General features: G+C 37.3%; 6 protein-coding genes and 2 long non-coding RNA genes across 8 annotated transcripts in view; 1 reads left to right on the forward strand and 7 right to left on the reverse strand.

Annotated features, from left to right (window-relative positions):
- Window positions 1-16938: 16938 nt before the first annotated feature.
- Window positions 16939-137591, reverse strand: LOC116274583. Its single transcript, XR_004183369.1, has 4 exons — window positions 137283-137591; window positions 89293-89441; window positions 32266-32467; window positions 16939-18750 (listed from the first exon to the last, which is right to left on the reverse strand). It is a non-coding gene; the product is annotated as an uncharacterized LOC116274583 (long non-coding RNA).
- On the forward strand, window positions 59150-66984 carry LOC103882646. The gene is made up of 3 exons (XR_004183368.1): window positions 59150-59538; window positions 64672-64816; window positions 66746-66984. It is a non-coding gene; the product is annotated as an uncharacterized LOC103882646 (long non-coding RNA).
- Window positions 93249-97573, reverse strand: CLDN17 (claudin 17). The gene has a single exon (XM_003895558.5). It carries the CDS (start codon window positions 95598-95600, stop codon window positions 94926-94928), a length of 675 nt encoding a protein of 224 aa, XP_003895607.1. The 5' UTR covers window positions 95601-97573; the 3' UTR covers window positions 93249-94925.
- Window positions 137592-146697: 9106 nt separating the features above from the next.
- Window positions 146698-149360, reverse strand: CLDN8 (claudin 8). The gene has a single exon (XM_003895557.4). The coding sequence runs from the start codon at window positions 148631-148633 to the stop codon at window positions 147956-147958; it is 678 nt and encodes a 225-aa protein (XP_003895606.1). The 5' UTR covers window positions 148634-149360; the 3' UTR covers window positions 146698-147955.
- Window positions 149361-214028: 64668 nt separating this feature from the next.
- LOC101020294 (keratin-associated protein 24-1) lies at window positions 214029-216699 on the reverse strand. The gene has a single exon (XM_021935391.2). It carries the CDS (start codon window positions 215772-215774, stop codon window positions 214890-214892), a length of 885 nt encoding a protein of 294 aa, XP_021791083.1. The 5' UTR covers window positions 215775-216699; the 3' UTR covers window positions 214029-214889.
- A 3664-nt stretch (window positions 216700-220363) lies between these two features.
- LOC103882650 (keratin-associated protein 25-1) lies at window positions 220364-225140 on the reverse strand. Its single transcript, XM_031665689.1, is given in 2 exon segments — window positions 220364-222309; window positions 222311-225140. Coding segments are annotated over 2 exon segments (333 nt in total). The 5' UTR covers window positions 222326-225140; the 3' UTR covers window positions 220364-221991.
- A 27782-nt stretch (window positions 225141-252922) lies between these two features.
- Window positions 252923-254175, reverse strand: LOC101021702 (keratin-associated protein 26-1). The gene has a single exon (XM_021935390.2). The coding sequence runs from the start codon at window positions 253832-253834 to the stop codon at window positions 253199-253201; it is 636 nt and encodes a 211-aa protein (XP_021791082.2). The 5' UTR covers window positions 253835-254175; the 3' UTR covers window positions 252923-253198.
- Window positions 254176-286793: 32618 nt separating this feature from the next.
- Window positions 286794-288358, reverse strand: part of LOC116274432 (keratin-associated protein 27-1) — a 3192-nt gene continuing 1627 nt past the window's right edge. Inside the window, exon 1 of the mRNA XM_031664945.1 lies at window positions 286794-288358. This exon is cut by the window's right edge and continues 1627 nt beyond it. Within this exon, the coding sequence (XP_031520805.1) occupies window positions 287766-288358 (593 nt within the window). The 3' untranslated portion in view covers window positions 286794-287765.

Raw genomic sequence — 288358 nt, forward strand, 5'->3', positions numbered from 1 at the left:
CAACTCAGTACAAGGTTAAGTAAAATATTATATTCTATTTGTGAAACAAGAATAACTAGATATTTAAACCTATGCATTTAAGTTTTCTATTCTTCAAAGGTTATTTCTTCTTTGCCAGGTTTAATACTTATGATTCAGCTTCATGCTTATGGTATTAGGCTTCATGCTTATGGTATTCAGATGGTGGTTAATTGCCATTCCAGTGGTTCTGACCTGTAAATCACTAGCAATCACAACAGATCTTCAGCAAAATCTCAAACTTGTTTATATGTATTTCAAATAAAAGATGCCTCATTTTCTTTCAAAAAATTACAAAACAAAACAAAACAATAGCAGTACCAGACTACTACATTTTAAAATAGTAACATATTAAAGTATCAATATATTTCAACTTAAAATATGAAGTAGGAAAGGAAATGAGCTCTCGATATTATAGCTCCCATGTTAAGTATATTTCATTTGATAAAATAACTTTGGATTCCATTTTGTCAACAAATAAATTTTGAAGAAGTTAAAAAACATTTAAAATAAATAACAACAGCAATAATTTCAGTAAGTTGAAGAAAAATCGAAGACCAACAAGACTATTGTGTCTGACTTAGATGTATAGCATTTGAACGCAAAACAATAAAGAGAATAATATCCACAAAAGTCCGGACAGTTCATCTTTGAGATTAACCAAATGGGATTATAGTTGGATGAAGAAATGTGAATATCTTTGGGATGACTTGCAATATTCTTATTTCCTGAGATGAGTGGTAGTTATGTCAGTTATCATTGTATAATTCACTGAGTTGTTTGCTTTTTTAACTTTCTGCACTTATGTAATATTTAACAACAGAAAAGTGTTTCTAAAATATATTTTTGTTCAAAATAACATTTTGCTTTAAAGAATTGTGGTTTATTAACTTATCTTAACTTAGAAGTCCAGAAGTAAGCATTTTCAGGTTGGGATAATTTTGTTTTAGTGATATAGGGATTTAGGGCCAACTTCTTTCCCATTCTCTAAGATTCTCCCTCATCTTTGAAAGATGGCGGACTCAACACCAAAACATACCTATGTACACCTGCTAGAAGCCTGAGAGAAGGAGTGTGGAAGTGAAATAATTTTCTTTATATGACTTCCTTTCATCTTCTGAATGAGTTAGTGTGAGATTATTGCCACTTGCTCATTTAAGATTTATAATAACTTAGTGGAACATCGGGGTGTAGAATTTTTTGTAGGAAGACTGATTTAAAACATTTTATTTAACTACTGGATATAGGGCTAATCAGAGAATTTTAAATCTCTTGTTGTGTCTGTAGTTTTATTTTTCAAAGAATTTAACCATTTATTATAGATATTTAAATTGTTGGTATAATGCTGATGATAATATTCTCTTTTAATCCTTTTAATGTTGGTAGGATCTGAAATAATTACTCCTCTTTTGTCTTTGGTAATTTCTATTTATTCCACTTTTAAAAATTAATAGAACTAGAGGTTCCTAATTTTATTGATCTTACAAAGTATCAAAATTGCCTTTGTTAGCTTTCTCTAAAATTTGTTTTTCATTTCATTGATTTCTGCTATTTATTATTTCCTACCTTCCACTTGCTTTGAAATTATTTTTATTCCCTACTTCTTAAGATGAAATCTTAGTTCACTTAACTTTAGACTTCAAAAGTTTTTAATACAGCAAATCTAGTATTTTTCCCAAAATATTGGCTATTTTATTTCTAAATTTTTTATTTGGTTCATTTTTTAATGCTTTCTGTTCCACTGCTGAGATTTACCATCCTTTCATTTATTTTATTTTATTTTATTTTTGAGATCAAGTCTCACTCAGTCTTTGGCCCAGGCTGGAGTGCAGTGGCACGATCTTGGCTCACTGCAACCTCTGCCTCCCTGGTTCAAGTGATTATCCTGCTTCAGCCTCTCAAGTAGCTGGGATTACAGGTGTGCACCACCACACCCAGCTAATTCATTTATTACAAACTTATTTCCTTTATCTCATTGAACTGGTTATACTAGCTACTCAAACATTTTTTTCATGCCAATTCAATATCTGAGATACCTTGGAATTGTTCTATATTAATTGTCTCCTCTTTTGGAAAGTAGACATTTTACTGGTTGTTTTTACGTTGCACACTTCTGGATGATGTCCTGAATTTGTGATTTACATTATTTTGAAGGCTCTGGATCTTTTTATATTGCTGCAGAAAATGTTTTTGTTGTTTTTGCTGTTATTGTTGTTTTGGTATTCAGTTTACTTGGTTGGACTCAAACTGCAAGCTCTGTCTTTTCAGCAACAGGTCAAATTTCAGTTTAGTTATTTTATTCTTAGCTGGATTCCTCTGAATATGAGCTCCATATGTGTGGTTTCGATATGAGCCAGAAATCTGGGTAGAGTTTGTACTCAAAATGTGATTCTACCCTTCTCTATGCCTCTTTTCTTTCCTGGATATCCCCCTCACATTCTAGAAGCTATGGTTGCCTTGGAGTCTGCCCTCTGGTTCTTTAGGCCGGAAATTCTGTGAGTTTTCTATTGAAATTTTGGCCACCGTGGGCAATATTAACTGACACTTGCTTGCAGGCTAAAAGGCTAAAATTGGAGCTAACACAATGTTGTTCCCTTCTTCTCTGTGTCCATTTCTCTCCAGATTTTGCCTGTTCTATTTACACTTCAGGGACTTCAGGCTATTCCTTTCAGTACTATGTCCAGAGTTAATATTTGCTGTGTGTGAGAGGGCCAGTGGAGTCAGCGTTTAATTGTCAGCACTACAAATGGAACTTATGCCTATTTGTAATCAAGTAAGAAGCTCCAGTGGACAACTTTTTATTTGCAGTTGTCTAGAATTTTGTCACATGTTCTTCCTTTCATCAATTACGGTTCATCCTTAGGATTGTGGGGAAGAGCAAGACTTCCTTAAGCACATTTTTTTCCCTATAAATTATCAGGAATAAGTAAGGGGGGACTGCCATTGACATAACAATCAGTACCCTCTGGGAGTCACTTCCTCATAGATGCAGACGTTTGTTTTTCTTTCCCTTCCTTGAATTAGAAAGAAATGATGTTTTGAATCAGATTGTAGATGGATACCTTCAGCAAATCATTAGACAAACATAAACTACTACTAAATTAAGTTCTCCTATGAGGTTCTACTTAGAACAGACCCAATAACATCCCCAGAATTGGCAGAAAATCAGACAATTGGGTTTTGATTCTCAACTTAAATACTTTGCAATGCCTACCTAGGCATGAGGTATTATATCTTTGCCTCATAGAGGAACTTGACGCTATCACTTTATAGATGCGACGAAGAATAGGGTTTCTTAGAGATGGTCACATAAAAAATGAAAACACCGTAGGATGAACAATATCTTTTATGCCTGGAATTCTTTGAAAATAACAAAATATGTAAGATAAAAATTGTGTCCTAGAAGTGTCTACAATCCTTCAGGGGAGAAAACAAATTTCAAAGCAAGGCTGAATAATATGTTTTAGAGAAGCATATGCAATGTAACTTCATGTGCACAGAAGAAGAAATAATTAAATCTGGCAGACAGCCTTGAAGGATATTTTTAATCTACAATATTTGAGCAGGATCGCAAAAAATGATTTATTGTGATAAGTGAATTAGGAAAGGATATTACAGCCCGAGGAAGAATCATGAACTAATCATGGAAGCATTGATGTGCTGAGTGTTAAAATAACATCAACTACTCCACTATGACAACAGTATCACAAAAATCTTAATGAACTAGTGAGAAGTAAGAATGTACCATCATTTGGGGAACATATCATGAAAATCCTCGAACACAGGGCTAAGCATTTGAATATAAAAACATTATTTCAAAATTCTGTATCTATGTGGCTACATAGATACACACATACATTTAATAAGAGGCAATTTAGGAAAAGCACTATGGTTGTAGTTAAGAAAACAGGAGTGGTAGTTTAAGGACTAAAGATGGCATTTCTGGTTTGGATAACCAAGGAGAGCTTTCAGAAGGGAATAGCAGCTGAATTCTACCTTGGAGTTTTGAGCAGAATGTTGAAAATTTTGACATATAGAGCTGGGTGGCCATGGAAGATGAAATTGGAGGGAGGACACAAATTTCAAAGCCCACATGAATTAAACAGGTAGATAAAAAGACCACACAGCTTAAAATGTGAGAGATGCTGAATGCATGAGACATTATTAGAATAGTAAAGCTACTGTATTTCATCTCAACTTAGATGCCATTAATAATTTGCACCATTTTTTCACATAATAGTAAATGGGGAGAAAGACGTCAATTAGAGTAATAATTAGAGTTATTAATTGTAACTCTAAGATGTTGAAATATGAAAAATTACATAAATAAGAAGTAGTGGGATATCTAAACAACTCTTATTATCTACATTTTGCTGTGAAAATATTTAGTTTTTTAAAATTATCTTCAAATAAACAATTCATTTGAAAGATACAAAGATGTCAACTTACATAAAATTTAATTGCTATCCCACAAAATAATTTTGCCAAAAACCCAGCTAGAGTTGAATACAATACAACTTTATCAAAAGCAGGCAAGAACAAAATGTTAACATTACTATGTGCTTGGAAAATGATGAGGGAATAAAATCTATCCATTCGACTCACTTGGATGATGCTCAGTATCATGGCATAAGGGGTCTCTTGGTACCTTTGCTGAATTTCACCAATTCTATTCACTGGGCATTGCCAGAAAACTCACAGAAAGCCAGTTACATTTTTTCTTTTCTCAATTACCCTATTTTCTTCCATTCACTCAGAAAGTAACAACCTTGGGAGACTAAGATTTTACACTGTAAGTTCAAACTTCCAGTTAAAAGCCACTCTCCCTATGACTCTGACATGTTTTTCTTTATTTTTCCCATAAATTAGTGAACTTGCAGGCTTAACTTTTACATAATGGCTTCAAAGGTCTTACCACATGTCATTTATTCTGACAGTTTGGAGAAAAAAAACAGTTGATTTTTTAAAAATCAAAATAAAAAGGCAAAACCATCATTATATTTCTGGAAGCAAGAGGGATCACACAGGTTGTAGTGCAGTCTCAGAGAGCTGAACAGCTTTTAGGTAGTTATTATTTTGCTTTAGTTTTGCGTTAATCCACAAATTCATAATAATCTAGTAGATTAGATTTTACTTTTCTCTCTTGGAAAATGACAAACATGTTTCTTTCCAGATAGACACAAATTTTAAAAGTGCAGCTAATGAAGAATTAACAGCTGTCAAATTATAAATCGGTTTCATTCATTAATTAGCTTCTGTCCCGGGCATGCATACAGACATGTCAATAAACATGAATATTGAAACAAAGAAGCTATGTCTGCGAGGCTGTGCAATTAGCACATGAAACTTCATTCAGAGAGTTAGAAAGTCCTGGAAAACTCTTGATTTGTCAGTTATATGGCTCTGTGACACTGAATCCATTATAAAGAAATATTAAATATCTATCAGATATTTGGTTTACATAGTACCAACTAAACAATGTGTTTGGTTTTTCATTGAAATGTTTAAAGGCTGCAAAATCCTCGTGGCACAGTTATATCTCTAATTCAAGGTTAAACTTTTAAAATAATTCTCATCAAAATACAATATGAGATTATTCATTTTAAAGTTTAATTCCTCTTTTTCCTTACAGATTATTCAAATCTTTATGTATATGTGCCAAGAATTTAGAATCAGATATGTGTATCTGACTCAGTTAACGTGTAAGGAAAGCGCCAAATACCAGATTTATATTGTCTGATACCATTCCAGTTGAAGGTATTTTTGTGAATTTTAAAAATAACAAAAAGATATATTATGCTTATATGCAATTTATTTGAAATATTTACCATTTTTTTTTATTATCAATCCATCTTGTCTTAAAAAAGTGAAATGTATTAACTTCATTTCCATGGATTTTCATTTCCCTAGCGTGTCACCACATAAAAAGTATTGATGAAGCATGACATAGCCAGATAACAAATTAGAGAATACACTAATTTGGATGCATTTGTATGCATGCAATAAAAATCTCAACTCCAAATATCTTTTGGCTCACTGACTTCATCAAGAGTCCAAGTGCTTTCTGTCCTTATGCTCTTGCCATACTTCATGGATTGGCTCTCTCTGCAGGGCAGCTCCCCCTGTGATTTCTGCTGCAGGTCCATTGCTCATGTGAAAACCTGAGAAATTCCAGGAAAAGAAGAGGGGTGCCTTTCTCCAGTGTTGTTTTTATGGGAGGTGGGAGGGAGGCAAGCCATCTTTCCAAGAAGCCTCCAGCATTCTTCTCTATGTCTTTAATGAGCAGAATTTCTCATGTGCTCATTATTAAACTGAGCACTGAAGAAGAGATGGTCATGGCTGTTCAATGAAGCACGTGATCGTTGGAAGACGTTGGGATGCTGAGTAACAAGGATGCTCTGTAAGTAAAAAAGGGTGGGCTGAATAGGAGAGGGAAAAAGAAATCAGAGGACAAGCTCCAAACACCACAAATGAATAGGTTTTCTTTTAAAAGATGCATATATTTATCCATTATGTCTTGTGTAACCAGAATCAGACAGCCTCTTAACTGACTAGGCCATGATCCCAAACGTCTATCAATCTTACCATACTTCATTTGATACTGCCCTATTTTTTCCTATGTTCTTTTGGCTTATTATTTACTTTCTTTAATACATGCTTTACGTCACCAATGAGAGCATTATATTCCTTGCTCTTTCCCTTCCTTTTTCTTCCCTTTATCCATTCTCTTTTATTTACATTTTTTACTGGTCATTTGCCTATTTTGATACCTCAAGATGCTAATAGATCTTAAAGCTCTGTATGCCTTTCTCAAAGAAGGGGAGTAAATCCTTCCGTATCTAACTTCCCTGTGTTCACCACATGCTAATTTCCTTGTAGGTTCTCAAGGAAATGCTCGCTGAAGACTGCATACATTGAAAAGGCCAGAGGGTGGCGCTGTGGAGAACCAAGCTTGGTGAAGCCCTCAAGACCCAGTGAGGCGAGTTGTTGCTCTCTAATGAGAACAAATGTTAATATTTGATGGTCTAGGAATTACCATAAGCATGTATCTTAGTCTAAACCAGAACAAATTCTTTACTACCATTTCTGATGTTTTAGTTATTCTGCTTTGTAATAGTCTTCAGAGAATACCTGGTTTTGTTACCATTTGGCCTGTTTCCATCCTTGTCAAAATATTTATCTTGACTATTAAGATCAGATAAGGAAGTCGTCTGTGTGAGGTAGCTGAAAGGGTTAAATTTCCTGGTCATTTAATCAGAGAAGCCAGAACGTTTGTTCTTCATTTGTGGAAGGCAAGGAGCTTCACTTAGCCTGAAAATATTCATCAGTAAACAAATAGAATTAATAATACTAATGCCCGGTATGAAAAGGAGAGCTTTTCCCATAAAGGAAAGGATATATTCGCTTAGTGATAGAGGAAAACTGGCAGCAGTGTACAATCCAGTCCCAAGCATCTGGCTCAAGTCTGCTACCAAATCATGCAACTTGAAGCTATCGGGTAGCACTGCCTTTATTGGTAGGTAGTGCCATCTTCAAACACCACAGGCAGTGGTACTTCTATTCCCCTGTCGCATCTCTCAGAGCTTGTTCATCCTCAGGCCTTTTATACCAATATGTGTGTTGATGACCTTTTTAAATAATACTAGGATGTAGAGGTTGAGAGCAAGATAGCATGAGTTAACATTTCCGTAGAAATAGAACTGAGACATAAACAGCATTAGCAGACTATATGTTTTAGTTCATTCTAGTTGTTATAACAAAATACCATAGACTGGGTGGCTTATAAACAACAGAAATTTATTCTCACAGTCCGCAGGCTAACAAGTGCAAGATCAAGGCACTGGAAGATTCATTATCAAGTGAAGGCTCACTTCTTGGTTCATAGAAGGCATCTCCTTGCTGCATCCTCATACGATGGATGAAGCAAACAACCTCCCTTGAGCCTCATTTAATAAGGACACTAATACCATGCGTGAGGGCTCCACCTTCATTACACACTCAGCTCTCAAAAACCCACCTCTTAATACCATCACCATGAGGGTGAGAATTTCAGCCCATGAATTTTAGAGGGCACAAACATTCAGACCATAGAACTATACCTTCATTTTGGGAGCCCAAATCTTTCTAGTGGGATTCTTGAATTTTAAAATGAGCAAAGTTATTGACATGTTTCTGTATGTTTCTGTAACTTGATTCTCTTACCGTCTCACTTTCCAATTCTGATATAATGACCAGTATAGAAAAGACACTAAGAAAATTTGCTTCTGTATCTTGGACATACAAGAAATGTAGGGTCAAAAAGTCTTAAGAGTCAATATTTAAAAGCTATTATACATTTCCCTTAAATAAGAGGTAATGGCTTCTGAATAAATGTTTTTACAGAACATCTATTTTTTTCTTATGGTTTACTGATACAATAAGTTTGGTCTAAAAGGGAGCAATAGGTTGATCATAGGTTAATTATAGAATGTACATTATCCAAAAGCTAAAATTCCAGAAGATATTACATACCAATTTATATATGGGAAACCAAAAATATTGTTCAGATTTATGCTTTCTTGATTGTTAGTGTAAGTCACAGATTAATATCTGTGTCTTCTGAAATTGATTTTCAAAACAATTTTGCTATCATTTATTAAGTCGTGGGTCAACCCAAGTCAAAACATTAGTAGAAAAAGTGTTCTTATTTATGTTAATGACTACAAAATCATTGAATATCTTTTAAGGTTTTCAAAGTGTCTCCTAAAATAGACCTATTTAAGCAATTCATTTTTAATTGAGAATTTTACACAATTATAGAGGCACATTTATGATAACTTTAGTTCTGCTAAATATGATAATAATTTATTTAATTTTCTATTAAAGGGGAAAATAATCCATATCTCACAGGGTTCTGTAAGGATAAATTGAGTAGTATACAGGAAAGGACTTAAACGTTGCTGATATGGTTTGACTGTGTCCCCACCCAAATCTCACCCTGAATTGTAATAATCCCCATGTGTCAAGGGTGGGGCAAGGTGGAGATAATTGAATCATGGGGGCAGTTTCCCCCATACTGTTTTTGTGGTAGTGAATAAATCTCACTAGTTGATCGTTTTATAAAGGGCAGTTCCCCCACACATGCGCTCTTGCTTGTCACCATGTAAGAGATGCCTTTGCTCCTTCTTCGCTTTCTGCCATGATTGTGAGGCCTCCCCAGCCATGTTGAACTGTGAGTCCATTAAACCTCTTTACTTTTATAAATTACTCAGTCCTGGGTATGTCTTTATAAGCAGCATAAGAACAAACTAATACAGTAAATTGGTACCCACAGAGTGGGGTACTGCTGTAAAGATAGCAAAAACGTGGAAGTGGACTTTGGAACCGAGTAGGCAGAGGTGGGAACAGTTTGGAGGACTCAAGAAAACAGGAAAATGTGAGAAAGTTTGGAACCTCCTAGAGACTTGTTGAATGGCATTGCCCAAAATGCTGATAATTATATGAACAATGAAATCCAGGCTAATGTGATCTCAGATGGAGATGAGGAACGTGTTGGGAGCTGGACTAAAGATGACTCTTGCTATGTTTTAGCAAAGAGACTGGCAGCATTTTGCTCCTGCCCTAGAAATTTATGGAGCTTTGAACTTGAGAGAGATGATTTAGGGTATCAGAAGAAATTTCTAAGCAGCAAAGCATTCAAGAGGTGACTTGGGTGCTGTTAAAAGCACTCAGTTTTAAAAAAGAAACAGCATAAAAGTTCAGAAAATTTGTAGTCTGATGTGATAGAAAAGAAAAACCTACTTTCTAAGAAGAAATTCAAGCTGGCTGCAGAAATTTGCATAAGTAACAAGGAGCCAAATGTTAATCACCAAGACAATGGGGAAAATGTTTCTGTGGCATGTCAGAGACCTTTGCAGCAGTCCCTCCCATCACAGGCCTGGAGGCCTAGGAGGGAAAATGATTTTGTGGGCTGGGCCCAGCACCCCCATGGTGTGTGTAGTCTAGGGACTTGGTGCCCTGCATCCCAGTCACTGTAGTCATGGCTTCAGAGGATGCAAGCCCCAAGCCTTGGGGGCTTCCATGTGGTGGTGTTGGACCTACTGATACAGAGAAGTCAAGAACTGAGATTCAGGACCCTTTGCCTAGATTTCAGAGGATGTACGGAAATGCCTGGATGTCCAGGCCGAAGTTTGATACAGGGGAGAACCCCTCATGCAAAACCTCTGCTAGGCAAGTTTGGAAGGGAAATGTGAGGTTGAAGCCCCAACACAGAGTCCCCACAGAGTCCCCACTGGGGCACTGCCTAATGGAGCTGTGAGGAAAAGGCCACCATACTCCAGACCGAAGAATGGTAGGTCCACCGACAGCTTGCACCATGCTCCTGGAAAAACTTCAGACACTCAGTGCCAGCTCATGAAAGCAGCTGGGAGGGAGGCTGTACCCTGCAAAGCCACAGAGGCAGAGCTGCCCAAGCCCTGGGAACCCACCTCTTGCATCAGCATGGCCTTAATGTGAGACACAGAGTCAAAGTAGACCATTTTGGAGATTTAAGATTTGACTGCCCTGTTGGATTTTGAACTTGCATAGGGTCTGTAGCCCCTTTGTTTTGGCCAATTTCTCCCGTTTTAAATTGGTGCATTTACCTAATGCCTGTACCCTCATTGTATCTAGGAAGTAACTGATTTGCTTTTGATTTTACAGGCTCATAGGTGGAAGGGACTTGCCTTATCTCAGATGAGATTTGGACTGTGGATTTTTGAGTTAATGCTGAAATGAGTTAAGACTTCGGGGGTCTGTCGGGAAGGCATGATTGGTTTTGAAATGTGAGGACATCAGATTCAGGAGGGGCCAAGGGCAAAATGATATGGTTTGGCTGTGTCTCCACCCAAATTTCACCTTGAATTGTTAATAAAACCCAGGTGGAGATAATTGAATCATGGGGGTGGTTTTCCCCATACTGTTCTTGTGGTAGCAAGTATGTCTCATGAGAGCAGATGGTTTTATAAAGAGCAGTTTCCCTGCCACACTCTTGCCTCCACCATGTAAGATGTGCCTTTGCTCCTCATTTGCCTCTGCCATGATTGTGAGGCCTCTCCAGCCTTGTGGAACTGTGAGTCCATTAAACCTCTTTCCTTTATAAATTACTCAGTCCTGGGTATGTCTATATTAGCAGCATGAAAACATACTAATACAGTTGCCTAAGACACATGCCCAAAGAATAACTCAAAAAATATTTTTCTTGTTACTCTTCTGTGGTAGACAGAATAATGGCGCCTACAGAGGTTTGTGTTCTAATTTCCAAAACCTGTCAATATGTTACCTCACATGGCAAAAAGGGACTTTACAGATGTGATTAAATCAAGAACCATGAGACAGGGAGATAATCTGGATTATCCGGGTGGATCCAATGCAGTTGCAAGGGTTCTTAATAAGAGGAAGGAAGGAGGGCCAGAGTCAGAAGAATTCTGTGTAATGACGATGAGGAGAGAAGCAGAGTCAGAGAGAGAAGATGCTATGTGAGTTACTTAGAAGATGGAGGAAGAGGTTATGAGCCCAAGGATGCAGGTGGCTTCTAGAAAAGGCAAACTAATAGCATCTCTTCTATATCCTTTCTGTTTACACCTTGATTTTAGCCTCTTAAAACTCAGTTTCGGATTTCTGACCACCAGAATTGTAGGATAATAAACCTTTGTTGCTTTAAACCACTAGATTTGTGGTGACATGTTACGTTAGCAACAGAAAACTGACCTATACCTCCCTGTCCATGTTCTAGAACTTCTAGGGTAGTTTCTCAATTCCTTACCTTTAGGTATCTTCTCTGCCTGTGAGACCATTACCAATGGAAAAGGATTTTACCATTGCTTTTTAGGCCAGAGAAAGAGAGAGAGAGAGAAGAAAAGAGCAAGAAAAAGAGGAAGCAAGCCAGGTAGAGCAGTGAATACTGTAACATAAGTGTGAGACATTTTGTGGGGGCGGAGAGGGAAGGCATACTGGAGAAGCTTTAGTGCTGCTAGTCAGAAAGATGAATTTTGGTACAAATAGCGACTCCAGTGTTAAGGGTAATCAAGTCTTAAGTTGTATAAATAATATCCAACGTTGCTTTAATAAAAGAACCAGGGAAATAAAATATCTGTGTTCTTACCCTTCTGGGAAAAATGATGGTAGAAAGAACCATTCAGTCATTTCCAAGAAGTCACAGGCAGTCTTCCAGTAAGGAGGTAGAGGCCACACTGTTGTTTTCCAGAGGAGTGCTATCAGTGTTGAATGCCACTGAATTCTTAAGTTGCACTCTTAATCTTTCAATATATTTTTTGTTCTGGGAGGAATAATCCCATTGAGCCTCAAGGCAGGGAGTTAAGATACATTTAGGAAATGCTGGTAAAAATAAAGTAAGCCCTTCAAAAGATCAATGAGAAACCCATGGCTCAAGGCCTTGTTGTTTCACCAGCCTCAGTACAGGACAATTAGTCCTATATCCACTGTACTGGAGGGCAACATTTACATGCCCCTCTGCCATGCAGAGCCTAGACTTGCATAGAATTATAATGGGTCCCAGCCTCCATACCTCCTTCTATTTCTCGAGAAAATATCATGTATCTGCCATCTCCTTGCTGAATGATTTCATGTAGGGCTTGATTTTGCTTTCTCTTCAGAAGTAATTATCTAGGAAAAAAGGTCATAGCTCATTGCAGCTTTGAACTCCTAAGATGAAGTGATCCTCTTGCCTCAGTGTCTCAAGCAGCTGGGACTACAGGTGTGCATTACCATGCCTAGCTAATTTTTAGATTTTTTTGTAGAGACGTGGTCTCTCTGTGTTGCCCAGGCTGGGTACCCTCTTCTGAAAAGCAGCTTTTCATATAGAAATTAGAAAACCTATGCCCTGTGTAGGGACACAGATAACTGAATAGAAACATGTTTGAAGACCCTAGAAAAAAGGAAGTTGGAGTAACAGAAGCCAAAATCTTTATTCTTTGTATGCAGCTTAAAATAGAAGTATATTGATAAAAATGAAGGTATTACAGGAGATTTTGTTTTTAGAGCCAAAAGCTAAGCCAACTTCTTTTTCTTTTTTTACTTCTCTGCTGAATCGCTGTCCTGTCCTCCAAAGAGGACTCTGCCTTTGCCATTGCACGTTTACCTTGCTCTTTTAGCCTCCAAGATATAACCACCAGAGTTACAGTAGACGTTCTTTATTCCTCTTAAGAGATGCATTTTTGCACCTGAACTTTGTAGCTGAACTTCTCTCTCTGGTCTGTCTGATTCTCAGGGCTGACTTTTCATATTTTTTTAATAGTTTGGAAAACTTTTGCTGTATTTGGCTACATACATTTAAAGAAAACAAAAGACATCTCATTTTTCATTGTTCGATCTCTAAATCTACCACTGCTGTCCTGTATCAGTTAGCTACTGCTGTGTAACAAGCCAATCAAATTTCAGTGGATTATAGATCCAAAAGTATCCTTTATTGCTTATGAGTCTCCAGATTAGCTAAGCAGTTGTCACAGCTGGGCTCAGGCACATAGCTGCAGTTAGCTGTGGGTGTGGCAAATGTGGCTCTGATGACCTCGGCTGGTCCTTCTCACATCCTACAGAATCAACTGGCTGCAAACAAGTCTAGGATGGCCTCAGCTGTGATAACTGGGATCTCTTCATATGGTGTCTCACTCCCATAGGCTAACCTGGGTTTGTTCACAGGACAGTGATGGAGTTCTGAAAGATCATGGAAACTCACACAGCCACTGAGGTCTGCCTTAGATTCAGCACGTGGTTACTTTCATTGCATTCTATTGGCCAAAATAAGTCCAAAGGTCAACTGAAGGCAGAGAAACATTCTCCATCTGTTAAAGGGAGGAACTGCAAATGGAGGGAGAGAGAAAGTACAAGGAATATTTTTTAAAATTAACGAACACATTTCTCTGTGTGGAAAAGCTAGAGCCTGCCTTACTATTACTTTAACGAGGAAAACCATCCTAAACTGGCTTCTGGTTTTGAATACTGCATTTGGTTCAATGGTTTTAACAAACCAGATGTCAATCTTTGAAAACATAGTCTACCACTTAATTCTTTCTGTTTAGATCTTCCCACAAATATGGAACATCTGCCCCTGAATAGACAAAATAATAAAGAAAAGCGGTATGTGGAGTCTGAGACTTCAGTTCATCAGAATATACCTTTGCTTCTGCAGTGCCTTTTAATTAAAACAGATTGAAAAACAACAAAAGCCTAACAAACAAAACCTCTAATTCTTCTTCAAATTAGTAAAGAAATATACTCCTTGCTTGGTTTCAACAACAAGCTTTCTACTAACATTACTCGTTTTCACACTTCTTGCATCTAGAGTCTATTCTGGATGGGAGAGTTTTATTATCTCATGTATACATTTAATTAAGCTGCTTTAATTAATAAGGCAAGACAGTTTTGCCTAAAGAACCCTGGATGATTTTTTCCATCAAGGCCAAGAAAAGTTGATTAGCACCTAGAATATCCATTCTCTGGAACTCAACAATGTCTTCAGGTTTTAGACTGAAACTAACATTGCTCCTTTTGAATAAGTGTGAATTTTCTTCTCAGAGACCTCAGGTGTGCACTTTTCAGTGGCTATTTGAGTGTCTTCTCCTAATAAAGACATCAGACTGGTCTGTCAGTCACCGGTTTTTCTCCCTAGCCTCTATAGGCTTTTTGTAGCTTGCAGTGTAATTTTTCACATGAACAATTTCTAAAGGAGCAAACAATTCTGCATAACACTTGTACATTCATTTCTCCAGAAACTTGCCATTTATCTTTCCGGAGAAAATCTGCTTCTTTCAGTGCGGTCCCATATAGGTTGCAGAGCACAAAAAATTGTATGTAAAAATGAGATAAAAATCTCACCTAAGTGATATATATATATGTGTGTGTGTGTGTTTGTGTGTATGTGTATAGTTCAGAAAGCTACTCTTTTTTCTTTCTGCCTTCCATATTTTCTTTAAATACCTTTAGTTACTGAAGTCATATTTTCAAATATTTATGCAAAAACCAAGCTGCTGGAAAAGCCTTAATTTAATTACAATGCTTTTTTTTTGGATGGAATTTCACTTTGTTGCCCAGGCTGGAGTGCAGTGGCATGATCTCGGCTCACTGCAACCTCTGCTGCCCAGCTGCAAGCAATTCTCCAGCCTCAGCCTCCCAAGTAGCTGGGATTACAGACACCTGCCACCACACACAGCTAATTTTTGTGGTTTTAATAGAGTTGGGGTTTCGCCATCTTGGCCAGGTTGGTCTCGAACTCCTGACCTTGTGATCCACCTGCCTCGGCCTCTCAATACAATGCATTCTTAATAACTTGTAAAGGGCCACTGGCACCTCTAGGCTTTTCATTAGTGTCAATTAATTATGAATACACTTGACAGAAAGATTCAGTTAACCAATGGGGATATTTTTGATAAAGGCTTTTAATCATACAGAAGCTCACCTCTAATGTGCCGTAAGTGGTAAAGGGGGTCTTCTCTTAAAAGGCAGTAATCCTTTGCTGTGGAGGCTCACAATAAAAACAGTTACATCCCAGCACTTTGGGAGGCCGAGACGGGCGGATCACGAGGTCAGGAGATCGAGACCATCCTGGCTAACCCAGTGAAACCCCGTCTCTACTAAAAAATACAAAAAACTAGCCGGGCGAGGTGGTGGGCGGCTGAGATCCGACCACTGCGCTCCAGCCTGGGCGATAGAGCGAGACTCCGTCTCAAAAAGAAAAAAAAAAAAAAAAAAAAAAGAAAGACAGTTACAATATATATAGGGCTCCTCCCACTTCTCAGACTCATTGTCCAAAACTTTAATTTTTCAAGAGATAAATCACTGAAGTTATTCCAGCCAGAGGCATACACATTCTTCAATTTAGCCTCTATCTCGAATCCCTGCTTGATTTTCTGTCCTGGAGAAGCAAGTCTGAACAATCTCCATTTCCTTTTGTTGAGCTGCTACCTAGCAAAATCATGTAGCATTGTTTGCGCTTGGTGTGACTTACTGCCCTAGTATTAAGTATCTTTGTTGTTATTATTGTCAAATATTTTTGAGCTCTTCATACATGCTGGGAAGGCTTTGCTTTAGGGTGAGATGTTGAGAAACCAGTCCCAAGTGGAGGGCAAGAAGTCTATCATATCTTTCTATTTCTGCCAAATGCTTCTTTTCATTGCTTTGGGAAAGAGCTGTATGTTACTATGGTTATTTTTATTATATTGGCAGGAGGTGTAAAAGCTTAGCTGTCTGCAGTTCTACATGTGATCCTGGGACACGTAAGAGAACACCTCTTCAGGGTATGGCTTTTCTTCCAATTCCGTTCATCCTCCCTACGACCAGACCTTTCCAGGCTGCTGCTGGGCAGGCCAGCTGCCTCCATTGCAATCCCATCTCAGGAATTCTGGGCAGTCAACTTTCTACATTTTGCTTTGCCAACATTACTCCACCTGCTTTCTTTCAGACCACTTTGTTTAACTTTCTCCCTCTGCTGATGCCTTCACCAATCCCCTAACACACACTCTGCGATTGTGGATTTACTTGTTGTTTTCCTATTTTTCTGAAATTTTAAGTGAGTCTCAAAAGAGAGAGGATAGGGTTGCCCTATTTACCAGGTAAATAGAGGACACCCAGTTATATTTTAATTTCAGATACAGAACAATATTTTGTAAGTATAAGTATGTCCCACGAAGTATTTGGGGTATGCTAATATTGAAAAAAAATTAAAATAAAAATCTTATTGTTTATCTGACAATCCTAAGAGGTGAACCTCACTTACTGGCACATTCAGGCTTCTGTCTTTAAGTTGAACCTTCTTCTAGATTTATGATGCTTCCTTACATTTTTGTAACAGTTCCAAACACCAAGAATATATGAGAGTAGGTTCAAGGTAATTTCCACTTTCTCATAATCTTCATTTCATTGGTAGCTTTTCAGTTATATTCTTTATCACCTTGTTAGAGTAAAATATAACATGTGGTTGTTCTAAATGACCTTTCTTCAGCCTTTTTCTGAGACTGTAATAACCTCAAGGCTAAAATCCAAGAACTCATAGAACTGTATTTATTAACGTTTATACAGAACCCGTTTTGAAGTTCAGGCTCAGTAGAAACAATCCTTTCAGAGTTGAGATAATTTTTCCAGAGGGATAAAACATGGACGTCATTTCTTTTTCACTTATCTCAATTACTCTGTATCATTTTCATTGTAGCTCATGATGACTTCTTCACTAGAGCAAGCAGAAAGCACAGTTATAGATGCAGATGGCCTGGCTTTATTGTCATGAAATAGAACAGATTTAGTTGAAAACTAGCCATGTTATTTAATTGCTAACAAGGAAAAATAAAATACAATCAAATATTCTAAATAAAGCTGCATCATTTTGGGTGTTCCACCTTACTTATCCAACTTGCACGCCCAACTGTCTTAAACAATGAAAGCTTTCCTCTATCTTTGAATTAATTTTTTAAACATTTTAATTCACAAGGACACCTTAAATGTCATTGCCTACTGTTTGAAAGGCTCTGGTTGTTAATGAGTTTCGCTTTCGTTTGTTTTACTGTTGTTGCTACTGTTTTTAATAATGTAAGGTCGTCATCATTTGAGGTAAAAGACCAGACTCAACACTGGAGGTGGGGCTTTCACACGGAACCAAATGGAAAACTAGTTTACACGGGGCCAAGGCTAAAGCAGCTTTCCATGGACACACCCACCAGGGTGCCATGCCAGTTTACCATTGCCATGGCAACACTTGGAAGTTACTGTCCCTTTCCATGGCAACAACATGACAATCCAGAAGTTACCACCCTTTCCCTAGAAATTTCTGCATAACCACCTCTTACTTTGCATATAAATAAAAGTGAGTATAAACATGACTGCTGAAGTGCCTCTGAGCTGCTTTTCTGGGCACACTGCCTATAGGGTAGTCCTGGTTGTAAGGAGCAGTACCTCTGCTGCTGTATACTGCTGCTTCAATAAAAATTGCTGTTTAGCCCATCTGTTTAACACCACCGACTTACCCTTGAATTCTTTCCTGGGCAAAGCCAAGAACCCTCCCTAGCTAAGCCCCAGTTTGGGGGCTTGCCTGTCCTGCATCACAGTGACTTTTCTGGAGTTACATTGTTGCCACGGCACTACAGTGATGAGAGTTGAGGTCTTGATTGGTCACTGGTTTGCTTGTTAAAGTGCAGCTGGAATGAGTTCTAGGTGATGACTTGGACTCTGTTTTCGGGTTCCTAGGATTCCTGCTTGTAGGATCAGGGTGACTTCTGATGAAGCATCTGTTTGCATCACATTCCTCGCCACTCAGGAGAGGTCAGTATGGGATAGCTGCATTTTTGGTTCTTATATCAGAATAGGATCTAAAACTTGTCATCAGTGTTTTGCCAAAGCTGAAGCAAGAGAAACACTGTGGATGGACAAATACCAGGCAGATATGTCTATTCCTTTATGCTTTAAAACTCAACCTGTTGTGTAAGCCAGAACAGAAAGGAACTCAGAACTCATCTGGGCCATTTTATGTTACCCACCTGAAATTGCTATCCCCATCTCCATGACACGTTTTTCTCATGCAAATAACTTCCAAAGAAATAGAGTTACGCAAATCATGTCTTTCTTTACCACCAGAGTGATGTTGAGGATGCGGCACACTTCATTAGCAGTTGTCTTCTGTTCATAAGGACCCAGAAGTTTTTCTCCAATCCTAATACCAAGAATAAGTATGTTTCTTCTTGGAAGTCTATTTTTTTTTCTGTCTTCTGAACACTGTGAATTGTACAACATGATTACATCTCTTCAGTGATTGCTGGAAAGCTCAGAACAAAGTGTGTAGATTTTGAGCCAAATTTAGCTTAGAGCTAAAATCATTTTTAGCATTAGGTATGGAACTCAAAGCACCATTTGTGTGTGTGTGTGTGTGTGTGCGCGCGCGTGTGCACTAATCTCATCTCTGGCTATACTTTTTCTCTATTTTATTCTAATCTCACCTATTTTAATGCCTTTTATTTTCCAGGTATCAAGACTAAAGACAAATAGAAACATTTTTAAAATATGAGCAATCAATAAAGAAAAATTTAAATTAAAAAGGTTAAAACATCAATAACAGAAAAAATTCAATTTTGCATCTCTCTTGCTTTACATATGTGTGTGCCTGTGTATACATACATATATACATAAATTAAATTTTCTTGTATGTATTTTTATAAAGTATTTTTTCAAACTTAAAAATCAATCACTTTTTTTCACATAGAACTACATGGCATTCCATTTTATAAATGTGTTATAATTTATTTAAAGAGCCTCTTACGTTGTCAGACATTTGAGTATTTTCCAGATTTTTGATGTTATAAATAACTGTGTCACACTCTCTTTATAACAACTCTTTATGCACTTTATTCATGAATATAGTTCAATAATTCTTAAGCATGGTTGTGCATCAAAATTATTCTGCCTAATAACCTCTTTAAATCCTTTGAGACCAAATTTAAATTTTACCTTTTCTAGAAAGAATTTCTAAGGAAGCCTGTCATCTATCCTATAGAGAATTATTATACTTTCTAATATTTCCCCATAGACCTTTTATATATTTTTGAGGGATGTTAAGCTATTTTTAATGTCTCTATTTTAATAACCAAGTATTGCATTAAAAGTGGTTTTTAACCAAGAATGTGCATCAGAATGCTATAGTTGTGAAATACTCTCTGAGTTCTGCTTCCCCTAAGGATGCAGAAAACCTGAAGAGAACGGAGCTCCTGATCTGACATAAGAAAAAGCTGGATCACTTACAAAATAATGCCTATTTTATTTTTAGATTACCAGATTAGTGAGGTCCATCCCATGGCAACAAAATGAATGAAATTCCAAAGAGTGGCACCATTCCGAGGGAATATGGACACATGACCTGCTTTACCTTTTCAAGGGCGCAGTAGGAAGAAGGGACCACACAGAAACCAGTAAGAAGCAATCAGCTCAAATTTTAAGAAATTCCTAAAGGCCAAGAGTGGGCTAGAGTCTCCCTTTGGTGTAGCTGGGAGCGGCAGGCACAAGGGGAGTTAGTATCTACTTGCAAGCTCTTATCAAGGGCTTCCACCCAGTGCTCAAGATTGGGATAAGGCAGAAGAGACCTCCTTTGGTAGCACAGGCATACAGGAGGTGATTGGCTGCCACTGGAGGAGACAGGAAACACTGCTTGCTCCTCTAGACCCTTCTCTTGTAGGAAAAGACATGAAACACTTCTGTTCCCATGGCCGAAGGAAAGATCCACTGCTTTTGTGCAAGGAGGAGAAGTAAAAATTGCCAGAAGGCAGGAAACCCTCATAGGACCAAGATCCTACAAGGAATACTAAGCAGAATTCTGCTACCTCTGAGGAAGGGACAGAAAAGTTTCTCTTTCCCCATACCTACCATAGATATAAGAAAGAATTTGGCTGCCATGGAGAGGAGGAGCAAGAATGATTTTTTAAAAACATACATCCAAGACCCGGGTGCATAAGGTAGACCGGGAAAATCAAGAATTACCCTGTTTCCACTGCAAGGGTAGCTCCAGATCACAATATGTGGTCTATCATTGAGGAAAGGGGCAAGAGCATGGAGAGAGACCCTGTGTTCTGCAAGCATGCAGGAACTTCTGAAAGCTCAGAGAGAAAAGGAACCCTGAGAAAAACCCTCCAGCACACTGGGTCCTAATTTAAGTAGGCGGCAACCGCGGCCCACTGCAAGAGGACTATGAAGTGTGTGATGCACTGAAGGCAATGATGGCAATGAGACATTGAAACCCCTCTAACTCCTGAATAGATGGACTCAAACTCCCCTCCCCATCCATCCCCACCCCCACACACATGCATGCATGCATACATGCACATACATGCACAAGCATAAACCTCAAGGTGACTGAAAGACATACACTCATGCCTTTTCCTAGGCATAAATACTATTTGCCTCAGTCTCTACCGATATTCTACACATAAAATTTGGTACTGGATAAAAGATTAGAACACACACACATACACAGATACAAAAAATCAGACTCGGAGATATTGAAACTATCAGATGGTAACTTTAATAACTGAAATGTTAAGGGGTCTAGTAGAAAAGTAGACAAAATGCACAGACCCTGGAGAATTTCAGCACACAGATAACAGTCACATGAAAATGCTAGAAACAAAATACATGGTATCCAAGATGAATCTCTTTGATGGGTTATTCTGCCAATTGGATAGCACTGAAGGGGGAATAAGTAAATTTGAAGATAGAGCAATAGAAATTAATCAAACTGAAACACAATAAGAAAAAGAGAAACAAACAGAAAGAGAAGACAGGGATATTAGAATATTAGATTTCAAAAATATTAAAGAAATAATGGCCAAAATTTTTCCAAAATTAAAGACAACAAGCCACCAATCGACGAATTTTAAAGCAAATTGATCAGGATGAATACTAAACAAATCAAACTTAGATACTTCACTCCTAAGCTTCTGGAAACCAAAGATGAAGAGTCAATCTTGAAGTCATCAGAGTAAAAGAAACTACATAAAGGGAAACAGGGATACTAATTAATTCCTATTTCTCTTTGGAAATAATGTGTATTTGTTTCCTAGGGCTGCCTTAACAAATTCCTGCACACTGTGTAACTTAAAATAAGAGAACTTTATTTTCTTACAGTTTTGGAGACGAAAAGTCTGAAATCCAAGTGCCAGCAGGGCCATGCTGGCTTCCTGGGAAGGCTGTAGAAAGGAACCCTTCTTTGCCGCTCCCAGCTTCAAGTGGTTGCTACACTCCTTGGCTTATAGCTGCATCACTCCAGTTTCTGCCCCTGGCTTCACATGACTTCTTCCCTCTGTGTGTGCTTGTGTTTCTCCAAATCTCCCTCCCCTTATAAAGACACTGGTAATTGGATTGCCACTCACCTGATCAGGTATGACCTCATTTTAACTGGTTTACATCGGCAAAGGTTAAGTGCTAGGTTTAGTTCTTCTGCATATCTTTTCGGGGGACACAGTTCAACCGACAACAGATGTCCAAGAAGAATTGAATTAAATGAGTTTGTAATCGACATTTAGATATTGGGGGAATTCATTTATTAAATCCTTAAATTTTGTTTAATTGGTTATGTAAGTATGATGTGACTAACAGAATGTAGTTGGTTTCACGTAGAAAAACAATTTCCTTGTTTAATGCAAGATACATAAATATTCATTACACCAAATAAAACCAAATGAAATGTATGCTAGACATCTGTGAATAAACCAATGAAAGAAGGAAAGACTATTGGAAAAAAAATCACCCATTGTTGTAATTTTGAATACAAATGTTTGAAGCCAATCAATCCCAACCTTTAGAATACTTATATTCTATTTTTGTCTTATTATCATTTCATTGAATCATATTTGGAACTTTAAATTTTCAGTTTGGATGATTATTCTTTTTTTTCCGTTTTGATATACTGTTTGAAAAGTGTGTGTGTGTGTGTGTGTGTCTGCACACACACCTCTGTTAGTTGTGTGAGAAATGACTTTAAGGTTGAACTGTCGGTATATAAAGCATACATTGGTGAATCGATTCTTGTTTCTGGGCTTATGAGTAGCTACTGTGACATTTGAAAAATGACCTTAATGAGAGTTTTTCTTTTCTATGCCCTATAGTTGTATGTGACACCACAGCCCAAGGTGACGGTGTCTTCACTTCAATGCCATCTTTTGTCCCAGAGGCAATTTTTGCTTTAGTTACCCCAACTGACATTGGAATAGACCCAGTGATGTTTTATTCATGAAAGTAGATCCTGTGACTATAGCTCCCAATACACCAGAGAGACAAAAATATCGCTAAGATTGCACCTAAACGAATCTGTAGTTATGTAACAAATTGACACATAAATTAAATTTTCACTGCTAATGCCTGCTTAACTCTGTAATCATACTTCAGTTTGGAATTCTGCTGAAGTAATTAGGTTAGCTCAGATTTGCTCACCAAAGATCACTGAAAGCTAGAAAGTATATGGACCTCTGTTCTTAAGCCACATGCTTCATGCCCAGGGGAGATTTTAAAGCTGTATCCATAACTCTATGCCTATTCTTTTACATTTTACTGAATTTGATCAGCTGCTGGATACTGTTTTGTGTTTTGTTTTTTGTTTTTTTCTTGAGAATGTATTTATCCCACTGTGGACATGTCCCTGTCTCTAATTCCCCGGCACTTTTCATTTGCTCTTTATTGAGGAATCATCCTTGTGCTGAAGAACTTTCTCTTTTTCATATGGTTGATCTTTAGGTGGTGGGGGAGCCCTCACTGAAACATGGTTTAAAAAAAATCACACGCTTTCATCTTTGGTTTCATCTTCTGGAAGAAAGAAGAATTGAGCTATTTTACCAACTATGGTGAACTGTTCAAATTTCCTCTGGGGAGAAAAACCAGTTGCTTTCAAAGCTCTGAGGAGTATCCAAAAAAAAAAAAAAAAAATGCTCCTAGGCTAAATACAGTAAATAAAAGGCAATGTGGACTTTCAAAAGACTGCTCCAGGGGCCTACGAGAAACTTTTAGCTGGTGTGAGAATCACTGTAACAGAAACCTGTGGGGAAAAAAACTCAAAAAGCAAAAACCAGATGAAATCAGAAAGAGTATGTATAAATTTAGCCTAAGTGCAGGGATACCTACATTCATGGTCCTGATGAAATAAAGCACTGAAAGAAAATATGCGCAATCTCTTTCCAGAGTTTGTGACCTTGCAAGTTAAAAATAGGATTTACCGACTTATGCATTAGGTTTATTAATATGGACTTGTTCTTACGTTTGCTCTTTAATCGGTCTTTACAGGTCATTATTTTTTACAACAGGCTACTACCTTATCTTCTGCATTCTGGATTCACCACTTTAAATCTATTTTGTGAGCAGGCTCTCTCTCTCTCTCTCTCTCTGTCACACATACACACAATTAAAAAGTAACTGAACACACTGTTTAGGCCCAGAGGGGGACTTCGATCATCACCTTCTAAGAGTTGTACTCGTGTCGACTTTGTCCTCGTTGGATCGGGTTTGTTCTGTGTAACCAACAGTGTGTAACAGAAGTGATGGTGTGCTCATGAGATTAGATAATAAAAGACTGTTGTTTCCTTCCTGGGTGCACTCTTGTTCCCTCCCTCCTTCCCCACCTCCATCTCTCTGTCACTGCTTCCTCTGGGGGAAGTCAGCTACTACCTAGTGAAGACACTCAGATAGCTTCCTATCAAGTCACAGAGGTCTCTCAACAACCATCTGAGAGAGCTTGGAAGCAGACCTTTCAACCCCAGACAAGCTTTGCAATGAGACAGCAACCCCAGCTTCTGGCTTGGTTACAGCCTAAGATGCCCTGAGCCAGAACCATCCAGCTAAGTCCCTCGCAGATTCCCCACCCACAAAAATGCTGAGATGACACATAAGTATTGCTTTAAGCAGCTCAGTTTGGGAGAATTTATAATATATAACTAACATGGATTTCTTTTAAAAAAAAAACCTAAAAACCTATTTTCAACTTCCTTAACATTAAAATTCTCTCCCTACTCTCATGCTCGTTCACATTTTTGTCTTACCCAGTCTGTCTAGTCTGCTTTATTATTCACCCCAGATGAGTTCTATATACTTGCCTAGCTGGAATACTTTTTTTTTTTCATCTGCTTGTGCCTTCATCTCCCTTAATTTTATTCATATTCTTCCTTCTAGGCAAAAGTACCTATTCCTTTCATTTTACCATACTACTTAAATCATGTCTATTCATTAAATCAACATACTTCTTGAATTCTTCCAGGAGGAACCTAGAGCACTCTAACCACTTTCTTGTCTCACTCCATGGCAGTTAAAAATTACAGTACATAGTTAGCCTTTCAGACCATATTTTATACTAGTCATTAAAAATTCCTCAGAGGCAATTCTATAATACTTGTTGGTTGGCTGCATGCTTAACTTAATCAGAACAAGGAAAGCGCAATTCTTGTTTCCATTAAAATTAAAGTACACATATAGGAATATATATATGCATACATACATACACACACATATATACATATGATAATAGTCTTTATCATAAAATGTTTTCACTGTAGTTTGCAATAAATAATTTTGAGCTTCTACACCACACAATGCAATCCTTCAATTCAGGAATTTTTGTACTCAATCTTGCATTTCCTCAGTCTAACACAGTGTCTGTCATAGACAAGTTATTCAATAGTCTTACTGAACTGGACTGATTGGATTTTTATAGTGATTTCTCTTCCTATCTGTGCATTAGTGAAGGTTGATAATCATGTCAAATGACTGAAGGAAATGAAGTACATTAGGAGTGCACTTAATCTACAAATTGGATCATCAATACCTACAGAAAGGAGAGTAAAATATGCTCTATGCTAATATACCTGCCATTGGTTTTCCAAGGACAACTGATTCATTTCACACATACCCTGGAGGTATGTGAGGCAATCCTGTGCCTACCCTTTGACAAATAAAGAACATCAGGTGTTAAGTTGCATAATGATATTCACAAAACATCCATTGCCAATACCTGAAAGAATCAAAATAAAACTCATTCTCCCAGGTGTGTTACTTCTTTCCTATGTTTCTGCTTCTACTAGAAACATGATTAGTGATATTCTTTTAGTTGCTTTTAAAATTATTACTATGATATTCAAGGCCTTTCAGGTATGGATTCTTACCTACCATCCCAGGTTTAGCTCTCTAGTGACACTAGACCACTTTAGGTTTCATTACGTGCCTTACTGATAGGATGGCCAGCATTAGCAAACAAATTCTGGCAATTTGAAAACCCAGTTAAATTTAAATTTTAAATAAACCTAGGAAAATAAAAAATGATAATACATTGACAATGATTGTCTTGGAACAAATAAAAGCTTTCCATTCTTTATATTGTCATGGAACAGGTATTTTTTGGAGAACTTAGAAATAAGAGAATATTATTGTCCTCCGAGAATCAACAAGTAAAATCAACATAGAGTAGGAAAATTTGGTTGATTGTGAAATACCAACAATAAATATTGAACGCAGGACCTGATAATGAGTTTTCTATAATATTGTAGTAATGTAATCTGCATTAGCTCAGTAAAATATTTGATTAGCTGGAAAACTCCTCACTGGTTCACCGTGACATAGCAGCTTTCACCTTTATTTGTTGCTCACCAAGAGTTAGTTGCACTTTTATCTACCAACCTATTTATTATACTAATATAAGTTAGCTAAACATCATGCAATCCAGTGAAACTTGAGAATGAGAATTATTTCTATGAAAACTAAAATAAATGTTTCAAAACTCTTTATAAAGGGGAGTTGCAAAGAAACACTGATGAATTGGATGTGGGATTCAAAATGAAAACTGTAAAAATTTGAGAAAACAACAGCATCAACATAAAATTTCTCAATCATTTTATATGCAGGTTGCTTTAAATGTGTATGAATTTTTTATTCACTTTAAAAAAGCCAAAACTAGAAATAATTGGGTGAATGAATGCATCTTTCCAGGTATGGAGTTTAAAAAAATGTTTACAGTAAATATATATTATTTTATGCTATCATTTTAATTCAATATTTTAAATCAGTGACAAACTACTCGCCCCTTTCACATCAAATACAATATATAAAAGTTAAAATATTTATTGATATGTTAAATATATTCAAGAACATTAATGTTGCCTAAAGAAAAAAATAAACCATATGAACAGAAGATCCTCAATGTTCATGGCAGAAGAAATTTTAATTTAATATACTTTGATTATTTTCATTGGCAAGTTTATCCTTCTACGAAAATCAGTCTAAACTTTTTCATGCTGTCTTAGGTAAGAACTTTTGGTTAAGTCATCCAAATTCACTTTCCTTTGATTATTTTTGTAAAGCAGTTGTTTACTTTGATTTTTATTTGACTTGCTACCTAACCTATTTACCAAGATAGATTGTGGCTAACCAGATGATGTAGATTTTTGTCTTTGGCTCTGATAACTCTTTGAAATATATTAGCCCACAGTAACTGAAACAGCATGGTACTGGTACCAAAACAGACGTATAGACCAATGGAACAGAACAGAAGCCTCAGAAATAACTCCACACATTTACAACCATCTGATCTTTGACAAACCTGACACAAACAAGCAATGGAGAAAAGAATCCCTATTTAATAAATGGTGTTGGGAAAACTGGTTAGCCTATGCAGAAAACTGAAACTGGACCCCTTCCTTATACCTTATACAAAAATCAACTCAAGATGGATTAAAAACTTAAACATGAGACCTAAAATCATAAAAATCCTAGAAGAAAACCTGGGCAATACCATTCAGGACATAGGCATGGGCAAAGACTTCATGTCTAAAACACCAAAATCAATGGCAATAAAAGCCAAAATTGACAAATGGGATATAACTAAATTAGGGAGCTTCTGCACAGCAAAAAACACTATCATCAGAGTGAACAGGCAACCTACAGAATGGGAGAAAATTTTTGCAATCTGTCCATCTGACAAAGGGCTAATATCCATAATCTACAAAGAACTTAAATAAATTTACAAGAAAAAAAAAAAACATCAAAAAGTGGGCAAAGGATATGAACAGACACTTCTCAAAAGAAGACATTTATGCAGCCAACAAACATATGAAAAAATGCTCATCATCACTGGTCATTAGAGAAATGTAAATCAAAACCACAGTGCAATACCATCTCATTCCAGTTAGAACGGCGATCATTAAAAAGTTAGGAAACAAACAGATGCTGGAGAGGATGTGGAGAAATAGGAATGCTTTTACACTGTTGGTGGGAGTGTAAATTGGTTCAACCATTGTGGAAGACAGTGTGGTGATTCCTCAAGGATCTAGAACTAGAAATACCATTTGACCCAGCAATCCCATTACTGGGCATATACCCAAAGGATTATAAATCATTCTACTATAAAGACACATGCGCATGTATGTTTATTGTGGCACTGTTCACAATAGCAAAGACTTGAAACCAACCCAAATGTCCATCAATGATAGACTCAATAAAGAAAATGTGGCACATACACACCATGGAATACTGTGCAGGGACATGAATGAATTTCAAACCATCATTCTCAGCAAACTAACACATGAACAGAAAACCAAACACTGCATGTTCTCACTTATAAGTGGGAGGTGCACAATGAGAACACATGGACACAGGGAGGGGAACATCACACACTGGGGCCTGTCAGGTGGTGGGGGGCTAGGGGAGGGACAGCATTAGGAGAAATACCTAATGTAGGTGACATGTTGATGGGTGCAGCAAACCACCATGGCACATGTATACCTATGTAACAAAACTGCACATTCTGCACATGTACCCTAGAACTTAAAGTATAATTTAAAAAAGAAAAAAAAAAGAAATATATTAGCCCTTGAACCCTTCAAAGAAGGAAAACAGTTCCTCCAACTTCTCAACGTGTCTTAAATATTTCTGTTTCCCAACAAGTTCAGCACCTTTCTGTAAATAATACAAACACAATCTCTGTCAAACTTATGTAGTCTGGATGACTTTGATAGTGAGACTTATAGTATCTTTTGATGTATAAGTATTCATATACACATTTTATTTCTCATACCGTTTTATAAAGTGCTTCAGGGCAGAGATTTACGTCTTCTAATTTGTTTTATGCCTCATAAACCCAGAGAAGTATCTGGCACACAGAAAGTTGTATGTTGAATGCATTTGAGTTAAACTGAACTAATAAACTTCTTGATGTCCAAAATCTAGTACCTCAGGCAGGAGGTGTTGTCCTATTCTTCAGCATAAACACTGAGTTACAGTTTGCCTACTGAAGGGAAACTGTAGGGAAAAGACATTTATTTCTCTTCGGCAAGCTGTAAAAATCTAACCATCTGGCCCCATATCTCCCCCAATATGCTGTCCTGTTAAACTGAAATATTTTTCCCTTTGAGTCCATGAACCAGAAAAGCAGCATCCTTAATTGTAAGACAGGATGACTACCCTTCAGCCATCTTGGCCCTGACATTCCCCTTTTCTCTACAGAAGACTGTGCAAGATTTGAAGATAGAATTGAAAGCAAATGCAAGAGGTAAAGTGACTAGGCTCTGTGAATTAGTTATTTTAGTTTCTATTGAGGAAATAACTTGTTGGTCAGGATTTACTTAAACTGGGTATAAAATTATAATTATTCTTAATAAAAGAGGCATATATTAATATTAGAATATGGATATATTCGAAGAACTTTGCAGCTGCACCAGTAAGTTCAGGTACAAAGCCTTCCTCTGTTCTCTACTCTTCTGTTCTGTCATCTGATGGTATGAAGCATGCCACAATGAGAAAATTACCCTAACCTTTATCCGGCTTTCTTCTGGGAACACTATTTCAGGCAGCTTCCCTTCAGTTCAAGAGCTTAAATCTACCTTTATATCCTCTCTCAGATTTAATTTAATATCTTCTTAATTCTTGTCTATCTTTTTCTCACTTTTCCTTTTGCTTTACCTATTTTCTACCTCTAATTTCATCCCTGTTTTTCAATTCTAAAGAATATCCTTTTGTGGAAATAGTAAATATTTTTTGTTTCTTTTGGGCTCAACTATTGATTTAATTTATTTTAAGTATTCTGGCCTACTGCTTTATTTTTCTCTATAGCCAAACTAAATATCTTCATAAACATTTTTATGCCTTTTTTCACTCATTATCTTCTATTTCAATTATAGGTAAAATCTGAATAAACTCTCCTCTCCATATGACAGTTAATAAAAGTCAATGTTGATTTTATTTGTTATTTCTTGAGTCTAAAGTTCCCAACAAAAATAAGATTTGATTTGCACATATGAACAACTTGCTCTCTGATAGGGTAGCACATAGAATTTTAAGATTCTTTCATTGTATATTTCTGTAAATGTTTCTCTAAGTATAGCATGTATCTGATTTCTATGGAAAAATCTGTTAATGTGCATATTTCTGAGTCCAAAATCAAAGGATTCTTATTCAATAGGTAGGTGTCAGGTGGAATCTAGAAGCTGATGTTCTTTAATCAATATCTTGGATCATTTTGATGAATACATGCCATGACAAAGACTAATCATGTATCATGACGAAATTGTTAGACTGAAAAGTCACTAGCTTTCGATGAGTATTAATCACAGTATTCTGTGAGATTACCTATTTCATATAACATTTTCAGGGAGCCCTGGAAATATGGGGCAAGAATATGAAAAAGAGAAGTCCGAGTCAGAGCAATCAGGAAAGGGAAAGAAAGAAAAGGCATCCAAATAGGAAAAAGGGCTCAACATCACTAATCATCAGAGAAATGCAAATTAAAACCATCATGAGATACTGTCGCACACCAGGCAAAATGGCTATGATAAAAAAGACAAAAAACAGCAGATGCTGGTGAGGCTGTGGAGAAAAGGGAATGCTTTTGCACTGCTTTTGGAGATGTAAATTAGTTCAGCTACTCTGGAAAGCAGTTTGGAGATTTCTTAAATCACTTAAAACAGCTGTCATTCAACCCAACAATCCCATTACTGGGTGTATATACACCACCCCAAAATAGATCATTATACCAAAAAAACACCACATGCCCTTGTTGGTTCATTGTCATGTTATTTGCCATAGCAAAAGACATGAAACCAACCTGAGTGTTCATCAATGGTAGATTGGATAAGACAATGTGGTACATATATACCATGGAATACTATGTAGCCATAAAAAGAATGAGATCATGTCCTTTGCAGCAACATGGATAGAGCTGGAAGCCATAATCTTAAGCGAATTAACAAAGGAACAGAAAACCAAATACTGCATTTTCTCACTTACAAGTGAGAACTAACATTGAGCACACGTGGAGGTAAACGTGGGAACAATAGACACTGCAGTCTATGAGAGAGAAGAGAGAGGGAGGGGGGTGTGTGTTGAAAACTATGGGGTACTATGCTCACTACCTGGGTGCAATATACGTATGTAACTAACTTGCACATATACCCTCCGTATCTAAAATCAAGGTTGAAATTTTTTAAAAGATTATGAAAAAGGCAAATTTATTCATATAACCATTTGATGAACATTACTGAGGGTCTGTAATATTCTAGGCCTTGGGGATATTGTAATTTACAAAAGGCAAAAACCCCTGCCCTCATGGAAGTTTACTCAAGCAATAGACGATCAACAAGGTAAATTACTGAAATATATAACATATTAGCTAGATAAAAATTCGAAAGAGATAAAACAAAACAAAACAAAACAAAAAAAACAGAGAGGACAAATCAAGTGGCAGGGATTGAAATTTTAGGTTGGGAGGCTAAGGAAAGCTTCCCTGGGGAAGTGACTTTAGCATTAACATTGAAAAAAGTGAGCTTATCTCCTACAATCCAGGAGTCATATTCTAAATACATGGTAAAAAATATGACCTGGGTAAGCACAGACCTGTCTGATGAATCAAAATAGAGGCTGTTTTCACCTCATCCTCAATTCACCATCATCCTTTCTCTGACCTTCTCCCACCTCCTCTAAAGCTAGATACCCTCATTTTGTCAGGTTTCTTTGGTCGCAAGAAAAAGATTCCAATGAAGTTATCATCACATAATTCACAGAATGAAAGGGAAGCCACGTCTACAGAGCAAGGCTCAGAAACAGACCGAGAACCAGAGCACTGGGGACCATTTGACTCTTGTCAAAGCCCTGCCTCTTGTAGAAATAAATTGAATCATTATTTCCCAGTCTGTATGGCATTCATCTTCATATCCACAGTCTACAGAGAGACAGTCTGTCTGTGCACATGGCCCTTTCTTGGCTCTACTGGCACACAACAAGGAAGCTCTAGGCAGGAGGAACAGCTTAAGCTTTTGTAGAGGCAGTACCTCTAGAAATAGAAATCCATCCAGAGTGTACACAACGCAGGCAGCTAATGTTCACTACAGTCCTGATTCCTCCCGGCTCTGCAGACTCCATATCAATATCTACTAGCATCTGGTTTAATTTCCTTAGACCAATTTTCTTTCTATTAGTATGTTTTATATACTTTTCTGTCCTAATGAACTGGCAAATATAATGAGCTATACATCAAATACCTACTCTTACAATGAATCCCACTGAGAGAAACTGACTTAGGTTGGGAAATACATTTTTCTTTTCAGGATTTCTTTAGCTGTGTAGCTGGGCTGGAAGCCTACAGGTGGCTGAACGCCAGCTCCTCTGATTGACGGAGAGGAAAGAGTAGCCATTGAAAGAGGAGGAGCAAGAAAATTGGCACTAGTTGTCTACTTAAAGCTAAAATTAGAAAAATAAATTAATAAGAACTTTCAAAATGTGTACCTGATCTTTTTTTATTGACTAGAAAACTTCATTTCTTGAAACTTCGTGCAGTTTGTTTTTCATAACAGTTTTCTGATCTCACTGACCTCTTCTTTCTCTGCAGTCGACTTCGTGCAAAGCCTGATCCGGTTCCCACAGGAGCTTAGGCGGTAGTGGCATTTGCAGTAGGTGGTGACGGTATTTCTAAAAATTTCTGTCTGTGCTGGAAAATAAGACATCGGCATTGACATTTCCAATTTGAGAACAATTGTGCTTCATTAATTCTGTATTATAAATGCCACTTCTGGATTTGGTTTTCTTTGATATTCTTCCTGATCAATTCATTTCAATAATACTCTTTTCTACAGAACCATCTCATCTTTATTTTTGGTTGTTTATGCTGGTATCTTTCCACAGACCCTTTTTTATGATTGTATGTTATTTAATTTATATGTAGAAAATATGAGTTGTGGTATTATACATTGTATCTGCTTCAGGGTCACGGGCATGTGTTTTAGGTTTAAAAATGCTAATTTTTAATCTATTTATTCATAGTATTAGAATATAAAAGTGGTGAATCTAGGCTGAAATATAACTATTCTTGGGAAATACATACATATTGCAATTTACTGATGTTGTAATCAAATAAGTAGTCTTTTTATTCAAACAAATGATTAGATAGAAATATTAAAATACAAAATATACAATTATAAATTGATTAATTTTGCCTCCTTACCTGAACACTGAGTCTTTCTATTTGAAATTGATGTCCATAATCTTTGAGGGGGATGGCAGGCGTTAGGAATTCTTGAAGTACTAATGTGTTGACTTTGGAGATTCTGGAGGAGATTTTCTGTCCCTAATCATTTTTGTCCTTATTCTCTCCAGTAGCCGAGACCTGTGAGATTCTGACTCTCGTCCCTAGCAGTGTGGACTGCAAAACCACTCTCTAGCGATTTGTTAGACACCAAATATCTAAGCCTCACTCAGAATGTGGTGAATCATAATATCCGGGTCTTAGTTAATACATTAAAAAATCTCAGATGAATCTTATGTTCACTAAAGTGTTGAAACTATTTACAAATAGTCCTCTTTCCCCATAACAATAGTATTTAAATGCCAAATTCAGGTTTTTTCTTCCTATCTCTACAACCTGTCATGAAAGTAATCTTAAAAATAGCCAACACATTGAGTAGTTGATTCAACATCAAGTCAATCTTGTTATTCCCTTCTTGCCCTTCAGTCTCTCCAGACAGTATCCATTATGCCTCATAACCTGCCTAGTAACCTTGTCTCTGGAAAGCTTAGACTCAACCATTCAATTCCTGAGACTGCATTGCTCCTTATGGCCTAGCTCCTAGATATCTTTCTGTCTTTAATTCTTCACCCATGCTCAGGTTAACTTTGTTGGAACAAGATACTTCAAGATTTGGTCAGAGTGCCATATATTATAGGAAGCACTCTTTAATCTCAGGCTGAGCAACTTGCTCCTCCTCTGAGCTTCCACCTGTTCATTCCACCAAATCAACTTTGTTCACATTCTATTGCTTTGCCGGTTGATTTTTAGAGTAGGCTTTCTCCCTAGACAATGTATGGTCCTAGTGTGGGGATCTGGTATGAATTCTTGCTTTCTTGGAGCCTAGGGACTACTTGGCACCCAGTAAGAACATCACAAAGACTTGTTGCACTAAAAGGAATTGAGGCAACTGATTTCTGTGCCACAGTCTAGTAATGAAGCAAGATCTGCTTCTTGCTGTGCTATTTTGCCATTTAATTCTAATCTGAGCTCTTTGATCATAACTTAACATATTGAAGAATAGGAGTCTCAGGAACATTTTGTTCTCTGACTAGATAATATTTACTTTAATATTTCAAAGAATTGAGAGATCCCATTTTCTTTAGATACAATGAAAGTCCATGATATAAAATAAACTAATTATTGTGTGAAGTCTAATTTTCAATTTGTGTGAAAGAAAATGAGACTTACAAAAAAGTCTTATTCAAGCCTCTGGCATAACAATAGTAATTATTTTCTTTTCACTGATTAAGTTAGAGAGCACTGACATCTTTGGTCTGCAAATGAGCCTCAGGTGAGCACAATAGGTTTAAAAATAGTAATGTGATAATGGCTTTCAAAACAAACAGACATCTGAGTCTTCTTGAACTCTTGTAAGTTCGTTACTCTGGAAATTCTGCATTTGGCTTTAGCCTAAAATGTTATATGTAAATCACAAAAGACAAGTTGAAGTTAATGCTGCATATTTTTCTTCTTTAAAACATACCTATGCTTATATGTGTCATCAAAAACAGGTATTGAAAGATAGTCCTATAACTAAACGTTAGCAATGAAAAGAATGTGATTGCAAAACCATGCTAATTACTTCTGTTTTTAAAACTATGAAATGATTTATTATCTTACTAAGTATATTTTAATAATTAGATCTTCCAAAAATGTAAATTTAAATGTCTAATTTAGGGCAGTCTTTATATAATTCTGGTTGGAGTAAAACTAGTACAAAGTTGCAGAGAATAATTTGGCAAAATGTTTAAAAAGACAAGTATATACACTCTTATAAGTTCCTATCTATTGATTTATCCTAAAATTGTTCAATGATGGGAAAAGTTTTTCATAAATACATTTATTGCAGATTTTTAATAATTGTTCCAACAAGAAAAAAAAAATGAAAAGTTCAACAGTTGAGTAAGATTACCACTCAGTGAAGGGTTTGTGGTTAGTATTAGATTTCTTTTAACATCTTTTCTATCTTTTTGAAAATAGTTATGATGAAACATTTATTTCTTTGGCAATCAAAAACAGGTAAAACAGTTTTACTATTTTATTTGAAAATATGATGAATTAACAGTTTACTGGAAGCAGATTTTAATGAGTGGTTCTACTAAGCACTAAAAATGTCCATAAATCACCGTGTTAGGTGCTGTGTCTTGAGCAGTTGATTGATCTTTTAGAGTTAGCAGTTGTAGCGACAGCATAAACCAAATCAATAAAGGTTTACTGGACCTTATACCTAATAACAAGCTCTAGGTATTCATGAGTCAGAAAAACCTACTCTTCCAAGAAATTACAACTCTGAGCTACCTCCAAGTTGGCTTTACATTGCACAATAAATCACACACACACATTCTAATTATATATATTCATCAACTCGAAGAATGATGGCTGTCAGTTTCATCCATACTTCTTATGAAAGGGTATGTGCGAGACATAATAGAGAAATATATCTAGTTATCACAACATTCTGTGAAAGGGAATAATTTTCTTTTTCCTGGCAATAACAAATGGATCATGTTCTATCTATGTCTCTCTGTCTCTGCCTATGTTTATCTGTGTATCAATCTACCTATCTACTCACAACAATTCTTGAAAGGACTCTGATTAGAAACTTGTGCAAGTCCTTAGAATCCAAAAACTACATTCAAACAGAATTTCACATGCAATCCTGATGTCCATTTTCTCACTCCCTTCAAAGACAGGATCTTGTAATGTACGGGTTAAGAACATTATTTGTTTTCACTGAACCTATTAATTTGTCTTCTCCTTAGTACCCTTCAACTTGGGTGGTTCTTTCTCTACCCCTGGGGCACTGTTTCACTGCTACTTACGGGTCACTCTAGTTTATTCAAACGTTATTCTCCAGAATGATGTGCCCCTGGAAAACGATCCAGTAAGGAGAAGGACTGAGGTGGGCCTCCTTCTCTTTTCCTTGCACCAGGTTATGCAGAGAGGCACGTTTCTTTATTTCCCTACTAAAGAGGTAAGTTAGTTATAAAGGAGAATGCTAAAGTGTATTTAAGGTCAGAAATGTCCTCTAGTATCCCCTTCCCACCCTCTAGTTTTGGATCTAGCATCCTTGGCTTTCCAGTTCAAACTCTCCTCACTAAAATGCCATCTATTTCAAGTTCATCTGTGTCAATCTCTAGCACCTCTCTCCTAAAATTGGTGGCCACTGGGAAGTAGCTCTCAGTCCAGACAAGTGATCAAAACTGCAGGCCCTGGAACTCAAATATTTATTTATTTTATTTGGCTGAGTCCATTTTCTAAAAAAGAAGAAACCAACATTTCACAGTAAGAGAAGTTTTAGATAAAAATCCAAGTATCTTGACTCTTGTAGAAAACCTAGAATCTCAGAAAATAATTCACCAGAGTGGAGTAGGAGCTGGGTCCTGTTGATAGAGAAGTTGCTTCACTCACTTGTTTGCCCGTTCCCTAGAGGCATCTGGGTTTGAGACTTTTGCCTGGGACTCCTCCTCCTATCCATCTACATTAAAGTTAGAACTATCCAGTTTGTACTGCTCCCTCTGCCTTCAGACCTGGCAGTCACAGTGAATTTTAGTTTACGGCACAAGTTAAAGAAAACATTGGAAGGAAAAGCAGGAAGAAAGGAAGGCCAGTTTACCCCTAGTGAGTGAAACTACGAATACATGCATAAGCGCACACACACACACACACACACACACAACCTCCTAAGGGCTAAAATTAACATTCGAAAGCCTAAGTAACAAAAAAATTCAGCAAGCCCCATTATTTTCGTTTCTTTTGTTTTTCATTTTGTTGCCTCCTGAAATAATGAAGCTGCCGTATTTCCATTCCAGCCAAGCCTCCCTTAAGTTCTATAGGTCTCCTCAGTCTCCCTCTCAACCTCAGGACTGGTGCTACAAGAAGATAATCATTCAGCTACTTCCATTCTTTTATAATACATGTAAAATATTTTTAAGACCACACAAAATAAAGAATATAAAGTAAGGATAAAAGAACAGATTCAGATATAAAATGCTGTTTCTTCCCATTGTTGAATTGGTAGAAAACGTTATATCTAAGTTTTCCTCTTGCCAGGTCACACAAATGCTTTTTTAAGTGCTCCACCCTGCTCTTTCCTGAGGTTGATCCATGTTGGGATGTTATTAGGCTGGTGCAAAAGTAATTGCGGTTTTTGCCATTATTTTTAATTTAATCACATTATGTTCCATGGCAAAACAGCAATTACTTTTGCACCAACCTAACAGCTTCTTATGCAAGGTCCTATAGATAACATGTGCTGTGGCTGTGTTCTGAGGCTGTGTGTGCATTGTTGACACTTCCCTTTCAGCATCAGGACTCTGCTATTGTTAAGGAGGTTTGTTTTCTCCAACAGCCTTGACAAAACGATAGCTTGCAGCATTCATTATTCATCTGGGAGGGTTCCAGGTCTGTGTCTTGCAAATCTGAGAGTTCAGCCGTGTGTGTCCAGTACTTGCTTTTCTCTCTCTGGCCTGCATTGATGGGAAAGCAGGCTCCACAGTCTCTAATGAAGAAGGGCAATGTCCTGCTGGGTACAATGGAGAGAGATAAATATCATAGGGACTGTAGCTCCATATAAGGCCTTAATTTAACCTCTTCATTAGCCACCTCATGCTCACTATCAAGTGTGTTGCAAAGGAATGAGTCTTCCTGACCATGCTTTTGGAGTCATTTATTTTTTTTATAAAACTGTTCCTTGTTAGTATAAGAATTACATTATCTTGATCTAAAATATCTTTTGAACCCATTCAAAGAAAATTATGCTTTTGAACTGAACGCATTGTCCTTCTGGTTCCCCTTACAAACCTGAGAGAGAATTTTCAGAAAAAAATAGAAAATGGGAGGCTAGGAAATAGGGCTGTATTGATATGAGGGCCAGGTAGTCGTAGGCAGGGATTTCAGAGGATCCAATGAGTAAGATACTCTGTAACAGTGTTAAATGCTTAACCTTCCTGAAGACATTGAGGTCACAGGTACTCGAATCAATAGAAGTAGTGGTAGAGGGCAGCCAATAAGTTTCTTTATTGAAGAGGTGGCGTGGAAGCTCACTGGGTCACAGAGAGTAAAAGGGATGCTGGTGCACGGGAGCCTGAGGAGCAAGTGCTACAAGCTGTTAGCACTGTAATGACCCAGAAGCTAACAGCCCACAAAGAAGAAGCATGCAGAGACCTCAATGTCTTGGGTGCTAGCAAGAGAGTCAGAGATAAACTGTGAAACTGTGTGGTAGCAGCAAAGACTGTAACCCTGTTACGAAGAAGTCTAGGCCCCTATTCAACCTAGAGTGCAAAAAACGTGACAGCCAGAAGACCTACATTTGGGAACACATAAAAGCCCTTTGGAAAAGCCATGGCATGGGCAGTGTTTGATCCAGGTAGTGCTTTCCATGAGTCTGGTATCATGAGGATGGCATGGTGTGATACAGAAGACTGATGCAGTTTTGAGGCTTCCTTTTTGCTATATTTTCAAGCTGGTAGAGCTTAGCGAAATGTAGCCTACCATAATAAAATAACAGCATAATTTAGCATCAATGTAATGGAAAATGTCTCCGTGTTTTATGTTTTGTGGAAACAAAAGGTTTACATTGATATTAATCCCTTAATTTTATTAGTTTGGAGTCTCCCTCTGGCTATTTCAGAATTTAATTTCTTTTTTCAGAGTTTTCCTCAATTGTATTTAGGAAAACCTCTTACATTTTCTTCTTAGAAACCAAGGACAATAAGGAACTTTCCGGAAATAATTGACTAAAGCCACCATGCTAGTTCCTCCATGAGTAAGCTGTTCAGCCAGGTAGAATGACATTCCTGTAATTCCACTGAGCAAAGTATTTCTCTAGAGATAGCTACCTAGATGTTTCAGGCTGGCAAAGTTCTGTGATAAACTATGGTTGGACGGAGGGAATGACCTGCTTGACTCTGACTTAAATGTTCTCATCTAGACTCTAGAAAGTTCGAGTCTGTATGTTTCCATTCCCTTGTCCAACGAATCCTGTAGTTTTATCCAATACATTTTTTCCTATATGAGATCAGAACAAGACTCTAGGGTTAAAAGAAAAACAATACAAAAATAAATCAGTCTGTTCTGCCTTGCAGTCTCCTTTCTAGTGTACCTGAGCATAAAACAAGAAGAATAACAATGTCGTCATCAACAAACACCTCTACTCTCCCTGACAAAAACATATATTAATTAAAGAAGACTAAAACAAAACCAAATACAAAAGAAAAACAGAAACCTTCTCCATTATAGCATAGAAAAATCTTAAGGTGGAATAGAGTCTTCATTTTCTCAAATTCAAATAGCTTCTGCTTAGGCTCACTGAAGCTCACCTTGCTTACCTAAAGTAGCTCACTTTAACTCTGATTTCCTTCATACTGTTTGTACACTGAATTTATAAACTTAGTCTTCTTAGTCTGGTTTCCTTGATTTTGATTTCTTTTTTCTTGCTTTTCTTATCTCACTGCAACATTCCCCTGCTTGTTTGAAGTTTCTCCTTTATCAATTTCTATGTATTATTTTCTGTAACATATGCACTTGAGAACAACTTTAATACTTGAAGTCTCCTGTGTGCCTACAGATCAGAAAAAAAATTCTAGGTTATGAGTAATGGAAAAATTTCAAGATTTCTTACAGTGAAAAGAGAAAGGCTGGGAAAAACAGGCAAAATATGAAGAGTTCTAGAGTGTTTATTTTTCTCATAATAAAATTCACGTTAATAAAAATATCTGTATTAACTGGCACTGCTTTTGTGAACTTGATCTCCAACCAGCTTCTTATTGTTATAAAATATACTCAGGATTCAAAATCTAGAGGGAAGCCTGAGCTTGCCTAATCCTCATTCAAATGCTTTCTACCTGACAGTGCCAGGGTGTGGAAACATTGGGACAGACTTACCTATTTTTTTTTTTTTCATTGAGACAGAGTCTTGTTCTGTTGCCCAGGCTGGAGTGCAGTGACACAATCTCGGCTCACTGCAACCTCTGCCTCCCGGGTTCAAGCGATTCCCCTGCCTCAGCCTCCTGAGTAGCCCGGGACTACAGGCACATGCCACCATGCACAGCTAATTTTTTTGTGTTTTTAATAGAGACGGGGCTTCACCATGTTAGACAGTTTGGCCTCAATCTCTTGACCTCGTGATCTGCTGCCCTAGAATCTTCCCTTTGAAATGGTCACTAGGCCAGGCATAGTGGCTCATACCTGTAATGAAGGCACTTTGGAAAGCAGAGGCTAGAAGATCGCTTGAGGTCAGGAGTTTGAGACCAGCTGGTTAGCATAGTGAGACCCCCATCTCTACAAAATAACTTTTGTTTTGTTTTGTTTTGAGACGACGAGCCTCCCTCTGTCGCCCATGCTGGAGTGCAGTGGTGCAGTCTTGGCTCACTGCAGCCTCTGCCTCCCAGGTTCAAGCAATTCTCCTGCCTCAGCCTCCCAAGTAGCTGGGACTAGAGGTGCCCACCACCATGCCTGGCTAATTTTTGTATTTTTAGTAGAGACGAGGTTTCACCATGTTGGCCAGGCTGGTCTTGAACTCCTGACCTTGTGATCCATCTGCCTCAGCCTCCCAAAGTGCTGGGGACACAGGCATGAGCCACCGTGCCAGGTTTACAAAATAACTCTTTTTAAAAAAATTGCTGAGTAAGGTGGCACATGTCTGTAGTCCCAGCTACTAGGGAGGCTGAGGTGGGTGCATTGCTTGAGCCCAGGAGTTTGAGGCTGCAGTGAGCTATAATCACACCACTGTACTGTAGCCTGGGTGACAGAGCAAGACCTTGTCAAGAAAGGAAGGAAGGAAGGAAGGAAGGAAGGAAGGAAGGAAGGAAGGAAGGAAGGAAGGAAGGAAGGAAGGAAGGAAGGAAGGAAGGGAGATGTCCATGATCATTGCTTCCAAAGTCTATACATAAAAGGGATTCCTTCAAGAGGAATATTGAGTAACAAGAAAGATTTGGTATTGAATGGCTAAAACCTGATAATTATTCACCAAAAATGTAATTTTAATTGTACCGTATTGTGGAAAATATGATACAGTTATCAAATATATTATTAAACATTTAAAAAATTTGATTCAATGTTCTGTCTTTAGCATCCAATGAAAGAAACCTTGCATGATTATTATTAGACTAAGGGAAATTTTAGTATAAACACGTATACATCTTTAACATTTCTCATTTTTTATATAAACTTCATAACTATTTTCATAGTTATAATATTTTATCAGATAGATAAGATGTAATTTGCTTATAATCCACTGCCTCAGCCCAGGCTCACAGTATCAAACACAGGCTAATATTTATTTATTTCGTTGACATAGGTAATAACATAAAAACTATTTTTACTTAGATAGTCCTTTTCTTACTTTTAGATTATAAGATAATCTGCCACAAGAGAAATTACAGTGTTAAATGTCATAAACATGTAAACTTTGATCAGTATTGGTACATTACTTTCTAAATACATTCAACATTTCTAAGCTTGTTTTGAATAAGGCTGTGCAAAAATAAGGTAGATAAAATGGCTGAAGCTTCAATTAAGGGACTAGATGTGCTATATATGGCCATAGAGAGAGAGAAGCTGCTTGCCTTAAGCTCTACAGAGGGCGCAACAAGCTTACACACACACACACCCATTACACTATAAAGATAAATAATCTGCATCTGATACATGGTATAGTTGTATGATAATCTTGGCAGAAATCTGGCCTTAATGCTCGTAAGTAGTAACATGCTAGCACTTCATTACATATTATTGACTTTCGCTCATATTTGATGCAAAAACCTATTCCAAAACCATTTGCAACTGAATAAAGTATTCAATTTGCATGTTGGGAAAACCATAAAAAGTCACTGCATGAAATTAAGGAAACCTCTGAGTTTACGAGGCTGCTTATCACATTTAAAGTTGACAGTATGGTTCTTAGGAGGCAGCGCAATGATTATGGTAAAACACTGTAGGTAGTAAGATAACTTAAATGCCAAAAATCATTTTACCCAGGAAAAGTGGTAGAGAGGGAGTAATGAAACTAAAGACTAGACCTAACACTTTGGGCTTTATTCTTTCAGAGCAATTTCTTTTTTTTTAAAGGTACAGAAAAAGAAGTACTTAAAATAATTAATAGAATATTCTGTAAGTTATTCAATTATGCTAAAATTACTTTGAATGTCTCTTTGCACTCTCACACTATTTGGGTAGGTTCACATAGGATGAAGAAGAGAATTCTAAGTCAGAATGTTAAGAGTTAATTTTTCCTTTAAATACCAGAGCTTGCCTTTATGATTTATGAAGATGGAACAAGACTGTGGGATCTTTGAAAATAGAGTCAATGTCATATTTATTCAATTCTATTTTACTTTTTTTTTTTTTTTGACCCAGCTCTCTTTATTTAAAAGACTGTTTCTCCACTGTTCTGCAGGACGGCGTTCATTGTGAAGTCAGCATTCATATGTGTTTGTTACATTCTCTATTCTTTTAAACAGGTGAATCTGTCCATCTTTGCATCACTATCACACTATCTTTACTTCGATAGCTCTACAGGTCTTAATATCTGGTTAAATAAATTCTCTATACTTGTTTTTCTTTCTCAAAAATTTGTTTAACAGCTTTACTGAGATATAACTCACATACAATACATCTATTTAAATTATACAATTGAATTTATATGACATATAGTTATAGATATGTACACCCATGACCACTCCTAGTTTTAGATCATCACCACATGAAGAAACCGTGTACTTTTTAGTTATCAACCCCTGTATTCCCATCCTTTCTCTAGCCCTAAGCAACTCTAATCTACTCTCTGTCTCTATTCTGGACTTTCATATGAATGTAATTATATACTGGACTTTCATATGAGTGTATATAATTCAGTAATATAATATGATTATGTAACGTGTGATCTTCTGTAATTGGCTTCCTTCACTTTGCCTGGTTTCAAGGTTCATCCACATTGTACCATGTATGAGTACTTCTTTCCTTTTTATGGGAAAATTATATTACATTTATCATAGACTACATTTTGATTATCCATTTATTCATCGATGGGCATTTGAGATGTTTCTACCTATTGGCTATTAATACTGAATAATACTGTTATAAACATACGTGTACATGTTTTCATTTGTACATACAAGTTTCATTTCTCTTGGGTATATACCAAGGACTGAAATTGCTGGCTCATATGGTAGTTCTATGTCTAATCGCTCACGGAAGTGCCAGATGTTTTTCATCCCCATTTCCCAGCAACAATGTCTAAGGGCTCAATTTCTTCATATCCTCACAAACACTTGTTATTATCTACTTTGATTCTAGCCATCCCAGTTCGCATGAAGTATTATCTCACTGTGGTCTTGATTTTCATTTCTCTGATGACTAATGCTGTTAAGCATCTTTTTATGTGCTTATTAGCCAGTTGGGTATCTTCCTTTTAGAAATAGCTATACAGATAACTTTGAGCTTTTTAAATTGTGTTTTTAATTATTGAGTTGTAAAGTTCTTTATATATTCTGGATATAAGTTTTCTATCGTACAAAATTTGCAGATATTTTCTCCATGGGTGATGAGATGCTAGAGGTAAGTACGTTAGGATTGGAGCAGAATTAACCAAAACAGTACATTCAAGGTGTGGCCCAGGGAGCCCCATGAGAATGTCAGTTTGATTAATGGCAGGAAGGCAGCCTCTAAGGCAGAGCTCACGGGAGTTGTGGGGGCATGCTTAGCAAATCACGTACAGCTCTCATTTGTAGAGGTCTTGGGAAGACTCACCAAGAATAAACATCTAGATTGGCCATGGGCATTAACATATTCTGCAGGCATTAATGAAGGATATGGGGATGCCAAGGCCTGAAATAAGTTTTAAAGTGTAGAAAATTTCTGATTTTTTTTAAAGCAATATACTTCAAAATAAATGGTGAGAGTCACAAACTTTGTTAAAGCTAAAGTGGAATACAGAGCCTAACTTAATAATTTGCATCATCACAAAGGGATTTGGATAAAAGTTTGATGAGTTAAATTTAACACTTTGAAGATATTGCAGGTTCAGTTTTATTCTAGATCACTGCAATAAACCAAATATCACAACAAAACAAACCCACCTGAACTTTTTTAATTTATTTATTATTATTATAATTGTAAGCTGTGGGTACATGCATAATGTGCAGGTTTGTTACATATAGAGCATTTGTGCTCTTGCCAGTGGTGTGTTGCACCCATCAACTCTGCCATTTACATCAGGTATAACTCCTACTCAATCCTCCCTCCCTCTACAGCCCTGCATGTTCTCCTGTGTCCAAGTGATCTCATTGTTCAGTTCCCACCTATGAGTGAGAACATGCGGTGTTTGGTTTTCTGTTCTGTAGATAGTTTGCTGTCTATGATTCCAGCTGCATCCATGTCCCTGCGCTGAAGGACACACAAACCCATCCTTTTTATGGCTGCATAGTATTCCATGGTGTATATGTGCTACATTTTCTGAATCCAATCTGTCACTGATGGACATTTGGCCATCTCAAAGTCTTTATGACAGGAATAGTGCTGCACAAACATACGTGTGCATGTGTCTTTAGAGCATAATTTATAATCCTTGCATATACTCCAGTAATGGGATGCATTAGTCATGTATATGCATCTATTCTAGATCCTGAGGAATCAGCTTACACTGTTTTCCCATAATGGCTGAACTAGTCGGCAACCCACCAACAGTGTAAAAGCAAGTTCCTATTTCTCCACATCCTCTCCAGCACCTGTTGTTTCCTGACTTTAATGATCACTACTCTAACTGGTGAGATGGTATCTCATCGGTGGTTTTGATTTGCATTTCTCTGATGGCCATGATGATGAGCATTTTTTTCATGTGTTTTGTTGGCTGTATGAATGTCTCTCTTTTGAGAAATGTCTATTCATATCCCGCCCACTTTTTGATGGGGTTGTTTGTTTTTTTCTTGTAAATCTGTTTGAGTTCTTTGTAGGCAATTGAACTTTTTTATTTTCTCATGCTTATGAAAGATATGTTTATACTATACTGAAATCTAATAAGTATGTAATGACATTATGTCTAAAAAACAGTGTAGATTTCTTAATTAAAAATAATTTGTTACTAAAAAATTCTAAGAATAGTCAGAGTCTTCAGTGAGTCATAACCATTTTTCTGGTGTAGGGTCTTGCTTTGATGTTGATGACTGATGACTGCTCGGGGTGGTGTTTGCTGAAGGTTGGGGTGGCTGTGGCAATTTTTTTAAAAAACACAACAATAAGATTTGTAGCAGTGACTGAATTTTCCTTTCATGAAAGATTTCTCTCTAACATGCAGTGCTGTTTGATAGAATCTTACCAACAGTAGAACTTCTTTTAAAATTAGAGTCAATCCTCTCAAGCTCTGTCACTGTCTTATCAACTAAGTTGATGTAATATTTTCAATTCTTTGTTGTCATTTCAGCAATATGCACAGCATCTTTGCTAGAAGTAGATTGCATTTCCAGAAATCACTTTCTTTGCTCATCCATAAGAAACAACTCCTCATCTGTTAAAGTTTTATAAAGCGATTACAGCAATTCAGTCACGTTTTCAGGCTTCACTTCCAATTCTAGTTCTTTCATGTTTTTCGCCACATCTGCAGTTACTTCCTGTACTGAAGTCTTGAACTCTTCCAGGTCATCCTATGAGGGTTGGAATCAGTTCCTTTCAAAATCCTGTTATTGTTGATATTTTGACCTCCTCAATGAATCACGAATATTTTTGATGACATTTAGAATGATGAATTCTTTTCAGAAGGTTTTCAATTTACTTTGCTGAAGATCCATCAGAGAAATTGTTATGGTAGTATGGCCTTACAAAATGTGTTTCTTATGTAATAAGACTTGAAAGTTGAAATTACTTCTTAATCCATGGGCTGAAGAACGGATGTGCTGTTAGCAGGCATAAAAATTAACATTAATCTCCTTGTACATCTCCATCAGAGCTCTTGGGTGACCAAGTACATCATCAATGATCAGTGATACTTTGAAAGGCATCTTCTATTGTGAGCAGTAGGTCTCAACATGCACTTAAAATATTCAGTAAGTCATGCTATAAACAGACACACTGCCATCTAGGCTTCGTTGTTCCATTTATAGAGCATAGGCAGAATAGATTTAGCACAATTCTTAAGAGTCTTCAGATTTTCAGACTTGTAAAAGAACATTGGCTTAAAGTCATTGGATGCATTAGCCCCAAACAAAGCCAAGAATTGATGTATCTCTAGCAACGTCTTGGATGGCATTTTATTCCAATAGGAGCCCTTTTTGTCTACATTGAAACCTATTGTTTGGTGTAGTCCTTCTTCATCAATTACCTTAGGTAGTTCTAGAAAACTTGCTGCAGCTTCTACGTCAGCACTTGCTGCTTCATCTTGCATTTCTATGTTATGGAGATGGCTTCTTTCCTTAAACCTCATTAACCGACCTTCGCTAGCTTCCAACTTTTTTTCTGCAGCTTCCTCGTTTGTCGGCATTTGTAGAATTTATAAGAGTGAGGCTCTTGCTCTAGATTAGCCTTGTTTAATCTTCTATCCAGATCATTAAAAATTTCTACACATCAGCAGTAAGACGGTTTCCGTTTATTATCATTTATGTGTTCACTGGAGTATTTAAATTTTCTTCAATAACGTTTCTTTTGTATTTACAATTTACTGACTGGTACAAGAGGCCTACCTTTTGGTCTGTCTTGGCTTTTGACATCCTCACTAAACTTAATTATTTCTAACTTTTGATTTAAAATGAGACATGCAACTCTTCCTTTTACCTGAACATGTAGAGGCCACTGAAGGGTTGTTAATTGGCCTATTTTTAATATGATTGTGTCTCCGGGGATAAGGAGGCCCTAGGAGAGGAAGAAAGGAGGAAATGGCTGGTCAGTGGAGCTGTCAGAACACAACATTCATCAACTGAGGCTGTCATCTTATATGGGCATGGTTTGTGGTGCCGCAAAACAATTGCAATGGCAATATCAGTGATCACTGATCACAGCTCACCATAGCAGATATAATAATGGAAAAGTCTGAAATATTGTGAGAACTCCCTGAATGTGACACAGAGACACAACATGAGCACATGCTGTTGGAAAACTGGCACCTGTCGATTGCTCATCACAGGGTTGCCACAAACCTTCATCTTTTAAAAAATGCAGTTCTGTGAAACACAATGAAGTGAAGTGCAATGAAGCAATGTGTGCCTGTATTTGGTATTTTAATCACATTCTCTAATGTTTTTCTTAAAATTCAGATGGTTTGGGAAATGCATCCTGAGGATACCAACATACAGCAAACCGAAGCATCTATTGTACCCCCAACTTAAAAAATAGTGCATCTCTCATAGTGCCTTACAAGAGGGAAACGTAATTTGAGAAAATAGAGTCTATTAAACCCCTCAGATAATTTACAGTGTACATTTTTGTGTTGCTACAGCTTTGTGCATCCCTCTTTCTGTTCCATAAAAAAAGGAACTGCTAGAAACTCGGCTCTTTTCCAAATTGCTATGGGTCCCATTTACTTTTGTTTTATGTGGAGCTACCCTGCAATACAAACACTATTTTTGTTCTGAAATAGAATTATTATGTTTTAGGTCACATTGGAAAACTTGTGCATGTCTGGGATAAGCACTGCCTTCTGATTTTCCCATGAAGGGATCTTTATCTTAAATAAATGGCCTGGCTCTTTCTTAAGCTATCTTAATTTGAAAGTACCAGAGGAATAGTAAGATTCAAAATCTTTATACTGCTGCACCTGTGTGTGTGTATATGTGTGGTTCTTATCAAAATAATATTGTTTATTCTTTTGCTTTGAGCTCTCTGACATTGGGAAGAAATCATCTCACTTCATATATTTCTGTCCAGGTTTCTATGATTAATTTTATGCTTCAGGAGAAAATTCCAAAGACCTATAGTGTCAAAGATCACATTGAACAGCCTAGCTTTTGATGTTCTTTCTCTTTTTAAGAAATCACATACATGTCTCCGCATAGTCTACTCAGTTCCAGAACTATGAATGATGATTAGCTCTTGTGACACTATCTTAACAAATTCTTTGATTTCATACTACTCTTTTCAACAAGTATTTATTAGATAACTATGTTATTTTCTGAAATATCCTAGGTAGCGACAGAAGCATGTGAAATAATCAGTCTTTAAATTCCTTACATTTTAAAAAGGTGGCAAGATAGGCTAAATTGTAGAAACAAATAGTGTAATCATATGAAATGTATATAAAGAAAGACTAAATTTAATATACATTTAAATATCCAGATCAATGGACAAATAATGAGAAATTTTCATTTCACTGAAGTTTTCTAAATACACTCCAAAGAAGATGTAGTATTTGAGGCAGGTGAAGAATTCTGAAAGAGGAAAAATAAGACCAATGGCTTAGCAACAAGGGTGCCTATGACTTATATGTCTTATGGAGACCAGCTAGTCTGAAGTGAGGCCAAAAGTTGAGAGCTGTGAAGAGTCTAGACTAGGAAAATGGAACTAAAGTGCCCCGTGGAGCTTGGTGCATCACATAAGGCATGGAGGTGCAGACTTGGTCCAATAGGTAATGAAGGTGTTGATAAAGGAAGGACGGAAGGATAAGAAGGAACTTTGTGAAGTGTAAGGTAGGGGACTGTGCAAGACGACATGACTTTGGGAACACTAAAGTTAAGAGATCTTGTCACTTTCCACATGTGAGTTAATAAGAGCTATTGCTAATGTGAATAGCAGAGAACAATAATCATAATTGTCAGACAGGTGGAAGGGATTAGTAAGGCAATGAGTTTGATGGTAACTGTAGGTAGTAAGAATGAAAGACCCTACAATCCATTGAAAGCTGTCCTATATAAAAGATGTGACAAAACAAGTAATGATCTCAGAAAGCTTACCTTCTTCCACCATTGTATCTGTGAAGGCAGTGGCCTGCAGAGAGTAAGTGCCTGGTGATTATCCTTTGAATGAGTGAATGAATGAATGGTTTTGATGTAGGTTTATGTCTATATAAGGAAGATAAATGAAGAAATTCAGGCTTAAATGCTCTTATGAGGTAAGAGCATCTGTTCAGAATGTGAGTTTGGCCACAGGGAAATGTAAACAAATAGGAAGAAACGTGGAGTTCTGGAGTAGCCTTAATGATCATCAAGAAGAAATAAAATTGTTGAGGAAAGTAAGGAGGCCAGAGTAAAATTGGATGGCAAAGACTGAACAATGATTTCTGCACCTTTCTTTAGAGGGAACTGTGCTACAAGGAAAGAGCTCAGAGCTCAGAAGTTGGTTGATAGAAGCCCAAGGCTGAGAATCAATTCAGTGCTTAGAGTGGCATGCACTAGTATGTGTATGTGTGCCTCTCTTTGTGTTGGAGATGGTGGTACCTGTGAGGTGGTGTACAGCATAGAAATGATGGTGGCTGTGAAGCCAATATATATATAACCAAACCTAAAATTTGAATGAAAAGAGATCCACTCTGCTGGAATAAATTAGATGATATGTGTGAATGGGAGATTTAGAATGGCTACAGGTTCCACTTCACTTCACTAGTGGAAGGAAGGTATTGAGAGAAGAGCAGCAGAGCATCAAAAATTTTATCAAATTTAGTATTTACTAATTGATCTCCTTGCCTGTAATGACAGAAAACTACTTTTCACAAATATAGGTGTTTCTAGAACCAAGTCAGAACTGGTCGTATGGTATGGCAATAAGAAATAGTTGATTCTTCACTGGCAAAACTGTGGTCAATAGGATGATTGGAGTTTCTTTAATAAAAAAAGAAAACTGTGAAGTCCCTTTCTATATTTCTTTTCTTGATTTCAATCAGTGTAGCAAACAAACACTGGAAGACTCGTTTCCCCAAGGCAACTAATTTATCCATCTAATGCACTCATTTTGGGATGAATCAATCAACTCTCCAAGTATTTATTGATCCCCTATTTTTGGCACAAGATGATGCTAAGTACTGAGAGTAAATAATAGATAAAGAATAGAGAGTAAATAAAGAAAAATATAAAGCATGATCTCTGCCCTCTCAATCTGCAGTGTGCTTCTATGTCAGTTAATCTACACTGATTTCAATGTCATTTCACTTTTTTATACTAGTAATGGTATTGTGATGGTATTAGTGGTAATGGTATTAGTGACAAAGACTTTTACTGATAATTTCTTGCTATTTAACTGGTCTTCCATAATTCTTTTTACAGTCATCCATAACTACTGACTCTTTTATGTAATCAACTGTCTTTTCATTTTTTGAAATGAAATGCTAATTTGATAGCATTTTATAGGCGATAGTAAGCTTCTTGTGAATTTTAACATCAATATTTCCTATGCTATTCTGTAAAGTGTGCTGTTTCTTACTTAAGGAAAGATCTGAACTATAGTGTTTTCTGAATTTGCTTTGTGATGTATTATAGCTTTTGTTTTATTAATATTTCAAGTAATAAAACCTCTCTAGTCTAATTAACCTTTTGTTCCTTCTGAAAGCTCTGCATTATCATTATTTATCATTAATTTGTACAATTATTCATTAAATCATTCATTTTTTTCTCTTCCTTCTTAAATATAGCCATTATGTTTATGATTTAGAAATATTTTCCTCCAAATATTACTTAGATTTTCCTATTTATATACAGCTAAGCTTTATTGAATCAGTTTTAATGACTTTTTCTGGAACTTCATAATTTAAACATGAAAGCTACAGGGCCATGGTTCTTCCTTTCACTTATGAGCTGAGATTTTTGTCTTAATTTACACTGAGAAGTGCAATTTCCATAACCACTACTGATATTTATGTGGAAATATTTTATTTAAACCGTGAATCAATGTCACAAACCAGAGAAGATAAATGACAGATATATTTGCTGCAAGACACCATCAGGAATCATATAGTCAGTGATGTGGTTAATTCATGAAAGAATGAAAATAAGACAAAGTAAGAACACCTATTATTTCTGCATTGGTAACATCTTGCACTTTTATTCTAACGTATAATGTTCTGCCCATCTTTTCTCATAGTCAAAATATTGTCTGTATGAGTGCCTCCCTCTGGATTAAAGCAGTAGGCGCTTCTAGAAATCTTTTGAAACACTAGAGTGACTGGTCTAAAAAGCCAATGCTATATGGCCTGAAAGGTATTTACAAGTGGGTATTTACAAGTTACCCATTTGTGCAGAGATGGCTATATGAACCTTCATTAGGGTTAGTGGACTCTGAAAAACCTTCTGGGTTTAAGTTTCTATTATTTGTCTAATATTTTCTTTGACATTTTGAAGAATTCTAACAACAGAAATTCTTAGATTCAAGCCTTATGTCTTCCCTTTCCATGGACATTCTGCTTTGATGACTAGGTAAACGAGACAACTCCCTATGGCTGTCGATGAGCAGTGCAGTAGAAAAATGATTTCTGATCCCATTCAAAATTTTGCAAAATGCAAACTGACAAACATATGATCACTCCAGGAGCATTCAAAACGGCCACAATCACAGGCGCATTCTTTGCAGGACCTGCCTCCTACAATCCGAAGCTATGTAGTCATATTCTTGGAAGCATTCCCACCAGTCCCTTTTGAGGCACAGAACTTAGGCTTAATATTGAATACGAGTATCCATAGAGCTACAGTGAAGAATGTGGACATGAAGATAAATAATGGGAACTCATAAAATCTGGGCTATACATAAGTTTTTATATTGTGCAGTAGTGCATACATACTTACATCTGCTATACTTTGTTACTGTTCCACACTTTACTCTTTTCCTCTTGTGCATAGTACTGAGAGAGTTAATATTCAGTAAGCTACATAATTATAAATGCTAAGCAAGGTTTCTAGATTTATATGCTCTGCGAACAGAACAGCATAACAAATTAAAGATTATAAATCAATTTAGCTATCCCAAGTTGGAAACTTTTAAAAATGTGTTTATTTTTGAATCGTTTTTTTCTCTCCGAACATTTGAATACTTTGCCTTTGATAAATGTTTTGTTGTTCTGGTTGTTTCCCCAGGAAATGTATGGAGGTATTCACAGGAAGTCAACATTTATTTGGGATCCAATTGTTTTATTATTTTTTTCTCCTTAGGGCACTGCTTGGAAATTCAGTATGTTTTTTAATGCACACACATTGCTTATCAGCCTGTCAATCAAGGAATCTTTGAACAGAAGAATAATGCTAATTTAATTATCATTTTTACATATTAAAATTTTGTGTAATTTTACCTTCCAGTAACACAAAGGAGAGAAATTAAGAACCCATGTCTAAAATATGAAACTTGAAATCTTAATGTAATTATCTATGATGCAAACTTATAGAAGAATTTCTAATTGTCAAAAGATATAGAAATCTATTTTTTAAAATAGTTTCCTTCTAATTGCCACAGGACTTAGAAGAAAATATATATATATTCAAAAATATGTATTGCTAATACATATTCTAATTGCCACAGTCCTTAGTAGAAAAAATATATATTGAAATATAATTTTTGAAGTGCCAGGAAGAGCCTTTTAAACACATGTTGGCAAGTTTATGTAAACCTCATAAGTTAGATCACTTTAAATACTTCTCATTTTCAGAAATAAATTCTGAACCCCAACCACATAGATAAACTTTCTAATTAGAATTTGTGGTTTGTGGATATGGAGCAAATAATTTCATGTGTCAAAATAGCCGATTTTAGTCTCACACAATAAAGACAGATAATTTGTCCTATATTTAGGTAACATAATTTTGACATGGATATTAAACTCTTTTTAATGTTTTTTTTATTGTTAATTTTTGTGGGTACATAGTAGGTGTATATATTTATGGGATACGTGATATGTTTTGATACAAGCATGCAATCTGAGATAGGCACATCATGGAGAATGGGGTATCCATCCCCTCAAGCATTTATGCTTTCAGTTACAAACAATTCAATTACACTCTAAGTTATTTTAAAATGTACAATTAAGTTAATGTTCACTATAGTCACCCTATTGTGCTATCAAAAAAAAGGACTTATTCATGTCTCCTATTTTTTTGTGCCCATTTATCATCCCTACCTCCCCTCCAGCCTCCCACTACCCTTCTCAGCCTCTGGTTACCATTCTTCTACCCTCTATGTCCAATATTAAACTCTTTTAAAGTTGAAGTTTTCAAATTATTAGCTGTCAAAAAATCAGTTTGTTGGGACACAGATTTAAAATTCAGGTGTGGATTGGAATATTATAGAATAAAATATAGACTACATTGCAAGGAGAAATATTAGTGTGTTTTTTGAAACTTTTAGTTGGACTGTATATGTATGTAGGTTCTATTTGCAATATAATATATATACATATAATATATACATATAAGTATACATTTTAAGCTGTGAATAAAAGTGAAAAAAGTTTGAATGCAATTATTCTAAAGTTCTATCCTTTTAGTATCAATAGCCAACTATAATAGTTGCATACTATTATTAGTTGTACTAATTTAAGTGAACCACTATTTATTGAATAATAACTGTGCACCAAGTAATGTGTGATGCCCACATTTTTATCTATTACTAGTCCTTATAATTCTGTGAGATGATACTTAAAATTTTCCTCATTGAAAACTAAGAAAATAAAACAGGCCGGGCTCGGTGGCTTATGCTTGTAATCCCAGGACTTTGGGAGGCTGAGGCAGGCATATCATGAGATCAGGAGTTTGAGACCAGCCTGGCCAAAACAATGAAACTCCGTCTCTATTAAAATTACTAAAATTAGCTGGGCGTGGTTGGGGGCACCTGTAATCCCAGCTACTCAGGAGGCTGAGGCAGGAGAATTGCTTGAATCCAGGAGGCGGAGCTTGCAGTGAGCCGAGATGGTGCCACTACACTCCAGCCTGGGTGACAGAGCCAGACTCCATCTCAAAAAAAAAGAAATAGAAAAGAAAAAGAAAAGAAAACATAAAACACAACTGATTAGAGCTTGGAAGTTTGCAACAAACACACTGACATCAGATTTCTTTATACTTGAGTTTTTCAGGTCTTTAAAAGATATTATTTCAAATAACTGAGTACTGCAATTGAGTTCTAGAAATTTTGAGTTAAACCTAGTGTTTTTTATGCAGTAATTATTTGGGAACTTAATATGCTAATTGGTATGTTGAATCATCAAATAAAAAGAGATGAATACACTCTGAATTTGTGAAACTGATTTTACCTTAGAACCATTTAAAAATACTGTGTCTTCAGACTCTGTTTATTGGAACACTCTCTAAGAAATGCTTAATTTAATCATGTCAATAGATGTAAATCAAAAAAGACAAGACCTTATAAAGCAAATTTGTATAATGTAATATTTAATAGTGTTTCCTTGAAATCAGACTAAACTCTATTTTTTCTATTAGCAAGACTTTAAAAATAAAAGTTTTTGATATTTTCAAGCTCAAGATTCAATTTAAATGATATACTTTGGCCCATTTTCCTAGGGAATACACTTCAATAAATTTAGAAATAATAATGCATAATGTTTACTTTCCCTTTAAAAAAATTTCTGTATAAATTTATCATTACTATTTATATTTTTAAATTAGTTTGCAGTGGGCAATTACCAGACATTGCCTGCAACCTACGTTTCTTCAAGTCACTTCACGTTGAAGTTACTCCTTCAGTACACAAGTACGTAAGCCATTACTATTTATTTTGTTGCATCATTTCAGGAATGGGAGAGCATCTCAAATCTGTTTAAGCTGATGCACGGATTTCCTAAGTGAGCTGAATACAATGGTCCTTTTTCCTACCACTTTACTTCAAACATTATGGCCTCTTTTCCTCCCACTGATGGTTTAAAATACATAAGAAATAACGAGAAAAAAACTAAATAAAAGAAAAAACAGAAATAAAAAACAAACAAAACCAAATAAAATACACTGGAAAGCACCATCACAAGAGGTTCTGCTTTAATGGTTTGCAGTGTAGGCTTTAAATCTTTTTTTTTTTTTTTTTTTTTTTTTTGAGATGGAGTCTCACTCTGTAGCCCAGGCTGGAGTGCAGGGGTGCAATCTCGACTCACTGCAAGCTCTGCCTTCCGGGTTCACGCCATTCTCCTGCCTCAGCCTCCCAAGTAGCTGGGACTACAGGCCCCCGCCACCATACCCGGCTAATTTTTTGTATTTTTAGTAGAGACAGGGTTTCACCATGTTAGCCAGGATGGTCTCGATCTCCTGACCTCGTGATCTGCCCGCCTCGGCCTCCCAAAGTGCTGGGATCACAGGCGTGAGCCACCACGCCCGGCCTGTTTCTTTCTTTTTTTCTTTTTTTTTTTTTTTTTAAGAAATGTCCTCTGTGTGCCATAAATGGAGGACCACAGAAGGGTTTCTAGTTTCTGCTATGGACTAGCACGGGTTGACTCACTGACCAGCCTACTGAGATTCACATTGTTTGCTCCTATCAGCTTTTCTAAGTGTTGTGCGTTGGGTCCTTATCTGCTCAAGATTCCAATGCGCTTCCCACGAAGCTTCCATGTGAGCCAGCTTTATCTTCAGTCCCATTTTTGTGTAGAGTTACCAAAGCTGCCTATATCTGCAGACATGTTTAGTCGGATGGCCTTCTGTTTTCCAGTGTTCCTTCCTAATAAATCTCTCTGCCTAAAGAACTGGCATGACTACAGGGGGACATAAGGAGATGAGGGTCTCCGATAGTGAACTACTTGTTCTTGCTCTCCTGGTAGGAAAACCCTTTTCTTCAGCCAGAGATCATGAGGCTTCACTATCCCTTCCTTGAAGTGATTTCACTCCTTTGCGGCCCACCCTCCTGACTACCACCTGGGAGACCCAAATGGCTCACCCTTTAGACCCTCCTGGACATGCCCGCTTCTGTAATTGGCACAGAGATTAGTATGCAACACTGAAATACTAGAAAAATAGTGTCTGTTATTAATGCAACTATTGCTTCTATTCTCTTTACCACTACAGCGACACTTGCAAGCACTTTACGCAATTACTACATTTAAGTCTAAACACATAGTTTTAAAATTGATATGTGCATTGTCCTTTTTTTAATGAGCCAGATGAGTGACAGAGGGGTTAAATCATTTTCTTGGAATAACTCCAGCAAAACTTGAATCTGAAGCAATGTGATTGTAGTATAGAATGAAGCTCATCTGGTCACTATGAATTGATACTTAGGACAGGGCTCAAACCACATGAGCTAGCCTTATCCGTCTCTTCATTTTACAAGAACAGAGTTTTAATGTCTACTTACCAAGGCTGCAGGGTTTGTCTCTATATATTACACAACAAAAATTAAATAGAACCTTTTCCTGCAATGGCAGGTTGTAGACCTGCTCAGAGAACAGAATGCCCTCTTGAGGCTGAGGAGCAGGGCAAGACCGGCCAGCACAGGTCTAACTGAGTAATAATTCATGTTGAGAGTAACAACAAAGGTGGAGGAAGCTAAACACAGATCTGAGGGAGAAGGAATTATGGGAGGGTTTGGCATTTTGTGGAGGGATTTAATTCTTATATGAGTCACTGAGTAAAACACAGGGAGGGAGAGGCTAACTCAAGAGGAAGGGAAATGAATCAGTTTGGTGGTGCAGAAAAAAGAATTAGAAGATAAACATGGAAAATCAGAAGGAGAAACAATAGATGGAATTTGATAATCTTTTGATAAGGCCTTGGATTTTTTTTTTCCCTAAAATTCTGGAATTCACTTACATTTACAAATATTTCAAATTAATTAAAATAACTATTCTACTACTGTCAATGACAGAGAGGCAACACGTTTACCCAGCATATATTTTCTGGACACTTATTGAACCAGGTGCTAGATCAAACTACACAGGAAAAAAAATCAGCTCAGGCTGCTTAAAGTAAGGAAAAGAGAGAACCCATATACAAACAGGTACTCACCATATAACTCTGAGGCAACAAGCAATTTATCTGTCATTGACACTAAATGAACTACTATATAAAAAAATACGCCCTGACAGGAACCGGCTTCAGAATAACAAACCACATTCTCTGAAAAGGTAGTCTACAAACAACTTAGTTTGGTTGAATGAATTGAAGAAGACTAAAGGTGTAGATGGAATTTGCTCTTTATCTCCAAATGAGAATTATGTTTGAGGCCAATGAATATCATGATTTAACTATAAAAACACACATTGGCTAGAATTTTTATTAAATGCAAAGCTATACCATAAAAACACTCATGAAAAAGTTGAAATGGTTCTATTAATATCCAGCAAAGTGAACTTAAAGACAAAGTATTACCAGAAATAAGAGGCATTTTATAATGCTAAAATGGTCAGTTCATCAAGAAGACACGGCTGTCCTAAATATGTTGGTATCTTTTAACAGAGTATCAACATAAATGAAGCAACAACTAACAGAAATACTTTTGATATAAACAAATCCACAAATAAAGTTAGAGATTTTAGCCCTCCCTTCTCAGTAATTGATAGGACAATACCCTAAAAATTGGTATGGATGTAGATGCAGATAATATTATCTACCAACTCAACCTGCTTGAATAAGCTTCCTCCTATGTGACAATAAACACAACAAATCCAAAACGCATAACCTTCTGAAGAGCACGTGTGCACATTCACCAAGACACATCACATGGCGGGTGTAAGGTAGCGTGGCAAAGTTCTTCATCACCTGTCTTCGCCCCTTGTGAATTCACCTTGTGAATGTCTCAGGTTGCAACTGTCCTCCACTGCCAAGCTGTCCACATACAGAACAATGAGAAGGAGAATGGCATGCAGGGCTGAAGCATGGCACATTTCCCTCCACACTCTCAGTTGCTTTTCTCTATTGAATCCTGAATTTTTTTTCTTTCTTTTCCTTTTTTTTTTTTTGAAACAGAGTCTCTGTTGCCCAGGCTGGAGTGCGGTGGCATGATCTTGGCTCACTGCAACTTCCGCCTCCCGGGTTCAAGCAATTCTCCGGCCTCGGCCTCCCAAGTAGCTGGGACTACGGGCACACACCACCATGCCCAGCTAATTTTTTGTATTTTAGTAGAAACGGGGTTTCACTGTGTTGCCCAGGCTTGTCGCCAACTCCTGAGCTCAGGCAATTCACCCGCCCCAGCCTCCCAGTGCTGGGATTACAGGCGTGAGCCACCGTGCCCAGCCCTGAATCCTGAATTTTACGTACATACTTTATTTGCCAGGTAGTGATTTTCCACCATGATTCCTTTCTTCCTGAATGTCTACTCTTTCCTTTATGACCAAATTTAAGTTTCAGTTTACTTTCCACAATGTCTACAATCCACTCTTCTCTCTACTTTGAACATTGTAAGCATATACTACATATTATTGTTTAACTCTTTCCTGCATTTATGCTTTATCTCCTCCACTGAATTAAAATGTTTGTGTGAGCAGATGTCACACTTTGCATTTCTTTGGAAATATTGCCTAACTAATTGCTCAATAATTGCTTGTCAAATTAATATGGCAAGTAAAAGTTGAAAGCTACCTTTTGTAGTTTTACAGCTTCAACTTACTGTGGACACATATTTTTAAGGTGTCTTACACATGGCCTACATATTTTACAAAGACACACGTGCTACTAAAAGATGAATTGAGTTACTATTTTAGATAGACTTTGTTGCGAAAGTAAACATGCAATGGACAGGCCAGGTGTAGTGGCTCATGCCTATAATCCCAGCACTTTGGGAGGCCGGAGGCCGGCGTATTATTTTAGGTCAGGAGTTCAAAACCAGCCTGGCCAACATGGTGAAATCTCATCTCTACTAAAAATACAAAAATTAACCAGGCATGGTGGTGGGTGCCTGCCAACTACTCAGGAAGCTAAGGCAGGAGAATCGTTTGAGCCTGGCAGGCAGAGGTTGCAGTAAGCAGAGAATACCACTGCACTCCAGCCTGGGCAACAGAGCCAGACTCTGTGTCAAACAAAAACAAAATGCAGTGGACAAAAGTCAAATGGGAACTGGAATCAGAGAGAGAAGAATTTTAAAATACTCCAAGGTAAATAAACAATACTTTGAAATTGAGACTGCAGAGTTCCTTTGACCCCTTCTCAGGACTTGAGACAGGGGTGCAGCTCGCTTACTCTCCCTTCACCACGCTCAAACCCCTTGCAGGAGGGGGAGCACTCAGGCGAGCAGGGCCCGGGTCCCGGGCGAGCACTTCTGGGCTCCAGCCCCAATAATGTCTAGGTGTGTGTCACAATTAATGCTGTTTTAGCAGTTGCCATCCGTGGACAGCTAAGTGTTCATCAGCTCAGTGGAGATTCGGGGTGACAGCCTTTTATCTCTGCCCTCTTGGTACACGGGTTCTCGTCCGGCATCCAGGAAGAATCAGGTCACGTGGACTTAAAGAATGGTGAATGCGGAGATTTTATTAAGCGGTGGAAGAGGCTCTCAATGGAAGGGAAGCTGATGAGCGGATGGTGCAGGAAGAAGGTGATCTTTCCCTGAAGCCTGGCCATCTGCGCTGGGCTTCTACCCGAAGTCCTGTCGTCTGAAGTTAAGCCGCATCTACCCGTAGTCTCCGATGTCAGTTGCTTCTTCTCTTCTCGACATTCAGCTGCTTGTCTCTTTGCCAGGTGAGGTTTGGGGTTTATATGGGCGCAGGATGGGGGGCAGGATGAGCCAAAAAAGTAACATGTAGGCGGGAAAACAGGGATAACTGTTCTCATTTAGGACCTCTGGTCCAGGCTTAAGGGTGGAGCCCTCGCCAGGGATGCCGCCCTCCTCTACCCGGTATTTCCCTGCCTCCTGTCTGTACCAAAATGATGCTTCGAATTTAGTTTTAAAATTGGCATCATCATATCTTAAATTAAAAGTTTCCCGATATGGGTCACTAACACATGGTTTTTAGGATTATGTTTCTATGTGGTTTCCACTCAGTGTCTGCAGGAAAAACAAAACAAAACAAAACAAAAAACAAAACCAAAAAAACAAAAACCACTTGACTAGGAGTCTAGGTTTTCAGTTTTAATATCAAGTCAGTGAATAAAAAATTGTGAGCATTATGTCATCATATTGATCATATTGCTCTGAGATTGTTCTTATTCACCTGTGAAATGAGACATTATATTTATATCTCTTAAGGTACCTTATAAGTCTAAAGTTCCATCTTAGTTTACATAAGAGCTTCACACTTAAAGTGTCAGAGACCAATAGCAATGGTGTCACCTGGGAGCTTCTTGGAAACACGGAATCTCGTGTCAGACCCTAACTCAGACCTCATCTTACACTAAAATTAGAAAAGCACTGTTGTAGAGTGTATAAGTTAAATTGCATCATAAAACCATAAATTGGGTGCATTTTTTCTTTGAAATAAGAGAGTTAGTCATTAAAGTGACCTATTATTATTATTACTTGCCCAGAAAGCTGTATATTAGCAGCCCATTATTTACTGAGTAGATAATTCTCGTCTTGATTTTTCCTTTCTCCTCCTATACATGGGAGGTATGGCATTTCGGTCCTCCCATTTTCTATCTGTATTTGCCTGTTTCAGACCTAGGGCTTTGGGGGGAAAATTTACTCTTGATAGGACAAAAGCAGTACATGGACATTATTATCTTTGATGATTTCATCCCAGCTAGGACTATAGTCTCTATCTCTCCTGCACATTCTAAGTGTAGACTAAACTACACTGACATTTCTTTCTGAAATGAGCAAAATATTTGGTTTAATTAGTTTTTCCTGTTGCATTGCTTGACATTAGCTATAATTAATGTGTTAAACTGTACATAACTTTTCAGAGTTTCTTAATAGACAACGATCTTGGAACTCATCATTTTTCTTTTTCTCTGGGACAGATGGCTTTGTTATTTACTTAATGTCATTGGTGATTTTCACTATGTTATGTTCATTCTCTCCTTGTATGACATTACTCTGTCTTGCCAATTTCTAAAACATGTGACTATATGATATTTACAAAGTAAAATATTCAATCAAATATTCTCTGATTTTGCTGTTAAAATCAATTATTTTAAATGAAAGATTCATTTCATTGAGTGAAACAGTAAACTGATTGATGGAATGATTTGACATTATATTAACACAGGCTTGTTAATTTCTCCTTTACCATTCTCACAAACTAAACTGAGAAAAGTATACTTCAACCTGCCTCTATTTCTGTGTTAAAAATCTTCATCCATTTCAAGTAATTGACATTTTCATTATTTTTCAATTTATACCACTTTTTTCCTGTATATCCAAGTGAGTTTATTTTAACACATTTCTTTCCACTGCTAAGATCTTCCTTTGTCAACAAGTCCCTACTTCCATCAGTTCACATGCAAGTGAATCTGTAACAAGGCACATTATTGTGTCATAGAAAGCTGTAAACATCTTAGTTTAGAAAGCAGAAATATTGATTTAGAGTGACTGTTCAATATGCCTTCTCATGAAAACCAAAGGGCTAAAGAAGGTCCAAAAGCTACTGTCTTCAAATCATCCACATATATTGCATATTTCTGGATTCAAAATGCTTTTTTTTCTCCTTGAAAGTAAGTTGTAGTGTTTCCATTCTATCAGGTACAGAAGGCCAAAGGCTCATTTCTTTGTTATTTCAGTAGCATTTGGGGTACAAGTGGTTTTTGTCACATGGATAAATTCTAAAGTAGTGGGTGTTAGTCTGTTTTCACATTGCTGTAAAGATACTACCTGAGACTGGGTAGTTTATAAACAAAAGAGCCTTCATTGACGCACAGTTCCATATGGCTGGCGAGGCCTCTGGAAGCTAACAATCATGGCAGAAGGTGAAGGGGAAGCAGGCACCTTTTTCACAAGGCGGCAGGAGAGACAGAGAGAGAAGGGAGAAGCACCATTTATCAAACAACCATATCTCCTCAGAACTCATTCAGTATCACGAGAACAGCAAGGGGGAAATCTGCCCCCATGATCCGCTCACCCTCCATCAAGCCCCTCCCTTGACATGTGGGAATTACAATTCAGGATGAGATTTGGGTGTGGACACAGAGACAAACCGTATAATTCCACCCCCCGGGCCTTTTCCAAATTTCATGTCTTTTCACAATTCAAAACCAATCATGTGTTCTTAACAGTCCCCTCCTTTGGGTCTGTAATGGGAGGGACTGTCACAAAAAAGACCTCTGACCTGAAATAAAGACATTTTCTCCATTCTCTTGGTTATTAACATTTGGTTCCTCTTTATTTATGCAAATTTCTGCAGCCCTCTTCAATTCCTCTCCAGAAAATGGGATTTTTGTTTCCACCACCACGTCAGGCTGCAAATTTTTGAAACCTTCATGCTCAGCTTCCCTTTTAAACATAAGCTCTAATTTTAAATCATCTCTTTGTGAACGCATATTACTGAATGCTTTCAGAATAAGACAGGTCACCTGAATGCTTTGCTGCTTAGAAGTTTTTTCTGCCCGATACCCTAAATCATGTCTCTTAACTTCAAAGTTCCACAGTATTTTAAGGGCAAAATGTCACCAGTCTCTTTGCTAAAGCATAGCATGAGTGACTCTTACTCCAGTTCCCAATAAGTTCCTCATCTCCATCTGAGACCACCTCAATCTGGACTTCATTGTCTATGTCACTATCAGCATTTTGGTCAAAGCCATTTAACAAGTCTCTAGGAAGTTCCAAACTTTCCCACATCGTCTCGTCTTCTTCTGAGCCCTCCAAACTGTTCCAACCTCTGCCTGTTCCAAAGTCCCTTCCACATTTTTAGGTTATCTTTATGGCGGTATCCAATTCTTGATATTAATTTTCTGTATTAGTCGGTTCTCACACTGCTATAAACATACTACCTGAGACTTGGTAATTTATAAAGAAAAGAGGTTTAACTAACTCACAGTTTTACATGGCTGATGTTTAAGCCTCAGGAAACTTACATCAAGATGGAAGTAGGGAAAGATATGTCTTACATGGTGGCAGGAGAGAAAGAACATGCTGAGGAAACTGCCACTTTTAAAACTATCAGATCTTGTGAGAACTCGCTCACTATCAGGAGAACAGCAAGAGGGAAAACTGCCCTCGTGATCCAATCACCTCCTACCAGGTCCCTCCTTGACAATAGGGATTACAATTTGAGATGAGTTTTGGGTGGGGACACAGAGCCAAACCATAACATGGTGTATTCTGAGATTCTAGTGCACCTATCACCTGAGCAATGCACACTGTAGCCAATATGTAATGTTTTATTCCTCTCCTTGCTGAGCTCCCAAAGTCCACTATGTCCCTCTGTATATCTTTGAGTCCTCATATCTTAGCTCTCATGTATAAATGAGAACTTACGGTGTTTGGTTTTCCATTCCTGAGTTATTTCACTTAGAATGATGGCCTCCAGCTTCATCCAAGTTGCTGCAAAATATGTTATTTGTTTCCTTTTATGGCTAGCTAGTATTTCATGGTGTATATATACCACATTTTCTTTATCTACTTATTGGTCAATGGGCAGTTAGGTTGAAATTGTGAATTGTGCTGCTATAAACATGTGTGTTCTTGTGTCTTTTTCCTATAATGGCTTTCTTTTCATTTAAGTAGACACCCAATGGTGGGATTGCTAGATCACATGGTAGATCTACTTTTAGTTCTTTAAATAATCTCTATGCTGTTTTTCACAGAAGTTACACTAATTTACATTCACATCAGCATGAAAGTGCTCCCTTCTCACCAGGTCCATGCCAACATCTATTGTTCTTCAACTTTTTCATTATGGCCATTCTTGTGGGAGTAAGGTGATATCTTATTGTGGTTTCAATTTGCATTTCCTTGATGATTACTGATGCTGAGCATTCTTTTCATATGTTTGTTGGCCATTTGTATGTCATCGTTTGAGAATTGTCTATTTATGTCCTTTGCCCACCAAAACATCATGGTACTGATATATGAGACAGACAAATGGAACAGAGTAGAGAACCTAGAAATAAAGCCACATACTTTCTTTCTGTTCTTCAACAAAGCAAACAAAAACATAAATTGGGAAAGGACACTGTATTCAATAAATGGTACTGGGAAAACTGGCAAGTCCCATGCAGAAGGATGAAACTGGATCCCCATCATTCACCTTTTATAAAAATCAACTCAGGATTTAAACTGAAGGCCTGAAACCAAACATTTCTGAAGATAACAGTGGAAAAATTCTTCTGGACATTGGCATGGACAAATAATTCATGACTAAGACTCCAAAATCAAATGCAATAAAAACTATAAACAAATGGGTCCTAATTAAACTAAAAAATTTATGCAGAGCAAAAGAAATCATCAACAGAGTAAACAGGCAACCCACTGAATGGGAGAAAATATTTGCAAACTTTGTATCTGACAAAGGACTGATGTCCAGAATCTACAAAGAACTCAAACAAATCAGCAAGAAGAAAAACAAGTAATCCTATAAAAAGACTCATTTTTATTACCTAGTCTGTCATTACATAAATTAAATTGCCATCACTTACTCACAGTGTGTTATTTTCACTTGGACTTTAGAGACAAGATTCCATGTAATGACAAGAAACAAAAATCCAAGCATAGTCTACACTGAGTGATTACCTATTTCTGCATTCCCAAGTGATACCTATAATAAATGGACTTTGTCCCCATGTTATGAGCTGGCTTACACATAATCATGGAAGTAAACCCATCCCAACTTATAAGCCATGATACAAATTTTACTCTCTAAACTTCTATAAGACAGATGCAGAGAGATAGATTTCTTTATGTGGGTTAATATCATCATCTTTATCCTTTGTTAAAAGTTAAAAAGCATAACAGATGGATAATAGAGGTCGGTGATTTCAAATCCTGAGAAGAATCTGCTAGTCAGAGAGGCTCATTCAGCACTCGGAAGTTGATGAATCAAGTAATCATTATAGCAGCAATTGTCTTCAGCTGGACCCATTGGTAGGTATCCTATTTCTACCCTAATTTAGATTTGCTTCCATGGCTGGCTACAGATTTTTCTTCTGAAGTCACTATGTATTCCCATGTGGCTCCATTCAAATTCAAAACAATCGTTATTAATATCAAATATTGGGCTATAGGAATTCTAGAAGTACTCATCTTATGCTTTATTTGAGGAACTAGACATGCCATAGGATAGCATAGGGGAAGAACTACTTATTCCAACTGATATTTTTTAAGTATATGGAAATTTAAAAAATATCCTGGGGAAGTGTTGAGCTATTTTTAAAAGTATAGAAAGACTAGAGAAGTACAGAAATGTGTAGAAAAAACTTCAGTTGTCTGCGTTTTCTAAATCACATGGACACTTTACTGAGATATGCAAATTTGAAGTGTATTATTTTGCATAGTGGCTCACAGGGTTGCTCTCTGGAGCATCTTCTGGGATCAAAGTGACCAACCTCAATGTTTATGTTGATGGATCTCCCCATCTACAACTTGTCAAACTCCACACAATTCCTCCATTTCAATAACTTTCACCCAGTTTCATCTTATTGTCCTTTACATGCTGTCATACCTTGGCTCGCACCATCACTTGAACTACTTTCATTCCATATCCTGTACCAGAATGTTATTTTATAATAATATCATGTACTTCATTCATTTTCTTCCCCGCATTGAACCAGATCTTCACCAACATTATGACCTTCACTTCTTTTATAAACGTTTTTTCTTATCATTTTTGAGAACTTCCTTGGCTTTATTTCTTCATTTCCTGGTGTTCACCATGATTCATTGCAACAATAATTTTACTAGGGACTTAGAATCCCTTGTCTTCTAACAGTTTGCAGTATTTTACAAATATATGCACAATGTTGAGTAAACATTATCTCATACACCTCAGCTATCAAACATTGTTGTGAGTAAAAAAGAGTAATAAATAAATCATCATTAAACAACTAACAATGTCAATTCTCATAACTTAAAAAACTGGCAGCATCTTCACTTTTTCTCAGCATTCCTGTGACAATTAGCTGAGTTGATGTTTGAAAAGGACAGAATAGGCTGTGTTTTCCTTCATGAACAATCTCAAAACATTGCTGGCTTAAAATAACAAATGTTCTAGATCTCATGCTGGTTCATGTAGGCGGGGAATGGTTTTGCTGACCCCGGGAGATGGACTTTCTGCCCTTTAATAGTGCGTCTGTCACAACAAGCCTTCATGGTTCTCTACCACAAGTAATGAATGCATAGCACTGTGAGCTAGAGGGAGAACTGAAAATTTTAGTAATCACTAGAAATAGTTTCTACAATATTCTTACCTTTCTCATCTTTTCCAAATCTAAGATCTATTTTCCATTCTCTGCCCTCTCAGTAGATAATGTTGCTCCCAACCTTATTTTGCAAACAGATGCTAAACAACTTATCACCCAATTTCTTTCCACTCCACATTTCCCTGTACATACACTAATTTTTTTTTCTTGTTTGGCATTCCTATAATCTTAAAGAGTTTAGAATCAGGGGCATGCATGGTTGATGTTGGAAAACAGAGAATGGCTGTTAGGAAAATAGAACTAGTTCATGAATCACAAAAGAATGAAAACTGATATATCGTCATATGATGAGGCACTAACAAACCTGTTTAGGTGACACGTAAAATCTGTAGTCCAGGGTAGAAGTAAATGTCAGGGACATTAAAGTAATTGAAGGTAGGGATATGGGAAGAGTAACAACCATAATTTCATCTTCACAACAGTAATCAGTGGCCTTGAAATTGTGTTTACAGCTGTTTTGGATTCTCAGATTGGGTCTACCAACACCCCCCTTCCAACCTTTACAGAGTTGAAAAGATAGAAAACCAAATTAACAATTTTTTTTCCCACAACTTCTAGCTCGAGTTTGGTGTCTGATTTTGATTTTGCCTTTCAGATGCACTCCCATGATACCTGGATTAGGAACTGAATCATGGAGACAGACTTGGTGGAAAGTAACCACTTTCTTGGCCATGATGATGGAAGATGTGGCATGATCAGCAGCTTTGCATTCATCAGCTCACTGTAGCAGCAGCAGCAGTTTTACCAAACATGGCTGACATAGTGTGGTTTAACAGTCAGCAGGAGGAGCAGCAGCTACCTGACTGCCAGCTTTCTAAAGGGGGGATCGCTAACTTCAACAGAATATGAATAATTGATGAATGGGGATTGTTTCTAGGAACTCAGTCTAATGCAGTCTCTAGTCTTTCCAACAACTTTGTAAACTCCTAAGTCCTTGTACCAAGTGTGTATTGGGTTAAATCAGCTAACCTCGTTTCTGTTGTTAAAAACTGAACAATGACTAACATCTCGATTGACAGAATTGGTTAAATGCAATAGACCTTCAGGAAAATGGGAATTTGGGAATGTCTACCTTAATTATTTGGATCTGAAGGCAGTGAGAAGCCAATTAACATTCGAAGATAGGGCAGGTATGAGATGCCAAATAAAGGCAAGTCTTTTATGAACAAAGTAACTACTGAAACAGACCATTATTGGAGTCTCAAGGAATAGAAAGGCTTGGATAGCTTAACATTAGAAAGTGAAAAGTCAGCATTTAAAAATTTCCGCGTAAGGTGTTATCAGAGAACTTGAAGTTTTCTAAGATCGACTTAAATAATATCTTATATTCTTTAATCTTAAAGCTGATTTGGCAAAAAGTCAGCTTCAGAGTCTGATTCTGCTTATTACTCAGTTATAACACAAATTTAATTCATTATGTTAGATAAATTATCAGAGAAGAAGGAGACATTAGAATTAAAATAGTGATTTGGGAATATTTAGAAGACATATTAAATCTTGCCAAGCCTGCCAGCAGGGACTGGGCCTACATTGCCTAAAGACCTAGTTACACATCATGTGGAATAGCATCTTGCACTGTGAAGCCATTTTTCTCCATGTTTTACACCTACCAGCTATCATTGCTCCCAGACCTTTAACCAGGTCATCAGGCTCCAGGGATCAATTAAAATTCAAGCCTAGAGATAAAAGTTCTTGGCAACAGGAAAATTGCAAATTCTTTGTTTCCTAGTTTATCTCAGAGAAAAACAAAACTAAACTAATAAAAAAAAGTGATAGAAAGCTGGAATGTGATATAAGATCAGAAGAGACTGTGTTTTCTAACATGTTTTTACATTGATGGGAATGATTCAATGAAGACGGTAAAAAACTAATGTATAGAAAACAAAGGGACATTTCTTGAACTCCTTCATTAAATGGGCAAGAAGGGATAAAATATAGAATCTAAATACAGGGAATCTGGAACAAATAAATAGTTCATTACAACTACAAAGGAAGGCAAAGTAAGCGGCACATGCAGATGGCAATTGTGAGCTGTAGAGTTTGTGATTCTTTTTCGATATCTTGCATTTTTTTTCAGTGCAGCAAAGCTCTCAGTGGAGAGTGAAGATGGAAAAGGAAATAGTGAAAATTTGAAGGCAAAAAAGATAAGAAAGAGTCATCCAGGAGAGTGAGAGATGAGAAAAATGGACAAGAGAAATATGAGACTTTCTGGCAGCCGCAAGGGTCATGAAAAAGTTGGATGACTCAAAGAACCGATGTGTCTCTCTCAACTTTGCACAGGTGCCTGGGTGCAGGTGCAGAGTGGGTGGAGGGTTGGATTTAATTAGGATGGAACTTTTCCAATTCATCACAATGAAGCAAGTGATCAGCAAGTTATCTGAGAGTGTGTGTCAGAAAGTGATTCTAAAGATAGGTTAGGGATAAGCTAGAAAGAGAAACAATGAAAGGAATGAAGTTTGTGAGGACAGGGTGAGCCCAGCTGCTTATTTTGGCCCAGCCAAAGGATTTTTTCAATTGGAACATCACAAGGAATGGACGGGAATAATAGAAGAAGGTGATTGGAGTATGGGATTCTTGAAATTTAGAGTTTGGAAAGTGTGCAATTAATGACAATGACAAAGTTTGTGCTATGATTAAGAGAGGGAGTGTTAGAGATATAGTAGAAGATAGGATCATTGGATTGGAGGAGATTTAAACGACAGAGGAACTATGGTATTATATTTATCATCTATGTAAATGTCAAAATCACAGGAGATTATGACAGCAGTGGAGTTCAAAGAGTGACAGTGAACAAGAAGATACAAATTTTCAAAAAATCAGGTTGAGCGTTTGAGGGGTTTGTAGATGATTCTCACAAGGTGAGGGAACAGGTGGTAGAATCTGAAAACATGAGTTTTAATGTGAGGACTTTAGGAGGGATGAAAGGATAGTGTCTGATTGGCAGTCAGGAGTATGGAGAATCTCTACAGAACCTGCAAAGTGGTGTTTTGAGGGATACGGGAAAGAAAACAACTTTTACTCCACAGACCCACATTGAAGTCCATGTCTTTCAGGTACGGCCAGGTGTTAGAGCAGAAAGCCAAGGGAAACTTCAAAGAAAATAAGGAAGGTAGACAGATATAAGATCTTGAAGATTTGAGGAGGGAGAGAAATATGTGTAAACAGAGCTTAGTCAAAACAAGGACATGGGTCTTGGGAAGAAGGGATAAATTGGAAATTGTAGGCTTCTGGACATGTACATCAGACAAGGGTAAAGGAAAACAAGTGACATGTGTCACCTGGCTTCAAGGTCAATTGTGTTTGTGAGACTTGGGGTGATGGAAGAAGGAGGTGAGGGTTCTCACCATGGTAGAGTTTTGGATTCCATCTTGTCAAGTGTCAAGGTTAAGATGAGAGTGGCATTACTTAAAGACCATCTCTTTCTTCTTGTTTAGTTTATATTTATGCATACAACCAATTTAATTAATTTATTATTATGTTTTAAAGAGACAAGTTCTTACTCTGTGACCCAGGCTGGAGTGCAGTTGTGCAACCATAGCTCACTGCAGCCTTGAACTCTTGGGCTCAAAGCATCCTCCTCTCTCAACCTTCCCAGTAGCTGGAACTACAGGCCTGTACCATCATGTTTGGCTAATTTTAAAAATTTCTTGTAGCAATGAGGTCTCTTTCTGTTTCCTAGGATAGTCTCAAATTCCTGGCCTCAAGCAATCCTTTCTCCCTTGGCCTCCAAAAGTTCTGGGACTATAGGCATGAGCGAGCATTCCCAGCTCAATTTTATTTTATGTTTCCTCTTTCTTCAGCTATAATATATGAGTTGTACTGGTGCTGAATAGATTCATAATTTAGTTCATAGATTATGCAAGACCAAGATGGGGTCGCCCCCTAAATAAGGAGAAACAAATGTCATGAAGATATAGATGTAACGAGTCTCTGGATCGTCCATTCATTGTGATGAGAGGGCAAGTGCCTGGTTGCATTATATCGGGTGAGAACACATTGTTATTGGCTGGAGTAAAAAGTTTCCATGGGTAAGTCTTAAACAAATTAAGTAGGGAATGTAAAAGCAGAGACCAGATACCTAAGAGCTCACTGTTATTTGACAAGTAGTTTGGACTTTATTTTGATGCTCAGGAAGAAGTTGGAATGATTTTTCAGGTGTAACATGACACAGTTATTTTATTTTTCAAAGAAAGATTAATCTGACAATTGTAGATGAAGGATTTAAAAGAGAGAAGGCTAGAAGCAATGACACTAATTGGAGTGGGAATGCGATGGTGCATGTGATAGGTTTGAAAGACCTATCTAAGAGACTGGCAGTGGAACAAGAGTCAGACACAGCTTTGAGACATATTTACAATGAAGGTGTGACGGGGATTATTAACTGATGGAATTAAGAGATTACAGAAGAGGAATCCAGGAAGTCCTCAGATGTCTGTCTTATGTGACTCAGTAGATGATGGTGCCTTTTAACAAGTTAGGAGATGTATTGTGAGAAGCAAAATGAAGGATAAAAACAATTATTTCAGTCATATGCAGGTTGAATTGATAGTGCATAAAGATTGAATTGATAGTGCATGAAGATGTATAGATGGATACAGCTTGTAGGCAGAAATATGAGTCTGAATTTTGGAAAAATAGTCTGGGTGATGAAAGAGACTTGGGAATTATTAGTTTATGGATGCATTTGAAGTAATTGATGTAGACAAAATGCCTGGAGAAAGAAAGTAGAATGCAAAAAGAGAGGACAAAATACATTTTTTTAATTAACATGATATTAAGTAGCTGTAGGAGGAAAAGAAGCTAATTGAATGAGACCAAGGAAGAATGGTGAGAAAGTTTATTTAAAAAAAAAAAAAGAAGAAGAAGAAGAAGAAGAAGAAGAACCAGGAGGCATTTAGAGGTGAATTATTATTTGTGAACATCAAAGCCTGCCTGGCAATCATGCTAAATAAAGACTAATGGTGTTCTTTGGATCCTACCATAGTAATTTCATGGGCATAGTAATTTCATGGCATAGTGGGTTGGATAGTGTAAATCAATTTGCAATAGGTAGACAAGTGAATGGGAAGCTAAGACAAATACAGGACTAACACAAACTTAAGACAATTTTGGCTATAAAGGAAAGGAATGTGTAATGAAAAAAGAGTCAAGAGGTTTTTTTAATGATGAAATTAGAGTTGAGTACATTTATATGGTAACAAAAAAGAGGGGGAAATTAAAGATCCATAATACAAGGAAATTCAAAGAAAATGAGACTTGAGGTGTATATAAAGAGATTAGCCATGTATAAGAGAAGTGAATCTCTTTATTTGTGAAAGAAGTGAAGAGGAAGGAAGTTGATAACAGTAACAAGAGAAAAACTGAGGACTGAGAGAAGGAAGTATGGCCAGTCTGATAGTCTGAGGATCAAGGGAGAGGCCCAGAAACTGAGTAAGGATAAAACATAAGGGAAGTGAAGACAGCAAGTGACAGAGCTTTTTCACATGCAAATCCCAGGTTTCTTCACCACCTACGTTCTGACGTAATTCTGGCAACGTCGGTGTACTTGTAATTGATCCATCAACACCCATCCCTGTCAAATCTTGACTTCTTTATCCCCAGTAACTTTTATACCCTCTCCACCTGAGCAGGCTTGAGCTATTGCTCATTGGTCTTTGTAAACCCAAACTAGCTCAATGTGTGACATGAATAACCCCTCAATATACAGACGTAAATAATACAAGTTATGAATAAGTGAATTAATCTTAGTATCCCATTCTCTGACCTTTGCATACCTCTAATCAAGCAATGAAAGAATAGGGGTATGTGAAGAGCAGAGAATAGGATAACGAAGTTCAGCAATGCAAAATGTGGCTGCTTGTAAGAGTTAACTGTGTGCATGTGAGTCAGTAGAGGGGATGTGTAACTATTGGAGCAAGGGAGGTCAAAGCAGAGGTCAACAGATAGAACTACTGTGTTAGAGGTGCTACCCACCTAGTGCTGAAGGCTTCTAGCATGATACTGACATGGAAGCAACAGCGAGCTAGGTGTCTAAGACTTTGAAAAATAAATAAGAAATCTTGTGAATAGATGGAAGTGATAAAGCATATGACAAATATTATAAGTCTCAAAAACAGGTAGGTTTCCTTGTCTGAAACTTTAAGTTTTGAAAGTAGCCATGGGGCACTGGGAGGAGGCCGACCATGGAGCTCAGGAGAATGACAAGTCACCACCGAATAGGGTATCTGAGGCAGTGATTCCAGAGGGAGCCTGGTTTCTGACAAAGCAAGGAGGGGAATGGAAATCATACTAGGAAGGGATTTCAGTGTTTGTGTCAGAGGCATCTGAACCAGAGCAACTCCATCTTGAATAGGGGCTGGGTAAAATAAGGCTGAGACCTAGTGGGCTGCATTCCCAGATGGTTAGGTATTCTAAGTCACAGGATGAGACAGGAGGCCGGCACAAGACAGGTCATGAAGACCTTGCTGATAAAATAGGTTGCAGTAAAGACGCTGGCCAATGGGCATGGTGACTCACGCCTGGTAATCCCAGCACTTTGGGAGGCCAAGGTGAGAAGATCATGAGGTCAAGAGATCGAGACCATCCTGGCCAACATGGTGAAACCCCATCTCTACTAGAAATACAAAAATTAGCTGGGTGTGGTGTCATGCACCTGTAGTCCCAGCTACTCAGGAGGCTGAGGCAGGAGAATCACTTGAACCTGGGAGGCAGGGGTCGCTGTGAGCCGAGATCTTGCCACTGTACTGCAGCCTGGGTGACAGAGCAAGACTTAAAAAAAAAAAAAAAAGAAAAAGAACGGAAAAGAAACTGGCCAAACCCCATCAAAACCAAGATGGCAACAAGAGTCACCTCTGGTTGCTCTCATTGCCTCACTGCTACACTCCCACCAGTATCATGACGGTTTACAAATGCCATGGCAACGTCAGGAAGTTACCCTATATTGTTTAAAAAGGGGAGGTGTGAATAATCTGCCCCCACCCCTTATTTAGCATATAATCAAGAAATAACCATAAAAGTTGGCAATCAGCAGCCCTCAGGACTGTTCTGTCTGTGGGGTAGCCATTCTTTTATTCTTCTACTTTCTTAATGAACTTGCTTTCACTTTACTCTGTGGACTCGCCTCAAATTCTTTCTTGCACGAGATCTAAGAACTCTCTCTTGGGGTCTGGATTGGAAACCCCTTCTGGTAACATATGAATTCCAGCAAGCATAGTGAAGTGTGTTGAAAGAATAATCCAGAATGGGAAGCATGACAGGTCTACATGGAGATGAGGGTATCAGATAAATAATAATAATGACTGGAGGAACTTCCCTTTTGGTTGGCGACTAAAGATACTGGGGTGAGAGGTATGGCAAGGTTAGCTGGCCTGGAAGTTCTGAATGTTCCTCTTGTAAACCAGAACTAAAATTCTAAGGCCCCTCCAACCATCTGAATGGACTTCCTCCTCAGCCAGGGCTCTTTTAAAATTTAACCTGAGAATCTGTTTCAGGCCATGTTGGGAAGTGAGGGTCCCATTGTACCTCTCTGGCATTAACACGAACACAGACTTTAAGTCTGATAAGAAATATTTTACAACCTATTCTCTCTGAAACCTACTACCTGAAGGCTTCCACTGCAAATAAGAACTTGGGTCCCCACAATCCTTTATCTTAATGTAGGCATTCCTTTCTGCTGATCCCAGGTCTTTAGACAAACTCAAACAATTGTCAGCCAGAAAATGTTTAAATGTACCTATAGCCTGGAAGCCTCCAATTTGAGTTGTCCTGTTTTTCTAGACCAAACCAGTGTATTTCTTAAATGTATTTAATTGATGTTTCATGCCTCCCTAAAATGTGTAAAACCAAGCTGCACCCCGAGCACCCTGGGCGCATGTTCTCAGGACCTCCTGAGGGCTGTTTCATGGGCCATGGACACTCATATGTGACTCAGAATAAATCTCTTCAAATATTTTACAGAGTTTGACTCTTTTCGTCGACACTCTGATATATTAATAGAATTGCTTCTGCTGCTCTAGGCAGATTCCGCAACGAGCATCAGCAATAGCTGGATCTGGATGGTTCTAGTGACCGGCGTTTAGTCACCAACTAAGGCCGTGACTTAGATTCAAAGTAGAATCCCATCAGGAAGTTATGTTACTTCTTGAAATTTCCTTCTTTGGGTTTTTTGAAGCGGAAGTAAACAAGCCAAGACAGCATAAACAGAGATTTCATCAAATACTGTTAAATTATATGAATGAATTCTCTTACACACTATTTTTTTTTTTTTTTTTTTTTGAGACAGAGTCTCGCTCTGCCGCCCAGGCTGGAGTGCAGTGGCCTGATCTTGGCTCACTGCAAGCTCCGCCTCCTGGGTTCACGCCATTCTCCTGCCTCAGCCTCCCGAGTAGCTGGGACTACAGGCGCCCGCCACCTCGCCCGGCTAGTTTTTTTGTATTTTTTTAGTAGAGACGGGGTTTCACCGTGTTAGCCAGGATGGTCTCGATCTCCTGACCTCGTGATCCGCCCGTCTCGGCCTCCCAAAGTGCTGGGATTACAGGCTTGAGCCACCGCGCCCGGCCATCTTACACACTATTTTTACAAAGCAGGTTCCAGAATTTGAAAACATCTTTCTACTTAGAGCAACGCTTGTGCCAGCTACTTGCTAATACCTTTCTAAATTAATTTGTATTTTTGGTTAAGGTTTATGCCAGTTAGTTGGACATATGAGATATTTCAATAGTATAATTACCATAAATGACTTTTAAAAAATTTTTCAGTAAGTAAACAGTAAACATTTTAATTTTTAACATTTTATATAGTAAATATTTAATATTTTAAAATTTCATTTATTGAAAAATACCAAAAAGTGGATTTATGATTAAAAAATAATATTACTCTAATTTCATTGATCAATGATGTTTGGCATTATTTTTAATCTATGTAAATTCAATACTGAAAATCAAAAATAATTAATTAAATGTTAGGAAGGTAATAAAAATGTATGAAAAGAAAACTTTCATTACATTTAAAATGATCACTTCCAGTGTTTTAAGCAGAAGTTAGGTTATTGGTTTATATTATAAATGTATGAGTTTATGAACCTATGTAGCATATCTGTAGAGAGTTTGAAGCAGTCTCACACTCAATCCCAACAAATTAAAACAGATGATATATTCTCCTTAACATGCACAGTAGTGCACGTAAGAGAAAACTTTTGGCAAAAGGTAGTTGGAGTCCCCAAAGATATTCTGAAACACCTGGGTGGGACAGCTGCTTCTTTTTGGCTTTGGGCCTTCTACAAAAAGTCAATTATCTATTAAGTCATCTGCGTTCATTTCCCAGGTTAATCAGGAAACCATGATTGCCTGAGGGATGGCTTGCATCATACACACCAGGAAGTTTGAACTGTAGCCAACCATGCAATTAAGATGTTCCAGTATAGCTATTATTCTTGGTTCAGGCAAATTCCACTGGCACAAGTATTTACTAGGAGGAATATCCCAAGTTAAGAGTTAAAGAGGAAAGAAACACGAAATACAGCTGGCAGTTAAAGATAGGTTTTCCTTAATTAAAACCTGAGAGGCGCTCCTGGCCTATTTCGGTCAGGAGTGCTTTCTCTGACAGACTAAGAGCATATATTGGGGTTTAAGGGTGAGGGGCCTTATCAGGAGTTTGGAATGTTCCTGTTTGAGGGAGAAGTTTTCTGGCGGGGTTGGAATGTCTCTGAGAGGAGGGGAGGTTATCTGGGGGCAGCCATCTTTCTGCCAGAGCAGGGTTATCTCCAGACTGGCATCTTCCTGGCCCAAGCGGGGCTAGCATGTCTCTGATCAGAAAGGAGTTTGGAATCTTTCTGGTTGGAGATGTTATCTGTGGTTTATGATCACGCGGACCTTAGCCATTAGGCTGATGCCCTTTGGATTTAGGCATTTATTATTAAGGTGAACTTTAGAATGAGGGGCTTGTCCAAGATGGCGATGCTCCTGCTCTGTCACTAAATAGTTCATATTTTTACTCATAGTTAATGTTTCTATAGTTCATGTTTTAATTTACAGTGTTCTCATCAAATGGTTTATGTTTTAGTTCATGATTTTTCTTAGTGTCGTGAACTTAGAAGGTGAGGTGAAGATAAAGGAAAGTTCCTGTTTGTTCTTCACAACTATTATTTTTTATGAAATTTGGGCGCTAAGGGAAACAATTTATCTGTGTGTTTATTATAGTTGTTCCATATTTATCTAGTCTAATTCCCATCATATTTAGGCTATAAAAAAGATTTGCTTACATTGTCACTTCAGTAACCCAATGTTTTACTGAGGTAATCTCCAATTTCCACCCTGAAAATCTGCGTGAAAAATAATAAAATCACAATAAAGTTAAAAAACACTTAGAAATAGACTGTGACAATGAAGAGTATCCCTAATGCAATCCTTCATCTGCCTGAATTATGTAAGAAGTTCTTCCCAGAGGGTGCAGCCACAGAAGGGGCTCCTGGCCAAGGCTCACGGAGGCATTCGTCGGAGCCCCTTCACAGATTTTCTGTGGTGGTGAATGTGGTTGGAATTGTTTCTCAATTGAGACAATCTTAACCCTAATCTTAAAAGATTAGGGTCATGCTCCTTAATGACCAAAGCTTTCAGTCAGATTGATTTTATTATGCTGGTTTAAAATTACACAGGTAACTAAAATTAAAAGAATTATATCTCTCAAAGCAAGTGAAATTTTAAAATATGCTATATATTTATGGAGAGAAAATAAATATGCAGGTTTGTTTCAGTTGTATACCCCAAAGCATTTGACTATAACTTTCATAACTACATACAATGAAAGAGTAAGTGGAAAAAAATCATGAAGGAGAAAAGGATAAGAGATTACGGTGGACTGAAATTGTTTTTGACTGCCATGTGTGCTTTATAACTTTTGATTATTTGCTTCCTGTGCATCAACTCTTGGAAGTATACATGGATCAAGGCAAGTCACCAAAATTTTTTTCCATTTCCTTGGGCATAGTCACTGGTTCAGAGATAGGCAACTTAACCAAAACAGGACAATGCATTCAGATATTTTGAGCTTCAGGTGTTGTGGACCTTCCCTCTGGAACTAAAATGTTAGCTAGATAAAAATTTGGGACCCTATTGAAAAGACTTGTGTGCAACTAGGAGCAAGCAAAGATGTGCCAAAATGAGAGCAGCACAAAGAGTCCGGAAGCCTGGAGGACCAGCTCAATCTTTGAGGCCCTGGTTCATTGTAGCTCTTCCTTGAGTCCTGTCAGTTTCTCCAAAGCTTTCCCAGCTATGGAAGCCAAGGAAATAGAGCTAGAACACAAAAAGCAGACGTGGGAGATTTCTTACACATATTCATATATTTGAGTAATATCATCAATGAAATAATGGAAGAGTGGTATCTAAAACAAAAATTCTCCTGAGGTGTTCGTTGCTAGCCCACTTAATCAATTAAATTAAAATATCGATCATTGATTCAATGCAATCACAGAATCGTAAGGCTGGTGGGACATTCCTTTCACCACTGAAATGTTACCGCGGGCCCTCATGGAAGATGTCCAGTAAAGAGTCAGTGAGCATCTGCTTACTCTGTTTTAGTGGCGTGGAACTCACAGTTTCACAAGGCAGAATATTTTAGTGTTTTCAGATACATCACAAATTTTGTTCTTATATTGAGCTGAAACATGCGGCTTTGTAATTTGATGTTAACACTATTCCTGGAGTAAAAAGAATGAGGAGTCTCTTTCTTCTGGCAGACAAAAACTTTGAAATATTTGGAAGTATTTTCATATTGTCTTCACATAATCACTTGTCCAAGATAAACATTTCCAATTGTTTTAAAGATTTCTTAAATACACAGACTCCAGAACTGGATTTAAACTATCTCCTTTAGGTAAAATCTGCCACAGACAATTGATTTATTCATTTCCAATTCCTAGCTCCAGAGATGTTGAAAAACTTGCACGTCTGAGTGTATAAAAACTTGATTAAGTGAATGGAAAAAAATATCATTTTTTTTTTTAGACAGAGCCTCGCTTTGTTGCCCAGACTGGAGTGCAGTGATGTGATCATGGTTTACTGCAGACTCAAACTCCCAAGCTCAAGGGATCCTCCCAGGCTCAAGGATCCCTGCTGTGAGTAGCTGGGACCTCAGGTGTGCACCACCATGCCTGGCTAATTTAAAATTTTTTTTGGTGTAGAGACAGGAACTTACCATGTTGCCCAAGCTGGTCTTGAACTCCTGGGCTCGAGTGATCCTCCCATCTCAGCCTCCCAACATGTTGAGATTACAGGCATGAGCCACTGAACCCAACCAATAGTTATGTTTTCTGATTATATAATTAATATAGACTCATTGGAGAAAGTTTGGAAAGTCAAAAGAAGCATCTAAAAAGGACTTGAAATGGACAGTGCTGGTCAAATAAATTTGATTTAGCCACCTTACAACATATAACACCTTTATAACTTTCACATTATCGAAGGAAACGCTTGAAAGTTATAGCTCAGCCTTCTGCTCTAATGAAGAGTTATAGCTCAGCACAATCCTCCATCATCTCCAAAATCTCTTTATCACAGCTACAGACATATGACTAAAAGGTTTACTGTAAGCTTCACCATCAATTTTTTATTTCTTATTTTTCTTTTTATCATTTAATTGCTACTTTACTTACTTCTTTTGTCCTTTTTAAATATTGTACTATGTATGCAAGTCTAGATTACTTTTATGGATGCTGAGTTTCAGATATGTAATATGCCAACTAAATCAGATTGGGTACTTGTGTTATTTATCTGCAGCAAATTACCCCAAAACTTAGCTAGCTTAAAGCAACAAACATTTATTTCTCATTCAATTTCTGTGGGTCAGGAATCTGGGAGCAGCTTGGCTGAGTGGTTCTGACCCAGTTCTCTCAGGAGGTGCAGCCATGCTGTGTCAGTCAGAGCTGCAGTCTTATTGCAAGCCTCCACTGTTGCTAGAGAAAGTCTTTCCAAGCCCCCTGATGTGGCTATTGTCAGACTTCAGTTCCTCAATGACTGTGGGCCCAGGGAGGCTTACTTTCTGGCCACTTGGGCATCTGCTTACAGAATGGCAATTTGTTTCTCCCAAAGTGGCCAAGATGGAAGGCAAGAGCTTTTATAATCTACCTGTGAAGTGACATGCCATCACTTCTGTCACCATTGGTCACACGGACCAAGTCTGGAACCATGTGGAAGAGGATTGCTCATGAGTGTGAAGACCCAGAGGCAGAGACCACTGGCGGCCATCTTGAATGCTGGCTACTCCAATACTAGACAAAACGGTGATGTTCTTTTTTTGTATTTTTTTCTGTTTTTTGTTTGTTTTTTTTTCTTTTTGTAAAGACAGGGTCTTGCTACGTTGCCTAGGCTGGTCTCAAACTCCTGGTGTCAAGAGATCCTCCCACCTCAGCCTCCCAAAGTGTGGGGATTAGTCGTGAACCACCAAACCCAGACACAATGATGCTTTTAACTATGCTAGAAGACCAAAAACTGATTTAAATGGGTTGTTTGGTTATGAAAGTTAGTTATTAATAAGTATCTCTTCTGTGATTTGAACAATAAAAGTGTCCTCCTCCACACAAAACTGTGTTTTCAAAAACATAATTTGAAAACTGACAAATAACATTAGTTAACATTAAAATATTAATTTCAAAAACAAAATACATTAAAATATCACTGTAGTTCACCAAAAAGACATGTGTTTCTACTTATTAAATACTTTCATAACCGTTTTCATGGTGATAATGCTCTGAAAATAACATTTTATTTCTTGAATTTGGCAATAATTAAAAGTTACCAATGCAAAGGCTGAATCTGCAAAAATGCATCTTTTGAGCCTATATTTTACTTTATTAATCTATAGTAGAAATTAATTTATTTTGATGATCTCTTAAATATGAGGCTGATATTTACTGAGTGCCTAACAAGTACTTGCTCTGTTAGGCAACTCACAATGGGTACATTTTCTTTCATCTCCACCATGCACAATAGAAGCCAGGCCAGTGACCAGAAGGATACAGTGTTAGGACACACTGCTGCAACATCCAAAGGGCAGAGAGGACTCAGGCTTACTGTGCTAACCCACAGACAGGACTTTTGTCCCCTGTCCCAGTTCGTTATGATTGACAGTTCATAGCTTCTGACTTGATCAGTTTTGTGTATAAAAAATCTTATTATTCATCATGTTCTTAATTTCATTTAAAATAATTTTGTATCTTTATGGTACAGGTTATTATTTTGCTGGTTGCATTAATATTCAATATAATATCACTTAGTTACCTATAATAGGATAATGACATTACATAAGATCTCCACAGCCTAGTTGGAGAGAAAGAAGCAAATAGCAGCATATGGTCAGTACTATTTGTTAATTTAACTGATATATTTTGAGGCCCTACTATTTGCCAAGCACCATGCTGGGCTCTAGAACCAGAGGATTGAAAATGGTAAAGAGTCCTTGTCTTCAATGATCTTGCAGTCCAGAGATCAGCAGAGACGCTTAACGAACAACTAGATCCATCTATATTACAGATAGTGCAAAGAGGGATATAAACAGTGTATTAGGATACAGAATAATGAGAGAAGGCCATTGTAGAAGGGGTAATCCTTAAAGGCATTTCTGATCAGGTCACAGATGAGGTTAGAACTAAAGGGTGAATATGAGTCTGCCTTGAGCAGAGCTAGAAAAAGACATTCCAGGCAGAGAATCACCACGATAAAGTTGGTGTATTCAAAAAACAGAAGGGAGGCTAGTAGAGTTGCGTGCAATGGACAAAGAGAAGAACTAGGAGAGATGAGATTGGAGAAATAGGTGGAGAATAGATGAGTGAGATAGTATGCATGAGAATGTTAACACAGTAAGATTTTCATTTTAAAAAGAAAAAAGAAAAGAATCTCATCTGCTTATGCTATGGGTAGGAGGATCCAGAATGAAAGTTGTGACCAGAACTATCACAAAGTCACATATATTATTCAAGAACATAATGGAATGAAATTCTTAACTCATCACAGATAGTCTGGGGAGTATCAGGGAGGACACGTTTGTGTTGAACACCGAAGGATCAGCCTTGCTGAGAAGAGTGGGGATGGCAGAGAGAGCAGCCAGTACAAAGAGCTGAAAGTAGGAAGTATTGAGGCAAATTTCAAGAACTTCAAGTAAGTCATCATGGCTTTAAGTTCAAGGTGTATTTCAGAACACCAAGAAATAACACTGAAAATTTAGATGAGGGTGAGCTCATAAAGAGATCTGGATTCTCATCTATAGAATACAAACTTTAAAAAGGATGGAAATCCAGTGTAGGGACATAATCAGAGTTCAGTCTTGAAAAATGATTGTGATTAAAATGAGCATGGTGAATTGCAAGGTATCAAGACTACAGAGAAAAGAAAGAAAAATACTAGAAGGCCAGCTCATTCATCCAGTTAGAAAGAAGATGAAGACCTGGCCACAAAAACAGGAGATGAATTCCAGAGTTATTCAAGAGGAACTGACAGGAGTGTAAGTTCCTTAGAATGTCAGCTTCACAAGAACAAAGACTGTTGACGTGTTATTCACTGCTTTATCTCCATAGCTAGAAAAGTGCCTGGCACTTAAAAGAAGCTTAGCAAAATATTTGTGTAATGAATGTATGAATGGATGAATTGGTGACAAATTAGGGAGGCTACATTTTTATTCTTTAAATAAATGTGTATTAATCACTGACTATGTGCCAAGAAATGTTCCAGGCACTGGAAATACAGTGTTGAAAAGATACACATGTCCACCCATCAGTCTATATCTATCTATCTATCTATCTATCTATCTATCTATCTATCTATCTATCTATCTATCTATCTATCTCTATCATCTATTATCTATCTGTCTATCTATCTATCTATCTATCTATCTATCTATCTATCTATCTATCTAATCATCTGTCTTTATCCTATCTTCTATCACCCATCCATCTATCCATCCATCCATCCATCCATCCATCCACCCATCCATCCATCCATCATCCATCCATGTATCTATTTATCCACCCACACTTCTGTTCCCTTTCTACATATCATTTTATTTATCTATCTTGTGTTAAAACAGTCATTATTTAAAACCCAAACTGTTTCTTACAGACACTGAAGAGAGAGGATAGAAGGAATCTTTGGAAATGCAAATTGAAACCTAGAACTGAAAAGCAGAGTCTTAGTTTATATGTGTAACAAAATCCATGGGAAATTAGAAGGTATTCTGGACATTGAAAACCCCACAGATCACATGAGAAGCAGAGTGAAGGAGAATATAAAAAATTGTATGCAAAAAAGAAAAGCACCTTGTGAGAAATTTCTGTGTTCAGGTGTCTGAAGAGCTTTTACAATCAGGAATAGCTAATATTAGATTTTTAAGGTTAGTTTTCTTTGCATTTTTGTTACCTAAGCCCTCTTTGAAAACCTCTAGATAGAAGCTGCTATGTAGATTTCTTTGTGAGAGATTGGGCTTGTAATCCACATGTAAATTGGCAGGATACACACACAAGAGAGTCAACCACAAGAAGTGAAATCTGAGATCTAGACTTACAGTGACTAATAAAAAAATTCCAAATTTGCAAATATCTTGTGGAGAGTGATGGAATTTCCAAACAAACCACAAACAAATCCAGAAACACACCTATGTTAGGATTTTTTTTTCTAACTATAGTTAATTCTCGCCAGACAAATTAATTTCAGCTAATATTTACATCACATATTTTAGTTTTTCCTCTGCTAAATGATTGTATCTTCTGGAATGTAAGATACTGCATGCATTTATATGTATGTGTAATGAGTATCAGTGATGAGTTCAAGAGATTGACATGATGAAGAGAGGGAGGTTCTTTGTCCAGTAAGTTCTAGTGGCTCTTAACAAAAACATAGACTCATACTGGCTTCCAAAATGCAGATACAACCACAACTCTGCAGCAGGCAAGGCTGCCCCAAACCAGCCAAGATTCAAGGATCCAGTCCTGTCCAGACATAATCCAGGGATAATTGCTTTCACGTTTCTTTCCCAAAGCCTTGCACGTTTATACCACTCCCTTAAATTAAACTCCTATTGTAAACCATAATAACTCCAGTAGAGCTGATGCAATAGCAATCTTTATGAGCAGACACCTGCAAACATCCATTTAAAGTTGCTTTCTCTAGCTGCCATAAGTACTTGTTGAAGACATTTGGAACTGAAGTTTTGCACTTGAGACGGTGTTGAAAATACAATAGCAAATCTGCCAAAAGCAAGAAGAGGCAATAATAAGGCTGGTTCAAAAGAGCTCCCTGAAACTCAGAGTGGATCATTAGACTAATTGAGCGGATATTAGACTAATGCCTTTGACAACACCTACAAGACCTACTCTGTTTGCTTACAGATAATTACAAAGTGAGAGAGAAAACAGGCGTATCCATCCCATTGCCTTTGGCAAGTCTTCCTCAAACTATAAGGTATGCATAAGATTACTCTACAGTGTGTGTAAGATACAGGATGCTGAGTCCCACCCCAGATGATCTAACTGAATAAATTCAGGATGGGGCACAGAGACGTGCATTTAACCAAGTATTCCAGGTTGTTTCCGATACAGTCGTTAGAGGGAAACAATAGCAGTCAGTGAGATTAAAGAAATGTACAGGGTAAATGAATTCCATTTTCCCCCAAAACACTTCCTTTATTAGCCCACAGACGCTTGAAAATTCTTCAAGGTTGGACAGATCCTATCAACCCTTAATTAGAGATGAAGGACCATGCAGTAATTTCCAGATCTAATGAGATATAAATAGAGATGAAGGACCATTCAGTAATTTCCAGATCTAATGAGATATAATTGTCTTAGGGGTTGTGAAGAATGTGTGTGCTCTAAAAACAAAGAGGTTGCCTTTGTTAATAACTGGCACTAAAATTCCTGAAACCATAATGACTAGAATACAGGAAGAAAAGGGTTCTCTTCTCTCTACACAACTGCCAACACTTGTTAGCTTTCATCTTTTTGATAATGGCCATTCTAACAGGTGCGAGGTGTATCTCATTGTGTTTTTAATTTGCATTTTTCTGATGATTAGTGATGTTGAGCATCTTTTCATGCCTGTGTTGGCCATTTGTATGTCTTCTTTGGAAAATGTTTATTCGGGTCCTTTGTCATTTTTAAATTTGTTTTCTCTGCTATTGAGTTGCATGAGTTCCTTATATATTTGGCATATTCATTGCTTATCAGATATAGTTTGCAAATATTTTCTCCTATTCCATTAGTTGCCTTTTCATTGTGCTGTTTTGCTTGTTGTGTAGAAGTATTTTGGTTTGACATAGTTCTAGCAGTTTTGTTTCAAAATTTCTCACATCTTATCCAGTTCCTTGAACAGTGTGTGCTCATCAAGTACTTTTTAACATATTGATGGCTTCGAAGAGTTTATTAATCAATGATGAAGACCTGATACCCTTTCAAAGATTTAAATGTCAGAGATAAGAAAACGTAATATGGGCATAAAATAATAAAGTTGGTTGAAATGCTACAGAACACTTTCTCGCAACTGTAAAAATATGACTGTTGAGCAAATTCCTTGATAGGTCACAAAACAAAGAACTCTGCACCCTAGTTTTCAGTCCTTCATGTTCTGAACACTTAACTTTTCCAAACGTATCTCAGATTGCTCCCTGTTTGTATGCCTGAGTTCTAATTCACATGTCAATGGACACATCTAGAGATTTCCATATTTATAGCTCTTTGTGTGCTGTCTTTTCGAACCTTCTTTCACTTATTTTTACCCCTGGGAATCCCATTCTTCCTCAAGGTCAGTCTCAGTGTCCCCTCCAGATGCTTTACCTGCTCACACTCCTAATATGTGGATTAGGAGTATCTCTCCTCCCCTTCCCTTCTAAAGCACTCTGATCTCCTGATGGCAGTTATCAGAATTTGCATTGTATTGCTTTGTTTCTTTGATTTATTTAGTATACATGTTTTTTTTGCAGTGATGTCTCTGTGGTGTGGGAAGTCTTACAGTTCTCATTATACATAAACAAGAAATATTTATTATGTAAGTTACTGACAGAACAAAAATGAATAATTTCAATTTTGATCTAAATTATTTATGAATTCAAAAAGTTTATATTACTTAATATTCTTGGTGATGGGGTCCTTGTTCATAAACCAAAGATGGCAACATCTGCTCTGCAGAATTGGTACAAAGATGAACTGAGGCCATTTATGCAAGGCACTGGCATACTCTTAAAATATCAAAAACATCCTTGTAGATGCAAAGAAATACAGAGGATAGGAAACAAAAAATATTATATTGATATGATATATAGATAGTAATATTAAGGGATGACTGAAATAAAGTCAATTTGAAAAAGTTTTAAACAACATTTATAATATTTGCTCAGAATTCTATGAGGGAATAATTTGGCTTGGGGTCAGCTAGGATGGCTTCTCTCTGCTCCAAACGGTTTGACAGGGCTCACTCATATGTCAGGGACCTCACGTGCGATTGCTGGAATGACTGTCATGGTGTATTAGTCCATTCTCACACTGCTATAAGGACATATCCGAGACTGGGTAATTTATAAAGAAAAAGTTTAATGGACTCAGTTCGACATGGCTGGAGAGGCCTCACAATCATGGCAGAAGGTGAAGGAGGAGCAAAGATATGTGATACGTGGTGGCAGGCAAGAGAGCATGTTCAGGGGAACTACTCTTTGCAAAATCGTAAGATTTCATGAGAACTCACTCATTGTCACAAGAACAGCATGGAGGTAACTGCCCCCATGATTCAATTACCTCCCACTGGGTCCCTCTTATGACATGTGGGGATCATGGGAACTACAATTCAAGATGAGATTTGGGTGGGGACACAGCCAAACCATATCAGAAGGCTTAAAAGAATGGGTCTCTCTTAACCTGACCTCTTATCCTCCATCAGCATAGTCTGGATTAATAACATGGCAGGAGCATTACAAGTTAGAAAGTTTCCTTTGCACTCTATTGGGGCCAGCCCTGATTCTAGGTCTGCAGCAGTAGACTCCACCTCCTGATAGAAGAAACTGAAAATGATTAGTAACTATGTATAGTCTATCAAAATAGAGGAGATAGGGTGATGGAGGGTGGTTTGGAGAAGGCAGGGCTTAGGAAAGCGATGAAGCCACCAAAAGTATGCTTCAGATTTCAGGTAAACATGTGTGATTGATGGGACATGAGACAACTTGAGCACCATTGTATATACACAAAGTAGTCATGTATCATTGTAAAGAAGGAGTTGAAGAAGAAAAAGAGAGGTAAAAGATAATTGAAAGTATATCAAAAAGCCTGTGGGCGCTAATAAAGGAAGTGAAATGATGATAATCACGGTTGGAGGTGAGAATCCATGCTTCTCTATATGAAACATGGAAGAGAGGGATTCACAAGATAAGAAGAGGGGAAAAAGGTCTGTCTCAGTTAGCCAGGCAATTAGCCATTGGGTTAAAGTTGTGAGTGTAAATAGGAAAGGAATAGGTGTTCAGCAATGTTTTAGAGCATAATGAGCAAAAATAGAGAAGATAAGAACCATAGCAGGAAGCATCTAAAGAGATGTTAGGTGAACACATGATTTATCATCCAAAATTGGATTTTTGAGAGAAAAAGAGAGTGCTATTAATTATTACTCCAGGAAAACAGGAGCTAAGCCAGTATCTACATACCGTCATCTGTGTCTTAGAAGACTAAATGAATTGCGACAGTTACAAAGGTAAAGAAAAACTGATAAAATGTTAAGCTTAGAAAAACATAATGAATATTCCTTTTGCTAAAGTTTAAGGCCAAAAGGGCACCCAAGTGAAATGCTCTGTGGATAGAGAAAGCAAGAGAACTATAAAGAGCTTAAAACCTGGATTGCCGGGAGATAATAATAGTAATTATATTTTCCATTTACATAATGCCTTATGATTAAAATACTTTCACAGGCACTGCCTCATTTTATCCTTACAGTAGCCCTTCCAGGTAGAGAGACTGGTTACTACCCTTATATGGGGAGAAAGAGTGCTACACAGCAGACAGCACGCTCTTTCAAGATGCCTCATGACGGCTGGTAGGTGCAGTGACCTTGCTGTGTATCCCTGGAAAGGTTATATAACCTCTTTGAGCCTCGGTTTTTTTTTTTTTTTAACCATAAAAGAAGAGTAATAATGAGAATTAAATACTCTCTCTCTATATGTGTGTAGTTTATTTATATGAAATCTAACTTATGTATATATACACACAATATATATGTCTAGTTAACGAGCAAGTATTGTATGTTGGAAATGTTTATCCCTTTCCACACTCTGTAGATGAGAAAGCTGAAGTTCAGGTTGGTTGAAAGAGCCACATAATGAACTCAAATCTTCCAGTCCAGGGCTCTTTCTGCTAAGCCATTTGCCGATTACTGGCAGTTGAAATAACAGGAATGAGTGAGTTCTCAAAGGAAGTGAGTATATATGTGATCTAGGGAAGGAACAAAAAAAAATACATCTTCCAACATCCGAAAGAAAAGAATTCTCTATAATAATGTAAGGAAAAAAATGAAGAAAGATTTGAAAATAGTAACAAGTTTATTGAAACAAATGTTGACAACCTTAATGAATCTGACTTTTTTAGAGAAGTAAAAATGGAGGGCATTTCAGGAGGTGCAGAATGCGATATAAATGGCAGCTCAAAGCTGGAAGGCAATAGGTCTGAGTTCAAGTTGAGGTTGAGGGACTAGAAAAGAGGAGTAATCGTTGATGCAAAAGAAGGTGAGTGAAAAGCTGAAGGGCAGGTCTTTCCTGAGATAGGCTGATTTCCGTCTGGATAATGTCTGATGAATGCAGGGAGGCCTAGATGGAGGTGGGGAGGAGTTAGCCGGACAGGCTTAACTGCTCTTGGCCTCAGTTTCCTCCATGATCCTTTTCAGTCTCACAATTGTATGATTCTGACCAAGTTGTCAGTTCTAGGGAGGAGGGAATGGAAAAGGGGCTTTATACATGGCAGTGTCGTCTCCAGTGCTTCTGACAATATTCACTACCAGTTAAATACCAGTGCTCTAAGAATTATTTTCCTCATGGTAAACCTGAATGTCCTTTTTACCTCCTCTGTACTCACTGAAATCCTCTCTTTCAATCACTGCAGTCTCTCCTCTCTCCCTTTTTTGTTTGTTTGCCCTGTTTTCTGGTTGTACCCTCTATTTATACTTTTTTTTTTTTTTTTTTGAGACGGAGTCTTGCTCTGTCGTCCAGGCTGGAGTGCAGTGGCCGGATCTCAGCTCACTGCAAGCTCTGCCCCGCGAGTTCATGCCATTCTCCCGCCTCAGCCTCCCGAGTAGCTGGGACTACAGGCGCCCGCCACCTCGCCTGGCTAGTTTTTTGTATTTTTTTTAGTAGAGACGGGGTTTCACCGTGTTCGCCAGGATGGTCTTGATCTCCTGACCTCGTGATCCGCCCGTCTCGGCCTCCCAAAGTGCTGGGATTATAGGCTTGAGCAACTGCGCCCGGCCTCTATTTATACTTTTAAGTCTCCCTTATTATATGCCATCTATTTATTTTCTGAGAATCTGTTGGACAAATTTCTTTCCGGCAAACCCACACCCACAATTAACCTAGTTATTCAGTGTGTATGGGGGTATTTATTCCCTGAGAAAAGCATTCTTTGTCCCTCAAGCAGCCCTACCATGATAAAATGTCTGATACATCTTTACGGTGGTAGGAGTTTTAGCCATTTTGCTATAGTCATGTCCATTTCATAATTTACTTTTTACTTAATATTTTGCTAGTCACTTTTACTAGCCAATTCCAAGCTTTACTAATTGTAATGTGAATTCAGACCTAAAGATATTTTTTGTATCACATTTTGTCATCAACACTTTCTTAATGGGCAGTATTTGTCCATTAGCTATTTTCTTGGAAATAATCCTGCTAAAAGAATACTAAAAACACAAAACTCCTTAGACCTAGTTAGGAACCGAACTTCTGATTTTCCCTAGATAAGGTACTTCATATTATGGTTTGCTTATTACTTTCTTTCTTCATTGATTCATCAATCATTCATTTTCTCAGCAAACAGTTGTCATCTCCTGTGTGTAGAGTTTTGGCATGCAATTACTAAACATTTTTTAAACACTGAACTTAATTTTTGTTTCAAGCCTACATGTCAGATAAACTTCGTCTTACCCTCTGAGGGTGCAAAATTTTCCCAGGGTTGAATCTAAGTTCTGTGGGCCCGTGTCAAACCAAGTCATTGATACGATATTTAAAATTTTCAGTTGTTCACCTTGGATTCTGCTGAGAAGTCCCCATTTCAGGATGATTTTCAGTTGTATCTGTCAAATAAAACCAGGAAAACCAAAATTATTCTAGATATTAAAATTAGTGGAATTTAATAGAGGGATTTGCTTATACAGGTTACGGGGAGAGTTGTGAAACCGAGGAGAGGACCATGGAACCTCCCGTATACCAACAACAGCAGAAAGCTGCGACTTCCCAGATGATGAAGAAAAAGGCAGTATTGCAGACCCAGGAGATGGGGTTCACTTGGCAAAAGGCAGAACCTGGGCTTCAGCTGGGCCCTTCTGATAGAGCTGGAGGGTGGAAAGGTTATCGTCCGCCAATCTCTCACCTAGCTGGTGGCAGCTGAACACAGGAGCTTGGGAAAACCAGCCTCAGTAGCGTATCTAGTATACTTGACTTTTGGAGCAAATATACCACTCCTCTGTAAGAGACGTTTTTTTCCAGCAATAAGCTTCAAGTTAACACATTTTTATTATCTATACTTTAATAATCATTTTTATAGACATTACTCTGAAGAAATTCCAGTGAGTTCATACAGGTTAGAATCACTCGAGCTAGCTAGCGTATAACCTATGCCTCCCATTTCGGTAGCACAGAAATTGCAAAGACATGGAAACAGAACAGAACTCTGTCATTTTATCATGACTGGAGGGTTTTATTTGTATTTTAAAAAATTAAAACAGTAAAACAGAATGGCTGGAGAAAAACTATTTGAAAACCGTGCCTTGCTGAATTGGAATCTGGGAGAAAACCCTTTAACTTTGCAACAGACCCATGAAACCAAGTCCACGTGTGTCAGGGTGCACAGTAGTGTAGATGGCATCTTCTGTCTATTCACTTGTATCGTAGATGACATCTCTTTATCTATCATCTATCTGCCTATCTAATCCTCTAGTATCTATCAATCATTATCATGATCTCTCATCTATCAATCCATCAACTGTCTCAATATTATCCATATATCATATATCTGTCATCTATTAATTATATGTCTCTCTATATACCTACTATCTATCTACCTATCCATCAGTCTATCTTACTTTGCTAGGGCTCCCATATCACAAACTATACGGCTTAAAGCAACAGAGATTTATAGTCTCACCATGCTAGAGGTTAGAATTCTGAGATCAAGGTGTCTGCAGGGTTAGTTCCTTCGGAAGGTTGTGAGGGAAGAAGCTGTTCCAAGCCTTTTTCTCTGGCCTATAGATGACTGTTTTCTCACTATGTGTCTCCACATCACCTTTTCTCTGTCTATGTCCAAATTTCCTCATGTTTTTATAAGAACACCAGTCATATCTAATATCCTACCTTAATAATTTTATTTTAACCTAATTACCTCTATAAAGACCCTATCTCCAAATACAGCTGCAGTTTCATTTATGCAGGGGTGAGATCTTTAACATATAAATGGGGGAGGAAGGCACACTTAAGCCCGTAATACTACCTACCTCTCCGAAGAGTAATCACAATGATTGTTTGGGAACTTACCTCAAGAAATTACATTGTTTACTTGTTTTGATCGAGTGCTTTATCACTAACATTAATTAGAAAGGTCAGCATGTGAAGATAATAAAGAACAGACCCACTATTTAGTAGGTTTTATTATTGCTTTTCTATTATTTACAGAGAGAGCCGCCTCCTATTGCCTGTACCTAGGGAGGACCACTCTTAGCTCAAGCTCTTGCCACACACTGCCCAGCCGTGAGCATCAAGCTCCATAGGATACAGATTAGACAGAGGAGTGAAGGAGCGGATCTGGAGGCACACAGGCATGGATGGGCCAGCCGCTTGTCCATGCGCATGACTGTTGTGTCTCATTTAGTCCCAGTCACTAGACATTTTTGGGTCTGGCATGCTCTGCGCCCCTCTCGGGTAGGTAGGAAATGTTCTCCTGCTCCCATGGTGTTCCAGTTGCGGGGAACTTGGCAAGATTATCTTTTAGGCTATCGGACTAAGTGCATCACAGAGATGTCCCTTATCCTCCAGCACTGTGAGGTCACAGGGAATACTTTGCCGACATCCTCAGCTCCGCCTGAGTCAGGACACAGATCGTTTCTGCCCTTGTATTCTCGAACCCGTCTGAGAGTTTATTATTCCCCTATGCCCCAGTCCCCAGGAACTGAATTAGGGAGTGGCCACCAGGCTCCTCCCAGGGACACACTGATATCTAGACCCTCTAAACTCCGCTCCTTACTATTATACCTTCAGCCAAGGAAATCATTTTATACTGTTAATCTTCAAGGTAACCATGTTATTCTTGGCCGACGATCTCCTGAGAATCTGTGCTTTTCATACTTAAAACTCAATAACTGCCTTTACGTTTCTGAATTTCATAGTTTCATCTCCTCTCTGGGGGAAGAGGGGATGCATAGCAGTTAAACCCTCAAACCATTGTACTCTATGTATACTGTTTTTTAATCATTCCTCAAATTATTATTAAATAACAACTTAGTCCTGTTGTTGAATTCTTGATTTCTGCATGTTAGCTATGTGACTTTGGCCGAATCAGATAACCTTGTATGTCTCAGTTCTTTAACTGGGCATGTTTTGGTAACAATATCTATACTTTCTACAGCACACAGTGGTTACAAAGATCAAAACAGTGTAACAAAATGCTTTCAAATATAGCAAGATTTTTTACAAATGAAAAAGATCATTGGTGTGCATTTCATTAAATTTGTAAACTACACTCTCTTAAAACATCTTCAACCATGTGTGATTAAATAATATTTTGTGACGTTAACTATTTCCCCTCCTCATATTTTCCCCCTTTGCCTGGTCCCCATTCCAGAAGGTGGTCAGCAAAGCATTTCACTGAGTATGTAGAAAAATGGAAGGCAAAAGCAGCCTATGCATTGTGCTTCTGAAAACCTCTATGAAATTGTACAAGGTTTTTGACAGCGGGGAAGAAGAAGAAGGGTTACAGAGGTGACATTAAAAACATTTTATTGGGAAGTAGCCATTTTCTCTACCACTGCTTGTGGATAGCTGGTAACCAGTTCAGCAGGTCAGGTTCCCGGATAAGACTCTGGAAAATGGTGCAATGGATCATCTCAACACCAGCTATACTGGTATTTTTCAAAGCTCCCTAAGCGATTCTAACATACCGCCAGGGTTGAAATCTACTGATTCAAGCAGCCCAGAACAAGAGTCAAAACAATTAATGGCCAAGTATGACAGAATCGACAGAGCTAAGAAGCCCACAAAGACTCTGTGGGCAGATAAAACAGACATCTTCTCAGACACCTGCAGGGACTGATGGTCATGGACTGATCCCAGAAACCACCATGGAACACTGTTTAGCCCTGCATAAGATCCTAACAACTGTATGATATGTGAGGAAGTACTCAAGAAGTTGAACTTCAATTATATTTTAGAAAATAAAGATAAATGTCGTGCACGCTTGGGTTTGTAGTAGGAAATATGCACCCTTCATGCATCTTTAAATTCATGGAAAATTAGTAAAATTTATTTTTGGTGTAATTGGAAAAATACTACAGCAGAGTGGAGCAGGGAAAAATAATCTTTCTAACGCTACACATTGGTTAATGGAAGGGCAAGCAACAAAAAACGTAGTTCCTGAAATGTTGCCACATATTTAATAGCTAATATTATCTTATAATTGCACCAAGTGTTATACCTTTTTACTCTTTGACCTACTGGCTAGCAGAATAACATACTTCCCCGTTTAGGCTGAGGAATCCATTCTTGTAAAGCTAATTACTTCTAGGTGAGCAAAATGGTAAGAAAAATGATTCTATGACAACTTTTAGGTATATATCTTGCTTGTCTAGATGGCTTACTTATTTGATTGTAAAAGAAAAATGACTCTTTTCCAACATACCCAATATTAGGCCTTTCTGAATTAAGTCTGATTAAAAAAAATCAATCTTAAGAAAAATTCATCTTAATCACTGTTTTTCTTATTTTTATTGCTAATCTTTGAAGATATTTATACTTGTGTGATCTTATCATTTAATATTACCAGTGTTTTAAATACAGTTTTACATTACCAGGGGCTTCACCTACTGACATCTTGCTGGTGGTTTGTAGAATGGAGTGAAGGTTGGATATTAACATCCAGGCTTGAGTTATCCCTGATTTAATGTTTCAGAGTTACTAGGTGATCTTGTGAGGACAGAAATTTATTCTAATTGACCCCACAGCTAAATATATCAACATCATTGTAATCTATTTTATTTCATTATAATAAGGATGAAGATGCAATAAATATTTGGTGAGCAAATTCAGGCTTCTCATTGCAATTATATACTCAAAATTAAATACATTTTTATTACAAAATAAGCACAATATTTGAAGAGTTAAAACTGAACATATAAAAATTGATTGATTCACAAGACGTAAAAGCTATTCAGAAGCAACCCATACAGGTGGTCTTGCCTCATAAACACTCCCCACTCACTCTTACCCCACATGATCCACCACACTTTTAACCCTGATATTGATATGTACACATGGGAAATGAAGTATTGAGAAAATTGTGCATGTAATTCAAGCAAAACAAAAATATTTTCACCATACCTATTTGTTTAGTAGAGAATACAAAAAAGGTATTTAACTTAGCCTGACTACTTGTCTAAATCATAACCTTAATTCTTCGAATTGCTTAGCATGTTTGTACCTGTGCAATGACTAAAGAATAAAACAAAGAATAGAAACCATTCCCTTCAATGCCCCAACTGCAATTCTCTAATTGGGACCGTATAACCTCTAGATAAGAATTGAGTGTTAATAGCCTTCCATTGATGTGTCTTATCAAGATAGATGCTTCTGTTTGCTTGAAGTACAGATGATAGGCTATGAAAAATATTATTTTTCATTTATAAATTATTTTCCTTTAAACAGTGATTCTAGGCAAGTTTAACTGTATAAATTAGAGACCTTAAAATCTGTCTTCTTAATTGTCCTAAGATAAATCAGAGCTCCCTTTTCACTAAAGTGTCTAATTGTAATTGTGTGAGTTCCTAAAGGAATAAAGTCTTTCATTAGATGGACATTTTCATGTTTTGACATTTTCAACTAAAAATTATTGTTTGATATCTACAATTTTCCATGATAATCTTTTGAAAAAGGTCATCATTTCGTTGTTAGTGTGTAGTACAAGAAACAATGTAGAGGAAAAATAATAGCTTACATTTTAGAATAGGTATATGTTTTATTGTTATAGAATATCAATTTCAAATTTTGATTCTTATCAGATAAAATATGATGGTCAAAAACTAGTAGTCCATCATTGTACACTTGATAATGATTATGGGTATACTTACATTTAGAATATGAACATTGGAACAGCAATTGAGTCCAACAATAGTAAATGCATTTAATACACCTGAAGTCAGAATGTCCAAGTTTTCCTACCAGTAACAAATTGAAACTTTCATATCAATTTAAATCTAGACATAAAGCAAGTTCTCCTGCCTCACATACTTACAGTTTCTAGCTGGACTTTATAACAAACATTGACCATAGTCCACACTTGGAGCCAAAAACAGGCATTAGACATAACTGGTGGAGGTATTACTAGGCATTTTCATGTTTCTTCGCTTATCTGTGTGTGGCACACAGTGGCCAGGCACTGGATATCTGTACCTTTGCTTCTTTCTGTTGCAGCAGCAAAATCCACAAAGCAGACCACCTCCAATGAAGAGGACAGCAGCGCTTGCCCAGCCAAGGAAAAGTGCTGCTCCCAGCTCTCGTTTCTGACCTATGTGGACAGCTGGGTTGTAGAAATCTCTGATGATTATATTGGCTGTCCAGCTCACCGGAATCAGAACGAAGATGCCCGTCAGGATGAAGAGGACTCCTGAAGTTCCCAGAAGGTATGCTTTGGTCCTCTCATTAGAGCCCATGCACTGGACCTGCTTCATGCCACAGATGCCAATAAGTAGGGCGATCAAGGAGAGAGCAACAGCCACACACATGAGTGCCCGGGCTGTTTCCAGGACAGGCGGAAGAGCCAACAATGAACTATAGAACTTGCATTGCAACCGGGCCCTGGCTTGTCGGATGCAGTTCATCCAGAGCCCTTCCCAGAGCCTCTCAAAGACAATAATGTTGCTGCCAACAAAAGCTGATACTCTCCACTGAGGCAGAAGCGTTGTGGCAAGAGTCCCCACCATGCCAAGGAACCCAAGAACCAGCCCAGCAATTTGCAAGGGATAAAATGCCATTGCCTTTTACTTTGAAGACTAGTCCAATTCGGAGTGGTAGAAGATGCTCAAGATGTAGAAGGTGGAAGGCTCTTGAGTCTAGAGAAGTCTTTGATGATGTTCTCCTTGGCTGCTGCCCATATCATTTTAGTCCAAATCAGTGGCTGTGACTGAACTTGGCCTAACTAGAAGTACCTGTTGTAAATGCATGTTGCCTTTTTTCATACACATTCATTTCTCTATGGATTATTTACTAGTCATATATAATTGTTTCCCAGCCAATAAGAAGGTAGCTAGGGGTGTGTCAAGAAATACTGCATTCAGCTTTAGGATTTCTCACATTATTATTGTCTTAGCAATGCTGTAATTAAGTGTCAAAGTTTCCATTGTGAATTGCTAATTACAGAGCTGAAACTTCCTGTGTAAAAAATCACTCTGATATAAAAGTATAAATATATGTGTTAAGGCACAGCTGAAGACAATGCCAAAACCTTGTCAGTTCATTGGAGAGTAATTAAAAAACATTTTGGACTTTATTACTTTATTCTAGTGTAAGCCACTTTTCCTTAAGATGGTAATCAATTCTGGCTTTAATAAAGATACCTCGATATGCAGAAATGTTTACGTATTAGTTTCAAGACACACGAAAACTATTGATACTTAGGAGGAGCCCTAAACAAGAAATTCACATTTCATAGTTTACTCTTAAGACCCAGAAAAGAAGAAAACAGAGAAGTATTCCTTATAATTAATTTGAATGAACTGTTAATTATTACTTTAACTGTTAAGTAACACCTCTCTCTGTTAAGTAATGTTTAGTATGGAAACTTTCATTCAGTGTTTCTTCAATGGCAGCTTGAAATAGATCACATTTATTAAGGCCAAACACGTACCTTTCATTTTTATGGAACAATATAAAAGTGGCCCTTGAAATTGGCTATGCAGTCACTTGAAATTTAGACGCTAGAGAACATTTTAGTGCTGGAAGTTATCTTCAAGGCCATCAAACTTAACACCCTTATTTGCCAGATGAACGGAAGGTGTGCAAAGTGTTTGGCTGAGACAAGCCATGCGGCAACTGATCCAGGGACAAGCCCAGGTCTGTAACTAACTATGCTTACTTTCTCTGTCTAGTCTGATTCAAAAATAGGAAGGAGAGATTACTTTTTCAATCTTTTCATATAAGTGGGACTAAACCTAGTAGAAATGTGGCACTATCTACAGTTTTTCAAATGGTTTTCAAAGGAAGAAAAATTCAGTTGAGATTATTTCAAAATTTAAGTCAAGTTGTAACTTTTGACTGCCACTTTCCTGCCACTCCCTAGAGGCAGTGGGGGGCTTCGTGTGGGAAAAGTGGACCTTTTTCCTTTTCCTTTTACATCCCACTGGCAAGGGATCTATTGTAAGGATGAAAATGACTCCAAAGCAAGCACGCCAACCACACTCCAGGTGGGAGACATCACGGTTTGCAAAATGTCCTCCATCTCAATCAGTTACAGGCCAAAGATTTAATGGGTGGTCCAATGACAACCAGAATTAGAGTCCATTCACTGACTTCATGAATGTGAAAACCATTGAGTTTTCAAGATGATTGGTCTGAGAACTCCCTCTCTAAGGAATGTGAATCATTGAGCAAACAGATGACTTCTGTGTTGTTAACAGTTTCCCAACACCAGATTGGATGAAGGGTTTCTTTGGCCCTTTGTTCATGGTTACTGAGACATAGGCTTAACCATTCCCTCCCTGACAGGATTTTCCAGCATTACTCTGACTTGTTACTTCTGGGTCTTCTTCCTCATTCTAGTTCCTCTTCCTCATTCTATTTCCTCTTCCTCATTCTATCTCAGATGTCTTGCTATGCTCATTTTGGCCTGGAAGTTTCCAACATTTTTTTCCAATTATTTGCTTTCTCATCAGCTAGAGCATATTGTCTGTATTATAAGTGAAAACATACGTTGGTTTAAATATAAAAATCTGAGGCTGGGTATAGTGGTTCCCATCTATAATCACAACACTTTGGGAGGCTGAGGCAGGAGGATTTTTTGAGCCCAGGAGTTTGAGGCCAGCCTAGGCAAATAGTGACACTGTGTTTCTCCAAAAAAATAAAAATTAGCTGGATGTGGTGGCAAACGCCTGCAGTCTCAGCTACTCGGGAGGCTGAAGTGGGAGGATTGCTTGAGCCTGGGAGGTCAAAACTGCAGTGAGCTGTGATTGCTTTACTGCACTCCAGCCTGGGCAACAGAGTGAGACCCTATTCCCAACCCCCAAGAAATAAATAACCTGAAAAACATAAATAACGTAGGAGTTCTTGGTCTTTGCCTCTCACAGACAAAGCCGATTGTTAAAAACATTTTAACTTTCTCTCCTTTGTATTTAGGGGAAGATACTGCTTTCCTCTCCAACCTTTCTGTAATTTCATCCCCTTCTACCTCCTCAGTGGGACTTGCTCTATTGATCACTTCCTCCTTTCATTGTGCTGACACCTTCTCCCTCTCTCTGAGGAGTCCCTTAGAAAATAAACATACTCAATTTTCTTCTATTTTAAAACTCCATCTTGGAATATATACATCATGGAATACTATGCAGCCATATAAAATAATTATACCCTGTCGTTTACAGCAACATGGATGCAGCTGGAGGTCATTATACTAAGTGAATTAATACAGAAACAGAAAACCAAATCTCGCATGTTCTCACCTATAAGTGAGAACTAAACATTAGGGACACTTGGAGATAAAGATGGCAGCAACAGACAGACACTGGGGACTGCTAGAGAGGGAAGGGAAGAGGGAGATAAGGGTTGAAAAGCCAACTATTGGGTACTATGCTCGCTATCTGGGTGATGGGATCATTCACACCCAGATCTCAGCATCAGTAAACGACTTACACATGTGCAACCTCCACCTCCAGGGTTCAAACGATTCTCCTGCTTCAGCCTCTATAGTAACTTTTATTTTATTGTAAAATAAAAGTTGAAATTATAAAAATATAATAGAAATAAATAAAAATAATAAAATAAAATTCCATCTTGCCAGATCTGTATTCCTTGCCATGTGTCTCTACACATCTTTTGGTCCTCTCTCACATTTCCCACTGCTATACACATTGAAATCTGCCTTTAGTCATCATGTGACCCATGAAAACCTTCCTAGAAATGTTACAGACTTCTTGGACATCCTAACTACTATCTTTATAAAAACGCTTCCGTATTTCTGCTTATTGATGTTTCAGTGAAAGTCACAACAAACCACTGTCATCCAATGAGAGACAGTGAAGGGTGTGTGCTCTGAAGGGAGACTTGGTTCAGTCTTGGCTTGATGCCTTAGCCATCCATCTCAGGCATGTTTTAGAACCCCCTCCCCCACAAAAGTGCCTGGTCTATGAAATCAGGATAATCATAACATCAAACTCACAGGGCTGCCTTGAAGATTAAATGGAATGTGTGCAAAGAACCTGGTCCTGAGCAAACACCCAGGAAAGTTTTCCTGTTAATATTTGTCTCATTAGTATTTGTTGTATTATCATCCTTACTACTTTTCCGCAGACGCATTCTCTCTCTTCTTTCTCTAGGTGCCCTTCGCCATGTTTGTTTTGTTTGTTTTCTTCCAGACTTGCTGATACACCTCAGTACTCTTCTCACTCAGCACACTCTCCCTAAGGCACCTCACCTATGTCTGCACAGCATTGCCTACCTCCTGTCAGGCTGCAAGTTCTGAATCTGTTGTATTTAGCCCAGGCCTGTTTCTGTTTGTCATTCTCAGCTAATTTTTCTTTCTTATTCTTTAATAAATACATGCCTAGAGTGGACACTGTGATGTTCCACCCAGATGTCTCTTTCAGCTGCTTAGAGTGCTATGGGCAGAACACCCCCAGCTCTCAGCCCCATTCAGGTATTACCTGGAAATAGGCATGTCACTCAAATTATTCCCCATTCATAGATGTAGCCCATATCCAGTGACTCATCAATATGGTCCTGACAACTAGCCCTGTTAGCCCCATGGGGTTAACACTCAGAGGCTATTCTAGCTCCAGAGCTCACTGTGTGGTCAGCTAGGGCCTTCATTAGCCCGGCATCTCAACTAAACTTCTCTATATGGCCAATCCTCTTCCTTGCCTTCTTTTCCTAAGGTGTTGATCTTATAATAAACATAATGCACACTAATCTCTGCCTCAGAGTCTCATGCTCAGGGAACCCAACCATTGATTGACACCTTATTCAAATGGATTAAATATGTTTTCTGTTCTATGCTGTGTCTTAATTCAGTCCTTTGACATGCCTCATCTGTACCATTTCAAGAATGTCTTACCTAATCTCCTTGCCTCTGCCCGTCCTTACTACTTTCTGATTCATTTTCTATTGGAGAACCATAAAACCTTGCAGGATCAAACTCTATACATGCCACCTAAGACCTTACTTAAAATTTTTCATTATTTCTCTATTGCCTGTAAAATAAGATCCAAATTCCTTAGCATGACATGAGAGACCAATTTTTGAATGACCCCTGCCCAACTTTAAAACTTAGCCTCTGACCATGACTCCATTCCATGCCTTCACGGAGCTTACATTTTAGTGAGCATGATAAATACTAAACATGCAATTGCCAAAATATACATTATTAAAAATTAAGGTATAGCTATGGTTAAAATATATAGGGTATAAACAGAAATTATTTTAACTTTAACTAAGAGTTCTCTAATGAAGGAAGGGCACTCTGATAAAACAACATTTAAACTGCAACCTGAAGCTTGAGTAGGAATTAGCCAGATAATTCAACAAAGAGTGAGAGAAAGAGAATTCTGGGCACAAGAGACCATCTGGGTAAGGGCACTGCAGGCAAAGAGAGTTTGGGTCTAATGCAAGTGGAAGACCAACCCAGAGGAGAGTGAGATAATTGAGATGACGTTGCAAATGTAGACAAGGTCCAGATATGCAAACAATGTGAACCATGTAATAATCTCCTAAGAGCAATGCAAAGCCAGTTAGAGATTTTCAGCATGGGACTCACACAATCAAGACTCAAGTCTGCTTAAAAAACAAGAAAAGAGCTATACACGGTGGCTCATACCTGTAATCCCAGCACTTTGGGAGGCCGAGGTGGGCAGATCATGAGGTCAGGAGTTCGAGACCAGCCTGACCAACATGGTGAAACCTCATCTCTACTAAAAATATGAAAATTAGCTGGTTGTGGTGGCATGTGCTTGTAATCCTAGCTACTCAGGAGGCTGAGGCAGGAGAATCGCTTGAATCCGGGAGGCGATGGTTGTAGTGAGCCAAGATTGCAGCACTGTACTCCAGCCTGAGTGACAGCAAGACTCTGTATCAAAAAAACAAACAAACAAACAAACAAACAAACAAAAAAAACAGAGAAAACACCAACCACCAAAACAATATGGCTATGGCTATTTTGGAGAAATTAATTAGAAAGAACAAAACCGAACACGAAGAAACCATTTAGAAGGTTATTGCGATAGTCCAAGTGAGAGATGATAGAAGCTGGATTGAGTGGGGGCAATGTAGGAGTGGATGGCTTTACACTGTATAGAGGAGCTACAATTGGTGAAAGTGGGTGATGGACTGGAGGTAGGGGAAGGTTTCAGAGATGCCTGTTGTATTGTTGACATGAGCATCATTGTACTCGGAGTTGCGTTTACCATGATGTGAGACATTGAAGGTTGAGTGACCTTTTAGAAAAAGATTAAGGGTTCACTTTTTAGATGTGAAGTCTGAGCTGCCTGTGAGCCATACCAGAAAATAATTTATAGGAATTAGATGTTTTGGAGCACTTAGGGACAATCAGGGCTGTACACATATGCAAGAATCCATAACCTCCATCCCGTCCACAAATTGTCTCTGATTAGATCACAATCAGTGAGATGAATCTGCTAATAAGGGCTGTTGACTAATTGTATTCTTATGTCCTCCTAAGACTTGTACTGAGGTCTTAGGGAATCTAATTTAGGTTGAGGAGTTTTTTGTTTTCCTTTGTAAAAATGTGTTGGTTTTACTTGCAGCATCAGCTTGAAATGAATAGGAGTAGAGGTATAACATCTGAACGGAAAAATTAGGACTCAAAGCATCCTCCTCTTTCCTTGTCCTCCCTTCAGGGGAAGTACTATTTGGAACCCCCAGGGGTTCCAAATCAGAAAACATTCAAACATTCTCACAACTTACTGTATGTCCATTTTGTTTGTTTGTTTGTTTGTTTGTTTCTTTTTTGGAGATGGAGTCTCATTCTATCACCTAGGATGGAGTGCAGTGGCGCAATCTGAGCTCAATGTAATCTCCACCTCCCAGGTTCAAGCGATTCTCCTGTTTCAGCCTCCTGAGTAGCTGAAATTACAGCTGCCCATCACCATGGCCAGCTACTTTTTGTATTTTTAGTTGAGACAGGGTTTTGCTATGTTGGTCAGGCTGGTCTTGAACTCCTGACCTCAGGTGATCTGCCCACCTCAGCCTCCCAAAGTGCTGGGATTGCAGGCGTGAGCCACTGCACCCAGTTGTGTGTCCATTTTGAAAGAGAATGAATGTCCTGTCTCCCAAAGTAGCCAGTTCAAATTTTAACAAATACAAATTAGTCAAAAAAGCTTTAATGGGATGCCCATTAGGCTGATTTGAGGTTGTATTTAAGTATATTTATGCATACACACACACACAACACACACACGCACACCCCTACTCTGTTATTGCTCATTGTATTGTTGAGTTTCATATATCTGTTCCCTCTACCTAAAGTACTTTCTCAATTCCCTCTTCATGTCAACACATGCACATTGTCCATTTAATACTTACTCATTCTCCTTTGGATTTTGGTCCAAATTTAGTTACAAGAGAAACTTGCCCTGAATTCTCAGATCATATCAGCTTTGACAAAATCCCCATCCCTGCTATTTTTTTAGTCTTTCATAGTACTACTATGCATTTTTCTTCATAGCATTTTTTCACAAGTTCTATATAAATATACATTTCCATTCACATTTAAGTCATTTCCCATCTGGAGTATAGATTCTATAAGAACAGACTTGTGTCCGTTGTGTATTCTATTCTGTTCTATCCCATTCTATTACCACTCTATTCCCAATGCAGATCACGAATTTCCAGATCCATAGTTGATGCCCAAGAAATATTGTTTGAATGAATAATGAAGTAAATGATCAATACAATGTTTTATTTAGCTGGGCCATCCTTTAATTTAAGGTTCAGTGTTTAATTATATTTTCCTAATTACAAATTTTCAGTTTGAGTACTTTCCCACATCAGTAAAGACTGGATTTATATAATTAAGTATTATCTTATTTGTTCTTTTTTAAAAAACAACAACAGTCTTGTATTCCAGAAATGCATTCAGGGGTGACCTAGAACCATCTAAATAAAGTTTAATACCACCACCCACTCAATCAAATTTATCCCATTAAATCACATTGTGACCTCAGATTTCAACTACTTTAAATCTACTTGCAAATCAGCATTGTAAATACACTTTTCTGTGAAACCAATCCAGAAAATCCAGAGTCCACTCCAGGCAGAGCAAATGTATGAAATGTCTGTGATTTTACTTCTGTGCATAGATTTGATTATATACTATGGAAATCTTTGAATTTATCCTTTGCCTTCTCTTCTTTTTCCTTTTTTTTTTTTTTGCATCTCAAATAGCTGCCAAAATAATTTAAGAAGACTAGTAAAAAAAAAAAGACAGCTTGTGATTCATGAAAAGAAAATGAGGATTCTGGTGACAGGGTAAAACAAAGGTAGGCAATAAAAGATAAAAATGGCACGAGGTTTGCTCACAAAATAAATGCCACATTTGCTAAACATTAGCCATGAATTTGCCTGTAAAGATTTTAGGAGCAATGCAGAGTGTCTGTGAAACAAAAACCCATTTTTTTTTCAGGAGTTGTATAACTCTTCATGCCTCTGACACTAGAAAGAAATTTCTTTCATTGTGGAATACAATGAGCAATATTTTTATAGTTAATATAGTTGCCACATTTGCCCAGGTGTTTCTTATTTGACTGGAGCCCAAAGAATGTGGTCCAGGTGTTCAGGTCTTAAACATTTATATCAGTGGTTCTCAACCCTGACTTCATATTGGAATAACCTTTGGGAGATTTGAAACAATAGCAATGCCTGGGCCCTTCCCCAGACCTATTAAACCAGAACCTGGAGGTGGGGCTCTGGCATCAGCATTTTTATTTTTGTTTTTGTTTTATTTTGTTGTAGTTGCATCAGTATTTTCTTTTCTTTTTTTTTTTGAGACGGAGTCTCGCTCTGTCGCCCAGGCTGGAGTGCAGTGGCCGGATCTCAGCTCGCTGCAAGCTCCGCCTCCCGGGTTCACGCCATTCTCCTGCCTCAGCCTCCCGAGTAGCTGGGACTATAGGCGCCCGCCACCTCGCCCGGCTAGTTTTTTGTATTTTTTAGTAGAGACGGGGTTTCACCGTGTTAGCCAGGATGGTCTCGATCTCCTGACCTCGTGATCCACCCATCTCGGCCTCCCAAAGTGCATCAGTATTTTCAAAGCACCCCTTGCAATACTAACATGCAGACTGAAATCAGAAGCACTCCTTTGAGTGTCTATTTTGGTGGTTCTCAGTTTTGGTTTTTAATTAGAATTATATAGGGAGACTTAATAAAACTTGTCAGGTTCCACATCAAACCAATGAAATCAAAATAGCTACAGATGGGACTAGGCATCAGGTTTTTTTTTAAAATGTCTTAGAAGATTCTAGTGGGCAGCTGGGGTTGAGACCACTGACCTATAGTGAACAGATGGATTGTATATCCTTAAGGCAATTTTGCATTATTATGGTTTGTCCCAGTAAAACTTTTAAGGCTTAGGGTAACTTTGAAGTTATACACCTTGACAAGAAACTAGAGTGTAAAGAGTGTAAATTTAACCATTAATGGTTTTATGTGAGTAGGCAGTAAAAAGCTTTGAAATAAAAATAATTCTATTGAATTCTATAGAATTCATTACTCTTAGGTTATTTTTAAAAAACAGGGAGGGCATGACATTTATCAATTATAATTAAAAACACTTTAACTGGGGCATTAGCACAGTGCTTCTCAACTGTGAATGATGTTCAACAAATAGCTTAGAAAAACGAGTTTTTTAGAAACATATTTATGATATATTACTTCAACTATTTTCAGACAAAAACGTGGTATAAACTTACAAAAACATGGTATAAACTTACAAAAGCCATAAAACCAAAACGATTATAAATCCTAACAAATGGTACATGCAATAAAATTTAAATTATTAATGTTACTTTTATTTGGTAGATAATCCTGAGCTTTTTAAAATTAAATTCTGGATGTTAGAAATACTAGAAGAAAGATGTCTTTTCATAATTTGTCCTCTGCTTCTCATTTTTTATTTATTAGATTTCAAGTGTGGTACACCATTGTTTCAGGCAATCATTTATTACTGTCATTTTTTTTTCTTTTTAACAATGAGATTGTCCTTAATGTGATTCAATATTCTGATGAGCCAAAACGTTTGAGTCTTGCCTCTAAGTAAAATATAAGCAAATTAAAAAATACTGTTCTTTATTGCATATTTACTTCTATGCTTACTACTAGCGAGCTGCACAAGGGTCAGATCTCCTCTTTATATTTGATCCAAATATGATAGAAGTGCAGCAAGGTATTTTTTTCATTTTGTATTGCCTATTTCTGTATATTATAAAGACCCAATACCTTACTAACTGGTTTTATGAATAACTCTACATATGTACAGGATCACATGACCATATTTGACCTTTATTTTATTATATAACTTAATAAACTAAAGATTAATTTTAAATATACTTATATTGCAAGTTCTCACTGCAAAAAATCATACTGTGTAAATAACAAAAATAATGTAACCAGTAACCACATTATGCAGACCAAATATACTTATTTTACAATTTAGACAGGTCAACCCAAAAGAAATCAGATGCATATCAAGAACATTCAATGTGCAATATTTTTATTTCAGGGAATAACTTGGGTCAATGTGATTATTAACACACGGCTAAATCCAGAATATGGATTCATATAGCAGTAGGAAGTATAGTTGTCATTCAGATAATCCAAAGTAACTAAAAACTCTAATTGAGTAGATCTGTCTCTCTAAATATTTTGGAGACTTGCAAGTTCCTACAGATATCACTGCAAAAGATGCCAAGTGGTCTTTCCAACCCTCTGTTCCTGCTTTTGCATAAATGAATTAAATGAGATAAATAACATAAGTAAGTTACCTAGGTGAAAACAATAAGTATATTTTCCATATACTAATTTTATAGTCAAAATTTGATCAAAATATGTTCGTTTAATAATTGTTTTTATGACATTCCTTTAAGGTAACCTACTCAATTTTATTATACTTTAATACTTTATACAGGCTTTATTTTTAGAACGGCTTTAGTTTTACAAAAATTAAGACAGGACAGAGTATTCTTTTTTTTTCTTTTTTTTCTGAGATGGAGTCTTGCTCTGTCACCCAGTCAGGTGTGCAATGGCACGGTCTTGGCTCACTGCAACCTCCACCTCCTGGGTTCAAGTGATTCTCCTGCCTCAGCATCCCAAGTAGCTGGGATTACAGGATCATGCCACCCCACCTAGCTAATTTTTGTATTTTTAGTAGAGACAGGGTTTCACCATGTTGGCTACACTGATCTTGAACTCCTGACCTCAGGTGATCCGCCCACCTCGGACTTCCAAGGTGCTGGGATTAAAGGCTTGAGCCACCTCGCCCAGCCTAGTACAGAGTGTTCTTATACCCCATACTCCCTTTCCCTTATTACTCACTGTAGATGGAAATAGGGCGTTTCTCACAATAAATAAACCAATATTCATACTTTATCATTAGCTAAAGCTCATAATTTATTCAGATTTTTTAGTTTTTAGCTAATGTCCTTTGTTTGTTGCAGGATCCCATCCAGGGTGCCCAATTACCTTTGTCATGTCTCCTTCCTTAGGTTTGTTTCTCTTGTCTGTGACAGTTTCTTGGGTTTTCCATTTTTGATGACCTTGACAGTTGAGAAGTACTACCCAGTTATTTTGTAGGGTGACCTTCTATTGGAATCTGTTTGCTGTTTCTCTCATAATTAGACTAAGAGTACGAATTTGGGGAAAGAAGATCACAGAGATAAAGTGTCATTTTCATCACATCATATCTTCTACATACTATCGATATGATTTATGACTGTTGGTGCTGACCTCGTTCATCTGGCTGAGGTAGGGTTTGTCAGATTTCTCCACTGTTAAGTTACTCTCTTCCATTTTCCATACTGTACTCTTCGAAAAGAACTTGCTATACACAGCACACACTTAAGGAGTAGAGTATTGGTATAAACCGTGTGGAATTTTTTGGCATATGAGATCTTTTATCCCCCATTTATTAATTTATTCAGTCATCTAATTACATCAGAATGGATTCATGACCTATATTTTATTCTTTGAGTTGTAATCCCAAACTACTTTGTTTTCCTGTTCAAATTGTTCTAGCTTTGGCCACTGGAAGGTCTTTCAGTTGTTTTCTTTTTCCTTTTTGGAGACAGGGTCTCATTTTGTCACCCAGGGTGGGGTGCAATGGCAGGAACACGGCTCACTGCAGCCTTGACCTCCCAGGCTCAAGCGATCCTCTCGCCTCAGCCCCCATGTAGCTGGGCCTACAGGCACCCTCCACCATGCCTAATTTTTGTATTTTTTGTAGAGACAGGGTTTTGCCATGTTGCCCAGGCTGGTGTTGAACTCCTGCACTCAATCAATTCTCCTGCCTTGGCCTCCCAAGATGCTGGGATTATTAGGCGTGAGCTGTGGCACCCGGCCTCAGTTGTTTTCTAAGTGCCTTTAAAATAGCACTTCCTTTCTTTATAGCACTACAAAATACCCCATATTCATCTTCTGCATTTCCTGACCCAGTCCCCAAATCAGCCATTTCTCCATTTACTTTAACCCACTCTGCTAACATAGCAAAGAAATATATGCATGTCTACTAAGCTGTGCATACACACAAGCACACATACTCAAACACATTTAGACCCCAAATCCTTGCAATTATTGATTTACTGACTTTGTAAACACAATGAGAATAGATGCCTTGAACTTATTATTTGATGTCTTTCTAGCAACAGACAAAATACCAGGCATATAAATTAGTGCAAGATGGTCGTACAGTTTATTGGATAAAGAAATAAAGGAACAGTCTATTTCTGTTAATTATATACTATGACTTTTTAAAATTTTAAAATTTTATTAAATATCTTTCTATGAGATATTTTAGGGTTGAATATCAGTCTATTATATCACTCTTTATTACTGTAAGTATTAAAGATAAAATATATAAAGCACCTGATTCAATGCTGAACTAATAGGATGTACACAAGAAAATCCTTTATCCAATCTCCCATAGCTTGTTTCTAATATTTAAATTACTTAAATTGTCTTTTGAGCCATTCTGATTATTTTCTTGGATTTGTAATTATCAGACCAAATAACGCATAATACAAATACTATACAAAATATTGGTATATATTTTTAATTGCTTTATTCTAGCAGTTGTTTGAAAGTATCCAAATACTCTGTTTCTTCACCATCACCATTATGATAAAATGAAAAATTTCAATTTAACAAGTGAAATACTGTATTTTCTGATTGTTAGAAATGACGTTTCTTTGCTTATTGGTGAGGCAAACCCACTATTTTTCATGTCTCTTCAATGTACTAATTTTCTTTGATCATTTTTGCTTTTGGTATATATGCTTTAAAATTATTTATAGTAACTCTTGACACAGTAGAAATAAGAATATGAAATCTAAATCCACATAAATAGCTTTATTTGTTGTCTGCCTTTTAATTTTATTTATGCTTTCTTTTGATATGCAAACTTCATACAGTATTTATATAATACTGATGTATTACAATGAAATTAGTTAATATTTTCCCTTATGCTTTCTATTTTTCTTGAATTCCTCTATACATTCTTCTGTAACTATTCTTGTTCTCAGGAAGATCTGTCCATATAAATTTTAATTCATGATGTGAGAAGAGGAATTCATTCTCTTTTTTCACATTTTTTAGTTTTTATCTATGCCTTTTATTTATCAACACTTTTTATTGAAAAGCTATTGTCTTACTTTTTTTCAACACACTGTCTTTGTTATATACTCTAGCAAGCAGAATAGTGGTTCCCCAAAGATGTTCACATCTTGATCCCTGGAACCTGTGACTATGTTAGTTATGCAACAAAGAAGAATTATGTCTGAAGGTGAACTTCAGTGATTGCAGATGACCTTAAGATAGGGAGATCGTCCTGGATCAGCGGGATAGATCTGAAGTAATCAAGAGGATCCTTAACGTGGGAGGCGGAAGAGGACAAACCAGAGTGTTAGCAGCATGTGTGGCTTTCAAGATGGAGGACGGAAGCCACGACCTGAGGAACAGAGGCAACTTCTAAGGGTTGGAAAGAGCAAAGAGACAGATTCTCCACAGCTTCCAACAAGAACGCAGTCATACCGAACCCTTGATTTTAATTCAGTGGAACCCGTTTTTGACCTTACCTACAAAACTGTAAGATAATAAATGTGTAATGTTTAAAATGGTAAATTTGTGGTAATTTGTCACAGCAGCAATAGGAAACGATTTCACCTATCATATCATATCAACTTAGCCTATGCTTGAGGCACCCAGCACCTTGGCTCTCTATGTATCTTCGTGTTCATGCACACTCTTGTGTCCTCATTCAACCTGTGGCTTTGAAACCATCCTCATAGGTGTATCTCTAGTCATTGCTACTTCTTTGGACTCTGGACTCTATCTAATAGCCTGTTGGACATTTCTGCACATTGGGATCCAATAGACACCTCAAACAGAATTTGTTCATAACCAAACTCTTGATTACCCAAATTTCCTCAAATTATTCCTTTCTTCTCTGAGTAGGTACAACTCGATGTCCTGTTTCCTCAGACCAAAAAACTGCAAGGCACCCTTGACTCACTTCTTCATCTCACATCCAGCCTAAAATCCATCAAAAATGCCTAATGTATCTTCAGATCCCAAATCTATTGCTCATCGCTCCCCACTGCAAATATTATCATCTCACCTACCAAACTGCTGACACTCTTTTCTAATAAAACTTACTGCTGCTATTTCGTTCTTTACTATTTATTCGACACAGATCATGCCTCATGCTTGCTTCTTCCTGTGGCTTTCCATCATGCTTAGAATAAAATTCAGCATCCTACAATGTTTGGTCACTAGTTACTTCGTTGTGTTATCTCCCACTGCTCTGGCCCCAAAGCCTTTCATGCTCTTCCTTCAGATACTTGTGTGGCACCATCTGCTGTTAGAAGATCTCTGCTCATATGTTACCTATTCAAAGAGGACTTCCCTGTCTCATGGCCATTCTATCTAAATTTGAACGCCTCCATCCCTGTCTATCACTTTACTCTGCTTGATATTTTTTGATTATTATCACTATCGCACATTATATAATGAATGTGTATGTTGATTTTTAAATTGTTTTTCTGCTTGCTCTAAATAAACTCTGAGAATAATAACCGGTTCCGTTTTATGTTCTAATACATTCCCAATATTTAGACAAGTGCCAGGAAGATAGTGTGTGTTTAGCAAATGTTTTTGGAATTATTTCACCTATTAAAAGCATAATTAGATTTTTTTCGGGATTTTCTAGTCCACTTCATAAAGTTATACAATGTAATATGTTAGGAATCTATTCATATTCTTTGTCTGCTTTTACAGTTGTGTTGGATTTTTAGTCTATTTTCACATTAATAATATTTTAATTATTATAATATTATTTAAAAGTTCTTAACAATCTTCTCTTATTCTACTTTTTAAATGTTTTTGGCTTTTTTCCAGCTGAACTTCAAAATTGTTCTGTTAAATTAAAACAGAAAGAAAAAGCCACATAGGATTCTGATTAAAAAGATGTAAATGATACGATCATGTTGGGGATGATCCGAAGTTTTACAATTTGTATCATAAAGTTTTCTAATTTATATCCTTTCATAATTATTTAGATAGTCTGGATTTGGGGGTGGGGAGGAGCAGTTATTAATTTTATTCCTGGGGTCATATTTTTGTTGTTAGTATAAATTAGATTATTTATCTATTGTAATTTTAAACTGTAAAATATGAATATTATTAATTTAATGCTCTCATTTTGCCACTAACTAAGTTCCTGAACTATCAGTGTAGTTCTAACGGTTATCTACTTTTTACTGGTGATGAAACGAGGCAACTAGAGACAGCTAATTCAAGCTCACATTTATCTCAGTTCAAATTGTTTTCCAGCTTCTTTTTCCCATTAGACTGTAAGTTCGTATCTTCAGAAGCTGTGTCATTTCATGGCTTCTCTACCCCATCCCCATAGCAACAGCTATTATAACACAAAACAGTGATTCTCAATTGGGGGATATTCCCCACCTACCCCAGGGAAAATCTGAAAATATTTGGAGACACTTTTGGTTGTCATACTGGGAAGGTTCTACTGGTATTGAGTGAGCAGAGCCTATAGATGCTGCTCACACATCCTACGTCACACAGGATAGGCCCCTGAGCAAAAAATCATGGCTAACACTCAGCTAAGAACTTGGATATGCCATACACACACACACACACAGACTATTTTACCCATGTTATCCTTGCATTACTTGTCATCAAGTCTCAAAATAACCTTCTGGGGTTGGCCTTGTCTTCATTCTCATCTTTTCAAAGATGATACTGAGCATGGGAAACTAGATTGTAGAGTCACCCAGTTAATAGGTCAAGCCAAGATTCAGCCTTGGGCAGTGTGGCCTCAGAACCACATTTTATAATACAATGTACTACTTGAAGTGTTTTTCACTTAGTTACATTCAAGTTAGGGTCTCCTTCAGTCCTAAAAATCTATGAATTTATCTTAGAAGAACAAATTGAAAATCAGTAACAATTGGCATTTATTTATTAATTTAGTTCATAAGGATAGAAAATTGTCCGTCTCCTGGGTCACTTTCTTTCCTAGTTAATTTGGAAGTGAATGTTTCACCATGAAAGATGAGAATATAAAACCAAAGCTCTCTATCACCTTAGTTCAGTGCTTTCTCCTGAACTTTTTATGGGGATCATAAAAGGTGATCATGGGGACACTTGAAGCTTTATGTAATACTTTCCAAGTATGAAATAAAGTAATGGATATTTTGTATTGTTTAGTGGTTGTAAAAAAAAAAAAAGAGACAGACACACCTCCCTCTAATAAAGAAAATTCAGAAAAGGACATGATTTATCAAGACTCTTTATTATGGCTGATGTCATGGGACAGGACAGTATTAATAAAAGAACAGATAATTGTACCATGGCCTGAGAAACAAAGGCTTAATACAGATTATCTAACCTTACAACATTCTCAAGAGAAAGGTTAGGAGCGGGTGTCACATCTGTACTGGGCTGTGGAGAAAAATGAGAATATAGAGTAGCTCATTGACTTGGCCAAAAAACATTCTGTAAATCAGTAACTCGAAAAATGTTTGTATTTTTATTTGCTTTTGAGCATTCTTCTTTGAATTAGTAATAATTCTTCGCAACAAACTGATAGTATTCTTGGCAATTCTAGCACTTACATTTTCAAGTGTTTTTTACAAGACTATTGTGCTTTTCCAATGGCTCAAACGAAATATACTTAACTGACAAATAAATACTTATGAAGTATCAGCAGTTTATCTAGCTCTGTGCAAATACCCTGTGTTCAAGAAGTTTGCCCATCTACCTAAAGAAGCAGGATGTGTAGTATTTAAGGGATCAGCTGATTGATAATCAGAAAAATAGGTAATATATACTAAGATACCTTTTCCACCTTGCAATTGGCATGGTGCCTGCCTAACAATCCAATGATAGGTACCAATTTTATTCACTCTTTCTACATCGGAAAACTGAAACAGAGAGAGGTTAGGTGAGCTGCCAAATGACACAGGACTGTCTGAGAGAGAAACTCAGACAAGGACACCATAGAATACATGCTCTCAATCACTTTGCTGTGTGCACAGACCTTAACATCTGTCAATTAGTGGAGAAATGAGAGAATGATGTCCACAGAAATCACTGGAAAATACTAATGAAGGTTCAAGGTTCAAACTGGCCATTTAAAAACAATTAAGATATACATTAATCATTGGTCCTGTACTTGGGATATGCCATCTTAGGAACATTTTGAAATTGTGTGTGTGTGTTCATGTGTGTGTTTGTGTATGTGTGTGTTTAGAAGAGTGGAATTTCGTTGCCACAATGATTGGGTGACTTTCTGGGCATTCAATAGATGAAGGCCTAATAGTCCTCCTTTATAAACAAGACATAAAATCCTCAGTCCCGCACAAAGATGCCTTATCTTGTATCTTGTGTAACTTTCCAGTGATCTTTTGGATAATAACTGAAAAACTTGTTTATGATCATGAACATAGAATTCTACTCATTTTAAGTTAAAACCCAAAGTAAATTTTTTAATGCGCAGTGAAGTTCCAGGAATGCAGAAACTAGTAAATCACAGGAAGGCTGACTTCTTGATTTGTTTTGAACTTATACTAAGAGTCGTTCAACATTTTCAAAAATCATATCACCCATGGCAATAGTAGCCATGGAATTTGAGTCTCAAATCTGATATCATATGGTAGCAAGTGCCTGTAATTCCAGCTACTTGGGAGGCTGAGTAAGGAGAATTGTTTGAACCTGGGAGGCGGAGGTTGCAGTGAGCCAAGATCACACCACTATACTCCACCCTGGGCTATAAGAGTGAAACTCTGTCTCAAAAAAAAAAAAAAAAAGAAAAGAAAAGAAAATTCTTGATACAGAAAGACTGTATCAATCAGTCTTTCTAGCTCTCATATTATAAGTGAATTCACATAAAAAACAAGCATCTAATTTTTATATCTTTCAGTGAAGATGTTCTTAGTCAACCACATAATAAAATATCTTTTAAATAAATTATTTTCCTTTAAAGCTTCTCTTATAAGTAGGGCATGCTGTTGGTATTTCCAAGTGATTATTTTATTTCATCTGTGACTTTCATTCTAGAATAAACAATAGGACAATATAAAATATTTGATATAAAAGGGTATGACAGAGCTGTGATGCCCTAGTTTAGATGAATGTATGCAGAAAGGGCATGGGGCATAGAGCAGTTGTATTAATTTGCTTTTTCATTATTTCAACATATTTTCTGAGCACCTACTATGTGGCAGCCTACACTACTGTGCAGTGGTCCTAGAAGAGTGAATAATAGTAAATTCCCTATCCTTATAGCCTTTAGGTTGTAATAAAGAAACCAGCACTACTTAGAAATAAGACAAAATAAGGTCTACATATCCTTTCAATGTCATACTGGAACATCGCCTAATAAACTCAACCAAAGATTATTTAATTCTTTAGGAGACTGTACCTTTGTTTTATTCAGTATTTACTATTGGTTAGGGCTCAAATGTTGTGAAGTTGCATGCTAACTTACAGATTTTCTACTGTCTTTGTGAAAAGTAGAAAGATAAGTTCTGGTTTTATTGTTCTTTGGACACTAAAGAGATTTAACTTAGCAAGCTTATTTCAGTATGGCTTTCTTCTAATATTCTGCAATCAGCATTCCTAAACATAAAATGTATAAAACATGTTCATTGTATATTGGCATAAGAGTCATATTTGAAACTTATTGAATATTTTAATTTCACACATTCTAGTAAGAATCACAGTAAAAGGATGAGGTTGGGATAAACACTGAGAGCCTTAAGAGCTAGGCAAAAGAGATTAGCTTTTAAGACAGAAAATCGAGATCATTATGTTTCTTAACCCGGTTATCTACTTGAGAAGAAAGATATTAAGATGAAACACAAAACCTGGGAAATATTTATTATATTTTTGTTAAATTTAAGTCAATGGCTATTTGATTTTAGTTAGGGAATCTTCTTGTGCTATTAAGCATAAAATATCAATTCAGCACTTCAATTGATATTCACAACTTTCTCTTGATATTGTAAGCTAATATCCTAAAATTACCTCTTATAAAGATTTAACATTCCCTCCTATAAAATTTTAAAGTTCCTTCATATAAAAATTGAAAATTCTTGGGCTGGGTTCAGTGGCTCACGCTTGCAATACTGGCACTTTGGGAGGCTGAGGCAGGTGGATCACCTGAGGTCAGGAGTTCAAGACCAGCCTGGCCAACATGGTGAAAACCCACCTCTATAAAATTACAAAAATAACTGGGCATGGTGGCAGAAGTGCCCACCTTGGATTCCAGCTACTTGGGAGGCTGGTGGGAGAATCTGTTTGAACCTAAGGAGGTGGAAGTTGCAGTGAAACCAAGAATCCATGTACTCCACCCTGGGTGGTAAGAGTGAAACTCTGTCTCAAAAAAAAAAATTGAAAATTCTTGGAGGAAAAAATATATTGTCTAATGCCTAGGAAGTTTTTAAGAAAATAAGATAACATTTTTTAGAATAAGAACAAAGAAGAAATATAATTTTGGGGAGACTAGCAGAAGCAGCAGCTACAAATGCCCTCAGGGAACCTTCCATTCCCTGGTGGGCTAGAGTTGCAGTTGGAGTATTTGGTGCACAGGGATTGGGACATAAGCCTGGATTCAGATTAAAGATCTCAGAATAAAGTTAAGACTCTCAAAGAAGAACATCTTAAGGAGAAATACTAGAAAAAAAATTCCACCATTAAGTCAGACAAAAAAAAATTTTGTTTATCTCAGCCTAATATTAGGTAGCCTGAGACATTCTGTCGCTATAGAGATTTGGGCCTAGATTAGCCCTATATGCATGATTCACAAAATGCAGGCTGGGAATTTTAATCTAAAATGAATTTGGGTTGATAGTGCTCAGAGGTGAGTAACAAAAACAAACGAAACATTTCTCTGAAGGAATCCTCAATGACTTCTCACAGATAGATCACCACTAGACAGGATTCACATTCACAAATCCCAAAATATACAAGGAAATATCAAGATATGTGTGAACTACACAAGCAAAAAAAAAAAAAAAAATAGCAGAATAAGACCTCTAAAAACTTGATATTAAAAGTATTGGGTACAGTAAATAAAGTAAAATCTGTACAATGAAATATCGACTCAACTAGCAAGAGTTTATCAAATAAGCAGGAGTATTTGAAACAAAACAAAGCAAGTAGAAATTTAAGAAACATTGAAATAAAAAACTGAAAATTTGTTTTTACAAGAGATAAAAAAGAATTAGTTATTTGGAAAATACATTTAAAGAATTATTCACACATAACAAAGGAAAATAAAGCTGAATGGTAAGAAAAAGTCTGAGTGTTCTGGAGGATAGAGAATGTCTAGCATAAGCCGAAGTGGGGTTATATTTAACTGGAATTAATATATACAATGGGGAAGATCATATTCAACATGATTGATAATTTTTCAGAAAGTCAGATTCTGAAATTAGAATTCCCAAGTTGTCAGATTTAGGAAGCATGTTTAATTCTAAGCAAAGAAAAATACATTCTTTGACAGATGTGTTGTGACAAACTACACAGAACATCAATGACAAGACAGAAAAATGTTAATATAAGTTGAGGGAAAGAAAGACAGTTTGCTTACAACGGAACTACGACTAGAATTATAGCTACCTATTAAACAGCAAAAGTTAAACCAGAAGGCAGTGGAATAGTATCTTTAAAAATAGGAAGAGAGTTTTGCCTCTAAGGGAAATGCAAGAATATAGGATTTGGAGGGACGGATACAGAGAGCTTCTCTTCTAGAGCAGAGAAATATTTTCCTAATTTGTCTTGCTAATCTCCACTTCTCCAAACCCCAAATATATGCAACAAATATAAATGTCATGGTTATTACTTACTAAGCAGTGTTACTGAATGAGCTACCTGCTCTGAGTTAACAAGTAAATAAAATATAGCCCTAGCCTTAGAGGATATTCTAGACAGAACAATGTTCTCTCCCCATTCCCAACGATGTCCACATCCGAATCCCCTTAATGTAGAAAAAGAGACTTTGCAGGTGTGATTAACTCAAAGACCTTGAGATAGGAATATCATCTTGGATTATCTGAATGGGCCCAATGTAATTACAAGGATTCACGTAAGAGGGAGACAAGAGAGTCAACATTAGGAAAAGGAGGATGACAACAGCAGCAGAGGCTGGAGTGATGCAATTTGAACATGGAGAAAGGGACCGTGAATGAAGGACTGCTGGTATCCTCTGGAAACTGGAAAAAGCAAGGAAGCAGGTTATTCCCTGGAGAGGAGCCCTCAGTAGAAGTGCAGCCCTGCCAACACCACACCCTGATCTTGCCCTGTAAAACTAATTTTGGACTTCCGACCTCCAGAACTGTAAAATAATATGTCTATATTGTTTAAAGTTTGTGGTACTCTGTTGAGCACCAATAGGAAACTCATCTACATTAGTTTATATTCTTTCCGAAGGATCATGTGCTATAGAACACTCATGTATGATAAGAAATAAGTATTATAACGTACATGTATGGCTCAGAAAATAGCATCGAGAATTCTATGAAGTACAGAAGAAAGGGACGGAAACATTCTCATAGAGAAGTGAAACTTGAGCCAATTTTGGAAACCTGTGTGCCTTCCAGGCAAACGAGCTCACCAGTAACCTCTCCCAACTTGACATGGCTTCCCTGCTCCCCAAGCCTGAGGTCTAAATGAGGTGTTCCCTCCGTAGCCTTTGAGAGCACATTGAGCGTCATCAGAGTCAGGGTCACCTTGTGCTTTTTGTCACTGTTCTCACAACGGCAGAAATCCTGCTGTCCTGGGGTCTGTGTCTGTGTCTCTTGTAGCAAAGTTGCCTCTTGTAAGGAATGGACATGAGGCATTGTTTGCAGAATGAAGGTGGTGTTAGCCAGGCCACAGAGGTGTGAACCCACTGGCATCTTCAGGGAACCATGCATGACTCCTTCTTGTTGAGGCATAGGATGCAAGTCAAGAGCAATAGAGACTGAGAAGCTAGAGCTTGCCTGTGGTTCGGTGTCAGCATTGGGCAACTCTGATCATGTAATTGCCTCCATCCAAATTTTCCCATGTTACCACTGCGGTTTAGTGAAGTGACTTCACTTGGCATTTATGGCCTTAGACCCATAGTATGTCTTGAAACCACCTTTCTGATCTAATTTGCCCTTGTTTCCTTTTTATTTGCTCTCAACCAAATTAAACTCACCTTATCTTTTTCCAGCTCTGTATTTTGGTCAAAGCTCTTCTATCATTCAACGTTACCTGAATGTTTCTAACTCCTCCCCACCCAATTGAATCTCCAACTCTTTACCCTCAAAATTTCATCTAAATTTCCATCTCATACATGAAAACTTTACTGTGTTTCTCCTGTACTCACCCCCAGATAGGATCTATTGTTTCTCTCTTCAGTAAAAACCAGTAGCACTTTGTCTTTCTGTATGACAGTCTGCCCCTTCAAGTGACAGTCATGTGCCAGTCTGTGCCACGTTTCTTTCTGTCCCTGGACTCAGTCATCTTCAAGGGGGTTTCTCACTCATCCATGTGATGTTGGTTCTTTCCACAACACCGCACAAATCTTAAATACTCTGTGACCAGTAAGAATACAGGTGCAGCAAACCACTAGGGCACACGTATACCTATGTAACAAATCTACACGTTCAGCACATGTATCCCAGAACTTAAAGTAAAATAAAACAAAAAATAAAATAAGAATAAGAATATGTCAGACTAATTTTATTTTGAAACTAACACCAATACAAAATGTGATGACTGTTTTAATAGAAAGCCAGTGGGTTCCTGCTTTATTCCTCTGTTGTTATATCTAAGGCACGTTCAATGATCTTTCTGAAAGGTTATGCCTAAATTTACCAGTCATACACAATGACATCCATAGTCAAAATATGTTTTGTCATCTTTCAGAGACAGCAGACTCTATCCCTAAGGCATTTCAAGTTTTGTCCTTTCAAAACAACAGGTGGGCGTTATTCTCCCAGGCGATCCTGTGTTATGCCTAGAATACAGCAGACAGCCACATAAATCAGCTGTACTTTTTCGTATAATCATGAGAGAAATGTAAAAAACTGCATAGGAAAAAAGCAGCTAAAGCTTAAGAGAATTACTGATTATGAAAGGTTTCACCTTACTTAATATTTTAGGTGTGGCTCCCGTGATAAATTGAAATAGCTTTGGGTTTGTTGTTGTTGTTTTGCTTGGTGTGTGTGATCCATGTCTAAGGCAATAAAATGCCAAACCTTCACTCACCTGAGTGGCAAAGCCTGCAAAATTCAATCAAGCGGTGATCTCTAGAGTATAGCATTTGCAAAGAATATTCAAAAGCTACCAGCCATAAACATAACACACACACACACACAAAAAAAAAAAAACCAGAAAAACCAAACCATGCATCTCTTAGCTGGCTGTAAATTTACTAATCGGTGATTTGCGGGGAGAAAACAGTGTAAACATGGTGGGTATATTTTCGATAGTAATCATAATACTCCTCCAGATGATGTGAAGGGTTATAAAATAAGCCTGTTAGGTTGCCCAAGCACTTGTGAGTCAAGTGTATGTAAAATGCTTCATTAATACATCTTAGACTTTACAGTGGGTATTTCGCTGGTATTAAGCTTGTGTTTGGAAATAGAAGTGCTAATTATTTAGGCATTCAATTGCTCACACGAATAGCCTATGAGTCAGAGTAGTTTTAGACTTTACTTTTTTCTGCAATTAAACATATAGCAATTAAAGAGCATTTTTTAAAAAACATGAAAACACAGTATTCCCTGGAGCATATCACACGTGAATTTAGAAGCCAGATTATAATACAATTTTTGCCTGCAAATAAATGAGTTCAACATTAACAATAATTAGAGGCGTAAGGTCTTCTGAGTTCTAAAAAGTTACCCCCCGAATCTAAATATTATTTAATAAATTTAAGTAATAGTTGCATAATATTGATTTCCCCAAAATCACGGCTAAAAAAGGTTTTTCTTGAAGCAGTTATAAGCTGTATCATGGCAAAAAATTAGCCAATATACTTAATCAAGAAAAAAGAAAAATGAATAATACAAATTCTAAAACTTTTTTTAGTTGGCTTTGGAAGATTTTTGAGAATTTGCAACCATTCACAGTGACATAGAAGAGATAATCATATGTTTCTTATAGTGCGATGCAGCCAGCCACTCTAGACCGGACAAACTGGTGTCTTTTTGGTATTCCCATAGACTGGTTCTCAGGACACATCTCTTCGGCTCTCTCTGTGAACTTGACAATGATCCTGACTCACCACAACCAAACCTGAAAAAAAGAAAACTATCTATCGGATACTATGCTGATTATCTGGGTGATGAAATAATCTTTACACCAGACTGCCTCAACGCACAATTGATCTATATGGCAAACCCGCACATTTACCCTTGAACCTAAAATAAAAGTGAAAAAAATTAAAACAAAAAAAGATAAGATGTAGAGGAAAATAAATCTAGTTAAGACATTGTAGAGATGCTGTTTGGTTAGCTGTCTTCCCCACCACCTAATATTCTATCATGAACATTTTTGAACTTTTTTTCTGAAGTAAATTATATTTGCTTGCAATTACGATTGGCTTTATATAATACACACTCGTGCTGCTTACACAAGTAAGGTGTTTATTTTTCTCTCAGAAAAACAAAACAAAACAAAACAAAACTCTAGAGTTTGGCAGTTCAGGGCTGGTGCATCTGCTCTGTGAAGTCCTCAAGGACAGAAACTCTGTCTGGAGACCTGATTCTAGCAACCAAGCGTGTGCCATTTGTCCTCAGAGTCTCAGAAAGGCTGTCACCTGCAGGCAAAGGAAAGGCAAGTGCGCCCATGCTCCTGAGACTGTCTCTATCAGAAAATACAAAACTTTCTAGGAAGACTGACCTAGCAGATTCTCACTTAGGTCTCACAGGCCAGACGTAGGCCATGTGGCAACCTCTAAGTCAAGAAAATATTGAGAGGAGAATATTTTTAACAGGGCACATTTACGCTCTGAAAAACATCAGGGTTCTCTTAGAAAAGAAGGAAAAATGGATATTGGGCAGGCAACTATCAGTGTCTGTCACAGAATTATACATATGCGTAAGAGTTAGATCTTACTCAAGGGTAATTAAGTGCCCGGTAATTCTTGGGATGGATCTCTGGGTATAGCAGTGAGTCTTTAAACAAAATTACTGTTACATACAATTTGTAGTTTAGATCCATATATTTGTCAACTATTTGAAATTCTAATTCTATAAACATTTCCCATATGTAATGGTAGAGGTGGGTGGAGAGAAACTCATCTATTTCTTTCTTATACCTTTAATAACACCCAGGCAACACTCTACCCAAGATTCCTTAGAAAAATAATTAATTCCACTGTCCTTGTGCTAAGAGGGACAAAAGCCTAATCTATGATAATAATGAGAGTTTCCAAGAACTGTATCAATAAACAGCTGAGATTTCCTTATTGCTTTTCCTTAAAAACGTCAATTCCAGCTCACATGTTATCTCACTCGTCTTTACAATGTAAGTGTCATCTCCTGTTCTTTCTGGATCATGTGGTCCCTAATCAGTCAAATCACATCTTCCAGCCTCCGTTATGAATATTTCCATCACCCCTGTGCTCCAGGAAAACCTGGCCACCTATACCCTCCCTGAAAATGTATTTTTGCCTGCAGTGATCTAGAGAAAGGGGAAGGCTATTTTACTGCCCCAAATGCTTCAACTAAATTTGATTTCAGTCTTGGAAGCAAAGAGGCATTCTCCTCTTATTCAGTGTCATTGCCAATTTCAAATCAATACCTCTTCTATTGTCCTAAAACTTCCAAATCTAAAGATCTTGCTATCAGATTATATTATATTATATACTTCTATCCCTCTTCTTCACACTTGATATAGCCACTTAAAGACTGCTGGGTCACTTTCTCTCATTCTTTGAAAATTTTAGCTTTTACCTTTCTGTCACTTTCTCTACTGTTATTTTTGTCTTTACTGAAAATGATTTCATGATACATTATGATAATCTGGCTGAGGTCCTGGGCCTCTCCGTTCCCCACCATCATCTCCAATGATCCTACTTTCTACTTCAACTCAGCCAGCTACTTGAAAGGTACACAAATCTTAACTGAATATTAGAATTAGGAGAAATTTAAGAAAATACTAACTTCTGGGCTCTATCATCCCAGATGTTGATTTCATTGTTTTGATTTAAATTCACCAGGCGGGGCTTATATGTAGCCCAAGAGAATGACTGCCTAGACATTTTTATTCTCAATAATTTCACCCCTTATTATTCTAAATAATAAGTGAACCCAAAATACCTAAGACAAATCTCAATGAATTTAGAATGCATATTTTGCTAAGGTTAAGGACTCACCTGAGACACAGTCTCAGGAGATCCTGACAACATGTGTCCGAGGTGGTTGGGGTACAGCTTGCTTTAATACATTTGAGGGAGACATAAGAGACATCAATCAATATGTGTAAGATGTGTACTGGTCTGGCCAGTAAAGTGGGACAACTCCAAATGGGATTACTCCAACCTAATAGAGCATTTTACTGCTTTCCTATTGCTGCTATAACAAATTACAAACATTTAGTGGCATAAAGAGGACCAATTTATTATGTTACTCTTCCTGGAGTCAGAAGTCCAAAATAGATTGGCAGGGCTATATTCCTTCTAGCAGCACTAAGGGAAAGTCCATTTCTTTGTCTTTTTTCAACTAGTGGCTTCCTTCATCATTGGCTCTTGGCTCCTTGGCTCATGGCTCCTTCTTCCATCTTCACATTCTTCAGCGCAGCATTTTCCCTCTCTCTGGCTCTCTCTCTTTCTTCTGTCACATCTCTTCTAACTCTTCTGCTTTCTTCTTTCCCTTATCAGAACTAGTGATTTCATTGGGCCTATCTAGATAATCCCACATAATCTCTTCAAGATTTTTCATCACATCTTCATTTCAAGATTTTTCATCACAGAATCTCTTCATTTCAAGATTTTTTAAATCACATAATCTCTTCATTTCAAGATTTTTCATCACATGTAAGGATTTTTGCCATGTAAGATAACATATTCACAGGGTCTGGGGATTAAAATGTGGACATCTTAGGTGGGCCATGATTTTGCCTATTATTACATAAGCATTCAAACCATGCAATACAGCCAGTCTTTAAAATCGAACAAATGAATACCTTACCTTGAATGACAACCCCTTCCTGCTATTTCTCAGCTCTTTTAAAAGTAAAAATCGATCCAATTGACTCTTCTGTTATCTTTGATACATTTTCTCCCATTCTCTTTTCAATTATTTTCAAGCAGACTTTGTTCTTTATAACTCCCATAAAAAAGCCATTGATGATTTCCACATTGTTAAATTTTGCTATGAATTCTTAGTTCTCATCTTACTTAACAAATGAGAAGAATGTGGCCCATTGACAACTTCCTTATTTGTTCAGTGTTAAGTGCTAGGGATGTCACTCTTTCTTCTGGTTATTGTCTTACCTCCCTGGTCAGTGTTTCACATTCTCTTTTGTGAGATTTTTCTCATTTTGCCAACCTCTAAACACCACGTATTCCAGAGTGACAATATAAATGCTTTGATTTCTGTATATGTGCTGACAGCTTCCAAATTTTTATCCCTAGCTTGGAGCACTCCCCTGAAATGCAGAGATACATGCAAACGTCAACTCTGCAATTTTCCTTGACAATCTCCACAGGCATCTCACATCTAGAATCATGAGGACCAAGTTGCCAACTGTTACAAATAATCACCCCAAACTGCTTATCCCATCTCAGTGGCAATTCTCTCCTGCAGAGTTCATTCATCCAAAACCATCGGTGCTACCCTCACAGCATCTTTGTATTTCTCTCTTCAGGTTCCATTGATCAGCATGTCAGTTTTGCCTGCAAACGTGTACAGAATCAAATCACTTCTCACCACCTCCACTACTATCAGCTGATCCAAGCCACCATCATTTTTTGTCTTCATTCAGCAGTCTCGTCTCCCAGCCCTTGCTCCCCTACAATCTATTTTCAATGCAGCAACCAGGGTAGTCCTTTAAAAATGAAGTCAGATCATGTTATTCCTCTGCTTAAGTCTGAAAAGGCATCTCCTCTTACTCAGAGTAAGAGTCGAACCCCTTACAATGGCTCACTACCTCACTACCTCTCTGAACTCATCTCTGGCAATTCTTTTCCTTGCCTGTATCGCCCAAGAGAAGCTGAAATCCTGGCAGTTACTCAAACTGCATAAGCAGTCTTCCTCTTCAAGGCTGCACTCTCTTTTCTCCACATAGGAATGCCATTCCTTGGATATTCCCATGGCTCAGTTTCTTGCTTTCTTTAGGTCTTTGCTTGAAAAGTTTTGCCTTTCTCCTACACAGGTATTCCTATTCCTTGACCCTCATCTGTTGTTTTCAATAATACTTCTTTAAACTTGTCCATATTATTTATATGGAAATAAACAAAGATGAACCAAATGAGGAAAGCAAAGGCTGTTTATTCAGAACTTGCCATGGCCAGGGAGTCAGCCACCACTGTTTGCATTTTGGCAAAGACTCAAAGGCAGGCAGAGGGGTGGAAAAGCTTCACCGTGCAGAAAAGGGAAGGCCTCAGGCACATCTTAATTGGAGAAGAGGGAAGGCCTCAGGTACCCTCTAATTGGAGACTTTAACATGGAGAAGCTGCAGGTGGGGTAATGATTCCTTGATATTCTATGTGATTGTTTAGGGGTGCATTTTTGGCTTTTTATGGTTGATCCTATATTGAAAGCAGTGACAAAAACGTGAGAAACTGTCAGTTATTAATGAAATTCTGGCCATCTGCGGCTGATTGTTATAGAAATTATTGTTTAGCTTATGGTATCAGTATTAGCAACAGCAGTCTGACTCCCTACAAGTCTGACTTACAGCAGTCTGGTTTTCTGGGATGTTTATTGTAAATAAAAGATTGGTTTTCTGGGCAAGTTCCTGTAGGTTGTTGGTCAGAGTTCTATTTTTGTACATGGCTTGACCATTGTCCACTTAAATGTCCAGTTTCTCATAGATTTGTTCTTTTAGATGTGTAACAGTTCTCTCTTCCTACTCACATGTAAATCTTGGGACAAAGACAGTGTCAGCTGATTTATTATGTTAGGAACCAAGATTCATGTTTGTGAATTTTCTTATTCCCGGTGCCTTGCACATAGTCCATGATCAATAAATATTTGAGTGAAAATGGGCCATATATGGTCATGCCTAATTTCTTGAGTGGTTACATGAAAGATGAGCCACATCAAATAGGCCGAATTACTTAATCTGAGAAGCCAAGATTCAGTAATTTTGTTGGTGTAGATTTTGTTTATTTGTGCCGGCTCTCTTGCCTGCAAATGACTTGGAAATGACCTTTCAAACTATGGAGTCTCTAGAGAGTTTGAAAAAACTCCATGTGATACAAACTATACTGTGTAATATTGGCTTAATAACTAGAAATAGCTTTGCATTGCTTTCCCTCTATTATGGCTCACTTTTGAAAGCCAAAGTAATAGGGAAAAATAAAGCTATGGTCAATTCTAAATATATTCCACAATGATGAGTTGTTCCAAAGGTCTATGTCTTACCATTTATCATGTTTTGACACATACCTTTCTTCTTCTCAGTTTGCAAGGGTGATCCATGTTTGTTTCTTCTGCACAAAGTAGACTAGAGCACCCCCTGGCGTTTGGGTGCTATCACTACTCTCTTCAGTATACTAAGGGGTTTCTACGTTTGCATGAAGTGTTAATATGAGAGGTTTGTTGTTGTAATTTCTGGCGCTTCATACTGAATTCTGGATCCATTAGTTGTGTTATAACCATCTTGATTTTAGGGCATCATTGATCTATTAATTCTCATCTGAGCTCAGAATTCCAAATGGTTTTCCCTAAATCTTACCATCTTCACCCAAAATATCTAAACATTTATGCAGAGTCTTTAAGTGATATACAGTTATCCCCTTACATTTCAAGAAGGACATTTTGTAATTCAATATTATTGAGAACACCTACACTGTTCTGAGCTGTGGTAAGTGTTTTGCAGGCATCATTATATTGAATCCTCACAAACTAACTTATGAGGTTCTGTTATTATTTCAAATAATAAATATATTTCAAATTTTATTCAAATAATAAAACTGACACTCTCAGAGGCTTCATAACTCCTAGGTTTTCACAACTAGTGGTTTGCAAAGGTGGGATTTGCAGCCTGTTCTATATAACTCTATAAACTAGAGAGCTTACTTAGTCTACTATATAGTCTCATTCTTACATGTTTTATTTCGTGTTGTTCATACTCTTCTCTTTAAAAATAAACCGGTCCTCTCCACCACAACAACATCTGTATGGATCCCTTACTTTCTAAAAATGACCATGTGGTCCTTTTAATTGGAACCAAAGTTCTAATATTAACAGACACTTCTGATCCTAAACAAAATTATGAGACAGATGAAGTATTTAGGTCCCAAGAACCCTGCAATTTCAGTCTACTCCCTTTGTCACCTATTGTCTTATTTTAGCTTTCCTCATATGCTGCCTGCCAGACGCCTTTTTGAGCATTATAGAATATAGCAAGTAACCCTCTGAAAATTAAAAAAAATATAAAGTATTTTAAGTGTAAAATTCCTTCAAAGTAATCCAGGGCTTCTTTAAAGTCAAGATCTATAATGTTGTAGACAGTAGGTGCTCATTAATTATTTTTTGAATGAATGAATTATACATAAATGAAGGATACGTGCATATATTCAGAGTACTCTGTAAAACTCAAGAAATTGTGTGTGTGTGTGTGTGTGTGATGAGATTTCATGACTAAAAGCGAAAAAGCTAAAAATCATCTCTATTTGCCGGAACTCTGGATAACTCAGGTTAGGTTCCTTAATCCATTTCATCCAGCATAGAGATTTTATTATTTACTAGTTTTTTTGACTTTGCAGGTAAGGGTCTAACATTTAAATTTGTGAATTTCCTCATGAAGAGACAACTGAAGAGGTTTTCGCAGAACTGACTCGGGTAGTGATGCTGGAGCTCTCCAGACTGGCCCAGGAAGACTGGGGTATCTCTGGCTCTGAGTTTAGTGCAGACCATACAGAAATACTTGCTGAATGAAGAACTAGCTCTTCTAAATTGCCAAGGTGGGTAATTTTTAGAGAAATGAATTTTTAGGAGACGGATGCTAAGGTTAGTTAGGAGAACCTATCAACACCAAGACTTGAGAAATAGTAGAGGATTGGAAGGACCTCTCAGACTGAACTGGATTGTGGATGCTTGAAGAAAAACTTCCACTGCTGTTTAGGGCGTGTGTTCTTCATAATTCTGTCCTCTTATGCTATACTTTTGTTATCCTTTTAAGCAGCAATATGTAGGATTCCTCCCTCAGTTCAAATATAGACAGTCTCTAGAGGTCACCTCTCTGGTCCCAACAAACAGGAAAAAAAAAAAAAAACTAATTAAATTACAAAATCACCATTTATTCTTTTTAGACCCCAAAAGAAGGGAGAATTACAAAACTATCATTTATCGTTTGTAAACCCCAAAGTAAGAGACATGGGATTTTGCAAAACGCTTTTGCAAAAATATCTTTTTGCTGGCAAATACCCATCTTGGCTTCATATTGTTTACCACTTGTAAATGAAGTCCAATTCTGCTGAAATTCTGAAACACATTAACGCACTGAGTGATATTGTTTACTGGGAATAAGTAATAATTTTCACACTTCAAGTTAAAACCCCTTAATTTGCCTCCTAAGAAGTGGTCTAGGTTGGAAAACAACAAAAGCATCTTAAAGAAAGCAGAAAACACTGAGAGGTAGAGAATATTTTACTAAATTTTTAAAGAATGTTAGCTTTGCATTTGTTCCTGGAAGTGAATCAGGAAGTGAATTTGTTTCTAAATATACACATTCACACAAAATAAATCAGTTTTTTTTGTTTCCATTATATAACTACTGAATGAATACTTAAAAGATATTAGTTTAATATGCCAAAATTATTGACGTGCCCAGGATACAAACCAGCCTTGTCTGCTTCAGAAACGGAAGAGACACTGGTGTTTGAGAGGCACAGGGTACTGAAAGGGCTTTAGATTTGGATATATCTGCCTTTGTGCACTGCTTTTCCACTTACTGTCCATGTAATTTGGGACATGTTCCTTAGCCTTTCTGAACATGATTTTCCTCAGGTAAAAGAGCTTCATTTCATTGTTTATGTGAGGATTGTAGGTCACTTCTGTGAAGTCCAACTACAGGGTATATGCCTTATGAAAAGATTGGCTACCATGATTGATAATATGTTCATATTTTCCTTTCTGATTATTGACTATGTTTGGGAAGAGTGATCATTTCAAATCAAATACTGACATGTTAATATTGCTTATCTCTTTGAGGTAGGGGTTTTAGATGACTTTTTCTTTTGTATGTAATTTTATTTTTAAGTGAAAAGTATTCCACAAAATTTTGTATATTATACAAACATATATAATTGGAAACAGCCAATTAACAAATCAATTTTGATTATGAAGCAGTTAAAATAAAATTGGGCGGATATCAGGCTGTAGATCAAAGACGCCTCAGTGAAAAATTTTGTTCTGGGTTAATCCAAGGCACAACCCTCCTTTATTAAGCAATTTGTTATGTCGTGCACTTAAGACCCGGGGTTATCCACATCTGAGTTGATGAACAAGTTTCATTCCCTCAGGGTGCTTCATAGTGCTTCAGAGAGAATTCATAGTACTCTGGGTATTTGGGGGGGGGTGTTTTGAAGACATGATAGTCACATATTGATGCTTCTGGATAGTTGCTCAGTTCATCAGGTTCTCCAAAGGCTTACTGTTAAAAGACTATTTCTTAATCCCACTACTGAGTATATAACAAAAGGAAAGGATATCTGTAGGTTGAAGAGATAGCTGCCCTCCCATGTCAATTGCAGGACTATACATAATACTAAGATATGGAATCAACTTCAGTCTTCATCAACAGATGAATGGATTTTTAAAATGTGGTGTTTATATACACCATGGAATACGATTCAGCCATAAAAAAGGAACAATATCCTATTATTCGTGGCAACACAGATGAGCCTGGAGGACATTATGTTAAGTGAATTGAACCAAATGCAGCATGTTCTCACTTATGTGGAAGCTAAAGACATCGATCTCATAGAAGTAGAGAGTAGAATAATGGTTACTAGAAACTGGGGGTAGGGTGGAAGTGGGTAGCCAGAAGTTGGGTTTGAGCTTTTTTTCCACATAAATGTCTTTTGAGAAGTGTCTGTTCATATCCTTAATAGCCTACCAACCAAAAAACATCCAGGACTAGACGGATTCACAGCTGAATTCTACCAGAGGTACAATGAGGAGCTCATACCATTCCTTCTGAAACTACTCCAACCAATAGAAAAAGAGGAAATCCTCCCTAACTCATTTTATGAGGCTAGCATCATCCTGATATGAAAACCTGGCAGAGACACAACAAAAAAAGAAAATTTGAGGCCAAATATCCCTGATGAACATCGATGCAAAAGTCCTCAATAAAATACTGGCAAATCGAATCCAGCAGCACATCAAAAAGCTTATCCACCACGATCAAGTCAGCTTCATCTCTGGGATGCAAGGCTGGTTCAACATATGCAAATCAATAAATGTAATTCATCACATAAACAGAACCAATGATATCTGCCCTCCCATGTCATAAACCATGTGATTATCTCAATAGATGTAGAAAAGGACTTCAACAAAATTCAACAGTACTTTATGCTAAAAACTGTAAATGAACTAGGTATTGATGCAACGTATCTCAAAATAATTAGAGCCATATACGACAAACCCACAGCCAATATCACACTGAACGGGCAAAAGCTGAAAACCCTCCCTTTGAAAACTGGCACAAACAAGGATGCCCCCTTTCACCACACTATTCAACATAGTATTGGGAAGCTCTGGCCAGGGGAATCAGGCAAGAGAAAGAAATAAAGGGTATTCAAATTGGAAAAGAGGAAGTCAAATTGTCTCTGTTTGCAGATGACATGATTGTATATTTAGAAAACCCCATCGTCTCAGCCCAAAATCTCCTTCAGCTGATAAGCAACTTCAGCAGTCTCAGGATACAAGATCAATGTGCAAAAATCACAATCATTCCTATATACCAATAACAGACAAACAGGTAGCCAAATCATGAGTGAATTCCCATTCACAATTGCTACAAAGAGAATAAAATACCTAGGAATACAACTGACAAGGGATGTGAAGAACCTTTTCAAGGAGAACTACAAACCACTGCTCAACAAAATACAAGAGGACTCAAACAAATGGCGGAACATTCCATGCTCATGGATAGGAAGAATCAATATCGTGAAAATGGCCATACTGCCCAAAGTAATTGACAGATTCAATGCTGTCCCCCTTAAGCTACCATCGACTTTCTTCACAGAATTGGAAAAAAACTACTTTAAATTTCATATGGAACCAAAAAAGAGCCTGTATAGCCAAGACAATCTTAAGCAAAAAGACAAAGCTGGAGGCATCACACTACCTGACTTCAAACTATACTACAAGGCTACAGTAACCAAACACCACATGTTCTCATTCATAAGTGGGAGTTGAACAATGAGAACACATGGACACAGGGAGGGGAACATCACACATGGGGGCCTGTCGGGGACTGGGAGGCGAGGGGAGGGATAGCATTAGGGGAAATACCTAACGTAGATGACGGGTTGATGGGTGCAGCAAATCATCACGGCACATGTATACCTATGTAACATGCCTGCACATCCTGCACATGTATCCCAGAACTTAAAGTATAATAAATAAATAATTAAAATAAAACAAAAAATAAACACCTTCTGAAGGCAAAAAAATAAAAATTAAAAAAAATAAGAATCTCATTTTGCCAACAGCTCTAAACTGAAGGACATTAATGTTGTTTTAGAACCAGAAACTTTTTATGCCATTTGTTCTCATGTATGCCTTCCCACAGTGATAATCTGGAGACTTTAGAAGTTTACTCTAGATTCCCCAAGGCTAACAGACGGGCCAAACTACATACTTGAGGACACACATACCTCTGGCAACCAATAATAAACTTTTCTGATTGTTTTTCTTTCTCGAGTACCTACAGAATATTTTCAAGTCTGTGGAGAATATTTACGCAAGAGTCAAGTTCACAAATAATAGTAAAAATTGCTGGATTTTGTTCATACAGGTCAAGGAGTGAAGTAGTAAACCCCACAAGCAACAAACAAGTATTTATTGAAAACATATTACATAAGCAATAGTCTTTTTTTTTTTTTTGCTTTTTACTTTTAATTTACGTATCATTGTACATATTTATGGTATACAGTGTTATTATTTTTATTATACTTTAAGTTCTGGGATACTTGTGCAGAACGTGCAGTTTTGTTACATAGGTATACATGTGCCATGGTGGTTTGCTGCACCCATCAACCCGTCATCTACATTAGGTATTTCTCCTAATGCTGTCCCTCCCCTAGCCCCCCACCCACTGACAGGCCCCGGTATGTGATGTTCCCCTCCCTGTGTCCATGTGTTCTCATTGTTCAGCTCCCACTTATGAGTGCGAACATGCAGTGTTTGGTTTTCTGTTCATGTGTTAGTTTGCTGAGAATGATGGTTTCCAGCTTCACCCATGTCCCTGCAAAGGACATGAATTCATTCTTTTTTATGGCTGCATAGTATTCCATGGTGTATTTGTGCCACATTTTCTGTATTCAGTCTATCATTAGTAGTGGGCATTTGGGTTGGTTCCAAGTCTTTGCTATTGTGAACAGTGCCATGATAAACATATGTGTGCATGTGTCTTTATGGTAGAATGATTTATAATCTTTTGTGTATATACCCAGTAATTGGATTGCTAGGTCAAATGGTATTTCTGGTTCTAGATCCTTGAGAAACTGCCACACTGTCTTCCACAATGGTTGAACTAATTTACAGTCCCACCAATGGCGTAAAAGCGTTCCTATTTCTCCACATCCTCTCCGGCATCTGTTGTTTCCTGACTTTTTAATGATTGCCATTTTAACTGGCATGAGATGATATCTCATTGTGGTTTTGATTTGCATTTCTCTAATGACCAGTGATGATGAGTTTTTTTTCATATGTTTGTTGGCTGCATAAATGTCTTCTTTTGAGAAGTGTCTGTTCATATCCATCGCCCACTTTTTGATGGATTTGTTTGTTTTCTTGTAAATTTGTTTAAGGTCTTTGTAGATTCTGGATATTAGCCCTTTGTCAGATGGATAGATGGCAACAATTTTCTCCCATTCTGTAGGTTGCTTATTCACTCTGATGATAGTTTCTTTTGCTGTGCAGACACTCTTTAGTTTAATTAGATCCCATTTGTCAATTTTGGCTTTTGTTGCCATTGCTTTTGGTGTTTTAGTCATGAAGTCTTTGCCCATGCCTAGGTCCTCAATAGTATTGCCTAGGTTTTCTTCTAGGGTTTTTATGGTTTTAGGTCTTACGTTTAAGTTTTTAATCCATCTTGAGTTAATTTTTTATAAGTTGTAAGGAAGGGGTCCAGTTTCAGTTTTCTGCATATGGCTAGCCAGTTTCCCCAACACCTTTTATTAAATAGGGAATCCTTTCCCCATTTCTTGTTTTTGTCAGGTTTGTCAAAGATTAGATGGTTGTAAATGTGTGGTGTTATTTCTGAGGCCTCTGTTCTGTTCCATTGGTATATATATCTGTTTTGGTACCAGTACCATGCTGTTTTTGTTACTGTAGCCTTGTAGTATAGTTTGAAGTCAGGTAGCATGATGACTCCAATTTTGTTCTTTTTGTTTAGGATTGTCTTGGCTATACGGGCTCTTTATTGGTTCCATATAAAATTTAAAGTAGTTTTTTCCAGTTCTGTGAAGAAAGTCAATGGTAGCTTGATGGGGATAGTATTGAATCTATCAATTACTTCAGGCAGTATGGCCATTTTCACGATACTGATTCTTCCTATCCATGAGCATGGAATGTTTTTCCATTTATTTGTGTCCTCCCTTATTTCCTTGAGCAGTGGTTTGTAGTTCTCCTTGAAGAGGTCTTTCATATCCCTTGTCAGTTGTATTCCTAGGCATTTTATTCTCTTTGTAGCAATTGTGAATGGGCGTTCACTCATGATTTGGCTCTCTGTTTGTCTATTATTGATGTATAGGAATGCTTGTGATTTTTGCACATTGATCTTGTATCCTGAGAATTTGCTGAAGATGCTTATCAGCTGAAGGAGATTTGGGGCTGAGATGATGGGATTTTCTAAATATACAATCATGTCATCTGCAAACAGAGACAATTTGACTTCCTCTTTTCCAATTTGAATACCCTTTATTTCTTTCTCTTGCCTGATTCCCCTGGCCAGAACTTCCAATACTATGTTGAATAGGAGATCCTTACTTTTTACATTTATACCATTCTCCCCCAAAATTCATAATTTTGGGGATACATGGGGTTTTAGTGTGCTACCTAGCCCCCTCAAAATTCTGCAATTTAGCAATGGGGAAACTGACTCACGAATTAGTTACATATATTGCTCAAGGTTATGCAGTTAGTTAAGGAAAATTGAAATACTGGCTTCCTGAGTCAGGTTCTAGTCTTCTTCAATCAACACTAGGCTTGATAGATTTGGGAGAAGAGCTTTCTGATTAAATCTTGATTTATAAAAGCATTCTCCAACGGAATAATGCCAGCTGTGTTCTAAATGCCAAAAGACTGCCTTTATGTCACAGCTGATTTTGAAATTTATAAGAATAGATGGGACAGAGATACTACTGGAGTATGCCTGCCACATTTGCTAAAAAAGAAGAAAGAAAAGATTTGATCTGAGCCTTCTCACTATTAATGCAATATTTTCTCCTCAGCTCACATTCTACAGTGAGTTGGGCAAGCACTCTGTGAAATTATTTCCACTACAAAGTCAGTAGAGTAAGAACGCAAAGTATATTCAAGACAGTATCCCAAAACTTGATGAAACCAGTAACCTTTAGATCAATTAGTGATAATCTACTTTTAAAAAATCCAGAGATCAATGAAGCAGAATAAAGAGCCCAGAAACAGACAGTGAGATATGTATGCATTTACTACTTGATAAATAATGCATCAGTAAACTACAGTGAATGGATTATTTAACAAATGGAGCTGAAAAATTTACTACTTAGGAAATTAAAAGTTTATATTCACCTTTTACCACGTTAAAAAAGTAAATTCTCTCTGTGAAATAAGATGGCTTACTGGTTGAAACGTAAAAATCAAAGAGTGAAATGAAACAAGAAACTGAATGCATTGTGTTGTGATTTAAGGATAGAAATCAAAGTGCAACTGATATTTGTTTATATGAACTGTCAAATTTTTTTTCCCACTCGGATATTTCCGAAAACCTTTAGTTAAATTTAAAATATGAAGCCTTTATCAAACTAGCTCTCAGTCTTCATTTAGGATGAGTAATTTTTCTTGAAGCATGGTAAACCAGCTATCTTTCAATCATAAATATTTCCACAGATCTAGAAAATATTGTTGGCTGTGTGCAGGGACTCATGCCTGTAATCCCAAATCTTTGGGAGGCTGAGGTGGCAAGATCACTTGTAGCCAGGAATTTGAGACCAGCCTGGGCAACATAGTGAGGCCTCTTCTCTACAAAAATAAAAATAGAAATAAAAATTAGCAGAGTGTGGTGGTGCATGCCTGTAGTCCCAGCTACTTGGGAGGCTGAGGCTTCAACTCAGGAGTGGGAGGATATGGTGGCAAGCTTGACCAAGTCACTGCACTCCAGCCTAGGCAACAGAGCAAGACCCCTCAAGACTCTCAAAAAAAAGGAAAAGATACAAAAATATTTTTTGATTCTTCCTTTTTTCTCTCACTCACCCGTCATTTTTTATCCCCTTTTATAATTTCTTATCAATTTCTCATCAGCTTTTCTCATGGTTTGATTCCTTTCCTCAGAGTTTAACGGTCTTTCCTCATCCTTTTTTTGATTTTGATTTTATGCCAAGTTAAATATCTACCTTTTTTTGTTGCTGTTGTTGTTTTGTAGAGATAGGATCTTACCATGTGGCCCAGGCTGGTTTTGAATGCGTGGCCTTAAGTAATTCTTCTATCTCTACCTCTCAATTTACCTCAATCTCCCAAAATGCTGGGATTACAGGCATGAGCCACCATGCCCGGCTTGTTTTTTATGTATTTATATCCTTAAAATATACTGAAATATATAAAATATACTGGTGATATGCCTCTGTAATCCCAGCTACTCGAGAGGCTGAAACAAGAGGATCACTTGAGCCCAGAAGTCCAGCCTGGGTAACATGAGAAGGCTCATCTCTTAATAACGAAAAATTAAAAATAAAATATACTGTATACATTTATTGATTTTCCTATTAAAATATTCATTCACTAAAAAACTGAAAGAAAAAAATTCTTAACAAAATAGTAAACACACTTATTTTTACATTTTCATCTTTTTCTCTTCAGCCATTCATTTCATGTATACACATGCAGGGGTATTGTTTGTGTATGTGTGAGAGAGACAGAAGGAGAGAGAGAAAGAGGAGAGAGGGAGTTTAAATCACGATAATGGTAATTACGCACTTTTGAACTGTTTTCGTCCTATTTTTGTAACGTTATAGCATAACATTATATACTGACTCCTCAGTAGCAGGGAAATAGGCATTGAATGGATGGATGCACCATTGTGAATTGAACCTTTCTCCCTGGAACACACAGACTGTTTCCAACTTTCCATCATTATAAATACTGCTGAGATTAATAGGCATTTACAAAACATTTGTGAACATCTCTGATTATTACTAAGCATAAATTTCTAGATTTCAAAATTTTTTCTCACATGCCTTTTTAAAAAAATTTTGGCTTCCCTTGGGGAAAATGTAACTAAAAACAAAATCTGCCAACTCTAAACACCTCTCCACAAAGGTAACGGAGAAAGGAAACCATCTTATTTATTTTATTTTTTTATTTTATTTTATTTTATTTTTTTTTTGAAACAGAGTCTCACTCTGTCTCACCTAGCCTGGAGTGCAATGGTGCAATCTCAGCTCACCATAACCTCGGCCTCCCCGGCTCATGCGATTCTCCTGCCTCAGCCTCCTGAGTAGCTGGGATTATAGGCGTCCACCACTGCACCCAGCTAATTTTTGTATTTTTAGTAGAGACAGAGTATCACCATATTGGACAGACTGATCTTGAACTCCTGACCTCAAGTGATCCGACCCCCTTGGCCTCCCAAAGTGCTGGCATTACAGGCGTGAGCCTCCGTGCCCAGCCTTATTTTTTGAATAAGCATTAAACTAGAATGTGGTGCACACCATAGGCAATCTGCTCAGAGATTGAAAAGACAGAAACAAACCTTACCTTTTTGCATAGCCATGCAGAAGCAACCGTTATATACATGTTTTCAAGATAAACAATACCTAGTTCTCAAGTAAGAGAACTTGACACCATTTGTCACACAAAGTCCATCCTAAATTCACCTGGTAATTGGAGTGACCATCTGTGTCAGCTAATTAGCTTCATCCAGAGGAGAAACAAATTTTCTATGTCTTTATGACATGAGTTGTTTTGCAACTTGAAGCAGATGGCCACTGAAGCTAGGCTTCTAGCCTTCCCCAGAAACTGGGAGATAGGGATAAGGATGCTGACTCCTTTCACATTTCCATTAGAAAGAGATGGTCCTAGGTCCTGGAGAAAGATATTCCTGGGCCATAAAACTGACAAAAGGCCTGACTTCGTTTTCTTTTCTTTTCTTTTTTTTTTTTTTTTTTTTTGATACGGAGTCTCACTCTGTCACCATGCTGGAGTGCAGTGGTGCGATCTCAGCTCACAGCAACATTTGCTTCCCCAGTTCAAGTGATTCTCCTCCTTCAACCTCCCGAGTAGCTGGGATTACAGGTGCCCACCACCATGCCCAGCTAATTTTTGTACTTTTAGTAGAGACGGGGTTTCACCATGTTGGCCAGGCTGGTCTCAAACTCCTGACCTCAGGTGATCCACCTGCCTCGGCCTCCCAAAGTACTGGGATTACAGGCACGAGCTACCATGCCCGGCCAGGCCTACCTAACTTTTAGAAGGATTTATATACATTTCAATGAGAGTGCAAAGCACTCATAGCTACAGTTAAAATTAATGCTATAAGAAAAAGCAGAAACCTCATATTTTAACAGGGAGAATTAACTCTTTTTTTTTCTTTGACATGGAGTCTCGCTCTGTCACCCAGGCTGTAGTGCAATGGCAGGATTTTGGCTCACTGCAACCTCTGCCTCCAGGTTCAAGCAATTCTCCTGCCTTAGCCTCCCAAGTAGCTGGGATTACAGGTGTGTACCATCATGCCCAGCTAATTTTTGATTGTTTGTTTGTATTTTTAGTAGAGATGTGGTTTTGCCGTGTTGGCCAGGCTGTCTCAAAGTCCTGACCTCAGGTGATCCACCCGCCTCGGCATCCCAAAGTTCTAGGATTTCAGGCGTGAGCCACCGCACCAGCCTAACTCTCTTAATTTAAATTGTTATTTGTCCTTTCACCTGTAAAGAATACCAAAAACAATTTTTACTCCAAAATATATCTGACATATTTTTAAACGGCTATTTATAGGTCCTGCAGACAGAATAGCTCAGCAAAGTTGCCCTTTATGGAAGGAATTCGGATGCCAAGGATATAAAGTGAAGTAAATAGCAGACGCAAACAGGCTTTCTGTGAAGCCCCCTTGTTTGGGGCTAGGAAAGATTCACTCACCAGAGAGAGGACTGTGTCTGACACCTTTGAAGATCTGACAGAGAAACTGTTACTGCAGTTACTGTCTGGTTTTTGCTGAGAGCTGCTGCCTGGGAGACATCTGCAGACTGACACTTCCTTGTCCTATTCTTTCTTTCTCTGTCCCTCCCTAAACTGTCTGGCACCCTCAAGCCCAAATTCTTTCTGTAGGTGCAGCCTGCTGTAAAAGCCTCAACTGCCAGGTGCGGTGGCTCACGCCTTTAATCTCAGCACTTCGGAAGGCTGAGACTGGCAGATCACCTGGGATCAGGAGTTCGAGACCAGCCTGGCCAACATGGAGAAGCCCATCTCTATTAAAAAAAAAAAAAAAAAAAAATTTAGCCGGGCATGGTGGTGGGTGCCTGTAAACCCAGCTACTAGAGAGGCTGAGGCAGGAGAATTGCTTGAACCTGGGAGGCAGAGGTTACAGTGAGCCGAGATCGCGCCACTGCACTCCAGTTCGGTCCACAAAGTGAGACACTGTCTCAAAAAAAAAAAAAAAAAAAGAAAAGAAAAAAGCTTTGATCATCTGGCCCTCTCTTGGAGTGTTCATATTTTGTATGACTATGACTCCTATGCACACATTTGCACGTTATTAATAAACCTGTGTACCTTTTTCCCTGTTAATCTATTATCAGTTTGTTTTATAAACTGAAATTACCGAAACTTCAGGGTGTCTACTTAAAAGGAAGGGGCTGAGGCACAAATCATGATTTAAAGAGTTTACCTGAGCCAAAGTGAGGAAGGCTGCCTGGGAGACTCAGACCCAAGTAACCGTGGGGATGAGCTCTGTTCAGCCTTTGTTAGAAGTAGGCTTTGAAAGGAAAAAAAGGGGAAAAAAGGGAGGGACAGGGAGTGGCTGATACAAAGTTGTCTGTTAAAAACTCTCACTGGTTTACAGAAATAACATTGATTAGTAATTGGCTATACATCGTTAAGCTATAGGGTATGGGTTATAGTTTCTGGTGTGGCATTGTTAGAATAATTTATAGCTATTTGTGGCAACAGTGAGCAGTTTCAAGAGATAAATAAATAGCTCAAGGGAGGGAAATAGGACATGACTGAGGTCTCACTTCAATGCCTCCCTGAGTCTTCTAATCTAAAAGAGCTCACATGCCTCAGATAAAAGTTATTGTCTTTCCTCAAGGGGAACAATTTTAAGTTCCCTACATTTGCCTTTACTTAATAGGATACACATGTTCTCTTTTATCTCATTTAAAATACAAAACACACCTCTTTTTTTTTTTTTTTTTTTTTTCTTGAGATGGAGTCTTGCTCTGTCACCAGGCTGGAGTGCAGTAGCGCAATCTCAGCTCACTGCAGCCTCCGCCTCCCAGGTTCACGCGATTCTCCTGCCTCAGCCTCCCAGTTGCTGGGGCTACAGGCGCGCTCCACCATGCCCAGTTAATTTTTCAATTTTTAGTAGAGACGGGGTTTCACCATGTTGGCCAGGCTGGTCTCGATCTCCTGACCTCAGGTGATCCACCCACCTCGGCCTCCCAAAGTGCTGGGATTACAGGTGTGAGCCACCAGGCCTGGCCCAAAATACACCTTTTATATGGTGTCTATGTTTCAAGGAATAAGTCAATGTGAAAGAAAAATTTCCCTTTAAGTTCGTAGCAACTCTACTGTGTGACTGGAGTGGACCAAAGATGGTTCCAAAATCATTGGTGGTCTTTGCATTGAGAAGAAGGGTTTATTTTTCTTCTCCTTGACCTGGGGCTGTCTTTGACCAATTGCATATGGTGAAAGTGACTTTTATTTTTTCCCCCTTGGACTCTTCAAGTTCTCAGCTATTCTGCTGACATCCTCCCTTGGTGAAAAGACAAGGTGGAGAGGCTGTAAGACCATGTATAGGGGAATCATTGCCAAGGCACCAGGCAGTGAGGAAAATTGTATACACTAGCTACTAGCTGAAGAGGATGCTACAGGCCAGCTGAGCCCTGCCTAAATTCCTATCCCATGAAATCATATCTAAAAACAGTCCTTGTTTTGAGTCACCAAGTTTTGAGATTTTGCGTTATATAGCAAGTGAAGAGTTCAACCATCGTGGATTCATTTGCTCAATGCACAGCAAGTTAATATATTGCGTGAGATACCAGAGATTGTGGCAGAGTCTAATAATCATATGAGAAGGGAGGAAACCTCAAAATCCTCCTCTCCAAGGAGTATGGGGCTGGAGGTTTTAAGGAGCTAGGAGTGGGCAGAAATGTGGGATCTGTGATTGGTGGCAGGGTGCGGAATGAAGTCTTGGGGCGGGAGACGAAGAAACTGCATTATCATGCTGATTTCGTTCTTCTCTGGGGCTCTTCAAACTGGTAACGTCAGCCTTCTGCTGGCATCCAGGATCTGAAGAACAGCTTGAGCAATTCTTAAACAAAAGCCTTATGATTCTAACTTCGGAAGTCCTATCTATGGAAACAGTGGGCACACACATCGTCCGTATCTGGTGCTATGTGGCTTTTGGTTACAAGGAAGTGGGCCAAAGGGCAGACTGATGAATGCTTAGTTATAACTGTATTTCTGTTCAGAACCTGACATGTAGTTCTGGTTAACCCTGTGAAGATAGTTTCATAGTCAGAGCAGGGCCTAACGCTGAGTCGTTTTTTTTTTTTTTTTTCTTCCTTTAATAAAAGTGAAAGAGCATTGTATTAAGATTCGGTGCCGGGCTGCAGTTGAACTATGAGGGTAGGCTTCCTTTTCCTCAGAGGGTTTCTCAGCTTTAAAGCTGGAGAGCAGTTTGACTTCTAAAGTATTTTCTTAACTTTAATATCTAATAAAATACAGTTTCTTTTTCAAAGAGGATCTCTGTGTAGCCATGAAAAAATATCTACTTTCAAATCAAAAATTTAAAAAAGCAACATAAAAAAGTAGCCCAATTCAGAAAAGAAAAATAGGGGAAAAGATTCATACGTGATGCTCACACAAATATATTTCTACCAGGTTGCAGATAAAAACAAAGGAAATTGGGAGGCCCAGGCGGGCGGATCACGAGGTCAGGAGATTGAGACCATCTTGGCGGTGACGGTGAAACCCCGTCTCTACTAAATTAGCCGGGCGTGGTGGCGGGCGCCTGTGGTTCCAGCTACTTGGGAGGCTGAGGCAGGAGAATGGCGTGAACCCGGGAGGAGGAGCTTGCAGTAAGCTGAGATCCGGCCACTGCACTCCAGCCTGGGCGACAGAGCAAGACTCCGTCTCAAAAAAAAAAAAAAAAGGAAAAAGATCTTCAATCAGTCTCAGGAGGGTTTCAGCAATTTAAGTGCAAAATAGAGGGATCAGTAAAGAGAGACGCAACCCTAGGCAACCAAGTTAATAACCATAGAGGCTGATGGGGGAAGAGGGGGATGGGTATCAGAAAAACCAAGCAAGAAGGAAAAAGCTGAGTACGGAGACGGATTGGGGTTGTTGTTCAATGCCTGCATTAATAAAATTTATTCTATCTTTTAAAAACAGTTAGACAAGAAATGCCAATTGTTATTTTATTTTAGCCTTCACTGGTAAGAAAGGTTGTATAAATTCTTCCCTGAATCAGGAAAATGCTCAACTCAGACATTTTTTATTTTCCTAAAAGGTTCTTTTCGTTTTCAACATTTTCATATGCACTTTATTGGCATTTGAAAAAGAATCATTCAGGGGCGCAGTGGCTCATACTGGTAACTCAGCAGATTGGGAGGCTGAGGCAGGAGGATTGCTTGAACCCAGGAGTTCAAGATCAGCCTGGGCAGTATAGGGAGATCTCATCTCTAAAAAAATTTTTTTAAATAGCTGGCATGGTGACTCCAGCCTGGAGTCCCAGACACTCTGGAGGCTGAGGTGGAAGGATCGCTTGAGCCTGAGAGGTTGGGGATGCAGTGAGCTATGATTGCACCAATTGCCCTCCAACCTAGGGAAAAGAAAGAAAAAAGAAGGAGGGCAGGCAGGCAAACAGGGAGGGAGGGAAAGAAAGAAAGAAAGAAAGAGAGAAAGAAAGAAAGAAAGAAAGAAAGAAAGAAAGAAAGAAAGAAAGAAAGAAAGAAAGAGAGAGAGAGAGAGAGAGAAAGAAAGGAAGGAAGGAAGGAAGGAAGGAAGGAAGGAAGGGAGGGAGGGAGAGAGAGAGGAAGGAAGGAAGGAGGGAGGGAGGGAGAGAGGAAGAGAGAGAGGAAGAAAAGGAAGGAAGGAGAGAAAGAAAAGGAAGGAAGGAAAGAAGGAAAGAAAGAAAGAGAAAGAAAGAAGGGAGGGAGGGAGGAAGAGAGAGAGGAAGGAAAGAAGAAAGAAAGGAGAGAAAGAGAGAAGGAAAAAAAGAAAGAGAAAGAAAGAAAAGGGAAAAGAAAGAAAGAAAGGAGAAAAGAAAGAAACAAAGAAAGAAAAAGGAAGGAAGGAGAGAAAGAGAGAAAGAAGGAAAGAGAGAGAAAAGAGAAAAGAAAGAAAGAAAGAAAAAAAAGGAAGGAAGAAAGGAAGAAAGAAAAGAAAGAAAGCAGGCAGTTAGGGAAGGGGCAGGGAGTGGGTTTAGCAATGTGCAATGAGCATCTAATACATTATAATTTCTTCTTCAAAGAGGATCTCCTATAGCTATGAAGAGATATCTACCCACAGTTGTATATAGGTAGGTGGGGGATATACAATAGATGGTGATTTGAAGGACTGGAAGGGAGCCCAGAGAGCAGTAGTGTAGAGTAAATCTCCTTCCCAGAGGGAGCGTGGGGTGGTTGACACACTTCTGTCTCACAGCGGGACTGGGCTAACACAGCATGGTGTGGCACAGGGGAAGATGAGTGGGTGCAGCCAGGAGGAAAGAGGTCAAGCAGAGTCTGGGGTTCAACCACCCCTGACAATAAAGGATGACGAGGGCATTGCCGGTGATCAAATGCCTGAAGGACAGAATTTCTGAATGGCAAAGAGAGAACGTGGAGTCTGACCAGACCAGAATATGGGCACCACGGGGCCCATGGCAGAAGACCAGAAGAAGAAAGAAGGCTAGGCCATTTGATGTTTTGTGGTTTTGTTTATCTGGTTTGTTTTCCCATACTTAAGATGTTGAACTCGTCTCTACGGTGGGGAAAGAATAGATCTGAATTTGAGGATCAACTTTGCCATATTTGAAGTAGTTTCCTTCACTTTTTTGCTTGTTGGGCCCTATTTGGTGTTCCCTTACATGGTTTCAGGATCTTTTCCCCTATGGAAGTCAAGTTGCTACCATCAGCAATAACCAATCCTGGAGTGGGAGGAACTCTTGCTGTCCATGGTGATCTAGTGACCTGAAAGTTGCTGTCTGACTACTGGGAACCTGGTAAGCAGCCTCCACACTCCCAGCTCTCCAGTGTCTTCACTGTCTGGTCTTACAGTCTCCAAAGCCCCAGGCTAAGTAGGAACCCAGCCTATGAATAAGTCTTCCAAGGGTTTTCCGGCCCCAAGGTCATCCCCCTAAGACAGGTGAACAAAGGCTTCCCTCCCTCCAGGACTACTTGTTAAGCAAGGAGGGCCTGAGTTTCTCTCCCACCCCCTCACTCCTAGCAGAGATTCAGGCCTGGCCTTGAGCCTCTACACCGGGAATCCCTTCCTTCTTCTTAGACTCACCATTGAACACGATGGTCCTCTTTCTTCCAGGAAGGTGGCAGCGCCTGAAACTTCTCAGAACGCTTCCAGCCTCTGACTGCTGGGCCTCAGCAGCAGTTTGGCTTTGTTTCAGCAGTTGCATCACAGTTGAGAGGAGGGGGTTGCAGGGATACTGACAGAGATGTCTTTCTCAGGACAAGGAAGGAGGCCTGGTGAATGGAAATAGAAGGTCTACAGTTGGAGTCCAAAAAATAGAATGTTATCCCACAGGAGAAGGTAATAGATGTCAGGCACTAAAAGCAGTCAATCATCTAGAGGTTAAGAGGCGAAGGAGAAGGAAGTTAAAATGCAGCAAAGATGGATGAGGAGGTCACTTTAGTGTTCAGGGAGAAAAAAATGCTGTGACCAGTGAGTCACAGGGAAGACCTGAGACATATATTATATACATATTCATCACAGAGAATATATATATACATATATATTCTCTCTAATTCTAATTCAAGGTAATTAACATCAATGAGATAATACAAAATACATGTGTGTGTATTTATATATGTATGTTACTTCATAGAGACTCTGTGTTCTCATAATTTAATATCTATTTCACAGAATTGTTAAAGGATCAATGAGGTAAAGAAAGAAAAACACCAAAGACATGGGTAGGCATGCAGTATGGCTACATTCCTCACTCTTGTCTCTTCTTGTTAGTTGTAAATTCCTTGAAAGCAAAACCTGTCTCCTCCATCCCTGGATTCCCTAGCACTTACAGTACTGTAGCTTAATAACTGTTTCCCAATGCATGGGACCGTCATTTTGGATGCAGCATTAGCAGAAGGGGGGTCATAGTGAGAGTAACAAGTTGTACAGTATGAAAAAGAAGAAAATATTATTACGCTGTTTGGTTTGAAAAAGTAGCTAGAATAGGCATGATTGATATTTAATCCATTATTTGCCCCGTATTGTGCTAAGGACTTTATGTATATCAACTCAGTGAATCTTGACAGCAACCCTAGGACTCAGGCACAGTTTTGACTCCGACTTTACAGATGAGGACCACAAGACATTAGGAGGTTAAGTAATTTGCCTAAGACCACACAGTAATAACACAGCTGCCTGCCTTTATTCCTGGGCTCCAAATCACTACAACATACTGTTTCTGGAAGAAATGGTAATATGTTTATCCAAGACATAAATGTTCTGGCAAGGTTAAAACATTTTAGAAAAGGTAATGGGTACTTAACTAATGTTCCTATGTGAGAGGAAATAATTATCAAAAGCTAATAGCTTAAGTAATCATCACTTTTTTTATTTTTTAAATGGAGTCTTCTACATACTAACGCATACTGCTATTTTTGAGCAATCAATGAGATAAGTATTTAGAAGTCCTCTAGAACACAACATTTCCAAAACATCTGAAAATTTTGTTTGCTATAAATAGCATTAGTAATTAAAGGTTGGACCAATGGATTAGAAAAATAAATTGAAAATATTTTAAATGCATATCCTAAAACAGTTATCTAAATCTTACTAGGAAAAAAAGATAAAAGCATATTAATGTTTTTGCTTTCTGTATTAATGGTAAAATTATGAAACTACCTCTATCTTTTTCTAAATTCAGTGAAAGATTCATTTCCCAGGGCTATATAATTAATTATAAAATAACCTGTTGGTAAGATTCGCAATCGCAATGAATATCTGATGTGGAAAATTATTATTTTAATATTTTATTCTCTATTTTTGCTTGTTTTATTGATGTGCATATTTTACATACAACTCCAAGGAATTTTTAAGGAGGAATATTATACAAAGAGAAGTGATCCACTATTTCTTCATTCTAGCATTGGGCTAGTTACTCTATATACTTCTTTCCTACAATAATCTTACCTTCATTATATGAATGAGAAGAGATTGAGGCTGAGGGGCTAATGAACTTTTCTAAATTCACTGCTTGGGGGTGTGTATGGGATGGTTCTCTCATTTGACTCTTTCAAAATTTGGTCCTCTTTTTACTATATATATTGCCTTTCATTGGTGCAACACATTTAATGTTCCAAATTCACTAACACAATGAATACTGCACCCTATTATAATTCTATTGGACCTTATGGCCTCTATCCGACAATTGGAAAATAATAATTACATTGGGATACATTGGATTCTAAAATTTGCCTCAAGTCACAAAACCAGCTAGCTACAATGTAAATACTTAACATCACCTCCTCTGCCTCCCTGTCCTTTCCATCGTGTTTTTTTTTTTTTCATAACAAATACATTATAAAACTTTCTATTGCATGTAATTTACCAACAATTGAATCATTTCATAGTTGTCAGTATATCTCTTTCAGAATATTAAAGAGGCCTGTGGCATGTTAATTACTGTAAGTTGAGGACATTAACTTTTTAATTGTTATTATACTGGTTATACACTGATGTTAAACTGTCTGATAAAATTTGCCTTGAAAATTATAAGATAATTTTTCCTTCCCGTCAGTTAGCATATGCAAAGGCCTTTGGGCTTTCCTTAAAGGCAATGGGATGTCCTTACAGAGCTTATGGGAAGGCCACGATGGGACTTGTCTTGCACTTTAGAAACAACTAAGATAAAAGTATGGATGACAGCTGTTGGGAAAAGACTCTGCAGACAATGACACAAGTCTAGAAGTCTTTTCCAATTATGTAGATAAGAGATGAACTGATAGTAAAGGTGGAAAGTTGTGGAAAGATTTCAGAGATACTCAAAGTGATGCCATAATAAAAACTAGAAGTGTTACTCTCTTTCAGAGAAAAGAGCAGAGAAATAATAAATTGAGTTTGGGACATTTAAAGGGCTTTCTAGGTAAAAGAAAAAATAGTTGATTAGAGACTGGTATTTAGAAGATGGGGCCTATGGATTTCTTCTCCAAGGTGCTCAGTTATTTTTGCTGTATTTTTCCTTTTACGAATGTTTTGACCTGAAAAAGCAAGATTGCCTAGGATGAATGAGCTCTTGGGTATAAGAGAATCACCAATATGGAAAAAAAGAAAATGACTGGGCGTGGTGGCACATGCCTGTAATCCCCGCTACATAGGAGGCTGAGGGAGGAGAATCGTTTGAATCCGGGAGGCAGAGGTTGCAGTGAGCTGAGATCACACCACTGCACTCTAGCCTGGGTGACTGAGTGAGACTCTGTTTCAATTAAAAAAAAGTTTTTAAAAGACAACTATAAGTTTTCCCAGCTCATAGTAGTTAAGTGTGTCATTTTAACATATAAAAATTGGTTTCTAAACTAGACATTGCTGAAAAAAATTTCAGTTTCCTTCAGAGAAACAGTATTGAGCTATGAGGCCAGGCAGCCCTTTTTTTAAATCTCCTGATTCTACTGGGTAATCAATGAATTGTTCCGAGATAGCCTCATATCCGAGATAGACTGATAACAATATTATCAGTCTCATAAAAGATTTAATAATATAATTCATATAAGCAGTAGAGGTCCTAGCATGTAATACATGCCCCCAGAACATTAGCAACTGTTATTTATTATTTCTCAGAAGTAGAAATATATATTTAGCTACAGTAAATTTTTCAAATGTGGCTGTTATATACATAATATTTATAAGATATAGATTTGTTTGAATTTATAGTACTATCTTAAATTATAAATATGTTATCTGCATTGAATATTGGTATAGGAATCCAATGATTATAAGGTATATTGTTGTTAAATAACATAGAGTAATTTATATTTTCAAAAATTAATGCTCTGTTTAATCTTTACAAGGTAACCTTGACATTCTTTCTCAATTTGGAGAATAAAAAATATCAGGTTTTTCAAAACTCTTCTACAAGTTAATAAAACAGAAATAAAAGGAGACTAGTGAAAGAATGTCAAATAATTAGAAAAAAGTACAATTTATTAATATAAAAGTATAAAGCAAATAGAATACATTCATTTAAGCTAGACAGACGTTGACACAAACTTTCAAATTGGATTGTCAGTTTCATCAAATTTGGAATAAACAGGAAAATACAGTATTTACAGATTTTAGTAAAACTAAACAGAAACGGTACAAGAAGGAAATTTATTTTTCACAGAACAAAAATGTCAATTTTGACTTAGGTACCCGCATAGGAGCAGGTGAAGTTCTCAAAGGACAACTTTATTTTTTGTTGTTGTTGTTTTTTTGGTAAGTAAATGAAAACCAAGACATATTTTTCTGCTCTTTTATTTATATTGATAAAGCCTCAAAGTCTGTACTCAAATACTTATTAAAATATACCCATACATAAATGATTTCTTGTCAAAATGCATCATTCTTCTTCAAATACAAAAACATAATAAGAAAAAACATTTTCACTTTTCTAAAACCATCACTTTTTCTTAGATCACACTTTTATCTTTCCTCTGAGTGTAGCCCTGGAAAAGCAGTTTGAATGCAAAGCCTCTTGACAAAATATCTGCTTTTTAAAAATGTTAATTTAATATACAAGGAAAAAAAAGCCTCTGGGAGAAGAGGATAAAGAAGTTAGGATTTCCAACTCCTAGGCTAAAAAACAGCATTATCAGAAAGCCATTCAATTTCCTTTACAATGCTGATTAAAGCCTTCATTTTAACCTTCATTATAAATGGAGGACATTAATCCCTAAGCTGTTTTTAAACAATTAATAGTAACCTTCTTCAATCCTATCCATGATTTCCCTGAAAAGCAATAGTTGAGTTCTATTTATTCAGTGTAATGGATCGGCATTTCATTTCAAATAAAACCATATAAGCATGTCTCTGTGTGAGATATAAATGTTACACTCATCTATGTACATAATGCTATGTCATGGAGAAATTACAGTGGTAAAATAATGCAGTCTTTAGCAATGTCATTTTGAAGTAAATGATAAAAATAGTGGACGCTTGAATCATCTTAGAAAACAAATTACTGTACTTTCTAGCACAATAAAAGCATTGGGTTTAATATCTCATTCTGCTGAAATAGCTTATAGAATCATAAATAGCTGATGCACAGTTCCTGTAATTAAGATTAAGCAGTTAAGAACAGTAAATCAAAGTTTCTTTGGGGTCCATTTTGAGAAAATAATAGAGATTTTAATCATTTGCATGGCTTTATAGTAAAGTTATAAAAACATACACAACTACACATACTGAGATCTGGAGTAGACGCTCGGTGACTTCTTTTCCATGTGATAACTTCTTTGGGTTGTGCGATGGGAGGGTATCGAGTATCTGTAGCTACTGCTCTTTTCGTTGCAACAAAAAATACAACAGAACAGGGCTCCTCCAACAATGAGCACGAGTGCAGTGGTCCATCCTAAGTAGAGGGCTTCTCCAAGCTCACGTTTTTGGGCAACATTCACTATCGGGTTATAGAAATCTCTGATGATGGCATTGGCAACCCAGCTCACAGGGATGAGCACCACCATGCCCGTGATGATGAAGATGATTCCAGCTGTCAGCAGAATGTGAGCCTTCACCTTCTCATTGTCCCCCGTGCACCTGGTGCATTTCATGCCAAGGATGGCCATCATGAAAGCCAAGAAGGACATTACAGAAGCAGCACACATCAGTCCTCTGGCTGCCTGTAGGTCCGGAGAAAGAGCCAACAGGGAATCATAGATTTTGCACTGCATCCTGATGTTAGCCTGCCTCACGCAATTCATCCACAGTCCTTCCCAGAAGTTTTCAAACACCACGATGTTGTTTTCAATGAAGGCCGACACTCTCCACTGAGGCATGATGGTGACAGCCACTGTGCCCACCATTCCAACACCACCAAGAAACAGCCCAGCAATTTCTAAGGCATGGATTGCCATTATCCCCTGGGATGGGTTTTAGTCAGCTGGACTCCCGAGCTGCTAGTTCTGCTTTGAAGCAAGGTTCTCTGTGCCACAGAAGAGAACAGTTTTTCCTGGAGTAATGAACTCAGAACCCAGTGGCTTTTCAAATAAGAGCTGCTTTGCTACTTCTGGCCAGATAGTATCCAGTGCTGGCTGGCTGAGATGGCCCTGCTATTGGCTGCAACAGGTAAACTTACAAATCAGGTGTGGCAACTTTCTCAGCCAATAAAAGGTGGATGGTAACCCAGGTGTGTCTAAACCAACACTTGGGTACTTGTAACGGCTAGACCTGCACATAAACATTCTTTATACTTCTCGGTCTTCCGAGAAGACAGCAGTATGTTTACCTGTAGGCATAGTTATAAATGGTTGCATAAGCATCAAGAAATGAGCCAATCCCTTGTAATGTGAAAGGTGCACCTTGTACAGGCAATTCTGAAACTCTTAGTAAAAGCTGCTGGGACCAAGGGATAAAATAAAATATCTGCCGAAGAATTTTGCAATGCTGTTGAAATGCCAAAGTGAAACGAGAGTAGGGGATTGAAAGATTGCTTTTACCTGAGAAACCACATTCTTTGGGACACATGTGATCCAAGTGATTGATTTAATTTTTCTACAACTTCAAAGCAAGCTCTACTTTGGTGAAATCAGGGAACAGATCATGCCAGAGGACAAAACAAACTAAAGTAATTAAATACACAAGGCTGTCCTTCTCCTTGGCACTTAAAACATATCGGGGTTCTTTAAGCCAGAAAAATTACTCATTGGCACTTTTCTGATAATCTTCATTTATTAAAAAAAAAATTGCCAAAATAAAAGTCACCAGATAATTATCTTATGTAGCCAGGACTATAGCATTTAAAAAAGCTTATGAGCTTATTTTGTGGTGCTATTCTTGCTGCTTTGTCTTCCTGGGCTGAAGAAACGAGAATTCTGAAGATGTCTCAAGACCCTTGGGTCTATGCAAATGGCCAATATTTCAAAATAAAATATTTACAGGACAAGGGAACTATATTTACTAAACTGTATTATGTTAGGTATTAACCAAATATGTTTTCCAACCTTTTAATATTATGTCTGCAGTAGGACATAGAAATCCCTAAATGCAAGACAATGTGAACTTTCTTCTCAAAATAATGATGATCTAACAGTGGTGCTATACTAAGCATAAATGTTTATCTGAGAAAATTCCACCAGCAATTTTCTTCTGGAGATCACCTTGAGCTCTCTGTCTGATCTTTCCTAACTTTAAGCTGCGCTTTATTTTCTTTTCTTCTTAACATCATAAAAAATGATCTTTTCTTTACAGTTTTACTTTCTCTCTGCTTCATCGGACTACCTTAAATCCAAATATGGGAGAAAATCTTTTCTGCTCACTAATTAAACTTTGTGAGTTTCATGGTTCAAAAAATCTGAGTCATTTATGGATATTATTAAAACAAAAACTATATGGTAGAAAGGGCAAAAGGAGGATAAAGTAGACCGTCTTCTAAAAAAGAAGTAGGATGCATAGTAGTCTGAGTTGTTATAATTTTGTTAAACAGACATTATAAATGTAATAAAAAGTTAAAACTTAATATTTACAGAAATTTTCTCACTTCTTGACCTGCTAGGTGCTAAATTTCAGGGTGTCCCTTAGGCTGATGTAGAACATATGCGGCATTTTCTTCATCAAGTTTTTATCCATTACAGATTTGTGGTGGAGGGGGACTTAGATTAATCTTGGGAAAATAAGATTTAAGAAGTGAGCAGAAAACATTTTCTCCCATATTTGAATTTAAGGTAGTCCGATGAAGCAGAGAGAAAGTAAAACTTCAAAGAAAAGATCATTTTTTATGATGTGAAGAAGAAAAGAAAATGAAGTAAAGCTTGAAGATTTTTCCTTTTGTGCAATCCACAAAAGGAAAAATGACATCTAAACAGAAGATATTTTAAATCTTTAATTGTCAGACTGGGAAAAAGGAGTCATTGACAGAACTGAAAAATGAAAAAGAAATAATACCTTTGGGAGGCCGAGACGGGCGGATCACGAGGTCAGGAGATCGAGACCATCCTGGCTAACACGGTGAAACCCCGTCTCTACTAAAAAAATACAAAAAACTAGTCGGGCGAGGTGGCGGGCGCCTGTAGTCCCAGCTACTCGGGAGGCTGAGGCAGGAGAATGGCGAGAACCCGGAAGGCGGAGCTTGCAGTGAGCTGAGATCCGGCCACAGCACTCCAGCCTGGGCGACAGAGCGAGACTCCGTCTCAAAAAAAAAAAAAAAAAAAAAAAAAAAGAAATAATACAACTGGTTGAGATAATGACTAAATGAAGCCACATTTTAAGGGATGTCAAGGCATATATTGATTCATTGAAATTTCTTTTCGAATTTCTGTGTGGCGTGTTTCTTAGGAGCTCTGTTTAAATATTGCTGACTATCCACATCAACACAGGAACGCATGAGACAGAAGCAGAAAGCTCTGCCTCTGAGGGCCTCAGCCGTTGTGAGAGCTGCGTCCCAGGTACGCATTCATATTTCTTGGCTTTGTGTATTACCAAACCTCTCTTCCCTTAAGGCTTGAACTTTACCAGGAACTTGTTTTACATAAAAATATTTTCCTTATTTTGAAAATATTAGATACTTTACTATTGAAATTTTTCTAGCCAAAAGATGAGGATCTGAGTGGGAAATTAACACTAGGTTCACATTAGAATTATTGTAGAGGTAATTCCCTACTAGGAAGTGGCCCAGGGCATCCAAATAGGTTCCTTATGAGACAATGATACAGTTAACTCCATAATATTTATACATAACCATGTCCTAAAAGACACTGGAATAAAAAGACAGAAAAAAATGGTAATATTGAGTTTGCTAAAGACAGAAGGGGCCTAAATTCAAAGATGAAAGGCAACTGTTTATCTACTTTTCTGTCCTGCTGCAATGATTAACTTGGCTACAAAATTCAGATAATGGTAATAGAGATATAACAGATTAATAACATTTTCACTCTAATTTAGAACTACAGAGCAAAATACATCAATTATTCAGTAGTTTGTACTTCCATTTCCATGAAGAACCACAATACCACCAAGAACCCAAGAGAGAAATGAGAGCTCATGTCAACCTCCTCTCCACCCTCCCTCAGGCTTTTCTTTCTGTCAGCACCATCATAAGGCATGATTTAAGTTTAGCAATTAAATTTGCTAAGCTGCATTCAGCCCTGATAATAGCATAACACAGACAAATGCTTTTTCTTCCTAAATGATACATACAAATCACCATCAGATTGTCTTATGCCCATTAATCCTTAACCTAACTCAACTCCACAGTCTTGGATTATCTATTAATACTTATCACTGTTTGAAATAATTTTTGCTTCTGCCTATCAAGCAAAGGTCAATTTCTTTTGTTTTCTGGATTTGCTTTGTAGTTTTCTGTTGTGACGACAGTTTTTCAAGTGTGTTTATTTTTAACTACGTTTCACTGTTAATTAACCATACTTGGCCAACCATCTTGTCCTGAGAGAGTAAGTGAACATATCAATAGATCTCCGTGTTGTTTCGAAAATACTGTTGTGCATTGCTGTATGTTCTCTTGAACCACCATCTTGTTTGTTTTCCATGATGACTAGCTATGCTTCCAGTTCTCTATCCTCTAAGTGTTCTGTATTCATTAGCAGCCTTCTCTTTTTACCAATTCTCTCTCTCTCTTTTTTTTTTTCAGACGGAGTCTCACTCTGTCACCCAGGCTGGAGTCCAGTGGCTTGATCTCAGCTCACTGAAACCTCTGCCTTCCGGGTTCAAGCGACTGCCCTGCCTCAGCCTCCCAAGTAGCTGGGATTACAGGTGCACGCCACCACACTTGGCTAATTTTTGTATTTTTAGTAGAGGCGTGGTTTCACCATGTCAGCCAGGCTGGTCTTGGACTCCTGACCTCAAGTGATCCACCCACCTCAGCCTCCCAAAATGCTGGGATTACAGGCGTGAACCATCGTGCCTGACCGCTCTTTTCACCACCTCTGTGTGATCTATTTTCAATTGCTCTGCTTAAAAATGAACTCCTTCCTGTATGGAAATTGTCTAGTATCTTAGCCAATTCAAGCTGCTTTAACAGAATACCACAGACCGAGTGGCTTGAACAATAGAAATTTATTTCTCATTCTTCTGAAGTCCCAGATCAGGGTGCCAGTGTCACTGGGTTCTGGTAAGGACCCGTTTCCCATTTTACAGAAGGCTGTCTTTATGAGGTGACTTCACATAGCAGGGAGAAAGTGTGAGCGCTAGTCCCATTCTCTTCTTACAAAGACACTAGTACCATCATGAAGATTTCACTTTCATGACCTCATCTACCACTCCCAAAGGTTCGCTCTCAAACACCTCACTTCCAAATCCCATCACACTGGGGCTTAACATTTCAACATATGAATTTAGTGGGGACACAAATATATAGTCCATAACATCTAGCTACTAACAAATTCAAGCAATCAAATTTGCATAATTCTGAAGATCTATTTGTGCTTAAGAACTTCACCCATATTATATCACCCATAACAATATTTCATTTTTCCACGATGAAAAAAGACTGAACATGAATAGAAAAAATCAATGATAGAAATAGTGTTATGGACATGTTTTTACCTTTCTTCTGCTTTACATTGCATTTTAAAAAATTAAAACCTGAGTGTAGGATGAATTCTGATATATTTTGAAAGACAGATCTGTGTACTTCATGTGATATATTTGATGTCTCTACTAAAGTACTGGAAATCCAGGGAGAAAACTGAAAAAAAAAACCAAAAGTGTATACTGTGGAAATTTTCCTATAAATTAATGAGTAATTTATATGTGGAGAATTGATGTTAAATACCCTAATTCTAATGATTTCAAGAAAAATTTTAAAAAAGGAAGAAATTGCTAGTAATAGCAGCTACTGAGTATTAAATGTTCTCTATACAATAGGTTCTTTATATCACTCTACCTTATATTTAAAACATTTTTAGAAAGCAGGGGTCATTACTCTCCTTTTATAATCAAATAAATTAAAATTCAAGAGAGACTGCCTTTTTTAAGGCCACACAGACTTTGCTGGTTGAATCTACGGAAATAGAATTCAGAGGCAGACCCAAAGCCCACGTTCTTTTCTGTATTACCTACCGTCTCCTTAAAGAGAACTAGAGAAACAGAATTTCTTATATTGGCATATATGGTGAGAGTTAATTAAGATATAAAATATGTTCAAAACATTTTTCTTCTTTGCTTAGCACATTGTTGAAAACATTTTGCATGGCCAACCTTTGCAGTTTTTAAAACATACCTGCTTCACTGAAATGTGAAAGCTACTTCTTTAGATACTCTATTCAAAGGAGTTTCTACTGGGGAAATACTGGCAATTTCAATAAAATTATTCCTTATTTAGAATTTAAGAGAGTTCCCGTGCTGAAGTTACCACTGGCACCCCTTTCTCCTCCACCTCCCATGATTGTCCACATCTTCATTGTTCCTTAATTACAGACTAGGTCATGATACTGAATGACCTAACTAACCAACACTGAACAAGTATTTGGCTAAAGTAAGCATTAAACAATTTCAATGCAATGACGTGAACAGTTTCATGTGCCTATGCCCTCAGCTAATTATAATACAGAGAAATTTTCCTTTGTATTTTATAGAGACTTCTTAGTGACCAACAGAGGGATGATTCTATCGTTACCTTCATTAGTCCATTAAAATTGCTTTTTCAGGTGACTCACTAACAACTTTTCTTTTTACCTTTTCCAAAGGCAAAAGAAAAAAAAAAAATTAAAGGTTGTATAAAACTGTTTACCACATGGTTATTTTTGGAATTGCTTGAAAAACAAATTTTTAAAAAAATCTCTCAATCTCCCATAATAATCCTTTCTACTGAAACGTAAAACATAATATGCAACCTTGAATGAGGAGAACAAAGGGTCCATGACAAAAGTTTCTGGCCAGGCAGAGACTGTAATTAGTACTAAAAATGATAACATCAGATAATGAATAGGACCAAAACAGAGCACTTTTCATAATTTTATTTTGAATTCACAGCAATTCATAACCAGTTTAAGTCATGTTAATGATAAAAAGGAAGAAAAGAGGCACATAGGATAATAGATAATATATTTAATATGACTATGCTTAAAATAATATATTTTAATAAACAATACTTCATACTAGTCATAAGAACTACTTAATAATTACCAAGTTATATGAACAATTAAGATTATTAAGTGATATCATGATTAATTAGCTATATGATTTGAACCTCCCAAACACCTTATTAGAAAGGCCCTATTATTATGTCAGTTTTACTAGGAAACTGGAATTTACAAAGTATAAATAACTGACCCAAATCCTCACAACGAACTAGTAAAAAGGCCAATATGGGAACTCTATTCTATCCGACACCTTAGGCTACACTCTTGACCCATTATGTGCTACACATCATTATAGACCTACCTGTAAACCTAACTGAAAGCTTGCATTACTGTGTAGTTTTATCTCGTATAAAGCATGTAAGTTTTGGTAGAGCGGAAGTGGTTCTCTGAGACAACGTCCTTCACATTGTGAGTTTTCAACAGGATTTTGAGCAGTATAAAGAGAAAGGAAGAGTTTCTATTTTCTGCAGCAAAATGCATTGTTTAATATGAGAAATCATAAGATATGAGGGAAATCATAAGATATAAGGGAAAAGTCTACACAAATGGAAAACACATACAAGTGCACACAGACACAGACACACACACACACGCGCGCACGCAATGTCCTTATAAGCAAACAATGAATATAGGAGCACAAGAAATGTTTTCCCTTGTAAAGTCGAAGTTAACAGGACAGGGAAAAGTAATTAACCGGGCAAATAGAGCTAAGCCATATTACTGATTAATTTACAAAACAATTAACTTTCCACTTAAAATTCAAATTAAGATTCTGTCTGCCTTAGGCAACCAGTGTTTGCAAATTTTAATAGGGCTAGACATTAAGTGCCTTACTTAAAACCAACTTTACATGGCACTGGGTGAGAATGTTATTGCAACAAGCAGTGCATGGCATTCTTGGGTTTCAGTTATTTTTTAAAGAGAAAATATCACAATATATAGTAATATGCCGGATGCACTAATATTTTTTCAATGAGAATATAAGTAAAACTAAAAGTTGTTCAAATCCTCATCTCAAATATTTATAGAGATTTTGTACTTTCTGTAAAAATTTCAAGATGATATCTCAAAAACATCTTCTGAACACTTATTTTCCAACCGTTCAACAAGTATAGTATGTACCAGGCCCTGTGATAGACTCTGGAAACCAAGAAATATGAGACATAGTTTCTTTTCTTTGTAATTTTACATCCACAAAACTAAGGGGCTAGTGGAAGCAAGAACTGCTGAGTCAATTAACTTTGTCATTGGTTAAAGTTGTTAACCAACTATTCTTTTCACCTTGAAAAAGCATACAAGTAACCACACAGAAAGGTGAGAACAGCCACCCTTCATTCCATTGAAAAAAAGCAGCTTCCAGTGTTTTGATGCTTTTTAAACAAGATCAAACAATCGATGAAAAGCACTGCCAGGAGTCTAGAAACATTCAGCAGAGGTAAGCTGGCTGTCTCACGTTTTCACACAACCTCCTGGTTCATGCAGCTGCTATTTCTTGTTCTTATCTTCCATTTTCTCTGACTTTTGCTCCAGATATCTTTAGAATTGCTGCTGTGGCGAGCTGTATGTGATTATCTGACTGGCTTCTGGGCGTCTCTCTCATAGTTTCAACTGGACTTTTGTTGTCTCACACTGGACAACATTCTATCTCATTCCTATGTCACTAAACTGGTTGATCCCACCCCACAAGGCCTCCTTCCGGGTCACGGGCTTGGAACAGGGAAGCACATGTTACTTTTGTACATGGCAACAGGAGGGAATATTAGACCCAGAACAGATCTAAAAGAACATCTGATGTACCCTTCATTCTGTACACGAGGGGCTCAAAAGCTCCAGGAAAGCAGGAACCATCTCTGTTCTATTCATCTTCTTGTCAAAGTACTTGTGTAGTGCCTGGCACATAGAGAGCGCTCAGTATTTATCTAATACCACGCAAATCACGCTGAAATCTCTGTGCCCAGTTCTTGATATTTCCTTGGTAACTCTGGGAAACTATGACCATAGACAGGTAAACTAAATATTGCTTATTTATGTATTTGTCTTTTTAAAACTCTCCTAAAATAGAATATAAATGTCATGGGCCGCATGATTTTGTCTTGTTCATAAATGTATCTCCAACTACTAAAACATCACCTGGTTCACAGTAAGAGCTCAGGAAATATTTGATAAATAAAATAAGAATGTAATTTAAGAAAAATAACCTATGCACCCAGTATTGTAAAAAAAAAAAAATCTCTCCTATATATAAGTTATATAATATTTTCAGTTTATTTTTTCATGTCGATACCTAAGCAGAGAAGAACCTAAAATAATACTCACCCCTTTGGCTATATCAGCCCATCACTAAGCCTTTGAATATGACTTCTTAAAAAAGGATGAGTTCATGTCCTTTGTAGGGACATAGATGAAGCTGGAAACCATCACTCTCAGCAAACTATCGCAAGGACAAAAAACCAAACATCACATGTTTTCACTAGTAGGTGGGAAGTGAACAATGGGAACACTTAGACACAGGAAGGGGAACATCACATAGCGGGGTCTGTTGTGGGGTGGAGGGACGGGGGAGGGATAGCATTAGGAGATATACCTAATGTAAATGACAAGTTAATGGGTGCAGCACACCAACATGGCACATGTATACATATGTAACAAACCTGCACCTTGTGCACATGTACCCTAGAACTTAAAGTATAATAATAAAAAGAGAGGTAAACTTATGTCCCAGTGGGTTCATGAATTTTACTTCAGCTTTCTATAAGTTTCCTAAGTATACCCTGTAAACTGACCTTCATTTTCTCATTTATTCTATTTCATTTCTCTCTTCTCAGTATGCAAATCCCATTTTCCACTGCTTACTATTATTAATCCAATATCCTTCCAATTACCATGGCAGATATTGATGGCCTAAGAGCCTAGGCTACCATTTTTGTTTAATAGATAATTTTACTATACCAAGGGATCATTAATTATAATTATTTTTCTCTAAGTATATTAACACAAATACAGAAAAATACAATTTAGAATAATACATAATTAATAAAAATTAATACACATATATTTTTAAATTTTAGAAAGAACTTACAGGTATATTTTATGCAAATAACTTATATGTATGTTTTATGTACTTTCTCACTGAAGTAAGATTTATTTTGCTGTTACTTTTTTAGGAGATGTTTGATGTCTTAGGGAATTTTAGTGTTTTTTTGACCATCGCTAAATTAGAATTCTTATTAGTTAATGATGTTGCTAGGAATGGGATTTCATTTGGAAGAAGCATTAAGCTACTTAAATAGCAATCTCAACTGTATCAGCCTACCTTTCTCAATTTGCCTTGTGATTTAACGTAAACTCGGAAAAGGAGAGAATTTCGACTGCACATAAGTGAATGGTAAGTTCATCAGCTAGCCACTATTGGTGGCTTCTTTGGCTTCCAAAGAAGCAGCTAACTTAAGTATAAAACTTGAATCTGTGACTTTATGTGGAAATACTTAGAAATTTGCATGGATTACCATTTGTTCTTGTGTTTCCCTTACTTTTCAATCAAATATTGTTTCAAATTTCACGCTAGCTTGAACAACTATTATTATAATAAGCAAAACAGAAAAAGCTTACTTAAATACATGATTATTACATCAAATTTTTGATAATAGCTATCCCCTGGATAGTAACCCAGATGTGTCTATGTGTATGTGAAAAGAGGCCTACTGGGTATGATGTCATGCAAAATTGCTTTCAGATTTTGCTGCGTATTCTGCTATGTTGGTAGAATTCAGTACATGAGACTATGTTCACATAGTACAAAAATAAATAACATATAGTACAATTTTGCATATAACATCTATCTAAATTCAAATATAGTTCTTATCATTCATTTGAGATCCAGATTCCATTTAAATAATATTTATTAATTTTCTATCACATGCAAGAACTGTTACATATATTACTGTAATTAAATTAGGTTACTCCTCAACTTGGGGATGGAAAAGTCCCCTTTGGCGTAGACTCTGCCATTAAAAAAGAAGTTGATGCAAGTTTTACAAAAGAAGGGAAATTTTCCTTGGGGCCATTCATAGTTGACACTCAGAAATTATAGTGGAGGAACACCTAGAATAGAACAGATTAGAAGAACAAGCAGCTGTATTTCCATACCTCCAAGCTCTGTTCTCACAGTCTATAATCTAACTACATTGAACTTCACTCATCTACACGTTTGTTATTTTCTATGGCCACACTTTACCATCTTGACTCTGGGGTTGAAATCCCAACTACTATGAGCCTTTTCTGCCAGACACTGGTCATTTTAGAAAATGTAAAATCAATTAACTAAGTTCAATTCTGAAAACCTCTTGAGTCCATTTTCCATGCAGAGAGAGAATTCACTGGTATAAATAGTTTCAGTAATTAACAGCTTGACTCAAATGTCATTTTGAAGGATTCATTAATTCATCTCTTCTTTAATTCATCAGATGTTGATTACTTAGTAACTATAGGACAGACACTGTTCAAAGTACTGGAGACCAGGGCCGGGCACTGGCTCATACCTGTAGTCCAGCACTTTAGGAGGCTGAGGTGGGCGGATCACTGAGGTCAGGAATTTGAGTTGAGACCAACCTGACCAACATGGTGAAACCCCCGTCTTTACTAAAAATACAAAAATTAGCCGGGTGTGGTGGTGTGTGCCTGTAGTCCCAGCTACTCAGGATGCTGAGGCAAGATAATCACCTGAACCTGGGAGACGGAGGTTGCAGTGAGTCCAGATCACACCATTGCACTCCAGCCTGGGCTACAGAGTGAAACTCTGCCCCGCCTCCCCCGCCAAAAAAAAAACACACACTGGAGACCAAACCATGAAGAAGGCCCAGTACCTCCCTTGAGGAGCTTGCAGGCTAATCAGGGGAGAACTGTGGCTGCAGGCCTGACTGCCATTTAGAACCAGCCTTTCAGTTGATTATTAAATCACAAGATTTGTGACAAGTTGTCGCAAACACAAATGCCTGCAGGGACTAGGGAGGAAAGAAAAAAGCATAAAGCAGGACAGGTAAAAATTGTGTTTGTTCCTCTAATGAAGCAAAAGCTAAAGAAATGCAGTTGATTTTGGTCTCATGGGAGGGGACTCTAGTGTTACTGGATCTTTCCATTCTTAACAAGTCAGAAATCTGGATTTAAAAAAAAAAAAAACTTTCTACGTTTAATGTTGTTGCCACTAGTATGGGGTTTGAACAAAACATGTGTGACAAATTTGGCTCAAGATTGGCCAGTTTCCACTTGTCAAAAACCAGTGACCTCTAGATATCAATTGCCATCAGGAAAGCTCCTTATTTGAATGGGCACTGAACCCACCCATGTTTCAGATCCTCAGTCTTAACAGCAGGAGAGCAGAACCTGCTGCTTCCATGGAATGTTATAAGAATTAATGGCCCTGTGAAGGACTTAGATCTCCTTGGATAAGGGAACTGTGCAAGTAAACATTGTAATCAGTAATATTATGTTGCACTAGTTGACCCAAACCATGGCAGGTCAGTTCTGCATGTTACACACACTGGTGGAGAAATCAGAGCTATTCACTATCAACTTCTAGAACTTTCCTAACACACCGGTAATTTATCTGTAAATTACCTAGAAGAGTTTGTAAGTCTCTTAAAAAATGCAAATCTGATTTCTAAAACAGTCTTAGTTTTAAAAAGGTAGTCTTAATTATTTACCAACTGCTCATAAAATTTTTGTGGGGACTTGAAGTGCAGTTAAGTATGAGAAAAGGAGATTAGCTGATACATGCACAAGTTCTCTAACAGAACACAGCATGTCTGGTGGAGAGATGACAGTGAATGAGTCCCCCATCCTGATTTTCCCACTGCTTAATAACCCCCCAAAACAAGGAAGTGGACATAGCAAAACTGGTCTCCATAGATTCACTTTTCCCATAACAGAGATTCTATTTTAATAAGGCTGTTTGCCAGACAAAACCCCTATTGACCTGTGGCAGCACATTGCATGCTTTCTCGTTTCCCCGGTTTTACCAGTGCTTAGGAAGCAAGCCAGTATCAAGTGTGGGTCAGGCTAGTAGCTGGAGATATGCCCTGTTACTCATCTTTATCTTCAGTGTGCGTCTCTGAATATTGCACAACTGCCCGTGACAGAGACATATTTTAAAGAGATCGAGACTACTCAGGCTTGAACAGAAAAGAAAACCTAGCATATGTTGAACGAATAATACAATCCAAACCAGTGATTTTTAAAAAGTGTTCTCTCAAATATTATGTATAAGGGATGTAAATTAATCAAGACTGCTTTTCCCCCAGTAAAGGCCTCTGAACAAGTTGGGGATAAATGTGAATAACTACATACGTAGTTACGATGGATTTCTGGGAACTATGCCCTGATTGGAAACAGTTTTGTCTGTGTCCCAAGTTATAATATAAATGTAAATAGAAGGTGTTGGCCCTTGAATCAAACACAGGATTCTTGAGCATTTCAATTACGAGCACTTTGCAGCATTGCTCCTTTGTATATAACAACCTGAGAAACAATGGCTCTGCCCTAAGTTTAAAAAATATCAAGCCCTGGGAAGATATTGGTCCTATAAGAACATATATATGGCTACTTTCACCTTATGATAACAGGATGGTGTCAGTCACCTATTAAAAATAAGCAAGTAGGGTGGACGCAATGGCTCCCACCCATAATCCCAGCCCTTTGGGAGACCAACATAGGAGAACTGCTTGGGCCCAGGAGTCTGAGACCAGCCTGGGCAACATGGTACAACCTATCTCTGCAAAAGAGAGCAAACTTAGCAGGGTATGGGGTTGTGCACCTATGGTCCCAGCTACTCAGGAGGCTGAAGTGGGAGGATCACTTGAGCCCGGGAAGTTGATGCTGCAGTAAGCTGTGGTTGTACCACTGCACTCCAGCCTGGATGACAAAGAAATTTTTTGGTATCGGCTAGATACCAAAAACAAACAAACAAAACAAACAAACAAAAAACACCCAAACCTTATAAGCTCTTTTGCCAGAATTTGTCCTGTAGCTCGAGATAAAAAGTACCCAGTCTTGGAAAAGATTTAAGAACTATGCTTAAGCTTGCCATCAATGTACGAACATTAAAGTAATTCAAAATTCACATGGCAAATCTGAAACAAAACTAATAAAAAGAAATCTCTGCTATTTTCTCCTACAATTACATTTTAAAATATGATAAGATTGCTATGCATAATACTCTGGCTTAGTATCTGGTCTATTCCAAATAGAATTATTCTAACAATAGCAATGTATTTTATAGTGGTCAACCAGTCATGATGATCATCAAAGGGACAATAAGAATACATGGATAAAAACAGGACAGTGGGATTAAACAGGTTGTGTTTCATAGATTCATCTCCGACTTTCTTACTAGTAATGGAAAAGTAATGCAGACTCATTTCATTTCCAAAACAGAGGCTTAGCATGTTTGAGTTCTTTGGTTACAAGTTCATTAAAATACCAGATTTATTATCATGATTTTTATATATATATATTTATATATATAGTATATATGTATATATAATACGTATAAATATGTAATTATATATACATATGTATACACAGGATGATTATTAAAGTGATTGACAATTAATATTTGAATTATGTCTCTATGTAAAACTGAAGTTTGAATAACACCTTGATTTGTATCCAGTAATTTGACTTGTAGAATTTATTCATCTAAGCTCTAGAGAAAAGGCTGCTACCTACTGAAAAATTAGGGTGTCTCGTTGGACTCCAAGGATAGTCCTGAGAAAACTCTACTACCATTGTGGCCATTACTGTTTCTAAAAGCTACAAAATGAAAAGTGAGGTGCCATGATTATTCCCCTGGCATTTAAACAAATAAGGAGAGGGATGTATGTGAGATGGAGGGGCAAAATGTGTTTTGTATATGGAGAGTTCACTGTAAAGTGGGGTGGGGGTTGGGGGAATCAGTCAATAACAGTACTTAGAATGACTGAGACCTACAATCTGGGAAAAAATTGGTTGGTGGACTAAAATATAAACAAGATAGAAACATTGAGATAAATGGGGGGGGAAATTAAAAGCTCTGATAATAGAAACCACAGAAATATAGATGGGAGAGAGAAAGTGAGATAGAGATAGAGGCTAAAAATAGGGAGGCATTAGTAGTTCTGAAGAATGAAGGTATAGAGTTTATCTGACACCTTCCAGCCCTGTCTAGCATGTCTTTCTGTACTGCAGAGGCTCATGAGTGACATATTTCACACGCTGTCTTTCAGGTTATTCTGGATACTATTTTGAATTCAAATATTAGTTAAACTTGCAAGAAATGTGTTTTGACCCTGAGTTACATAGAAAGAAGATGGTTTCAGCACATTCATTTTGTTGGCCTGGATGGTGACAGAGGAGCCATGTTCCTGGAGCCAGCAGCTTTGTTAATGGTTCTGACATGGAAAGAAGCTTCCAGATACTTCAATATTTACATGATGGCAGAAGCAATATCTTCTGGGTTGACCAGTTTTGCTTGTGGTTTTGGGGATTATTCCTGAAGGCTGAAGCTAGTCTGTTCACTTTCCCCAATAATTCTATGAACTGTATACTTGTTTGGAAATACTTTTCTGCAGACACTAACTAGAATGGATTCATAGATCTCAGTAAAAAAAGTTGACTAGTACAGAATGAAATACACTATGAACTGTACATTTGTTTGGAAATACTTTTCTGTGGACACTACAGTGGATTCATAGGTCTCAGTAAAAACGTTGACTAGTACAGAAGGAAATTATTGAGTTGGTTGCGATAAAAAGAGGAGAGATCTTTCCATTTTTAATATAGTATTATTGAATAGGGCTGTGAGCTTGTTTCTCACTCAGTTGTGGAATGTTAACTGATTAATCTCACAGGGATTCTTTAACCTTAAATTCTTATTAGTGGGTTTACTTTGAACATAAAAATACTCATATACTATTAGCAGACACATTCGTTAGGATTCATCAAGATCCAAAACCTAGTCACATAGGAAACTTGATGAAATCAAGCCAGCATGACAAAACTTCCTGATTCCTGGTGGACCCTTAACATTGATAACAGCTTTTGCTTTGTTTATTTTGTTTCTAAAGATAATTTCAAAAGCAATTTATGGTTTTTACTGGGACTAGAGTTTCATAAAAGAACATGGCTGATAATGGGTCACCAATTTGAATGCACAATCAGCTAAAGTAGTAGGGAAAAGCTAAGTGCAGTCAGAAGCAGAAACAATGATTTAGAGCTATACTGGTCACATGAGGTGGAGGAGGTAAGAAGAATGACTTTTCACAAAACGACAAGGAATGCAAATATGCAAAAGGAAACAGATTCACTAATAGATGATTAAATAAAATGAATGCAGCATGTGCTATAAAATTTAAGGTAAACAATAATTATAGGTCTATTGAAAGAAAAATAAACAGAATGCTGAGAAATGCATTGAGCTGGAGGACTGAGCACAGCCAGTCCCAGCAGAGCCAGTAAGTCCAGCAGATCCAGTAAGATACAAAAGGCCAGGCATGATGGCTCATGCCTGTCATTCCAGTACTTTAGGAGGCAGAGGTGGGTGGATCACCAGAGGTCAGGACTTCGAGATCCACCTGACCAACGTGGTGAAACCTTGTCACTACTGAAAATACAAAAATTAGCTGGGCATAGTGGTACGTGCCTGTAGTCCCAGCTACTCAAGAGCCTGAGGCAGGAAAATTGCTTGAACTCGGGAGGTGGAGGTTACAGTGAGCCAAGAGTACACCACTGCACTCCAGCCTGGGTGACAGAGTGAGACTCTGTCTCAAAAAAAAAAAAAAAAAAAAAAGTACAAAAGGATTCTAAGCAAATGTCCATAAAACACACAAGTGCTTTAAGTTGAAATCAGTATATTGTTTTCTAAGGCACTGTGCTTTTAGGAAAAAGAAATGAAAAAAGATATATCCTTGTTAAAATCCACAAGTTTCTTAGAAGTGGCAATTTCATGAGGCATCACAGTACTCCACTTCAAACTATACTGTAAGGCTACAGTAACCAAAACAGCATGGTACTGGTACAAAAACAGACACACAGACCAATAAAACAGAATGGAGAACCCAGAAATAAAGTCACACACCTTCCACAATTTGATCTTTGACAATGTTGACACAAATTTAAGCAACACAGAAAGAACTTCCTATTCAATAAATGGTGCTGAGATAATTGGCTTCGCCATATGCAGAAGAATGAAACTAGACTCCTACCTTTTACCATATACAATCATGAACTCAAGATGGATTAAAGATTTAAATGTAAGACCTCAAACTGTAAGAATCCTAGAAGCAAACCTAGGAAACACCAGTCTAGACATCAGCCTTGAGAAAGAATTTATGACTAAGTACTTAAAAGCAATTGTAATAAAACAAAAATCAACAAGTAGGACTTAACCAAAATAGAGAGATTCTGCACAGCAAAAGAAACTGTCAACAGAGTAAACAAACATTCTACAGAATAGGAGAAAAATATTCACAAACTATGCATCTGACAAAAGTTTAATATTCAGAATCTATAAGAAACTTAATTCATCAAGCAAAAAACAAATAACTCCATTAAAAAGTAGGCAAAAGACATGAACAGACACTTCTTAAAAGAAGACATGCAAGCAGCCAATAAACATGTGAAAAAGTGCTCAACATCTCTAATCATCAGATGAATGCAAATTAAAACCACAATGTGATACTATCTCACAAAAATTAGAATGGCTATTATTAAAAAGTCAGAAGACAACAGATGCTGGTGAGGCTGTGTAGAAAAGGGAACGGTTATACACTGTTGGTGGGGATGTATATTAGTTCAGTCACTGTGGAGAGCAGTTCACTGAAGCACCGTCAACAATAACAAAGACATGGAATCAGCCTAGGTGCCCATTAATGGTGGACTGGATAAATAAAATGTGGTACATATACACCATGGAATATGATGCAGCCATAAAAAAAAATGCAATCATGTTCTTTGCAGCAACATGGATGCAGCTAGAGACCATTATCCTCAGCAGGAACAGAAAACTAAATGCATGTTCTCACTTATAAAAGGGGGCTAAACACTGTGTACTCATGGACATAAAGATGGCAATAATAGACACTGAGGACTACTAGAGGAGAGAGGGAGGGGTGCAAGGACTGAAAAACCATTGGGTACTATGCTCACTACCTAGATGGCAGGATCGATCGTACCCTAAACCTCAGCATCAAACAATATACTCATGTAACAAATCTGCACAGGTACCCCCTGAATCTAAAATATAAGTTAAAATTACAAAGAAAAAAGAAGTAGTATCAGGTTCTCAGTCACTACCTGGAAGATAAAATAGATCTCACATTGGGGAAATCCAGATCTTGCTGAAGCCACCCAAGTCCCTTTATGTTCTATAATTTCAATAACAGCTTCTGATGTGGGAGCTCTTTTACCTCTGGAAACATTAACCCTTAAAAAAGTAGAGCAAAAGTGAGACTACAATCCTTGACCTGACACAGAAACTTCTTGTAAAAGTCAGTAGGCCTTGAAAGAAGGTTAATATGCCACAGAATTTGGTTTTATGGCTTTGATGGTGGGTGAATACATTTGAATGAAAAGAGAGACTGTCAGTGGTGGAGCAGCTGAGGAATAGGAAAAGGGCACCATGTTGCCACGTTAGTATGTGAGATAGTTTTTTCCACCGCTATTTTCTTAGACACAATATTAAATTGTAATGTTACTTTTATTTAAGCCAAGCAATATTACAAATGTTATGATTTAATGCTGTAATTCAACTCACCTTTCCCAAAAATATAGTTATTAATGTAACGGTTAAATTGTTATCACTCTGTGTACAAATAAAAAGATGATGTTATTCTTACTTTCTAACAAGAGGAAGACTTTTTCCAGCCAAGGTACTTTAGTCATTTCAACCCCTTTCTCCTTAATGGGAAGCAGATGGATATTGATTGATTCCTGCAGAGAATGTTGAAACATTAGATCCAGTAGAGAATGCCAAAGAGCTGCAGCAATTCATGGGTAAAAGGAGAGTTTTTCAGAGATAACACAGGGAGGTGTTATTTTTTATCTTCCATCTCTCAATTAATAAAGATTTGAGCAAATACATAAGCCACGACCAAAATTTAGCAAGGAGGAGCCTGAGGATAGCAGCAGAAACCCCAAAGTGATTAAGTGAAATGAGAACAGCATGAGATTCAGCATGGAGAAAGTTTGCTTAATTCTACCAGGTTTAAATTCTTGCCAGTTCCTCAAGAAGGAGGAAATGAAGAAGGATTCAGTGTTCCTCTAGGTATCCTTTACAGGGCTGTATTCGATATAAACATGTTTTATTGCAGGCAATAGAGGAAATCACCATTTGATTAGGGTGGAGAGCAGATTCTATGCCATCAGTGCCTTGAACTTTGTTCAGTGCCTTGAACATTGTTACAAGTACAGTCTTCATGTGTTGAGTTACCTCTACTTGCTTTATAGAAACAAAATTTCCTCTAACATACCATAGATGTAGGTTGAAAATGTACAGTTATATAGCCCCATCACTCTGAACTCTACATTTCTGTATCTCATTCAATACGATGGCTCCATTATCTCCCTGGGTCCCTGCTCTTGTTATGAGATTATGAGAATAGTATGTAAATTACCTTTAGGAGAAGCATAATGTTTTAATTGACTCTACAAAAAGGATTCTTTGTTAATAAAAACATAGATGCATTTTACTATTACTACTATTACCACGAGTTAATGTCAATGGCTACTGTTTATTAAGAACTTACTTTGTGACAGTCATTATAATCCATTAGTGTACATTGTCATAATTGGTTAACACACCTCCATGTGGTAAGTAAGTTTATTATTAGCTCCACTTACGTATGAGGAAACTGAAGCTTAGTGAATTTAAGAAACTTGCTCGAGGCTACACAGCTTGTCAGTGGTGCACATGATTTGAACCCAGTGAATCATTCCTTTCATTGACTACTTTGTTCTTCCAGAGGAAGCAGTAATGTAGAAGTAATTCAAAGTATTATTGCTTAATCAATGACTAATCTCCTGAACCAACTTTCACGTATTAAACACAGATAGATATATAGATGTCATTTCATATAGCTATGTTTTAATCTTGGAAAGAAATATAAATATCCCATTTCATCCTCATAATAGCTGTTGAGGAGGATATGATAGGTTTTATCATCTAAAATTTATAATGGGATAATTGAAGCTAAAAGATATATGATCTGTCTGAAATCACACAGCTAATATTTGGCAAAGCTTGAGTCTTCTAAATTTAGACTTTTTTCCCCCCAATCCATAAGGTTTACCCAAGATAGTCTTCATTTTACCCAAGATAGTTTTCACAGTAAAACTATGCTCACCTCTCGCAGTCCCTGATTGCTGACCTCCTGAGATATTTTTAAATCATGAAACACTTTCAAACTGATTAGCTAGTATTTATACACTAGTGAGCACTACCCACCTCAGAAAGGAATTTGAGACTTGTCTTAAACAAGGAAATGATCAGGTCATTGCCATCAGTGTGGCCCCTATGACGACAGCAGTATTTAGAAAAATATATTTCAAATGTTTATTAAAGTCATAGAGAAGAATGATGTACTTTACATTCCATCTCATTTGTCAAGAGTGATTATGATCTGAGCTTTGCAAATCAAGGTCATTGATGAAATGGAGGAAGTAATCGATGTGAAAAATATTCTGCATGTTTATGTGATCAAACACCAAAAGTTCACGGTTTTACTTTTCAAAATGAGCTTCTGCATATGGTCAGAAGTGTACAGTACAGTGGTGTGCCGACGGTAAGGATGAGGGGAGGTGCCAGGGCCATATCAGGGACATACGTGCCTGGGGAGTGAAAGGAAATACCTTTCTGAATTACCAACTTTCTCAAAAATTGAGGAGAAATAAAACTAAATGACTGAACTGGTGCTATAAGATACTCATTAGAGTATTGAAACAAACACATGACATTAGAATGAAAAAATATTGCATCAATTACAGCAAAATAAGACATGGGATTTCTAGGAGATTTCATGACTGAACTGAAGGTCTGGCTAAGGATTCACCTGCCATCTTTCAGGGACATGCCTTTCTTTGCTTTTGGGAGCTATCACTCTAGAAGCTGAGAACTAATTTAGGGAAAATATGGAAAAGATTTTAGTAGAGGATGAAGCTTTAGTTTTCTTTCAATAAAGTCAGTGAACCAGGACATGAAAATTGCTGCGAAGATTTAATGTGTCAATCTAAAGGAAAAACTGAGGCCAAATTAATATAAGTAGAGAGTTTATTTGGGCCACATTTGAGGACTGCAACCTGAGAGGACAGATGCAAATTGCCTGGAATATAGACTCTGATTAGAAGCAGTCAGAAGTGAGTTTTAAAAATTTTCATATTTATGTGTTTTTTTGAGACAGAGTCTTGCTCTGTCACTCAGGCTGAGGCGCAGTGGTGCAATCTTGGCTCACTGCAACCTCCCAGGTTCAAGCGATTCTCATGCCTCAACCACGCGAGTAGCTGGGATTACAGGCAGGCACCACCTCACCTGGCTAATTTTTGTACTTTAGTAGAGATGGACTTTCACCATGCTGGCCAGGCATATCTTAAACTCCTGGCCTCAACTGATCCACCAACCTTGGTCACCCAAAGTGTAGGGATTACAGGCGTGAGTCACCACACGTGGCTCAAGTACATTTTTAAAAGAAAAGAAGAAGCAATTCCTACATTCCTATATGTATATATATATTGTTTTGACAGAGTCTTGCTCTGTCGCCAGGCTGAAGTGCAGTGGTGGGATCTCGGCTCACTGCAACCTCTGCCTCCCAGGGTCAAGCAATTCTCCTGCCTCAGCCTCCCAAGTAGCTGGGACTACAGGTGCGTGCCACCACACCCGGTTAAATTTTGTATTTTTAGTAGAGACGGGGTTTTACCATGTTGGCCAGGCTGGTCTCAATCTCCTGACCTTGTGATATGCCCCACTTGGCCTCCCAAAGTGCTGGGATTACAGGCATGAACCACCATGCTCATCCCCTAAATTGTTTACCAAGAATTTACATTAAAATGACAGAAGCGATTGATTGACTATATATTGTTCTTTGTCTCACAAATTCCAGGAACATGACAATAACAAACAGGACAGCCAGTCAGGAACAAAAACGACTTTAAATAATTATCCCTGAGCATGGGCGATGAGGGAGAAAAACCTGACTGAGGTCCCATCCTCATGTCTCTCTGGGTCTCATAAATTTCACATACCTCACATAAGCCAGACTACTCTCAGCGGTTTTGCTTTTCTTGTAAGCATCTCTCTCAGATCAGGGACTTTTTGATGTTACGGTGTTCTCTGAGACTCCCAATGACTCCAAAGTCTTTAACCTTTCCAGCTAATATTAGAAGAATCTGAAGACACAGCATTAAAAACTCAAAGGAAAAAAAAAAAAAGAACACTTACCATTGGTTTATTCATTAAGTTCAGATTTTCAGGACCCAACTGGATAGAGCAGATGGTAAATGGAGGTTTCACTCATTTACCACTGCTGAACTACCAGAAGCTGAATGGAGTTATGGCTTATGAAAAACTGCTTAACTATTTTGTGAACCCAAACCCTCAACTTTAGAAAACTTCAGTCTTTAATGCATACATACCTAAGAGCATGTCTAAATTGTGAAGCATCTGTGTGACTATATTTCTTTTTCTTTTTTCTTTCTTTCTTTCTTTTTTTTTTTTTTTTTTTTTTGGATACAGAGTCTCACTCTGTCACCCAGACTGAAGAGCAGTGGCATGATCTCGGCTCACTGCAAGCTCTGTTCCACCTCTCAGGTTCATGCCATTCTCCTGCCTCAGCCTCCTGAGTAGCTGGGACTACAGGCGCCCACCACCACACCCAGCTAATTTTTTTTTTTTTGTATTTTTTTTTTTTTTTTGTATTTTTAGTAGAGATGGGGTTTCACCATGTTAGCCAGGATGGTCTCGATCTCCTGACCTGGTGATCTGCCCACCTCGGCCTCCCAAAGTGCTGGGATTACAGGCATGAGTCACCGCACCTGGCCCTGTGTGACTATATTTCTAAATAAACTGAGCAGAGAGAAAATTTTGACCAAGTAAAAACATCCACACAACATTAGAGATATGTAAATTGAATACAAACTTATCTTGAAACTTCAGTAAATGCTTTCACTCTAGTTTGCTGCATGAGAATACATTGACTTTTCTGAAACTACTGGTATGAAACACGACAACCTCTGTCAGCGCTGTCCCTCTTGACTGAACTTACAGGCCTAAGCTGAATGCACTCAAGGTTCTCTAGAAAGACTCCAGGAAATAAAAGTTACAGCTCTGACTTGATTAGTAATAAACACTGACTAGAAGACTCCCTGTTTTTATATAAGTGATGGTGACAATGGCCATATTTGTTTTGGAGCTGATTATATTTTAATTTTTTAAAGAAAGCACTATTCAACCAAATAATAAAGTAGTCACATGACCTACACAAATAGTTTTCTGATCATGTGAGCATTGCTGATCTTAGATACATTTTGTTCTTAGATACAGTTTGTTCATGACCTTGTCTCTGCCAAGAATGGAATTAAATTATGAAGCTCCTACTGTAGAATAACAACTTTTCCAAACACTTATTCAACTAATTATCACACCTACACCAAGATCTAAAGAGTATAATAATCATCAAAAAGGTAAGAAAAATTAACTAAGGTTAAGTAGCCTATGCAAATTAAAACATCTAGAAAGACGTGATTTAAAATGGGGTCTTTTAACTCCTAATACAGAGAGTCATCTTTTGGGGGGGCATCTTCAACTGAAATAAACATCAAATCTATGATATGAGTTCCGGACAAACCTCTATTTATCACTTGTAGTCACTTAGCATCACTTTGTTTAATCAAAACTGCATCTAATAGTTGTATTTAACATATTATTTTCTATTACACTCAGTATATGAGTGCTTAGTAAGTGTACCTGGCTATGCAAGTTTATTATAAGAAAGTATGGAATACATAGTTTATGCATATCTTTATGTAAATTGTAGAGGTTAAATATCCTGTTATGCAAATATTTAGCAGCCTCTTGGTGCTTAAATTCTCTCTCAAATGGAAAAATTCTCTCTCAAATGATTCTATGAAGGAATTCTGATAGATGATTATGCACTCTTTGAGAACACTATTTTTTAAATTTGCTGCGCTCCTAATTAAGCTCAATTTATCAAAACTCCCTTAACTAGGAAGATAAATAGTGAAACTAACTGCCATAATAATAGCTAGTTCCTTCTAAATTTCTTGAGACTTCATGCATATTTCCACATCTTTATTTAATATATATAAAATTTGTGTGGAGGAGAAAACCTTTATTATCTTGTTGTACTTAATATAATATTACTAATAATATTTACAGACAGAAAGGAGATGCCTTAGTTTTGAAAGAGCGTTTTTCAAGAGCACATACTAAACATGTGTTCAGAAAATAGCTTCAGAGGAATTATGATGACGGTTAAATATTTAGATTATTCTCTTCCTGTTTACTATAATACCTTCTGCTTTTCCTGTAATTAAGTAGTGATGCTTGCCCTGCATAATTATTAAAAAGTTTTTTCTTGATGAAGGCATTTAATTTTAAGCCACATTAAGAATTATCTTCATACAGGCTTTACTATGTGTTATGTGATAAATCTTCAAAAATATATTCTATTCCTCACCCTGTTTTTTTTCAGAACAGCAATTCATTTTTCAAACCAAAACACATAAAGATGACTTACAGAAAAAATACCCTAAAAAAACAGAATTGAAGATTGTTAGAAAAATGAGTATGTGTATTTGGTTTAACTAAGTAGGATCATCAAGTTTGTTACAGAAATAATGTCAATAGGAGACACTCTCAAAGTTCTAATGCCTGATAGGTACCCTACTAAGCGTCTATTCATTTGCTTATTCTCTTACCTGCTACATGCACAGAAGACAAATTGGTATTTTCACTTAAGTGATTCCGGATGAGTAAACCCAATAAAAAGAAAAAAAGTCAATGATTGTCATATATCTGCAAATTTACAAATGTTCACACATGCACCTGTAACATACACTGCACTTCCCACGTTCTTCCGAATTGGAAACAATAATATGTGTTATTTTATGCAAATAATTTTCAACTGGAACAAGTAGGCCACAATAATTAATTACTTAACTATTTTCACTTTGCTAAAGCTGTCCTTAACAAGTGGTCTATTGCATTCAATAAAATTGTAGTGAACTTTTTTCTCTCTTTGACCTTTTAGTGGAAATGAAAAATAACATATAAATAAGTAAATATTGAAATTATGCTAGGGATATGTCATATTCAAAAAGTTGCCGTTTGCTGGTCTATTTAACAACCCTGTACTTCTTTGAGTGACTGCAAATATGTGTTTGTGAATAACCCTATATATCTGGAATGGAGAATATTGTCAGTCATGGTGTCACCTTCCTGTTTACACTGGCACAATTTATTGTCAGTTGATTTTTGTTTACTACCCCTAGATTTGACCTTAGAATTCTTTTCAAAACAATTCTCTAGGGATCAATTACTTTGTGTTTTAAAATCTATTTGCCCTGTAAATGCTAAGAGAGCTGAGAACTATCATTCATGGTGAAATAGTCCAGTCATAGGGAAGAGGTAGAGCAAGTACCTTATAGCCACAGTCCTTGCTGGCGAACTCTTATGGGTTGTTGAGAAGGCTAAAGCTACTTCATCTTGGATGCTAATCAACCATGTTGACTTCTCTTTAACCCCAGTTCTGGGAATGCCTCTAAGATTTCTACTTTCACGTATTTAGCAAATCCTGACCTGAAGTCAAAACAAGCTTTTTTTTTTTTTTTCCTCTTGAGATAGGGTCTTGCTCTTTTGCCCAGGCTGGAGGGCAGTGGTGTGATCATGGCTCACTGCAGCCTCAAGCAGTTCTCTCGCCTCAGCTTCCCAAAGTGGTGGGATTATGGACCTGAGCCACCGCATCCAGCAAGAACTTTGATGTTATCATAAACACGTACTCACCATAAATCTTGACCCTAGGCAAATTCCGTAAGGTATAGAAGCCCTGAAGGTAGAGAGTAACAATGCAGGGATCTCCCATCTGGTCTCTCAGCCGCCTGAAACATGGCTTCTGTTTCTAAGTGTCTATTAATTGTTCTTTCTGAGATACTGGATTTGTCAGCCTCTTTTTTCTGCCTCTCAGCTTCCTTGGCCTTTAGAGGTAGTTTTGCCTAGACCTGCTCACCAACGAACGGCTATGATTTGGGAGTAGGTAGATATCAAATAGGGAATTTACTGAGGTTTGCACAATAGTTCCAGAGCTTAGCTCTGAAAAGAAGATTGAGTTATATTTAATGAAGAAACCAATCAGGTTTTTTGTTTGTTTGTTTGTTTTTGTAGAGTCGGCGTCTTGCTCTGTTCTCCAGGCTGGAGTGCAGTGGCGTGATCTCTGCTCACTGCAACCTCTGCCTCCCGGGTTCAAGCAATTCTTCTGCCTCAGCCTGCCGAGTAGCTGGGACTACAGGCGCGCACCACCATGCCTGGCTAATTTTTTACTAGAGATGGGGTTTCACTGTGTTGCCCAGGCTGGTCTGGTGAGCTCAGGCAATCCGCCCACCTCGGCCTCCCAAGTGCTAGGATTACAGGCGTGAGTCACCGCGGCCGGCCCCAATCTGTTTTTTAATCTTTTTTTTTTTTTTTTTTTTGAGATGGAGTCTCGCTCTGTCACCCAGGCTGGAGTGCAGGGTCGTGATCTCAGCTCACTGCAAGCTCCATCTCCCAGGTTCACGCCATTCCCCTGCCTCAGCCTCCTGAGTACCTGGGACTACAGGCGCCCGCCACCACGCCCAGCTAATTTTTTGTATTTTTCGTAGAGACGGGATTTCACCGTGTTAGCAAGGATGGTCTCAATCTCCTGACCTCGTGATCCGCCCGCCTCAGCCTCCCAAAGTGCTGGGATTACAGGCGCGAGCCAAGGCGCCCAACCTATTTTCTAATCTTAACGCTGTCCTCAAGATTCTGAACATTACCATGCCTCAAAGCATTGGCATAAGCATTTTCTTGTCATAACTGTTGGTATTTATTCAGTTCCCACTGTGTAGCAGGTACTGTGGCCACACAATTGTTATTTCTAACACTTGCAACAATGCCTCAAGACAGCATATGTATTATCCTACTTTTATGAATGATGAAAGGTAGTTGGGATTCTATTCTTTTTTTACTATACCCATCATTTTGCATTGGTGAATAATAAAAAATATTGAAAGGAAAACACATATCAGGGACCACTAGTTATTTGGATGATTGTCATCTTTAACCTATGTCTAGTTTGATCCATTTTGTCAAATTTGCATTTTAGAAAATATTGAGCTTAATGGACAGAGAGTTACAATTCTCACCTCTTAGGGTAAAAGGAGCCATCTGTTTATAGGTCCTCATGTCCTCAACCACAGGGCAGGGACTGACCCACCAAGGCGAAACTGATCATTTTAAGGAACAGAGAGCTCATAAGGTTAGCACACCTTACCCTGCTTAATGTGGCACATTTAAGCATATTAAAACCAAATAAAGAAGTCATGAGCATTAACCCATTTTTAATTAATAGTTGCTAAAACTTAAGTTAGCCAAGTTACGCTTCTATCAGCTTGTTTCCAGAGCATATTATGTTAAATCCTATTTTTAAAATGATAAATTACATTCTGAAGTTGTATAAGAAATAGAGGAAAGTAGGGCAGATGAATTCTAAGTATAGTCCTAATTTATAATCTATGATTATTTTACTTCGTTTCTCATATTCTTACCCACTTGAAAAAAATTGGTTTTGCCCACAGCGAAAACATTTCACACTAAAGGAACAAGGACTGAATCTACATAAGTTTATAAGCAGGAATATGTTGTTTTTCTACTTGTCAACACCAGAGTCCCCCATAGGAGTCTCTCCTTTTTCCTTTTTAAGCCAAGTACTTAATTATGGCCTCGTAATTACTTATTCTTGTCAATTCACATCAAAACAACATAGCTACAAGGGATTTGTTTCTTGATTTGAGAACTCGGTTAAACAGAGTCCATTCATGAGCTCCCAATCCTGCTGCGTGTTCTTTCACATCCTGACACATAATTAATATCAAACAATTTTTTCTAACCTGGAATGTGATTTTGGTGCATCGAATCCATCAACATTGCCCATGAAAATAGATGAACAATGAAGGCCACTAAAAAATGACTCAGGCTTTAGGGTCTTTAAATGGTTGCATTTTTCTGAATACATTCATTTCACAGGTAAGCGGCCAAGGTTAATAACTGAGTGACGTGGAAAGAGCATAGATCTACAGAATTAGTCTGAGATCTCGCATTGATTATTTTTAGCAATAGGAAGCCATTATGTACTCAGATCTGTCTGAATTGAGTGCTGATGGTACAAGGTAACCTCAAAAACAAAACAAAACAAGCAAACCCACCTGAGCAGCCACTTAGTGTGTTGTGTGAGATTTGTTTTGTTTCCTTCATCCTTTTAGTAAACCTGTGATACACAGGGATGCCATGGTTTAGGTCGGATCCTGGTATTTATAGACGTTTCAATGGCCAACAGTGGGAAAATTGCCTTATAAATTTCCTAGGACAAAAAATATGCCTTAAATATTTAAAGTGCTTTCCTAAAATTGGAGACTTGAGTCAGCTGTTGAGAGTAAATAGGTCCCTTCTTTGTAGAGATTGTGGTGTGGTGAGGATGCAGTAAAGCTTGAATGGGAATTTAGTTAGATAAAAGTAAAACTTGCGATCCGCCCAACTTGGCCTCCTAAAGTGCTGGGATTACAGGCATAAGCCAACGAGTTGGAGACCAGCCTGGCCAATATGGGGAAACCCTGTCTCTACTAAAAACACAAAAATTAGCCAGGCGTGGTGGCGGGCGCCTGTAATCCCAGCTCCTTGGAAGGCTGAAGCAGGAGAATTGCTTGAACCCGGGAGGCGGAGGTTGCAGTGAGCCAAGATCGCGCCACTGCACTCCAGTCTGGGCAACAGAGCAAGATTCCATTTAAAAAAAGAAAAAAAAAAGTAAAGATTGTATTTTGAAATTGAAATTCCATAAACAGGAGCAAAATTGCTTCTAAAAATAATGTAAAAAATTATCAATTTTGAAATGAATGAAGTTGTGTTCCAATATTGTGTTTGTTTCCTCTAGAAAACTGTTAGGGACAAGCTGCCCCAGGAACCCCCCACCCGCTCAATGCAGCTGACACTTACCTTGAATACTTTGCAGCTGCATTCCTGAACCTTTATCTAGGCGCCACAGCAAGGTCACTAGACTTGCTACGCTGAAGCCCTCCGCGCTGCACGGGGGAGGTCATGAGAAACCTGGATAAACCTACATTACACCCTCTTGTAAGTTCCTGTTTTCACAATATATTGTAAGCCGGTCAGGAGATGATATGTGGTAAAGTTAACCGACAAACAACTCCAGCGTCTCTCTCCCCCATATAAACCCCTCATTTTGTAAGCCCAGGGTGGTCTCTGTGGTGGAGCCACCCGGCACGTTAATACACGTACTGACCTGACCTTGGGTCTCTCTCTCATCTTTTCTCTCGGCTAACCTTGCAAAAAGCTGTTTTGTTCATGTCTAAGGTTTAAGGGAAGTTGAGACTTTACATTGTACAGAAAAGACATGCTCAGGGTCAGCTCATTATGGGAAAGAGCTGGCTGTGACAACAGAACTGTAGATTGGAGCGGAAAGAAGAAGGCTGAGAAGACTTCTTGAGGCTGGGCATATTAACTCTAGGACTTGCTGTTTTGTTTATTGGTTTTACTGTTTTGCAATTTCTATCTGATATCCCAATACACACAAACACGTTCTGTTCTTAGTTGTGTAGAGGTGGCATTAAAATACTGTGTGTGCTTGTAAGGAGGGTGTGTCAAGTTCTTTGGGCTTGCTTCTGTTTGAAGGAAGTTGATCCAAGATGATGAAGCTGTATTTAAGAAAATCTGATTTCTCTTCTGAAGCTAGACAGTGAGTAGTGGGATTTGGTATAGACTGGAACTTCTAGAGTTGAGCAGGACTCCAAGACCATTGAAATTTAGGTTTGAAAGAAGTGTCTAATTATTCAAAACTTAATGTAGCCTTATAAATATAAAAACTAAGGTTTAGAGGCAAGAAAGCTAGTAAGTGACACAGAAGTAATATTCTTATTTCATATCTTAATTGTTAAGTTTGATTCAGATCATGATAAACTAGCTTACAGCAGAACAATCCTCCCATTAAGAAAAATTTTATCATCTCTAGTAGGGAAAACAAAAACCCATTTGAAGGCACAGAAGAGAAACCAAGACAGCTAGCACTTGAGTGACTAATATCCTACAGAGAAGAGACACTCACTAGAGTGAGCTTAATCTTCTGCAACACATTTCTGCTCAAGTCATTTGATAGTTTGTAAGAGAGGTGGATGGAAAGGCAGAGAAGTCAAGCTAAAGCTGATGCTAAAAGGCAAAAATACTGAGAAGAGATTTTGGCAGTCATTGAGGTTGGAAACTTCATTCATATTCAGCATTACCAAAGTGGCTAGTAATTGAGAATCCAAGATCCTGAAAAGAAAAGTAACATAGAGAAGTGAGCTCCATGGTTGAGCCACTTTCCCCTCAAGGCATTAATTCATTCAGATGTGGTTCAAACCAAGAGCTGGAGAAGCTTAGTACAACAGCTGCTCCTAAGAGACTGGAAAGCTACACAGAACTGTGGGCAGTTCTCAGTGCTGGATAAACACTGGTTTTCAGTGTGGAGGGTCTCCAGTAAACAAGCCAGGCTTTCAGCTGGTGCTTCTGAAAAACTACATTCTAAAAGTTGAGACAGAACATATGAGATCTTACAAAGGCTGCAAGTCACCCTTAGATCAGCTCAAACACAGAAAGTGTTAATGTAATATTCATCTACCTGCCTACCAAAAACTAAAAGGAATCATCTAGAGAAAATAACATCAACGAAAACTCTCTACAAAATTTTGTTTTAAATCACAAATGTCGGTAGATTAAAAATGTGACAAAGAAAAAAGAAAAGAAAAGATAATAGAAACCCTCACAGGTGGTCCATTCAGTAATATGGAAACCGGACAATGATATTGCAAAAATGTCATTCTCTTATATGAATTTAGATGTACATTTGTTGTTGTTGTTATTTAGAGACAAGGTCTTTAGAGACCAAGACTGGTCCCAAAACTCTTGAGCTCAAGTGATCCTTCTGCTTCAGCCTCCTGAGTAGCTGAGACTGCAGGAATACACTATTGTGCTGGCTTAGATGTAAATTTTTTACTTTTATTTTTTTGAGACAGAGTCTCGCTCTATTGCCCAGGCTGGAGCGAAGTGTTGTAATCATGGTTCACTGCACCCTCAACCTCTCAAGCATAAGCAAGATGTAAATTTTTAAACCAAAGTTAGAAAATTAAAACTTGCAATGTTAAAAACTTAATGTATCACAAATTGTGGTTATTAGAGGAATGCAAATTTTGTTTAAATATTTTTTTAAATAATTATATTTTCTACATGAAGGAAAATAGGAAGTAGCCTAAGATATTCTCAGTAGGTACAGTAAGCACGTTTTGCAAAATTTAACCCTCATTTAAAAAAAAAAAAAAGCAAACAAAAAAAAGCAAACGGAAAATAACAGAGAATTATCTTAATCTGATAGAAGATATTTACAAAAAGCATAAAGCAAACCTTTTTCTCAATAGTGATATACAGAAATCCTTTACTTTTTAGTCTGAGAAAGAATTAAGAAGTTTAAAATTAGTTCTGCTATTTAATTTTGTACTAGCAGCTCTATCCAGTGTAATAACTCAAGGAGGAAAAAGAGCATAAGAACTTATCAGGAGTAAATAACACAAACATTATTCAAAGCAGTCTGGCTGCATATGAAAGTAATGCAAAAAAGCCATGCTGATAAACTATTAGAACTAATAAATGAACTCAAAGAAGTTACTGAATACAGGGCAAGCATGGTTGTTCATGCCTGTAGTCAGTAAATCTCAGCACTTTGGGAGGATCGCTTGAGACCAGGAGTTGACCAGCCTGAGTAATATAGCAAGACCCTGTCTCTACAAAAAAATTAAAACATTAGTTGGGCATGGTGGTGTGTACCTGTATAGTCCCAGCTACTTGAGAGGCTGAGGTGGGAGGATCACTTGAGCCCAAGGGTTTGGGACTGCACTGAGCTCTGATTATGTCTTTGCATTCTTGCCTGGGCAACAGAGAGAGACTCTCTGTTGGGGAAAAAAAAAAAAAAAGAAGAAGAAGAAGAAGGAAAAGAAAGGTTACTGAATACAATTAATACAAAATTAATGTATTCCTTTATATTAGCAATAAAATTTAAGAAAATGAAATAAAAACATCTTTACAATTATATTTAAGCAAATATATAACCATGAATTTAATTTTAAAAAAACTAAATAAATGCAGCATGCATTTATGTTGTATGTTGATTGGAAGATGCAATACTGTTAAAATGCCAGTTCTTCTCAGCTGATCTATAGATCCAGTATCATCTCAATCAAAATCTCATAAAAATATTTTTTAGAAACTGTCAGGTTGATTCTAAAATTTGTATGCAAATTCAATGGACAAAAAATAGCTAAGATAACATGAAGAAGAATCAAGCCAGAATACTTAAAATATAGGATATCAATACTTTTTATAGAACTAGAGTAATTAGAGTAATGAAGGTATTGCTAAAATGGTAGATAAATTGACCAATACAAAGTGAGTCCAGAAGGAACTAACATGTATGAATATTTGAAATATAACAAAGGTTTCACTGCAGAGTAGTGGAGAATGAATGGTTTTTCAGTAAATGATGTTGGTACAAAGTGCATACTCATAGGGAAAAAATTGGAACTTGTCTCCCTATATTACACTGTGCAAAAAAGTAAGTTCAGGTGTACTCCAATTTTAAGGACACTAAAACTTCTAGAATACAAAAGAGATTAATTTCAGGGCTTTAGAGGTAAGCAGCAATTTTTAAAAGACCAAAATAAGAATTAATATAAAGTAAGAAAATAAAAATGGACCGTCTTATAATTAAGAACTTAAAAATACTAATAAATTAGTGAAAAAGCAAACCTGAGATCACAAAAGATATTTGCAATGTGTAAAAAAAATACATATATATCTATAACATATATATATATATTATGATAGAGTAAAAAAATCACACAAAAAATCAGCAGGAACTTGAACAAACACTTCACAAAAGAGAATATCTAAAATAGTCAAAATACTAAAGAAAAAGGCAGTCAACCTCATTGGTAATCATAGAAATGCAAAGTAAAACCATGTAGACCTACAACAGATGCACCAGAATGACTGAAATTAAAGCAAGAAGAAGCCACATCTAGTGTCACACACCTGTAGTCCCAAGTGCTCTGGAAGCTGAGGCAGTTCCTCATCTCAAAAAAGACAAAAAAATTAAAAAAAAAATTTTTAAATAGTGAGAAGAGCAAGTATTGCTGAGCATGTGATATGCACAACTAGATCTCTCCTATACTTCCAGGAGAGTATAAATTGACCACATTCTGCAAAAGTATAGGTCAGTATTTACTAAAGCTGAATGTTAGCATGCCCAGTATTTCAGAGATTCTCCCAAGTATATACTCAATAGAAATGTGAACATATATGTCCCTAAAGATATATACAATAATATTCATAACAGCGCCATTTGCCATAGTTATAAAAAAAATGGAAACCGCCTAAATGGCCATCAAACCCAAATACATAAACAAAATGGTTATATTAGGTTGGTGCAGAAGTAATTGTGGTTTTCACAACTAAGAGTAATGGTGAAAATGCGATTACTTTTGTACCAACCTAATACATACAATAATATGTATAATTCAGCAATGAAAATGATCGAACTACATGCATGAATCTTACTAACATAATTTTGAACACAACATAGGCATCAATGAGTACATACACTATATAAAGTACAAACATAGGTAAAATTGATGGTAAAAGGCATGGCCCTGGTTAGTTTTGAAAAGGAGAGACCTATAGTTACTGAGAGGGTGTTTCTGGAGGGCTGACAATGTCCTGTTGCTGACAAGATCTGATTACACAAGTGTGTCTACTTTGTGATGATTCTCCAATCTGTAGTGTGCATATTTTCACCTTTCTCTTATTCTATAATACTTGCATAAAGAAATTTGCTTAAAATAATTAAAACCACAATGTGGTGAGTGCTATAATTCCTTCCACAAAGAGCAATCAGTATGTTCTCGTCCAGTAAAAATCTGCGCAAGGAACATAGGGACACTGAATTGCGGGTTTAACTCTGCATGGAGATGTCTGGGAGTGATATGGTTTTGATCTGTGTCCCCAGCAAATCTTCTGTCGAATTCTAACCCCCAGTGTTGGAGGTGATGCCTGGTGGGAGGTGATTGAATCATGGGGCGGAATGCTCATGAATGGGTTAGCGCCATGCACTGGCGCTACTGAATGGGTTAGTTGGTGCTCAGGAATGGGTTAGCGCCATCCACTGGCGCTACTGAATGGGTTAGCTGGTGCTCAGGAATGGGTTAGCGCCATCCACTGGCGCCAACCCACTGTTCTCCTGAAAGTGAGTGAGTGAGTTATCATGAGATGTGGTTGTTTAAAAGTGCATAGCACCCGCCCCTTCTCCTGCACCTGTCATGTAAGATGCCGGCTTCCACTTTTTCCTCCATCATGAGTAAAACCTTCCTGAGCCCTCCTCAGAAGCAATTGCTGCCATGCCTCCTGTACAGCCTGCAAAACCATGAGCCAATTAAACCTCGTTTTCTTTATAAATCTCCCTGTCTTGGGTATTTCTTCATAGCAGTGTGAGAATGAATTAATACCGAGAGACACTTAGATAATGCTTTAGGTAGGATTCTGGAAATAAATAGATATTTTCTCGGCACAAAGAGAGGACTGTGTAGACTAAAGAAACAGCATGCATTAAGAAACTTTCCAAGACTAAAAATTCTGGGAATGTAGCGTCTTCCTGCAATTGCTGAATTAATTGTTAAAGTTCTTGCCTTTTGAAGGTCTTTCCTCCATTTTATCAATCTATGGAAGCGAAATGCAGTAAAAGATAATCTACTCCTCACGGGGCTGATTATCCATGGCCTCCCTCCTGCTGACCATCGACTAGACATGTGGCTACTCATTATCCCCAGAAGGAGGGCTCAGGGAAGGAAGGGGAAAAAGTCAAATTAGTTAATTAAGCAGCTCTGGCCAAAGGTTTGGTAGTGGGAAGAGGTTGAAACTAATGACTAAAATAAGTCTGTTAGATTTAATGAAACTCTTAGTTTTGGCTTCCCCTGACTATATGGAGAAATGAGAATTAGGCTTTAATTTGCTTTTTAATGGTGTCCCATCTGACACAAGCTCTTATGCACTTAATTCAACAATTAAAAGTTTTAATGTATAGAAGATGCTAAGAAAAGAGTGCCCATTTAAACTTGTCATTGATGTCCTGAACCAATGCAAACTACAATAACAAAAAGTACACTTAGAAGTCATCTTTTGAACAGCAAACTTTGTTTTTTACTGAAATGCAGTGAAATAATGACATTTGCTTTCTGTAGTCAATGACATTACATTTTTTCAAACTGTCACTAATTTTTATTTTCAAATTATGAAACATTTACCAGTTTAAAAAATAATAAACAATGTCTTTTTTCATTAGAATTGTCCCTTGAGTCATTCAACTTTAATGGATGCCTTTTACAATGGAGAGCATTTCATTAGATGGGTATGTGGTTCAAAGCTACCCAAGAAAGATATCTTCTGCATTTGAAAACCAGTCCATTGATAAATGACTTACTGGGGATTGAAAAGTTTTATTGTAATACAAGTTTTATTGGAACAACCACATAATTAAGATCACACATTACCTATATCAACTAGTCCACCAATTCATCATCAGTGAATAGATTTTTCATTGATTGCTGGGGACTTAGGCATGTTGGGATCTACATATGAGTAAGCAAAACATGGAGAAATGGTCAAACAGCAGTGCTCCATGAAGCACAAATTGGAAATATTCACAATAGCAATTCACAATGAAGAGATGACAGAGGAAGGATGATAGGGTTTATATTGAGCTAAGAGAAAGTAACCATGGAGAAAATAGCACTATTAAATAAAAGCCATCTATTTCTGAAATCTAAGAATATCCATTAAAAACCCATAGAAAACAAGCCATAGTATTGCAGACCATGAACAAAAATAGATAGTGTCTGTGTGGATCTATGAAGTAGTAAATTATCATAGTAATAGGATGTTAATATATGCTTGATGGAGACTTTATACTTGAAGTCAGAAGTTTGAGCAAATAATGACTCAGACTTGAATCTGAAATAGCTTTCTAATATGATTTGGCTATATCCCCATCCAAATCTCATCTTGAATTGTTATTCCCACAATTCCCGTGTGCTGTGGGAGGAACCTGGTGGGCGGTAACTGAATTATGGGGGCAAGTCTTTCACGTGCTATTCTTGTTATTGTGATTAAGTCTCACCAGATCTGATGATTTTATAAAGGGGAGTTTCGCTGCACAAACTCTCTTCTCTTGTCTGCCATCATGTGAGAAGTGCCTTTCACCTTCCTCTATGATTGTGAGGCCCCTTCAGTCATGTGGAACTATGAGCCCATTAAAACTGTTTTTCCTTGTAAATTACCCAGTCTCAGGTATGTCTTTATTGGCATTGTGAAAATCGACTAGTACACCTTCTATCTCTGAACTGAGGAAGTTACTGGTTTGCATCAGTTTGGTACCATCAAGTTTCTGAGTGGCTTATATAGCTAATTAAGGAAAGACCTTAAAAAAAGTGAGATAATAACTCACCTAATTATTATTTTTTAAGTGAATTTCCAGGTACGGGATATATGGCTAATGAGCACTACCATGATCTTGTCACAATTTTCAGGTTTGATATTACCTGATAATGAGAAAAATCATTACATGGATTTCTACCTTAGTAATAAGAATAGATTGGAATTGGGAGCACAAATTATTTACATCTCTCCTATCAACCACTCCAGTGACCCTATGCTTTCAAGATTGTTCAATTATATAGAATCACAGACAAGAAGGATACAGCAATAATTAACCTGGTCTCAGGTGATCCATCCTAGATTAATCAATCAAGATTTGTTTTAAGGAATATTAAAGAATTGGCGGCCAGGCACGGTGGCTCACACCTGTAATCCCAGCATTTGGGACGCTGAGGCAGGTGGATCACGAGGTCAGGAGATCGAGACCATTCTGGCTAACACAGTGAAACCCAATCTCTACTAAAAATACAAAAAATTAGCCGGGCGTGGTGGCGGGCACCTGTAGTCCCAGCTACTCGGGAGGCTGAGGCAGGAGAATGGCGTGAACCCGGGAGGTGGAGCTTGCAGTGAGCCGAGATCGTGCCACTGACCTGGGTAACAGAGCAAGACTCCATCTAAAAAAAGAAAAAAAAAAAGAAAGAGAATTGGCTTCCATGATTGTGAGGACTGGCAAGTCCAAAATCCACACAGAACAGGTTGGCAGGCTGGAGACCCAGGGAAGAGTTGATGTTGCAGCGCTAGTGTCTGGAGGAAGAATTCCCTCTTTCTTCAGGGGACTCCAGTGTTTTTCTCTCAAGGCTTTCAACGAATTGGATGAGACCCACTCACATTATAGAGAATAATCAGAATAATCTGCTCTACTCCAAGTCTACTGATATAATTGTGAATCTCATCTAAAAAAGTACTTCCACAGAAACATTTAGACTGATATTTGACTGAATAACTGGTACTATGGCTTAGGCAAGTTGGCACATAAAATTAACCATCACATTAGCATTCATACTTCCTAATAAAAATCATCTGATTTGGTCAGTTTGCTACTCTCTGAATGAAATACGAAAGTGGGAAATGTTTTTCACTGATGTGTTAGAGGCTTTTGGCTCCTTTCAAGTCCACTGTGTAATACTCTTTATGCTTTCACTGATCCCTGGGATCTTTGATTGTGAGCCAGGAATCAGGGAAGGGTTTAAAAGATGCCTACGAACCATGGCAAACATTGCAAAGAGAACTGTTAGGAATCGTTTCCTTGGAAATGGGCAAAGAATAAGGCAGGCACTTAGAATTTCAGTATTTTCTTTCAAACCTACATCCAAAATGTGTATGTCAGTTTGCAATTCTATCAGCAATAAATGTGCACTGAATAGAAATTTAGAATGATATTAATCCCTTTAAAATTTTCTCATTTCTCTAACAGGCATAAAATGAAATGCCAAATTGTTGTCATTTTCATTTATTTGAATACCAGTGAGGACAAATAACCTCAAGTGTTTTTTTCTTTTTCCCCTTGAGCAAATGTTTATTCATATTATTTATTCATTCATCTGTTAAAATGTTGCAGTATTCTTTATACATTTGAGTGAGCTTTTTATGTACTGAAGATATTAACCTCTTTATACCTTTATCATATCAAATATAAGCATTTCACATTTAGGTATCTTTCTCTTATTTTAGTTGTATTTATTTTAATTCCAGAAGTAAAAAATCATATATTTTCAAATCTTTCAATTTGTTCTTTATTACTTTTTTCTTTTGTTTCAAAATGTATCATTCCTTTACACATCTAAAAAATATTCTCTTTTATTCTTGGCTTATATACATATATATGTACACATATATACATACATACATATGTATACATACATACATATATATACATACATACATATATATGTAAAAATTAAGTTTCAAGACTACCTACAGTCTATTTGAGAGAATGGTATCTATGCCATTTAACACTCAGTTTTCTTTATTCCTATATACTTGTGAGATTATATAATTGATTAAAAAGTAAGATATATATGTACAAATATGTGCATAAACATGTATATGCAATTGTATGCATATTTATCTACTAATACATACATATGTATATATAGAAATGTCTATGTCTACCTATCATCTATTTTAAAAGAAACCTCTTTTTCTTGACAAGGAATTAGCCATCTGACAAGGGATTAATAACCAGAATATATAAGGATCTCAAACTGAACAGGATCTGTTCAGTGGAACAGAAAAATAATTTAACAATTCAATTAACAAATGGGCAAAATACCTGAATAGACATTTCTCAAAAAAAAGACATACAAATAGCAAACAAGTATATAAAAAGTTTCTCAAAATTATTGATAATCGGTGAAATGCACAGCAAAACTACAAGGAGATATCATCTCACCCCAGTTAAAATGACTTTCATACAAAAGACAGGCAATAACAAATGCCGGTGAGAGTGAGGAGAAAAGGGAACTCTCGTACACGGTTGGTGTGAATGTAAATTAGTACAGCCAAGATCCAGAACAGTATGGAGGTCCCCCAAAAAACAAAAATATAATTACCATGTGATCCAGCAATCCCATTGTTAGGTATATACCCAAAAGAAAGGAAATCAGTATATCAAAGAGATATTGCTTTCAAATGCAAAAATTGTAATTACTTTTATACCAACCTAATGTATGAACTCCCATTTTTATTGCAGTAGTATTCATAATAGCCAAGATTTGGAAGCAACCTGCGGGTTCATCATCAGATGAATGGATAAAGAAAATGTGGTACATATAAACAGTAGAATACTATTTAGCCATACAAAAGAATGAGATTTTGTCATTTGCAACAACATGGATGGAATTGGAGGTGATTAGGTTAAGTGAAATATGCCAGGGGTAGAAAGTCAAACTTTGAATGCTCTTGCTAATTTATGGGAACTAAAATTTAAAACAGTTGAACTCAGGGAGATAGACAGTAGAATGATGGTTACTAGAAGGTGGGAAGAGTAGGGTACAGGGGAAGTGAGAATAGTTAATGGATACAAAAAGTGAGTTAGATAGAATGAATAAGATCTGGTATTTAATAACTCAACAATGATTACCGTCAACAACAATTTATTATACATGTAAATATAACTAAAAAAGTATAATTGGCCGGGCATGGTGACTCACGCCTGTAATCTCACCACTTTGGGAGGCCGAGGCAGGTGGATCTCCTTAGGTCAGGAGTTCAAAACTAGCCTCGCCAATGTAGTGACATCCTGTCTCTACTAAAAATACAGAAAATTAGCTGGGCGTGATGGTGGGCACCTGTAATCCCAGCTACTTGGGAGACTGAGGCAGGAGAATCCCTTGAACTCAGGAGGCAGAGGTTGCAGTGAGCAGAGATAGCGCCACTGCACTCCAGCCTGAGCAACAAAAGTGAAACTCCGTCAAAAAAAAAAAAAATAATTGAACTGTTTGCAACAGAATAGGTGATAAATGCTTGAAGGGATGAATATCCCATTTACCCTGATGTGATTATTATTCATTGTATCAAAATATCTCATGTACCCCATAAAAATTTCAAAAAAGAAAAAAAAGAGAAAGAAATTTCTAGTTGTCTAGTCAATATCCATTTCAAGGTGCATCATAGGGTTAGAAGTATGCCATTTTCTAAACTTACACAATTCCTATTTTGTTCGGGAAAACATATGCTTAGTTATAAATAGTCATCCCTCCTTACTTTCCTGCAATAGGAATAGAGATGTAACCACACCCTGGTCAATTAGATGTAAATAGAAATCAATGAATGGGGCACCTGAACAGTAATTTAAAGGGAGTCATATTTAGTTGGCATATTTCTTTAGCTGTTTATCTTTATCCTTTTCTCCTTTGTCCTATCTAGAATAAGGATCTGATAGCTGAAGGTAAAACAGCTCTCTGGGGGAAGTGAGAATAAAAGCCACACATTGGGGTTGGTGTAACAGAAAGCTGGAATTTTCTGGGTTTTTAATGGCATTATGGAGAAGCCTTACCAGCCTTGACTTGCCTATGTCTCCCCCAATTTTGGTATGCAAGAAGAAAGACCTTTGTGTTGTTAAGCCAGGGTAGGCAGGTTTCTGTTTTCTGCAGTTCAATGCAGGCCTAACAAATGCGTTTACTTCTATCTAGGACTTGTAAGGCTTTTTATTTATCTATACCACAGAAAATAGCAAATAAATCATGCTTTTGCTTCTAAAACAATTACCAATTTTGTTTTTAAACATTACATAAGATAATATAATGTTTATAGAGACACTTTAATTTTAAAGATAAAGGGAAGTTAAATAAAACAATGCATATTTCATCTCTGATATAGAAAGCACATTGATCTAAACCATGGGTCCACATCTATAATTAAGCCATAGCCCTTGACACAAATAACTCAAATCCTAGTGGGTAAGAAAATGTATATGGATAGTTGTGATGCTATCTGATAAGTGCAATAAACATAATATTTCCAAAGCTCAATCCAAACCCTTCCCAAAATCACTTTTTTCTTTATTTTTTCTTTATTTCTCAAAATCATTTTCCTTTTATCACAGGGCAGTATTTATTAACTCAAGTCCCATCACTCAACCAAGACTCAAATTTCAGAATCTGTTTCTCCTCTATGCTTATAATCAATCCAATTTCCCTTAAGTGTGCACCACATCTATCTGCACTTACAGTACCACTGTTTATATTCAGCAATCACCTAAGAATTATTGCACTAGCCAGTTGATTGGCTTCTGTATCCTTCATCTTTTTTAACTCCTTTATGTTTTTATACCTGTTACCATACTCATAAAAGTTTTTTTTCTTTAAAATCTGCTTTTGTTTCCCAACATCTACCACATAAAACCTAACTCCTTAAGGTGACTGATGTGTTAGTGAGAGTTCTTCAGGGAAACAGAATGAATGGAGTAGTCACAGATAAAGAGATTTATTATGAGAGGTTGGCTTATGCCCGTATGGAGGCTGAGAAGCTCCATGATCTGTTATCTGCTAGCTAGAGGGCCAGGAAAACCAGTGGTATAGCTCCAGCCCAAGTCCCAAGGCCTGACGCCTGGGGGAAAAAAAAGGCGTAAGTCCATGTCCAAGTCAAAAGGCCAGAGAACCAAGAGCTCCAATGTTAGAGGATAAAAGAATAGAAATGGTCCAGCTTAGCAAAGAGAGTGAATTGCCTTTCCTCTGCCTGTTTGTTCTATTCAGGCCTTCAACAGATTGGATCATGCCCACCCATGCTGGGGCAGACGATCTTCTTTACTCAGTTTGTGGATTCAAATACTGACATGCTTCCAGGGATACCTTCATCGACACACCCAGAAGTAATGTTTTACCATCTATATGGGCATCTCTTAAACCTGTTAAGTTGACACATAAAATTAGTCATCACATCTGATAAGGCCTGTCACCCAAACTAGGTACCCACAGCATAAGTGCCAGCCCCGTGGGCAACTGGGAGTTCCCAGAATGTGTCATGTTCTTTCAGGGCCCCTCCCTATGCTGTGGAAAGCTTTCTATTCTCTTCTCTGTCTGACTTCTAAGAATCTTTGTGGAAGCTTTTCTTTTCTTCCCTGGTAACTTTAGTTCTCTACCTTCTCCTGGCTTATGGGGCTTATGGGATTTTCTTCATTTTTTCCTTCCTTGTCCCTCTCTCTGCCTTCCCTTCTTCTGCCTCTTTCTCCTATTCCTTCTTTCTTTTTCCCATTGTTCCCTTCCTTGCTTTCTTTTTTACTTTCTTCCTTTTCTTTCTTTCTTCCTCTTCTCCCTAATCTTTATATTAGAATTATTTGTTGATATATTTGTGCTTCATAAAAATCCATGAGGTCCTTGCAATAGGTCACTTTGTGTTACAAAGAACCTGGTTTTTATTTTTCTGATCAAGATGTTAAGATCTAATTTCAAAACATATGGAAATAATTGCATGTATTTAACATTGCTCTTAAAAAATCTCTTAAATCCTTCAGGAAATAATAATATTATTTTTGAGACAGGGTCTCACTCTGTCACTCAGGCTGGAGTGCAGTGGCGTGATCACGGCTCACTACAGCCTTAACCTCCTAGGTTCAAGCAATTCTCTCATGTCAGCTTTCTTAGAAGCTGGGACTACAGGTGCGCTCCACCATGCCTGGCTTAGTTTTATTTTTGTATTTTTGTAGAGACAGGAACTCACTATGTTGCCCAGATGGGTCTTGAACTCCTGGTCTCAAGTGATCCTCCTGCCTTGACCTCCCAAAGTGCTGAGATTGCAGGCATGAGCCACTGCACCTGGCCAGTATTATTATTAACAGGAATAATAACTAATACATCAATTATATTACTATGTGAGAAGTTTTGTGTTTGAGCAAATAATCAATATGCATTTGTTTGTGTCTGTACAATCTGGACAGTTATATATATTGATAACTATCTAATGTACATGATTATATATATTAAATGAAAAACATGAGAAAATATATAATTCATTTGTTAAATTTGTATAATTTTTTGCTGAATTCAGTGTTAAATTTGTGTAAGTTAAATACATTTATATTGTGACTCACTTATATTCTGGTTTTTCATTGCCCCAAATTTGATTAAAATTTACTCTTTAATCTTTCTGAAGTGGGTTTAGTTTATAGAATGAGGAGTAAATCTAATAAAGCTATTCAAGACCTCATCAAATTTTTCCCAGCCTTAAAAAAAAAAAAAAAAATCCAGAGAATAAGATCTAATTTCATAACATATGGAAATAATTGCATATCTTTAACATTACTGTTAAAAATCTCTTAAATCCTTTAGAAAATAATAATATTGTTTTTGACACAGGGTCTCACTCCGTCACCCAGGCTGGAGTGCAGTGGTAAGATCACAGCTCACTGCAGCCTTGATCCTCTCTTCACCAGCAAACCACCAGGCCTAGATCTCCAAATTCTGAACTCCAGAAATGCTGTCCTTTCTCATCTCAGTATTCAGAAGGTGGCAAAAAGCACTCTCCTTTTCAATCTTCAACTCCTTACCCCCAATACAGAGTTTCATACCGGCCTTGACTAAACAGCAAATCTCTGCGCTCAGCATCCAGAGCTGCCCAACTTATACTCAAGAGGGCTCATTAATACCTGCCCCCTGGTGGTAAAATGTGTTGTCCTTAGGAAAGTGAAAGCTCTGCTGCCCTCCTAAGAGACGTGAGAGATACCTTTTATTCCATCCTGAAGAGATAATGGCCACAAAACAAGGTCTGATGTAGTTTCTCCATAGGCCACCCTGCTAGTTTAACCTCTCCGTTATTCTCTTTGTTTTATGTTTCCTCTTTAAATTCTGATTCGGGTATTTTGACGATCTGCTCAAATTGCTCTTAGCTCAAGTCATTCAGCTGGGTCAGGTTTGGTAGCAAATATGCTTGCGGAACACCCAATGCTAAAGACGTGTCAAACAAACTGGGCATAAACGTAACATCAAATCCTACTTTTTTTTTTTTCGGAATCTCCAACTCCCAAGTAATGTGTAGTTAAGGAGCACATTAAGTTTCATCTTAATAAAAACCTGCAAACCAAACAACAACTTTAAAGGTAAACTTTGATTAAACACAAGAATTTATATTCTCAAAAAATGAAGAACTTTATCTCTTCACTATGAGCTCCTAATAAGATAATGGAAAATTGCTTTATATTTTTATATCTGAAGGTGTACCCTGGGTGATTTGTGTAATGTAAAAACACAGACTGCCCTGAAAACACATTGAAGTTTCTCTGAGGATAGAAACTGATTTCAATTTTTCTCTTCTTTCTCTATATTTCCCAAACACCCCCCACCCCCCGACACCCCACCACAATTTAAGTGTCTAATTAGCTAGAGCATTGTGTTAGGTATAGCATTCCTTTAGAATGTACTCATATAAAATTTGAACATTATCTACACTTTTGAATTGGTTGCAGTAAATCCAACCCTATGTTACTTTACAACTCTTGCAGTAAAATCATGGGATTAGAGAATTGTGCATTGGAATGAGCCTTATAGATCAAAAAACACTGAATTGGAATGTATTTTGCAGGCTATTGGATTCTAAATTGGATATAAGGAAAGCAAAGGAAAGAAACGAGATGATATAAGTAGGCCCCACAGTGAGAGAGGACTGTGCTTCCTAAGCTGAGATGGGAGATACGTGAGTTACACATGAGTCACTAAACCAAATACACATATAATTGGCTTACTTAAGGAAGAGGTCTAAGATACAGACCCTGAGCATAGTATTACAGAGATTGTATCATAGACACATGCCATCTGGGTTATTTGTCTGAGTACCTACAACCAAAGTATTCTCTAACAGAGATAATTAGAGGAAAAGACAGGACATTCTACACTATTATTAAGGAGAATGAAGCGGAACAAAGTACTCGTGAAAGGTTCATATTTCAGAAATAGATGGTTTTCTATGGTTTCCATAGAAGAATAAAATAAATGATAAACCATCAGCTTAGATTGCTCTTAGAAAGCAAAGAAAACAGTGTGATGATTCTGCAAGAGCCTAAAACAGAACTGCTATTTGATCCAGCAATCCCATTACTGGATATATACCTAGAGGAATATAAATCATTCTACCATAAAGACACATGCATGCAAATTCTCATTGCAGCATTATTCACAATAGCAAAGACATGGAATCAACCTAAATGGCCATTAAGGACAGATCGAATAAAGAAAATGTGTTACATATACACCATGGAATACTCTGCAGCCATAAAAAATGATATCATATCTTTTGGGGGATCATGGATGGAGCTGGAGGCCTTTACCCTTAGCAAACTAACACAGGAAACTAAAATCAAATACCACATGTTCTCACTTACAAGTGGGAGCTAAATGGTGACAACTCATGGACACAAAGGGAACAACAAACACTGGGGTCTACTTGAGGGTGGAGGGTGGGAGGAGGGAGAGAAGCAGAAAAAATAACTGTTGGGTACTAGGCTTAGTAACTGGGAGATGAAATAATGTGTACAACAAACTCCCATGACATGAGTTTACCTATATAACGAACCTGTGCACATACTCCTGAACTTACAAAGCTTTTCTAAAAAAAGAAAGCAAACAGCAACAAAATAACACTTGTAGTCCCTGAAGACTCGTGTGAAAAATAGATCATCAACCGATATATGCTGAATGAATTAACAAACCCAAAGAAAAGTTTTCTGTGTTGTTTTTTAAAAAAGACTCTGTGTCTCTCCAATAATATATTTGAGGGAAGATTTGCATTTTGGAGGCCTTCATATTACAGAAATTCAACCCTTACATGTATTATTTTTATGTCTATAAAAATAATGACTGAGCCAACATGAGAATCATAACAGTGTTTCCTTATTATCTTCAGTGACCAGTTTTGGTTCTTAATGAGGGATGATATGAAAATATATTATCATTTATTATGTGCCTTTGTCTTGTTTACCTTGCAAACTTCTTGCAAACTTCTGATATAATATATGTGTGCAATAAATATTTGTTCATTGAGAAAGAAAGGCTATGGAAAAAAGAGCAGGAAGAGATAAAAGTAAGGCTTTGAGTTATCAAAATGAAGTTGTCTAAAGCAAATTTTTTTGTTTCTGAGTTCTGGAAATACAGAAGAAAACACACAAATGAACAAGAAAACAATGAATAATTTCTAAAGTTTTCCAGTCTTAGGTTCTATCTGAGTATTATTTGTCCCATACAGAAAATCTCATTTTCCCTTCTTTCCCTCTAATGCCCACCTACTTCTTCCAAATCAAATTAGTCTTTATTAATCATGCTTAAGACACCACCATGAATAAGTTATGGTTGTTTTATAGAATTATTTATTGACTTTCAAGAAGATGATTCTACCTTATTAACTGCTAGGTTCTGCACCGAAAAATTGAGAGTCTGTTTTCTCTTTAAAAGGCAACTAATTTAACAAGGAAAGATTCACCAATCTCTTTCCTGTCATTTTCCAGAAAAAAATTTTTGAATAATTTATTACCAGTTTCCTATTAGTAAATCAACACACGGCATATATAAATGGTTTCTTGTAGCTGGGGTTGTCCTTGTCAGTAGAAACAGGTAACCAGGGCCTTTTACCCTTGATGATAAATGTTTTTCCAAATATTTTGATTAACTTTTTTGAGTATCTGAGTTTCACTCTTGTTGCCCAGGCTGGTTTTTTTTGCAATGCCATGATCTTGGTCACTGCAACCTCTGCCCTGGTTCAAGTGATTCTCCTGCCCTTGCCTCTGAGTAGCTGGGATTACAGGCATGTGCCACTCATACCCCGCTAATTTCTATATTTTTAGAAATGTCACTGTTGGTTGTGGCTGGTCTCAAACTCCTGACCTCACGTGATCCACCCACCTCTGCCTCCCACAGTGCTGGAATTACAGGTGTGAGCCACCATGCCCGGCCTTGATTAACTGCTTAAATAAAATCAAGTGTTTACTCACTTTACTCTGCCATGGATTCGGAACATTGGCAGAAGGTTGAAAGTATTGTTAGAAATTAATTGATCCCAGGCCAGGAGTGGTGGCTCACGCCTGTACTTCCAGCATTTTGGGAGGCCAAGGCAGGTAGGTTCACTTGAAGTCAGGAGTTCAAGACCAGCCTGGCCAACATGGTGAAACCTCGTCTCTACCCAAAATACAGAAATTAGCTGGGTGTGGTGCCAGGTGCCTGTAATCCCAGTTACTCTGGAGCTTGAAGCAGGAGAATTGTTTGAACCCAGGAGGTGGAGACTGCAGTCAGCTGAGATGGCACCACTGCACTCCAGCCTGGGCGACAGTGAAACTCCATCTCAAAAAACAAAAAGAAATTAATAGATCACAGAGATCTCATCTAATATCCACAATGAAAGTTTAGGGTAGTCAAGATATAGGCCACACTTTTAGATGTCAGATATTGAATCAGATCTGTCAATGTAGACATTATCCGCTCTATGGTAAGATACGTTGTATGCTGCTTGCTATGCCTACTGTAGGCACTCAGTAAAGAGAGGGGGATGGAAATGTAAATACATGTACAAATTCAATCTTAGATTGCAGGTTTCTCCTCAGAAAAAAAAATACAAAAGACAGTTTTTCATGATTTAGCACTGATTAACATGATTCACAGCTTCTTTCTTCTCTCTCTCTCTTTCTCTCTTTTTTGATGGCATAAGGACAAACTTTATTGAGCCTCTCAGTACTAGTTCTCTTTCTGCTGCCCGATCTTGGTTCCCTAGATTATCCAGCCTGGTGGGCAGCAATTAGACTCACTTTGCCCAGTAAAGGCATCTCTGCGGATGGTGGAGGGCTTGCCGATGTGCTGGTGGCTGCCACCTCCGAAATGATGCTCCACAGGGTTCATGTTCATACCCCACCCCATACTTGTGGCCAGCACTTCCTCTTTGCCTTATATTTGTGGTGTGCCCGGCCAGCCTTCAAGATGGGTTTGTCAATTTGGCCACCTCCAGCCACCACACCAACCACAGCTCTGTTGACTGAGGAGGTAACCTTCTTGGAGCCAGAGGGTAGCTTTACACAGGTCTTCTTGGTCTCAGGGTTGTGGGCGATAACCCTGGCACAGTTCCCTGATGCCTGGGTCAGCTTGCCATGGTCTCTAGGCTTCTCCTCCAAGCAGCATATGATCGTACCCTCAGGCATGGTGCCCACAGAGAGAACATCGCCAATGTTGAGCTGGGCAGCATTTTACTATTTCATATTAAAATGAGGTTTAATATTTTATAATGATGGTGGTAGAATTTCAATTCATAATTTGAAAATGTAACAAGAATTTTTTTAACGACTCTGTCTCTAAAGCCCTCCACAAAATGTGACCTCTTCCCACAATCGACTGAGACTTGCAATGACAAGTCCCTCTCTTGTTGAATTTGATTGATCCACCTTCCACTGTGATTTCCATGGAGACCCTGGACTGGTGCTGATGGAGCATTTTTTTGTCATGGGGCAGGAAATGATTCTTTCAGAACATTTAGCAATAAAAGCAGTGCAAAAATAAATCGACGTCCCTGACCTTTCCCTCTCCCTATTTTTGGCACCAAACCTTTTGCTCCAAGTTGTCATTTTTCTACACATGCTGAGAATTACCTTCTTATTCTCCAAGTGTTCCTAAAATTTCTCCATAAATTTTTCAGTGGCATCTCCATTTCTGTCTGTTTCCAGTTATGTCCCCATGGCTGGGTTTGAGACCATTAGTATTGCGTATTAACTATTCATCTTCTGTCACCTTCCTACCTTACATTCCATTACTGGTAGTAATTTAGCTGATTATTTTTTGTATTTTCAGTAGAAGTTTTGTTAAATGAAAATCCTTAAACACGTATTCTGTAAATAGGTTCACACCGTTATCTATAATAATAATAATACAGATTGAGTATCCCTAATCTGAAAATCCAAAAATCAAAATGTTTCAAAATCCAAAACTTTAAAAAAAAATTTTATTTTATTTTAGGTCCTGGGATACATGTGCAGAATGTGCAGGTTTGCATGGTGGTTTGCTACACCTATCCCAAAACTTTTTCAGCACTGACATAACATTAGAAGGAAATGCTCCTTGGAACATTTTGGATTTGGGATTTTCAAATTTGGGATGCTGAACTGTTATAACGCAAATATTCCACGATCTGAACAAATCTGAAATCCAGAATGCCTTTGGTCCCAAGCACTTTGAATGAGGGATACTCAACCTGTAATAACAGCAGTTAGGGTAATAGCTACCATTCACTAAGTAGCTACATTATTCCTGGTACATTTCTAAGCTCTTTAAAACATATGTATTATCTTATTTAGCCCTTACCATCACTTGATGGCGTTTTATTGCAATCCCTGTTTTACAGACGAGGAAACTGACATGGAGACGCTAAAAGTAGCATCCCAGGCCACATGCTTGTAGGCCTACAGTTCAAACTCAGGAGCTTCTGCCTGAGACTTTATGCTTTACTACTTTATACTGCTCCTAGATGTGGGAGAGCTGACCCACAAGGTTTACATATTCTCAATTTTAGCAACGGATGTCAAATTAACCTCTAAATTGACTCTATAAATTTAACTCCCATTATTGTTAGTAATAGTTGTAGTTAGGAAGCATGAATAAGACCTACTATTTGATAGCAAAACAGGTGACAATAGTCAATAATAATTTAATCGTATATTCAAAAATAACTAAAAGAGTATAATAAGATTGTGTGTAAGGGGAGGGATATCCTATTCTCCACGATGTGGTTATTATCAATTACATGACCGTATCAAAACATTTCATGTATCCCATAAATATATACACCTACTATGTAGCTACAAAAATTAAAAATTAAAATTAAAAAAATAAAAATAAATTTAACTCCCAGAAATATTTAACAATAGTGGTGCTTTCAGTCTTTTATTTTTATCTACCTACTAGATCAGGAAAACCCAAATGTCAGGTTTTAAAATGTGTATTCCTGGGTGTCGAAGGCTGAAGGAATGAGGGTCATGATCAACTCGGTATACCACTGGAGGCTGTATGAGTAAACAGCAAACTGTTTCTCCTGAAAGCAGGATGTTGGCAAACTGACAAACTGTGTCTGCCGCCCAGAAGGAATGCTGAGGGCAGTCACGACCCAGGTACAAGTGTTTCTTGTGATTAGGCACATCTGAAGTCTGTTAGTAATAATGTGAACCTGTGATCAATTAAGCAGCTGACCAACTGTTACCGCCTTCTCTCTGCTTTTTTTTTTTTTTTTTGAGACGGAGTCTTGCTCTGTCGCTGGCTGGAGTGCAGGGCGCCATCTCAGCTCACTGTGCCTCGGCCCCGGTTCACGCCATTCTTCCTGCCTCAGCCTCCCAAGTAGCTGGGACTACAGGCTGCCACCACGCCCGGCTAATTTTTTGTATTTTTAGTAGAGATGGGGTTTCACCGTGTTAGGCAGGATGGTCTCGATCTCCTGACTTCGTGATCCGCCCACCTCGGCCTCCCGAAGTGCTGGGATTACAGGCGTGAGCCACCGCACCCAGCCCCTCCCTGCTCTTTCTACCCAGTAAATAGGAAGGGCTGTAGAAGCTCAGGACGGCTGCCTTTGCTCACTAGGAGCAGGGAGCCCTTTTCTTTTTCCCCTGGCCCCTGCCTTTAAAACAGTTTCTTTTGTCTTAAGTTTTCATTTCTACGTTAGTCCCCCTTCATTCAGTCTCGTAATGACGGTCTCAAGTAGTAACAGTAGTAACTGCCGTAGTGACAGTCTCAAGTAGTAACCGTGGCAGTCTGCCACACCTGGGGGCAAATTTTACCCGTAAAAATACACTGAATTCTTCAGTGCATTAGTCTGAATTGTTGAAAGTTGGAAGTGAAAGAATACAGAGAGGTACTCTAGCCTCCTACTATATGATGGTAAAACCTGAGTATCTGAGGGTTAATATGACTTCCTTAAGCTTCCACACAGAAATACAAGGTTTGGGGAAAGCTCAGACGTTTTCTCTCTATCTTTTAAAATGCTATTTCTGCTCATGAGAAATAGCTCATCACTGCCTCCTATAACCACTTCTTTAGCAATTACACTCACTCACAGTATTTCATGTTGATTATTTGATAGACGTACCAAAATACTACACTGGACTTTGAATGCTCATGCTAGAGGTCAAAGAAGGCACCTAGAAGGCAGGATGCAGGATAATAAGTCCTCTTTTCTAACCTCTGGTACTATTCTCATGAAAAATAAAATACCAAGAGAATACAAAATGAACGAAAACTCTATATGTGGAATCAGCCCGTACGTTTCTGGCTACCTACCAAACATATTTATTTTAGCATTTGGTTATGACACAGACCTTGTGATTACAAAACCAGCCATGGATTATCCAAACCATAATGTGAAGACGAGTAACAGAACTGTGAAATTGGAATGCATCCCAGTATTAATTTTAGGTAAAGGCCTATCACGCCATATTGCAGACAAGTGATTGAGGTCTAGAGATGTTAAATTACTTGCCCAAAGTAACACTGCTAGTTAGTATCGAAACCAGAATTTGAATTTAAATTTTCTAAACATACATTTTCATAAAAGAAAGAATCGATCTACTCAACCTGTTCAACAAATGACTATTAAGGGATTATTAATTGACAGACAATAATCTAAGCATTGACGATTTGATGGCAAGACAGATATCTTGACTATTTCCCTGGCATTTATTACCAGTGGAGTTAGAGAATGTGCAGAATGACTCCCCCACCTCCAAGTCTCAGCTCTAGGTGTTCACATCCATGTGGTGGGAGCACCACTAGGAAAAAGTTTCTGACTTCCCTCTGTCCATTAGGAAGGTAGAGGGAGGTTTTCTGGTCTGATCAGTGGGCTTGGATGTGGAATCAGGCATTGCTTAGTCAGCACCTCCTTTCCTTCCTATCAGGTAGCTTCTATTCTGCTCTACTTCTCTCCTAAGAATGATGAGGCCTCCAGTGGTCTAGCACTGTCTGTCTCTAGGTGAATGTCTTAGCCCATTTGGGCTGCTATAACAGAAGTGCCATAAATTGAGTGGGTTATCAATAACAGAAGTGTATTTCTTATAGTTCTGGAGTCTGGAAAACAATCAAGGCACTGGCAGACCCAGTATCTGATGAGGGCCAGCTTCCTGGTTGAAGACTGCCAACTTCTCCGTATCTTCACATGGTGGAAGAGGCAAGGCAGTTCTCTCTGATTGTTTTATAAGAGCATTAATCCCATTCATAGATGGCCTCTCCCTCATGACCTAATTATCATCTCCTAAATGCTCCATCTCCTAATACCATCAAGTTAGGGGTTAGGATTTCAACATATGAATTTTGGAGAGAACATAAATATCCAGGCCATAGCAACAGATCAATCTATTTAATTCTGGAATTAATATCAGAACAACTCTTACCTTTAGATAGAGGCACCTATCTCTGTGAGAAGTAATTTCAGTAGTAAAAACAGCAGTTTACTCTTATTTGCTGACTATTTTGTTCTATTTTTCATTTGGTTCAAAATTGCTGAGGGAAAGGAGTGTTACTTTTGGGATCGCCATCAAACTTAACACAAAAATTCAGATCAATTGTTAAGCAGCAAAAGTCTAAGGCCCTATGGAAACACGCAAGAGTGGTTTGGAAGATATGAAGGCTGTACTATCTAATTTTAGGTCATGTAATTCTGATTTGCTATTTATATTTTATTTGTGTATTAGTTTGCTTTTTTTGTTTGTTCGTTTTGTTTTGTTTTGTTTTTTGAGGTGGAGTTTTGTTCTTGTTGCCCGAGCTGGAGTGCAGTGGTGTGATCTTGGCTCACGGCAACCTTTGCCTCCCGGGTTCAAGCGATTCTCCTGTGTCAGCCTCCCGAGTAGCTGAGATTACAGGCGCCTGCCACCACACCCGGCTAATTTTTTGTATTTTTAGTAGAGTCGGGGTTTCATCATATTGGCCAGGCTGGTGTCAAACTTCTGACCTTAGGTGATCCACCCGCCTCAGCCTCCCAAAATGCTGGGATTACAGGCGTGAACTACTGTGCCCGACCTAGTTTACTTTTAATAATGGGCCAGTCTTGCTTTTGAAATAGGCATCTTTTATACTGAAATGATATTATAATTCACTAGAAAGAGATTCATTACCATGTGTGCCTATTCTAAAACTCACCCAAGAGTTTCTTTGCTCGCGTAGGTATAGGATGGTGACTCATACCATGGACCTTTGAGGCATAATTATAGCAAAAACCTAAAATATTTTCTTCTTTAAGAAAAAAAAAGTCTTCTGGTCAACTACATATTAAATGCACTTATGATTTTTATAGATGTAGTCTAAAATGGCAAATATATAGCATAAACTCTTAGAGTTAGCTCAGAAGAGCAAAGTCGGTCTGTGATGGTTACGAAGCTATGGTCTGTTTTAAACTTTACTTGTTATGTTCTGTCAACAGGAGGCACTAGAGAGTAACCGTCAGGCAGGAGGAAAAAGGAACTGTTCCTTCTTTGCCTTTCTGTATCTGTTAAGGTCACCCTGGCATTGGCAGTAGGTTCCAGTCTCCCCCTCCCACCTTCTGATTTGAAGAACTAGTCCCATTGAATTCCCACCAGAGAAATCAGCACACCCCAACAGCAGTGCCTCCTTCATAGAGGTCTGGCTCACAGTTCCACAGCATCCCCCTGTTCCGCTATCTGAATTGCGTCTCTCTTCAGAGGTCAGAGTCTCACTCATCTAGAGCTTACTGGATTCTAGCAACCCTGACTTCTTGCCTTTGTCCTGGATCCCACGGGTGAGGCTGCTTCCTGCAATCACTATCCCCATCATCTTGGCATTTCTAATACTTGTCTAACCAATTCTCTATATTAAATTGCCCTGGTTTCTGTTTTCCTGCATGGACTCTGAGCAGTTGCCCAATGCTAGGCATACTATATACATTTAGAAAAAGTTAAAATCCCAAATGGTCTTTCTCCAACCATTCTGGGTCCACAGCTAATACATAACATTCAATATCCAAGTCAGTTCTAGAACACATCAGCATCATCCACTCATCACATCAGTAGTCATGTGAACAGACTGGTGCTCAGCAGCACTTCTAGAAGTAAAATGTTAAAGAAGAAAGTTCCCAAACAAAAACCCTTGACCATCATACTTATTGCATAGTATCTTTGCAATTAGGGCAAGGGTCAAAAGCCAGCAATATGAACTGGTTTCTGAGAAATAAGCTTAAATTATGTAGGCATTCTTTAAAATTGTTTCTCAGATACATTATTTTACAACTAAAGTTGCCTCCAGACAGGAATAATGAGAGAGAAAGAGACAAAGAAAAAGGGTGTTTGGGGGTACGGGGCAAAGGAAACAGAACTACGTGTTCTTGCCTTATGTTGAATGAAATTCCATTCTTCAGACTGATTTAGCAACTATAATAAAACTCACTCAGCAGTTTGAAAAACTAAGTAAACATTCTCCTCATTGCTTTTCCTTAGCCTGTAAAAGACTGTAGTTTCTAATGATAATCCATTCATGGAGTCTTCCTCTGCCCGCCATCTCTCCCTGATCAGGTCATATTCTGGTGCCCGGCTAGAATCTACTTTTGATCTTCAGCACTCCTTGAGTTTCTAAATATGATGATCTCACCTATCAGCGTGCCTCCCCTTTCTTGGTTTGCATTTGCCTTTTATTTTATGGCTGTAGAAATAAACACATGTTGTCGCTGGATCTTCATATCAGGAAGGGGTATATGACTTGATAAGCTTTCTCACCAGCTGTTGAAAGTAGTCAGATTCCAGCCCAACCAAACTGGAGTTAACATGTTGTTTGCAAAAATATGTCAGACTTTTTACTATGTTACTCTTTTAAAAGGTTAATAATTGTAGAGTTTAAATGGTCAAGGTTAAGGTGAACCTTATTATTACCTGATTATGATATTTAGTGTCTTTAGTTGTGAAATCAGTTCCATCAGACATGGGCCCAGTGTCTACTGAAAGCTTTAATGATCTGGCCCGAGGCCCAGGCAGATTTTACTAGTACACTTAGGTACATGTGTTTTACAAGAAGGGTGGAGTCTCTGAGTTAAAATGACTGCACTTTGCAGCGTCTCTTCCGAAAATTAACTCATGGAGGAAATTCCGGTCTCCTATGGTGCTTCTGCTTTTTCTTCTTTTGAAACGTAAATTAGCACTAGCCCAAACACAGTGTCTTCAGGAAACATGTAAGTTAGGTATAAAGCTTCCATTGGTAGCTCTTGGCAATTCAGTAATTAAGGTGTAACAAAACTAAATGCATCTCTATTGAGTTAATGGCTTATTTGTGACGTGTAATGAAAATACGCCTGTATCTTTAAAAGACATTCCTGGGCTTGGATGGATTCTGATACACACTCTGGGAAAGGAACATGAGGAAGGAAGGCATAGTTAAACACCATAAAAAATTTTAACAGAGGTTGGGGCCAGGTGTGGTGACTCATGCCTGTAATCCCAACACTTTGGGAGACTGAGGCGGGTGGATCACCTGAGGTCAGGAGTTCGAGACCAGCCTGACCAACATGGAGAAACCTCGTCTCTAATAAAAATACAAAATTAGCTGGGCATGGTGGCACACGCCTGTAATCCCAGCTACTCGGGAGGCTGAGGCAGGAGAATCACTTGAACCCAGGAGGCGGAGGTTGCGGTGACCCAAGATTGTATCATTGCACTCCAGCCTAGACAACAAGAGCAAAACTCTGTGTAAAAACAAAACAACAACAACAATAAAAATAACAGTTTATATCTAGAATGATAGAATCATCATATTTTAGAGGTGTAAGTGTTCATTAAATTCAACCTCCTCTTTTTTTCTGGTAGGGAATCTGAGGTCCAGAGACAAAATATGGCAATACCAGAACTAGAGAATAACCTCCTATTCCCAAGCCCAGTCTCCTTGTGCGACTCTGTGCCCTGTCTCTTGTCTCCAGTCATCTGCCTGACTCAGCTGCAGTGATAGGCATCATCTCCACTTCCCACAAATATGTGTGTGATCCCACAGACCACTAGGCAACTATCCAAGTGGCCTTTAGATTTGATGTAGAAAAGTTGAAGGACTGTTCATTTGCAAAAATTCATTGGTTTTATATTTTAAAGACTTAAATGATCCCTGAAATTGCTTTCTTGGTCCCATGTTCTGTCTCAGCATAGCAAAATATATAGGCATCCCTGTGATAGGACACAGACTTCTAAAATCAACACGATGTTTCTAACAACCTTGTTCAATGATATCCTCAACCCTACTTGGTAGTGATCATGAAAACCCTTTGCCTTTAACAGTTTATTTTAGAATATGTTGCATAGTCATTTCTAAAGGTATTTACATGGAGATAAATATGCACCAAGTTTCATGTATGGAGTAAAGTTTCGTAACTGCGTAAACAGATGTTGACAGCATGGAATGATGTTTTGCAATCACTGAAAACAACAGAACTTCAGGGCTTGGGACTCTGGAGTTGAGGTCTCCTTATGCTCTTGATCAGCATAGAACGTGAGCCTACACTGGAATCAGAAGAATAACATTGTGCTCTAATTTAGATTAGAGAAGGATTTGGGGCTGGTTTTGTGTTTGGTTAAACCATCATCACCGAAAATTATTGTTTCTGTGTGTGCTTCCTAGAAATATGTCTCCCAGAATATTTTAAAAGTTTTTATTTTTAGAGACAGGGTCTTGCTCTGTTGCCCAGGCTGGAGTGCAGAGGGGTGCAATTGTAGCTCACTGCAGCCTCGAACTCCTGGACTCAAGTGATCCTCCCATCTCAACTTTCCCAATAGCTGGGACTGTAGACATATTCATGCCCAGCTAATTTTTATATTCTTTTCTTTTCTTTTTTTTTTAGAGGTGAAGTCTTACTACTTTGCCCAGGCTGGTCTTCAACTCCTGGCCTGAAGCCATCCTCCCATCTCAGCCTCCCTAGTAGCTGAGATTACAGGCTAAAGCCAACATGACCAGCTCTTCCAAGAGCTGTGTATAATAGTTTCTCTGCCATGGAATAGCTGTGGTTGAGAACACCTTCACGGTGCCTTCACATTCAGGTTGCTTAGATACTTTCTAGACTAATGAGTTCATGCATTCTCTGGAATGAGCAGAGAAATGTTCTCTGAAAACCACCGCAACTATTTTGATCAGATAGAGCTGTCATACCAGGTCCCTGGAATACTTGTGTTTTTATATTATGTTTCTATTAATATTTTATAACACTACTATGGTTTTTTAAATCTAAAAGCAAAGAGAACTGTAGATGTTCTATGCCTCAGGCTGGATTGCACTGTTATGCGTACAATCTCTATTACCTATCTTTCAAGAGAGACAAGAAAAAAAGGAAAATATATGCTGGCTAAGTTCTCTCTTCTTTATCAACAGTCTTGTAAGTTATGGAGATAATATTCTTTATTATGATAATTATGCCCATGTCTTTAACAGATAATTAAAACAGAAAAAGAGCGGTAAATACGTATTTTCAAAAATAGTAGAACTATGACTTCTGGATATATACACAACAAGTTTAAGAATCATGATGAAAAGACATATATGTGTATTCACACACATATATAAGCTCACATACCTATTCACAATTATTCACCAAGTTAGCATAGTTATTGCCTTTATCTGGTTCCAAGAAAATCTTCAAAGAACCCATTAGCTTTAGTAGAAATTCAAACTTTAGTCATCATCCACATTAATGAGTTTATAAGAGATGGAATTCAGAGTCAGATGTGACCTGCCATGGTGAGGAGGCCTGGGGCAGTGTGAGATTAATTCATCTCCAGTTTGAGGGTCTTTCTAGTTTACTGGGATGCCAAGGTTATGTGTTTTCAAGTCAATGATTCTCATATGGGGCCAGGAAGGGGAGTCGCTGGAAAATGCTTAAACAAACCTCTTCCCTGCTCCTTCCTTTCCTTTTACAGGCTTTCCCTTCTCTTCCTTTTCCCATTCCTCTTTATCTCCACCCCATCTCCTTCTCTCTTCTTGTTGATGGTGGTGGTCCATGCTGTGTGTTCCAAGCCGGAAATTAAGAGCACTCTTGACTAAAGTCATACCTTTTTCTTTGAAAATTTACTTATTTGTTTATTCCTATTCTAGACTATTTCCCTCAAATTCAGGCAAGATCAGGAGTACAAATTCTAAATTTTATAAGGTTCCTCCCCCAAATTTTAGTTCTGTTTGGAACCAGTTCTTAAATATTTTAATTTGTAGATATTGCCTCCATGTGAGACATTCTCACATGCCATCTTGCTCTATGTATTGTGGAATGAAAATTTATGTAATTCAGTACTTCAGGCAAATGTTCTTTCCCAGAGGGATAGGCTACCTACGGCCAGGCACAGTGGCTCACACCTGTAATACCTGCTTTAGGGGGTCAATGTGGTGGGATTAATTGAGGCCGAAGTTGCAGATCAGCTCTTCAAAGTAGACCCCTTCTCTGCATAATAATAATAACAAAAATTAGCCAATTGTGGTGGTGCACACCTGCGGTCACAGCTACCCAGGGGGCTGAGGCTGCAGGATTGTTGAACCCGAAGAGTTTGAAGCTACAGTGAGCTATGATTGTGACACTGCACTCCAGCCTGGGAGACAGACCAAGATCCTGCTCTAAAAAAATAAAAAATAAAGATTACATATGCTGGGCACAAATTGTTCCTGGCATCTTTCCTTTAGTTTCCTAACTTAAGGCATCAAATGGAGTGTAGATGGCACAATCTGATGTTGGAGTACCAATGCTGAGATGTAGGAAGATTGTAATACTTTCATTGGGCCCAAAATATTTTTACTCTCCTTATATACTTTTCGTTTCATCATCTATTGCTTCTCCTCATAACATTACACTAAAAAAATAAGTAAAATGAGGGTATGTCTGCATTCTATGAAATAAATGTCTTCCATTTCAAGTTCAATTTGCTTCCTAAGTGTGGTAACAATAGAAGAAAGCCCTAATGGGAGGGAGTGATGTCATCTGATTTACTTTACACCATGAACTCCTTTTCAAATAAATGCAGACTGGTTGTACCCTCACAATACAAATCTTCATTAATTTAGTTATTTACTAGTTACTTACTGCTAGACAATCTTCCCTTAAATGATAGGTAGTGTGACCTATTTTAGGAAGCACTGTTTTGGGTCCGGAGAAACCACTCTTTGTTACTAACTGGGTTCTGACCACTCTGAAATGGCAAAAAGTTGCAGGCAGAGAACACATATGTCACCTTTCTTTTTGACAGTAGAATTAGATGTGTTAAAACAAATGGCTTTGCCAACACTAAACCCTAGAATCAGACAGAGTTACCCATATCAGGGTAGCATGGGTCCAGGAGAAGTTCCCTAAGATGGGAAAAGTATTGGGACTGGACAGCCCGTGGGCAATCTGCACATGAAAAAAAAAAAAAGGATTCCCAAGATGGGGAGGGTCAGGGATAAAAGGCACATGGCCAGTTATTCTTCCTGTATATATCAATCATAAAGGTGTCTTCACCTCTCCAGAGGCTGAGTGAATAAAGGGTTAGAGAGAGGTCAGAAGAATATTTAGGGGAAAGTCATTCCTCATAGGAAACAGTAGTGAGAAAAAAGCCCTTTTAGTACCCTACACTACTGCAACAAAAATAATTTAGATTCAGGCTCTAGCTTCCTAACAACTAGCTCTAAAACCTTGGATTGTGGTTCTCAATCACATCCTCTATAGAAAAAAAGGCTGTAGAGTTGGTGAATTTTAGGGCCTCTTCACTTTTATAATATAACAAAAAATACTGTCATTTGTCATTTGTTGAGCACGAGTCCCAGGCACTGTCAGAGCATCTTACACTCTCCTTTATTTAATTCTCAGAAAGTCCATCAGTCTATAAAAATCCAGAGCATTAAATGGTGGTTTATGCTATACAACTTAAGTAGAATAGTCAGGATTGCAACTCAAGGTCAATGAGTCACTCTGCTCTGCTCATGAAATGTGAATTAAGGTGCCACACACAATAGATGAAGAAAGAAGCACTTGGTATCTTGGTATTTTTCTTTGAGTCTGTCAGCCACCAAATATTTCTCAAAATTACTCGAGATTTATATTACAACCAGCTATTGTAGTACAAAGTAGAAATCCGATGTCTTCCCCAATCTGAGAGGAAAGAGCTCAGAAACGACTCCTACCTATTAGAGATTACTGAGTAAAGCTGCAAATTGATGAAAAAGACTAGCCTCTGCAGTAATACGTCCTCAGTGCCTTCATTCTAGGTAAAAAATGATTCACCCTAAAAAGTCGTAACTGTGACAATAATAATCGTCATTATCATAGTTGTTTCCTGAAAGACAGAATTCTGGACTTAAAATCTTTATTTTTTCTATTTTGAATGAAACCATTCCGGATTGAGAATATTTATTCTTTAGATAAAGAAACTTTAACATAATTCTTTGCATTAAATAGCAGAATCTGAATTTAAATTTGGGAATAGTATATTTTTGATTTAAAAAAATAAGAAAATTACTTTCTACTTTTGAATAATTTTTCCTTTAAATATGTGAGACCCTAGAGTTTGAGGCAGTGAACAACTGCATCATCTAGAGTTTCCTGGATTCCAAACTGTAAGACACAGAAAACAAAGGTGAGAGCTGAGCTTTAAATGCTCTTCTGATTTGTCAGTGACCTGACTGTAGATACACAGCCTGGGGACTCGCTGAGTCCTGTCAATCAGATTAAACTCACAGACCAAAAGAAAACAAGCACCATGGGCATAATGAGTAGTTGAAGACAGGAAACATTTTGTTAGATCAGCTCTGAGACAACACCTATGCACATCTGATCAAGAATTCAGTTTGCTTCTGATTCTAATTCTGCAGTCATCTAGAAACCATGAGTCCAGCTAGCACTGATATAAGTGGAAATTTTAACATGGACAGTACAGTACTGGGGGTTATGGATAGAGTTCCATGATCTTCGAATATTGTCTCATAATGTTGGGAGTGGCCGTATGGTTAATTGAACTGTCATGTGAGACCTCTGCTCATTAAGGGCCTCCTGGTAGGTGGAAACTATTTTCCTTTAGTGAATCACATGTAGCACACTAACTGTATGATGAGAAATTTGTTAGGCACCTTGTGGTGAACTCAAAGAAAAAGAAAAAAATTAAGAAACTCAATGGAAGCAGGGTGCGGTGGCTCAGGCCTGTAATCCCAGCACCTAGGGAGGCCGAGGCAGGCGATCACTTGAGGTCAGTAGTTTGAGACCAGCCTGGTCAAAATGGCAAAACCCCGTCTCTACTAAAGCTATAAAAATTAGCCAGGCCTGGTTGTGTGTGCCTGTAATCCCAGCTACTTGAGAGGCTGAGGCAGGAGAATCACTTGAACCTGGGAGGTGGAGGTTGCAGTGAGCCAAGATCATGCCACCGCACTCCAGCCTGGGCAACAGAGCAAGAGTCTGTCTAAAAAAAAAAAAACTAAATGGAACAAAGAAGTTTCCTTGGCTTAGAAAATATGTAGACTCAATATACCAATCAGAAAATATATTCTATGAAAGAAGGGTTCAGAAAGATAGTGGTCAGTAATACAGTTTCAACATAGCAGGCAGAAATAAACATGAAAATTATGCTATACATTAATGCTTTTCATAGCATGCCAAATATAGTAGCTTTATCAACTCTTTAAACTATGTTATAGAGTAAATTGTTAGTCATCTAAACATAAACTGTCTTGCATATACATTAAAACAGATTTTCATGGTTAAGTAGATTGTGCATTAAATAAATTCTAGGGTAGGGTTTTGTTTGATTCATACATTTGGGACAGAAGGTACCCATTTATTTCGTTTTCTTGCACTTCTTTCTCTGTTGTCTATAAAAGTGAGGGGGGTATGCCTAAGAAACACCTGGATGCTTACAGCTCCTTATAGCTCATATTTGGACTTGTAAAATTTTTACAGCTGTGAAAAGTGATACTTCAGTTTATAATCAGGGTTTGTTTCTTACAAAACAAATGAAAATTAGGTGGTTATCTTTTATTTAGGAGGCGGAAAATTTAGGTCAACTATGCAGTGAAATTTACGGGAAAAGAAGTTTAAGTTGTGTATTTTTAAACATATGTAAAACAGCGTGGCTGATTTCTTGTCACTGGAGCTATGGACTTAGTGTGTTGTTTACTAAGGATATTCTTTGTCTAAATAAAATTTAACTAAAATTGAATCAGACAGACACATACGAATCCTCACATTCTATGGCTTTCTAGAAGTCTATGTGCTGTACAGGACTGATGCCTATTTCATTTTGTTATTCAACATTTTTATTAAAGTAGTTTGGAGAATGTTTTTGACTCTAGCAATTCCTAGAATGGGACCAACTTTATTTCTCAGTACTTCTATTTTTCTAAATTTTAAAAATTAATTGCTCGTCAAAACATAATTGTTAAATCTAAAAATCACTTTAAGATTCTAGAACTAGAAATACCATTTGACCCAGTAATCCAATTACCACGTATACACCCCAAGGGTTATAAATCATTCTACTATAAAGACACATGCACACCTATGTTTATTGTGGCACTATTCACAATAGCAAAGACTTGGAACCAACCCAAATGTCTAGCAATGATAGACTGGATAAAGAAAATGTAGCACATATACACCATGGAATACTATGCAGCCATAAGAAAGGATGAGTTTGTGTCTTTTGCAGAGACATGGATGAAGCTGGAAACCATCATTCTCAGCAAACTAACACAAGAACAGAAAATCAAACACCTCATGTTCTCATTCATAAGTGGGAGTTGAACAATGAGAACACAAGGACACAGAGAGGGGAATACCACACACTGGGGCCTGTTGGGGAGTTGGGGGGTAGGGGAGGGATAGCATTAGGAGAAATACCTAATGTAGGTGATGGGTTCATGGGTGCAGCAAACCACCATGGCATGTATATGGTTATGTAACAAACCTGCATGTTCTGCACATGTACCCCAGAACTTAAAGTATATTAAAAAAAAAAAAATCTCCAATCCTCATTTCCAAAACTTCTCCAAAGCTAACAATTTTTACATAGATGTGTTTTTGTAAAGCTATTTATTCTCTCTATATATGTACACACACACATATATACTATAATATACAAATGTATATTACATAAAGAAATGTTTGTTTATTTGCAAGTGGTTAAACATAAAATATGCCACTCTATGTAGTTTTATAGATCTAATTTGTTAATTTTATAATTTTTGTCATATTAATTTATATGGATCTATGCCACCTTTTTATCTGTTGTAAAATATTTATTCATATGACTATATTATAATTTATAGTCTCCAATTGACGGACTTTTTCATTGTTCTCAATATTTCAGTGTCCAGGTGGTGCTGATGTGAATATTGTAGAACTTGAAAGAATGTTTAGGTAGAAGGGACTTTGAGAAGTGAATTTACCTTGTCATAAAGTGTGGGTATTTTAAATATTCACATATATAGTGGCTCTGTCAAATTCCATTTCCATCTGCAGTATGTGAATATATTTTTAAGTTGCCATATGACTAACTTTAAAAAAGTTTGCCAAATGCATGATGAAAAATAATATTCTGGTGTATTGTTCAACCTATTACTGAGGTTGAACACTTTTTAATATTTTTATTAAATCATTTTTTGTTAGTAATTGCTTATATACTTTGCTTATTTTCTGTTGACTCATTTGTTCTCTTTCTTTCTTTCTTTTTTTTTTTTTTGAGACTCACTCTGTCACCAGGCTGGAGTGCAGTGGCGCGATCTCAGCTCACTGCACCCTCCGCCTCCCGGGTTCAAGCGATTCTCTTGCCTCAGTCTCCTGAGTAGCTGGGACTACAGGCATGCGCCACCACGCCCAGCTAAGTTTTATATTTTTAGTAGAGATGGGATTTCACCATGTTGGTCAGGATAGTCTTTTAATTTGTAGGAGTTCTTGAATATTTTGGATAGTAATTTTATGGTACATATTGTATACATTATCTCTAAATCTGGCTTTTTTTCCCTATGCTTTGTTGCTAGCTTGATTTTCTCATTAATAGACTATTTTTGTAGGCTTAATATTTACAGAAACATTGAGTGGAAAGTATATGGTGTTCTGGTGGGCATTATCATCCCCCCATCCCTATACATGCTCTTGCTTTATTTTTAATTTCTTCATGATATATCTCATATGACCAGGAGCTTTTCATTTTGATGTAGCCATATTTGCTAATCTTTTATTTTACAATTATTGTTTGTTTGTTTGTACTTACTTGAAAAAAATCTTTCTTATCCAAGCTCTTTAAGGTAATGTCTTATACTTTCTCTTTTTTATTTTAGACTTTTTTTCTCTACTTAAATTTAACTACACCTCTTTTCAAATTTGCCTGTCACCTCACACCCTTTTTTCCATTGAGTACTCATACCCTAGTTACCTTACCATTCAGATGTCACTTCCATACCATTTCTTCCCCTGAGTGTTCTCTTGTTCTTCAGGTTAGGAGCAATCTTCTTGCCTGCCAGAGAGTCTTGCAAAAAAAAAAAAAAAAAGTAACTTTCTTTTCTTCCCTTGAAGTTTTTACATTGTACTTAAAATAATCAAGACAGTATTATGTTTGTTTCAGTATATTACTCTTCTGAATAGCTCTTGAGAACAGGATCTATAGATCTTGATATCTCCAAAGAGTCCTACTCAGTGTCTCAAAGAATAGGTTTACCATTAACTCTTGTAAAGAGAAAAAAAAAATGTATGTTTAGTTTGGACAACTGAATGCTCATCTGGGATACATGGTAATTATTTCCAAATACTTGAACACCTATTCTAGGTTAAAGGAATTGAAGTGGTCCTATATGGTCAATAGATCATTGCTAAAGGCAACTATACAGTATTTTTCTCAACATGAAGAAGAAATTTTCAGCAAATAGAATTCTCTGAAAATTGAACGAACTCACAAAGGAGTGACTTGATTATTCCCAGACATGTTCAAGCAGAAACAGTGCATTAATATTTCTTCTAAAGCCCTTTGTACACACATATTCCTACTGAAGGAATGAGTGATATATTAGCTCTATTTATATGCTTCATGAGTTTCAATTTTGGACATTGACTCTTGATATTGGAGATTCTTCCCCATCTTTCCAGACTTAGGTTACACCCATCTCTGGGGATCATTTTATTTTTCTTTAAACATGATTTGCTTTTTATTTACAAAAATGCTTGGGATGTTTATCATGTTGTTTTCACCACTCAAATAGATGATTTTATTTTTATTTTTTGGATAATAACTTACAGAGGTTAAATCACTTCTAGGAGGTTCAATATTAAATTTATTTAACTGCTGAAACCTTATCTACAAAACCAACGAATACACATTCTGTGCTGAGAAACAAACATATATTTAATACTCTATGTACTCTTTATTAAATTGATTTATTTTATAAATGTTTCCAAATTTCTGTATGTCAATATTATTGTAGACATCCTAGTTGAGATAACCATAGTATGTTTAGAACAGAACAAAACAAGTCAGAAGCTTGTGATTCCATATTGTACTTTTTTTTTTTTTTTTTTTTGAGGCTGAGTTTCACTCTTGTAACTCAGGCTGTAGTGCAGTGGCACAATCTCGACTCATTGCAACCTCCGCCTCCTGGGTTCAAGAGATTCTACCACCTCAACTTCCCGAGTAGCTGGGATTACAGGCATATACCACCACGCCCGGCCAATTTGTGTGTGTGTGTGTGTGTGTTTAGTAGAGACGGGGTTTCACCATGTTGGTAAGGCTGGTCTCGAACTCCTGATCTTAGGTGATACAGCCCCCACCCCTTGGCCTCCCGAAGTGCTTGGATTACAGGCATGAGCCACCACGTCCAGCCCCTTCTTTGTATTTTAAATTTAGACTCTAAACTAAATGGCAGGAAAGCAGCATTTTGACAACGCTATGTATATTGCCCAGAACATGGATGAAATTTTAGTAAATGTGAAATAAAGCATAAGGAAAGCCATTACTTCCAGTCAGAAATTTGTTTATTAACTAAGAACGAGGACATATTCCAGAGTCATAATGCAATAAATCAGCAAGGCAGGATAATAGGAGAATCCTGAACATAGATTAAACGTAATTGTAAAGAATCTCTAACAGTATTTGTTCTTCTTTCAACAAATAATTGTCATGCTTTAGCTAATTCTGAGGCTTTTTCTTAGGCATGGAGAACAAAAGCTGAGTACCAGTGAATCTTGTTTTATGGCTTTTCTGGAAGAGAAGATTTGCTGAAGGCTTCTCTTTTTGAGCTCTAGTCACCACTGCCATTTGCCTGTTCTTACAATCAGTCAGTAAGAAAAGGATGAAATAGTTCAACTTATTATGCTCAAGATAATGTTATCTCTCAGCTTATTAGCAACGTGCTAGTTAGGTAGTTGACAAAAATATCAATGAAAAGCAAAGCCATCCGAACGAACTTGCATGCTGGAATCTGCAGTCAAACCATGGAGGTCCCATTTCATCAGGAAAGGTAGGTGATAATCACACTGTCAGACAAGTAACAGTGACAGCCAAAGTAAGAAAGCTGGTGATGGCTGTACTTCAAATGGAGTCTCTTTGGTAAGTCCATTGTGATAAATCTCCGAAATAACGATGTTACCTTCAGGGTCAGCTTTTAGTACAAAGAGCAATAACAGAACAACAGAAAAAAAGAAAAGCTAGCAGGTGATACTGGCTGTGGTTAATAAGCCTGGGAGCTATATTTGAACTTAATGTAACGAGATTCTTAGGCCGAATAAAGAGATTCAGCAGAAAATTAGACATTCTAGTACTTAGTAGAATCTTCCCCACTGGGCAATTTCCAGTTGCTTATAAATTCTGTAAGTTGGTCAAAAGCATTTCAGAGGTCTGCTACCACTGCATAAATACCTCAGAGGTGGAAAGGTACTGGGTATACAGCTCAGAGACCTGAAGCTTCTAGATAAATAGCTCAGTGGTCGGCAGCTCGTAGGCCTGTAGCTCGTATAGTGATAATTGCTCATTAAATAGTTTTGGGGTTGCCAGCTGTTGGAAGTATAACATAATGGTGAGACGTAGCTGGGTATGAAGCAAGGATTTTGGTAGCTTTTATACCCCAAAGTACTCAATCTGCAGTGGTTTGGAGTTTGGAAACTCTTGGATGAGCAGTTAAGCTGTCCAAAGCAGTTGGAACCATTGTAGAGGGTTTGGCAGGCTTTGGATGCACTTTGAGTGGGTGTGTGGCAATTGCATACATACCCGTTGGTCTGAGTGCATGGGCTGCAGCTGGGGCTGGGTTTGATGTTGGTAGTTTCACAGACACTGAAGACTTGGCCTGCTGATGGGGAGTTGCAGGGCACAGAGGAGTTTGATGGGTCACAACCAGTGGTGCTGCAGGTCTTGGGCTCACAGCTGGGAGATTCGCAGGTTGGTGCTTCACCGTAGGATTCTTGGCAGTAATCCAGGAGCCAGAGATTTCCTTGGTAGCTACTGGGTAAGTAGTGTCCACAGGCAGGGCTTAAATCATTGGAGCTAAGAGTAACAGAAGAAGTCACTGGGATATAACAGTGAGTTCGATATGATGTGCAGACCCCAGGATAGCCTGGAGTAGACATGGAGCCTGTATACATGCTCAGTGGTTGCTGTGCAGTGTGGCTGTGGCCTAAAGACGTTTTATACCTTCCCTGGTGATTGTCAAAAGCCTCTCCAGACTCTTCCTTCTCTCTGCTTGGGGCGAAAACACAGCAACATCTCATTAGTGTGTTGGTTAGCCACAGAGGCTAATGTTTTCACACGTGTAAAAATAAGTTTATTTTAATTCTTCAAAGTATCCATAATCACCACTTTGACAATCACCCATCACTCATCATCTGTAGACCATACCTTCAACAAATAGTGATTTTCACGTTAATAGGCAAACTCTCATCTGTCAATCAGAGGTTAACAAGAGTTCATGTGTCTATGGGCTTCTGCAACATGGTTATTTACAGGTTCACAAGGACTCAACTAAAGCAAGGAACCTGTATTTTTCCACTCTGTTAACTATTGGAAAACACTGAAGGACTTAATCATATGCTCTGAAATAAGCCAAGTAGTTTGTCTGTCTCAACGTGGTTCTTCAAAAGCAGGCATTGACCTTTCAAGAATCAGTCTCTCCAAATATGTACTATACTCTTACCTGTGCAGGGCCATATACTGGTAACAGCTTCTCATGTAATGTATTAGGAGAAGTCCACAGGTAAGACTCACAGCAATACTTGGGACACTTGGTGACCTACACCAGGCTAAAAATGAACTTGTTCCCAGGAGGCATTGGTTGCTAAGCAACCAAGACTTCTGTTAAATCCCTTCTTAAAGAGTGTCTGCAATGTGTGCTATCAAATAAACCCAGTTTTGCAAGATTATACCTTCCTAACTGACTAAGGTTACAAATCACGTGTTCCATTGCCTGCTGTAAACCCCAATTGTCGTCAGATGTAAACATTTTTCCCATTTTTCCCCAAATAAGTTATCTTATTCTTCATTTGCTTTCTTTTGCATCTACACTTTATTTTACTCCTGTGTTGAAAAATGCAGTTATTTTTAGTTTATGTCAACAAAAGGAAATAACTGTTTAAAAGTTTTATCTGAATAAACTGTGTAGTTCTTATGAGCACTGTATATATTAAATAGCACTTTTTACTACTCAGGGTGAAGGCTAAATAATTTTTTTTAAAGATTTTAATTTAAACTGAAGAATTGAAATTTTGTTCTTCAAAATATAAAATTATAATTTATATTTCCAGCCGCCATTGAATTGGAAACAGCAATGCATTTATTAACAGTGAAGAATTCAGACAGAGAATAGAACAGACTTCTGGTAGGATCAGCTATAGGGATAGTTTTAAAAATTAACTCTCATTGTAGCAAACTATGAGATTTCTCTCACTGTTTTTGGTTACTTTTCAGTTAGATTTTTCAAATGCACACCCATTTAAACCTACAGATACTCTCTTTTTAAAAAAAATCTCCATTTTCTCAGTGCTTTTCTCAGTATATTTATTCTGTAAGTTGACAATAAGCAATTCTGTATTAAACATGTTTTGCTGCCTTCTGCAGTTTCTCTCAGGTGACAAAGGCCACAATCATGAAACCATATTTCCAGCAAATTGTTTGGCTATAGGGAGCCTTGGGATTTTGTGCAGAAAATGTTAGTCCTGAGGCAGGCAAAATAGGAAAGAAGATACATAGACAGTTAGTTGATGGCCAACTGTCCGCTACATTACTGAGCTCCAGTGATACACAGAAAAGCCAGAGGTTGATGAAGCTTTATTTCTACGCTTCTCTATTGTAGCATTGTTGCCTCTAGTCTTTTTTTTTTTCCTTAGGCATCCTTGAAGCAGGTTTGAGGGCTAACATCATTAACAAACACAGAATGAATTAAGTCAATTACCTGTAAATCTCACATTCTTCCCTTCCATCTTAAAATTAAATAGTGAGGTATTTTGAATTAATTTTATTCACACAGGTGTAAGTCAAAAAAAATAATGTGGAACATCATATGGCATGACCAATATTCAAAGCATGAGCCATTACAACATATTTCAATTGATTTCGGTATGATAATATTCTAAACACATAAACAATGAGATTCGAGAAAGCAACCCTAGCTTGCTTCCTCTCATTTGCTTTTATGTTTCATCTCCTTCCTTACTCAGAATATCACACACCTATGGAATCATCACCCCATCCCATTCACGCCATCATTTTCTGTACATGATACCTCTGCAGAATTGTCTCCTACTCTAATCTCAACTTTTGAAAGAGATGGAGCACACCACATCAGAAATACAGCAAAATATAGCAAATACCAGCTTCATAGTGATGGCAGGCTTGAATAGAAAATAAACACCACTGTCGCTTGAGTGGCATTGTGGTCTGAAGGCTTTGGAGAGGCATATGCATTTCTCTGTTTTCACTTAACTCCTAAAATAATGTTTTCTTCCATTAATTCCCCTGTTATTAGTATTTGTTGTGTGCGGAAGGCTAAATAATGCACCCACCCAAGAAGCCCGCTTTCTCGTACTGGGAAATCTGTGAATGCTACATGACACGGCAAAAAGGGACTATGCAGGTGTGACTAAATTAAGGATCTTGAAGTGGATTATCTGGGTGGGCCTGACGTAATTTCCAGACAATATGAGGATGGAAACAGAGTTTGGAATGATGTGGCCACAAGCTAAGGAATGTCGGCAATCGTTATAATCCAAAAAAGGTAGGGAACGGATTTCTTCCTGGGGATTGCAGGAGGAATCAGCACTGTTGATAACTTCGCTTTAGGTCGGTGAAGCAGATTTTGGACTATTAGCCTCTAGAACTGTAAGCAAATGCACTCTTGTTGTTTATGCCTTTCCACTGAGTTTGTGATAAGTTGTTACGGCTGTCACAGGAAATAAATACACTATGCCAGAAAAGTATAGGAAAATACAATAGATAGTCCTTACGTAGTTTAAGAAGTTTGTGCTCTGTATTCAGGGAAAGTTTAAGATGTAAGGAATAAGCTTTCTAGCCATCAGATAATTCAGAGAGATACCAATACTGTCTGGAATAAGCAACAAACTTCTTGTATCTAATGAGCCAGTAGATTCCTTTCCTCATTAAAAAAGAGTTATGGAACTCTTTCCCAGTTTTATCCAAAGGTTAAAAATCCTTTAGGGTAAACAGAAGATCAAAGAAAGCTAAATTTTCCAGTAAATGGCCCTTAAACAAAATAATAGAGGACATTTTCCTAGTCTTTTAGGTCAAACAAAATTTTATACTCCCTTTTGCTACTATATATGCAATAATGTATTTTTCCACTTGCCAAAATGGTGTTAAATTAGGCAAAACTGATCTTATGATTGAAAGAGCAAAATGTTTGTGAATCCATACTTATATAACAATTGAATTGCAAATATTGAGTCAAAAAGATTCTTAAATTTAGCGTTGGCAACCTAAAATGTTGGTTACTTGCTGTTTACAAGTAGCATTTATATTGCAGTAAATGTAATGCAGCATTTACATTGTTGGCTTAATAGACTATTAGTGGTTTAAAAAGCTGAAGAACAGATGAGAAATATAAAAATTTTTAAGAGACAAAAAAATTAAGGTAAAGCGTTTAAAAATGATAACACAAATGGGTGGAAAGATAGGAATTTTCATGTTTAAATTCAGGGAAACATGGTATATATGTAATGAAATACAGCTGTAGTAAAAGTTAAACATTTTTAAATGGAACTGTCAGGATTGTGCCCTAATGATTTATGCATTACTTTCTCGCTGACTACCATTTAAATGTATTTATTAGCATGTACCTTTGGAAAATTGTTCTCTCTCAGTACATCAGTATCTTCTTACATAAAACTGGAGCTAATAGCATGTACTTTGCAGGACTTTCCTGAAGATGCAATGAGATAATAAATATGAAAATACCTAGAAAAGTGCAATGGACATAGTAGATGCAAATTAAATCTTTTCTTTCTAATTTTCTAAAGCTCCACTTTAGGGAATTCCAGTCACCAATTAAACTAAAAAAATATTATTCACAATTTACTTTGATGTTGTAAACACATAATCCTACAATAATCATTGTGTCCTCTAAAAGTAAATGCTAAAATTGAACAATTCTACCTTGTGTAGTTAAGAAAAACGACTTGCTTGACAATAGATTACTAATGACTCCTCTTGTATAACTCATATCCTTCAGTGCCATATATCATTAGCTAGTTCCTGGAAGCTGCATATGCATTGCTAGCAATAAAGGCTCAATGCTCAAATTCCCTGGATACTAATCCTGTTTCTGATGCTCAGTTTAACTACCATGTGCTTCTGTAACTTAATTTCCACATCTTCAAAATAAAGTTAATAGTAGTATTTGCTCCATAGGTGGCTATGAGAATTAAATAGGTAGCTGTGAGAATTAATAGTAGTATTTGCTCCATAGGTGGCTGTATTTATTGAATTAAATAAATACTACTAATAGTAGTATTCATTCAATAGGTGGGTGTGAGAGTTGGTCAAGCACAGCATAGGAAATACAGTTTTGTGTAGCTGATGTTTTGATGTCAACCTTTATCATTATCGTCAGCCTATAATGTTTGTTAGTATTATTATTTTTTATTGTCATTATTGGATCTCATCTAAAACCTGCTGCATTTTGTATGTGTACATCAAAAGCAAGAAGAAAGATAGAAAAAAGAAAGAAGGAAGGAAGCAAGAAAGGAAGAGATGAAAGGAGGGAAGAAGGAAGGGAGAGAGAGAAGAAGGAAGGAGGGAGGGAGAAAAAATGGAAGGAGAGAGAGAGGAAGGGAGGAAGGAAGGAAGGAAGGAAGGAAGGAAGGAAGGAAGGAAGGAAGGAAGGAAGGAAGGAAGGAAGGAAGGAAAAACAGAAGGAAAAATCATGCCAGAATAGCCTGTTTTAGGCTAGGTAACTTGCTATGATGTGTATAAATTATATGTTGATCTTAGAAATTAAATTTGGAGGAATTGAATAAGTTGAAGGCATTTACCACCATTTACCTGGGAAATAAGGATCCCAGAGAGGGCATACCCCATAAGGGTACACACCATTAAAGTTAGTCCACCTAGAGAGAAAAGCTGGGCAGGGGCTGTGGCTGAGAGGAAATAGTTTTATTTGAAGTTTAGATTTGTTATTCTAGAGTTGAAGATTATGGTCACCAAGCAATTGACAACTTCCAAGTGGCTTCTAGATTAGTCAAAACCTGAATGAATAAAAATAGAGATAGTATGAAAGATAAAGAAAAGTCTTTGAAATATAACTTATGTGGGTCTTCGGGCAAGTTTCTTGACCTATTTGAATTTTCTTATCTGTAACAATGGGGATAATAGTATCTTTTCATATGTGCATTGGAAGATTATTGATCATGTAGTGGTATGCCCAGTCCATTGAAGATGATCAATATGGTGGAATAGTTACTAGAATATGAGCAGTTGCTTGTAAGAAGAACAAGTTCCCAGTGAGTAGGTGGAATAACTGAATTAATTAGTTACATACATATAACAGAGAAACAGGTTCAAAGTAATAACAATTTTCTCTATGCAAGGATCCATGGGAGGGCACGGGGTAGGACTTAAGTTTAGTTCAAGAGGAAAAAATATTGTGCTGTCTATTGTACAGAACTAAAATTTATGTAACCCCTTTGTACTTAATCTTGTGGGGCAGACTGGGCATTGTAACTTGCTCTGTTCAATGGTAATTTAGAAGACATATGTAGTGCTGATGAGCAATTAATTTTCCTTACTATTTTCCCTCTGCCTCTACTGGCATTATACCTGATAGTGAAGATCCTCTATGTCTGGGTTCCAGAATGAGAATGATTTGGGAGCTGAAACAATGAATGTGTAGTAGGGGTGATAAGTACACCATTCCAATTTTAAGCACCTGGAATTCTGAAGTTGTTGGTTGCTATGGCAAAATGTAGTCTATTCAGGCTAAATAATTCTCTTTTTAAGTGTTAGAAAATACAGGTGCATATTTAATATTTACGTAGTACGATATGTGCATTCAGATTCTTGAAAGGATCTATCCTGCCTGCCTTTTTCAGATACTCTTTCTTTTCTTTCTTTGCATTATATTTGTTTAGTGAAACTAGCTGTCCTTAACTTCATTGAAGATAATGAAGAACCAAAGATACTCTTTTCTACATCATTTGAAGACAGACTATTTATAAATAACCATGAAACCTTGTCTTCCTATTCAAGGACATATTACTGGCATAGAAATCAAGAATCCCTGGCAGTGAAAATTTTCTACTGAAGAAACAATTAGAATCTTTTAGAATTTGAAAAATTTCTAGTGAAGAAACAATTACAGTCTCTTAGAATTTGATCACATAAAACAGGACATGTTAAAACAGCACCTGAACTATAAACACAATGATCCATCAGCCTAAGAGCAAATCTTCAACCTAAAGATAAAATTTCTGTAAAATGCTGTCAGGCAAGACACTGAAATAACAATTCAGCAGTTCTTCTACGAAATGGAGATTGCCAACCCACAAAATCAGAACAAGCTGGTTGGAAACTCCTGTGCATGAAGGAAACAGGTTGGAAACCATGAGACACGTAATTCAGGGCTCTGAAGCTGTTGAATATAGAACCTATAGGTTCATAACCACAGGAGGAAGAGCTCAAAGGACAGCAGGTCCTGGACACAAAATTCAGTGGTTGACAGCCACAAAAAATAAAGCTCAGTGATTGACAGCCATAAGAGATGTGGTTTTGGGAGAGGCAACTACTGAAAAAAATAGCGTTAAGATCTGTTATGCATTGAGAATTGGCAGGAACTTGAGAATTAAAGATTGATAGAAAAACAGCTAGTTGAGTAGCAAGGTCTGGAGACACAATAAGTAGTAGAAACTAGCAAGAAATTTCACAAATTGCATGCACACAACTGGATGAATGGTAGCTGGAAGGTTTACCACATTTCTCTGGGGAGTTTTCTGGAAGCCAAATTCAGCGTTGGTTGGAGAAGCACAGAGCATGGCTCCAGTTTACATGAGTAGGGCAGAGTGCAATGGATGAGGTGACAAGAACATGGCAGTAACTCCCAAGACAGCAGAAGTTGTAGTTTCCATAATAGCAGATGCTGGCTGACATGACAGAGTCTGAAGTAAGGCTTTCATTCAGATAAGTAATAAAGAATAGCTTATCTAAGTCTACATCAAACTAGACCAAATTGCTTCTATATCTCGGTAGCTATATACCCAGACTCTCCGCCTCCCAATATTTTAGATTTATTTGCATCGTAATATCTCATGAATTTAGTGTTGTGTTGCCTATGAAGATAACTTCCTTTCCATCCATAAAATAAGTTCGGTTTTAATCTTCTATATATCTACAATCCTAATCTTTCTCCTGTTTATCAGGTTTGAGAATGTATATGATGTAATTACTTGTATATTTTATCTGCTTTGCTTCTGCTTCCACCCCCAAATAATGCTTAATTAAAAGGAGTCCATTTGAATGGATGTTTATCCTATTCATTATCTACAAGGAACCCCACAGTTAGGAAGGCATAGTCCTCATCCTGGAAGAAGAGATACAATGTTGCAATGCTTAGAGGAGGTGTACCTCCCAAAACAGTTTCCATCTATCAATGTTTCTTGAGTTTTCCAGACAAAATATCTCATACTATTCCCTGTTTTTCATACTTAGCTGAGAATCTAATTTTGTGATGTTGCTATCTGTATATTTGTGTTGATAGTCAATTTTATATAAGCATGTTAGGGTACATTTTAAAGAGCTCAGCTCTGACAACTTAATATTTTTCATACTTAAAAGTCGTGTTTGATTTCCAAAGACTTGAGAAAAGACACATAATATTTCTACATGGTAACACTGATGACATACTTACTTTTACTAGTACAAATATCTTACATGTACCTGTGGTCTTCAAATAAGAGGATAAACATGACATAAATAGTCATCAGCTTGTGTACTAGCTTTCCAGAATTAATGGATGTCTTCATCTGAAACAATTTATCAGGAAGACCAATTTGGTCCTCATGCAATTAGCTACACAAGGATTACGCAAAACTGTAATATCATATAAAAAAGATGTTCGAACACTGCTTACTTGGATACTATGGAAGGAACAACCATCTTTATTTTGAATTCTTCCCCAAAGATGCAAGTTAATGTTTACAGGCATCTATTTCCTGGAGTCACTTGTCTTCCCAAACCAAAACATTCTATTCTCAAGCATCTTCTCACTTATCAACGGTGAGGGAGTTGTTTATGAGCGGAGGACACTAAAGATTCCAAGTAGCCACTTGACATCTTAAGAGTATCATTGATGATCCTTTTGTTGAATACTTTGCTATTGTACAATAGTCCTATTGTCCCTGCATTGTTCATTGAAGATTCTGGAAGGCTGGTTATTATTTTATTTCTGAGGAAAAGATAGTGAAATATCTTTTTAATTGGAAGATTTTACAGAGCATTCAGAAAAGTAAAGATATCTCATCACCCATGCAACATGCACAAAGGAAGAAAAGAAAACAGAGAGAGACAGAGAAAACACATTTATGATATATTTTTGATATTTATTGACATAAACATGACATTTGGTACAGATGTAATATAAAGTTCTTCCTCTGAATTTCACATTTTTTTTTTTTGTTTCAGACAGTGAAAGAAAAAGTGTTTGACATTTCACATGGGAAATTTTCAAAGTCAGTGTGCTACATTCTTGTTAAAGAAAGCCTCAGATCACATCACTGTAAAAGAGGACTATTATGGGTAAAAAGGAGCAGAAGAGATTGGAATCATCAAGGATTGAGGTAAGTTTGAGAATCTGTCTGACATTTTTCCGTCTCTTCTGAGAATTTTAAGCACTCCAGATAAGTGAAATCTTTCAAATCCTTAATATGCTTCCAAAGAAGATTCCTCCAAAGTGAAATATTGTAGTTCAGGTGTGTGCACCTCACCTAAATGCCTCATAATTTAGTTGAAGTTTATGTTCGCTTCTTATATTCTTTGTGAAATTTGAAAACAAGTGGTAACCAACTAGTCTATAAAATATTTTCCTCAGCATATCGGCATGTTACATATGGGTTTCAGAATCAAAATTAAGGTTTTTCTTTTTAAACCATAGTGAAAATAGATTTGATTGCAATAGAATTGCTATTGAAACATACCTGGTAACTGGAAAGTCATTAGGGCTACAGTTATCAAACTAAATATAATCCCATCATTAATCATCAGTAATTAAAATTTAAGTTAGATGTGGGGCATGTAAATGAGAGAAACCTGGTATCATCAAACAATGTATTACATCTTGATGACAAATGCCACAGAAGCCCTATACGTATACTTACCTGACACGTGTCCTGATTTATTATTTCTAATTCCATTTCTAATTTCTCCAAATGTCTGTAGAGACTAATGGTTCTTTAAGTTTAAAACATCTCCATGTAGCTGCCTAGCTTAATAGCCTGAGATCAAAAAAGCTCCTGAGAAGTTATATATTTTGTTTGAAATGATTGGTGGGGGATATGATGAAATTAACATAAAGTAATAAAAATAGCATTTAAGAGTTCACATTTTCACCTTGGGAGGCTGAGGCAGGCCGATCACCTGAGGTTAGGAGTTTGAGACCAGCCTGACCAACATGGAGAAACCTCTTCTCTATTAAAAACATAAAATTAGCCGGGTGTGATGGCACATGCCTATAATCCCAGCTATTCAGGAGGCTGAGGCAGGAGAATGGCTTGAACCTGGGAGGCGGAGGTTGCAGTGAGCCGAGATCACGCCATTGCACTCCAGCCTGGGCAACAAGAGCAAAACTCTGTCTAAAAAAAAAAGGGAGTTTGCATTTTCATTCTCACATACTAATTAACATGCTAAATCTTATTTAGAGTTTATACGTTTAATACATCCTCCATATTTTCATTAGAGTTCTTTGTAAAATACAGATTTTAATGACTCCTAATTGCCTATTTAATAAAGTACACACTCCTGAACAAGGTTCATAAAATCTTCAATATTTGGGATCAACATATATTTGCAACTTCTCTTCATGATCCTATTCCAAAACCCCCTTGTTTCAATTTCAATTTAATGTTCAAATTTCATAAAACCCTGCTTTTTAGTCACAGAAACTCTGCATAAGCTACACCCTTCTGGAATATCCTTCTCTATTGTGCCTCTGCAAATTACTTTACATTTTTTAAAGCAGGTTAGAAATGGCTCTCTCAGAGATATTTTCTGCATCTTTTTACCCATTTCCATGCATTATGCCTTAAACATTGTATTTGATTTTCTCCTGTCACTATAGAGGTTGGAAAAAATGTTCATACTGGCCTAATTTTCTTGGTTGTGTGTAGAGATAGGGAGAGGCATCACTTTGTCAATTCCTCACTCATCCTTTCTTAGAGATCCTCTGACTCAATAGAGTATTGTTCCCAACATAATGATTTATAATTATTTTATTCTTGCAAATGTATATCAACTTGGCCCAGGATGAATAATGCTTATTCAAGAATTTAAGAGCACTATTCAGTACATCATCACATCTGAAACATCACATACTTTCAATGTATACAATAGGCAAATAATTCCAACCAAGAACCGTATCAAGAAAATGAGTGCTCCCATTTCTTTACTTTCCTTCTTCCTTTTATCTATAGAACTTTATTCAAAAATTAATTAATGCAATTATACAGGATACTGAACCTGTTTGCTTAGGTTCAATATCTACATGATAAAGGTATCTTATAGGCTATCCCTCTAGTCTCTAAGACTTCGACCTCCTTGAGGTCAGAGGTATGTCTTACTCATATCAATTTTACTAGTTGCCAGTTCCTTAAACAAAGCAGCCAGTCAATCAATGTTTTTGAATGTTAGATGAATGAAATAAACTTTTTTTTACATTGAGATCAGATTTTTAAAAATCCAAGCCACTTATTTGACATCGTTCCTTTGATTTTCTTCTCTCTCTCTTTTTTTTTTTTTATATTAGCCACTCAAATTTAATATCTAGAGTCAAATTTTTGATTCTGGTCCTAAAAATTTCCTCTCCTATATTTCCTTATCTTAGTAAGTTGAAATTTATCTACTCGATTTCTCAAGCCAGAAATCAGAGTATCAAACATGATTCTTTTATTTCCCTTATTTACCACTTACAAACAATAAGCAAGTACTGTTTATTTCTTCTAAGTATATCTCAAATGTATCTGCTTCTTTCCATATATGTGATCTCATCATAAATCCTCCAAGCCTTCCTCATTCTCACAACTCCACACCTTACTGATCTGCTCCACTCTACCCTTCTACTCTTATTTCTCCTCTAAATTTCTTCCTCTCATTAAGTAAATTCAAGTTTCTGACCTATTTCATTTTCTTTTGTTCCAAAGAACTTCTTTTAACATTTCTTCCAAGGCAGTTCTCCTGTCAACAAATTCCCACAATTTCTGTTTGTCTGACGGATAAGTTCACTGGATACAGAATTGTAGGTTAGTTTATTTTTATTTATTTATTTATTTATTTATTTATTTATTTATTTATTTCCATAGGATTTTGGGGAACAGGTAGTATTTGGTTACATGAGTAAGTTCTTTAGTGGTGATTTGTGAGATTTTGGCACACCCATCACCAAAGCAGTTACCAGAACCCAGTTTGTAGTTTTTTATAAAAAAACCTTTCAATATTCTGTTTCACTTTTTTCTTGTTTGTATGGTGTCTGATGAGAAGACTAATGTGATTCTTATTCTTGCTTTTCTATAGGAATGGTGTTTTTCTTCCCTTTAGTCTCTTTCAAGATTTTCTCTTTGCTTTGCTTTGCTTTTCTGTAGGTTGACCATGCCTAGCTGAAGGTATTTTGGTATTCATCTTGAATGGTGTTTTCTGAACTTCCTAGATCTATGTTTTTTAGTGCCTATCATTAATTTTTTTGAAATTCTCAGTCATTATTGCCTTACGTAGTTCCTGTGTTACTTTATTTTTTCTTCTGATATTCTCATTATGTATATATTACACACTTTTTGTAATTGTTCTACAAAGATGACCTCCAAGCTTTTTTTTTTTTTTTTTGAGATGGAGTCTCGCTCTGTCACCCAGGCTGGAGTGCAGTGGCAGGATCTCGGCTCACTGCAAGCTCTGCCTCCCGGGTTCACCCCATTCTCCTGCCTCAGCCTCCCAAGTAGCTGGGACTATAGGCGCCCGCCACCTCACCCGGCTAAATTTTTTGTATTTTTAGTAGAGATGGGGTTTTACCATGTTAGCTAGGATGGTCTCGATCTCCTGACCTTGTGATCTGCCCGCCTCGGCCTCCCAAAGTGCTGGGATTACAGGCGTGAGCCACTGCGCCCGGCCGACCTCTAAGCTTTTTAAATGCTGCACCGGAAACTGGAAGTTCAGAATTTTTTTTTTTTTTTTTTGAGATGGAATCTCACTCTGTCACCCAGGCTGGAGCACAGTGGTGCAATCTTGACTCACTACAACCTCTGCCTCCCTGGTTCAAGCGATTCTCCTGCCTCAGCCTCCTAAGTAGCTGGGATTACAGGTGCCCACCACCATGCTCAGCTCATTTTTGTATTTTTAGTAGCGATGGGGTTTCATTATGTTGGCCAGGCTGGTCTTGATCTCCTGACCTCAGGTGATCCACCCACCTTGGCCTCCCAAGGTGCTGAGATTACAGGCGTGAACCACCGCGCCCAGCAGAAAAAAATTTTTTATAACCAGACAATGGCAGTCTCTTATTTAAAACTGTAACAAGCATTCTATTTCCTGAGAGTAAAATGAAAAGCATGTATTTCACAGCCTTAGTAATCTGAGCCTTGTCGACGTCTACAACCTCATATTGTACTCCTCTCCCTTTGTCTTTCACCACTCTAGCCACACCAATTTCTGTTCAGTGCCTCAGATTGACCGAGCTCTTTTCAACCACTGGTTCAGGCACATTTCATTTCCATTGCAAATCATGCTTCTTCCTGTACTTTGCACAGCTCATTTTTTTTCATCTGTCAGGTCTCAAGACTTCACTGCTTAGAGAGAATCCCACAGTTTATTCCATCTCATTTGCAGTCCCTCTACCTAACTTTATATCTCTACAAATGAAGTCAATATATTTCCTTCATAATAACTACGATGAATTATCATTAGGAATAGAATTATTTACTTTTATGTTTACTGATCATCTATTTTACCAGATGTCAAGTTCCCTGAGAGCAAGAATCAGTTCTACTTGCTCACTGTTGTATCACAAAACACAGAGTAGTGGTGGAATAGGCTGGGCGTGGTGGTAATCCCAGCACTTTCTGAGGCCAAGGCGGGTAGATACCTGAGGTCAGGAGTTTGAGACCAGCCTGACCAACATGGTGAAACCCCGTCTTTACTAAAAATACAAAAATTAGCTGGACGTGGTGGCGGGCGCCTGTAATCCCAGCTACTTGGGAGGCTGAGGCAGGAGAATTACTTTAACCCAGGAGGCGTGGGTTGCAGTGAGCCGAGATGGCACCACTGTACTCCAGCCTGGGTGACACAACGAGACTCTGTCTTAAAAAATAAAAGAAGAATAGTGAATAGCATAGGCCACATAGTAGTTATTCAATAAGAATTTTTTGAATATAGCAGTGAATGGAGAGTTATCTATTTTTTAAACATCTCTGTAATTTACTTAATGTAGCTATAGAACTGAAAAAAATAATTGCTATGATCATTGATTTAGGTACCCTAAGTGGGGACAGAGTATTCTAAACATTGCAGGGAATGACTGCACTTTCCCAAGAGAGAGGTTCCAAAAAAATGAAAAGGCATTTCACAATTGAAAATATGCCTCATATTATCTAATCACATTTTCCTATATTGGATTATATTTTATATTTCTGAATGGAAGGAATCATTTCCAAGTGGATGTTTGATAAAATTAGTCACATATTTCCTGTTTGTAGAACATGTTTGCTGTTTCTATTAGCTGTGAACCATTCAATTATGTTGAATTTTAATCTTCGGTATTGTTACAATATGATGTTCTTCTGCTTTTTTGGTCTCTTTGGAGACTAGTAACATAATCAAAATTCACTGGTATATCAAACTGTATCAGAGAAGTAACATTAGTATTCAGTTACATATCATGAGAAAAATAATATTGCTTTGAATTCAAATTTGAACTCTCTCACTTACTAGTAATGAAATTTGGGTATGAGGTTTAATCTCACTAAGGCTGTTTCTTCATCAGTGAGACAGAACTAATGTTAACAATCTTGCAAGTTGTGAGAAAAATTAGGTTCAATGTTTATAAAAAGCCTGGCACCAGATATGTGACAAAAATTATACATTTTTTCTTCCATTATTTTTTCTTCAGGGACTGGTGTAACAGCAGAACTGAAATATCTGAAAATCAAATAAATGATTGTAAAATAAGGCATATGTTCTGGAACAGGTGAAAAATCTCAACTGTGCCTAAAACTTTCTGTATGTGTATATGTGTATGTACGTGTGTGTATCTCTATTTATCTGTATTTTAGTTTACTCTTTGTTTATTCTGAACCTAAATCTTCTCATTTGTAAAAACATAATAATTTTGGAACAGGATAGTGGTTATGAGGATTAATATGTTCATATGTAAGATGTACCAGGCCCATAGTAGTTATTCTCCATGCTTCCCATCCAATAGTAGACACTTCCGTCAGGACCAATCAAAATCAAGCCATGGTACCCACTTATGAGCATCAAGTTGATTTGACAAAACAAGTAACTGAGAAACTGCAGTTTGAAAAATAGCAATTTTAGGAAAGAGAGTTTTAGTCCTGTAGTTACAATGCACATTAAAAGCAAAATGGAACAGCGTGGTATAACAAAGCAAGAGCATCAAATGTTTGAATTCTGCCAAAGTTATATTTTTCATAGTTGTATCAGATCTTTAGATACAATGTGGTAGTAGATGTAGATTTTTTTTTTTAATCAATTCTGTCTCAAATTAGTCCCTGTTACAGAACGCTTTAGATGTTCTATGAGTCTATGCTCTCCTCTTCTTCCTGGACACATGACTGTATTTTATATATAAGAGCCTCTTTTGAGGTTAGGAAAGGCCAAGCTGCTGAGTTCTATGCTAAGTTGCAGTGGAGTGCAACCTCTGGGGCAATGCTGAGAGACACATCATAGTCAAGTCTCTGTCAACTAATTCCTGACTGCATGGGGGGCTTCTCTGCTGATTTTGTTCCTGCCCAATATTGTTAGAAGAACAAGAAGTTTAAACTATTGCATATTTGTGGGCTTATTTGTTACAACACTTAGCTTACTCTTACTTGTTCTAAGCAGGAGCATCCTGGTTAGTCTAAATTTACTATTACTCGAAGGATACTGATTTCAAATTCCAAATGTAGCCATATAGTGCATGAACACTTGGGCAGTCACTAAGTCATATTGCTCCATGTACTTTAATATTTTTTCATAGGTCCTTTAATAAATTATTTTTTCTACCTCTGGAAACCTCCAATAGTCTCCACAATTAATTCAGAGTCTAAAAGTCATCCATGTTACATAAAGTGATTGACATATCTTAAGGGAATAACTAGGCAAAAAATAAGGTACATAAAATGGTAACATATGAAAAAGTATGATTTATATGCCAAGATATGATTTATTAGAAATAAAATAGATGAAAATAGTTTTACCCAAATTGAAAAACATCAAGCTTTAAAATAGTATACGTGTGCATGTGTGCGTGTGTGTGTGTGTGTGTGTGTGTATAAGAACTCTGGAAGCAAAGAAATGTTGTTAAGAATATTTGGTGTAGAATTGAAAGAGATAACATAACCCATGTAGAATAAGAAGCCATTGATGAATGATCTATCAAAGCCAGTAAGCATGAGTTTTTGTTCCAGCTATTCATGATGATTTTCTTTCATAAGGATACTGCCAGTTGCTCAAGGAAAAGAACTATGGTTGAAAGCTGCTATATGTATAGCTTATGGGTCTCTAGCAGTCAGACTTGTCGCTAAGGGGTTGGCATCCATAGGACAGATTTCTTAGGGGTTGATAATCATAGGTCAGGTAGCTCAGTGGCTGATGGCCACAGGGAAGGGAGCTCAGTCGCTGGTAGCCATCAGATTGGCAACATGGAAGCTGGCAGTTCGAAGACTGCTACAGGATTCTGAACAATAAGAACTGGAACCACGGGATGCGATAGGAAGACAGCTAGTTCCTTGATGGGATACAGACCATTAGAAACAATCGAAGAGTAGCCAGAAGGGCTGCAGGCACCACCCTCACCACATGACTTATGACAGTTGTCATGGCACGTGAGCTCCACAGCTCACCTTAGTTATGCAGAGAGCACTGGGTGAGGTGACAGGAACTTGGTGGGGGTTCCAAAGGGAGTGAGAGCTGTAGTTTTCAAAGCAGAAATTGCTGTTAAGACATAGTGGAGACAGAAGATCAAGCCTTGATTGAATTGCAGAGAGCAGGTTGCTGAAGTATAGTTGTTATCTATGTGAACTATCGTATCTGTATACCCTGAATGCTGGGTGTTGGTTTCCTCTATAGCCCATCCTCCTGCTCCTATTTTGCAATCATTTGTATGACATCTTACTAGTATTTTTACTTAGTCGCCTACCAAGCAGTCCTCCCACCACTGTATAAAATATATATTATCAATATCACATCCTTCAAATAACTGTCATTCCAAAGTCAATCTGGTCTTCCTTGCTTAATCTTTCTTACAATATAGGAAAACTGCTTCTTTAGGAATCATGTTCCTTTGTCAGTCTTGACGATTCCTTGAAGTCACTGCTAAAAAGCCACAAATGGATCTGCATAATTGGAGAGAATTTCTTCATGGTCACTTTTTTTTCATAGAACCAAACTATCTATATATAAATATTTAAAAGTATTAGTGAGATATTTTTAGAAGAGCTAAATAATGAATATTCTTAATTTGGGAACTGAACCTTATTTTGCATTCTTCTGAGATGTAACCTAGATCCAAAACCTAATTCATCTCTGGGAAATTTGACATCACTTTAAAGTGTGTCTTTCCAGTGAAGAATGTTGGCCTCAAAAGTTTTGGCAAGCTTTGCTAAGATCCACACCCAGTGAGCATATAAGTCACTGTTCTGTATTTTGTCAGCATGAAATTGAAGGTGTTTTGATAGATGCTGTATAACAAAAAGGCCATCTCGCCTTGGATACTTACTAGGTAAATCTCAGCATGATATTGCAAATATAAAGAGAATGTTTATGTTTGTAACCTGTTTCTATACTACTATTTTCCAAGGAATATATTCCTGTACATAAAAGATTTTGAAACAATTCATGTTTTTCTAATTATTTTGCTAAGAAAGACCATTTAATTTACGATTAAGTTTTTTTCCAAAGATACACTTTTTGGTTGATTATTGGAGTCAGAATGTATTTACACATGGAAAGAAAGTGAAAATTCCTAGACTAGTCTTCCCCAAAGAAACATATTTTTAGCCTCGTAACATAAATGAACTCTACAACTCAATTTTGACCACATTAGGATACATGGATCTTATTACTTCCTTGAGGGGTTTCATTTGAAGAGACTACTTAGATTATGGCACCTCTGAAAAGCTGCTTTTGGTGGTACACATTGCGGTGGGAAAATAGATCTTATCTAGAACAGCGTTCCTCCTCCTAGCTCTTAGTGTGAGAATCATCTTTTTCAATGATGAAGGAACAAGAGCTGACATTTATGGTTCAAGCAAACGTAGCCAGAACTCATGATTTGGCACCATCTAGTTATAAAGCTCTCAACATAACTTTTCTACGTTTCACTTTTCTTGACTATAAAATGGGCACATTAAACACCGTTTCACCAGTATCTTTAATGATTTAATTTTTTAAAATGTACATGAAAGATCCCGAGAATTATGCAGTTAGCACACCCTGGATGAAGTGGGTTATGCAAATTAGTCTGAGACATGAGGCACAGTGTATTAGTCAGGGTTCTCTAGAGGGACAGAACTAATAGAATAGAGGTATATATGAAAGGGAGTTTAGTAAGGAGAATCGAGTCACAGGATTGCAAGGTGAAGTCCCATGATAGGCCATCTGCAAGCTGAGGAGCAAAGAAGCCAAATAGTAGCTCAGTTTGAGTCCTAAAACCTCAAAAGTAGGGAAGCTGATAGTACAGCCTTCGGTCTGTGGCCAAAGGCCCGCGAGCTCCTGGCATACCACTGGTTAAGTCCAAGAGTCTAAAAGTTGAAGAACTTGGAGTCTGATGTTTGAGAGCAGGAAGCATCCAGCGTGTGAGGAAGTTGAAGGATGAGAGACTCAGCAAGTCTCCTCATTCCACTTTCTTCTGCCTGCTATTTCTAGCAGTGCTGGCAGCAAATCGGATGGTGCTCACCCAGATTGAGGGTGGATCTCCCACTCCTCGTCCATTGACTCAAATGTGAATCTCCTCTGGCAACACCCAGAAACACCCAGATACACCCAGAAGCAATAATTTTCATCCTTCAATCCAATCAAGTTGACATTTACTATTAACATCACACACAGCAATCATGGCCCACACAGAATTGACTGAGCTGGTTTTCTAGATTGCTGTCACATGTTGCCTTGAAACCCAACTTGTGGAAAAGGGCAAACCTTCTCCCATCGAGGAGAGACATTTCTTAGTTGAGGGTACATGAGTAGCTGAACTTTCTTGCTCAAAGCCTTAAAATCCCTCATGATTCATTTATGCAAATTTAGTAATTAGATAAAGTATTTTCCCCATTTGAGACAATAGGAAACTTCCACACTGGTATTGAGTATATATCAGTTCCTGTGTATGCATATTCAACAGTCATATTTATATGAATCCCAATAATATTGGTAGCACTATAAATACTTTTTATGATCTTTGAATAAACTGGAAATCAAGTAAGTCAGGTTGTAATTATTTTTATTGAGTGTCTGTTGTAACTAGCAACATACTCACCCTCCTTGCCTTGAAGAATGGAACATTTATTTTTACAGTTTGGCCAACTGACCATTAAATTTAAAAAATGGATACCACAGGCAACACATCTTTCCTAATCCTGCAAAGAGATGTTCTCTAATGATTTAAGACCCTCAAACCCATTCAGTTCTCACATACCCACAAAAGTTCAAGTGTCTCCATGATTCACGAGGATTTATCCTTTATATTTATCAATAGCCAACCCCATGGTTGGTTTTGGGTGAGTGGATTGTGCTATTGTGTGAGTGGATAGATTAGCCATGGTTAGATCCCCATCATCAGATACCCATGACATAACTAACTGGGCATCACTCTACATAAGGCTTGTTTTTCCTTTTTTTTTTTTTTTTTTTGAGATGGAGTCTCACTCTGTCACCCCGGCTGGAGTGTTTTTCCTTTTTAAAATTCAGTTAGTACCCAAGTCCATATTTAGTGAAGTATATAATGCTGATTTACCTCCAATATACTATATTTTCAAGTGCATGTATGGAAAAAAACGCCACAAGTATCAAAAGAATGGAAACGTTACTATCTTTTCCCTGAGGCTATAAAAACATAAAAGAAAAACAAACAAACAAAAACAACCGAATTATTTGTAGCTCCAACTGCCTTCTAAAGCTGGGTCTACTTACAAGGAGGTTGATTTGTTATTTTGAGAACATGGATTGGTGCAGATGTCTAAATTTGGAGGTAAGATTTAGAGAGTGCTGAACTTTTTTACATTTGAGAATGAGAAGATTTTGGAGCTTCCAGAATTAATCCAAATGTGAGATAACTGGGGACAAAATAACACAGGGGCTGGTATGGGAAAGAGTTATGCTATATGCACTGTTATAAGGCCCCACTATTTGAATAATCTTTAGAGTAACATTATTGATTCATTTCTTCTGGAAAATAGTAAAGGGCTATGTACATCTTCTGGGGGGATGATGGGATAACTAACCAGAATAGAATCAGCAAACACACTGGGCCATAATCCCCAGGGAATTAGTAGTAACGGCAAGATGGCATAGGATTTCACAGACCATGGAAATGGTGGGGATCAGAGTCAATTATAGCCAAGGATGAAAAGAGGACAAAATTCTGCCTCCTTTTCTAGCCCTATCTGTATGTCATATCATGAAATTGTAAAGCTACGGGAGATCCCAATAAATCACCTTGTTTTCTCATTTTATTTAGAATTTGGTTCTCTTTATGTCATTAGGATAGTTTCTGTTTCTGTGTTTTGAAATTTATTAATATTTTCTTCTGCAGTGTCTAATCTTCTGTTAAAGCCATTTATTGTATTTTCCACCTCACTCATTTTAGTTTTTATCTCTGTAATTGTGATTTGAGTCTTTGTTGATATCTTCCATTTCTCTATTTAACATGAACAATATTTTCTCTAGCTTCTTAAATATATGAATACAGCTGTATTAATTTTTTAATGTCCTTTCCTAACAATTCTGTCATCTGTGTAATTTCTGGTTAGTTGTGGTTGATTTATTTTCTCCCTATTATAGGTCTTATTTCTCTGCTTCTTTGCCTGCTTGGTAACTTTTGATTGAATGCCAGATATTATGATTTAACATTTTGTGTGTGTTGTATATTTTTGTATTCTTATAAATACGCCTGTGATTTGTCCTGGAACACGGATAATTTACTCAGAAACAGCTTGATGCTTTTGAGTCTTGCTTGTAAGCATCATTAGATAGAACTAAAGCATCATTTAATATAGGATAATTTTTGTCCCAGCACTGAAAGAAAACCCTTCCTAGTTTTATACCAGTTTTCTACTTTGTCTGTTGAGAATATAAACTATTCTCAGCCATCTTCGGGCTCTGATTATCTCTCTTCTAATTCTTTTGGGTGTCCCTACACTCAGCTTCATGCAGTGCACTGATGGTTATGACTCAGTGAAGGCTTTGATGTATCTTCTGTAGATCCCTGAAACCCTCTTTCTATTCAGCTCTCACAACCGTCTTTCATGGAATACTGTGCTTTATTTGCCTATTATCCAAAGCCCTAAAACCCATGTTTTAGATATTTATCTAGTTATAGTATTACTTCAGATGGACGAATAATCTGTCTCTATAACTCCATCTTGTTTGGAAGCAAGTCCAAATCATCTCATTTGAATCTCTGTTTTCATACAGATAAATATTGAATAAATAAAGAAAATCAATTTACCACAGTTTTTGAAGATCATTAAATACAGACTTTGTATTTTGTAGTCATAGAGATAGTTTTTCTTACTATAAAGATCTTGTTTGTGCTCAATAATCACCATTCCTATTTTATGTTAATCCATTATTTTCACTTATGGTTGTTTTGAGTATGACGATCAGTTTCTTAGGATACCTTTCAAGCAAGAGAAATAAGTTATGCTTCACTTTAGGCCAACAAACCCCACTTCTTTATTCTCATATGTATATAAAAGTTCTCAAGCAATGTCTTTGCTTTTTTTATTGCCGTTATTGTTGTTTTAGAAAAACAGGGAGCAATGTTCTACCAAGAGACTCTCAAAGGCTGAATCTGGAAAGGAAAGTAGCTTCTCAGCTAACAAATATTTAATTCCCTACAAATGCAATCAAAAATCATATTGTCATTGAATAATTCTTCATATATATTGCGTGGTCATCTATGTCTTGGATGTAGCTTTTTCTCTTCTTTTTCACAAATATTTTTATTCAATGATATGTCAAACACGATATCATAATAATTACCAAAATGGATAAACTATTATGAAATATAAGTTTACTATGAAGAATATTTTGATGAGTCTTTAAGCAACACCTTCCTAAGGCCAAAGGCTCAATGAATCTGCAAGGGTTTGTGATGTCTACAACATTATCTGCTCACATGGAATATACATACATATATATATTCCTCACAGGAAATATACAAGATGAAACTAGAGACCTTCCTCTAGAAAGAAGGAGTGTTCAACAACAAAATGAAACAAAAGTATGAGGTATGTTAAAAAGACACAAGAGCCAACAAATGTAGCTCTTAATTGTCAAAGCTGGAAAAATTTGAGCAAAAAATCTGCACGTAACATTAGATTATAACCCAATGTATTGTATTTACGTATTTATACTGATATAAATAAATAATTGTACAAACAGAAAGTAGAATAGAATAGGCAAATATTCGAATGTAGAAGAACTCCAAGTAATATACACAGATACTCCTTAAAGAGGTAAAGAATGATTCCTGCTTAAATGTGAACTGCACACAGTGGCTTTCTTCCAATACAGTATGAAAAGGGGGGAAAATGAGTAACTTCACAGCGGAATCTTGATGAACACTACTGCAGACCGAGGTTAACACCAATAGTGATTAGTCATGTTGATGTCGTATGCTCTTGATGTGGAATTTTACCTCTTTGGTCTTTCTCCTGCAAACCTAGAATTCTATTCTAATCCTGAGAAAGATATCACCCGAATCCAAATTGAGAACAATCTGTAAAATTCCTGACTGACACTCCTTAAAAATTTCAAGGGCATCAAACACAAGGAATATCTGAGGAACTATCACAGACAACAATAGCCTAAAGAGACATGACAATTAAATGTAATGTACTATCTCGAGTGGGATCCTAGAACATAAAAAAGATATTAGTTAAAAACTAAAGAAGTGTGAATGAAGTATGGACATTAGTTCATAATAATAAATCAACATTGGTTCATTAATTGCGACAAATATGAATACCAATGCAGGCTATCATTAATAGGAGAAACCAGGTGCAGCTTATATGGAACTAGGTATTACCGTCATGACTTTTCTGTAAATATAAAACAGCTTAAAATAAAGAATTTATTTATAATGCAAACAATAGGTTAAATTCTTTATTAATGAAAAGTCAAAGGGATTTGTTTATTTTACATCTTCATTAGATCATTCCGAAGCTACTGAGGCTTAACTTTTGTCAAATAAGCTAACATTTAATTATAACTCACATTTTGGTACCATTCAGGTACTATTTATAATGCACTTTCTCATATTTCACTTCATTTAATTTTTGTGATAAGTGTCTGAGGCAGCAAGGCATGTTTGTTTTACTGATGAGAAGATAAATTTAAAATTTTACTCAACTTATCCAAGTCACAGAATTATTAACAAACACAGCTGAGATTATAAATCAGCTCTTGTGATACCTTACGTAGCATTTTTTTGTATCCCCCTTAAGAAAAACCTTAAAAAGGAAAATATCTTTTCCTCTGACTATAGACATAGAGCAAAAAGCATATTACTATACTGTTTTTTGAATGCAAAATAGCACTATTGCAGCCTATAAAACAGTGATGATAATATACTTTCCTAAGTGACTTCCTCATATATAACTTTACTCTCCCTCTGGTAATAAGAACTGGGCAATTGATTGTACCTTTTTTTCCTTCTACTTTATTTCTCAGGAAATGAAGTAAAGACAATGGGCTTCATGGTGAGAAACTTTGTTATTACGGTCTCGACATATCACCAGGCAGTATTCAAGGGAAGAAGGATTTAACATTTATGACAGTTCAGTAGCTCTATTTCTCATGAATGAACAGCAGCTGTAAACATGCCTTTGGTAGGTGTTTTCAAAGTCTTTATGAGTTTTGGAGGCTATTTACTTGAAAAACACACAATTTTCTAACTGTAACAGGTTATAGAAAACTAATGCTTTCCCAGAAAATCTAAATAGGCCTGTTGTGACATCACTATATACTAACTCATGTGACTAATTTACTATAAAGAGTAAATAAAGTACTGAGGAAAATTTCATCCTCTGCACACATTGTATACTTCTCTATACATTGCATTTGTATTTTAACTCCTAGAATTTATACGTTTTTTAGTAACTGGTACAATACATTAATTTTAGGACACCATCTTGTAAATAATGAGCACAATTTTTCTAGTTGCAGAAGAGTTGGTGGAATTTCAACAGATATTAATTAATTATGAGGAATTTGCACATACATTTTATTCGACAATCACTAATGGCTCTTCCACACCTATATCCCACCATGTTTGCTTAGTAGTTTTATGCTTTTAATCACAGTGGTCACTTGAAAATTCATCAGTAAGGTTACACAATTATAATTACTTTCCATCTTGGAAAGCCATAAAAAAGTAGCATAAACCCTAAGCACAGTCTTAACTGGGACTCTGTGAACCACTGTTGAATGAGGTTTAATCCCTTCTAGACTTAGTCCCATGAAAGTCTCAAAATAAGGATTTGAGTGGCTTTAGTCAGAGTCATTTATAAATGGTAAGAAAGCCTTAGGCCTGGCACAGTGGCTCATGCCTATTATTCCAGTGCTTTGGGAGGCAGAGGTGGGAGGATCACTTGAAGCCAGGAGTCTGAGATCAGCCCGGGTAACATAGTGAGACCATGTCTCTTAAAAATTATTAAAAATTAGCTGCACATGGTGGTTCATGCCTATGGCTCTAGCAACTAGTCAATGACTGCTTCAATATTAGGAGGCAGGAGGATCTCTGAGGCAGGAGCATCTCTTGAGCCCAGGAGTTTGAGGCAGGAGGATCTCTTGAGCCCAGGAGTTTGAGGTTATAGTGAACTATGATTATGCCACTGCACTTTTATTCCAGCCTGGGTAACAGACTGAGACCCTGTTGAAAGAAAGAAAGAAAGAAAGAGAGAAAGAGAGAGAGAGAAAGAGAGAAAGAAAGAAAAGAAAGAAAGAAGGAAAGAAAGAGAAAAAGAAAGAAAAAGCCTTAGGAAGAGAAACATCCAGAAGAATCCAGAGAAAATATTACAACACACTATCTGGCACACTTTTGAAAGTTAATGAATACTTGCTGAGTGAAGAAGTCAGCAAATCACTCAAGTTACATTTGTCATTCTTTATCAAGCAGCTAGAGCTCTCTCATTAATTAAAAGCATCATAAATTTACTAGAATTAACAAATAAGTATTAACAAAAGTCATATTTTTAGTACCTGAGGAAGCACATTTATTAGGTGTTAAAGCAAGTCTTTTCTCACTTGGTGGAAGACACAAACAAAACCTGAGGGACTGTGCTTGCCAGGAGAATCTTCAAACAACTTGTACAAAAAGAAAGAGTTTTATTTGGAAGAGTTTTGTAAGAAGTGATATATGGCAAGCTATAATTAGCAAGAAATCTCAATCCTAATATTGATTCTGCTTAGCCAAACTTACTGGAAGGTAAATGCCAGGTCCTCCGGAGAGAGCACAAACTTTAGAAATCACCAGAAGCATAGCTCAGAGATCTGAAGTTAGCTGACAATAAGGTTAATGGTTGGCATCTGCTATGCATCTAGTCAATGGCTGGCGACAACAGAAGACATAGGTCAAAGGGAAGCCACTACCAGACATACAGTTCAAGATCTAGTAGATACAAGAGAAGTGGGTCAGTGGATGGAAGCTGTTAATCGAGAATCTTGGCATCTGGTGTGTGTTGGTGGATGCCCTGAACTACAGACACAGGAAGTGGCAGGAACAAAGTGAGTTTCTTGGCAGAGTCTGGACACATGACAATGAGTAGAAGGGCCGCAATAGATTTGACAGTTGCTGAACCCACAGTTGGCTGGCTGGCAGCTGGTGGGTTTGTTACTGTTCTCTTGGCAGTTGTCCAGGAACCAGGTTGGAAACTGCTAAGTAAGCAGAGGGCACCTCTTCAGCTCACTCTTCTAGAGCAGAGAAAAGCAAATCAGGAAAAAAGAATGTAGCAATAACTACCCAAAGAGCAGGCGCTCTCATTTCCAAAGCAGCAGTTGCTGAAAGACATGAGTTTCAGAAGAGGTATAGAAGCTTTTTCAAATGTGCTCATCACCTTCTAAGCAAATTTCCTATATATCCTCACTGTTTTCTGGCAGTTCCATATACTCACTCACATCCGAATAGTTTGTTCGGACGTCCATGAAAATGCCCTCCAGCCTTCTTGTATAATTTTACTTACAATTTTAAATGTCCCAGCTATTAACTCTCATTCTTTTCATTACGTCCAGGAAATGTTCAGAATCATAACTAGCTGAGATGGAATTCCTTCTTTAGGATATGGTGCAAGAAAGAGGGGAACATAGGTGCTCTTCTCCACAGGTGGTGGATACAACATACCGAAGAATAGTGACTTGCAAAACAAAGATGACTTCTCATTCTTGAAGGTCTCACAGTTCTTTTTATCAGCAAAAAGAGAAAAAATGTATACAATGTGGTGGGTTTTTTATAAACTAAACTCTTCAAAATAAAATATTATCATTTATTCTAGGATTCTATACAGATTGTATCTCCATATAAATTCACCCATTTAAATAACATACTAGGCCAGTGTGGGGGCTCATGCCTGCAATCCCAGCACTTTGGGAGGCCAAGGTGGGCAGATCACCTGAGGTCAGGAGTTTGAGACCAGACTGACCAACATGATGAAACTCCATCTCTACTAAAAACACAAAAATTAGCTGGGCATGGTGGCGAGTGTCTGTAATTCCAGCTACTCCAGAGGCCAAGGCAGGAGAATTGCTTGAAGTTGGAAGGCAGAGGTTTCAGTGAGCAGAGACTGCACCATTGTATTCCAGCCAGGGCGACAAGAGTGAAACTCTGTCTCAAAAGCAAAAACAAACAAACAAAAACTAGCGTGTAAAATTCAAATTCATTGAAACCCTACCTGAAGTGAATTGGATTCCAAAGTCCTGAGAGATTTTTGCAAATGTTTTTATAGATCCTTGTGAGAACTAGAAAATTTACTAAGATTTGTTTGGAGGGTGCTTTTATTTCTGGTTTATTCTGATTTAGTTTATTATGTTATTAAAAAAATAATCTATTGAAATCACAAGATATTTAAAAGATTTTTGATACATGTGTCCAAATCCACACCTGGACTACAGTGATGAGTATCTGGTTCTCCGCCTCCTCAACACCACCAAGTATTGTTAGCATATCTATTTTGACAGTTTGATGTGAAAGATAGTATTTAATTATTGAGCTAATAAGTATTCATTAGATGACTGTTGAGGCTTTCTATTTTGGTATATTTGTATTGATTATTTAGCTTCCTAGTTGTGGATCTTGATTGTCAGTTTTAATATCACTCAGTAAATGTATCTTTGATTTAAAAAGAGATATTTTTCTTTAAAAAAAAGAAGAAAATAAACATTTTTAGAAAGAGTAGTTTTGAGAGATTTTGTATTGTCAAATAAAACTTTGCTTTGAAAAGTATGGTGAATTTTTAGAAAAGAAAATAAAGCCTATTCCTGGCCTATCACTTAGAGAGTTGGAATTGGACCTAAGAACTTGATTTACTTTGAGGATACATCTCAAAGCCTGGTTAGAAATCCACTGGATGAGAAAATTCCACAGGCATTTGACAATCATCAAAGTTTCTGATTAGTATGCCTATATAAAATTAAAACAAACTCATTGCATTCCAAAAGATCTAAGATAGAAACAATTTTCCATTGAAACTTCTTGGGGAAAGCTCTTACGCAACTTTGACCAAATATTTTCTTTTGCAGATCTCCCCCCGACACACATATATCAAACTTCTTCGACATTTGATAGATAGATTAGATTATACAGTGACACATTGGATTAAAGGTTTAGTAGTGTGTGGCTTCCATATGCCAAAGCATTAACATGGTAATTTTTCTAAATTGCTTGTTTATAGATGTAGAAGATTCAGTAAAATGAGTGTCCATGAAAATGAACTGTGGTCAGCCCCTAGAATAATGCTTAGTATATAACAGTAACTCAAAAGTATTTGTTGATTAAATGATGCTGAATGATGTGTTTGAAAATATAATTTTAAATAATGGTATTCAGCTGTGTTTCAGCAAACATAGTATGAGACTCTATCCCTGAGGAAAATTTTTTTTTCTTTCAAGATTTCTCTCTCCCTGTCTTCCTTTTTCTTCTTCATTTTTGCCATTTCTTCACACTACTGGGAAGGAGACAGAAAGTATTTTGTTTTACTCACAGTTTCACCCCAATAATAAATAGAGTAATGAAGTGTAGGTCTCTTTATAGGAAACAAGGCAATGAGTATGCTTTAAAATATAGCAGTCTCTTTACCCTGTGGTTGAGAAAGTTCTGTAATCAATTCATAAATTTGTGTTACAGATATTTCTTGCAGGCCATCATCACCTCTAGAGATACAGCTCATGCTGACTTGACAATACCAGATATTTATCAACCAATAAGAATTTCATAAAGAAAATGGAAAGTGCTCTTCTATTTTCATGGAGAATGAAGGCTCATCAATACAACTGTCCCTGGAGCAAACAGGAACAGACAATGTGTTATGTGTGGGCCACATAACATTTCCTTGTGTGGTCTTTTTTTGTCCACTGTATTGTTACATCTGATAATTGTCTATTTATATTGGGAGCCAGAGGTAGATTGCACTTGTATATGGAATTAAAAGGAATAGAAAAAGTGAAAAGGCAGCAAAATATTGTGTTTTTGTGTGTGTATCCTCTGAATTTGCCTCTAAAGTCATTGGTCTTGAGTGCCTACGTGAGGCTAAATTGCTCCTTGGAAGGTTCTATAAAAAATTCCTTATTAAGTACACTACATTTTCTTAGGTCATGGAAATAAAACAATTTTGACATTTGCAATAATGCTCTGATTTGAGTTTAGAAGAAAACATAGCCTGCAATTGATTTCGCTAACTGGAGTGTGGCCTATATTGCAAACCCTATATCCTTCCTTTAATTTTTAAATAATTAACTGCCAAGATATGCAAATACTAAAAATTTTTTTTTTATTTTTTCTTCACAGAATAGTAATGTCTTTTGTCTTTTGACTTTGGATGAAAAAATAAGATAATAGCAGAGGAAATACAAAGCTAAAACACCTGTGATCCAGTACAACTGTGAGTTAGAAAAGTACAAGTCAATGTCCATAATCAGCTTATTAAAATGAAGCAGGTGCATCAGAAATGATGACAGGTACTTGTGCATAAGAAAGTATGAGCTTCCATAATTGAACTTTCATCGCTCGATATCTTCATGTGGACCTACTTCATAGAATCATTTTAATGTGACTGTTTCTATCATAAAAGGGATATGTTATGTTTTGCTAAATAATTTTATCTACATGTTGTAATAGAGCTGGTCAATATAGATATAATTAAGAAGGCAAACCATAATTTATTCAATATTGCGTTAGTTCACAGAATAATTTTTAAAACTTGACACTTTATTGATTGTTCTGCAATGAGGCATTAAGTAATAATATGGTTTTTATTATTAACTTCAAATTTAGATAAACTTAACATGGGCTTTAAAGAATTTACTAAAGAGGATTAAATACATTTTTGAGGGGCCACATATTATCTGGTTAGATTAGATTACTATAGAAAGTAGCTTTGGATTCATTTTCTAATACTGAAAAGTTCCGGCATTTGGTTGAAAGATCTGTATATCAAATGTCCAATTTGCAGTCCTGTTAGTCTGGATTCAAGTGAAGAACCTTTATCAGAATGACATGGTCAATACTACACTGTCTATACAGAATGGCTGTTCCTCAGTTCACCCTTGTTGGGATATGAGCTTTGAAGGTTTCCTTTCAGTTCATCCTATAGCCTCTCACTAGTAGCACTTTCTGTATATGGCACATGATATAGGTGCCTTATGTGCAGTAAATTGCCTGCTCATGTCGTGCCGGAGGCCTAGATGTCACATAAAGGGCATTCACCTACTTGAAAAAGGTTACTGCTTTCCACAGTATAAAAGTACTGGAGTATGCATAGGACATGAATGCTTTCAGTAATTCATGGGATTTTTCTTAATTAATGCTATCTATCAAGACAATTGTTAGACACCTCAGAGTATAAATAGCCACATAATTGTATTTTAAAAGTAGATCTCCAGTTTCATTGCCAGATATCTCTCAGCACAAACTAGATTAGTATGAGAACAACGGCTTTTGTTTCAATGCACAAACCAAACTTTGAACATCTGCATTCCAGGTACAAAAAAGTCCATTGTAAATATGTCAGCAAGAATTAATATCATTAATGACATATGCTTATTTGATCAAAGGAATACATTAAAATATAAAGAGTAATTTCCTATGAAAAAATGTAATAAGACCAGTAAAAAGGAACAGAAATGTCCAAACAATTCAAGAGAAGAAAAGTGCTTAGACCTTGAACAAGGTCACAAACATTTAAGTACTGTCATGGTAATATATGTCTGAAAAGTTACAGAATTAAGAAAGTTTTATTTTATGTATTTCCTTTAAAGCCTGCAATCAGGTTTACTCCGGTATCTTAATATATGTTTTGGTAATTTGTTAAGCTTTAAAAAGTGAGTAAAATGTTTACAAGGTATTGGCTGAGGAACTTTGTGTTGAAAGTTAGTAAATATCAGTGTCAAATTTGAAAGATTTTGCATATTGCAAGGAAAAAGTAACTGTGCTTTCTTACTTGATTATGAAGGGCACTTCCATACATCATCTCTATGATTTGAAGTGGACTATGCTTCTCCCTTCTATTGGTTTAAGAATTACACAGACTATATATTCTTCTATCGCAACATAACTTAGAAGGATTTATTGAAAAGTTCAAAATATGCTGTTTTTGTTTTTATTCCATTGATGAGATAAATTCATGAATGGGAGTAACAGAATATATTAACACATCTAGAGAAAAAATATTGTTGCTTATCCCTGCATAGCTGCTGGTACATCACAGAGAGCAACAACAAAAACCCATAACCAGTGCTATGATTTGGATGTCTTCTCCAAAACTCATGTTGAAATTTAACTGCCATTGTGATGCTTTTGGCAAGTGGAGGCTTTAAGTGGTGATTAAATGGCAGAGTCTTCATAAATAGATTAATCCTGTTATTTCATGAGTGGTTTAATTATCCAGGAGTGAGATCCTGGTAAAAGAATGAGTTCCCCAGGATACCCTTTCTCTGTCTCACAGGCTCCTTGGTTCCCTCCGATCATGTGATAGCTTTCACCATGTTTTCACACAGCAAGGGGATCCTTATCAGACACAAACCCTCTATCTGGAATTTCCAGACTCCGTAGCTGAGAACTGATAAAAATTTCTACTGTTCATAATTTGCCCAGTCTGTAGATTTCTGTTACAGCAATAGAAAATGGACTAGGACTACCAGCCAAAATCTTAGGTCAGAGCCTAAAGTGACTCCAGTGAGACATTAGATGAATAGCTGATCAACAAATCCTAAAAATTATAATTGCAAGATTTAAAAAAGAATAATTTTATGAAAGAATAAGTCTTGTTATGTAACATGGACCACTTGGATCTTACTATCTAAGCAAGATGATGTAATTCATAGCAAGCAAAAATTAAATACTCATCTTTAATTAGAAGTCTATCTTGTTGAACTTACTCTACTTTTGGAAAACAACCAATGATGGCTAAATACATTTCAGACATAACTATTTGAGGCAACCCTGTTGTTGGCAAAGACTCTAATGTATTGAACACATTGGCAAACTCTCTGATCCTGCTCTTTCTTCACTCACTACCATCTAGCTGCACTGGGTTCCTTTTATTCTGCATTCTCCCCAAGTTCCTGCCTTTGATCTTGTTTTCCATGTCTAAAACGGTTGAATGCAGGGCACTCTCCTTTTAATATTTCTAGATACGATTCAAGTGAAATTTCTGTTAATGCGAAAATATCCCAACCGTGTTAAAATTAGCTAGCTCCCCTCTTTTTATAATATAATTTGTATCCCCTTCATACTGTTTTATATACTCTTATATTATCATATTTCTTTATCAATATTTATGATTTATTTTTTGTCATTCCCCCAGATTGAGTTATTATTGTATTTCCAGAATGTAGAAGAGGGCTTGACATATAATAGAAATTCCTTATTACTGACTGAGTGCTTATGCATGATGAAATTACTTCCAAGGATAAAAGTGGCATTTATCAAATTGTACAATGAATCACTGACTGAATTATCAATCTGAACTGTTTAAGTAGATTCTCCCAACCATTTCAGGGAACATAGTCCAAAAAAAAAGCAAAGAAAATGACTAGTTTAATGATTTAAATGAAAGTGGAACAATGAGTCGGTAGTCATGTCACTGCATATGTTTTAAATATTTCACTCCACGCTTTTCTTGCATGCATGACTTCTGACAAGGAGTCTATTGTAATTCTTGTCCCAGTTTCTCTATAGATAAGGTATTTTTCCCCTGGCTTTTTTTTTTTCCAGGATTTCACATCATTTTTGTTTATCTGAAGTATGAATATGATATGCCTAGGTATAATAATCTTTTTGTTTTATTCTAAAATGCTGCTTGGTGTTCTGTGAGCTTCCTGAATATGTGGTTTGGTGTTTTTCATTAAAATTAGAAAGTTCTCAGTCATTACTGCTTCACAATCTTATTTCTCCTCCTTTTGACATTGAAGTTAAGAGTATATTATACGTTTTGAATTGTTCCATAGTTTTGGATGTCCTCTTCTGTGTTTTGGTGTTTGTTATTGTTGTTGTTTTCCTGTTTTTTTTTTTTAATCTTTGCATTTCAGTTTGGGAAGTTTCTATTGGCGTAGCCTCAAGTTCACTGATTCTGCCCTTCATCATGTCCAGTCTACTGAGACCATTAAAATAAGTACTGATTTATGTTGCAGTAATTTTTATTTCTAGCTTATTTAATTCATTCTTTAAATTTCTATCTGCTTTGATCTTGTTTTCCATGCTGCTTTGTCCTGCTTCCATTGTCCATCTGTCTTTATATGTTATTATATCTACTTTTCCCGTTAGAGCTCTAAATGTATTAATCAGAGTTATTTTAAGTTATGTCTGATGATTCCAATGTCTATGTCATATTTGAGTCTGATGTGTATGCTTGCTTTTACTTTGGAGGCTGTGCTTTCATTGCCTTTCGGTGTGTTTTTTTGTTGAAAGTTGTATTGAGTAGTAGGAACTGAGACAAATTGGCATTTAGTGTTAGATTTGAAATGATTCTGGCTAGAAGTTGGGCTGTGTTTAATATTTGCTGTAGCTGTAGGTGTCAGAGGATTCAGATTTCTCTAGTACCCTTAATTTTTGTCTACCCTCTTGGTTTTCAGCTGACCTAAGTACTCCTCCTTAGAGACGATCTGCTTCATGGAGCCCTTTCAACTATAATCCATTGTTATTCAACTGGAGCCTTGCTGGTGCAGGTGGAAAGATAGAAGAGAGGGGAAGCATTTCATAATCTTATAATTAAACCTTAGTCTTTTATTGGACCTGTGTCCCTGAGCTGTGACCTTCACTGGTATTTCTTAGTCCTCTCTACTTAAGTGAGCCAGAAAAGTAGTGGGGGTGTGGTGTGGAGAGGGAAAATACCATTTCCTTGGATTGAATAAGGTCCTGGTAAAGTCTTTTTTTCCTGAAGAGTAAGGATTTATTATGGAGGAGGTTCTGAGCATGCTTTTCTAGGATTATTCCTCCCTTTCTCTTGACAGAGCCATCGGGGCATCATCCTTGGATTTCTTCCATGAGAAACCTGTGGGATCCCTAGAGGCAAAACCCATGAAGTATATGAGGTATGAGGCATCCTTAAGACTGTGGCAGCTAGGAGGGTTTGATACACATGCTAGTACACACTCAGCCTCCAGAAATTCCTCAAAATTTATGATTTAATTGTTCCTACCCGATGATGACTTCAGCAGCTTTTGCTCTAGAAAAGCATACTCCAGATGTGACTCTAGACTCACCTGTCTCCTCAGATTTTGGAGTGGAATTTTGCCCTCCAGACTTAGCTCTTTGATGGGTTCAGGAAAAGTCATTGATTTTCAGGTTGCCCATTGCTTTCTTGTTGTAAGAGAGGGGTGGTGACTCTTAAGCTCCTTACGGGTTGGAATTGAAACCAGAAATCCATACATTCCTTGAGTCATCATCCCCAATGGCATCACTTTAGTTAATTTCTGGAAAAATTCTCTAAGCAAAAATAAAGTTTCAGTGGAGAATGAAATTAATGTTTATACTGGCTAGTGACTATTCAGAGATAAATTTAGAGAGAAGACTCAGAATCCAAATTCTACGCTGAAAATGCCTGAATAATCTGTTAGACTAACTCTGTTTTTGTTTTTCTTATGTATGACTGATTTAAAGACTCTGATAATTATTCAGGTATATATGTTTACTTTTTCCTCAACCCATTTAGATCAAGATAAGGAAGAAGATGATTCTGTGTGTCTTTCTTATGTATTTGATATGTGGAGTCTGATCTTGAAATTAAGGAAAAATAGTGATGCTTCATAATTGCTTTTGATAGAGAATTATGCTTTCTTGATTAAAGTTCAGCTGAAAAGGGCAATGTATTATTTGAGCTTACAGTTTGACAAAAGGATGTCAGCTTTTGTAAAATCCAGTTTGAAAATGACTATATCCAGAAGGTTAATCACAAGGAACACAATGGTACTTGAATATTAATAAAGAATATTTAATTTTTCGTGAAAACAGGAGCCTAAAGACCTACCCTTCACTTATTTTCATCATAGGAATAGAACCTATACAACTAGAAGGCAAAACATATCAGATAGTACATTGCCCTTTAATAAACAAATCTTTATATTACACTTGTAATGTAGTTTACTAGAGAAACATGGACTTTGAGAAAACTTAGAAATTAATCTCAGACAAGTAATTTACAATCTCTATGATTGTGGCTAAATTAAGAACAATTAGAGCTACTGTGCCAGATATTAAGGAAATTAAATTAATAAAATACTAAATCAGACATAGTTGGAACAGACAATTATCACACACGAACAAAGGTATAGCTATTAGCAGGTCCTGTCTAGTCATGGGATATTGGATACAGAACTTTCCTTAATTCTTAGCTCTCAGACTTGTAAGCTGCAGGGAAATGAGAAGCAAACATTTGTTTCCCTCAGACTCAGGAAAGAGAGCATAGATTAAAACTTCAAAGGAAAAAATGTGAATTTCTCATCACCATCCAATCAAAAGACAATCTACTGTCATTCAAATCAATAAACATTTACAGAAAGCCTAGGCATGGTACTGCCACAAAGGCAGCTTTCAAAGGGCTTAAAGTCCAGAGGAGAGATTATAAATGCAAATAAAACAATACAAAATAAAACATGTTAGTGATGTAACAATAGACAATTTGTCAACAGAACAGAATAGGGTCTAGAAACAGACCCATCCATTTAAAGATAATGTATTTATGAAAAAAGGGACACAGAATTGCAGAGTAGTAGAAAAAGGAGGGTGTTTTAGGAAATGGTGCTGATTCAACTAAAATTTTGGCCCCTAACTCACACCACACACACACACACACACCATTCATCGATGGTGTATTTAAATGTTGAAAACAAAACAAAAAACTTCCAAAGTTAATATTTTTGTTAATTTGGGGTAAACAAAGATTTCTTTAAAAGGATGATAAAAGTACTAACTATAAACAGAAAATCAATAAATTAGACTCATTTCTATTAATCTAAATACACCATTAAGGGAGTAAAAGACAGGGAATAATATGGAAGAAGTTATGCAAAATATGTACAACCAACAAAGAGTTAATATCTAGACCATGTAAACTATTCCAATCCTAAAGACAGACAAACCTACTAAAAATAGGGACAAATGATATTAATGTTACTTCACACACAAAAAAATGTAAATGGCCAAGAAACAAAAAACATTGTCTTAAAAAACTGCTCAATTCAATAGACCATCAAGAAAATTAAAAATAATACAAACATTTGTTGGAATTTTGTTCTCACTAGAAATGCTAAACGTAAATAGGCTGACAACTTCACGTGTTGGTGAGGGTGTAGAACAACTGGAATTCTCATACTCTGATAGTAGAAGTCAGTATTAGCAAAACTGCAAGGCATAACTTTGTAATGGTATAAAATAGAGTTGAACAAGCACATCCTACATAACTTAATTGCACCCTTACACATATTGCCAAATAGAAATATCTCCAGAAGTGTATTAAAATATAGTACAAGTATACAAGAACATTCTGTACATTAATTCTAATAGATCCAAACTAGAAACAACCTAAATGCTCATCAACAAAATAATGTATAAATAAATTTCGGTGTTGTAAACTTGAATATTAGACACATAAAAAAATAAAAAGACTACTGGTACATGTAACAATATGGAAATATCTCACAAACATAATATTTAGTTCAAAAAGACAGAGAGCAATGGATAGATACTTTATAATTTCATGTTACAGTTCAAGAACATTCAAAAATTGTTATGTATGTTATATGTTAATAAAAACCTCATTTCAAATGATGCCAAAATAACAGTTCAACAAGATTAACAACAGACGTATGGCTGAGATAAAAGGCAGGCTGAGCCAATGTGTGATTAGGGTGAGGGGCACAGAGAGGGCCAGGGAAAGGGTGCAAAAAATAAGGGGATACAGAATTCACAAATTCAAAATATCCAGGAGAGCAAGCAAATAAGGGAAATGATGAACCAGAATGAAATTAACAACAGCGGCATGATCATGATAGTAAGTGGAACTGACATTCTACTTCATTGTCAGGAAGTCTCTAGGGCAAGATGGAACTGAGAATCACAAGTGTGTGTCTTGTCTAAAAGGAACAGCTGAGAGTTAGCACCTGCCAATCACTTTTTTACACAGCGATGCAGCTTCTAGCTTTTCTAGCTATTCCAGTTCCTCAAAAAGGTAAATATTCATGCCTTTACAACTTTATTTTAATTTGTGAAGTACATACCCACACACATTTTAGGTTGAGTGAGAGAAAAAAATGTATCTTTAATTGTTACATGTCCCACAGCATATAACTTCTGATAAATTCTGCCATAGTTCAGGACTGTTTTGTTCACCTCAGTATCTTTTGTGCCTGGCATAGAGTATGCAAGCAGTACATTTGTTTCTGAATAAATCAAAAGATTAATTAATGAACTCAGACTGGGTTTTTTAAAAGCGAGTATGCATTTTAAAACAAAGCTGAGAACATACTGCTCTCAAGGATGACATATGCAAAAGGCTGGATGATTGTAAAAAGCATGTGTTTGGGGACCTATGTGTAAGTCAGGATTGCAGGAGCTTAGTTTTCTTATTTGCAATATTGAGCAAAAGAGGATGAAGCCAGAGAGGTGCGGGAGAGAAAGACAGTGGGGGAAACTAGGTGTCATGTTAAGAGGTTTGAATATTTATCTTATGGGAATAGATTATAGAAAGCCATCAAAGGCATAAGCAGAAACGTGGTTAGGTTTGCAATTAGAAAGAACATTCTGGTGGAAGTGCATTCAGTAGGATAGAGAGATAAGAGACATCATTCCTAATTTTTCCTTTTCAAAACAACTTTCCCCAAGGACTTTTAGGGTCTCTCAAGTACATAGGGTCAGAAGTCTAAAAAGCAGCTTAAGGAATAAACCATCACACAATCCCTCTACTGTCAAAAAGAATATATGGTTGAGTATCACTTGTCCAATTCAGTCATCTTGAAAGCAACTGACGATGGTCATTTCTGTGTTAAAACTAAGTCATGAAACACAAACCACTGAACCACATTCTTAATTTGGACTTAATCGCATTTATTATAGTGCAAATAAAATACATTCTTCCCACACCAGAGCAACATTGAATACCATTGTAAACTAAATTTTTGGATGTCAAGGAAAGATGAAAGTAAGATAAAACGTGTGACAGAAGCATCTTGCATTAGATCAGGCAGAGTAAAACTAAGAAACATCAGTTGCTACTAGCAAAGAAGCAAAAGTCCATGGAGTTTGAATTTTTGTTTTGGATCTTCAGAGTGATTATTGACCGGAACAAAGAAGCTACTGGTTTCACAGTCCAGAGCAAGATGGACGACATGTGTTGAACACATGGGTCAGAGGTTGGCAACCACTGAACAGAGGCCTCAGAGGTCTGAGGCTGCTGGACACAACGTGAAGAGTTTGAGGACCATAGGCTAAGCAACTCGAGGGTCGGCATCCAGAAGTGAGGAGGTTTTGGGGCTGGCAACTGTTGGAGAAGCAGGATTGGGGGCGATAGCCACTGGGCACACAGCCTCCTATGGGCTGGTAACTATTGGGCAGCAGACTCAGTGGACGATAGCCGCTGGACACGTAGCTCTGTGGTCTACAGGATAGTGGAAGGCAGGAGCTGGAGACGAAAGAAGAAGCAGGAAGAAAACTGCTTCCTTGGCAGGGCCTGGGCACGTAGTAGGCAGTGGAAGAACCGCAAGAGGTTTCAAGGTTGCCGGTCTCACAGTGGGCTGGCTGGCAGCTGGTTGGTTCACCGCAGGTCTCTTGGCAGTTGTCTGTGAGCCAGGTAGGGTCTTGACAGCTAGCGGGTAAGCAGAGGACATCTCCACAGCTGACGTTGGTAGGGCAGAGGGCGATGGAGGTGAGAGGAATATGGCAGGAGGTTCTGAGAGATCCTGAGCTGCAGTTTCCAGAGCAGTAGTTGGGGCAAGACATAGTGAGGTTGTGAGAGCAGGCTGCGGTTGAGGGAAAGAAGCGAGTGTCTCAAGTTTGTTCTGCCCTTTCTTGACTTGACCCTTTATATATCCCTAGAAGGTGGTGTTTTTGCATACAGACTCTTCCTCTTGTTGTATGAGGATGCATCAGAACTCTTTATTATATATAGCCAAGGAAGTGATGCTTCCACCTTCCATAAAACTGGATGCTCCTTGCAATGCCATCCATTGATTAAGTCTATCTATAAACCAATGCGACTGCTTTTTAATAGGATCTATCCTTCTTAAATTATCCAAACAAAACAGACACATTTTAAAGTCTATGTACTTATTCCAATGATAACCACCATTGCACAAACATTCTTAACATTCCTCTCTTAGAATTCTCTTTGAAAATTGTAGCCAAGAAACAGGAAACATTTTATTTAAAAAGTGCTCAATTCAATGGACCATCAAGAAAATTAAAAATAAAACAAACATTTGTTAGAATCTTTGACAAACCTGACAAAAACAAGAAATGGGGAAAGGATTCCCTATTTAATAAATGGTGCTGGGAAAACTGGCTAGCCATAAGTAGAAAGCTGAAACTGAATCCCTTCCTTACACCTTATACAAAAATTAATTCAGGATGGATAAGAGACTTAAATGTTAGACCTAATACCATAAAAACCCTAGAAGAAAACCTAGGCAATACCATTCAGGACATAGGCATGGGCAAGGACTTCATGTCTAAAACACCAAAAGCAATGGCAACAAAAGCCAAAATTGACAAATGGGATCTAATTAAACTAAAGAGCTTCTGCACAGCAAAAGAAACTACCATCAGAGTGAACAGGCAACCTACAGAATGGGAGAAAATTTTTGCAATCTACTCATCTGACAAAGGGCTAATATCCAGAACCTACAAAGAACTCAAACAAATTTACAAGAAAAAAAAAACAACCCCATCAAAAAGTTAGCAAAGGATATGAACAGACACTTCTCAGAAGAAGACATTTATGTAGCCAACAGACACATGAAAAAATGCTCATCATCACTCGCCATCAGAGAAATGCAAATCAAAACCACAATGAGATACCATCTCATACCAGTTAGAATGGTGATCATTAAAAAGTCAGGAAACAACAGGTGCTGGAGAGGATGTGGAGAAATAGGAACACTTTTACACTGTTGGTGGGACTGTAAACTGGTTCAACCATTGTGGAAGACAGTGTGGTGATTCCTCAAGGATCTAGAACTAGAAACACCATTTGACCCAGCCATCCCATTACTGGGTATATACCCAAAGGATTATAAATTGTGCTGCTGTAAAGACACATGCACACGTATGTTTATTGCGGCACTATTCACAATAGCAAAGACTTGGAAACAACCCAAATGTCCATCAATGACAGACTGGATTAAGAAAATGTGGCACATATACACCATGGAATACTATGCAGCCATAAAAAAGGATGAGTTCATGTCCTTTGTAGGGACATGGATGCAGCTGGAAACCATCATTCTGAGCAAACTATCGCAAGAACAGAAAACCAAACACCGCGTGTTCTTGCTCATAGGTGGGAATTGAACAATGAGATCACTTGGACACAGGAAGGGGAACATCACACACTGGGGCCTGTTGTAGGGTGGGGGGAGGGGAGAGGGATAACATTAGGAGATATACCTAATGTAAATGACGAGTTAATGGGTGCAGCACACCAACATGGCACATGTACACATATGTAACAAACCTGCACGTTGTGCACATGTACCCTAGAACTTAAAGTATATATATATAAAAAAAAAGACATGCTAAATGTAAATAGGCTGACAACTTCACGTGTTGGTGAGGGTGTAGAACAACTGGAATTCTCATACTCTGATAGTAGAAGTCAATGTTAGCATAACCGCAAGGCATAACTTTGTAATGGCATAAAATAGAGCTGAATAAGCACATCCTACATAACTTAATTCCACCCTTACACATATTGCCGAACAGAAATATCTCCAGATGTTTATTAAAATATAGCACAAGAATACAAGAATATTCTGTACACTAATTCTAATAGATCCAAACTGGAAACAACCCAAATGCTCATCAACAAAAGAATGTATAAATATATTTTGGTGTTTTAACCTTGAATATTACACACACAAAAAAATTAAAAGACTACTGGTAGATATAACAATAAGGAAAAATCTTATAAACATAATATTTAGTAAAAGAAGACAGAAACCAATGGGTAAATACTTTATAATTTCATTTTACAGTCCAAGAACATGCAAAAATTAGTTATGTGTGTTATATGTTAACTAAAATCTCATTTTATAACAGTTCAACAAGATTAACAATAGACGTATGAGTGAGATAAAATTCAGGCTCAGCCAATGTGTGATTAGGGTGAGGGGCAGAGAGAGGGCTGGGGAAAGGCTTCAAAACATAAGGAATACAGATGTCACAAATTCAAAATATCCAGGAGAGCAAGTGAATAAGGGAAATGATGAACCAGAATGAAATTAACAACAGCGGCATGATCATGATAGTAAGTGGAACTGACATTCTGCTTCACTGTCAGGAAGTCTCTAGGGCAAGATGGAACTGAGAATCACAAGTGTGTGTCTTGTCTAAAGGGAACAGCTGCGAGGAGCACCTGCCAATCACTTTTTACACTGTGATACAGCTTCCTGGCTTTCTAGCTATTCCAGTTCCTCAAAAGGTAAATATTCATTACCTTTACAACTTTATTTTAATTTGTGAAGTATATACCCACACACATTTAGGTTGAGTGAGAGAAAAAATGTATCTTTAATTATTTACATGTCCCATAGCACATAACTTCTGATAATTCTGCCATAGTTGGGACTGTTTTGTTCACCTCAGTATCTTTTGTGCCACCTGGCATATAGGTATGCAGGCAATTACATTGTTCTGGAGGTAATCAAAAGATTAATTAATGAACTTGGACTGTGTTTTTTAAAAGCAAGTATGAGTTTTCAAAACAGAGCTGAGAACATACTGCTCTCAAGATGTATATACAAGGCTGGATGATTGTAAAAAGCATGTGTTTTGGGGACCACATATGTAAGTCCAGGATTTTAGAACTTGGTGCAATAATGAGCAAAGACGATAAAACCAGAGATGTGGGAGAAAGAGATTGGAGGAGAAACTGGGTGTCATGTTAAGAGGTTTGAATATTTATCTTATGGGAATAGATTATAGGAAGCCAACAAAGAAGCAAGCAGAAACTTGGTTAGGTTTGCAATTGAAAAGAACATTCTAGTGGAAGTGCATTCAGTAGGATAGAGAGATAAGAGACATCATTCCTAATTTTTCCTTTTCAAAACAACTTTCCCCAAAGGACTTGGGGTCTCTCAAGTACATGGGGTCAGAAGTCTAAGAAAGCAGCTTAAGGAATATACCATCACACAATCCCTCTACTGTCAAAAGGAATATATGGTTGAGTATCCTTGTCCAATTCAGTCATCTTGAAAGCAACTGACTTGATGGTGCATTTCTGTGTTAAAACTAAGTCATGGAAACACAAACCCTGAACCACATTCTTAATTTGGACTTAATGCATTTTATTATAGTGCAAATAAAATACATTCTTCACCAGGCAACATTGAATATCATTGTAAACTAAATTTTTTTGGATGTCAGGAAAGATGAAAGTAAGATAAAGCGTGTGACAGAAGCATCTTGCATTAAGATCAGGCAGAGTAAAACTAAAACACATCAGTTGCTACTAGCAAAAGCAAAAGTCCATGGAGTTTGAATTTTTGTTTTGGATCTTCAAGTGATTATTCACGGAACAAAGAAGCTACTGGTTTCACAGTCAGAGCAAGATGGGCGACACGTGTTGAACTCTATGGAGTCAGAGGTTGGCGCCACTGAACAGAGGCCTCAGAGGTCTGAGGCTACTGGACCCTAGCGATGAAGGATTTAAGGACGGTGCGACTTAGGTTGGGCGTCGGGGTGAGGGGTTTTGGGGCGGCTGTTGGGAGGCAGGTTGATCAGTAGCCACTGGGCACAGCCTCATAGGCTGGTAACTAGTGAGGCAACAGACTCCGAGAGTGGATGACGCCAGCTGGACACGTAGCTCTGTGGTCTACAGGATAGTGGAAGGCAGGGCTGGAGGCGAAAGAAGCAGGAAGAAACTGCTTCCTTGGCAGGGTACAGACGCGTGGTAGGCAGTGGAAAGAACATAAAGAGGTTTTCAAGGTTTGCCAGTCTGTCGACGACTGGCAGCTGGTTGGTTCACCGCAGGTCTCTTGGCAGTTGTCTGTGAGCCAGGTAGGGTCTTGACCTTCTTGGTGCAGCAGAGGACATCTCACAGCTGGCGTTGGTAGGGCAGAGGGCGATGGAGGTGAGAGGAATATGGCAGGAGGTTCTAGAGATCCTGAGCTGCAGTTTCCAGAGCAGTAGTTGGGGCAGAGACATAGTGAGGGTTGTGAGGCAGGCTGGGGGTTGAGGGAAAGAAGCGGAAGTGTCTCAAGTTTGTTCTGCCCTTTCTTGGCTTGACCCTTTATATATCCTAGAGGTGGTGTTTTTGCATACAGACTCTTCCTCTTGTTGTATGGGGATGCATCAGAACTCTTTATTATAGCCAAGGAGGTGAAATTAGCTACACCTTCCATAAAACTGGATGCTCCTTACCAATGCCATCCATTGATTAAGTCTATCTATAAACCAATGCGACTGCTTTTAATAGGATCTATCCTTCTTAAATTATCCAAACAAAACAGACACATTTTAAAAGTCTATGTACTTATTCAATGTTAACCACCATTGCACAAACATTCTTAACATTCCTCTCTTAGAATTCTCTGTGAAAGTTGTAGCAACTTCTTTGAAACAGTGACAAGTTAAATCTTTTTGAAGAAAAATTCTATTCTTCTTGGAAATTGCCAAAAGTAAATAACTTGGAAGCAAGTGTACAAGAAAATGAAAATCCTTGCAAACTATATGACAGAAATATGGACAATTTCAGTATATTTTGCTTGATTAGAATTTATTTCTCAAAGTTATGATTTGCGTTATTTCAGAATTGTGTTTGGACTTGACTTTCTACCAAAATATCTTTATTCAAAAATATGTGCTCATTTTACTCATTTCAATAAATAAATAAACCAAGTCAAGCTGAAACCTTGGCTTATGTTTTAGGTATTCTTGAATATAGATAATGAAGTTGGGTTCAGTTAAAATTATATATCCTACTGCGAACAAAAGCAAATAAATAGACCCCTTAAAGAAAGTCAGGCAACTTGATATTTTTCATGATTATTTCAAGCTTATGTATTGCATCGTTTCTCATATTCCAACTGAAAAAATATTGTTCTTAGTTAAAAAAAAATACATTGAATTTGACATGAATTTATTTTGCTTTCTACATTGGTCTTGATGTCAATTTCCAAAAAGGAGCTTCTAAACTGCTTTACATAGGGAATAGCATCAGGATAAAGTATTATTTTCCTAGGTTTGAGTACTTTAAAGGCCATTTGAGAACACATATTTCTGGTAAAAGTTGTTTTAAAAAATGTATGAGTGTAGTTAGTTTCAACTATCCCTCTGTATTTTTCTCATACTGACATACCCAGTGCCTCCAGTAGCTATTTTAATGGGATTTTAAATTATCTGCTGGCTCTAAATTCCAATTCCTTTTGGCTAAATAGTCAATTTAAATCATAACACTTTCTTCTATTTTGGTGTTTGAGGGACATGCTCGTGCTTATCAAGTCTCCCTCTGTCCTGGAGGGGTAAAATCTCTGAAATAGAAGTCTGGATTCTCAATGAGGCAACACCGGACTATTTTACTACCAGGGGGAGAAATACAAAAATAAAATGGTATCATCCCTGAGGTCCTGTACTAACATGTTGAATTTATCTCAGTATTTTAGGTCAGATGATTCGTACCTGATGTACCTCCATCCCCAGGCTCTTACTACCTAACACTCTTTGTATAACCGAATACTTTGTATACTTTGGACATCACTTGATACTCTGTGTATACAGTGGCTGGAGTCTTCTTGTGAAATCCTGGAGGCATCAGCTGAATGGCGTTCGTAATAGGTACAGCCATATTTGGCTGAATGCTTATGAAATTGTATGTTGATACTCCTTGTGTCTGCTCTTCTCTAATATAAAGAGCCCAATACCTGTGTCATTAGTACATCAATACGCTTGTGTGTATGTGTGGATAGGTGTGTATGCTACATGTTCTGTGTATACTTGGATGATTTTCCATGAAGAGAAGGGGTGTGGAATAAGAGGAACTTGGCATTCATGGAATGCCTACTCTGAAAAACCTTTTGCTGTGGGTGCCCACATGTGCCATTCACTTTGTCCTCACAATTCTATACAGTAGATCCTACTATTTCAAGTACTCGTATGAGAAAACTGGAGCTTTAGAAAGTTACAGTAATAGATACTAAGAAAAACATTTGAACAAAGGCTCCTTGACTCCCTAAACAGTTTTTCTCTCTATCCAATAGGGCATTACATAGAGATGCATTGATACTATCATTTAATAACCAACAACCCTGTGAATCTGGGTAATTTGCATAATTGCTCTGTCCCCCAGTCATTATCAGTATAATTTTATGAACCAATGGAAATATTAATAGTATCTACTTTTCAGTGACATTTTAGAAATATATTGAGATGTCATTAAAAGTTAAAATAAACTGTAAAACATTATACAAGAGTAATCTATTTTATTGCTTTGGCATTCTTAACCCATTCCAGAGGGTATGACCTTGGGTTTAATTTCTTTAGAGCACCACCATGAGTTTCTCGTGTGTGTATGTGTGTGTGGGCTGGGGGGGGGGGGGGGGGGGGGGGGGGGGGGGGACCGTAAAATTGCAAAAATATCAACAGGTCTTCAGAAAGTAAAGTGCCCTGAATATAAGTGGTCCTCCATGTAATATAGGTTGAACTAATATTACTTCATAGTGGCTGTGTCACTAAAAGAGAAGTGCTTATTTCGGCATAATACCAGGTACCTCATTAGCAGGATCCTATAAACTACATGTTTCAGGCTTCTCTTCTGATTTAAGAGCCCAGGGATAATTGGAGGAACTGGGAATCCTGTGTGATTTCCCAGATTTTCTCACTGTGTTGCTTTTATTTTTGTTAATAAATCGTGGATCATTGTCTCTCCTACTCTAGAAGGAGAATTCTGTTTCTCTGTCTTGGAGACAAAAAATCCCCAGAACATTTCAACAATAAAGTTGTGCCAATAAACAACGTAATTTTAATTCATCCATTCAGCAAATATTTACTGAGCATCTAGTATGTTCAAAACATAGGATAGATGCTGGCAATGGAACCAACATTAAATTGCCTTCTGCGCTCAGACATATACTATCCAGTAAGCGTGGTAAGACAGGTGCATAACCCATGTCAGTGTTTACTAAGCTCTGTAAGTAATGTACAGAGAAGAGCAAACATAGTTCATTCACCTTACCAAAAAATTAACATTTGATATTAATTTTGAAAGATGGAAGGGGCTTTGGAGAAGAGGAAAACACTTTAGGCTATGGAAGAAGATGTAAAGGTAGAGAAAATGACAACATAGAGCTTCCCAGTGAAGGATTCTAAGAAGCAAACTCACATTCACATGTTGAAATTACTGAGGGAAGTAGTTAAGATATTGTTCTAAAGGTGTGGCGATCCAGTAATGTGTTTCAAGAAGAGAGTTCTGAGGTTAATTTGCAGCATAGATTGGAAAGTGGGAAAACCTGTTATAATACTTTTCTCCCTTTATCTTCTAAAATTATATATTTCTTTCCGTTTTTTTTCTGTTATCATGGCAATAATTTAAGTCAGGCTTTTTTGTTCTCCTTTGGTGAATTTCTTACTGCCACCTTTCACTTCTATCCCTATGGTCTTCTATTTTGCCTAAATAATGCATTTGAAATAATACTCATGAAATTAATTTCATCATATGATTCTCTTTCTCAAAAAAGTGGATGACTTCACTTTGTCGATAGAGAATTGTTCTGACACTTGTCTGGTCCTTCTCTACTTCCCAGTAAAGATTCTCTCCTACGTTTTTGGGTTGCCTGTTAATATTTCCAATTACACCATATCCATCTTGTCCCCACACTATCTCCTTGCTTATCCACCCTCCCTCTCATTTGGAATAATTTAAAAATTTTATCTACCCTTCAGACTTCAGCAAATTGGCTCCTTTGTAAATATTTTGCAGATCATTCCTGCCAACTTGAATCTCTCCAGCATTTAAATTTGTATAATTATCACTACCTAATTCTTTCTCACAAACGTATTTTTCCTGTCTCTCTCTCTCTCTCTCTCTCTCTCACACACACACACACACACAAATTACTTTGCAAGCAAAACAGTCTATATGTGTCTTTTCCCAACTATATTATAGAACTCTTATCATCTGCTATTTACTGTGTGTTTAGCATATACCAGACACTGTTCTGCTGGTTTTACATGAATTAGATGATTGAATCCTCAAAACATCCCTATTCGAGTACGGATTTGTGATTATTATTCTCAATACCTGTGAGAAAACTTAGTCTACCCTTAATAAATGTGACACCAATCACAAAATACAACTTTAATTTTATCAAATAAAAATTTACCTTTACTTAGTCAATAACCTCTTTTATATACTTTTCTCACCATCTATCCATTCTCATTAGAGAAGGTCAACTTCTAAGGAATATTAAAGAACATGAGAATAGAAGGAGGTTCAAGGGGACTGCACACCCTTTGTTCTTATCTTTCCATTTCTAGTATTTCTGGTTAATATTCACCTTAGCTTGGCTTAGAGAAGCCAACCAATTACCTAGAGTCAGTTCATTGTAGTCTACAACACGGTAAAGTGACCGATTATAGCACCCCCTGTTGGATGCCATGCGTAAAATTATTGAATTATAATCAATGCAAATAATGAATTCCCTGATCAGCAATGTAGATTTCTGGGTAAATGATCAGGCTGTCAGGCAGTAACTTACTTTCAATTGAATGATTAATTACTGCATTATAACATCCTTTAGTGTGGAAACTATATATACATGATTTGAACAATATTTGCACCCCTCATTCCCCTTTCATTCACACACAAAATCTTCCGCAGTTGGTGCTAAGAACTGCTTTGTATTAATTAGGACATCCTTTCATACACGTATTCAAGATACTGAAGTTGGAAGTATTTCTTCCACTTTTCATAGTTAAGCCTTTGAATTATATTCCTTTCATCTTTACAAGATCTTTTAAATTTTCCTCCCTTTGCCTATTTACTTATTTTGTAAATGTGAAATACTTTTATTTTTAATTTCCCCCCAGATTTTTTTCACATACAATTGGGAAATAAAAATGATATATATTTAAGGTATACAAGGTGATGTTTTGATATACATCTACATTGTGAAATAATTACCACAATCAGGCAAATTAACATTGCCATAACTTCATGTAGTCTCTTTCTTCCTCCCTTTCTTTCTCTTTCACTTTCTTTTCTTTTCCTTTCCTTTCTTTCCTTTCCTTTTCTTTTTTCTTTCCTTCCTTCCTTCCTTCCCTCTCTTTCTCTCTTTCCCTCCCTTCCTCCTTTCTCTTTCTTTCTCCTTCCTTCCTTCCTTCCTTCCTTCCTTCCTTCCTTCCTTCCTTCCTTCCTTCCTTCCCTCCCTCCCTCCCTCCCTCCCTCCCTTCCTTCTTAAAACATTAAGATCTAATCTCATATTTTTACTACAGATGGGGTTTTGCCATGTTTGCCAGGCTGGTTTTGAACTCCTGACCTCAGGTGATCCACCCAGCCACGCCTGTAATCCCAGCTACTCAGGAGGCTGAGGCCGGGAGGCAGAGTTTGCAGTGAGCCGAGATTGTGCCATTGCACTCCAGCCCGGGCAACAGAACGAAACTCCATCTCAAAAAAAAAAAAAGTTCTCTCTTAGAGAATTTTCAATTTTGCTGAGAGTATATTACAGAATACATTAGCTATACTAACATACAGTATATCCATGCTGTGTATTTTAGATCTTCAAAATTATTTAATCGGCAAAACTGAAACTTTGTACACTTTGACCAACATATCCCCATATTCCCTACCCCCCAGCTCCTGGCAATCACATTTCCAGTCTCTGCTTTTATAGGATTTTTTTTTTTTTTTAAGATTCCACATATAAGTGAAATCATACAATATTTGTCTTTCTGTGTCTGGTTTATTTTACTTAGCATAATGTCTTCTGGGTTCATCCATGTTGTCACAAATGGCAAAATTTCTTTCTTTTGTAAGGCTGATAATATCCACAATTTCATTATTTATTCATTCATTGGTGCACACATGCCTTGTTTCTATATCTTGGTTATTGTGAATAATGCTGCAATGTACATGGAGTACAATTATCTCTTCAAATTACTGGTTTCATTTACTTTGGATATATCCCCAAAGGTGGGATTGATGGATCATATGGTAGTTCTATTTTTAATTTTTAAGGAGGCCTTATTATGTTTTTCAGTATATGAATTCACAATCCCACCAACAGTGTGTAAGGGTTCCTTTTTCTCAACAGCTCCACCAAGTTGTTTGTTTGTGTGTGTGTCTGAGTGTTTTTTAATGATAGTCATTCCAACAAGTGTTGAGATGAGACCCCATTGTGATTTTGATTTTCGTTTCTCTGATCATTACTAATGTTGAGGACCCTTTCAAATATCTCTCAATCATTTCTATGTCTTCTTTGCAAAGATACCTATTCAGGTTATTTGCCCACTTTTAAATTGGGCTTTTTGTTATTGAGTTGTAAGAGTTTCTATATATTTTGGATATTAACCACTTATCAAATGACTGAATGGTTTGCAAATATTTTTTCCTGTTTTCTAAGTTGTTTCTCTCTTTTATTGTTGCTTTTGCTGTGTGAAGCTTTTTAGTTTTATGAAATACAACTTGCCTATTTTTGCTTTAATTGCTCATGCTTTTGGTGTCATGACAAAAAAACTCATTTCTAAGACCAATGTCAAGAATATTTTCTCTATGTGTTTTTTGAATAGTTTTATAGCTACTGGCCTTGTGTTTAAGTGTTTAATACATTTTTAGTTGATTTTTGTATATGTTGTGAGATACTGGTCCAGTTTCATTCTTCTGCAGGTGGGTATGCAGTTTTCCGAAAATCATTCATTGAAGAGACGACTCTCTCCCCATGGTTTGTTCTTGGAAACCTTGTCAAGCATTAACTGACTGTAAATGTGTGGATTTATTTTGGGGCTTTTAATTCTGTTACATTAGCCCATGTGTCTGTTTTCATCTCAGTGCCATAATTTGATATTTGTAGCATTGTGATATATTTTGAAATCAGTAAATGTGATCCCTCTAGCTTTTCTTTTCTTGCTTAATATTGTTTTGCCTATTTGGGTCTTTTGTATTTCCTTATGAATTTTACAATTTTTTTTCTATTTCTGTGAAAAATGCCATTGGAATTTTGATAGGGATTGTGTTGTACCTGTAGACTGCTTTGGGTATTAGGATTTTAACAGTATTCATTCTTTAAATCCATGAACATAGAATTCCATTTGTTTATGTCTTCTTCAGTTTCTTTCATTAATATTTTACAGTTTTCAGTATATAGATCTCTCATTTCTTTGATTAAATTTATTTCTAAGCATTTTATTCTTTTTGATGTTTTTTTAAATGAGATTTTAAAAATTTCTTTCTTCCTTTTATTTTTGTTTTTTGAGATGGAGTCACCCAGGCTGGAGTGCAGTGCTGCGATCTCGGCTCACTGCAAGCCCCACCTCCCAGGTTCACGCCATTCTCCTGCTTCAGCCTCCTGAGTAGCTGGGACTACAGGCGCCCGTCACCACGCCTGGCTAATTTTTTTGTATTTTTAGTAGAGACGGGGTTTCACCGTGTTAGCCAGGATGGTCTCGATCTTCTAACCTCCTGATCTGCCCACCTCGGCCTCCCAAAGTGCTGGGATTATAGGCGTGAGCCATTTTTCTCTCTCTTTCTTTTTTTTTTGAGACGAAGTCTCACTCTGTCACCCAGGCTGGAGTGCAGTGGCACGATCTCCGCGCACTGCAACCTCTGCCTCCTGAGTTCAAATAATTCTCCTGCCTCAGCCTCCCAAGTAGCCAGGATTACAAGCAAGTGCCACCATGCCCAGCTAATTTTTGTTTTATTCATTTATTTTTTTTTGGTAGAGGTGGGGTTTCACCATGTCAGTCAGGCTGGTCTTGAACCCCTGACCTCAGGTGATCCACTCACCTTGGCCTCCCAAAGGCCTAGGATTACACGCCTGGGATTACAGGCGTGAGCCACCGCACTTGGCCTAAAATTTCTTTTTTAGATAGTTTACCTATAAGGTATAGACATGCTACTGATTTTTGTATGCTTATTTTGTATCTTGCAACTTTGCTGAACTCATTTACTAGTTCTAATAGGTTTTTGGTGGGGTCTCTAGGGTTTTTAATGTATAGCATCATGTCATATGCAAACAGAGACAATTTTACTTCGTTATGATGTGGGTGCTTTTCTTTTTCTCTCTCTCTCTCTCTCTTTTTTTTTTTCTAATTGCTCTGGCTAGGACTTCTAGTGCTATATTGAATAGAAGTAGAAAGAGTGGCCATCCTTGTCTTGTTCCTGATGTAAGAGGAAAAGCTTTTAGGTTTTCACCACTGTGTGTTTTACCTGTGAGTTTGTCATATATGGACTTTGTTATGTTGAAGTATATTCCTTCTATGCCTAATTCGTTGAAGTCTTTATCATGAAAGTTTGTTGAATTCTGTCAAATGCTTTTTCTACATCTATAGTGATGATAACGTCTATCCTTCTTTCTGCTAACTTGGTGTATCATATTCATTGATATGCTTGTGTTGAATCATCCTAGCCTCCCAGGAATAAGATTCACTAAATCATGTTGTATCATCCTTTGAATGTGCCATTGAATCCTGCTTGTTAGTATTTTGTTGAGGACTTTTGCATCATGTTCATCAGGTATATTGGCTTTCAGTTTATGTTTTTGTTTCTGTTTTATCTTTTAGTATCCTTGACCAACACTGGTATCAGGATAATGCTCGTTTTGTAAAATCAATGTGGAAACGTCTAAAAAACAACAAGCTTTACTTCTATAAATCTTTTCGAATTTTATAAAAAATTCTCTATTTGACTTTTTTTCTGCTCTACTTTTATTATTATTTTTTTCTTCTACTGACTTTGGGCTTAGTTTGTTATTCTTTTTCTAACTTCTTGAGAAGTTAGGTTGTTTGAAATCTTTCTTTTTTCAGGTAGGTATTCTTTGCTATAAACTTCTTAAAATGGTTTTCAGTGCATTCCAACGTTTTTGAACGTTGTGCTTCCATTTTCATTGTCTCAATATTTTCTAATTTCTCTTTTGATTTTTTCTTCGATTTATTGGTTGTTCGGTAGCGTGTTAATTTTCACATATTTGTGAATTTTTCAATTTTCCTCTTGTTACTGATTTCTAGTTTGGTGGTTTAATATCATTATGGTTGGATGTTTAATATGATTTTAATTTCCTTAAGACTTTTTTGGGGGCTCACCTATAGTCTATCCTGGATAATATTTAGTGTGTGCTAGAAAAGAATGTGCATTCTTCTCCTGTTGGCTGAAGTGTTTTGTATAAATCTGTTTGGTAAGTCTGCTCTTTCCTTTTTGATCTTCTCTCTGGGTGATGTATCCATTGTTGAAACTGGGGTATCAAAGTCTCCTATGATTATCATACTACTGTTCATTTCTCCCCTCAGTTCTGTTAATATTTGTTTTTATATTTAGGTATTCCAGTGTTGGGTACATATATATTTGTGCTTGTTATATCCTCTTTATGAATGGACTCCTTTTTCATGATATAATGACCTTCTTTGTCCTATGTATAGTTTTTGGTGTAAAGCCTATTTTGTACAATATAAAATCTAGCCACCCCTGCTCTCATTTGGTTACCATTTTCATGGAATAACTTTCACTTTCAGCCTATGTGAGTTCTAAACTCTCAAGTGAGTCTCTTGTAGACAGCATTTTAGTGGGATCTTTTAAAAAAAATATATTCAGCCACCCTGTATCTTTTAAGTGGATATTTAAATCCATTTACATTTTAAGTAATTGTTGATTACTTTACTTTACTGCTGCCAAGAACTTACTACTGCCATTTTAATTATTTTCTGTCTGTTTTGTGATTCATTGTTCTTTTCTTGCTCTCCCACTGTCTTTTTGATTTGATGGTTTTTTTCTGTAGCGGTATGCTTTGATTCTTTTAATTTTAATGTATTTACTACAGGTTATTCTTGGTGATCACCATAAGGCTTACATAAAACATTATTTTAAGCTGATAATAATTTCACTTTGATCACATACAGAAGCTCTACACTTCTTCCCCCCACATACATATTTTATGTTATTGAAGTCATAATTATATCTTTTAATATTATGTATCTATTAATAAATTATTTTAGCTGTATTAGGGTTCTTCAGAGGATCAAAACTAATAGAATATATATATATATATAAAAGAGGACATTTATTATGAAAATTGACTCACATGATTATGAAGGCCAAGAAGCTCCATGCATGCCATCTGCAAGATGGAGAACCAGAAAAGTCAGTGGTGTAATTTAATATGAGTCCAAGGGCCTGAGAACCATGGAGGGTTGGAGAAGGGAGTGTTAGTGTAAATCCTGGAGTCCAAAGGACCAAATACGAGGAGCTCCAGTATCCAAGAGCAGGAGAAGATGGCTCTCCAAGCTCCAGAAGAGAGAGGAAATTTACCTTTCCTGCACCATTTTCTTCCCTCCTGGGCCCCATTGGATTGGATGAGGTCTGACTAGATTGGTAAGGGTGGATCTTCTTTACTTAGTCAACTGATTCAAATGTTAATCTCTTTCAGAAACACCTTCACAGACACATCTAGAAATACCACTATCTTGGAAAATCCTTAACCAGCCAAATTGACACATATGATTAACTATCACAGTAGTTATAGTTGTTTTTAATACTTTTGTCTTTTAACTTTTATACTAAAGTTAAAAGTGATTTATATACCACCATTACAGTATTAAAGTATTCTGAATTTTAGTAGATACTTACCTTTAACAGTGAGTTTTATACTTTCTCAAGTTTTCATGTTTCTTATTAGTGCCTTTTCATTTCAAGTTGAAGACCTCCCTTTAGCATACCTTATAAGGCACATCTAGTGTTGAGGAACTTCCTGGGCTTTTATATATCTCAGAAAATCTTTATCTCTTTTTCATTTCTGAGATCCAGCTTCACTGGGGATATTATTCTTAGTTGGCAAGTCTTTGTTTGTTTGTTTGTTTGTTTGTTTCAAAACTTTGAATACATCATTCCACTCTACTGGCCTGAAAGGTTTTTGCTGAGAAATTTCCTGATAGTCTCATGAAATTTCCCTAGTTTGTGACAAGTCATTTTTCTCTTGCTGCTTTCAAAATTATCTCTTTGTCTTTGACTTTTGCCTATTTTATTATAATGTGTCGTGCTACATACCTCTTGACATTCAGCCTATTTGTGGTTCTTTGGGCATCATCTAGCTGGATGTTCATTTTCCTCCCCAGACTCAGGAAATGTTCTGTCATCATTTCTTTAAGTAAGTTTCCTGTCCCTTTCTCATCCTCTAGTTCTTCTGAGGATCCCATAATGCATATATTGATTTACTCAATAGTGTTTCATAAGTCATGTAGCCTTTCTTTACTCTTTTTCATTTTTTTTCTTTTTGTTTCTCTCACTGGATAATTTCAAATGATCTGTTTATTTTTAATTCTGCGTAATTGTGTCTGCTGATATGGAGTTCTCTTTTGAATTTTTCAGTCATTATCTTCTACAGCTCCAGGATATCTGTTTTAATTATTTTTTATTGTTTCCTTTTTCTTCCCAAAATTCTAACTTTGTTTATGGATTGTTTTCGTAATTTTACTTAGTTATCCTAATTCCTTTGTAAGCCATTAAGCTACTTTAAGACAATTATTTGAATAATTCTTTGAACTCTTTGTCAGATAATTCATAGATCTCCATTTTAAATGACTGTTAATCACAGTAGAGCAGTGCTGAAGCCTGATCCTGGGACTGCTTTATGGATGGCAGCTGGGTCCAAGGTTTGAATTGCTTATATATTTTATCAACTTTATCGAGATATAAGTGATGTAGAATAAACTGAACATATTTAAAGAGTACAATTTAGTAAGTTTTGATATATGTATAATGAAAATAAGGATAGTTATTATATTAATTGTCCCCCAAATCTTTGTATGCCTTTGTTGTTCCTCCATTTTACCCCTCTCCATCTCACTTCACTTATCCCCAGGCAACCACTGATCTTTCTGTCATTTTGGATTAATTTACATTTTCTTGCATTTTATACAAATGGAATGAAATAATGTGGTATGTAATTTTTTGTTTCTATTTTTCACTTAGCATACTTAATTTGAGATTCATTCAAGTTGCAACACCGACTAACAGTTGATTTGTTTTATTGCTGTGCAGTGCCTATTGTATAGATATAACAAAATGTGTTATATCTATCATGTTGATGGACATTTGGATAGTGTGAAGTTTTGGGGAATTACAAATACAAGTGTTATGAACATTTGGGTACAAGTTTTGACTGAACACTTGCATTCATTTCTCTTAGGTAAATACCCAGGAATGAAATAAATTAATCACATAGTACATCAGTGTTTGACTTTTTAAGTAGCTACTAAACTTTTTTACAGGTAACTGCACCATTTTACATTCCCAGCAGCAGTGTAAGAGTTCAAGTTTCTTCCAACATTTTGTGTACTCAGGCTTTTAAAATTTTAGTCATTCTATGAAGTTATAATGGTATTTTGTAGTGGTGTTAATTTACTAGTGACTGATGCTGCTGAGCAGAGTCACTGATTATTTCTGATTTTGACATCTTATTTAGCAAAGAACCTGTTCAAGGTTTTATTCATATGTTTATTTGGTTTTTGCTTTCTTATTATTGGGTGTGGAGAGTTATTTAAATATTTTAAATACAACTCTTTTGTTAGATATTGATAGGGTTTGGCTGTGTCCCCACCCAAATCTCATCTTGAATTTCCACGTATTGTGGGAGGGACCCGGTAGGAGGTAATTGAATCATGGGGGCAGGTCTTTCCTGTGCTATTCTTGTAATAGGGAATAAGTCTCATGAGATATGATGGTTTTAAAAAGGGGAGTTTCCCTGCACAGGTTCTCTTCTCTTGTCTGCTGCCATGTGAGACATGCCTTTCATCTTCTACTATGATTGTGAGGCTTCCCTAGCCAGGTGGAACTGTAAGTCTATTAAACCTCCTTCTTTCATAAATTGTCCAGTCTCAGGTATGTCTTTATCAGCACCATGAAAACAGACTAATACAGAAAATTGGTACAGTAGAGTGGAGCATGGCTGAAAAGATACCTGAAGATGTGGAAGCAACTTTGGAACTGGGTAACAGGCAGAGTCTGAAACAATTTGGAGGCCTCAGAGGAAGACAGAAAAATGTGAGAAAGTGTGGAACTCCTTAGAGACTTGTTGAATGGCTTTGACCAAAATGTCGATAAAGATATGGACAATAAAATCCAGTCTGAGGTGGTCTCAGAGGGAGATGAGAAACTTGTTGGGAACTGGAACAAAGGTGACTTTTGTTATGTTTTAGCAAAGAGACTGGTGGCATTTTGCCCCAGCCCTAGAAATTTGTGGAACTTTGAACTTCAGAAAGATGATTTAGGGTATCTGATGGAAGAAACTGCTAAGCAGCAAAGCATTCAGGAGATGACTTGAATTCTGTTAAAGGCATTCAGTTTTATAAGTGAAGCAGAGCTTAAAAGTCTGGAAAATTTGCAGCCTGACAATGTGATAGAAAAGAAAATCCCATTTTCTGAGAAGAAATTCAAGCCAGCCACAGAAATTTTCATAAGTAACAAGGAGCCAAATGTTAATCCCCAGGACAATGGGGAAAATGTCTCCAGGGCATGTCAGAGGCCTTTACAGCAGTCTCTCTCGTCACAGGCCCAGAGGCCCAGGAGGAAAAGTGGTTTTGTGAGCTCAGCCCAGGGTCCGTGTTCTGTGTGCAGCCTAGCGACTTGGTGCCCTGCATCCCAGCTGCTCCAGCCGTGGCTGAAAGAGGCCAATGTAGAGCTCAAGCTGTGGCTTCAGAGGGTACAAATCCCAAGCCTTGGCAGCCTCCATGTGATGTTCAGCTTGCGAGTGCATGGAAGTCAAGAATTAGGGTTTGGGAACCTCTGCCTAGATTTCAAAAGATGTATGAAAATGCCTGGATGCCCAGGCAGAAGTTTGCTGCACAGGCAGGGCCCCATGGGGCACTGCTAGGGCAGTGCAGAAGGGAAACGTGGGGTCACAGCCCCCCAAACAGAGGCCCTACTGGGGCACTCTCAGAATGGTAGATCCACAGACAGCTTGCACTGTGTGCCTAGAAAAGTCACGGACACTCAACACCAGCACATGAAGGCAGCCGGGAGGGATGCTGTACCCTGCAAAAGCACAGGGGCAAAGCTGCCCACGATTATAGGAACCTACCTCTTGCATCGGCGTGACCTGGATGTGAGACATGGAGTCAAAGGAGATCATTTTGGAGCTTTAAGATTTGACTGCCTCACTGGATTTTGGACTTGCATGGGGCCAAATCTCATCTTTAATTCCTACATGTTGTGAGAGGTACCCGGTGGGAGGTAGCTGAATCATGGGGGCAGTTTTTTCTGGTGTGGTTCTCATGATAGTGAATAAGTTGCATGAGACCTGATGGTTTTAAAAAGGGGAGTTTTCCTGCACAAGCTCTATTCTCTTGTCTATCACCATGTGAAATGTGCCTTTTACCTTTTGCCATGATTGTGAGGCCTCCCTAGCCACGTGGAAAAGTCAAATAAGCCTCTTTCTTTTGTAAATTGCCCAGTCTCAGATATGTCTTTAACAGCAGCATGAAAACAGACTAATACAGATACAAATTTCAAATATATTTTACCGGGCTGTGATTGTCTGTTTATTAATGTTATAGTGAGCTTTGAAGTACAGTTTAATTTTGATGAAGTACATTTTATTACCTTTTCCTTTATGGATTGTGTTTTTGATTTTGTATCTAAGATACTTTTGCCTAACCTAATGTCTTAAAGGTTTTATCCTTTTTTATTCATTAAAAAAAATCTAACTTTTATTTGCACCAATATTTTAATCTGTTATCTTTTTTTTTTTTTTTTTTTTTTTTTTGAGATGGAGTCTCGCTCTGTCGCCCAGGCTGCAGTGCAGTGGCTGGATCTCAGTTCACTGCAAGCTCCGCCTCCCGGGTTCACGCCATTCTCCTGCCTCAGCCTCCCGAGTAGCTGGGACTACAGGAGCCCGCCACCTCGCCCGGTTAGTTTTTTGTATTTTTTAGTAGAGACGGGGTTTCACCGTGTTAGCCAGGATGGTCTCAACCTCCTGACCTTGTGATCCGCCCATCTCGGCCTCCCAAAGTGCTGGGATTACAGGCTTGAGCCACTGCGCCCGGCCTAATCTGTTATCTTAAAGATCACCAGTCTACACCCAATGTGTATTTTTACCTTCAATCTTAACTCAGTGGCACATTTGATACTGCTGCCCATGCTCCCCTTTCTGAACCTTGTCCTACTTCAATTTCAACAGTGCACTAATCTCATGGTTCTTTTATATCATCATCAGTATCTCTTATGTCCTTCATGTTTTGTCTCTTTTTGCCTCCTATCCACCAGAATACAAATATTTATCAATCTCTTCCTGCATTTTTATCAATCTGCATTTCATCTATCTTAAGTGTTCCATGAATAGTGCTACATGAATTTTTCTCTATTCATAATCACATGCCTGCTCTCTTTCCTTATCTCTGTTTCTTCATTTGTAATTGTCTGCTAGACTGTCCCACTGGGAATAACTTACACTGCAAATTAAGTATTTATACACACGTAGTATTTTCTCCAAAATTGGTTCCTCCTCCCATTAGCTTGATTTCCACTTACGGTACCATATTCTCTTAGTCACAAGCTTAAGGTGTAATAAAACTGTTCTTATGAATAACCCTATCTCTATCACATTCCCTAAGGTGAGATTAATAGCAAAATGTATCTCAGGTAATCTCTCTCCCTTAACCACAGTTATCTTGAATACCTCTCTATTGCCCACAGAATTAAACCAAAGCTCCTTAAGCCGTCATTCAAGGCTATGTATAATATGGCTTCAATATACATTTCCAAACATGCTCCCCTCAGGTCTTCTTTATATGGAATTTCAGAGGGCCATATTTGCCATTCTCAGTAAATGTGTCACTTACATTTACATTACATTCCTTTTATTTTTGTTTTGGATGTTCTACCATGTCTGTGCTTATCTATATTCTACTTATTCTTTTTTTGTTAGTTTGTTTTTTGTTTTTTTGTTTTTGTTTCTGTTTTGTTTTGTTTTGAGATGGAGTCTCACTCCATTGCCCAGGCTAGAGTGCAATGGCACAATCTCGGCTCACTGCAACCTCTGCCTCCCGGGTTCAAGTAATTCTCCTGCTTCAGCTTCCTGAGTAACTGGGATTATAGGTGCCTGTCACCACACACCCAGACAATTTTTGTGTTTTTAGTAGACACAGGGTTTCACCATGTTGACCAGACTGGTCTTGAACCCTTGACCTCATGATCCGCCCACACTGGCCTTCCAAAGTGCTGGGATTACAGGCGTAAGTCACCATGCTCAGACTATTCTGCTTATTCTAATAGCTCAGGTCAAACACAACCACCAAAAGGAAACTTTTATTTTTACCTAACTGGAATTAATTTCTTTTCCCTTTAAACTTTTTTCTACTTTACATATCTCCTATATATTCTTTTATATCTTATATTTTATTCAACTTACATCTTATTTTTGCTTCTAAGTAATGATTGTATTGAAGACATAATAGCCTTATTTGTGTTTGTATTGCTACAATTGCCCAACATGCTAACTACTTTTGTAAATATTTATTCAAATAATAAATGAAAAAGCCTTAGTAATTTTTCCCTCTTTTAAGTTCTTGCATTTTATTTTCTCTTACTTTATTCCAGGTATTTCTCTTATTAGAATAAAAACTTGCATACAGACCAATGTATATGATGGAAAATGGCTGTTGAGGAAAATAGAATAGAAACTGACAGAGTCTATCTTGATTTAGGTAATATATTCTAGTAGTTTATAATCTATTCATGATTGAATAGATTATAATGTAATCTATTATATTATAATAGAGATGAAGACGTGTATTTTCAGCACTTTTGGCCCTTAGTTTTATACATTAGAACCTTTCATTATCTTTGGTCCTTTGAGAGCTTTTTTGTTTACAGTGAAAGCAAAGATTTACTATAAACCTAGAAAAAGTGAGGCATGGGTCTATTATATTGCTTGTCGCCAAAGTCTTGGAATTTCCCACTTAACACACTTTATAGCCAGGGGAAGAATTCAGTTCACCTTCTAGGTCACAGATAATACTTTTTCAGTTATTTCGCTGCATATCACAAGTACCTCTCCCAGCCTCTTTATACTCCAGACTTTCTAGACACACAGGAACTCTGGGGATAGACTTTACAATCAGAAATGTCATTTTGGGGTATAGAAATTTTCTCGGTGTATTTTTATTTTTTATTTTTGGTTATTGCTTAATAGAACATGAAAACAAAATAGCAATGCTAGGGCTTGGCAGCCACTCAACAGTCTCACTAAAATCAATCGATGATCTTCGGAAGTTCGGCCCTAACCAACTTTTATCCTGCCAGGTACAACAGCACTCAGGACAAATGAAAACTCTGAATTGACTAAAACATTTGTTTCCTCTGAAACATTATTTTACACCACTTCATAAAAGATAGAGAGTCACTGTTCTTCAGTGGAAAGACTGACATTTAAGCGATTCAAGTCTTTATCCTGGTCTCTATCACAGGCCATTTCCAGGTTCAGATAAAATACTTTTCTCTGAATGAGGGGACTTTTTTTCTGCAAGTTTCCTTATGTTTAATAACTTCTTATTTCTTTCTTTGATGAACATCTCTAGAGAGAGTCTTAAATGGAAAGAAATTAATTTGTGATGGAATACTCTGAAAACCTGAGAGTTAGTCATCATAAATAGCAGCTACATTTTGTTTTCATGTTGGGACTAAGGAAAAAAAGATCTGTTCAGCTCCAGACTGCCTTGTCTCACCAAGAGTCCTTCTCCAGAGAAATGCAGAACTATTTTGAACATAATGGAGACCACGTATCTATCCATAATGCCTGTGGATTGGATTGTGTAACAAATGACCCTTTAAGCAACATTATATATCCTAAATCAGTAGACACCTTGAAAGTGATATGAAACATGGCTAAGACTACAGAAGAAATAATTTTATGATAAAGAAAGTAGTAGCGTTCAAAAGAGTTATCCATTAGCTAGCATTTAACATAAGGGTTTAGCATGAATAAACTGAGTTCCTATTTTAACGATCATGCATAAAATTTAAGAAATGGAATGAAGAAATGAAAACCCAAAGACTAGAGTGACCACAGGTATAACAGCATTTGTCAACTACTCTGCTTGCCTAGTTGTGGCTTTCTTTTGATGTATTGACTTGGAAATCAGTATGTAAAAAATATAATGTTGCCAGACCTAATATCAAACCAGAAACAAGCGGCTGATGGTCTTCTATGAGAAGCTTAATGAATTTTCAGCCAAAAAAAAAAAAAAAAAAGAGAGAGAGAGAGAGAATTGGTTGGATGAGCTAAGTAGTCACAACAATTCTGTACTCTGCTGTGACTACTCTCATACATTCTCATCTTTCTCCTAGGTAACAAAGATGGAATGTTGACAGAGACGTGACTTTTTGGGAATAAGGAGGAGGAGAACCTTATAGGCTAATGAAATTTAAGGGAATTTCCATTAAGACCAGTAGTGAACCTGTTGACCAAATTGAATGGTTAATGGGGTAATATATGATTCTCTACTTTATTGTTTGTTAATTAGGAAGAATTGGGGACATGATTCCTGGAAAACAGGTTTAAGGACAGCAGAGCTAAGTGTCTTGATCTAAGCCAGAGGACTCTTCTCTAAAACAGCTAGCCAACCTCAAGTTTCCCACAATGTAAAAATTAATACAAAGATTCACCCTGGTGGGCAGAGGTTCCATCCATTTGCAGAGAATAGTTACAGAGTTGTGCACATACACTGAGCTTAAAATATGAAAAACTCACTATTATAATGAACAGAATTAGTTAAATTGTTAGGACTCAGACTGGTTCTCTTGGTGGATAAAAAAGTGGGGTGCTTTTTTCCTTCAAAAAAATGGGAACAGTTGGGCCATTTCCAGGCTCAGCCCCTCGTGAAGTGTGACCACATTAGACCCATTTGGAGATGATGGTGAAAGCTCAAAGAATTTTTACAGTGGATTTAGGCTGCTATAAGGGGGATATGATTCTCTTAGGGAAATTTCTCTGAGATCGCCAAACTCCTGTGGAACACCAGCAATGGCACATTGAGTGGCTCGGATTGGTTTCATAATGCTGAAGAAGATAAATCACTCTTGAATGAGGAATTTACTATAAGAATTTTAGCTAAATCCTTGCAGTCAGCCTCACCACCCTGGAAAACTTTTTTTAGGCTTTACTTTGAAACTGAGTGAATAAAAAAAACAGATGTTACCTTCATAATGGGGGAGTAGATACTCATGATTAACAAACATGTCTCTCAAGTCTCATGTAGCCAAAAGGTACAACCTTTGTGTCCACAGCAGGAAAGCGACATGGCTGCAACTGCTGGTCCAATTATTCCAGGGCTTAATTAAACTGTGTCAATAATGATTATGTTACTGCTTAATATAGAACATTGGGTGGACTAAAAAATTACAAGTTTGTTTGTTCAAGCCCCTAGCAGATGTCTTGCTGCCAAAAACTACAGTCAAGGCATCTTGTTTTCTGGTGCTAAGCTGCTCTCTCTCTCTCCACACCTGCTAATCTCTTCCTCCTTCTCTACCCTGACGTAAGTCACTTTAAGGAGAAAGACGTCTATCTTTCCCCAAGAGAGACCGAAGCTGCATACACTCATTCAGATATACTGAGGAACTTCAAGAAAAAGAGGGACTCAAACTTTTGTGGCTCTCTTGGATACAGGTGTCCAAGTTACCATTTTATTCAGTCCAGTGGAGGCGAAAGGGAAATACTTGAATACAGCTAATGAAGCTTTGGAAGAGATTACAGCTGGAAAGGGAAAATAATGTGACTTTCTAGGTGGAGCCCTTTGGGTCAATTTAATGTACAATTATACCTTGGCATCCTTGGGGTACTGGTTCCAGAATCCCTACAGATACCAAAATTTATGGATACTCAAGTACCTGTTATAAAATGGTATAGTATTTGCATTTAATTCACACACATGTTCTCATCTACTTTAAATCATTTCTAGGTTACTAATAATAGCTGATACAATGTAAGTGCTATATAAATCATTGTTATTACGTATTTTCTAGGGACTAATTATAAGGAAAAATGTCTGTATATGTTCAATACGTATGCAATCATGCTTATTTCCATTAATGTTTTCAATCTGTGATTAGTTGAATCCACAGATGGTGAACCCACAGATACACAGGGCAAACTATACTTTTGCTGTTGTGTCATATGACTATATTACCCTGTTCCATAAATTACAAAAGGCATTCCCCTGATTGTGAAGATCTGAACACGTAAAGTGCTAGTACTTTTGGGGTCTCTTTGAGTTACAAGTCACTGTGACTAATGATTTTGCTATCGGAGCACTTAGCATAGGTAGACGCCTCCACTTACTGAATGCTACTTGGAGTCTTATTAAGAGTATTCTAACCTGCATGATATATGAGATATATTCAGTAGATTTGGTTGCAGCCTCTGTTGGTCAGACTAATCGGAGTGGTCAGTGGAATGTCAGTCTCATGGGAAAATTCACCAGGAGCAGTGCAGTGTAGAGATAAGAGTTGGGTATTGTTTCAGGGAAAATAATCCCCATGGGTCTCTTGCATTTCTGCATGTCTTCAGTGCAGAGTCACTGGCTCCCTTTGTTCTAAATTAACTTTTCAAGCATGTTTTTAGAGAAACAGCCTTGGAAAATAGATTTAGTATTTCTCTCAGGGTCAAATGTCAAACATGCTTACTCTTCATTATGTCTATGATCCAAGGTTCCTAAACTCAGCGTTCCTCTCCTGTGAAACAACTTGCTGCATAAGCAGGTGTCCACTGGCCCTGTGGGAACTGGAGCTCAGGGATCTGGTGTCAATGCTAACACTCTGGCTTCTGCTATTGCCATAAATAATAGAGGTCTTTGTCTCTAACCAAGGCTTCTTATGTCTTCTGCCTGCATTCCTGAAACTATGATGCGTTAACTTGTTAGCATACAAATAGGATAAAATATCTGACTTTTCACAGTTCTCAATGCCCCTTCCACAGATTTCGGTTTTCTAGTTGAAATTGTGGCACTGCAATGTCATCATAATCACCAATTCTATTGCTTTGACAATCTTTTAATAAGACACAGACATTTTAGTCGAAATAATCATAATAACATGGGCAATTTATGCAGTAATAACTTGTAGAGATTAATTGAAGCTATTAGAAGATAAAGAAAGTAACTTGATACCATATTGAAAATACATCTTAAAGGCTTGCAAGGAATTAAAAGAAAAAGCTGACAAAAAAAACGAACACATGTGAACTATGGTTTAGTTAATAAACAGTCTTCTCATGGAATAGGAGAGCAATAAATAGGTCTGTCAAATATTTGTTAAAGCAATCCAGCCATATAACATAGTCTTCCATGAGACTTCCCATTTTCCCCAACTATGCTAGATAGAAATGTTTGGATAGTTTATTTGGGAATTGGCAACTATGAGGGAGTACTCAAAATACCCCCATGAGCTATATAAGCAACAGCTTTTGCCCCGACTTCCATATTGTATATAATGTGTATAGGTATACAATATGTATACAATATGTATAGATATGGCAATATGTATACAATATGATGTATATGTATACAGTAGGCATAGGTATACAATATGTATATGTATACAGTATGCAAGTCAGGGGCAAAAACTGTTTATTATATAGCTCATCATTTGTTAACAAGTGAAGGTGCTGCACAAGGGGGCAGCAGTTGCTAAACCCCAATCATGAACGAGATGCAAGAGCCAGCCCAGGGGTTAATAGCTGTAAGACTAGTGAATCCTGGGACAGCCACTGCTGTCCATGTAGTCCAAAACATTGAGTGCAGATTGCTTGGTGGAAGGAAGTAAAGACTTAGGATGAAAAAGGCAGAGGTTGATTGTATGGCAGGTTCTGGACATATCACAAGCAGAGGAGTACAGGGAGCGGTTTCACAAGAGCTGGGTACGCAGCATGCTATCGGCAGCTGGTGGAACCCCTCAGGTTTCTTGGCAGTAGTTCAGGAGCTGGATTCTGCCATAGCTGCTCCTGGCTTAGCAGAGGACATCTCTGAGGGTCACATGAAAAAAGGGGCTATTAGAGGGGAAGACAGCCCCATGGCAATAACCCCTGAGGGAATGACAGCTGTGGCTTTCAGCTGAGCAATTATTGAAAGACAAGATGACCTTAGTTTAGATTCTAGGTAAAGTACTTGCACTTACTTAGTGCTATTTCTCCTTCTTTGCTGTGGCTTCTAGAATTTTTTTAGTAATGACTACTAGCATTCCGTGTAGGTTTTATTCTGACTCATTATTTCAAATGTGATTATGAACACAGCTCAATTATTTAGATGTCAGGGAAAATGGCTACTTATAACCGTGAAAAAAGTACTCAGTGAATCTCTAAAGCAAGAGAACTGTGGTCTTATTTGCTGTTGAACAAACCATGCATCTAGAAAAGCAATATTTCAAGTTTTATTAAAATATATTTAAAAATCTGTGGATAGATGAATATTTATCATGCCAGGAATATTAATTTAAGATAGGTTACATTTATGACCTAATAAAGACTTGTGTATATGTTAAGTGTGGCCTTTAAGGTACATATGGGGTTCACTAAAATTATTGTGCTTCATATGTTTAAATATTTTTAATAAACTTCTCATGAGAGATACTTCAAGGTACAATCAGTGGGGCACTAGGATGAGTATCACATGGCTGGAGTTCTAGCCCTAACTCAACAGGTAATGAGCCATATGAAATTCAATAACTCATTTAACCTCAGCAGATGTATTTGCTCCACTGCAGAGTGAGTTTTACTAAATATATCTTACACATTTAGACATGATTGTGATTCTATGAAAACATAACTGTGATAGAAATGAGGCAGCATCAGAAGAAACCATGCAAAAATGGTCAACTGGTCTTTGCCATAAATACAAAGACCACAACATTTCACTCAGATGTGATGGAAGCTTGGGAAACATTTAACTCTGATTAGGCATCCTTCAGAGCGAAACATAGCTTGGGCTGATATTTGTCCTCTAAGGAAAGCTCAATGGCTCAAACTGTAGAATATTGTTTTTTTTATTGCCTAACATTTCATTTGTAGCCTCGGGGCCCTGGAGCGCTGACCTTGCATTAGAAGCCCCTCCAGGACTTTCTCAAGATCAATGGTTTGATCTCCACCATCATTCATTGCTGGAAATTAAACCAGACTCCTGGGGACCAAGCCACCATCAGCTGTAGCCTCAGGGAGATGGGAATCTGGGAGCAGGCCCACTTTAAGCAATCTGCTGAATAAATATAGACTTGAAAAATGAAAGAACCACACTGAAGACTGTTTCTATTTTCTAAGAAAGATATATTTCTTTCAGTGGTAATGTATATTCTAGGTTTAATCTGGTAAGTACACTTGTAATCACTACAAACCTTTGTGAATATCAACAGAGCTAAAATTTAAAATTTATTTATTGTACTTGCTCCTGGAGTTTAATTTAATAAAATATGAGGTCTAGAGGAAGGTACTTTGTTCCTGAGAATCTCAACGTGCATTATTCGATTGGTTTCCTAACATAGAGTGTGAAAGTGAATTAGCTCATGCCAAGTGGGAGATAACAATGGCTAACAACTCTACTCTAAGTTTTGACACAGTTTATTGTGAAAGAGGACTTTTTCATCCAGGTGTTTCACTCTGCACAGTCAATTTAAATAAGGAACATGCAACCGTCCATAAAGTAATAGTGACAAGGCACTGCAATACTAAGGGCGATGCTATTCTTAGCTTTCTCTTTGATTTTCAGCCTTCTTTTCTCATTATGTTTGTTAATTAGTGGTTACTAAACTCCTTCAGGGCCAATGACCCAGTACCATTGAGTAATGGAAGAATAGAAGTTGGCTTAACTATTTTCTGAAATTTACCCTCAACATTTCTTTGTTCTTAAGTCTGGATGCAACTGCATTAGTTTTGCCTCTGGGATCCAAGGGACAACTCTCTTTCAATCCCATTAGTGACTTTTTTCCATAAAGCTAGAGAAAGTTATACAAAAAGTCAGGCAAATAACTTATTCTTATGCAACTACATAAAGATTTGCATTTTTTTAAAAATTCAGCTTTAGATATTTAGTATATTTGTACCTATCTACCTATGCTGCATTTTATACTTCATCAAGGTCAGATCTCTAATATAACCAGAATACGATTTATCAATTATATTAGCTATTATTCTTTCTTAACTATTTTTTCAATCAACTATTATTTGAGTCCAAGTAGAAGATTCTAGAATAACTCTCTAGGTAAAAGAATTTCAAATGAGGAAGTCAGACTCCTGGAAGTAGAAACAGGAAGCACAACTAGGGAAGGATATTGTGGCTTCAATAGAGATATGAGTGATTCTCATCTAACATGGAGCAAAGTCCTGTCCTATCCCATTAGTGTCTACAATGACCTCAAAATTTTCAAAAGAAATATTATTGAACTAAAAAAAATGAGGACTAAAGGATATGGAAAATGAAAGGACTAACATTACGACAATAGTTATATTGTAGAGGAGTCTGACTCCATGCCGTCTAAATCCCTTTCCTAGCATCTAGACTCTATTGATGACACACGACTTGTAGTTAGTATTTGTTCTTTTCCAAGATATTTCAAGTGCATAGTATTTTACAAACTCTAATGAAAATATGTTCATTTCCTTTACTGCATTTATTTTTGAGTTACAAACGAGCCATCCAAACGAACAATATTCAGTTCTCTGGGTGTTTCCTCTGCAGCCTCACAGCAATACGGTATAACCAGATCAATCATTTTTAATCAAATTATTTGTATCGGTTCTCCACATAGCACAGATATTTCTTCCACATTTGAAGCTACTCTAATGACTACAAGTATAATATAAGTCAAGCATAATTAAGGTAGTAAAGGGTTATACTCAAGTTTTAAAGATTCATGGGTTAAAATCCTTGTTCCACCATTTACTTCCTGTATTGGAAAAGTTACTTAAATTACAGAGTAGGGAGTAAGTAAGATTCTTGAAAGTAGAAAGAGAAAGTAGAACTAGGGAAGGATATCGTGGCTTAAAGAAAGATACGTGTAATTCCCATCTAACACAGAGCAAAGTCTTGTCTTCCCTAAAACAAATTTGTGCCTTCGTCCTCACTGGAAAAAGGGGGATTTACTAATCTTATTTATACCACCGGGTTATCTGAGTTTAAAATGATAAAATATGTACAAAGTGTTACATAAATAATAAGCACCCAATTAATAAGAGCTATTTTATGGCTCTTGACCCAGTACTGTACAGGCAAGAAGAAATTCTTGATAGTCATTATGCTTGACTTCTAAGAGAAAAACTTGTGGTTAAACTACCAATGTCTTGAAGTGTTTAAGATACCAATGCACAAATCCTACCATTCCTTTTAGGCAGGAAGAAGTCCCTTGGTCTATAAGAATGCTCTGTAGCAAGCATACACCCACCCGTATGTTTTGACATTGCTTGAAAGTGAGTCCTGCATGGAATATCCTGGTTATGTCCCATACTGCTTACGTCCTTTACACATGGAATGAAATGATTTTCTTGGTCTCTGCCCTGAATTCAAGTGCATTACAGACAGTCATAAAAGCAAACTGATATTGAGGCCCAAGAGAAAAATATCAGATGAAGTATCAAATGATACCTAGCATATATTGTGCTCTTATTATGTGCCAAACACTCCACTAAACATTTAACTGGAATCATGCCATTTAGTTGTCATAATCACCCAATGACTTCAATATTATTATCTCCATTTTACAATAATGGAACCAAGTCTCAGAAATGTTAATTTGGGCCTGGTGCAGTGGCTCACACCTGTAATCCCAGCACTTTGGAAGGCTGAGGCAGGTGGATCACTTGATGTCAGGAGTTCAAGAACAGCCTGCCCAGCATGATGAAACCCCGTCTCTACAAAAAGTACAAAAATTAGCTGGGTGTGGTGGCACGCATCTGTAATCCCAGCTACTTGGGAGGCTGAGGCATGAGAATTGCTTGAACCCGGGAGGCAGAGGTTGCTGTGAGCCAACATTGCACTACTGCACCCAGTCTGGACAGCAAAGTGAGACTCTGATTTAAAAAAAAAAGGAATGTTAATTCATCCCAGAGCACATAGCTTTTAATGGACAGAATTTGGAATTGAGTAAGGTCTAGTCATACTATAAGACTCATGTCCTTTTCCTTACACTAAATTTCCTACCAAGGTCTCCTTATACAATTATGGCATTCCATATTCCAATATCAAAAGTCTTTTGTACCTGAGTCCACATAATTTCTCTCTATTAGGAGCTCTAATGTGCTCCATATTGAGTTGGATTAAATACTGGCCCCTTCTTCAGCTAGCTTCTCCTTCGAGGAGTGGTCAAGCTCAGTCTGGAAAGCTAATGTCTAGAATGATGAGCAGAATAGATGGGAAAGTGAAACTTAACATCACGTCGCTCTCTCCTGGCACACCTCTACCCCACAACACATACCACGCATAGCCAGTTTTCACCAAAGTCCTATTTTCTCAGCAAGCTACACCCAGTAAAGTAATATATACTTGGAAGGCATATGGAATGGGTAGGTTTTCCTTCTTGTCTTTAGAAACAGTGGCCCAAATGAATTGAACTTTTTCTGGGCAACCCAGTTGGCATTGCATTAGTAAAAATCCTCATTGTGAATGAACTTGATCTATGTTCACATGATTGGCTGTGACTAGAATCCTGAGAAGCTGCCACGAGATAAATTCTGTCTTTACTGTTGCCAGTGCTGTGTTACTGCCATCAGTGCTGTGGACGGAAGCTTTACATCAATGTAGTTTGCTTCAGGGATGTTCTGCTACTGAGGCTGCCAAAGGCTCAATACTCAATACTGAGTACTATTGATGGTATTGAATAGTGTTAGCCTCTCTCAGACTTCCCTCAATTCTATCCCTCTACAGGGCACCTGTGTAAGTGGTGGTTTTATCGATTTTGGGCTTAAATCTTCCTCTTTGAGATGACCTGTGTCTAGCCCACTGTATTATTCAGGGCTACATAGAGAAACAGAACCAATAAAATAGATAGATAGATAGATAGATAGATAGATAGATAGATAGATAGATAGATAGATAGAGCTATATAATATATATATTTCTCTCACCGTATATATGTGTGTGTATATATACGCATGTATGTGTGTGTGTGTGTATGAAGAGACTGAGTGATTTATCATGAAGGATTGGCTCACACAATTATGGAGGCTAAGAAATCTCATGATCTGTCACCTGCAACCTGGAAACGCAAGGAAACCAGTGATATAATTCCAGTCCAAATGTGAAGATCTGAGAACCAGGGGAGCCAATGGTATAAATCCAGTCCAAGTGCCAGAGAAACCCAATGTCCCTGCTCAAGTAGGTTTGTAGGAAACATAAAGGGGCACATTTCTCCTTCCCTGACCTTTTGTTTTATTTAGACCCTTGATGGACTGAATGATTCCCATCCACATTGGAGAGGGCCATCTACTGAGCACACTTATTTAAATGTTTATCTCCCCTGAAAACTCTCAGACACACTCAGAAATAATGCTTAATCTGGGCAGCTGTTGGCTCAATCATGTTGATACATAGAATTGCCATGGCACCCACCCACAGAACTAACTGATAAATTGTCAATAGCATTAGATTTGCCATAGATTCAGAGATACTTGCCAATTCACTTCAACTAGATAGGGTTTGAGTTTCTTAATTCTCTCCTTTAGTAGATAATGCTGCCTGCATCTTCCAAAATACAAAACAGCTAATCTTTCTTTTGTTGGATGACTAGCTTTCCTAATCTGTCATGGATTTCTGGGTTTATTTACAAATCCCCACTACCTCCTCCATATTGAGTCTCTGAGGTAGCTGAGTTGCTAAATCTGCTAAATACATGGTAATTTTTTAAGCCTTACACTTTCAATTTATTAACTTATTAAGGCTCACAGTAGCTCTATCATTATCCTTCACTTTTGAAGTTGAAGAAACTGAGGTGGTTAAATAACTTGCACATAGTCACACAGTTGGAATTAAAAAAGTTGTCGCTAAGCAAAGCTAAGATTCCAACTCAAGGAAATCCATCTTCAGAGTTCATGCTCTCAACCGCTACCTTACTTTGCCCTGAAAAAATGAAAGATCCAAGGCTGGGCGCGGTGGCTTATGCCTGTAATCCCAGCACTTTGGGAGGCTGAGGAGGACAGATCTCGAGGTCAGGAGATCGAGACCATCCTGGCTAACATGGTGAAACCCATTTCTACTAAAAATACAAAAAATTAGCTGGGCGTGGTGGCGAGCGCCTGTAGTCCCAGCTACTCGGGAGGCTGAGGCAGGAGAATGGTGTGAACCCGGGAAGCGGAGCTTGCAGTGAGCCGAGATCATGCCACTGCACTCCAGCCTGAGAAAAAGAACGACCCCCCATCTCAAAAAAAAAAAAAAAAAAAAAAAAAAGATCAATTTAAGAGCACACCAAAAGTTTCAGAATAGCTAAGCTACCTAACTAAAAGTAATCAATTTCACACATCTGACTATGGTCTTATGATATTCATACGAGTATATTTTCCATCTTCTGTTGACCACCGCCATGAGTTACCCCTTTCTGGTTCACACTATAAAAATTATAACAAGAGGATATGTTCTCTTTTCTCCTAAATATTTATACTCTTTTCATTAGGTAACAAACAAAGAAACAAAAACCCTGTAACATAACACCCACAAAAGGATTGAATAAAAATAATGGTGTGACAAGTCCAAATTTTGCTTCCAAACAAAGCAAATTTATTTAACACAAAGAATATTTTCCAAACTCAAAAAATACTTAAGAAATAATGAAATCAGGGGGGGAAAAAAAAACCCAGCGGGAACAAAATGAAGATGCTAAACTTCAGTTCATTCTATATAAAGCTTTCTAGTTGCTATGTCGTTATAAAGTCCATGGAGGTGAAATTCAAAATTACCTTGCACTATTCAAGCAATAGACTTAATCCTATAGTTAATTTAAGAATGTCATGATTCAATGGCTAAAATAACAGATGGCCAGTGAATACATCTGGATTTTAGTTGTGGTTCTGATGTTATTAACTACTTGGTCAACCTCTGATAGAGTTGAACCTATCATACTTCATAGGACTAGGTAGGCTTTTGCGTTTGTTTTAATTCTAATATTTTATGAATTTCTGAGACTAGTAGCACATTACTTAATAAGCCAGATCCAATGCTAAGTATTTCCAAAGAAAGCAACTCACAGTCAAAGTGTGAAGTTACCTTTAAGTATTCATGTTATTTCCTGGCTACAAATCTTATTGCTTAATAACAAATCATATCCTACTGCTCTAAAATAGTTAGCATGCTTTCCAACCCCAGATTACCACTAGGCATACCCAAAAGAACAGCAAGAAAAAAAATCTTATCTTTGGAGACAGTAGTAAAATAAGACATGTTCATTTACTAACAAACACACATACAACATTTTGTATTTAAAGAAATACAAAATATTTAAGTATCTCAAAAATAAATTTATCCAAATGAGAATATATGCTATCTCCCCTACAGATCTTCACTTACTAGGCAATTGAAAACCACCAGTAACACAGCAAGTTGGTTCATAAGTGCTGGAAGAAGATTCCAGGAGTTGTGGCTCAGGTGTTACATTGACCAGAGGTCTACAGGAACTGGATTCAGGGTTCTCAGACTGACATTGGCTAGAGGCACATTCCAGAGTTTGGCAATTTTTAGACTCAGAAGTCTTGGGTGGGCAATTGTTTCCCTTGAGGCTTGCAGGATGGCAGCTCTGGTCTATGAAACCCATCTGCTGAGTGCTTTCTGATTGGCAAGGCTGAGAAACACAAGCCAGCCCTGCTGAAGAACTTTCTGATTGGCACGCTGTCCTTTCGCAGGGCCTGGAATTGGAGTAAGTTGTTTGGACAACTCCGGGGAGGCAGGTACTTTGCACACACCTATTGTCTGTGAATAAGTCCTGTTCACAAATGGTCATTTGGCAGCTGGTGGTTTCATTGCAGGTTTCTTGAAAGTTGTCCAGGAGCCAGGTTCTGCTATGGAAGCTGCTGGGCAAACACAATCCATCTTCAAAGCTTATAGGATTAGTGCCATGTGTGATGGCAGAGAGTGGTGGGGCACTGTGGAAGCTCC

The sequence above is a fragment of the Papio anubis genome, chromosome 4 (assembly GCF_008728515.1).
Source record: "Papio anubis isolate 15944 chromosome 4, Panubis1.0, whole genome shotgun sequence".
NCBI lineage: Eukaryota > Metazoa > Chordata > Mammalia > Primates > Cercopithecidae > Papio > Papio anubis.

Coding starts and splice junctions, on each gene's coding strand:
- LOC101021702 (XM_021935390.2), bottom strand. CDS start 253,834: ATGTCTTGCCCCAACTACTGCTCTGGAAACTGCAGCTCAGGATCTCTC.
- CLDN8 (XM_003895557.4), bottom strand. CDS start 148,633: ATGGCAATCCATGCCTTAGAAATTGCTGGGCTGTTTCTTGGTGGTGTT.
- LOC101020294 (XM_021935391.2), bottom strand. CDS start 215,774: ATGAGATGTTGCTGTGTTTTCGCCCCAAGCAGAGAGAAGGAAGAGTCT.
- CLDN17 (XM_003895558.5), bottom strand. CDS start 95,600: ATGGCATTTTATCCCTTGCAAATTGCTGGGCTGGTTCTTGGGTTCCTT.